The 288,358-nt window shown below is 40.5% G+C and overlaps 7 protein-coding genes and 1 long non-coding RNA gene across 24 annotated transcripts in view; 4 read left to right on the plus strand and 4 right to left on the minus strand.

Annotated features, from left to right (window-relative positions):
• The first annotated feature begins 1,914 nt into the window (after positions 1–1,914).
• Positions 1,915–56,666, plus strand: trabd (TraB domain containing). Of its 12 annotated transcripts, none has more exons than XM_073066394.1 (11): positions 1,915–2,037; positions 14,702–14,808; positions 22,509–22,562; positions 24,576–24,651; positions 30,103–30,269; positions 33,836–33,976; positions 37,607–37,717; positions 40,028–40,167; positions 46,162–46,334; positions 47,794–47,905; positions 52,691–56,666. In XM_073066394.1, the coding sequence occupies exons 3-11, from the start codon at positions 22,542–22,544 to the stop codon at positions 52,860–52,862; spliced, it is 1,113 nt and encodes a 370-aa protein (XP_072922495.1). In that variant the 5' UTR covers positions 1,915–2,037; positions 14,702–14,808; positions 22,509–22,541; the 3' UTR covers positions 52,863–56,666. The 12 variants fall into 12 exon arrangements, with proteins under 12 accessions (XP_072922495.1, XP_072922499.1, XP_072922492.1 ...); XM_073066398.1 differs by lacking the exon at positions 1,915–2,037 and adding an exon at positions 3,356–3,515 and having other exon boundaries at positions 22,506–22,562; XM_073066391.1 differs by lacking the exon at positions 1,915–2,037 and adding an exon at positions 3,356–3,515.
• An 11,896-nt stretch (positions 56,667–68,562) lies between these two features.
• LOC140739013 (uncharacterized) lies at positions 68,563–69,374 on the minus strand. Its single transcript, XR_012101534.1, has 2 exons — positions 69,298–69,374; positions 68,563–69,197 (listed from the first exon to the last, which is right to left on the minus strand). It is a non-coding gene; the product is annotated as an uncharacterized lncRNA (long non-coding RNA).
• A 633-nt stretch (positions 69,375–70,007) lies between these two features.
• Positions 70,008–91,263, plus strand: selenoo1 (selenoprotein O1). Its single transcript, XM_073066403.1, has 9 exons — positions 70,008–70,506; positions 73,460–73,663; positions 73,763–73,943; positions 77,299–77,429; positions 82,268–82,548; positions 84,856–85,012; positions 86,862–87,047; positions 88,015–88,171; positions 89,747–91,263. The coding sequence occupies exons 1-9, from the start codon at positions 70,085–70,087 to the stop codon at positions 89,930–89,932; spliced, it is 1,905 nt and encodes a 634-aa protein (XP_072922504.1). The 5' UTR covers positions 70,008–70,084; the 3' UTR covers positions 89,933–91,263.
• Positions 91,264–94,626: 3,363 nt separating this feature from the next.
• tubgcp6 (tubulin gamma complex component 6) lies at positions 94,627–154,837 on the minus strand. Of its 2 annotated transcripts, XM_073066401.1 has the most exons (26): positions 154,724–154,837; positions 146,263–147,092; positions 143,905–144,068; positions 140,721–140,931; positions 139,478–139,651; positions 136,391–136,512; positions 133,677–133,752; positions 130,782–130,891; positions 130,584–130,675; positions 128,547–128,686; positions 127,938–128,087; positions 123,522–123,603; positions 116,503–116,591; positions 113,980–114,095; positions 113,271–113,409; positions 113,049–113,171; positions 111,069–112,797; positions 110,506–110,591; positions 107,709–107,949; positions 104,335–104,503; positions 103,510–103,651; positions 102,946–103,140; positions 100,877–101,009; positions 97,545–97,758; positions 96,661–96,860; positions 94,627–94,895 (listed from the first exon to the last, which is right to left on the minus strand). In XM_073066401.1, the coding sequence occupies exons 2-26, from the start codon at positions 147,010–147,012 to the stop codon at positions 94,804–94,806; spliced, it is 5,739 nt and encodes a 1,912-aa protein (XP_072922502.1). In that variant the 5' UTR covers positions 147,013–147,092; positions 154,724–154,837; the 3' UTR covers positions 94,627–94,803. The 2 variants fall into 2 exon arrangements, with proteins under 2 accessions (XP_072922502.1, XP_072922503.1); XM_073066402.1 differs by lacking the exon at positions 113,049–113,171.
• An 81-nt stretch (positions 154,838–154,918) lies between these two features.
• On the plus strand, positions 154,919–196,132 carry hdac10 (histone deacetylase 10). Of its 3 annotated transcripts, none has more exons than XM_073066404.1 (21): positions 154,919–154,962; positions 157,165–157,231; positions 158,276–158,410; positions 159,476–159,572; positions 160,474–160,571; positions 160,653–160,757; positions 160,843–160,911; positions 161,769–161,895; positions 163,560–163,625; positions 164,226–164,285; positions 164,675–164,764; positions 165,508–165,614; positions 168,292–168,359; positions 168,798–169,068; positions 170,668–170,758; positions 175,944–176,026; positions 177,410–177,466; positions 180,631–180,712; positions 185,708–185,896; positions 188,289–188,439; positions 195,049–196,132. In XM_073066404.1, exons 2-21 carry the CDS (start codon positions 157,167–157,169, stop codon positions 195,069–195,071), a joined length of 2,034 nt encoding a protein of 677 aa, XP_072922505.1. In that variant the 5' UTR covers positions 154,919–154,962; positions 157,165–157,166; the 3' UTR covers positions 195,072–196,132. The 3 variants fall into 3 exon arrangements, with proteins under 3 accessions (XP_072922505.1, XP_072922507.1, XP_072922508.1); XM_073066406.1 differs by lacking the exon at positions 195,049–196,132 and adding an exon at positions 191,292–192,972; XM_073066407.1 differs by lacking the exon at positions 164,226–164,285.
• Positions 192,979–195,296, minus strand: LOC140738714 (secreted frizzled-related protein 2-like). The gene is made up of 4 exons (XM_073066408.1): positions 195,087–195,296; positions 193,863–194,032; positions 193,634–193,726; positions 192,979–193,466 (listed from the first exon to the last, which is right to left on the minus strand). Exons 1-4 carry the CDS (start codon positions 195,263–195,265, stop codon positions 193,159–193,161), a joined length of 750 nt encoding a protein of 249 aa, XP_072922509.1. The 5' UTR covers positions 195,266–195,296; the 3' UTR covers positions 192,979–193,158.
• Positions 196,133–207,062: 10,930 nt separating the features above from the next.
• On the plus strand, positions 207,063–211,043 carry LOC140738715 (uncharacterized). The gene is made up of 2 exons (XM_073066409.1): positions 207,063–207,194; positions 207,964–211,043. The coding sequence occupies exons 1-2, from the start codon at positions 207,111–207,113 to the stop codon at positions 209,188–209,190; spliced, it is 1,311 nt and encodes a 436-aa protein (XP_072922510.1). The 5' UTR covers positions 207,063–207,110; the 3' UTR covers positions 209,191–211,043.
• A 5,053-nt stretch (positions 211,044–216,096) lies between these two features.
• The window catches only part of mapk12a (mitogen-activated protein kinase 12a), a 122,118-nt gene continuing 49,856 nt past the window's right edge, over positions 216,097–288,358 (minus strand). The window contains exons 4-13 of one of the 3 annotated variants that reach the window (XM_073066411.1): positions 276,956–277,067; positions 271,131–271,160; positions 266,851–266,898; positions 260,281–260,395; positions 258,070–258,141; positions 256,381–256,460; positions 248,854–248,932; positions 244,069–244,242; positions 238,208–238,316; positions 216,097–216,215 (exon numbers count right to left, since the gene is read on the minus strand). In XM_073066411.1, the coding sequence (XP_072922512.1) occupies positions 238,243–238,316; positions 244,069–244,242; positions 248,854–248,932; positions 256,381–256,460; positions 258,070–258,141; positions 260,281–260,395; positions 266,851–266,898; positions 271,131–271,160; positions 276,956–277,067 (784 nt within the window). In that variant the 3' untranslated portion in view covers positions 216,097–216,215; positions 238,208–238,242. Of the gene's footprint in view, positions 216,216–234,471; positions 238,317–244,068; positions 244,243–248,853; positions 248,933–256,380; positions 256,461–258,069; positions 258,142–260,280; positions 260,396–266,850; positions 266,899–271,130; positions 271,161–276,955; positions 277,068–288,358 lie in introns of those variants that run through there. The other 2 variants (XM_073066410.1, XM_073066412.1) reach the window with 2 other exon arrangements.

Raw genomic sequence — 288,358 nt, forward strand, 5'->3', positions numbered from 1 at the left:
CAAACTTTCCAACAGTTAGGTAGGCAAATATCAAAAACATGTGGAACTGCTGACATATCTTAAGAAAATCTGGGCCAAGCTACAAACTTGTTTCCTACATTTTTTTTTAAATGTTGAATTATTTGTTAGTTATTTCATAAGACAAAAGAGCAGAATTATTCCATTTGGCCTATCGAGTGCTCCACTATTCCCTCATGGCCCTCTCAACCTCATTCTCCTGCCATCTTCCCATAACCTTTGACACTCTAATCAAGAACCTATCAACCTCAACATAAATACACCCAATGATTAGGCCTCCACAGCCATCCATGGCAATGAAGTCCACAGATTCACCACCCTTTGGCTAAAGATATTCCTCATTATCTGTTCTAAATGGACGTCCCTCTGTTGTGAGGCTTTTCCCTCTGGCTCTAGACTGCCCTACTATAGGAAACATTCTCTCCACCTTCGCTCTGTCAAGGCCTTTCAATATTCAATAGCTTTCAATGAGATCCCCTCTTACTCTTCCGAATTCCAGAGCCATCAAATGCTCCTCATACATTAACTTTTTTTACTCCCAGAATCATTCTCGCGAATCTCTTCTGGAACTTCGCCAATGCTAGCACATCTTTTTTTAGATAAGGGACCCAAAATGGCTCACAATATTCCAACATTTTTGCCCCCATTGTCCAAGGACTTGAGCATCGTGACCCGCTCCATCTCGGATTCCCAGATGAACCTGAAGACGGCTCGGGTGATTTCCGAGCTGCACGAGTGGGGTATGGGCCGCACTTGCGCCAAGTACAGCAACCCTGAGAGCACCTCACACCTAATGACCATGTTCTTCCCCGTTATCGATAGAGAGCGTCCTCCCCACAGTCCCAGATCCTGCTTTACCTTCCCGGTCCACTCCAGCCCATCCGAACCAGATCCCCCGTCCCGCACGTGATGGTGTCCCGCCGCACCATGTCAAAGATATTCCTGCCAGGTGCTAAACTTAGAAAGTTAAAGCCTTTCTTACAACTGTGTGTGTTACCGTCGTTAATGCGCTACCTACCATTAGCGTCACCCTCTAAACCAGGAGTCCCCGCCCTTTTTTATGCCATGGACCCCTACCAGTAACCGAGGGGTATGTGAACCCCAGGTTGGGAACCCCTGTTTTATACAATAAACTTGAATTTTCGGAAACGTTTTGAGTGCCCGGTAGCAAATAAGCGTTATGCAGATCTTTTAACAAATACGTATTTTCCCGCGGGACCCCTAAATTGTCTTCTATACTCACGCAATGTAGTGAATCCAACGCATTCTTTTTTACAATTTCAGTGCTTCCTTTAATGCTGAATTAGGGACTGTTTTAGACATTCTGATTTAAACTCTATTCTATTTAAAAAAACACAAAATGCTGGCAGAACTCAGCAGGCCAGACAGCATCTATGGGAGGAGGTAATAACCCTTCACTCCTGATGAAGGGTTTCGGCCCGAAACGTCGTCACTACCTCCTCCCATAGATGCTGTCTGGCCTGCTGAGTTCTGCCAGCATTTTGTGTTTTTTTTATTTATTTCCAACATCTGCAGATTCACTCGTGTTGCCTTTCTATTCTATTTAATTCGCATTTAAAACTTGACAAAATGTTAAGGTTGTAGCAGAGGGAACATTCCGTTTGATGATCAGACGGACACCGGGGAGTTGCTCATCATTTCGAGTTCTTCCAGCGCTGGGGTGGGGGTGGCTCTGGAAATGACCGGAGCCCAAATGCCCGGAGAGAACGGTCAGTCTTCCTGCATCTCGCTGCCTGGGATTACTGAAGCCAGTAAACACGCCGGAACTATTCCACTTAACTTGTACCGCAACCAGTCCCTAACAGGGCATGTCTGGGCTTGAACCCGGCGTGGTAGTCGGGAACTGTACCGCTGTACCCAAGGGGCTGAGTAAGATCTGAACTCGGGTGCAGAAATCAGACGCTGGACGGAATGATCATTCGGACCGGCACTACGATGAATATTTGGCCTTCCCAGCACTAATCCAAAACAAAAGCAATATCCAACTTGGCCGAGCAGGTAAGCAAACAAAAACATAGACTGAATCCAAATTTCTAAATAAAAACAGGTCCAAAATACAAAATGGGCAAGAGCAAAATAAAACACTGGAAAGGAATACTGTGCTGGATTACCAGACACGGTTAAACTGAGCAAAGAACTACACCATTCACACAGTTTAAATGCAGTACTCTGAATAACTAGGCGCTGGTGCGGTCTATTACCGTTCAAGTAACACAGCAAGGCTGGAACGTTTAGAAACCCGAAGCCCAGTAAGGAAGAGCAATGCTTTTGGTAATTAGGATGACATTCTATTTTATAGAACGTTATTGATACTGTAACCGCTTATCATGAGCGATTTATGTTAGGAAATAGCGCGGGAGATTTTTCACCATTAAAGGCTCTACTTGCTCAGGTCCAGCAAAAGCTACTTGACATTTGTAAACTTAGAAGAAATGGACAGGGATTTTACCAATACCACAACCAAACAACCCCAATTTACCAACTAAACTACTATTTTGGAGTTCATCTGTTTCTTAGACCGCAGAAGGGTCTCGGCCTGAAACGCCAGCATTTTGTGTGTGTGTGTGTTACTTTTAGGAACTGATCTGCCTTTATTTGAAGTTTACACGTACAAACAGGTTGGATGAACTCAGTCCTGACGAAGGGTCTCGGCCCGAAACGTTGACTGCTCATTTCAACGGATGCTGCCCGGCCTGCTGAGTTCATCCCGCTTGTTTCTACGTGTTGATTTGACCACAGCATCTGCAGTGTACTTTGTGTTTTTTTTTATTTGAAGTTTATTTTGTTTACAAAGCAAAGTAAATTATTAACTGAAAGAAACAAACTGCGCCTTGATCTGCTGCTGCCTTTGAAAGTGACTTATTCGGCCTTGACCGGGTGCAGACCAACTTGCTCACAATCTCCCCCTTCCGTGTTAAAAATTACTACCCCCGGTATATATTTAAAAAAACACTTAAGTTGAAAATTTGACTCTAAATGTTTCTATTTTTGGAAACATTTGCCGGCAGTTAAAATAAGATGAATGGACGGCTGGTGTGCCGAGACTACCCTTGTCCCTGTATTGACAGCGGCCACGGAAAACTGCACCCCACTTTAATTAATACTTTCGAGAATTGTCAAACGGTGAAGCGGCAGCAATGATCCCAATAAACATAATAGCAGTGCAAATTGTAAGCAAGTATCTTCAAAGTCCAAACAGAGGTCGACAATCTTGTCATAATGTTTGAAGGCTTATGTGTCTCGATGACCCGGAGAGCTCTGCCGGTTTTATGTTTTGGCTCTTGGTAGGGTCGCCTGTGCCAAACAGGTCAAAGGGTAGCGGCCAGACTAAGCGCGGTCCACCGGTCCTGCAGAACCAGGGGTTCAGCTCAGGGCTAACAACTGTGACTGGTCCGGAAACAGCTATTAAGAATCCTTCATCTGTGTGAGACGGTACGGACGGACAGAGATGGAGGACGTGGCGTAACGGGCAGTAAGTAAGTATCTTCAAAGTAAATAACCCTCCTCTGCCCACGTCTTAAATCCTGTTTATTAAATAATATATAATACTTAATAGATAATTATCTTAAACACGTGCGTCTTTCCGTGTGTTTTGTCCTGATTCGCCCGATATGCACTAAACAAAAATGTAAATTACTTCTTCGCTTTCCATATCAAATATCACCCGTATATTTCATATCAAATTTCTTACTTGAAATGGTGAAAATGAGCTTTACAAGTATTTGACCTGTGATGTTTGGCAGTTTCTTTTCAAAAACAAGTAATTTAAAGAAAGATTAGCTTTATTAGTCACATGGAAACATCGAAAATTAGAGTAAAATACGTCGTCGAGGGCCAGCACGGTCCGAGATCTGTGCTTGGGGCAGCCTGGTGTCACCACGTTTCCGTCGCCGGCATAGCATGCCCACAATTCACCAACTTTAACTCGTACGTCTTTGGAATTCAGAAGGAAACCCACGCTGTCATGGGAGATCGTAAACACTCCTTAACACAGCGGAGGGAATTAAACTCGCGCCATAAAGCGTTAATTATTACACTACCGTACCGCCCACGTTAACACGCTAATAATGTCTGAAGTTGTTGTATTTACTGACTGCCTTTAAAAACTGTGTGCCTACTTTCCCGTTGCAAGGCTGATACGTAGATTATATAAGGCTGATATAAATTACAGATCGGAGTTCAATTCCGACCCCCCCCCCCCTTAAGAAAGTTTGTATGGTCTTCCCGTGTGCGTGTGGGTTTCCTCCGGATGCTCCAGTTTCCTCCCACTGTCCAAAGACGTACCGGTTAGTAGGTTAATGGCCCTGTGATTAGGATAGGCTTAAATCAGTGAGTTGCTGGGTGGCACAGCTCGGTGAGCCGAATGGCCTGTTCTGCGTTGTATCCCTAAATTAAAAACGTCAGTGCTCATTGTCCCCCCTTCCCTCAGCACTACCCCTCCCCGTAAAGAAGATGGTCCCTCCATATTTATGGTGAAAACTCTTGTTCAAACCTGTGATGTGCACTGACTCATAGAATGATACATCATAAGACATCATCTTGGTTGGGTTGAGGAATACTCAATATTTCACAAAGGACTGTGAATATTTCCTTGATAGATATTAATTCCATCAATTACCATTTGCCATAAACCTCTTTTTAAGTAGCACCACAGAACAATTTCTTCAATGTAAGCCCTGTCTCCACTTTAGAGAGTCCCAACAGTCACACCAGTAATAAAAACCTGAAGTTGAGCTCCAGAGATAAATTCAAATTATACTTATCAAAATGACTTTAGTGTGATCCTTATTGCTCTCTGACATTCGAGGTGCATCTCATTGGTGACACAAAGAGAAATAGTAACATTTGGAAGTGTGTAGCTTCTTCACAGGATACTGCAGATGTCCTTACAGTGGCCTAATTGTATGAATGGGGTACCCCAGTCACTTTGGGAAATAGCCCTGTGTGATCAGTCGCTCCATCGCTTAACACTGCTATATAAACTGTGAGAGGACACCAGGTATGAAGTCAGCCAAAGAATATGCTTTGCATTCATTTCTTTGTAGATTTCTTTCCATTGACAAAGAGTGAAATGTTGCAAATGATGGAGGTGTAGAGTATCACTGTATTTCCACATTTTTCTGTGTATGACCAAGTACTGGAAGTTAGTGTCCGCTTTTAATCACAAGATCTGGTCAACTTAATTGAGCAATGCACCGTGTATTGCTCCTATGATTACAGAACAGTAACAGAATTGAGTTGTATTATCAACAAGTTCAAGTTTCTAAAAGACTCGCATCATTATACACTTTTAAATAGAGAGTTAGTTTACTGCTCATAATGCTGCTGGCGTTTAGGGCAGCAGTGAAGTTCCTCCTGGAGTTCAGGGCTTCCTTCATCGTGTCAGTAGTTTCCTCTCGGTTTTCACTACTGTCAGCCATGCAAGTCCTGGGTGGGGACTTAAGAATACCATCACACTCAAATGGAGAAGGATTCTTCATTGCCATTTCCGTAACCATTACCAGTCAGGGTTGTTGGCCTTGAACCCCTGAACCTGGAGGACCAGTGGACTGGTCTTAGTCTGGCCTTTACCCTTTGACCTGTTTGGCATGGGTGACCCTAGCAAGAGCCAAAGCATAAAGTCCTGACTCCAGCCAACATAACTCTCCAGGTCATTAAGGCACGCAAGTCTCCAAACCACCACAAGGTTGTGGTCCTCCTGGGGATATATTAGAGAGAATCTACTTTATTACTTTAATCAGAAAAGTAGAGCAGAGTATATTTGGAAGTTAATGAGAAGTTAGTATAAAATGTATATGAAGTACTTGTTATTTTAGTCAAAAATATTGTATGCATTCTTGTCACATTTCATACCGCCACCTTCCCTGTGGTAACACAGAAAACTACAGTAGCATAGTGGTTAGGTGACTGTTTTGCAGCTCGGAGTGTTCTTCTGGAGTTCAGAAGTTCAATTCTGGCACTTTCTTGTAAGAAAGTTTGTATGTTTGAAAGTTTGTATGTGCACGTGGATTTCCTCCGGGTGCTCTGGTTTCCTCCCACAGTCCAACGATGTACCGGTTAGTAGACTAATTGGTCCTGTTTTTAAGCTAAGGTTAAATCAGGGTGACGAGGCTCAGTGGGCTGGAAGGGCCAGTTCCATGCTGTATCTCTAAATAAAATAAATTAAAAACCGCAGTACACATTATCCCTCCTTCCTTTGGCACTACCCCTCCCCATAAAGAAATAGTTTTGGTCCCTCGATAGTTATGGTGAAAACTTTTGGTCAAACAAGAGTTACTGCCTACGGTGTGCGCACAATCATAGAACGAGACATCATGGAAGGACGTTGTTCAGCCAATCATACTTGTGCATGCTTTTAATCTATTAGTTTGTCCCATTCAGAAATCTGACCCATAGCCAAAGAAATCCTTTCCCAAACTATACTGATTAGATCACCTTTTGAAAGTTGCTATCACATTGTATCAATAAATAAGTTATTATCATCATTGACCCTTCATCCTTGAAGGCATTACAAACTATCCTTAACTTCATCTTTCTATTTAAGACCTTAAGATTTAGTAGAAAAAGGCCACTTGGCCCATCAAGTCTGCTTTGCCACTTCTCCATGACTGTTTCATTTTCCCTCTCAGCCCCATTCTCCTGCCTTCTCCATGTATCCCTTCATCACTGACTAATCAATAACCTATCAACCTCTGCCTTAAATATAACCAATGACTTGCCCTGTGGCAGCCAGTTCCACAGATTCGTGACTCTCCGGCTAAAGAAAATTCTCCTTGTTCCTGTTTTAAATGGATGCCCCTCTATTCTGAGGCTGCATCCTCTGGTCTTATGACTCCCTCACCATAGGAAACATCCTCTCCACATCCACTATATCGAGGCCTTTCAACATTTGATAGGTTTTAATGAGCACTCCCCTCATTCTTCTGAATACCAGTGAGACAAAAAGGTTCCTCCTTAATTACTATTAGAATACAAAGTTATTTCAAACACTCTCTTAATTTTCTTCTCTAAATCTTTCTCACTGGTATGTTGCCTGGATTGGAAAGCATGTGCTGGATTTTATTTGCATTTATAAACAGAAATGCTAGAAATATTCAGCAGGTACAGTAGCAGTCGTTATCATACAACGGGATATTAAGCCAAGGGAGCCACCAGTCTCAAAAAGGTGTAAAAGAAAATCCCACTGCACCCAGTAAAGAGCATCGGGGGAGTTCCCACCCCTATACCCACAATTTAATATTTAGCTATGTTTGGGAGTTAATATTTTGAGAGGGGGAAAAGTACTCCGCAAGGTAACTTGGTCAAGCAAGCAACTGGAGTGTTGGTTTCTCATATGAAGTTAGTTGCAAGTAACTGCTGGCTGCGGAAGGTTGAGGGTTGCAGCAGTAACTTTCCGCCAAGTTGCCCGGGGCAGCCCCGGAGTGACGTCACAAACGAGGGGGTCGCGCGCTGCTGAGACCAGCAGTCGGGTAGCGAGAGGAGCCGGGCCGCTGGTGGCATGCGCAGTCTTCCGCAACGCAAAGTTCCACTTTCCTCCCGCTTTCGTGCCTCTGCCCTCTGCGTCTCGCTTCCCGTTAGAGATCTAATACGTCGATATTCCTAGGTGGGTTCCCCTCTCGCTCTCAGCGATGAGTAAGCGCGTGGCCCCAGGACCTGAGGCCTATCTTTGTTTAAAGAAGGTGTGCGCATGACCAGATATCGCGGGGTCTTCTGGGTATTGTAGTTCTTTTTTATATGTCATTGGCGATTGGTCAGAGATGAAATCATCTTGATGGGACTCCATATTCCAGAGTGCTTCTTGTTCGGGAGTTACGTCTGATGTATAACTGCTGCCGATATTGCAGTTGTACTTTTCTTTGTGAGTCCTGGTCTCTTGAAAGTCTTTCAGTCGTCTGTAAATGTTAGTAGACGCAGGTGATTTGTTTTTGAGCTAATCTGAAGCATGATTTTGTGGTACAATCAATATAGGACGTAATCAAATATTACTAAGTGTGTGAAAAGCGTTTTATTTTTACCATATGGTGGGAAGCAGTTCTGATTCAAGTATGAAGCTCCACGAATTTCTTGTGTAACTTGACAAGTTTATTTCATTAATTTCCGTTGAAAGGTAATCGTTCGCTGATCGACATGCAATGTATTTATAAAACTTTATACGTTTTAAAATGTCAGTAAGATATTTTAAATGGTGCAATTGTGTTACGATGGGTTTTGCAATACGTATTTAAATTGTAACAATAATGCTTAGTAAACTTTTGATGAAGGACCAACATCGTCAATACGAAGCAAACTGAATGAGTCGGTAAGTGACAATGCACCAACTACATTTAGTCACTAATTACCTGAGCACGGCAGTGGCTTAAAATGTTTGTTGAAATTCAGATAGTACTTATTCTGTTTAATCTATGTTGAACTTTAATTTTATTATTGCAGACCTACTGTAAATTTTGACCTTACAAACTGAAAATTTTAAATGATTAATTTTAGAAATTCATTGTATATATTTTGGTTGTCTTTATCCCACCCTCTCCCATGATTGGTTTGCACAATGTTAAGTTTATCTTTTATGAACAGCTGCTTTGTACAATAAGTGTTTAATTTGAAAGTGTTCACTTTCAGTTTGTGTAGTGGTACAGTTCAATTAATCAAATAATTTGCACATCAAATGCCTGGATGATAATTCACTCAATGAGTTTGAATTTGAGAACTTGAAACATTCATAGACAGAAACTGGAGCAATCAAATCACCAAAACTGTAGATGCTGGTATCTAAAAACAGAATACTGGAAGAACTTTGGGTCGAGCACTATTTTGAGAGAGAAATGCAGTTGCTGTATCTGGTTTAGAAGGTAGTTTGGGACCATATGCCATTATAGTTATAAAAGGAACTTAATTGCACAGGATATCAGTTTCTGTGGAAAGATTTTTTAATGCATGTTATAATGTCCTTCGTGCTATGAGTGAATCAAAGAGTGAACTCTCAGTCAGAGAGTGTTCATGTTATTTTAAGTAAACCATGTAATTAAAAAAAAAACAATACTGGAAAAATTCAGTGGGGTAGGCGATGTTTGTGAAGGGACATTTAACTGTTCACATTAGTGATCTTTCATCAGCGCTAGAAATGTATTTTAGTTGCAGAGAAGAGGAGGAATGGTCCAAATATAAGACATGTAAATAGAAAATGTCAACATGCCTGTTACCCTCAACCATCAGGCTTCTGAACCAGTGGGGATAACTTGGTTCAACTTCATTTGCCTCTTGACTGAACTGTTCCCACAAACTACGGACTCCCTTTCAAGGACTCTTCATCTCATGTTCTTAATATTTATTATCATTTCTTGTTTTAATTTGGTATTTGCATAGTTTGTTCTCTCTTGCACATTGTTTTTTTGTCAGTCCTGTTGGATGTGGCCTTTCATTGATTCTATTATGGTTCTTGGATTTATGTGTATGCCTGCATGACAATGAATCTCAGGGTTGTTACTTAGATAATAAACTTGGTGTTGGCTGAGAGAGTTGCTGCTTTGAGGTGACGTACGTGGGATGTGAGTGAGGACCGAGGAGGGAGAGGGGACAATGCTGCAGCTGTAAGATGTGTAAAACTGCAGATGCTCTAAATCTTAAATAATTGTACTAAAATGAGATTGCATCTGTAACAATTCTCAGCAGGCCTAGTGAGATCTGTAGGGGGAGAGAAATTGGGCAAATTGAGGCAATAATATAGAGAACAGACACAAAGTGGGATGTAAACCATGGCCAATCACCACCAAGCTCAAGTACAGCTTCTATCCTGTTGTTGTTACCATCATCATTATTGTGTGCCATGCCATATCATGTAGGCGATCAAGGTGACCACAATTGTCTGTGGCAATTTTTTTCTACAGTTATGGTTAGCCATTGCCTTCTCCAGGGCAGAGGCTTTACAAGATAGGTGACACTGGTCATTATCAATACTCTTAAGAGATTATCTGCCTGGCGTCAGTGGTTGCATAGCCAGGACTTGTGATATGCACCAGCTGCTCATACGACCATCCACTAACTGCTCCCATTGCTTCACGTGACCCTGATCGGGGCAGCTAAACAGGTCCTGCGCCTTGCCCAAGGGTGGCCTGCAGGCTAGTGCAGGTGTAAGGAGCACCCTACACCTCCTTTGGTATCTCCACCCCACCCACCCAGCTGCATTATAAGTCTCTTAAATGCAAATCCTAGTGTGTTAAAGATTGGTATTTGTTTCTGATTGTCACATATACTGAAGTACAGTCAAGGCTTGGTTAGTGGGCATCAGGCAGATCATTTCAAAACTTGAGACAAGGTTATGTTGTAACTTTATAAAATTCTGTTTAGGCCACACCTGCAGTATTGCGTAGAATTCTGGTCGCCCCACTATAAAGGATGTTGAGGCTTTGGAGAGGGCGCAGAAAGGATTTACCAGGATGCCACCTGGTTTAGAGGGCATGTGCCATAATGAGAGGCTGCACAAACTTGGGTTGTTTTCTCCGGAGTGCCAGAGGCTGAGGGGAGATAGAATAGAGGTTTACAAGATTATGAGAGGCATAGATAGGGTAGACAGGGAGTATCTTTTTCCCCAGGGTTGAAATGTTTAATATTAGAGGACATACATTGAAGGTAAGAAGGGATAGGTTCAAAGGGCATGTGAGGGGTAAGTTTTTTTTATTTAGAGAGCTGAATGCTTGGAATGCTCTGCTTGGTATGTTGGTTGAGACAAATACATTAAAGCAGGGGTTCATAACCTGGGGTCCATGGACCCCTTGCATAATGGTATTGGTCCATGACGTAAAGACGTTGAGAACTGCATTTAAGAATGTTTGGATGTAAGGAAGTTGGAGGAATTTGGACATTATGTAGGTAGGAGGGATTAGTTTTTGGGTGTTTCTGATTTACTTTTCAGTTCGTTCAGCACAGCTTTGTGGGCTGAAGGGCCTGTTCCTGTGCTGAACTCTTCTACATGTGCTCTGAGATGGTGAAGAGGAAATTCCATTGCAGAATGCAGTTAACTCTTGACCTCACATTTTAGCTCGTCATGGTCCTTGCACCTATTGTCACCTACACTGCAGTTTCTCTGTTGCTGTATTTGGCATTCTATTGATTTTCCTTTGTGCTATCTCTGCGTACTTGTATACGGAATGATCGGTATGGGTGGCATGCAAAACACTCTCTCGTTCACTCTACGTGTGATGGGAATAAACCAATATCAGTGCTCCATGCAGATGATTTTTCATAAGGAAGGTTGGTTATTTAAATGTTGAGTTTTGAGAGCTGTGTCATGGTAAATTTGACGTTGAGAGCTGGTCCTCAAGCTTGCATTCGTTGCAACTGTGAAAGAAACCAAAGGCAGATTATCGGAGTTAAAACGTGAAGGAGAAATAAAATGACAGGCAACTTTAAACTCAGGAGTCACCATTATAGACTCTATAATAGATTTGATATGACATCTAAAATTTTGACAAGGTGTGTGTAGTGGTGAGTGTCAAGGCCTGGTGTGGAAATATCAATACCCTTGAACAGTGGATTCAGCCCAGTCCACTACGGGTAAAGTCTCCTTCCCCCATTAAGCACATCTACACAACGGTGTCACAAGAAAGCAGCGTCCATCATCAGGGACCCCACCACACAGGACATCCTCGCAGCTGCCATTGGAGAGAAGGTACAGGAGCCTCAGGACTCTCACCAAGAGGTTCAGGAAGAGTTATTACCCCTCAACCATCAGGCTCTTGAACTGGAGGGGATAACTTCACTGGCTCCATTGTTGAAATGTTTCCACAACCTATAGACTAGACTCACTTTCAAGAACTCTTTATGTTCTTGGTCTTTATTGTTAATATGTCTTTCTTTTTGTATTTGCGTGCTTTGTTGTCTTTTATGCACTGGTTGAACGTCCAAGTAGGTGTAGTCTTTCATTGAGTCTCTCATTGTTGTTTGTTTGTTTATTTTGTTTGTTACAAAACAGTGCACAATAGAAGTAAACAAGTAAATGAATCTTAGGGCTGTTTATAGTGACATAATAAATTTACACTGAACTTTGACTAGAGCATTATCTGCAAAGTTGTCACACAATGGATAAACCAAACTCTGAATTGGTGAACATTTTACAGAACACTGTTCAATCCACAAGAATGAACCCGAACTTCCAGTTGCCTATCACTTTAACTTTCCTTTCTCAGTGTATGTGAACATGGAATTTGAAAGAAGCTAGGATGCCAATACCAAAATGATTTGAGAAAATATTTTGGTGGTTTTCTTGATTGTTCTTCCCTTCCCCCCCCCCCCCCCCCCCTTCCCGTAATGGTCATGAGCTTGCTGAGTTCAAATAAAGAAATTTACTTATTAACCACAGAACATAGATCTTCTCTAATTTTCAATCAGTTGATGAAAATCCTGGTCTCAGCACCCATTATATTTGCATTTGATAGTATGCTTCCTTTGGGTTTTTGAGGTTTAACTGTATGCTCACTTAGATCATTGAGTGCCTGAAATGGGATATATATTTTGCTGCTCTTAAAAAGTGCTGTAGCTCTTTTATGCAAATTGAATGAGATTAGTGGATGGTCACAACTGAGTGATGAATAGTTAGTGTTTCAAATAGTACCTTTCCCAGTTCTGTTCAAAGTAGACTTTCAAAATTGTAAGTTTCTGACAGTTTTGTGAATAAGAATCCTTTTAATACTTTAGATTGGTATTATTCAGATACTACAAGAATCTGTAATCTTGGAAGAATGTTACGTTTTGGGCTTGCTCTGATATTATTCAAAAAGTTTTTCCATTGTCCTAGACACACTATGCCTTAGATCATTAAAATCAAACTAAATACCTCAGAATGAGATGTAATATCACCAGCATTATGTCGTGGAATATGTTGGTATGCGTCAGCTTGCAGTAATGGAATATAACTGGCTAGGTTTACCTGTAGTATTTAGATACTGTTATGTTTTGTGACACAGTAGTATAGTGGTTAGCACAACAATTTACAGTACCAAGTTCGATCCCGCCACTGCCTGTAAAGAATTTGCGTGTGCTCCCTGTGACTGCTTGGGGTTCCACCAGGTGCTCGGGTTTCCTCCTACAGTCAAAGACCTGCTGGCTGGTAGGTGATTGATCATTGTAAATTGTCCAGTGATTAGGGCAGAATTAAATTGTGGGGGGGGGGGGGGGGGGGGGATTGCTGGGCGGCTCGGCTCAAAGGGCTAGAAGGGCCCATTCCACGTTGTATCTCAATAAGTAAATAAATTAACTTTGAGACATTAGACTAATTCAAAGGAAGACACAGGAATCCAGGAATGTGGGTCTAAACTCATGTTTACAGGTATGTGTTGCTTAACGTCCACGATACGTTCTGTGAAATCGGACGTTAGGTGATTTGGACGTTGTACAAACACCATATCATATTCTTTGCCTCTTGCTGCTGCTATCACTAGGAGTGGTTTTGCTGCGTTTGGAAGCCATAATGCACTTTACAGTAATATTTTTGAAAGAAAATTAAACAGATAGCGCTACTACACTCGATATATGCGATACACGAGATTGGTTATGTCTGCTATGTCATGTTCTCTGATTGGGACTACAGATGTATATGTGATCGGACGTTGTCCGAATGGACGTTAAGCAGCGCACACTAGTACTCTGAGGCGAGCATGTATCATATGGTAGCGTGATGATGTAATTCATGTCTTTATACGTGTAAACTGTAATAAATTGTGTAAATGAACAAGAATGCTTAATCATATATATACACATATATATATACATAAACACTCATTCAAATACTACTTAAATATTAAATGGACGACAGATACTTTAGGGCATTAAAAGTAGTAGTCCATCATTTTGTTCCAAAATAACTTCCCTTTATCTCATGGAGGTGTTTGTTACCCACATTTTGTTGGATAGAAAATAAGAAAGACGCCGTGTTATTCTTTAGAAGATGTGGTTTAGCATTTATTTAGCAATATAGCACGGAGTCAGCCCTTCCAGCCCTTTGAGCTGCACCACCCCAGCAACCCCTGGCAAACTTGATTTACCCTTACCTAATCACTGGATGATTTATAATGACTTATTAACCTACCCGGTACGGCTAGGAGCACGCGGGAAATCCCTTTCACAGGGAGGGTGTACAGAGACTCCTTATAGAGGAAGCCAGAATTGAACTCCGAAATCTGACACCCCAAGCCATAATATTCAGAGGACTCAAGGTAGATTTATTATCAAAGTATGTACCGTATATAGTATACAAGCCTGAGATTTGTCTTCTCCACAGACAGCCATGAAACAAAGAAAACCATGGAACCTTTTCAAAGAAAAACACCAAACCTCATCTGCATACAAAAAACAAAACAAATTGTGCAAACAGCAATGAAAGAATGAGAGGGGGGAAAAACAGAATATAAAACACAAAATCAGAAAGTTCATAACAGTTCAGGACAGTGTTCATTATCTGCAGGCCGTCCTAATTCAAAGCTGCCCAAAAATAGCCACAAAAAAAAAGGGTGAGCAAAGGATCGTCACCCTAACTACTACACTACCTTGGCGTTGATTTAATGTGCATGTTAAATCAGGAGTATCTCAAGCATTATGTTATAAAGCTCTGGTTGATAATAAAATCCCAGTTGAGATTGCTCCATAACTTGTATTGAATTTTATTATTTTGTAGAGTAACATCGATGGTGATGAGGCTTCAGCACGTCTGCCAGTATCAGTACTCGTTAATTTCTGTGGCGTCTACTCAGCACGTGGAGAATCCTGTGTGTGATAGGTGCAGTAAGTATTCACCTTCTGTGCAATATCATTGTGCGTGAAATTAATGGCTTAAAATGTACAAAACTATATTCATTCAGAGACCATGTAATATAAATTCATCCATAAAAGTATTTGAGCTGAATTTGCATTACTGAAGTAAATAACAGCATCTTTTGCCATCAGCTGGGGTTTAACAAAACGTGTTAAAAGCTCCACGTCATTGAATCCTGCAGGGACTCATGTCCTTCTCTGCATCAGAGCACCTGAGTTCCCGTCAGGCGTTCACAGTGAACAGATAAATATTTAAAAACAAACTTATTTCAGTTAATAGCACTTGATTGTGGAAAGTTGATTTGTTCCTCTGTGGTGTAGTTTGTTATTAAGAAATCATGAATAATAAATTTGCTAAATTTTAGGTTTTCATTGTCAGAACTTTTAATCTGTATTTGGAGTCCACCACAGCACCTAGTAATTCATTGCTTTGATAAATCTTTAAAACAACCAAACCACAAACCTGTTCTAATGCCCTCAGCCACAGTTCTCAACCAGGAGTTTGCCTGTGATTTACTTTTCAGTAAAGTTTCCGATAAGCATCATAACAGTAATGGAATTTCTTGGATCTGCCACATGTTAACTGGCATTACTTCAATGAAGTGCAGTGGAAATTCCATTAGCTTATTTAACACCCGAGTAATCAGATTGCCAGGTTCACCAATAACACAACAGTGGTGGTGAGCCTCATCACTATTAATGAATTGGACAGCCTACAGAGAGGGAGTGGAAGTGCCAGGCAAATAATTTCTTCCTCATTGTCAACAAGTCAATAGTTATTGACTTCAGGAGAACTCGTACCACTCACACCCCTCTGTACAGCAGTGGCACAGTATTGGAAACTACAAGCAGTTTCAAATTCCTGGGAGTGCACATCTTGCATAGCCTCTCATGGTCCCAAAACACCTTCTGTACAATCAGGAAAGCTTACCAATTCCTCTGCTTTCTGAGGAGGCTGAAGAGAGCTGGACTATGGACCATTACTTTATCATTTCCAGTCAGTCACCTTGTGTCCAAATACTCCTGTGCCTAGCATTACTTTATGGACATACATTCAATCTATGTGTACAAGCTATTTTGTGTACTTATATACAAAAGTAGCAGCACAAATGGAGAGATTAAAAGGACTGGCTGAGAAAGGGTGAAATGGTGAAAGTTGGCACAAATGCTCTTGGCGTTTTCTTGGAGAGGAGAGTGACTTTGCTAATAAATTAACTTTGAACTTTAATTCTCTATTTATATACCTTTCAGAGAATTCAATGTGATTTGATTTCTCTGGAAGGTGTATAAATAGAGAGAATTGAGGTTCAAAGTTAATTTCCAAGTACATGTATGTCACCATGTCCAACCCTGAGATTCATTTTCTAATGGGCATTCACAATACAAGAAACACAATAGAATCAATGAAAAAACACACCCAGCAGGATGGACACTAACCAGAGTGCAAAAGGTGACAAACTGTGCAAGTACATTAAGAAATGAGGAAACAATAAAGAAATAATTAAATAAGCAATAAATATTGAGAACATGAGATAAAGAGTCCTTGAAAGTGAGTCCATGGGTTGTTGGAACAGTTCAGTGTTGAGGTGAGTGAAGTTACTCCTCTGGTTCAAGAGTCTGATGGTTGAAGGATAATCACTTTTCCTGAATATGGTGGTGTGTGTTCTGAGGCTCCTGTACCATCTTCCTGATGTCAGCAGTGAGAAGAGAGTATAGCCTGGATGGCCTTTCATGATGGGTGCTTCTTCCCTGCGACAGCGCTCTGTGAAGATGTGCTCAATGGCGGGGAGGGCTTTACCCATGATGGACTAGGCTGTATCCACTTCTTTTTGTAGGATTTTCTGTTTAAGGGCATTTGTGTTTCCATACCAGGCTGTGTTGCAACTAGTCAATATACTCTCCACCACAGCTGTATAGAAGTTTCTCATCATTTTAGATGACATGCAGAATCTTCGCAAACTAAGAAGGTAGAGCTGCTGCCTTGCTTTCTCCATAATGGCACTTGCGTCAGATCCTCTGAAATGTTAACACCAAGGAATATAAAGATGCTGACCCTCTTCACCTCTGATATCCTGATGAGAACTGACTCATGGACCTCTGGTTTTCTCTTCCTGAAGTCAATAATCAGATTTTCAATCTCCTTCCTATATGCTGTCACTACCTTTGAATCATTTCCACAGATGTCTGAACTTGCATCAGACCTGTCTGTTTGTGTTGTTTGTTCCACTTTCTCTTCTGGCCTCATTCATCTTTCTTCATTCACATCTCCAGACAGGCTGGCCATGATTAACAGGCATTTCAAAGATTCAGAGTACATTTAATATGAAAGTATGTGCAGTATGCAACCCTGAGATTCGTCTTCCCGCAGGCAGCCACAAAACAAAGCAACACCACAGAACCCCTTCAAACACAGAACATGCAAATGAAAACAGATTGCCTAAATGGCATATTAAACATCAAACCCAGAGCCCTTTAAACCGTCTAGGAATGTTCAGTTCAGCTCAATTTAACACTATTCATTGACTGCAGGCCACAGAACCAGTCTGCGTTGAAGCGGCCCAATCAAAATCACGTAAGATAACATTTTTTAAAAAGAGAAACCAGAAGCACATGAGACGTAGAGTCCTCTAAAAACAGGTCCAATCCTCAAGTTACTTTTGGACAGCAGCAATACTGATTGATATTATTTGGACTCCCTTCCCTCCCATCTATCTTAAACATTGTTCTCTCAAACCCTCAGCATGCTATGCAATTTAAAGCAAAGTTTTCATTCTTGACAAGCTACGAACAGGATATCCATTCTATATCTCAACTCATCAGGGACTGCACCATTCCACAGTATTTTCTATATTTATATCGACCTCTGGACAACGTTTCTATATTCACTCGTTATCCTTACCAATATTGAAACAGATTTGTGTTTAATTCTGATTATGTTTATTCTGCATTTCAACCTCACACAATCTTCTTCATCTAGTTTATGAGACAGCCTACAGAGGAGAGCTTGACACCCTGACACAGTGGTGCCAGGATAACAACCTTTCCTTCAATGTCTAAAAAAATAAAAGAGCTGATTGTGGATTACAGGAGGATTGGAGACAGGCTCAGCCCAATCAACATCAATGGGTCTGCAGTTGAGAGGGTTAGTAGTTTTAAGTTCCTCGGTATACACATCACCAATGATCTCACCTGGATTGTACACATTGGCTTGGTGGCAAAAGAAAGCACAACAGCGTCTCTTTCACCTCAGGTGACTGAAGAAGTTTGGCATGGGCCCCCAAATCCTCAAGACCGTATACCAGTGAGAGCATACTGAGTGGCTGTATCACCGCTTGGTATGGGAACTGCACCAACCTTGATCGCTGGGCACTGCAGAGAGTGGTACGGACAGCCCAGTGCATCTGTGGATGTGAACTTCCCTCCACTGAGGACAGTTGTAGCAGGAGGTGCAGAAAGAAGGCCTGGAAGATTATTGAGGACACCAGTCACTCCAACCATAAACTTTCAGCTGCTTCCGTCTGGCAAACGCTACCACAGCACTAAAGCCAAAACCAACAGGCTACAGGACAGCTTCTTTCTACAAACCGTTAGACTTTAAAATTCGCATGTCTATACATTGCAAAAAAAATTTACTCTCCCACTTTATGGATGTAAGATATAAATAAATTCTAAATTCTAAAAGCCTCTCTCTATTCCTTCCTAACACACCTCCATAAAACAATTCCCAGTGCTCTAAACATTCACAAAGATATTGCAAATGTGGAAGAATACTCTGCGAACAAATTTCTTCCAAATATGCCGTAATAACATTGTCTTGCACTGATGACCTTTTATATATTTTTTTTCATCCTCAGTGGATGGAACACTCCTCCTGTATCAATCTTTAAGATCTCTTTAGGTCGCTCACCAACCTTCCATTCTCAGGGCAACTGAAACTTTCTGATTTGGTATAACCCTCTGGTTCTGGTATTAACCCCGTTTTATTTTTATTCATTCAAAATGAATAGTTTCCTTTAACATTTTAAATAATCTGTTTTACTACTATTAATAATTAGTGCCTTTTGCTCCTCCATCTTATGTAGATACTTTCTTTTCAAATAATATCTGACCAAATTTTTTTTTTCAAAGTACAATTCTGTGCAGAAGTCTTAGGTAGGGGTGATATATAGAGAGATATATAGAGAGAGAGCGCGCTAGGGTGCCTAAGACTTTTGCACGGTGTTGTAGTAATTTTATACATTGCACTGTACTGCCGCAAAAAAAAACAAATTTCTTGACGTGAGTGATGATAAACCTGATTCTGATATGGGTCTGTTTTGTGGACTGAGAGTGGGGAGAGGGCAGGGAGAGGGGAATCATGGTTGGGAAAAGGGGAAGAAAGAGGGGAGGGAGCGGGAAGCACCAGAGGGACATTCTGTAATGATCAATAAGCCAATTGTTTGGAATCAAATGACCTTGCCTGGTGTCTCAGTGGGTGTTTCTGCACCCACTCCATTCCCTGCCCCCAGCACTCCCTCTCTGACAACCGTCCCACACCCCTCCTGTGGCACTCCACCCTCGCCATTCTCAACATCCTTTGCTCCTACCAGATTTACAAACTCGTTCTCTGCTCCACATTGACAAATAGAGTACTGTGCGAAAGGCTGATGCACCCTGGCCTCAGACCTTTGCACAGTTCTGTACAGTAATAGCAGGACAGCTTATCTGACATTCTAAAATACAAACTCTAAATTTGTGGGGAAAAAATCATTCATCGCTTAACTGATCCATGAAAGGCGTATTGTTCTTGTTCCATGCTTTTCTGATCTCTATTCACAGAACGTCATGCATCAGATAATTTCTTTCTTTAGATTTTCAACTCTTCCCATCAGGGCTTAATGCTTTTCTTTAACCTTCAACCAGTTCATGGTGTTGATCGTTGTTGCTGAAATAATTCTTGTTAATTGTCAATAATTCATCAGAATTTATCTTTCCAAAGCTCTGGTTATTCCTAAAATTTGTATTGCCTGAAGTATTTTAAATTCTTGGTTATGGAGGCCTGATGATAAGCTACTTAATGGTAATCCCATTTCTTTGAAATAAATTCGTGCTTCTGAATCATTTTAAATCTAATATTTATGCTCTTATGTACAGAATTCTTACTTTGAATTATTTGTATCAATGAGTGTAACATATAGTGCAGTGGTTTAAGTTAATAGTGATGCACTAACCACTGACCTGAGTTCAGATCCCATGATGACAGCTGTTGGATTTAAACTGGGCAAATAATCAGGGATTAAGATAGTCCTTAGTGGTAATTTTGTGGTTATTATCAGATTGGAGTTAACTGTCAAATAGCATAGTAACCCAGTCCAATGAAGGATTATTAAGAATAATCATATAGTACTGTGCAAAAGTTTTAAGTACATGTATATAACTAGAATGCCTAAGACTTTTGCACAGTACTGTAGTAATTTTATGTATTGAACTGTACTGCTGCAAAAAAAATCATGACACATGTAAGTAATGATAAATCTGATTCTGATACGGGTCTCTCGTGGACTGAGAGTGGGAAGGGAGCAGAGAGGGGGGAATCATGGTTGGGAGAAGGGGAAGGAAGAGGGGAGGGAAGCAGGAAGTAACAGGGAGACATTCTGTAATGATCAATAAACCAATTGTTTGGAGTCAAGTGGCCTTGCCTGGTGTCTCAGGGCTGGGTGTGTCTGTGCCTGCACAAACCCCTGCCCTTGGCACTCCTCTGCCACCTGCCCCATGGCTCTCCACCATCATTTGTTCTCGTCTAATTTACAAACTCACTCTGCACATTGACAAATACAGAAGGATGTCTAAGACTTTTGCACCATACTGTACAATAATATCAGGACTGTTCATCTGCCATGCCTAATGTGCCAAGCATTAGGCATGAGGCTCTGATGGGAGCTGTTTAAAATCTATAGAAAGATGATCAGTGAATACAGAGATTGGAGAAGTGTGGAACAAGAACAATGCACTTTTTGTGGATCAAATAGTAATGAATGATGTTTCCACAACTTTTATATAAAAGTTTTAGAATTTCTGAGAAACCATCCTGTTATTATTGTACACAACTATGCAAGAGTCTTAGACACAATATTTACAGTTGCAAGTAAGAGCTTGTGGCTCCTTTGCAATTACCTGTTTTTTTCGTTAATTACTCATAAAATGTGGTCTGATCTTCATCTAAGTTACGATAATAGACAAACACAATCTGCCCAAACTAATAACACAAACAATTTAACTTCTCATTAATACTGAGTACACCATTTAAACAAACACAGTCTAGGTTCAAAAAAGTATGTAAACCTCTGGGGTAATGCCATCTACAAAATGTATTTGGAGTCAGATGTTCCAATCAATGAGATGAAATTGGAGGTGTAGGGTGTAGAGGTGCCCTGCCCTATTTTTAAAAAAAGAAACACAAAGTCAGGTTACTGGTGCTGCTTGCTCTTCTCAAGAAAGATCTGCTTATGTGCACTATACATTGATCAGAACAACTTTCAGAGGACATTAGAAGAATTGTAGAGATGTGTCAAGCTGGAAAAGGCTACAAAAGCATTTCTAAAGACCCAAGTGTTCATCAGTCCACAGTAAGAGAAATTGTCTACAAGTGGATGAAACTCAGTACAGTTGCTACTCTCCCTAGGAGTGGGTGTCCTGCAAAGATCACACCAACAGCACAACGTGCAATACTGAAGGAAGTGAAAAAGAACCCAAGGGTAACAGCAAAAGACCTGTAGAAATCTCTAGAACTTGTTAATCTCTGTTCATGTGTCGACTATAAGAAAAGCACCAAACAAGAATGGTTTTCATGGAATGACACCATAGAGGAAACCACTGCTCCCCAAAAAAAAATTACTGCATGTCTCAAGTTTGCAAGAGACCACCTGGAGATTCCACAACATTTCTGAAACAATGTTCTGTGGACAGATGAGACAAAAGTTGAACCTTTTGGCAGAAATACACACCACTATGTTTGGAGGAAAAAGGGCACTGCACATCAACACCAAAACTTCATCCCAACTGTGGAGTATGATGGAAGGAGCATCACAGTTTGAGGCTGCTTTGTTGCCTCAGGGCCTGGACAGCTTGTAATTGTTGAGGAAACAATGAATTCAAAATTGTATCAAGACATTTTACAGGACGCTTTACAGTCACCTGACACTTAATAAAATTTGGATGATGCAACTAGGCAATGATACAATAACTGAGTAAATCAACAACGGAATGGTTTAAAAAGAAGAACATTTATGCTTTAGAATGGCCAAGTCAGAGTCCAGACTGGCATGACCTGAAGAGAGCTGTTGATGCAAGGTATTAAATACAAGGGTTCACTGACTTTTTCTTGGAAGTGTGTGTTTGTGTACGTGTACACACACACACACACACACACACACACACACACCCCCCCCCCTCCAGATGCATTCTCACCTTATTCAATTTGCATCAAATGCACGAGTATAAGTTTGAGAACAGAAAAGCTTATTTTCAGAATCTATTGAATTAGTTAACAATGCACTTTAATATTTTAAAAACTCTTATCATTTCATTTAAATTCCTGCAATTTCACAGTTATCAAATTGAGAAGTTGTAATTTCACCCTTCTAGAGCATTCAGCTGATGTTTCAATTAATTTTATTGCCCTGACCCAGCAGATTCCTTTTGACTGACTGAGGAGTGATCTAGGAATGGAGGAAGACCAGCAAGAGGTAAGTGATTTATTTGTTTCAAAAGAACTGTATTTCCTTTTCATCTATTCATATAAATCTTAAATTGGGGGAGGGTGGGGGAGGAAGGGAGAGTTGATTTTCAGTTTAATCTGCCTACGCCTTCTTCACTAGGGTGTCTAAGACTTTTGCATGGTACTATCGTAATTTTATGTATTGCACTGTACTGCTGTGGCTAAAATAAATCATGATGTATCTGACTGATGATAAACCTGATTCTGATACGGATCTCTACTGTGGACTGAGCTTGGGAATGGGGCAGGGAGAGGGGAATCATGGTTGGGGAAGAGAGGAGGGAGCGGGAAGCACCAAAGAGACAAACTAATTATCAATAAACCAATTGTTTGGAATCAAATTACCTTGCCTGGTGTCTCAGTGCAGGGCGTGTTTGCACCTGTGCACCCCACTCGCTCAATCCCAGCACTCCTCCTCTTCCCCCTGTCCCACACCCCTCCCACGGTGCTGCACCCTCGCCATTCCCAGCATCCTTTGCTCCCATCAGATTTGCAAACTCCCTCCCCACTCCACGTTGACAAATACAGTAGTGTGCAGAAGTCTTGGGCGCACTAGCTATATATATGTGCCTGAGACTTTTGCACAGTACTGCATTTTCTGTAGATTTTGATTGTGCTTTCTGTTAAGACTACTTACTTAAAGGTATGCAATTTTGAAAGTATCACAAAATACAAGGAGTCAGAATTGTGGTATGCCATTGCACTTAAATACAGATTAGAACATAAAACAAACAGTAAAATACAGTGAGCCATTGCAGTGTAAGGCATACTTATTGAGAGGGCTTTTCACTTAACGTTCATTAATGACTTATTTCCAGCTAGTTTCTTGCAGTGTGCCTGCACCCAGAAAAGAATGCAAGTGCCCTCTGCTTGTGTGCCTGTATTCACTGTGCTGAGCAGCCAGATGAAGTGAAGATGATTTCCAATTGCTAGGCAATCGTATATGAAAAGGAGAATTTTAATTAAATGTATCCCAAGATGGAGCAAAGATGCTGTAACTGGATAAAAGCACTGTTTAAAACACCACCATAAATTGTGTCTTATTATGTCGCCCTTCACAGAATGTCATTTGAAAGGCGTATTTGGATCAGACAGTGTGATAATCACAGTTCCCCAGGCATTATTGATTTCCCAAGCCAAAAATAAACTGGAAAATTTGAGGGTGCTGTGAATCAGGTTGATAACTTTAGTATTTGGTTCTCCAATCCACAACACCCCTTAAACAGGAATAAATCTAATTTTATCCCTCACCAAGAAGCTCAGTAATATTACTGTTCATGTAAAGTAACTGATGAGGTCATTGTGACCTGGAAAGAGTCAACTTTAATGTGTACTTGAGGAAATCTGTCTCCAAACTCCAGCGGTATAAAAGAAAAACAACAAAAGTATTTTAAATATTAAGATTTATGTTATTGTGGCAAGATGAGGCCACCTTCAGGGTGGAGGAGCAATACCTTGTTTTCTGTCTGGGTATCCTCCAAACTTAATGGCATGAATATTGATTTCTCTTTCTGATAAACCTATCTCCTCTTCTCCCCCCGCTGCCCCTCCATTCCTCAATCTGACTTTCTATCTCTTCTCTCCTGCCTATTATTTCCCCTGGGTCACCCTCCTCCTTCCTTTTCTCCAATTGTCCATTCTCTCCTATCGGATTCCTTCTCCAGCCTTTAACCTTTCCCACCCACCTGGCTTCACCTATCATCTTCCAGCCAGCCTCTTTCCCCTCACCCACCTTTTTTATCCTGGCATCTTCCCTCTTCCGTCTCAGTCCCGAAACATCAGCAGTTTACTCTTTTCCATAGATGCTGCCTGATCTGTTGTTCATTCAGCAGTTTTTGTGTGTTGCTAAAGTATATGTTGCTTGATTTGCTTATTACATTATCAGAATGTCTGTTGAGCTTAACCTAATGGAAGACTGTGTACTGCTTTCATAAGTTTAAGACAATTTAAGAATCACTTTTGGTACTGCTTTCATCCATAGGCAGAAGCAAGCCCAACACCACCAGCAGTATTCGATGATGATCCGCACAATATGTCGGATATTCCTCAAAACTTGTGTAAGCCTTTTATTAACTTCCAGCAAAATATGACTGAAAATGAATGTAATTGCTTGTGATATGATCTGGGTGTTATTGTGCAATTTGCACATTGCTCTGCTGGTATTTAGGACAACAATGAAGGTCCTCCATCTCAGTCTGTCCATACCATGAGGATCCTTGCTGTTTCCGTAACAATTTGTTTTTGACCAGTTAAGATTGATAGTCCTGAGCTGAACCTCTTGATCTAAAGGACCACTCTTAGTCTGAACTACCTGGACCTGGAGGACCAGTGGACCATGCTCAGTCTGGCCTCTACCCTTTGACCTGTTTGCCATGGGTGACCCTATCAAGAGCTAAAGCACAAGGCCCTAACTCCAGCCAACATAGCTGTGGTAAACTATGTATATTTGTCTGGACATGCCTGGACACGTCCCTCTGCTGACTGCTCCTGTGGCTCCTCCCACAGACCCCTGAATAAAGGCAATTGTGTCACTGCTCCTCCCACTGTCCAGGAGAGTCATGCAGCATGGACGTGGATCCATTTTGTTGTTAATAAAAGCCTTTCAGTATTTACTCTACTTCCAGTCTTTTAGAGTAATTGATCGTGCATCAATAGCTCTCTGGGTCATTGAGATATTAGGGTAATACAGGGCTCCAAACTCTACGATAAGGTTGTGGTCCTCTTGGCAGAGGGTATTATGGTCCCCTCTTATGGACAGTACCATCGCTTTAGGAGGATCTATGATCATAAAGTGATTGTGCTTCCCTACAACTTGTCACTTGTCCTGTTGATTTATTTCATTCCATCACTGTTATTCTGATTCCTTTGGGTTCCATTCTTTTAAACATACAGAGAAGTAGTTTAAATGGAAGAACTAGAATACAACTTTCTCACATTTTCCTTGGGTTCCCAGCAGGAAAGAAATTTGGAAGTCAGTTTGTAATAGGAAAAAACTACATTGAATTGGACAATTTTATTTTATCAAAATGACCATTCACGTTGGGGTTTTAACATTTAGCTGAAGAATTATTCAGAAAGCCCAGGTAAATGTTTGTTTCAGGAAGCTTATTGAGAATAAAATTAACTGAGTAGTTTCACCATTAGTAACTTGTACCTTTTTAAAATGGAAGTGTTATGTCTACAATGCAAATTAACACTGGGATGTCAAAAGTGCCATAAATATATGACACTTATTTCTTCTAATCAAGATGGCGCCAGTGTAGAACGCTCACTCGGTCGACATTTTCCAGATAGCTTTCGAAAATGTCTTTTTTTACACTTTTATGTCTGCTTTTCACATTGAATGTGTTTCTGGGACTGTTGGACCCTGTGATTTACAGTTTTGAGATCATTTGAGTGACTCAGCGCTTTGCTGTTTCCAAGAAGGTTCTGGTAAGCGAGCACGAGCTCAGACAGCCTCAATACAAAAAAACTTAGAGACGAAATGAACTGATGTTCAATTCCATTTTGCCGGTTAAAGTGTCCATTAGTCACCAAATAAAGCATTGGGGTAGATCAACGCGCATACGGAAGGCAAGCGAGTTTCAGCGCCAACTTTTGATCGGTTTGAGGGTTGATGTTCTGTTGTGTTTTTTTTTGTGTGGGAAAGGGGTTGATTTTTTTTGGGGGGGTGGGTAGATATTCCTGTTCCATTTTGTGCAGGGGGGGGTTTGGGGGATGACGATCGGGTTGCCATTGTTTTTGTGCGTGGGTGGGTGGGTTTGATGTATCTCTCCGAACAACTTTCACTTTCTTTCTTTTGAAATTTGTCTTCAGATAGTCACAAAACAGGTGTATATAGATACATGCTTTATTAATAAATGGACCTTTGAACTATACTGATTACTCATACATCAAGTTGTAAATACAGGTGTCCCCCGTTTTTTGAACGTTCGTTCTACGACACTTCGCTGTTACGAAAGACCTACATTGGTACCTGTTTTCGCTAACCAAAGAGAATTTTCGCTTTTACAAAAAAAAGACGCCCACTTTATACATGTGTTTACCCCAAGAAAGACTACAATGACCATGAAGCCTACTGCAGGCAGTTGTCTGCGCGTGTGTATGTGTGTACGTGCGGATTTTTTTTCTCCAAGTCGATTTTGTTTCGCTGTCTCCCCGAGTTTGATAAGTGAAACTACACTGTACATACAATATTTCTACTTTATATAGGGTGTATATTTATCATATTATTCCTGCTTTTATTATATGTTAGTGTTATTTTAGGTTTTGTGTGTTATTTGGTTTGATTTGATAGGTTTTTGTTTGGGTCTGAGAATGAATTTTTCCCATATAAATTAATGGTAATTGCTTTTTCGATTTAGGACATTTCAGTTTACAAACAGTTTTGTAGGAACACTGTGCCTTCGAATAGCGGGGGAATCCTGTACATGAAACTTACTTTGGGTTTAAGCATGTGGAGTTTATTGTGTAATTGATTTATCTTTATTTATTTATTTAGCAATACAGTGAGGAATAGGTCTTCTGGCCCTTTGAGTCGTGCTATCGAACAACTCCCGATTTAACCCTAACATAATCATGGGGCAATTTACAATGACCAATCACCCTACTAACCTTTAGATTGTGGGAGAAAACCACCCATAATATGTCAGTTCTACAAATAAGAGTCTAATCTCACAAGGTTATTTTCAATGCCTTCATTAGGGAGGGGCTTTATGTTCTAAAATCCAATCGTAATTGGAATGGCAGAGAAGATATGATGCCTTATCATATTTTATTCAAGCCAACACACAAAACAGAAGGCTAGTTACCTCAACATCTGTCAAACGGCAAAAAGTTAGAAGGCTTCAAAGATCCATTAGGACATCTGGAAAATATTGAGCTAATCAGCAAAGTCAACATGGCTTCATGAAAGGAAAATTGTTTGACTGATTTACCAGTGTTTTTGAGAAGAAATAATCTGTTGTGGATAAAAATTTTCTAAAGGTGTTTCATAAGATGCCACACTGAAGGTTGTTGTACACAAGGGTTCGTGGTGTAGAAGCAACACGTTGGCTTAGAAAGATTTGCTACTGCACAGGAAAAAAATAGGTATAAAATATTTCTCCCTCGTGGGCCTCAGGAAACAGTAAATCCTCATTTTTGTTCTAATATTTATTTTATTTAGCGATACAGCTTGGATTAGGCCCTTCCGGCCCTTTGAGCCACGTCATTTAAGCAACCCCAATTAACCCTAATCTAATCACGGGACAATTTATAATGGCCAATTAACCTACCTAGTACATCTTTGGGAAACTGGAGCACCCGACAGGAAATCCCACGCATTCCAGGTGGAGGACGTATGGACTCCTTGCAGATGACACCGGAATTGAACTCCGAACTCCTCCGCCCTGAGCTGCAATAGCGTCACAAACGAAGGGCTACAACAGGAAAAAGGGCTAAAATATATTTTGCTTGTTGACCTCTGGAAATAGTGAAGCCTCATTTTCTTTCTGATTTTTAGAAATGTATTGGGAAAAGGAAATTAAAGTATTACTACTAAATTGTTGCTGAATCCACAGATAGGAACATTGGGAAGAAGAGATGTGAGGCTACAAAAGGGTGATGATAACTAATGGAAATGTGGGAAAATGTGAAACTGGGGGGTGGAACAAGATTCTCTAAATGCTGAGGGATTACAGTGAGGTTTTTCGTGTCCAAGTGCGTGACTTGCAAAAAGCTGGTACACAGGTACAGCAAGTAAATAAGAAAGGTAAGATGCTGTCATTTATTGTGGATTTGAACTCCAAGGTAAAGAACATTATCCTTCAGTTGCATAGGACACTGAGATTGCAGTTAGAGTACCGTACAAAGTATTGGTGTCTTTATGTAAGGGAGGACATAATTCTGGAAGCATTTCGGAGGCTTACATGGAAAGGAGATATTACCTCGAGGAAAAGTTGGCGAGGCTAGGCTTGTATCCTCTGGAGTTTAGGAGAATGAGAGTGCTTTGTTGAGTGATCCAGTCAGAATGGATGTGGAAAGCACGTTTCCTCTTCTGGAAAATTTAAAACTTGGAAACCATTGTTTAAAAATTAGGTGATGCCCATTTAAGATGAGTCCTGGGTTTTTTTTCAGGGCTCTGAGACTTTGGAGCACTTTTTCAAGTGGTGGAGGCAGAGTCTATGAATTTTGTTAAGATAGGTGTTGATAGGGACTTGGTAAGCAAAATGGTGAAAGTTTCCAGCAGTTGTCAAGAGTGTAGAGTTTGATTTGCCACATTCTTACTGAATAACGGGCTGATTCACATATTCTTGTGTATTTTATAGCTGCAGAAAAGTGACAATGGGAAGACTAGCTTAACATTAATATTCTGAGATGGAATCACCAAACTCAGTTACTTTCCCTCTCTAATAGTCTTATTTTGGTAAACTCAAAAATTTTAATTTTTGTGGCTCTGTGGTAAAGTCAACAAAATGGTATGGACGGTGTAGGCCCCATTGTAAATACGTGAAGCTTGCATTTTGGGTTTAAGCAGTTAAGGCTTGTGTTATTTTTAAAATTTATTTATTGAGATACATCGCAGAATAGGCCTTTAGCCCTTTTGAGCCAAGCTACCCAGCAATCCCCGATTTAACCCTAACCTAATCATAGGACAGGTTTTTTTTAAGCGTGTCTCACCAGACAGTCAGCCATTCTTGTCCGGCGCGTGGTGTCAGGATTGGTCTCCTTTCGGATTAACAGGGTCACAGTATGAACGTTCCTGACTTGACCCTTGTATTTTTTACAAGGCCGAGTGGCTATCTTGACGCTCAACCTGGCACAGATGGAAAGCGTGCTCGGGGGTGGCCCGACTTGGATTCGAACCCGGGAGCCTTCGCTCCGGAGTCCAGCACTGGTGCCATTGTGCCACCAGCCGGCCATCGGACAATTTACAATGACCAATTAACCTACTAACCTATACAACTTTGGGCTGAGAGAGGAAACCGGAACACAAGAAAGCCTACACATTCCATGGAGAGAACATACAGACTCCTTCCAGAGGACGTCAAAATTGAACTCTGAACCCCAGCACCCTAAGCTGTAATACTGCCGCGCTAACCATTAGGCCACCATGGTGTAACGAGAGGCACAGTCGCCTATTGGCATTGTTAAACAAGTTATACCATTTGTTAAGCTCCAATTTTAAAAAAAAAACTTTATCAGGTTTAAAAATAAAGTATTACTAATCCAAAAGGAAAGGTTTATTGCCCATGAGATCTCTCTTTAAGCTGTGTCCTTTGTTTTCGGGACTGAACTTCCATTTTATAAGTTCAGTGGAATTAGTGTTAGACAATAAAAATAACTTATAAGTAAGTCAGCTCATTAATTTTTCACAACTTTAAATACTGCAAGTTTAGAAATTGTGCTGGTTTCAGCTAGTACCATTGAGTCTGTAATGTGGTACATAGTTTTATGGAGCACCACTGAAACTGTCGTCCTGTTCCTAATGTGACAAGCATACTTGTAACATATTTATTTATTTGCAGCAGATGAAGATGCTTTTAAACTTTTGTGGGAAATGAAGATGCGAAAAAGGCAAGGAAAACCAAATCTGCCAGACACTGTCACTGAACTTAGCACTGAAGATGGTTGTAAGGTGTACCTGGTTGGCACAGCCCACTTTAGCGATAGTAGCAGAAGAGATGTTGTAAAGGTAAAAAGAAAAAACAGCTCCAACTTTAGAAAAACTTGGCCACTGGTAAATTGTGTATAAGAATGCTAAGCATTAAAATGAACTTTAATTCAATGTAAAACAATCTTCAGATCATAAACTTATTGCTTTCAGGCATGGAGAAACTTCAGGTACAGTCAACCTCTCAACATGGTTTGTCTCCTTAGATTTCAGTCAGTGGTTTAGTAATAGAAATAGTATTTATTTGTTTATTGGGATACAGCCTGCTGTAGGCCCTTCCACCCCTTCGAGCAGCCATCCAGCTACTCCCGATTTAACCCTAGCCTATAGTAACCAATTAACCTACCGTCTGTTGGGTCTTTGTGGGAGGAAACTGGAGCACCCAGAGGTAAATCCAGGGAGAGCATGCAAACTCCATACAGGCAGCGGTGGGAACTGAACCCAAGTCGCTGGCACTGCAAAGCATTGTGCTAACCTCTACACTACCTTGCCGCCTCTTTGTTTAATGAGGGTAGCCACGGTTGGTAAAACAGTGCTGGAAATGCTCAGCAGGCAAAGCATTATTTGTGAAAAGAGAAAAGCTGAATTAAGGTGCAAGTTAGTTAGTTATTACCTGTTGCATAGAGAAGTGTCATGAAAAGGGATGTGGTTGGTAGCAATGGAAGATCAAATTGGAGAGCCTCAAAGAGAATGGTCCCTACCGGATGCTGGAAGGGAGGGGAAGATGTATCTGGTGGTGGAGGATCCACTGAATGTGGAGGTGAGGTGGAAAGTCAGAACAAGAGGAACTTGTCTAGAGGGCTGGAGAAAGAGAACAGAAGTGTGGGAAATAAGCAACTACTGCAGAACTATTTTCAGCTATGGTAGAAGAGAAACCATGGTTAATGAAAAAGGAAGATACTTCAAAGGCGTTGATTGTGATAAGTCGTATTAGCAAAGATATAATCAGATGAGAAACTGGAAGAATTAAAATGAAGTATCTACAGGAAGCAAGGTGCAAGGAAGTACATTTGATGTAGTTGTGCAAGTCAGGGACGTAATGAATGATGCCTAGCCTATCTGATGGAGGATGAGAAGTGTTGGATATGGATATTTGAAAATTGGTAAATTAAATTAAATGGTAAATTGATTTATTGTCAAGTATACCAAGGTACAGTGGAAAAACTTGCCTTGCATACTGTTCATACAGATCAATTCATTACAACAGTGCATTGTGGTAGAGCAGGGTAAAACGACGACAGGCTTCAATGTAGTGTTACAATTACAGAGAACGTGCAGGTAGACAGTAAGGTGCAAGGTCATAATGAGATAGATGATGAGGTCAGGAGTCCCATTTTATCGTATTAGAGAACTGTTCAATAGTCTTATAACAGTGGGATAGAGACTGTCCTTGAATCTGGATGGAAACTAAGTGGAAGTAAAGAAAAGGCTGGGGCAGTTGTACTCAAGCAAGACACTTGAAGTTAAACCACAAGACACACCTCTCGAGTGAGACTTTTTGTAGGAAGGTCTTCCTAAAACACAGCTTCCCTTTACATAATAAGGAGTGCCATAGACAGACGAGATTAGAGGGATTATCAGCAATGACAGTTACTTCAACATGAGCATAGTCTTACCTGGACACCTTGGTCTCCACACGAATACATTTTCTTCGTCCACTCCTTCACTTTCCCTCTCTGCATCTTAAAACATGCAGGATCATTTTTTTGTTTTCTGGTAAAGCTCAATGCCCATTATTTATTTTCTCCATAGTTACTGTTTGGCCTGGTGAATATTTCCAGTACTTTGTTTTTATTTCAGATTTTCACCATGTGCAGTTTTGAATTACAGTCACATTTCAATCAGGCCAAAAGTATGGCTGAATATTCAGATTCTGAGGGCAATATGAAAGTCATAATAGCGGCTACAAGTATTCATTCAATTTGCATTTCAACGTGTATACATAAAGTTGGAAAGCTAATTTGTATACCATACCAGTCAAGGATGAATTAAATCAAATTTTGAACGCCTGTATTCCAGCAGGTACAAACAAGCTGGATGAACTCAGCAGGTCAGGCAACATCCGTTGAGTCCTGACGAAGGGTCTCGGCCCGAAACGTTGACTGCTCGTTTCAACAGATGCTGCCCGACCTGCTGAGTTCATCCAGCTTGTTTGTACGTGTTGATTTGACCACAGCATCTGCAGTGTACTTTTGTGTTTTGTATTCCAGCAGCATTGTTCTGTAATCTGTTGGATAAATAATGAAAGGAGCTAGTCGTAAAAAGTTTAAAATCTAATGTGAGTTGGTAAACAAGGCTGTGCAAAACTTTGATAAAATGCCGCAATAGCTGATGTATTTTGCACAGTTAACATCGTCAGTTGGTATTAAAGTTACAGGCCTAACAATTTCAAAGTTCAAAATAAAATTATTATTAAAGTACTTGTGAGGCCTCTATCAGTCAGGGTCGGCCATAAATGTTATGTCCTAGCTGCCTAGATGCTCAAGCCTGGGCAGTACAATATGAAGAGCAAGCTGTTGCCCAGGTAGCGAGCTCCCCCTCTCCACGCATCTAATGAGGAACCTAAAGGAACAGCAGAGATCAATACAATTTGACTCCAGCTCCGGCTTTTTTCCTCCGGTTTAATAACAAAGTCTACCTCATGAGTGGGTATAGCCATAAGGCAAGGAAGATTTGAGGTCAGCGTTCTCCTTCTAGATGAGCTGCCAACCGCGGCTGGTGAGCCCCATGTGCCCAAAGCTGCTGGTTTTAAGGCACCGGTAACCGGCCTTTGCCCTTTCCGTTTATACTGAAAAGGGTTCCGCTCAGTTTAGTAACTAAGCCTCATGTGAAGGCCAGGAGCTGGACTTGGGTGTCAGAGGCTATTTGAGGTGCTCGACATTAGGAGCATTTAATAGGGAGTGGGATTTTTTTCCCCATTACCACTCCTAGTTATAACAACCTTAAGGAACCATCCAAGTACATACATATATGTCACCATATACAACCCTGAGATTCATTTTCTGGCAGGCATACATATAAATCCAAGAACCACAATAGAATCAATGAAAGACTGCATCCAACAGGATGGACAGACAATGAATGTGCAAAAGACAAACTATGCAAATACAAAATAAAAGTAGTAATAATAATAAATAAATAAATGAGTAAATATCAAGAACATGGGTTGAGGAGTCCTTGAAAGTGAATAAATTGGCCGTGGGAACATTTCAATGATGGGGCAAGTGAAGTTGAGTGATGTTTTTCATTATGGTTGAAGAGACTGGTTGAGGGGTAACTGTTCCTGAGCCTGGTGGTGTTGGTCCTGAGGCTTCTGTATCAACTTATATTGAGAACAAAAATATTGATAGGAATTGCACATTAATGGAAAAAGTATATTGACATTTTTATAGTAACATTTTGAATCAAAGCATCAAAATCTTTTATAGAATATTGTTTTTGAAGATCCTTCAATCCCTCAGTAGAAAAGTTCAGCATTTCTTCCAGAATCTAGTTAGTGTATCTTCAATTTAATAAAATTCCTTCTTGTGATATTTCTGTTACAAATGTGCTTCCCAAAGAATGACGTACTTGTTGTTTTATTCCAGACTATTCAAGAAGTGCAGCCAGATGTAGTGGTTGTAGAACTGTGTCAGTATAGAGTCTCCATGCTCAAAATGGATGAAAAGACATTACTTAAGGAAGCCAGTGAAATCAATCTGGACAAATTACAACAGGCTATTAAACAGGTACTGTGTCTAGTCTCGACTTCTATCTTTGGTGCCAATAAAGTATGCATTTTGTAGTAATTTTTGTAGCCTCCGGCCCCAAAAGTTTCCATGTTTTATTGTTTTACAACATTGTAAAAAACAGGATTTAATTTGGCATTTTGACACTGATCAACAGAAAAAAAACTCTTTCATGTCAAAGTGAAAACAGATCTCTACAAAGTGATCTAAATTAATTGCAAATATAAAACACAAAATAATTGATTGCATAAGTATTCACACCCTTTAATATGACACACCAAATCATCACTGGAGCAGCCAATTGCTTTTAGAAGTCATGTAATTAGTGAAATGGAGATCACCTGTGTGCAGTCAAGGTGTTTGAATTGTTTGTAGTAAAAATACACCTGTATCTGGAAAGTCCAACTTTTGGTGAGTCAGCATCCTGGCAAACACTACACCGTGAAGACAGAAGAACATTCTAAGAAACTTTGTGAAAAGGTTATTGAAAAGCACAAGTGAGGAGCTGGATGCACAAAAAATTTCCAAGTCACTGACTATCCCTTGGAGTACAGTTAAGTTGGTCTTCAAGAAATGGAAAGAATATGGCACAGCTGTAAATCTGCCTAGACCAGGCTGTCCTCAAAAATTGAGTGACCTTGCAAGAAGGGGACTAGTGAGGGAGGCCACCCAGAGACCTGTGACATCTCTGAAGGAGGTACAAGCTTCAGGGGCTGAGATAGGAGAGACTGCGCATACAACAACTGTTACCCAGGTGCTTCACCAGTCACAGCTTTATGGGTGAGTTGCAAAGAGAAAGCCACTGTTGAAATTAACTCTCATGAAATCTTGGTTAGCATTTGCCGGAAGGTATGTGGGAGACTCTGAAGTCAGCTGGAAGAAGGTTCTAGGGTTTGATGAAGCCAAACCTGAGCTTTTTGGCCATCAGACTAAATGCTACGTTTGGCATAAGCCAAGCACCACACATTATCAAAAACACACCACCTCTACCATGAAGTATGGCGGTAGTTGCATTATGCTGTGGGGATGCTTCACTGCAGCAGGCCCTGGAAGGCTTGTGAAGGTAGAGGGTAAAATGAATGTAGCAAATACAGGGAAATCCTCAAGGAAAACCTGATGCAGTCTGCTGGAGAGCTGCGACTTGGGAGAAGATTTGTTTTCCAGCAAAACAGTGACCTCAAGCATAAAGCCAAAGCTATACAGGAATAACTTAAAAACAACAAAGTTAATTTCCTGGAGGGTCATGTCAGAGTCCAGACCTCAATCCAGTTGAGAATTTGTGGCTGGGCTTGAAAAGGGCTGTTCACTCATGATCCCCAAGCAATCTGAAAGGGCTTGAACAGTTTTGTAAAAAAGAATGGGGAAAATTGCAGTGTCCGGATTTGCAAAGCTGATGGACTCAAGGCTGTAATTGCTGCTAAAGGTGCATCTACTAACTACTGACTTGAAGGGGGTGAATACTTATGCAGTCAGTTATTTAGTGTTTTATATTTGTGATTAATTTAGATCACTTTGTAGAGATCTGCTTTCACTTTGATACAAAAGAAATTTTCTGTTGATCATTGTCAAAAAGAGCCAAATTAAATCCATGATGATTCAATGTTGTAAAACATTAAAACTTCTAGGGAGGTTAAATACTTTTTATAGGCACTGTATTTACGGAGATACAGCATGGAATAGGCCCTTCTGATCCTTCGAGCTGGGCCACCTAGTGATCCCCCGATTTAACTCTAGCTTAATTGGGGGGGGAGGTGCAATTTACAATGACCAATTAACCTACCAGCCAGGATATTTTTGGACTGTGGGAGGAAACCCAAGTGCTCACAGGAAGAACTTAAAAACTCCTTTCTCTCAGCAGCAGGAACTGACCGTAGGTTGCTGATACTGTAAATCGTTGTGCTAACCACAGCGCTACCATGCAGCCCACAGTTTCACGGAAGCAAGATCTTCTGAACTGAGGAATCATGTTGATGCTATGTTCATGTAAATGGAATATGGGACTTTTTCAAAAGAAGGCAGCGGAGCATGTAGTTGAAAATAACTCGTGTTGGTATGAGGCAAAAACCTTGTGGGACTGAATTGAATTGTTCCTTAAGAGCAGCATAGTTTTGATGAGCTAAAAAGCTTTATTGTTTCAGTTTTGAGACATTAAAAACTATTAGCCCTTCTATGTGGTCTACCACCATTCTGTAAAATTTGTGATTTTTTTATTCCACAAATTCATTGTGCAAATCTCCCTAGTAGTGTGATTTTAAAAAGATCATTTTGGTACATGGAATGGACCCCGAGTTTAAAAGTATAATAAATTTCCTACTCTTTCTATTCCTCATATCATAATTTTCTTACTGGGTGTCCAATCATCCATCTTTTTTGCAATTACTGACAGTTATTTCATCTTTCTGGCCATTTTTAGCACTTGGATTAAATTACCTTTCATCCTCGTCATCTCATGTCCCCCACACCCACACCAAACTTAATCATTTATCATTTTCAGAATCATGTTACTAATACTTCAGTCAGTAAGGTCTTTAATATCTTGGTCATTCATGTCTAAGGCATTCATTCAGTTGATTGATACCAAGCACCTCTTATATCAGAAGCAAAATATAAAGTGATAGTTCTAAAGACTGCATTGGAATTGTGCTGTTTTGTGAACTGTGGCGTTCTAATCTAATTTATTTAGTGATACAGTGCAGAGTAGGCTTTTCAAGCCACACAATCACTTCCGCCCCTCCCCCAAACCCCGATTAACCCTAACCATGGGACAATATACAACGACCAATTAACCTACCCAATACATCTTTGGACTCTGGGAAGAAACCGGAGCACCTGGAGAAAATATATATTCCATGCAGAGTGCGTACAGAGAATCATTACAGAACCCCAAAACACTCTGAGCTGTAATAGGGCCATGCTAACCACTACACTACCTGACACTGATGCTACTCACAAGCAGATTTTGATTCTTAATCTGTCTTGTAGTCAAACACCTCAAACTTCTAGTAAACTGGGAAAAATGTTTTAATATGAATGTAATTACAATATGACGAATAAGCTCTTCTCGTGCCTCCAGCCAGGTACTTGTATCAATTATAGCCGACATTTAGATGACAAACTTTGCCATCTTCATCAGGGAGGATGCCTGGGCGTGTCTAGTCCGGTAGTATTTATACCCCTATCGTCAGTCCCTCCTAATTGGTTAGTCCTCATCCAATCAGGTTTTGGCTCTCCCATCTTGTTTACAATCGAATTCCAGTTCTTACTTGCATCGAGCCCTTCATCTTGTTAAAGTTCTTTTCCTTTAGTTTTATTTCGATGGCTTTTGGGGCCGCCTGGCAAAGGAAGCCCGTGAAGAGTTTATTTGTCATATATGTTGGGAAAACACTTGATCCTTTAATTGCAATATGTTTTTTTTTTTAATTCCTGTTATTGGTGCAACTGCATTTATCTATTAAAGCTAGGATTGTAAACCTCTTCCAAAGGAATCAGTAAATCTGAACATGTGCCCTTTACCTTCTGAATAATGTTATGTTTAAGCTACCGAATGTAGTTAATACACTGTGCAAGTATCCATTGATTGCTCCACAAAGCCTTTTTTTATACACTAAAACTTTGAACTTGTTTTGATAGAATGGAGTAATGTCTGGACTGATGCAGATGCTGCTATGGAAGGTCTCTGCTCACATCACTGAACAGTTGGGCATGGCTCCAGGAGGGGAGTTCAGGGAAGCCTTCAAGGAGGTAGATACTCATCTTTTTCAGTTTTATCCCTCTTGAAATTCACTCAGTCTCGCTTGTGTTCAGCAATGCCATTTGTATATAGTTGCCTGGATTTGCAGTTACATTGAAGTTATCTGACCTCATCTACAGTAAAGGGAATCTTAATAGCAATGTGTAATATGTATTTATGTTACTTATTGGGAACTCCAGATATCCTCCTTGTTCACATTTCTATTGTAATCAAGTGGATTATGGGAATTTAAGACTTTGTGATCTATGTTCCTGGCTGGGAGAGAATATATGGAGTACTCTGTCTTGTTGAATAAAATGTGATGGAGTTTTAAAGGTGCATTAAGCCAAAATTATTGTTTAATAACACCCATTAACATTGTATTAAGTGTGGAATTTTAATCCCAAAAATTTAAAAATTGCCTTTTATATTACTATGAAGTTTCATTATTTCAGCTTCTATGTTAATTGTGTGTGTGTGTGTGTGTGCTTGTTTCACAGTGTACAATATACATTGTCTAGGAGACAGGAGTTCCCAACTTTCTTTATGCCGTGGACCCCTACCATTAACCCAGGGGTCTGTGGATCCCAGGTTGGGAACCTGTGGTCTAAAAGGTTTAATTAAAATTGGTGCTTTTTGCTTCCTTTGTGGTCTGAGAGTTGGTCCGTATGACTAGCTATATAATCTATCTCAAGAGCATCATTGATACAGGGTACTAGAGGTACTGATGCCACACAGCTCTATCCAGGAAAGAGGAAAGCCAGAGATTAAAAAATCTTTTGTGGACTGTTTGCTCTGTGGTCAGTGACAATCTTACTGCTCCACTACTGATTATTCTAAACAATATTTAAAATAAATGTTCTTGGTTTCTGACAGATTTATCAACGTTTGAGTGCTCCGTGCATTTCATTTGGACAACATGGTCATGCAAACGAGTTTATGTAGAAAGCAATGTTTAGTAATTACAATTATATACTCTGTAAGTAGCATGTCAATGTTGTGTTACAAATTCTACTGCTCTTTGCATAAATGGAGTTTTTAATTTCTGACTGTGTTGTCAATGGTGCAGTTGGCACATGCCTCTTGTTAACTTGTGTATAAACGTCTGCTATTTGCCTTTAAGATACCTCAATGTGGACTCATAGAAAAGTACAACACAGAAACCCACCCACCCAGTCCATGTTGAACCATTTGTACTGCCTCACCCCATCAACCTGCAATCAGACCATAGCCCTCCACACCCCTACCATCCATGTACCTACCAAACTTCTTGTAAACATTGAAATCGATCTCGCATACGCCACTGCGCTGGCAGCTCCTTCCAAACTCTCACAACCCTCTGAGTGAAAAATTTTCTCCTCGCGCTCCCATGACCTCTAGTTATAGTCCCACACAACCTCAGTAGAATAAGCCTGCTTGCATTTACCCTATCTATACCCGTCATAATTTTGTATGCTTCTGTCAAATCACCCCTCAATCTTCTATGTTCCAAGAAATAAAGTTCTAACACGAAAAAGTCTGCAGATGCTGGAAATCCTGAGCAACACACGCAAAATGCTGGAGGGGCTCAGAAGGTCAGGCAGCATCTATGGAAACGCATAAACAGTCGACATTTCAGACTGAGAGCATTCTTCAGGACTGACAAGGAAGGAGAAGATATTTAATCTTCCCTTATATTAAAAAAAACACAATTTAATCTTTCCTTAAAGCTCATGTCTTCCAGACCTGGCACCATCCTTATAAATTTTTTCTGTATTCTTTCAACCTTATTTACACCTTTTCTGTAGGTAGCCTTTACTGTTTCCCATACTAGGAACAATTATTCACAAAAACATGCTGGGCAAGAATAGCAGGCAGTGTTCTTTCCCCAAATTACCCTTAGGTGAACTATTAGGGTGATTTAAATTCTTTAGGTTCTTTTGACTGATAACTAGTTTTTTTTATTTCAACTTTTCAAATTGAATTTGGATTAAAAGGTCAGAGGCATGATTTTTGAATTTGCATTATCTGGAGAATGTGTACAGTTTTCTGAGCAAGTACAGTTACATAACTATTAAAGATATTCCCTTCGGGTACTGCAATAGCCATCCAAATGGTGCAGTTTGGTCTTGACATGAGTGTTTAACATTTGAAGCATTTACTTTTTGAGTGGTCTTCCAAGGATAAGATTATGTTTGGCCTAAACAGACAAATCTCTATAAATCACCCTCCCTGAAGGATCATTTATCTATTTAAATTGTATTAGCTCCAAGATCTTTGAGTGTAAAGGCTTCCGTTATGCAGTGAGCTTTTTATGAACTTGACATTCTTGTGTGTTGCAGGCTGGGAAAGTGCCTTTCTGTAAGTTTCACCTTGGGGATCGGCCCATCCCCATCACCTTTAAAAGGGCCATTGCTGCACTTTCTCTCTGGCAAAAGGTCAAGTTAGCCTGGGGCCTCTGCTTCCTGTCTGATCCTATCAGGTACAAAAAACTGATAATTTCAAAAGAATTACAGGCTTCAATTTATGCCATTTATAACCGAACAAAATTGTTATACTGATTACCTGAAAATGTTATGTTAAACTCATTTTGTGCAGAAATAACACTGAATGTGTATTCTCAGGCTCTTTTTACGGATTGTGAAGATCATTGTCACAAGACACTTGCATTAACAACCTGTATCTATGATATTATTTGGGAATGCATGAAAATATCTCAAACCTTTATGCTATTAGATGCTTAGCTCATTTTATTCCTGGCCTCCATAGGAAGATAGGTGGAGGGGCAGGGAGCTTTGAAGAAGCAGAGAGGCTACAGAAGGACTTTGGCAGATTAGGAGAATGGGCAAAGAAATGGCAGATAGAATACAGTGTTGGGAACTGTATGGTCACGCACTTCAGTAGAAGAAATAAAAGCGTAGACTATTTTCTAAATGGAGAGAAAATTTAAAAATCTGATCTGCAAAGGGACTTGAGAGTCCTTGTGTGGGATTCCCTAAAGGTTAACTTGCAGGTTGAATAGGTGGTGAGGAAGATTAATGCAATGTTAGCATTCATTTCGAGAGGACTAGAATATTAAAGCAAGGATGTAATCTTGAGGCTTTGCAAAGCACTGGTGAGGCCTCACGTAGTATTTTGGGCAGTTTTGGGCCCCTTATCTTAGAAAAGATGTGCTGACCCTGGAGAGGGTTCAAAGGAGGTTCATGTAAATGATACAGGGATTGAAAGGCTTGTCATATAAGGAGCATTTGATTGCTCTGGGCTTCTTCTCACTGGAATTCAGAAGAATCATAGAAACCTATTGAATGTTGAAAGGCCTCAATACAGTAGATATGGAGAGGATGTTTCCTTTGGTGGGGGAGTCTAGGACCAGAGGAAGCAGCCTCAGAAGAGAGGGGCATCCTTTTAGAATGAAGATGAGGAACTTCTTTAGCCAAAGAGTGGTCAATCTGTGGAATTCATTGCCACAGGTGGCTTTAGAGTCAAGTCATTGGGTATATTTAAAGTAGAGATCAATAAATTGTTGATTAGTCTGGGCATGAAGGGATATGGGGAGAAAGCAAGAGATTAGGGATGAGTGGGAAAATGGATTAGTCATGATGAAATTCCAGAGCAGACTCGATGGGTCAAATGGCCTAATTCTGCTCCTAATGGTCTTATAATTCATTCCCCTTAAAACTCTTGACCAAAATTTTTGGGGAGGGGTTTGAAAATCTCAGTTGACCAATGTCTACACTGCAGCATTTCCATTAATACGACCATGTTATTATAGTGTAACCAGCTCTCACTTTATAATCTGTGAAGCAAATTCTGAAATCCTCCTCCATTGGTGGACATGATCACTTTGTATTCCGCTTCAAATTGCTTAACCACTTAATCCCACTCCATTATTCCCTGACGTTGAATCCAAGTATAGGAGCCATACATGCAAACTTTTCTCGTAATTTAAGTTCTGATATCATTCTGGTGATTCACCAAATATTTCAAATCCTCCTGAAAATGGCTTTCCAAAATAAAATCTCAAAGATTCAAAGTACATTTATGATCAAAGTACATATGCAGATTCATCTTCCCTGCAGACAGCTGTGGAAACAAAGAAAACCATGGAACCCGTTCAAAGAGGAACATCAACCCCATCCCCCACATGCACAAAAAGAAAACAAACCGCGCAAATAGCAACAAAAAAGTGAAAAACACAATAACAAAAGTCTAGGAATGTTCTGTTCAGCTCAGTGTTTGTTAGATGCAAGCTGCTCCGATTCAAAATCAACAAAATGAGGAGAGACCAGAAGCACGTAATAATGAGAACTACAGGGTCCAATCCACAAACCACGTCAATTAAACCTTGCCCGCGACCCAAGATCAAGAATTTGATGTTCTACTTTGGCTTTAATGAAGGTTCTGCTCAACTTTAAAAATAACTTCATTCAGTTTATAATTGAACATTGAACCTTTAATTGAAAAGAAACCTCTTGGCCTTTTCGACTGTCTTTACATGCACGGACAACCAAATATCTTTACTCCTTTGCTAGTCCTGGTTATTCATCAGTTTAAAAAGTTTTTAATTTTCTTTCTCTATTCGGCCCAAAATTTTCTGCTTTACACTTTTTTGTCTCCCTCCTTGTGAATCTAACAGTCTCGTTGAACACTATTCTCCCAATATACACACATTCAAGGAAATCTTGAGGAGCCAGTACTACTATCTAGGTCAGGGGTGATGAACCTTTTTGAGAGTGTGCCCAAATAGCAACAAGCTTCTGAATAATTCTCTTGGGTGTGATGGTAACTTTGATCAGTGATTATCGTTGTTTAATAAATTAGTAACAATTATAAGACCATAAGACATAGAAGCAGAATTAAGCCGTTCAGCCCATTGAGTCTGCTCCAGCATTCATGGCTGATTTATTATCCCTCTCAACCCCATTCTCTTGTCTTCTCCTTGTAACCTTTGACACCCTGACTAATCAAGAATCTATGGGTCCTAGGTTTCTGCACGGGCCCTGCCACCACTACACTCGGATGTTTCAATCAACTTCAAACACTGAGTGATATCTGTCAGTGAGCCCACACCACAGCAGGCCAACCTCCCTCTCCATAAATGAGATGCAGGAATTACTATCAATGGAATTCTCCTGTCCAAACTTGGTAGCTCACAGCAGTCTTTTCCATTGGTACATCCCCAATTTTTTTTAATGGATGCACTGGGCTGTCGGGGAAGTTCATGATCTTGATGATGACATTCAGTAAGAACTGGCCTTTTCAGTAAAACCTACAGTAACTTTGGTAGTCGGTACCCATTTGTGCTGTATGTCCTGACATTAAGTACTGTATGTCATATATCGATATCCAGAGTTCTCCCGTGAAGTGCATTCCCTTCCCCAGACATCCATGGATATGAACAACTAAGTATTTTTTTCCATAAAAATATTAATGACTCTTTTTAAAATTATAATTGGTTGATTAGCTAAGAAAATATTTTATGACAAATCTGTTTATTCAAATACAGCAGCAAAAAGTATATATCCTGTAGTAGAATCATTCTGACTCTGCAAACATAAAAATGATACTGAACCAACACCCTGCAGTTGATAAAAATAATTATCACTAAAATAAGACTATAAGACTTTTTTTTGGAAAAAGGATGAGTTCTGTTGTATATTTATGCATATTCATAATAGAGACATTGAAATAAATGAAGTATTTTAAGAAAATCTGTTCAGTGTCACATGTCAACATAATTTTTGCATGTACCATAGGTTCACCACCCCTAACCAGGTAATATCTCCTGTCACATCTCATCAAAATGCAGATCACACACCTCACCTCCCCCCCCCCCCCCACATTCAATTTGCTGCATCCAGTGCAACACCAGAGATTTACTTCTACTTAACACCCTTGATTTAAGCTTTTTCTGGCGATGCCTCAAAAAGGCAGCATCCGTCATTGAGGACCCCCAATCACATAGGACACGCCCGCTTCTCATTGCAACCAACAGGGAGGAGGTACAAGAGCCGGAAGAGCCTCAATGTTTCAGGAACAGCTTCTACCACTCTGCCAATGAGCCCATCACACTACCATAGTATTTTTTAAGAGCAAACACGAGGAAATCTGCAGATGCTGGAAATTCAAACAACACACACAAAATGCTGGTGGAACACAGCAGGCCAGGCAGCATCTATACGGAGAAGCACTGTCGATGTTTCGGGCCGAGACCCTTCGTCGGGACTAGACTCAGCCCAAAACGTCGACAGTGCTTCTCCCTGTAGATGCTGCCTGGCCTGCTGTGTTCCACCAGCATTTTGTGTGTGTTGTACCATAGTATTTTTGCCCTTTTTTCCACGATATTTAATATTAATATTTTATATATTATAATTTATAGCTATTACTATGTTTTGTGATGTACAGTTGCACGTAAAAGTTTGTGAACCCTTTGCAGTTACTTGTTTTTCTGCATTAATTACTCATAAAATGTAGTTGGATCTTCATCTAAGTCACAATAACAGAGAAATGCAATCTGAGGTACAAATAATTGTACATGTCTTTATTGAACACATTGTTTAATCATTCACAGTCCAGGCTGGAAAAGGTATATGACCCTTGTATTTAATAACTGGTGGAACCGGCTTTAGCAGCAGTAACCTCCACCAAACGTTGTTCAGGCTTACACAACAGCAAAGGGGAATTTTAGACCATTCCTCCTTACAAAACTGTTCCAGTTCATCAATATTTTTGGGATACCTTGCACGAACAGCCCTCTTCAGGTCATGCCACAGCTTCTCAATTGGGTTAAGGTCTGTACTCTGACTTGGACATTCCAAAACTCAAATTTTCTTCTTTTTAAACCATTCTGTTATTGATTTACTTCTGTCTTTTGTATCATTGTCTGGTTGCATCATCCAACTTCTATTAAGCTTCAGGTGACAGACTGCTACCCCTTACATTTTCCTGTAAAATGTCTTGATACAATTTTCAATTCAATGTTCCCTCAACGGTTGCAGGCTGTCCAGGCCCTGAGGCAGAAAAGCAGCCTCAAACCATGATGCTCCTTCCACCATGCTTTACTGTTGGGATGAGGTTTTGGTGTCGATGTGCGGTGCCCCCTTTTCCTCCAAACATAGGGGTGTGCATTTCTGCCAAACAGTTCAACGTCTGTCTCATCTGTCCACAAAACATTGTTCCAGCAATGTTGTGGAGCCTCCAAGTGGTCTTTCGCAAACTTGAGACGTGCAGCAATTTATTTGGAGAACAGTGGTTTCCTCCATGGCGTCATTCCATGAAAACCATTCTTGTTTGGTGTTTTTCTTATAGCAGACACAAGAACAGCAGCTAACGAATATTAGAGATTTCTGCAGGTCTTTTGCTGTTACCCTTGGATTCTTTTTTTCACCTCTTTCAGCATTGCAAGTTGTGCTCTTGGTGTGATCTTTGCAGGACGCCCACTCCTAGGGAGAGTAGCAACAGTACTGAGCTTCCTCCACTTGTGGACAATTTCTCCTTCTGTGGACTAATGAACACTTATGTCTTTAGAAATGCTTTTGTGGCTTTTTCAAGCTTCATGCATCTCTACAAAGTTGTTTTGATCGAGGCGTGATGCACATAAACATCTTTCTTGAGAAGAGCAGGCTCTGTCATTGACCTGACCTTTTTGTGTCTCTTTGACAGGGCAGGGCACCTGTACAACCCACACCTCCAATCTCACTTCATTGGCTAGAACACCTGACTCCAAATAGCTTTTGTAGAAGGCAGTACCACAGATGTTCAAGTACTTTTTTTGAAGCTAGACTGTGACTGTTTAAATGGAGTATTCAGTATTGACAAGAAGAAGTACAATTGTTTGTGTGTTCTTAGTTTGGGCAGATTGTGTTTGTCTATTATTGTAATTCAGATGAAGATAAATGTAGAAAACCAGGTATTTGCGAAGGGTTCACTTTTTTTTCCTACAACTGTACTTCTGCTGCAAAACAACAAATTTCACAACCTAGGCCAGTGATATTAAACCTGATTCTGGTTCTTTTATAGCTATAATAAAAGAATAAATTAAATGCGGCATGGTAGCACAGCAGTTAGCACAACACTTTACAGTATCAGCGACCCAGGTTCAATTCCCACCACTGCATGTAAGGAGTCTGTATGTTCTCCCCGTGATTGTGTGAGTTTCCTCCAGGTGCTCCAGTTTTCTCTCACAGCCCAAAGACCTACCAGTTCATAGGTTAATTGGTCATTGTAAAGTGTCCCATGATCAGGCTAGCATTAAATCGGGAGATTGCTGAGCGTTGTGGCTCAAAGGGCCAGAAGTGCTTATTCCACACTCTATCTCAATAAATAAATTGCAGGTTTAATGTGTATTCTGCATCACCTATTTCATACTGAAATTGTTCAATTTTTCTCAGCGTAGTAATTTGCTCAAAGAAGCAAGTGTAAAATTATAGTCATAGTGTATTTTATCATAAACTTTTAATTGGTTGATCTGTTTCAGTAAAGATGATGTAGAAAAGTGCAAACAAAAAGATCTTCTGGAGCAGATGATGTCTGAAATGATTGGAGAGTTTCCTGATCTTCACCGCACCATTGTTGCCGAACGTGATGTTTACCTAGCCTATATGTTAAAGCAAGCCGCAAAGCCGTTAGAACTACCTCTGGCTTTGGGACGTAAGTCTAACCCAGGGATTGGAATTTTGTATGGTACTCATATGCATGCGCACCTTCTGTGAGCCAACTCTGCATTATAATTGTGCTGCTGGCTGATGTGTACCAAACTGCTTCATGCCTTGATCTCTAACCCCTGTTGAGTTAGGTAATTTTAGCCAAGACAATTCTGAAGAGCTACAGTTTGCATTCTCGGTTCTCTTCACTGATTTCTGCAAGACAATAAATGGATGGACAGGGATTTCTGCACATTGCTCAATGTACTGAGAATTAAATTGTATATGAAGAAGGGTCACCTTGTCATGCTGTGCAATTCCAGAAATTGTTCCCCGATAGGGCGGCATGGTAGCGTAGTGGTTAACACAACACTTTACTGTACCAGCAACCCAAGTTCATTTCCTGCAGCTGCCTGTGAGGAGTTTTTATGTTCTCCACCAGGGGCTCCGGTTTCCTCCCAAAGTCCAAAGACGTTCTGGATAAGTTAACTGGTCATTGTAAATTGTCCCTTGATTAGGTTGGGATTAAATCGGGGTTGTCCCATTAACAGAAGAGAGCAGGAACAAATTCAAGGTGCTGGTCTGTAAGTGCCAGAAGGGTGTATTTCACACTGTATCTCTAAATCAGGGGTTCTCAACCTAGGCTCCTTGGACCCCTTGGTTAATGGTCGGGGTCCATGGCATAAAAGAGGTTGGGAATCCCTGCTCTAAGTATATTAAATAAATAAATATAATGATTTAGGTAGTAGGTAGAACAGGTGACTCGGCGCCACTGAATTCGATTTGCTCCTGTATTGGTTTTTCCAGTGCTCAGCATTTCTTCCACATTCCAAGGATGTGGTTATATAAATGACCTAAAGTGTAGGTGGGTGGAAGGAGCATTAAAAAATGAGGTGGTTGATATGCAGGATAAGAGGTTATGATAGGTGTTCCTAACCTGAGGTCTGTGGACCCCTTGCTTAATGATATTGGTCCTTGGCATAAAAAAGATTGGAAAACCCTGTGTTATGGGGTATGGGAGTGCTGGCAGTTGTTCTGTGGGCGAATATAGGGGACCATTCAGCATGCAGAAACAATGTCATCATAAAATATACCAAGTTCAAAGTAAATTTATTATCAAATTACATACAAGTCACTATATACAACTCAATTTCTTCCAAGCATAGTCAATAAATCCATAATAGAATAATAACCATAATAGAATCAGTAAAAGACCACAGGAACTTGGGTGTTCAATCAGTGTGCAAAAGACAACAAGCTGCAAATATAAAAATAAAGAAATAGTAATAATAAATAAATATAAAAAACGAGGTAAATAACTCTTGGAAGCAAAATGATTGAAAGTTTTGCATTTTCAAGATTGTTTAATGTCATTTCGTGTACACCAGAATATTTAAAAGTTCAATGATTGTACACCACAATTACCATTTGAGGCTCAGTCAGTAATGTTTCTGCTTGTTCTATAGCTGAGCCCAGCCAGCGAATGCCATCCGTTGTGGTAGGAGTCGTTGGAATGGGTCATGTGCCAGGAATTGAGAAGAACTGGAATAATCTATTAAATATTCAAGAAATAATAAGGTAAAGTTTGCTCTCCCTTTCAGGTGAAACTGCTTTGGGTTAATGTACGTTGATTATTTATGTCAAGAACATAAAGTTGGTTTGCGGGAGTTAATTAGTGTATCCTGTTTATAATGACTTGCTAACATGGGTAGGGTGGGTGGAATGGTTACATGAAAACTTGGGATGGCCGCCATATATTTTAAAATGCTTGATTTGGCTAATTATCTTCTCTTGAAATTTGGACGCCACAGTAGAGTAGCAGCTACCGTGACACTAAAGCAGCTCGGTCTTGGAGTTCAGTTGCACTGACAAATGTAAAGAACTTGTACATTCTCCCCATGACCGCTTGGGTTTCCTCCCTGTGCTCTGGCTTCTTCCCATAGTCCAAAGACATAGTGGCTGCCAGATTAATTGGGCATTATAAATCATCCTGTGATTGGGCTGGGGTTAAATAGGTGGGTTGCTGGGCCAGGCAGCTCATTGGGCCAGAAGAATTTGTTCTGTGTTGTAAATCAGGGGTTCCAAACCTTTTTTTATGCTATGGACCCCTACAAAGGGTACATGAACCCCTGCTCTAAATAAATAAATGGCTAGCGAATAGTCTCCATGAAGTTCAGGAACTGCCTTAAAGTGAGTGAGATCCAAAAAAGTGTGTGCAACCTAGAAAATAGATTGGGTCTTGAAATGTTACTGAGTAGCTGCTGCGTGGGGTGGAATGTGGGAGTGCCATTTTACTCAGCAGGAAGGAGTCAGGGGTTCCCAACCGATGGTCCACAGGTCCCTTGCTTAATGATATTGGAACCCCTAGACTAGAAGCATTACCAGCTTGACACTCAGTATTTCTAGCAGGGTGGAAGGCGATTTAGCACTCATTGATATTGGGTGTCCAGCGGGCAGAGGAATTTGTTTGAGGGGGCTCTGCAGAAGCAGCAGTGTGGAATGAGTAACATTATTAATGTACTTCAGGAGGACATAAAAGGTCAAAAGTGGAACTTCTGAACAGTGTTCATCAACAGGAATCGCGTAACCAAAACTGCATGGTTTTCAAAGTTCAAAGTAAATTTACAATCAAAGTACATGCATGTCACCATATACAACCCTGAAATTCGTTTGCTTGCGAGCACCAAATAAATCCATAACAGAATAATAACCATAATGGAGTCAGTGAAAGAGCACACCAGCTTGTGGGTTCAACCCGTGTGCAGAAGACAACACACTGTACAAATACATAAAAATAAATAAATATCAAATACAAATGATGAAGAGTCCTTGAAAGTGAGTCCAAAGGTTTTGGGAACATTGCAGTGATAGGGCGAGTGAAGTGATCTCCTCTGGTTCAGGAGCCTGATGGTTGAGGGGTAGTAACTGTCCCTGAACCTGGAGGTGTGGGTCCTGAGGCTCCTGAACCTCCCTGATGGCAGCAGCGAGAAGAGAGCATGACCTGGGTGTTGGGGGTCCCTGATGGTGGATGCACTTCATGTATATGTGCTCAATGGTAGAGATGGCTTTACCGTGATGGACTGGGCTATATCCACTACTTTTTGTATGATATTTTGATTCATGATCACTGGTGTTTCCAACTTGGTTTAAATCACTAACTAGGCATGTTCTGTGTTATAATGATGTCCTGGTCTTTATCAATAGCAGTGTGTGGTTTTATCATAGCTGGTATTGGAGGTGCCCCGTCCTAATTTTCAGAAAAAATTCTTTAATTTTTGATTTTATTGCATTGATTCCTGATTTTAAAAATATGAGCTCTGTGTTTCATTAAAGCATACTTGATGATCTAGGAAGTGAAATTCTGAAAATCATCTGAAATGAAGCAAGTTAGTGTGGCATGTCAGTGTCCTCCAGCAGGAAGTATTTCCATTTCAGTGTTTTTAGTTGGACATAGTTATGAAATTCAGAATTCTGGATTTCACCAAAATTGGAAAAAAATTCAACTTAGAAATTCCATTAATGTTCTGAGAGACAATAATTTTTAATATATTTTTAAAAATTTGCTCACTTCTCAGCATCTGGTCATCAATATAAAGGCCAGCAATTGTTCATTCATCATTGCCCTTGAATTGCCTTGAGTGAATTGCTGGAAACCATTTCAGGGGGCGTCTAAAAATGAACAACATTGGGTCTGGAGGCACACAGTCGGGAAAGGTTTCCTTGCCTGGCAGAGATTAGCAGATCTGATTTTCTGCTAGTCTGATTTCACCAATGTGTCTGCTGCACTGTAGTTCAAGAGTTGATTTGAAGTCTGCCAAGGGTTTACAGAAAAGCAGCTTAATAAACATTTTAATGTGATTGCATTCTTGATGAAAATAGTAAGCTGTAGATGCAGTAAATCTGAACTAAAACTGAAAAAGCTGGAAAAATTTGAGATTGGGCATCATCTTCAGAGAAGATTTGTCTGAAATATCAAAACTGAAGAAAAGAAGTTAGTTTGAAGCAATAGAGTGAAGAGGGGGGAGAGATGGATGGGCAAATGGAATATCTCTGAGAGTGAATGTTGTCGTGGTCATCCAGTTAGCAGGTGACTAGGGTAATTGTGGTCATCCAGTTGATGGGTGAATGGGGCAGCTGTAGTGATCATCCAGTTGACGGGTTAATGGGGGCAGTTGTAGTGGTTGATGAGTGAATAGGGACAGTTGCTGTAGTTGACCAGTTGACAGGTGAATGGGGGCAGTTGCAGTCGTTGACCAGTTGATGGTGAGTGGGGTCGGTTGTAGTGGTTGACCAGTTGACCGTGAGTGGGGTTGGTTGAAGACAACACATGCACTGGAGCATAAAAGTTGGGAACTTTTTTTTTATTGAATTTTCAAATAGGTTACAGAAAGAAAGAAAAATTATCGACCCTTCCCCCTCCCCCCAACATATCCCTATAAAGAAAAAAGAAAGAAAGAATGCCTGGATATCGGAAGATCCCCACATGCTCCACGGAGTTCATAATAGCTTTAATATGTATATTTATTTATTTATTTCCCCGGATAACCAATAATTTTATCTTTGGAGCACCTATATATTTAATCCTATTTTTTGTAAATAAGGGTGCCAAATTTTCAGAAATATTTCATATTTATCTCCTAAATTATAAGTAATTTTTTCAAGTGGAATGCAGCTAAAAATTTCATTCTTCCAACGATCTATTCTTAAGTATGAATCCGATTTCCAAATAACTGCAATAGCCTTTTTGGCTACTGCCAATGCAATTTTTATGAATTCTTTCTGATATTTATTCAATTTGGATTTCCATTTTATCCCTTCAATATCGCCTAGTAAAAATAATGTTGGATTATGTAGACGTTGTATTCCAATAATTTGTTCCAGTAAAACTCTTAAATTTGTCCAAAAAGGTTGAATTTTAAAACAAGACCAAGTAGAGTGTGTTTAAAAAAAAAGTACCAATTTCTTGATTACATCAAAAACATTGATCAGATAAATAAATGTGTGAGGAAATTCCTTTGGAAAGGTAAGATGTCAAGAATATCGTTGGAAAAATTGACATGGAAATTTGACCTAGGAGGGTTACAATTACCAAATTTTAAGAATTATTACAAAGCAAATCAACTTAGATTTATTGCATCTTTTTTTGATGAAGATAAACTGGCATGGATTAGAATAGAATTAGATAAAATAGGAGAAAATATACCAGAAGATTTTATATATAAATGGGAATCTAAATGGATACGGGAAAAGAAAGAATCTCCTATACTAAAACATTTGATTGATTTATGGAATAAGATAAATGTTGATGATGAGATAAAGAAATCTTTATTAGCAAAGAGACCTTTAATTCAAAATAAACTTATCCCTTTTACATTGGATAATCAACTTTTATATAACTGGTTTCACAAAGGGATTAGATATATAGGAGACTGTTTTGAAGGAGGTATATTAATGTCATTTGACCAATTAAAGAATAAATATAAAATATCAAATAACACTCTTTTCTGTTATTTCCAATTAAGGGCTTAATTTAAGAGATAAACTGGGTCAAACAATGTTATTGCCGAAACCTATTGAAATAGAAACTTTAATTCATAAAGGAAAAATTAAAATATTTATTTCTGATATGTATAATTTGATTCAAAAACAGGCAATTAAACAAGGAATTCATAAGTCAAGACAAAAATGGGAAACTGATTTGAATATTAAAACAAGTTGGTCAAGATTATGTCTAGACAGTATGACAAATACAATAAATGTTCGACTAAGATTAGTACAATATAACTTTTTACATCAAATATATATTACACCACAAAAAATAAATTAAACTCAAAGTTGGGAACTTTAAGCCTTGTGGAACACTCTCAGCAGGTCAGGTGACGCCAGTGAAGAGAGAAACAAGCATATCACAAACCAATGACTTGCAGCAGGATTTGTGAGTTACGATACAGACCGGGAAAGTGTGTTAATCTGAATTTGTAGGAATTGTACTGAGTTCATAAGCCTGCGGTATGCCTAATGGAAGATGAAGATTCAGTTAATCCTGATCCCACCCCATCAGAGATGATCTATTTTATAAAAATTTTTAATATATCTTAATTTCCAGTTTTTATTATGTACTGCTGTTGCATAACAGCAAATTTCACAACATATGCCTGTGATAGATTCTGATCCCTCCCAAGAACTTATTTTATTCTCTTCCCCACCCATTCCCTGACAAACGTTGGTCTGAAAGGTTGGTTCTTTGTACCACTGCTGCCTAACTAGCTAAACTTTGCCAACCTGTTCATGTTGATATGCTTAGTACATTGTTTCTTTCCTCTTCCTTCAATAACCAATGGATTACCTTTTTTTTCTTGGCAGTGTTCCTCCACCTTCGTTAGTTTTGAAAGTATTGAAGTTTTCTCTTAAAACAGCAGTTTTTGGACTCGTAGGTTATGGCTGCTACCGTTTGGGAAAAGGGACCATTCAGTTGATACTGTCAAGACCATTTGTACAGAGTTACCTCCATAAATATTCAAATCAACTCTTCTAACTGAAAGGAAGACATTGTTTGAGAAATGCTGAAGGAAGATTTGGATATTCCAGTGTTTGATTTACATTTTGAATTCAGTAACAGATGTGATTCAGAACATGGATGTCTTCAGTTTGACAGGCCATGCCCATTGGGAATGACAAGAAATAATTACCAGAAATTAAACTGATTCCATGTTATGCAAAAAAGCATGAGTTGTAACTCGCAAGAAATGGGCTCTATGAACTTAATTCACAAGTTACTGTATTTTAAGCCTGTCAGTTTGAGGGTAGGTGTGGCAGAACTTAAATTTACAAATTCATATTTTGAAATATTGTAGTAGCATTATTTCCATTGAATGCACATCAAGAAGCCTATGGTTGCTTTAGAATCGTGTTCAAATGCCACTGGGGCAATCTTGGGATTATCTCATCTGCTCTTTAACAACTGAAACTACACAGAACTGTCCTGGTAACTTTTAAGATTTTGATGTATTATCCAAAAGGCAGCAACTGTTTACAGTTTTAAGATACAACCGGTAGCTTTTAGTTACATTTATTAACTCTTACTTTGAAGGCTAATGGATTCTAATAAAATAAGTATTTACAATTATTTATGATTCACTCTTTCACAAGCTGCATGCATTTCCAGGTTTTTGCCTCCCCTTCTGAAGTTTGCCATTTTACAGCGTGTTTCAAATCTGATGGACAGATCTCCTCCCCACTTTCCACTCACCCCTGCCTCCCTCTTTCCAGAGTAAAATATTTGGAAGACCTTTTACTTGTAGGAGTGCTGAAGGAAGATGTGCATTTTTCCAGTGTTCAGTTTACACCCGGAATTCAGTAATAGATGAGATTCAGAACATGGGTGAATTCTCATTGATAGGCCACACTAGCTGGGAGTGATGAAAGACCAGAAATCTCCATTTCTGGAAATAATGAGGAGTTGCTGTATAATTGCTAGGGCCCCTTCCCTTATTTTGGTTATTTTAGATTACAATAATTGGTATTGATTTGAGTACGAGCAGGCTATGTTCCAATGAGGATCTTCACTGTCAAATTTAATGCTTTTTTTTTTCAGTTCCATACACAGGTATCCAGTTGTATAGTAGATTCATCACCTGTTTCTATCCAGCAAGCACTTCATCAATTTTCTGTGTTGTTTAAAAAGTATGAACAACACTTAATGCCATAAAATGACAAAATCTGCTTTTAATACTCCACCCTTCTTGTCTTAGTCCAGGGGTTCCCAGCCTGGAGTCCACCAACCCCTTGCTTAATAGTATTGGTGCGTAGCATAAACAAGGTCAGGAACCCCTGCCTGAGTCAAATGATTATAGCATTCCTAATAGCCCATTAAATGCCAAATCTGGCCAGGCAGTAATCTGATTGAAAGCTACTTCCTCTATCAGAGTTGGGAATGTAATAAATTCTTGAGTGTTTTATGAATTGTATTCTGCTACGCTCGTTTTTATTTATGGATGGTTGATAATTAAAAACACAGTTTGCCAGTGTTTTAGTTTGCAAGGTTTGCTTTTGTTGATTACACTATTCTGAATTTGTATTTCCGTTATATGTTTTCAAATCATTCGAGGAATCTAGTATGACTTCCTTAAGCAGTAGTGATCGTGTTCACTTACTGTGAATCTGCATATCTTGCTGACTGCTAGACTGCTTCTGCTTCATATTTGTAGGTCTCATACAGGGGTTCCCAACCTGGCTAATGCCATGGAGCCTTGCCATTAATCCAAGGGGTCTATGGAACCCATGTTGGGAGCTGTTGGTCTAGTATCACCTTCAACACCAAAACATTGCTCTGTGAAATTCTGTATTCTGTCTAATGCAAGTTGTGTAGGGAAAAATGAATGAAATGTAATAATTTATAATTTAATTATCAAGATTACACTTGTTCATCTAAACAATGAATTGTGTGTGGGTAAATACATGGGTATAACATTAAAAACGAGACTCTGCAGCACACAAAATGCTGGAGGAACTCAAAGTCAGGCAGTATCTATGGAGGGGAATAAAGAATCTTGACCCAAAACACTGACTCTCCATAGATTACTGAGTTCCTCTGGCATTTTGTGTGTGTGATACGTATAACCATGCAGTTTTCTTGACGAGTAAAGGGCTCAATTCATTTTTATTTAGCCTTTTGAATGTTTGCAGAAATGTAAAGTGCACCTTGATGCCTTTTGGGGAGATAGGTACATTGGTTTGTCATACAAATCACACCCATCTTATTTCTGGTACAACTAGTTTAACAATTTTATTTTGACTAAAATTGTCAGGGAAATGGTAGAGTAAAAATAACGTCGTGGAAATGCATGCCTGCATCAGGAATCTGAATGCATTGCAAGTGTTGTCTCTTATGTTAATAATAATTGTGCCATATATATCTTGATTTGGATAAGCTGTAACTTTAACCAAATTAGTAAACAGTTTTGTTAGTTAGATTTAAAGCAGAATGTATCAGCAGGTCTAAATTATAAAATCATATGGATCACAAAAACATTTGAGATGCTATTCAAGGCTCTTTGTGTTTAAATATCTTTTGGGAAATGTTTCATTCTGATGGAATGAATAACATTTCCACTAAGCTTTAATAAACTTCAGAAAATGAAATGTTGCATGTTATACGGTACTATTTAATTTTGAGGAAAGTAGAATTAAACATGAAAAACATGTAACTTAACACCTGTTCATGCTCACAGTTTTAATTCTAGTTTTCCCAGACTGAATACTCAAAATAACTGAATATGCACGAGTTGTGATTTTTCAGTCAGTATTTTCCCCCACGGCCAACACTGGTCTTTTTGTGATTCATTAAATTATTTCAAAACTGAATTCATTAAAACTGAAATTAAGCGTTCAGCCGTGCCTATGCATAATCACATCTGTCTGCTTTGTGTGTAACTACAAAGAATCTTTATTTCTAATTTGGTAACTCCTGTTATTTTGAAACTTTCTGTTACCCTTGCTGAATATTGTGGTGTGCAGCAATTTGAATTCATTTCTGAAAACTTTTAATAACTCTGCTTTATTAAATAAAACTGATACTGAACATTTTTTCTTTACACACAGCTCACATTGCAAGCAAAATGTAAGACTTCAAAAGCGCATCTGTTAATGTCAAAATAGTTTCCGTTAGAAGTAAATATGCATTTTGTTGTCATACAGTTCTCAAGGGTAAAGTGGGCCTGTTGGTCTCGACTGACAAGAATCAATGAATAGAGTGGTTTGAATTGTATATTTGAGTTAATTAAATTCAACATGTATCGAGGGACAATGAGAACCAAAGATAGTAGATAATAGAGTTGATCTGGCCACTGGATTTAGCAGTCTTAACAATCTTTCAGTTTGTGCTTTTTCAAATCATAAGTATTTAATGCTACCTATAAATCATGGGAAACGTGAGATACAGTAAAATTTAAATTCCAGCTTGTCATTCCCATTCCTGGGATTGTTTTGCAGAAACACTTAATTTAAGATAACATTCCCTGACAAGTGTTACTTCTAATGTTATAACAAGCCTTGATTTTTATTTGGTTATCTATTGTGTGATGCTGCCTTGCTGGGCTTCATTTCTGCTCTCAGGTACTGGACTTTTGTTTAAATGGAATCACTTGGGACACTTGAGTTGTACAGAGTCAGGGTTTCTGGTCATTCTGATATGGGTTATGTGGTTTTTGTACCATTGTAATATGTACTTAAAATATATACAATTTCTGTAGGATTGTGCCTTTTAACTGCTGAGCATTCTGAGGTATTACAGATCATAATGGTAATGTTCTTGTAAAAATAAAATTTTGCAGAGATTTTACTTGTGTTTCAGTTACTTTTTTGGATAGCAGGGTGGAGATATGTTTCTACCAAAGGCGTTCTTTCCCTCCACTAGCCTGCAGGTCACCCTTGGGCAAGGTGTAGCACCTGCTTAGCCCCCTGATCAGGGTCACATGAAGCCAGGGGAGCAGCTGGTGCATATCACAAGTCCTGGTTATGTGATCACTGATACCAGGCAGACAATCTCTGAAGAGTATTGATAATGGCCAGGGTCACTCATCTTGTAAAGACACTGTCCAGAAGCAGGTAATAGCAAGCCACCTCTGTAGAAAAAAATTGCCCAGAATGATCATGTCAATTCCGCCCATGTCATAATGATGAATTTGCCATTGAATATCCTGCATCTTAGTGAGTTTTTGTTATAAAATTCCAAATCACTAACTAAGGGGGTCATGATCTATTGTAAGGATCCTAGATTTGTACAAATAAAAGATAAATAAATGTATTCTAATGCCCTTGTTGGATTGTTCCATTTGGGGAAGAAAATTCTTTTGGGAGATCTAGTTTCTTCCTTTCTGAATGAGGTTTAGCGGAGTGCTGCCTGGTTTAGAGGGCATGAGCTATCATGAGCGACTGGACAGACTTAGCGGCAGAGGCTGAGAGGAGATCTGATTGAGAGGCACAGGTAGAGTAGACTGTATCTGTTTCAGCAGGTTGAAATGTCAATACAAGAGGGTATACGTTGAAGGTGAGAGGGGTTAGGGTCAAGGAGGATGTGAGGGATAAGTGTTTTTTTATTACTTAGAGAGTGGTGGTGGAATGTCCGTGTTGTAGAACAGTGCCGCACAGCAACAGGCCATTCAGCCCACACTGTGGTGGCAAACCAGCTAAAAAGCAAATCAAAAATATCCAAACACTAACCCCTCCTTTCTACACCCTGTCCATATCCCTCCATCCTTCTTAAATCCATGTGCCTATCCAAATGTCTCCTAAAAGCCTATAATGTATTTGTCTCTACCACTATTCCAGGCATCAACAACTCTTTGAGTGAAATATTTACCCCTCACATCCCTTTGGAACCTACCCCTCTCACCCTCAATGCATGTCCTCTGGTATTAGACATTTCCACCCTGGGAAACAGATACTCCCTGTCTACTCGATCTATGCCTCTCCTAATCGTGTAAACCTCTGTCAGATCTCCGCCTCAGTCCCCACCACTCTCGTGAAAGTAAATATGGTGACAGAGGCAAATACATCAGGGGCTCTTAGACAGGCCTGTGAATGTGAAGCAGGTGGAGGGATATGGATGTTGTGTAGATAGCAAGGCGCTTAGTTTTCAGGAGGGCGGGCGGAGTTGATTTACTTTTTAGCTGGTTTAGCACAACATTGTGGGCCTATTCCTGTGCAGTACTGTTCTATGATGAGGTGAAAAGTTTATTAAAGGTAATTTTTCAACAGACTAAAGTTCTATACAGTCAGGATAAGTTTGTGAATCAGCTCATCATATTGAGTGTACTATCTTCTATTTTTTCCTCTCCTGGAAAGAGGGAAGATCTGAAGTGTAATTTTTAAAGTTCCCTAATGATCGAAAGCACTCCAGATTGTGATTCCAGTGCCGGAGTTTTCCTCTAAATCATAAATCACTTTGGAGGAGAATCTTAAAAGAGATTTCAGGAACTCTGATCAATTGTTAAAGAGATGGATGGAAAGTTGTGTTGTCCAGCACTTTGTATTGTAGCTCCCTCCCAGCTGGTCTAGGTCAGCATCCCATGATGAGTCGTCATGTTTGAACTAATATTGACTGAAGCAAGAGATTGCAGAAACACAAACTACTACCAGGGCTGGGGTCCACAAACCCCTCGGGTAATGCTAGAGGCCCATGGCATAAGTAGAGGTTGGGAATACCTGTGCTGGAGGAATGTAGTGAGTGGCTGTAACTGTGGAAGCAAGAAAATCGGATGGTTTTGGCCTGAGACCCCGCGACAGCACTCACGAAGTGAGACTGATAGACTGCGACTGCTTGTGTCCCATAACCTAGTTTGACAACTGCACTCATTCTCCACTTGTGCACTTAATTGTTTAGAAATGTTAATAACATGGTTAAATTAATAAATAGACTCTTTATTAAGCAATAGTTATCACTGGACATTTGTTTATGTATAACTGATGCTGTACCCTTTACACTTATGTCAGCAGTTTTTTAAAACAAAAGCTTGTGCTTTCAATAGCTGGATAAACAGCAATAGAAATGTCCTGACGAAGGGTCTCGACCCAAAACATTGACTGCTTCTTTCAACGGTTGCTGCCCGACCTGCTGAGTTCATCCAGCTTTTTTGTACGTCTTGATTTGACCACAGCATCTGCAGTGAACCTTGTGTTTAATAGAAATGTTTACCAAATATTCTTTCACAGAAACACCTATAATGTCATCTTCCCTTGAGATTGGTCTGTGAGCCAATACCATGTTGAGAGAAGAACCTGTTTTTAAAATGCAGTGTATTTTGGTTAATTGGGACCAATACAGTTTCATGGAAATTGTTAAAAAGTTATTTTTTTTAAAAACCAAACTGCCATTTAACTGAGTAACAAGTAACATATTTAAATGAAATGCAGAACACATGAATACACTACCAATACTACTACAGTACTATAAAACTGTATTAGTTCCTAATAGTTATTGACAGATCCAGTGTATGCTCTTTTGGTTGACTATAAAGGAACAGAATCAGTATAGACACCTAGTGTAGACAATGGACTGTCTTCATGCAAATTTTGATAATCGCATCCTCCAAATCTTCTTTTTCATTGTAACATTCAAGATGATTGTTGATGCCTTCAAGTTCTTTGTAGTTCCAAACTTGTTGAAGATGTGAAATTGTTTCATTTTCACCCCCAGTCATTTCTGGCTTCTCCAAGCCTAAATGCTTGAAACCACAATGAGCAAAACAGTCCTAAATTGTTTCGCTGCTTATTTCTTGCCAACTGTGAGTGATAAAAATCACTGCTATTTGAACAGAAGTACGTTCAACTGACGCTATTTTAAGAACTGATCACTCTAAGCAAGTGTAGCGCCTAACAGCCACGCAAGTGCCTGCGTCTGACGCTAGTTAGAACTGGCAACAGTCTCTTGTCCCAATTAAGTGGCATAGTGTCCCAAATAAATGAGAGTGAATCCTGACTATTTTCTCAATTAGTTGTTCTTTAAGTTGTCTCAAATAAGCAGCTGCCCCAATTAACCGGAATCCACTATACTCCTAATTTAGTATCTGGGACGTATGACTGTAAATGAAAATTAGTTTAAAATTTGTTACATGTTCTTTATTTGAATTAGCAAGAGCTCAACGCAGAAAGAAAAAAAATCAAATGTTTACAGTAGCAGCAGTACAAATATCAAAATACTTACCATTCACTGAACAAGCCAATCTCTGCAATGGCAAAGGCAGTCGCAGATCCAACAACATCACGTGTAGCCTGGATTTTTCTCCCTTTGCCCTCTCTCCAAGTCTAATTCTGACTCTTGAAGTACTATTCCCTGTCTCATCACCAGCTATGATCCAACCTAAGATGAAGCTCGCTTCTCTTGCACCAAGGTGCCCCTTTTATACTCATCAAACCCGTACACTGCTACTTTTCCATGCATTCCATACCTGCATCCACACAATGGCCTCGCCCTCCCCAGAAAACCATGTTCTTCATTTTCCACTGTTATGACTGTAGACTTGTACTCCCATAACAACGTTGTGGATTAGTTCTCCAAAACAATCCCTCTCCAAGCTAACAGCACTTCATCTTTCAGACTTCCGTTTTATTTAAACATATACCAAGGAGGAGCCACATTTAACTTCCTCCTTCCAGCAGAGTTTGAATATTCTCCGAGGGTTTCCTCCACATGCTCTGGTTTCCTCCCACATTCCACAAAATTTGCATGTTAGCTAGTTAATTGGTCACTTGACAGTGTGAGTTCATCAGACCATAAGGGCCTGTTGCTGTGACTCATCTCAAAATAAAAATAAAAATAGTTGCTACCAGGAGCCAGATTGGTTCATCTGGGAGGTTGGAAAGTCAAAGTTTGCTTTTGCATTTCATCGGTCACAGATTTATTCCTCTGCAGTGTGTCAGTGTAGTTGTCCGCCTGTGTAGCGTAAGAGGCCAGCACGTTTACAGAAGTGGTTCCTTCACCATTTTAGCAGAATTCAATATTAATATTGTTTCTTTAAGGTTGTTATAGTCAGGGATGGTGGTGAGGATAAGCTCCCACTACCTATTAAATGCCCCCAATGGCGTGTGTCTCAAATAGCCTCTGACAACAAAGTCCAGCTCCTGGCCTTCACATGTGGCTTAGCTACTAAGCCCAACGGAACAGTTTCTAGTGATGGGAGAAGGGACAAAAGTGGGTTACTGTAAGATCATAAGACATAGGAGCAGAATTAGGCCATTTGGCCCATTGAGTCTTCTCTGCCATTCAATAAAGGTGATTTTAACCCCCTCCTTCTCCCCATAACCTTTGATGCCATGTCCAATCAAGAACCTATCAATCTCCACCTTAATTACACCCTACAACTTCACCTCCACTGCTGCCTTTGGTAACAAATTGCACAAATTTACCACCCTCTGGCTGAAGAAATTTCTCCGCATTTGTTTATAAATGGACGCCCCTCTATGCTGAGGCTGTGCCTTCTCGTCCTAGACTCCCCCACCGTGGGGAAACGTCTTCTCCACATCTACTCTGCCTAGGCCTTTCAACTTTCAAAAGGTTTCAATGAGATTCCCCCCCCCCCCCACTTATACTTCTAAATTCCAGTGAGTACAGGCCCAGAACCATTAAACGTTCCTCATTTGATAACTCTTTTATTACCTGAATTGGTCTTGTGAACCTCCTCTGGACCCTCCCCAATGCCAGCACATCGTTTCTTTGATAAGGAGCCCAAAACTGTTCACAATATTCAAGATGAGGCCTCATTAGTGCCTTATAAAGCCTCAGCATTACATTCCCACTTTTGTACTCTAGACCTCTTGAAATGAATGCTAACATTACCATTGCATTCCTCACCACCTTTAGGATGTTTGCACAAGGACTCCCAAGTCCCTTTGCATCTCAGATTTTTGGATTTTCTCCCCATTTAGAAAATCGTCTGCACATTTATTTCTACTACCAAAGTGCATGACCATGCATTTTCCAACATCGTATTTCATTTGCCAATTTCTTACCCATTCTCCTAATCTGTCTAAGTCCTTCTGCATCCTACCTGTTTCCTCAACACTACCTGCTCCTCCACCAATCTTCATATCATCTACAAACTTGGCAACAAACCCATCTATTCCATCATCTAAATCATTGATATACAGCATAAAAAGAAGTGGTCCCCACACCAACCCCTGCAGAACACCACTCACCACTAATTTCCAACCAGAGTAACACCCAAGTACCCCAACTCTCTGCTTTCTATTAGTTAATCAATTCTCTATCCATGCTAATACGTCACTTCCCAACTCTGTGTCCTTATCTTATGGATAAGTCTTTTATGTGGCACCTTATCGAACGCTTTCTGAAAATCCTAGTAAATAACATCCATCCATTCCCCTCTATCCACTGCCCTTGTTATATCCTCAAAGAACTCCATAAATTTGTCAAACAGGACCTGCCTTTGCTGAATCCATGCTGTGCCTGACTGAAGGATCCATTTCTTTCCAGAAGCCTCACTATCCTTTAATGATGGCTTCAAGTATTTTCCCAACTACAGATGTTAAACTAACTGGCCCATAATTAACTGCCTTTTGCCTCCATTCTTTTTTTGAACAGTGGCATGATATTCGCCTTCTTCTGATCTGCCGGGACCTGCTCAGAGTCTAGAGGATTTTGGTAAACTATCGACAAGGTCTCTGCCTTTTCTTTCAGTACCCTGGGATGCATTCCATCAGCACCAGGGGACTTCAGGCCCACAAGTTTGCCCTTTAGTGATGGCTATTGTGTTGAGGTCCTCGCCTCCCTTCATCAAAGACACTGAAGCGGGCAGGTCATCACCACCACTAGGAATGGAAGGACATACTGATTTTTACCTGTGATGCCTTGATCCTGAAAAAAATTAAATTATTTTAAAAGTTATTCCTGTCATCAATATGATTTAATGTATCATTAATAATTTAATTCCCCCACTTGCTGTGGGATTTAAGTGGTCAATAAGTGGATGTCTCTATTCCTGTACCTTCTCCACTGTCCACTTTCAGATTGAGGGAGGCCACACCTACGCTGGTTTTGTGGGTTCCGAACTGGTTAATGAGGCTAGTTGGGAATCGCGGCTCCCTTCCCAGAGAGTGCAGGAGATGGCTGACGGGATGATTAGGTTGGTAGATTGAGATAGTCCACTCTTCGCCCACTTTCCTACATTGCTGATTTATAGCTTCGGTTCTCAGTCCCATCCCAAATGGGTTATGCCTCAGAGGACCGAGTCAGGGTGTCGCACTTCTCCAGCCCAAACAGCTGCCAGAGGAAGAGGCTGATCAGCTGGGGTGCCCAAGACTTTTGCACAGTACTGTACTTGTCAGTGTGGGGCAGAGAGAAACTTTGTAAATCGGGCGGAAGGAAGGGATGTTGGGACTGGTGAGGATGAAGCACCGAAAGAGGAGTTTGGGACAAGTGGCAGAGGAGGAGTGCTAGGGGCAGGGGTTGGCACAGGTGCAGACACACCCGGCCCTGGGACACCAGGCAAGGTCATTTGATTCCAAACAATTGGCTTATTGATCATTACAGAGTGTCTCTCTGGTGCTTCACACTCCCTCCCCTCTCCCTTCCCCTTTTCCCAACCATGATTCCCCTCTCCCTGCCCCCTTCACACTCTGTCCACAATAGAGACCCAGATCAGAATCAGGTTTATCATCACTCACATGTCAGGAATTTTTTTGTGGCAGCAGTACAGTGCAATACATAAAATTACTACCAAAGGAGGTGTAAGGCACTCCCTCCCTCCGCTAACCCGCAGGTCACCTGCTTATCCCCCCGATCAGGGTCACGTGAAGCCATGTAAGCAGCTGGTACATATCACAAGTCCTGGTTATGGGACCACTGACACCAGGCAATCTCTGAAGAGTATAGATAATGGCTGGAGTCACCCGTCTTGTAAAGACACTGTCCAGATGAAGGCAACGACAAACCACTTCTGTAGAAACATTTGCCAAAAACAATCATGGTCATGGAAAGACCATGATCACCCACATCATATGACAAACACATAATGATGATGGCCCAAGGAAGGGTTGGAGGTTCAGTCACTGAACATATGCTTGAGTGAGAATGCTGTTCTTGGACTACAGTTCAGTATTCAACACCATAATTCCCTCCAGGCTCGACAGGAAGCTCAGAGACCTCGACCTTCACCCTGCCTTGTGCAGCTGGATCCTGGACTTCCTGTTAGATCGCTGGCAGGTGGTAAGAGTGGGCTCCCTCACCTCTGCCCCTCAATACAGGAGCCTCTCAGGGCTGTGTACTAAGTCCCCTCCTTTACTCCCTGTACACCCATGACTGTGTCACCACTCACAGCTCCAATCTGCTAATTAAATTTTGCTGATGACATTGATTGGCTTAATCTCAAACAATAACAAGGTGGCCTACAGGGAAGAAGTCATCTCTCTGACACAGCGGTGTCAAGAAAACATCTCTCCCTCAATGTCGCAAAACAAAGGAGCTGGTTGTGGATTACAGGAGGAATGGAGATGGGCTGACCCCTATTGACATCAATGGATCTAGGGATGAGAGGGTGAACAGCTTTAAGTTCCACGGCATCCACATCACCGAGGACCTCAGTGGTCTGTACACACCAGCTGTGTGGTGAGAAAGGCACAACAGCACCTCTTTCACCTCAGATGGTTGAGGAAGTTTGGTATGGGCCCCCAAATCCTAAGAACTTTCTACAGGGGCACAATTGAGAGCATCCTGACTGGCTGTGTCACTGCCTGGTGTGGGAACTGTACCTCCCTCAATCGCAGGACTCTGCAGAGAGTGGTGCGGACAGCCCAGCACATCTGTAGTTGTGAACTTCCCATGATTCAGGACATTTACAAAGACACGTGTGTAAAAAAGGGCCCGAAGGATCATTGGGGACCCGAGTCACCCCAACCACAAACTGTTGCAGCTGCTACCATCCAGGAAATGGTATCGCAGCATAAAAGCCAGGATCAACAGGCTCCAGGACAGCTTCTTCCACCAGGCCATCAGATTGATTAACTCACACTGATTTGAGTGTATTTCTATGTTACATTGACTATCATATTTATTATAAATTACTATGCACATTTAGAGGGAGATGTAACGTAAAGATTTTTACTCCTCATGTATGTGAAGGATGTAAGAAATAAAGTAAATTCAATTCAAAACATACAGATCTTTGGACAGGAAGAGAATGGAGGCACTGGGCCAGTACAGGAATGTTGTAACACATTTTTATCGGGTGGGACTGGATGGAGGGCCTGCTGATGTTTCACATTTTCTTTCCAGTCCCGATGAAGGCTCTTGGCCTGAATCATCAACTGTTTATTCATGTTCTGCCTGACCTGCTGAGTTCCTCCAGCATTTTGTGTGTGTTGCTCTGGATTTCCAGCATCTGCAGAATCTCTCGTGTTCACATTTTCTTTGTTCATTTATAACGTTACACAATTTAAAATATCCTGGCCACTAATCACATGTAGAAACTTTAATGTTCAATGATTCAATTGATTTTAACATTTTAAATGTTAGTTTAGCTTTGAGAGGCTTGTCAACGAAACATGGTGTGAAATGGCGTGAACATGCTTGCTCTGCTTTACAATACCGCCACCTGCTGGTAAAAAGCTGCAATGTTCTGCTTGTCCATTCACTGGGAGTGAATCTTCTTCCCGACTAGCATCACCCTCACTGCTTAGCTGCAAGCCATATTTTTCTCATACCAGACATTAGATAGATGAATGAGCACGGCTTAGGATGGGATTACCTGGTGTACAGAGAAAAAGATTTAAGGGTGTGCTCAGTTTCCTTAAAGATGTCAAGATCCTCATTGACATCTGGAAATCCTGTTGACATCACTCTCTCTTCCTCTCCCTTGCCGCCTACTCTTAAATCAGATATGATCTTGTTTTGAAGTTCGAACACTATAAGGAACGAAACCGTTATTTTGACTGCTTTGAGTCGGTGGACTGGACAATGTTCAGGGATTCATCTTAGAATCTGAGTGAATACACACAGTTGTCACGAACTTCATCAAGACCTGTGTGGATGAGAGTGAGTCTTTGAGAACATACCGGACATACCCAAACCAAAAGCCAAGGAAGAACCACGAGATTCATAGTGTGCTGAGGGCTAGGTCTGTGGCATTCAAGACCAGCGATCCAGAACTGAACAAGAAATCCAGGTAAGACCTACAGAAGGTTATTTCAAGAGCAAAAATGAACAATTCTGATTGAGGTTAGAGACAGAATCAATGCACGTCAGTTCTGGCAGGGTTTGCAAGCCATTACTTCCTACAAAGCGAAACCTAACATCAGGAATGGCTGCGAAGCTTCACTCTCAGATGAGCTCAGGGCCTTTTATGCATGGTTTGAAAGGGAGAATGAAACCACACCTGTAGGAATCCCTGCAGCATCTGGTGACCCTGTGATCTCCGTCTCAGAACACCTTTCAAGAGGGTGAACCCTCGCAAGGCCTCAGGCCCTGATGGTGTACTTGGCGGGGCTCTGAAAACCTGTGCCAACCAACTGGCAGGAGTGTTCAAGGACATCTTCAATCCCTCGCTGCTACAGCTGGAGGCTCCAACCTGCTTTGAAAGGGTAACAATCATACCAGTGCCCAGGGTGAGCTACCCAGGGGCAGTCACATCAGTCATGGCTAAAATCAACTCCTGCCTAAGATAGGACCTGGAACCACTGTAATTTGCCTATCACCACGATAGGTCTATTGTGGATACACTCTCATTGGCTCTCCACTCGTCAAGTCAAGTCAAATTTTATTGTCATTTCGACCATAACTGCTGGTACAGTGCATAGTAAAAATGAGACAACGTTTTTCAGGACCATGGTTTACATGACACAGTACAAAAAACTAGACTGAACTACGTAATTAAAAAAAACACAGAGAAAGCTATACTAGACTACAGACCTACACTGGACTGCATAAAGTGCACAAAAACAGTGCAGGCATTACAATAAATAATAAACAGGACAGTAAGGCAAGGTATCAGTCCAGGCTTCGGGTATTGAAGAGTCTGATAGCTTGGGGGAAGAAACCGTTACATAGTCTGGTCGTGAGAGCCCGAATGCTTCGAAGCCTTTTCCCAGAGGGCAGGAGGGAGAAGAGATTGTATGACGGGTGCATGGGGTCCTTCATAATGCTGTTTCCTTTGTGGATGCAGCGTGTAGTGTAAATGTCCGTGATGGCGGGAAGAGAGACCCCAATGATCTTCTCAGCTGACCTCACTATCCGCAGCAGGGTCTTGCGATCCAAGATGATGCAATTTCCGAACCGGGCAGTGATGCAGCTGCTCAGGATGCTCTCAATACAACCCCTGTAGAATGTGATGAGGATGGGGGGTGGGAGGTGGACTTTCCTCAGCCTTCGCAGAAAGTAGAGATGCTGCTGGGCTTTCTTTGCTATGGAGCTGGTGTTGAGGGGCCAAGGTGAGATTCTCCATCAGGTGACCACCAAGAAATTTGGTGCTCTTTACGATCTCTACCGAGGAGCCGTCGATGTTCAGCGGGGAGTGGTCGCTCCGTGCCCTCCTGAAGTCAACGACCATCTCTGAACTCAACCTTGGTTCACCAGGACAATAGCGATACGTATGTCAGGCTGACTCAGTGTTCAACTCCATCATGCACTCAGTTCCAATCAACAAGCTCCAAACACCTGAGCCTCTGTACCTCTCTCTACAAGCCGATCTTTGACTATCTCACCAAGAGTCTACAGTCTGTGTGATCAGAAACAACATCTCCTCCTCGCTGACAATCAACACTGGCACACCTCAGGGAAGTGTGCTTAGCTCTTCACCCATGACTGTGTGGCTAGGAACAGCTCAAACACCATCTATTAATTTGCCAATGACACAACTATTGTCGGCCAAATTTCAGATGGTGACGAGGAGGCGTACAGGAGCGAGACTGATCAGCTGGTAGAGTGGTGTCTCAGAAACTTTGCACTCAGCTTCAGTAAGACCAAGGAGTTGATTGTGGATTTCAGGAAGGGGAATACACACCAGTCCTCATCGAGGGATCACCAGTGGAAAGGCTGAGCAGTTTCAAGTTCCTGGGTGTCAACATCTCTGAGGATCTATCCTGCCCCAACATATTGATGCAGTTACAAAGAAGGCACCACAACAACTATATTTCATGAGGAGTTTGAGGAGACTTGGTACGTCATCAAAGACTACCACAAATTTCTACAGATGTACCGTGGAGAGCCTTCTAACTGGTTTCATCATTCTCAGATATTGAGGTGGTGGGGGGGCACTGCACAGGATCGAAAAGCTGCAGAGAATCGTAAACTCAGTCAGCTCCACCATGGGCACTAACCCCCCCCCCCCACCCCCCAGAATCCTGGACACCTTCAAAAGGTGATGCCTCAAAAAGGGGACCCCATCACCCTGTCCTCTTCTCATCAGGGAGGAGGTACAGGAGCCTGAAGACACACACACTCAAAAATATAGCATCAGCTCCTTCCCCTCTGCATTCCAATTTCTGAATGAACCCATGAACTCAGTATTTTCCCTCTTCTTTCTGCATGAATTTAATTTATATACATTACGTGTATATCTTTTTTTTTCCAAATTTTACGTTTCCAGACTGTTTTCAAACCAGAGCACCCGGAGGAAGCCCACGCGGAGAACGTACAAGCAGCGGCGGGAATTGAACCCGGGTCTCCTGTACTGTAAAGCAGTTGTGCTAACCACTGCGCTGCCATATACACTGTATATATCGCTACATTTGTCATTACTATAATTTTTTATTATTATTTATTCCAACTTCTACTGCCAATCAACAAACTTCTTGACATATGCCAATGATATTAAACCTGATTATGATTTTTTTCTTTCATTCATTTCCCGTCCCAGCCAGCACCTAGCATGGATTACACAATTTACTACCGATTTCCATCTCTGATATGTACATAGTTCCGCTTTATTCTGAAATCGAGCTCTGTTGTGAAACTCCCAGCCACGCATCTGCCTGATCAAAATTCAACCCCTGAATGTTGTTATGTTCCATAAATTTCAGCTCTTCACATTCATTTGCCCCGCTTTCCCTCCACATAAACATAAATTTGGCACCTCCAAATGGCCACAAGGAACTCAACAAAAGTAAGACGCTTAGAAAATGTTACTGCGGGTGCTCTAAATCTGAAATAAAATCAAATATACTGGAAATAAGCAACCGAAAATGCAGCATCAGTGGAGAAAAACAGTTACATTTCATGTCCGAAAAAGGTTATCTTATTTTTCTCTCTCCACGGGCGTTTTCTTAACTGCAGATTATTTCCCGCATCGTTTCGTTGTGGCAGCGCTAGTAGTAGAAGACAAAAACAGAAAATGTCGGGAAATCTCTGCAGGTCAGGCGTTATCTATAAAGAGAGAAGCAAATAAGTTTTCAGGTCTTCCCTTTTTGTGACAGATTTACAGATGTTTATGGTCAGATCCCGTTCACATTCAGGTGTTGATTACTATCGGTGCAGAAAGGCTCCTGCGGCAATAGTTACGCCTCTCAGGTGGCTCCCGCTGACGGCGATGCACACACAGGGTGTCACTGCAGCTTCCGCAAGGTGACCCTTCCGTTGGGTGTCACTCTGCGGCAGGTGCCCCTCCGCCAAGTGTCGCTGTGGCGGGAGGTGAGCGACGGGCGCCTCTCCGCTTAGTGTCGCTGTGTTGGGAGGTGAGCGACGGGCGCCCCTCCGCTTAGTGTCGCTGTGGTGGGAGATGAGCGACGAGCGCCCCTCCGCTTAGTGTCGCTGTGTTGGGAGGTGAGCGACGGGCGCCCCTCCACTTAGTGTCGCTGTGGCGGGAGGTGAGCGACGAGCGCCCTTCCGCTTAGTGTCGCTGTGTTGGGAGCTGAGCGACGAGCGCCCCTCCACTTAGTGTCGCTGTGGCGGGAGGTGAGCGTCGAGCGCCCCTCCGCTTAGTGTCGCTGTGTTGGGAGCTGAGCGACGAGCGCCCCTCCGCTTAGTGTCGCTGTGGCGGGAGGTGAGCGACGAGCGCCCCTCCGCTTAGTGTCGTTGTGGTGGGAGGTGAGCGACGAGCGCCCCTCCGCTTAGTGTCGCTGTGTTGGGAGCTGAGCGACGAGCGCCCCTCCGCTTAGTGTCGCTGTGTTGGGAGCTGAGCGACGAGCGCCCCTCCGCTTAGTGTCGCTGTGGCGGGAGGTGCGCTGCTTCTGCCGATGGCAGTGGTATCAGTGCGCGGCATTGCCCGCTCTGCCTGCTGTTGGTCCCGCGGTACCGGTAGCAACGCTCCGGCGATGGCCACGGCGGCCATCGGCACCATGACCCTGCAGAACCTACGTTTCGACAACCTGGCACTGCGGTCGCTGCCCGTGGACTCCAGCGACGAACCGGGCAGTCGCCAGGTTGCCGGCGCCTGCTTCTCCCTGGTGCGGCCGGCGCCGGTGGAGGAGCCCCGGCTGGTGGCCTACTCGGCGTCCGCCCTCGCTCTCCTCGGGCTGCGGGAACCGGGAGAGCGGGAGCTGGCCGAGTGCTTCAGCGGGAACCGGGTGCTGAAGGGCTCCCAGCCCGCTGCCCACTGCTACTGCGGTCACCAGTTCGGCTTGTTCGCCGGGCAGCTGGGCGACGGCGCCGCTATGTACCTGGGCGAGGTGCTGGGAGCCGAGAGCCGGAGGTGGGAGCTGCAGATCAAAGGCGCCGGGCCCACCCCTTACTCCAGGTCAGAGCTTTCAAAACGGGGTGTAGGTTCTCCGGGTCCCTCCTCTGCTCACCCAGGCGGGGCTCAGACCTGTGTCTCACTTGTTGACATAGAGCAGTTTGGCTTCTCAGAATCAGGTTTCATATCGCTGGCAGATGTGAAATGTATTGATTTGCTGCAGCAGTATAACGCAATGTGTTAAAATAAAAATTATAAATTACGATCAGGAGTATATATAAAATAAGTAGTGCCAAAAGAGTGAACTGAGGTAGTGTTCATAGGTTCACTGTGTTCTCAGAAATCGGATGACAAGAGTGGAAGAAGCTGTTCCTGATCGTTGAATGTGTGCTTTCGGGTTTCTCTACCTCCTGAGTGATGGTTGCCGGCTTTTTGAGGCATTGCTCCTTGAAGATGATCTCTGGTGCCCATGATGGAGCTGGCTGAGTTTACAACTTTTCTGAGGCTTTTTCCAATCCTGTGCACTGTTCATCAGTGGCAGAAGCCACCCTCCTTTCTCCCTCAGTTCAGTTACTTCAACCATTAAGTGTCACAGAATGGAAGACCCCTGCCATCATTTCCCCTTCATTTTGAAGATGTTTCTATGAATCTAGTTAGTTCACAGTGTAGTCATAGTGTGGGAGTTTTGGAACAATGTATTCTCAATGTCCCACAAAATTACTTATTAAATCCAGTTTGTATATGACATGAGTGACTTGCGTTGCTTGCATACTATGAAAACTAAGGCCGTTTAGCTAATCAAATCATTGCTAGCACCCAGTAACACAATCCCACCCTTCCCATACTCCTATCACCTGGTGGTGGCTGTCCATTAAGTCCAATGATGACGTGAAACCTGCGCAAGAAAGTTTTTGAAGTGGAAAAGCCATTGCACTGGGGTACTTCAACTCTCTCAACCTCAAGTCCGAATCCAGTGGTACGAACAGGCATTGGTTTCATCGTCCTCTGTGCCTTGTCATGCCGTTTGCTCTGCACAAGGTGTTGCAGTACCACCTTCCTGGGTGTTGGCTCTCACTGTTGATCTCATCCACCCACTCCACCAAAACTGACCTCACATGCTAGGACAGGCATTTTCCCATCTCACCAGGGTTTGAGGCCGCTGACTGCCCTCATCTGGTTTTGCCTGGTTTCATCTTATAACAGCTGCAACTGCTCAGGCCTCGCAGTGTTAGAACAGCTTTCTAGTGGTGCACCAGGCGCAGAAAGGAAAACCTGGCCTCTAGCAGGTCCTAGAACGTGGACACCATCGTGGCGTTGCGGTTAGCATAGCGCTATTACAGTTCTGGGTGTCAGAGTTCAAAATTCAATTCCAACGTAATCTTAAGAGTCTGTGCGCTCTCCCAGTGACCGTGTGGGTTTCTTATGTGTGCAGTTTGCTCCCACAGTCCAAAGATGTACAGGTTAGGTTAATTGACCATTGTGAATTGTTTAGTGTTGAATTGGGAGTTGCAGGGCAGTGTAGCTTGAAGAGCCTATTCCACACCATATCTTTAAGTAAAATAAAACCTTGCCACTCCAAAGCAAATGAAGTATTTCAAAAAGGCCTAGGCAATGCTCCAGCATAGGCTAATTAGTTGACAAGCAAGTTTGTTCTGTATTTTGGTAGACGATGTTTCTACGGTATTCAATGACATGACTATCACAGGCTGCCAGTGATCAAAGTTGACTAGAGAAATAAATATGGTTACGAGAGCAAGTTTGGGTGTCCCGCACCAAGTAATTCACTGCCTGACCCTTTCTATCGCCTGCAGAGGTTAAATCAGAAGACTGATGGGTGGTTTTCTGTTTGCTTCTGAAATACAGCTCCAACAGCACAAGAATCTTGACACCCAGAACAAAGCAATATGCTTGGTTGATTCTCCATCATTTATGCCATAGATTAATACCATTGAACAAAGGGTCCATAGACCCCAGGTTGGGAACCCCTGATGTAAACACTCATTCCCACCGCCCCACAGTGGCACTGAGCCTGCATTCTGTATTCAGAACAACTTCTATGTAGGACCACCATCGGCACATTGAGATTCCGCTGCAAGATGCATACTGTCTCAACTTTGAAATATAGTTCCTTCGTCACTGCAACTAAATATCCCAAACAACGGCATTGTGCAATTACTTCATTAGAAGGGCTACAGTAGTTCAGACAAGTGACCCACTACCATTATCTGGAGAGAATTTGCATTTGGCATTAAGTGTCCATGTCAGTGATACCTATGTCCTGAAAAATGATTAAGTAACAGAAATGTTGCCAAGTGCATTGCTCCTGGGTGTACTTTAATGCATTTGACACTTGGGGCGTTCTGGAGTTCAGAGTTCCATTCCTGCGCTGTTCTGTAAGGAGTCTCTGAAAGTCCTCCCCAATGAATGTGGGAGTTTTCCCTCAGGTACTCCGGTTTCCTCCCACAGTCCAAAGACGTACCGGTCTGTAGGTTAATTGGTCATTGTAAATCGTCCCGTGATTAGGTTAGGGTAAAATCTGGGTTGTGGGGCAACGTGGCTCGAAAGATCTATTCCGTGTGGTATTGTTAAATAAATAATTTTACCCCATGATCTCTCCCGATTCCTGATTGAGCAATGACCACAAATGTTTGCCTGCATATTTGAAATGTCTTATGTTTACCTGTTTAGGAAGCAAGAATTTTGCTACTTAACATCTTTTGCCTCTTTCTTATCATGTACTGTATAATCAACTGTTACTAAAATGCTTGTTTTTAACATTATATTTGAATCATACATTCTAACAGTTCCATTATTAGAATGCAGGATATTCTTTCTGATAATTTTCCATGTAATGTTAGTGGGGAGAAATATGCTACTGCATCATATTTTATCTTTTTGAATACAAACATATTTAATATTTCTGTGGTTTACAGTTCTATATAGCATAGTAAATTTGGACTTAAATATATTTGTGCAGTTCCTAATGTGTGGTTGTGTTCAAATTTATTTTTGACAGGCAATCAGATGGCCGTAAAGTGCTTCGCTCCAGTATAAGAGAATTTCTTTGTAGTGAGGCTATGTACCACCTTGGAATACCTACGACACGAGGTGGAACTTGTGTAACATCCAATTCTAAAGTCATCAGGGACATGTTCTATGACGGGCATCCAAAATATGAAAGATGCACTATTGTTCTCCGTATTGCCCCAACATTTTTACGGTATTTCTATTTTTGGTGTGATCTGTATACATTTGCAGTATTTTACAAATCTAAATTTTAGCTAACAAGTCATTAATATATTTTGTTTAATTAAATTAGATTTGGATCTTTTGAGATCTTTAAACCTGTGGATGAGCAGTCAGGTCGAAAGGGACCTAGTTCTGGTAGAAATGACATTAGAATTCAGATGCTTGACTACATCATCGAGACGTTCTATCCTGAAATTCAACATGCATATCGTCAGGACAAGGCACAGCGGAATGCCGCTTTCTTCAGAGAGGTAACAGTTTGTCAGTTCTGTGTTCATGCTCTTGTTTGCTATAACTTACCGTTAGAAGAATATAAAGACTTAATTTACATTACATCTTTTCAAGTTGGTACTGGGCAACAAAAAGTTTATACTAGTTCACCTTTCAAATTTGAAATCTAGCAGGGGCCCGGAAGTTTAATTTATGGCTACATTAACTTGATCTCAGCTGAGATAAAGAATACCAAAATGGCCTCTTGCATATACAAAAAGGTTTAAAGATGAGCCGGAAAGAAGAGTAAGGACATATTAGGGTCTAACAGGTAGATAGGGTTGTAAAGAAAGCTTTTGCACATTGGCCTCCATAAATCAAAGTATCGAGTACAGTAGATGATATATTGAAGTTTTGTTAGATGTGCTAATTGTAGTTTGGATCACCTGCCTATAGCAAAGATGTAAATAAGGTTGAAAAAGTACAGAGAAAATTTACAAGGACATTGCTGGGACTGGAGGACCTGAGTTATAAGGAAAGGTTGGATAGGTTAGGATTTTATTCCTTGGAATGTAGAAGATTAAGGGGAGATTTGATGGAGGTATACAAAATTATGCAGGTTATAGATCGGGCAGATGGAAGCAGGCATTTCCCATTGAGGGGTGAGACTACAACTAGAGGTCATGGGTTAAGAGTAAAAGTTGAAAAGTTTAAAGGGAAACTTCTTCACTCAGAGGGTGGTGAGAGTGTGGAATGAGCTACAGCACAAGTGGTGCATGCGAGCCCGATTTCAATATTTAAGAGAAGTTTAGATAGGATATGGACAGTAGGGGTATGGAGGGCTATGGTCCCAGTGCAGGTTAATGGGAGTAGGCAATTTGAATGGTTCAGCATGGACTCAATGGGCCAAAGGGCCTGTTTCTGTGCTATACTTTTCTATGACTCTATAACAATAGTTTACTGTTGCCTAACGAAATTAAAGTGCTTAGAGCAAGTGTAAATAATAATAATAGGAGGCCATTTGAACCACTGGATTCATAAGAGCAATTCCCTTTGTTACATCCAGCCATTCCTTAATTCCCTGTATCCCAGTATAATTATTTTTCCACATACAAATTCCCTTCAATATTTTTGCCATTAACCTACAATGTGATCATTTGTAGTAGCCAGTTAAGTAGAGCATGTGTTTGGGGTATGAGTGGAAACACGTGGTCGTCGGGAGGATGGATACATTGAGTCAGTGGTCAGCACTGACCATGGTGAGGCAGCAGCACCAACTTCCATGCCATCATACTGCCAATTTATTCAAAATCTTGAGGCCCTCTGTTGGTCAGGTGGACGATGGATGTTGCATCCTAGCTGTCTACGTGCTACACAGGCCAGGGCAGTACGATATGGAGAGCAAGCTGTTGCCCGTGCCACAAGCTCCCCCTCTCCACGCAGCTGATGAATCCAAAGGAATGGCAGAGATCGATACAGTTTGACACCAACAGCTTCTCAGGAGTTGCCAGACAGCATTGAACTCACGTAGGACTGCCCTAGGGATTCCAGCTCCAGATTGTTTCCCCTGGGTTTACTCCCGAAACCTTCCCCGTGAGTGGGTATAGCCACAAGGCAGTGGAGAGAAAATCAATTTTCCTTCTCCTAGATGAGCTGCCAACCATGGCTGACAAGCCCCACCTGCCCGAGGAGACTGGTTTTAAGGGGCCTTTGCCCCTTCTCCTGTCAGTAGAAATGGTTCTGCTGGGTTTAGTAACTGAAGATTCTGAAGAACCTACCCTGGATTCAAAGCAAAGAGGCAGTCATTATTGATGATGAGTATTGAGTACTGTGGGAAAAAGTCTCAGGAACAGGTATGTAGCTAGGGTGCCAAAGACTTTTGTACAGTACTGAAGGAAGTTTATGTTTTCCACTGTACTGCTGCAAAAAAAAAATGTCATGACTTGTGTGAGTGATGATAAACCTGATATGGGTCTCTTTTGCGGACTGAGAGTGAGAAGGGGGCAGGGAGAGGGGAATCATGGTTTGAAAAAGGGAATTGAGAGAGGAAGGAGTGGGAGACATTGTCTAATGATCAATAAACCAACTTGTTTAGTTTGATTGCCTAGTGTCTCAGGCCTGGGTGTGTCTGCACCCGAGCCGTGCCCACCCCCCCATGGCACTCCTCTGTCACGAGGCTCCTGTAGCTTCCTCCTGATGGTCGCAGCAAGAAGAGATCATGACCTGTGTGGTGGGGAGCCCCGATGATGGATGCTGCTTTCCTGCAACAGTGGTTCATTCAATTGGTATGAAGATAACTGAACACAAACTAGCAATCAATTTCCTTGTTTTCAAAATGTAATTATTAAATCAACTTACTGACTTTAATATATAGCCAAGAATGGTCCCATATGAGATGGGTGGAGGAGGAATGTTCTCCCCTAGTTAGGTCAGAGCTTTGAACTGTGGAGGAGAGTTGTGGTCTCAGGATATGATATAAGAGACATAGGAATGATAGGACATAAATTTGTTCATTCGGAGGGAAGTGTATCTATGGAATTCTATACCACAGAAGGCTGTGGAGGCCAAGTTCAGATTCAGATTCAGTTTATTGTCATTTAGAAACCACAAATGCAATGCAGTTAAAAAATGAGACAACGTTCCTCCAGAATGATATCACAAAAGCATATGACAAAACAAGACTACACCAGAAAATCCACATAACGTTTGGCAATCCCCAATCCAGAGTCCGGAGAGGCTGCTGCGTATTAATATCGTGCTACCGTCTTAGCGCGTTCCCCAGAAAGGAGCTCCAAATCCACTAGACAAAACAAGACCAAAAACTAAAGCTACAAGACCTGCACAAAACCATATAGTTACAACAGTGCAAACAATAGCATAATTGATTAAAAAAAAACAGACCAAGGGCACAGTAAAAATAGTTGATGAATATATATACGGAGGTGCGGTAACATAGTGGTTAGCACAATGCTTTACAGTACAAGTGACCCGGGTTCAATTCCTGCCCCTGCTTGTGAGGAGTTTGTACATTCTACCTGTGACTGCGTGAGTTGCCTTCGGGTTTTCCAGCATCCTCCCACAGTCCAAAGACATACCAGTTGGTAGGTTAATTGGTCATTGTAAATTGTCCCGTGATTAGACTAGGGTTAAATCGGGGTTGCTGGGCAGTGTGGCTCAAAGGGCCTATTCCGTGGTGTATCTCAATAAATAAACATTTTTTGGACAACAGAAAATCTAAGAGGGATAGAAAGATAGACTAGGAACGTGGTATCTAAATTGGGAATATCGTATTCCAGTTGAGAATCAGGCATGATGGTGGTATTGAATGGTGGAACAAACTGGAAGGCCTGAATGGCCTGCTGCCATTCCTCCTCTTCTCTATTTCTGAATCTACAGGTAACCAAGAGGACAGCCAGACTGGCTGCTGAATGGCAAAGTGTTGGCTTTTGTCATGGTGTTCTAAACACAGACAACATGAGTATTATTGGACTCACCATCGACTATGGACCTTTTGGCTTTATGGACAGGTATATAGACTTTGAACATATCTAGGAATAATTTTATCCACATACACCATAGCTTTCAGTCTAAGTAAGATTGTATTTACTGAAAGTCATGTTAGTATTGTAACAGCCTTTAAAATAAAATCAGTAAATGTTGAAATGTGAAATATTAACATAATTTCTCTTTCCATAGATGCTGACTGGCCTGTTGTTTTCAGCATTTTCTGTTTTTATTTCAGGTTTTCAACATTTGCCTTTTACAAGTTTATTAAATATTTATGTTGCTATATTTATCATTTTGCCCACACAAAGCCTTTTTAGCTGGGTGAAGGAGCTTCTACTTTGAAACTCTCCAAGCTGCTTGTATTTGCTGCATAGCAGACTGAGATAGGTGTAGACTTTTGTACGGTTAATATCATGTCTTAGAATTTCAGCATCTTGAAAAGTAATGATGTTGCATTGACACGGAAGTTAGAACATTGAACAGAAATCGGCCCTTTGGATCACCATGTCTGTGCTGATAATTTCAGTAATAATTTGTGCATTCTTAATTTCCTTGTATTTGTACCATTGTCTTTGGACTTTTAAAGAAAATAAATGTTGAATTCTGAACTCATTGGTTTTCCGTCAACTAAAATTCTAAGTCTAGTTAGTCAGTATTTTTTAAAATTTTCCTGGAACTTTACAAGCCAAGTTTCAAATTCAGGTTTAAAAAAGCTGTTAGAACTATGGTTCTTTAAATATAATGTAACAGGAATGTGTTGTAGTACTCTCCAGTTGATGTGATACTGTGTTTTGGACTGTAGACTCATCATGAATATTGTCGTTGCTACATTTCTATTCCCTCCAGCTATTTTGTTGTGCTCAACACAAAAACATTTATAAGCAACTGAATCAAAACTTGATCTATGTGATGGCAGTTTTTTTAAACTCAGCAGTTACTGTTCATATCCGAGGCCTGCACTGGATATTGTACAGAATAGCACCTTATGCTTTTCATCTAATAATAATCAGTGCTGGACCAAAAGACTGCCAACTGAAACTATATCTGTTAATTTATAGAGCATAGTACAGCACTGGACAGGCCATTTGTCCCTCAATGTTGTGGTGATGTTGATGCCAATTTATACAAAATGTTTTCCTGTGTAACCTGTGTCCCTCCATTTCCTTCATATTTATGTGTCTAAGACGAGTTCCCAGTATTTTTTATGTCATGGACCTTTATCATTAACCGAGGAGTCCATGGATCCTTGGTTGGGGACTCCTGATCTTTCTTAAACTCCATTAAACTGCCTGCACTACCCACTACTACCCTTGTAACCCATTCCAGGCATCTACTTGCCCCTCACGTCATCTTGAAACTCCCTCATTCTAATCTTAAAATTATATCCTCTACTGTTTGATATTTCTACCCTAATAATTCACACTAATTAAAAAATGACAATATGTGGAAAAGGCTAGATTATAATGTTTTACTTAATTCTAATACAGGTGTGCGCCGCTTAACATCCTTTCGGACAACGTCCGATCGCATATACGTCCGTAGTCCTGATTGAAGAACATGATGTAGCAGACGTAATCAATCTCGTGTATCGCGCGTCTCTTGCGTATAGTAGCGTTATCTCTCTGTTTAATTTTGTTTTGAAAATATTACTGTAAAGTGCATTATGGCTTTCAAACGCAGCAAAACCACTCCTAGTGATAGCAGCAGCAAGAGGCAAAGGAAAAGTATTGATCTGGAAGTGAAACAATATGAAGGTGGAAAACCAGTGAATGTTATTGCTTGGGATTTAGGCATGTCGCATTCGACAATCACGATGATCCTGAAAAACAAAGAAAAAATTCTCAAAGCTGTTAAAGGATCAGCTTCACTGAAAACTACAAGGCTCACGAAAATGTGAGAGGGACCTTTATCGGATATGGAGAAATTGCTACTGACACGGATGGAGGACCAAACACAAGAGAGAATCCCTCTCAGCACGTTGACGATCACTGCTAAGGCATGAGCTTGTTCGAAATGCTTAAAGAAGAAGCAGGACCAGACTACGATATCGAGTTTAGTGCGAGCTCTGGGTGGTTCAAGCACTTCAAGCAACATTTTTCGCTGCATAATGTGAAAGCTAGTGGTGAGTCTGCGAGTGCTGATGCAAAGGCAGCAGAAGACTTAGATAAGCTAATTGTAGAGGGATGTTATTTGCCCCGGCAAATTTTTAATATGGACGAAACCTCCTTATTCTGGAAGCGACTGCCTGAAAGGACCTTCATCCATAACGAGGCCAAATCAATGCCAGGCTTTAAGGCTTTTAAGGACAGAGTGACAGTGTTGTTAGGCGGCAATGTTGCTGGCTACAAGTTGCCATTTGTTATCTGGCATAGTGAAAACCCCAGGGCTTTCAAGAACATCAATAAACACACACTACCTGTGTACTATAGGAGCAATAAAAAGTCCTGGATGACACAAATGCTGTTTCAGGATGCCCTTCTAAACTGCTATGGCAGTGAAATGGAGAAAAACTGCTAGGAAGAAGGCATACCTTTCAAGATTTTGCTAATTGTCGATAATGCTTCAGGACACCCCCCTTTCATTGGTGACCTCCACCCCAACATCAAAGTGGTGTTCCTCCCATCAAACACCACCTCTTTAATACAGCCAATAGACCAAGGGGTTATTTCTGCATTTAAGGCCTGAGGAGGACTTCTGCTCAGGCTATTGCTGCAGCAGATGACTGGCAAGACACTGAAGCAGTTTTGGAAAGAACACAACATCTACCACTGCATAAAGAACCTTGCTTGGGCCTGGGATGAAGTAACCAAAGAATGCATAAATGGCATATGGAAAATATTGAAGCGGTATGTGCATGAGTTTAAGGGATTTGAAAAGGATGAGGAGATTGCAAAGTTTAATAAAGCTGTTGTCGACATGGAAAACAACAACCTGAACTTGGACATAGATGATGAGGACATTGAAGATCTCCTAGAGGTGGTTCCTGAGGAACTAACAAATGAAGAGTAGCTGGAGCTAGAGCAAGAGCGGATAGCTGAAGAAGAGGCAAGGGAAAAGGAGGCTGCAGGAGGAGAAGAAGAACAGGTGCAGAAGAGGTTCACTGTTAAGGGGTTAGCCAAATTCTTTGCAGGTCTTAACAGCTGTAGAGATGGACCCAAACACTGAACGCTTTTCACTGATAGAGAGGAATGCTCATGCAGTGTTTGCTACATATAGAGAAATTTATGAAGAAAAGAAAAAGCAAACTAGGCACACAACACTGGACATATTTCTTAAGAAAACTGAAAAGAAATTAAAAAGTTTAAAATGAAATAAATTTTAGTGTATGTATTATAGTGTACAGTACAGTCGGCCCTCCTTATCTGCGAGGGATTGGTTCCGGGACCCCTCTCAGATAACAAAAAATGAGGATGCTGAAGTCCCTCATTCAACCAGTCTCAATATGGAGGACCTAAGGACCCAGTGGAACCCCAGACCTTATTTAACCTGTCTCAGTGCAGTGGGCATTAGGACCCGGCAGCCAAGCTCTGAATCCGCAGTGTTCTGTTCATGAAAATAATCATGATCACAATTGAAAATAAAGTGGAAATAATAAAGCGATCGGAAAGAGGTGGGGCGCCATCGGTCATTGGAAAAGCGTTAGGCTACAGTCGGTCAATGATCGGAACAATTTTAAAGGATAAAGTGAGAAAGACCCTGCCCTGATGAAAGCTACAATTATTACTAAGCAACGCAGTGGTTTAATTATTGGGTTTTGGGTTTTTGATCCTCCACATCAACCGATGGATGGAGATTGTGCTCGCAAGTGGTCTGTCACTGGATCGGACTCAGGAACTTCCTGAGCCTGGCGCTGATGCATACGTTAAGTGTTTTATATGCATAGAAAGATGAAATATATACTAAGACAAACGTTTGACTAACTGACGCTAAATAATACCGGATGTACCTGTTCCAATTTACATAGTAAGAGAACTTACGACTTTTTTTCGATCCCGATCCACAGTAACCCACGCATATCCTCCCGTATATTTTAAAGCATCTCTAGATTACTTGTAATACTTAATACAATGTAAATGCTATGTAAACTAGTTGTTATACTGCATTGCTTAGGGAATAATAACAAGAAAAAAAGTCTGTACATACTCGAACAACAAGTGCTGGAAGAGCACTTCCAGGTTTTCTTGATTCACGGTTGGTTGAATTATCACATGCGAAGCTCACGGATAAAGAGGGCCAACTGTATACAGTTTTAGTGTAAGTTCTTGGCTATTTAGTCAATATATGTACACTACAGTACTCCATATAGTTTTGCTAAGTATATAATATGGAGATCATACAATGTCCAAATCACATAACATAACATAAAATCGATTTCATAGAACGTATTGTGAATGTTAAGCGGTGCATACCTGAACATTTGTTAAGTTAAACAATAGTTGTAGTAAATGTCAGGGAGTTGTGGTCACTGTGATGACCTACTGAGATATCTGACCCCTGACCTGGTTTGTTGTCTAGCACCAAATCCAATATGGCTCCTCCTCAAGACTGCCTGTCATCATATTGAGTCAGGAATCCTTCCAGGCCACATCTAACAAGTTCTGCCCCATTCAAACTTTTGCACTAAGGAGGTGCCAATCGATATTAGGAAAGTTGAAGTCCCCTATGACAACAATCCTGTTATTTTTGTACCTTTCCAAAATCTGCCTCCCAATCTGTTTTCAGCATCTCTGTTACTATTGGGGAAATTTTATAACCTAGTTAAGGTTATGGATAACCAAATAAAGTAATTTATTTTACTACAATGATTATATTAACACTGATCAATATAATGATACATTTCTTCCTCCAACCATTTAAGGTTTGATCCGGATTATGTATGTAATGCTTCTGATAACAGAGGCCGCTATGCTTATAACCGACAACCTGAAATCTGTAAGTGGAACCTGGGCAAACTGGCAGAAGCCTTGGTTCCTGAGCTGCCCCTGGAAGTGGGCCAGTCTATCGTTGAAGAAGAATATAAGTCAGAGTTTGACCAACACTTCCTGCAAAAGATGAGAAAGAAATTGGGACTACTTAGATGTGAGAAGGCAGAGGATGAAGAATTAGTTTCTGATCTTTTGCATGTTTTCCATATAACAGGTTTGTAGGATAGTTTTATGCTTCTTTCAGAATTAAATATAACTGCTAATGTTAACACAATTTCCTCAAATCCTCCATCCAAGATTACTTACAAACTGCTCTTAATTTTGGGTTCCATTTTCCCACTCTAATCATGATTGCTACTGTCTCCCTAATTCTATCTATGCTTTTCTTCTTTTCCAATCACCTTGAAGGTGAAATAAATTTATTAAAATTTAGAAAAGAATGGGAGGCTTGATAGAGAAGGGTTAGTGATTTAATTTAACTTTTTAATATATACTTACTGTAATTTGTAGTTTTTATTATGTACTGCAGTGTACTCCTACCGCATAACAACAAATTTCACAAATACCAGCGATATTAAACCTGATTCTGAATAGCATCCATCCACGGGTGCTAGAGAGAGACAGGTCCTTCCTACAAACACCTTTTGAACAGCCTGTTCATATGAATGAGCATTTGTGAGATCAGTGGGATGGATTTTCTGGCTGCTGCAAAACTGCAAGTGACCTTTCTTGACACTAGCTGGAATTTTTCCGCATTGAATACAGGAAGAATAGAACCCAGTAATATGACTGTGCCCTTTCTGTGAATCCTGTCTAAATAACAGCGTAACATCTGGGCCAGCAGCAGTACCTATTTTAAAACAGTCATTAATACTTAAACCTCTTCAGTAGTAGTATCTCATGAAAGAATATCATTATTACTCAAGTTAGACTTAGGCTGAACCTGCTAATTTCAGTGATTCAAAATACATTTATTATCGAAGTATGTATACAGAATACAACTCAGAGAATCATTTGCCCACAGGCAGCCATAAAACGAAGAAACACCACGGAACCCATTAAAGAAAACATAAAACGAAACACGATAAAAGCACAAATTGCAAAAAGCAAGCGGACAACACATGGAATATCGAACATCGAACCAGGAGTCCAGTAGTATTCAGTTCAGTGTCGCACCGCTTGCACACTGCAGGCCACAGGGCAAAGCAATTTTCACTGAAGCCCCCCTGACTACATCCATCACCCCTATCAAACCACTCAAAAGCAGCAATAAAAAACAGGAACACATGCAACATGAACCCCAAAGTCCCCCCAAACAAGTCCACACCCTCTAATTAATCCTTGCAACGTGGTCTCAAGACTCCTGCAATTTCCTCCAACAGCAGCTAGCAAGAAGGAGAGGAAGACCAGTCAACCACAGGCAGACGACTTTATTATTAAGAATGGCAAAGTGAAATTTAAAATGCTTCTCCAGAATATCTATTCCTGTGGGGTAGTCCTTCATAGGCACCTTCTGCCATGTGCAACCTCGGTTTGTGGCCTCATTTCTGACTTGTGAACGGTTTTGGTTATGAACAGTTCTTAGTAATAGAGCCATGCTGTAACCTGGGGAGGAACTGAATCCTAAATGCCTTTGCCTAGATATCAATGTAATTGGTGTTTTTTACATTGTGGAATTTGAATCAATTACTAGCCATAAAGAAAGGTGTCCCAGAATATCTTGTGGTCTTTGTAGCCATGGACCTCACATTTTCTAACTCCTGGCAGAGTTGCCAGTCTCACTGAAGAATTCTCAAACAGCATGAGAGAAGGAATAAGCACATTTTTAGTAGTTTATAAAATGAAGGGTGTGAATACCAGATCTTTCAATCCATTATATTTTGAAGTATTCACATATGGCAATTATAATCCAATTCTAAGTAATTAGATTTGGGTGCCACAAAAGCATACCGGTTAATGTGACACTATTACAGTTCAGGGTGTCGGAGTTAGAAGTTCAATCCAGCGTCCTCTGTAAGAAATCTCCATACACACCCCTCATAGAACACGTGGGTTTTCCCTGGTTTCTTCCCGCAGTCCAGAGGCGTACTGGAGAGGTTAATTGGCCGTTGGGTTTGTCAGGTTGCCAGGGCAGCGCAGCTCAAAGGGCCGGAAGGGCCTATTCCGCGTTGTATTGCTAAATAACATAAATATTTTATGTTCAAGGAGTTTAACAATGAAATGTAGATTTTTTTAACGCTTGTTTTCTTTTACATAAACAGCTCAGTTTTTACAGGGTATTTTTACATACGGTATTTTGTGAATAGATGTAGGAATGCTAAGCCACAGAGAGTAACAGTATTTCCTCATCAAAGCTAGTTGTGGAAATCCCAAGGATGCCCCGCCTTTCACAATATAATGACACCTATACGACTACAAAATCCAGACCCATATGCTTACTGTTATATTTGTACAAAAACTGCAAACTAAAAGGGCTAGAAATTCAAACACACTTAAGATGACATGTTTTTGTTCCATTCAGGTGCGGATTTTACAAACTGCTTCCGTTTACTTAGTAATTTTCCAATTCCTGGATCAGCCACATCTTTCACGTTGGCAGATTTCCTTGAAAAACTAATTGAGCAATGTGCATCACTGGAAGATCTGAAATTAGCTTTCACTCCAGCTATGGATCCACGGTAAGAAAATGCAGTGCCTTTCTATATTCTGATTCATACATTTCTATATTGAGGTAAGATTGCACCTGACTAACTTGATTAAAATTTTGCCAAGAAGATTTATTGTTATTTTTCTCAATATTCTTAAAAAAACAAATACTCAATGATGTGTAAAAGTACCTGATTAATTCTGCTCACAGTACAGCAGCTATTGAAGTGAAAAACTGCAGACATTGCAAATCTGAAACTAAAGTAGAAAATGTCACACTCAGCAGGTTAAGCAGTATCTGCAGGGAGAGAAAATAAAAGTTAATGCTAGAGTAGTTGACCTTACATAAACCGGCCTGTTTTAACAGACATTAAATGCTGAGTATCTCTAACATTTTGTATGTGTTAACTTGGATTTCCAGCAGATTTTCTCTTGTTTCTGTTCTATCAGAAATAGTTTTATGAAATTGTTGAATTCAACATTGAGTCCTAAGGTTTGTAACATGCCTAAATACGGGAAATGAGCTACCATTCCTCAAACTTAGTCTAGGCATCATTGAAACCCTGTGAGAAACCAAAAAACAGAGCTGTGAGCAAGATGGAGAATTGAAGTGACCGACTGGTGACTAGAATGGTGTACTGCAGTGTTGTGCATATGTATAATGCAGCCTTCTCTACATTGGAGAAACTGAAGACAGATTGGGAATTCAAAATGCTGAACACCTCAGTTTAGCCCACCTGAGGAATCCTGAACTTATTGTTGTCTTTTCCATATAACCCTCCATTCCATCCTTTGACCTCTCTCTCTGGCTTCCTACATTTTTCTAATGATGCTGAATATAAAATAGAGGACCACCACCACATCTTCCATCTGGAATGTTGCAGGCCCCCAAACGCTGTTGAATTCAGCACCTTTGACAAGCTAGTTCTGATGTAAGGACATCCACATCTAAAGCTAATTGACCTTGTTGTTGTCTCTTCATAGATGCAATATTGTCTGCTGGGTGTTTCAGATTTGTATCCATCGTATTCCTTTCTCTCTTCACCTGCCAGTACTAGAAATAAAAAAGTAAAAAAGCAGAACTTCCCAGTGGCCTAACATTTTAATTCCCATTTCCCATTGTGACATGTCGGTCCATGGCCTCCTCTTGTGCCAAGATTCCTCAGGATGGAGAAGTAACACAATATATTCAGTCTCAGTTGCCTCCAACTGATGGCATGAATGTTGATTTCTCCTTGTGGTTTAAAAAAATCCTCCCCCCCCCTTCCTCTTCTTCTTATATTCCCCACCTCCCCCTTCGTTCCCTCCTCCTTCCCTTTCTCCTATAGTCCACTCTCCTCTCCTGCCAGATTCCTTCCACTACAGCCCTTTACCTTTCCCACTCACCGGGCTTCACCTATCACCTTCCAGCTATCCTTACCCTCCCCACACCATTTTATTCTGGCACATACCCCATTGCTTTCCAGTCCTGAAGAAGGGTCTCTGCCCAGAACGTCGACTGTTTATTAATTTCCATAGATGCTGCCTCCAGTATTTTCTGTGTGTGTGTTGCTTTGGAAATATTTACATTGCTAGGACAACTTTCATCTTCACCTTCCCATCCCTTCGTCTGCAAGTTAAAACACATTTTGTCTTCTCACATTTCCAGTTTTGGTAAAGAATTTTTGGCCTTGAAAGGTTGACTTTCTTTGGTTCTCACAGGTGCCACCTAACTTCTGAATGTTATGCCATCGTTTCAGCATAACATCAACTCTGATACATTTTATACACAATAATTTGTGTTTTAAAAACATACATCTTTAAAAGTTTAAAAATTTTTAAGTGCTTTGAGTTAGATTGAATTTTTCAGATTATGACTCAGTGTTCTGATTGTCCACACAGGCAGCTGTCCATTTTGCTGGCCCTATCTCAATCGAATCCACAGCTCTTTGAACTGATTGGTGACAAAAGGGGAGTTGCTAAGGAGCTGGATCGAATAGAGCGCTTCTCAGAGCTCCAACAGATGACAACAGAAGAGCTACAAAACAAACTCAAGAAAGCCTGGACAGACTGGCTCCAAAAATACAGGTTAGAAACTGCAACAAAAATCAATCTACAGTGAAATAAGTATTGTAAAAATCTTTTATTGAGATACCTGCGGAATAGGCCCTTCCGACCTTCAAACTGCCGCCCCCAGCAACTCCCAATTTAATCTAATTGTGGGACAATTTACAATGACCAATTGGCTGGTACATCTTTGGACTGTGGGAGGAAACCCACACAGTCATGGGAAGAACGTACAAACTCCTTACAGGCAGGAATTTAAAACAGGTAGAGTTACTTGGTCCATTATATCTGCACTGGCTAAAAGAGAACTTCCTATTCTATTCCCACATTCCAGCACCAGGAAAGAGCCCCGAAAGTCATAGCTGTTCAAGTACCCATCCTAGGACATTTTCATGTCATTGAAGTTTGTGTCTGTCTTTTCAAGCAGTAGATTCTAGACACTCAACACACACATGATATTTCCTCAACTTCTGTTCCCTCTAGCTATGTTAAGGAAAATAGATATTTCCATTTACTCAAGCTAGTTCCCCGTAATTTTATACACCCTAGTTCGATCTCCACTTGGTAAGTTTTGATTTTTATGAGTCATAGTTTGTTTTTCTTGCATTTATGGCTTCAGTAAGGAATGAACCTATACAACTAATACTTCATGTTTAACCGACTCACAAATTGTATTGTATTTTTCAAAGTTTGCTAGATTGCAGTTTACCTTTCCATATTTAAGTACAAAAATCTATTAGGAAAAACTCTCATTTATTAATTTTATAATCTATTTAATTGTTTCTACAAAGCTCAAGCTCTAAATTGAACATTGATTTCTGTATTAAGTGTTGGGTATGAAGATGTCAATGCTAATGACTGGATTCCCCATTTTGAAGTGTATTTGAAAGGGTTATTGTGCACTGGTATTTATGAGTATTCATCTTTGAGCTTTCATGCTGCTTTATCTGATTAGATGTGGATATTCCTTTTTACTGTTGCCTTTCAGGTCTCGTTTGGAGAATGAAGCGGAGGGTGTTGATGATGTTGATGAACTGAACACTGAACGAGTGAAAGTGATGAATGCAAACAACCCAAAATTTATCCTGAGGAATTACATTGCACAAAATGCAATATCAGCAGCGGAAGATGGGGACTTCTCAGAGGTGGGTAAATTTCAATAAACTAATTTCAAAATAATTATGTGCAAAATAAAAATCCTTCTGCAGATCAGTGTTTGAGGACAAAACATTAAATTTTGCATGGCAATAGATGTAAGTCAGGTAAGAACAGCATTCTAGTTCACCCAGATATTATGGTTCAAAATCTTTAATAAATGCAGCCCCCACCTTCTGCAGCATTCATTGATTAATGACAATTACTCCTGCCAAAAGAAGAATTTCCTTTGCAAAATCTCAAAATACAATGTTCTAAAATAACTGTAAAGAACCGTTTTAGTCAATATTTAGATTTTTAATGAAGTATTATTTTCTTTGCTCTTCCAGATTTGCTGGAAAATGTTAAATGTCACTAAGATTTGCATGAATTGCCTGCAGATATACGTGTATATAAAATGGTGGTAGAGAATGCAGATTATCTACTGTAGAAAATACTAAATACCCTTTCCCTGAAACTGGTTCAAATTTTTAGTTTAAACATGTTTATACTGTAGATTATAGATTACAATCAGTATAAGTAATTAATTTTATTTAAATTGTGAAAAAAGACTGCATAAATTCTCAATCAAATCATCTTGAATCATTTATTACAATACCAGGAAATAATTATTCTATTCTAGTAGAAATGGGTAAGTTGAGGCAATTAATCAGACGATAAGACATTGGCCCAATTCTACTCCATTCAGCCCATCAAGTCTCCTCTGCCATTCCATCATGACTGATTCATTTCCCTCTCAACCTTGTTCTCCTGCCTTCTCTCCATAACCTTTCATGCCCTGACCTACCTCCACTTTAAATACACTCAATGATCTGACCTCATCAGCCACCTTTAACCTCACTCTGGTTAAATAAATTCCTCATCTCTGCCGTAAATGGATGTCCATCTATTCTGAGGTTTTGCCCTCTGGTCCCCCATCCTCTCTACATCCACTCTATGTAGGTCTTTAAGGGTTCGATAGGTTTCAGTGATTTCTTCCCCTCCCTCCTTTCTTCTAAATTCCAGTAGGTAAAGGCCCAGAGCTATCATTGCTGGAATCATTTTCATGAACCTCTTTTGAACCCTCTCCAATGTCAGCGCATCCCTTCCTAGATAAGGGATCCAAACCTGCTCACAATACTCCAAGTGAGGCCTCACCAGTGCTTTATAAAGCCTCAGTATTACATCCTTGTTTTTATATTCTAGTCTCCTCAAAATAAATGCTAAATTGCATTTGCCTTCCTCACCACCGATTCAGTGTGTGGTTAACCTTGAGCGAATCCTGTACAAGGACTCCCAAGTCCCTTTGCAGCTCAGATTTTTGAATTTTCTCCCCATTTAGAATATAGTCTACGCTTTTATTCCTTCTACCAAAGCACATGACCACACACTTCCTGACATTGTATTCCATCTGCCACTTCCTTGCCAATTATTTATTAAATGAAAGTAGCAAAAAAAACTGTCATTAAAAACTTGCTTATCAAAGCTAAGGATTTAAAATTGTTTGGAATTTCTGATTTAGATGTAGTTAGCAAATTTCATAGTGAGCTGTTTTGGCAATGCTTAAAAGTCTCATGTTCCTTTAGGTTAGACGGGTTCTAAAGCTTCTTGAGCAACCATACAGTGAGGAACCCTGTGTGGAGGAAGACCTGGTCCAAGAAGCAACAGAGGAGGCTACAGCAACATGTGATCAATTAAGTAGCAAGAGAGTACCATACCACAGCAGGCCACCTGACTGGGCTGGGAAACTTTTAGTCACCTGATCTTCATAACCACCTTGTTTTTTGGCTTCTTGTTAACACACAACTGTTAGGAATTGACTGTTAAACTGAAGTTTCCTTTACACAGTGGAGAAGCCACAACAAGGTAAATAGAGTACCACTTTTTCCTCGCGACAGATGTAAAATGGAGATTTCACTATACAAAAAGCAGTACCGGATGGTTCTTAAGTCTTTCTGCCTCATTGAAATTTAAAGAATGAGTTACCTTGACCACAATGTGGTCAGCTGAAACACAGCATGAAAACCTTTAGGGTAGAAAATGTTGAAATGTCTATTTAAAGATTACATGCCCCTTAAATACATGAATTGTTTGAGATTGTTGGAGTGAAATGCTAATAGTTTTGCAAGCAGCTGTAGTGTAGAAACAGGCCCTGCCATCTGAACCAGCCACCTAGTACCTACGTATCTGCAGTAATCTTGTTTTCCATCCACTACTCAGGTCATTGCCTTCTATGCTTTGGCATTTGGCATTTCACATGCTCACCTGTGCAGTTGTATCCGAAGTCAGGATGTCATGTTTTTTGAACATGAGGATTAAATTTTTATATGTTTAGTAGAAAACAGACTGCTGACAACATGAATGAGTAATGGACAGTGTTCAAAGGAATAGTTGGTTTAGGAATCAGAAGTTTGTGTAATTGTAAACTGAACATTACCATTTGGAACCACTGATTACTGTATGTTGAGTGATTTTACCATAAGTTTTGAAGACAAGAATTTTATTCAGCTGAAGGTCACATTAATTGTTACTGTATTTAGTTCCTTTAAGCAATTCAGTCATGAAATTACATTGTCTTAATGAGGATATAGAACTTTTGATTGAGACAGAGATTTAGTATGGCAATGAATATTCCTAACTCAGATTGAGGCATTTATGTTGCGATGTTTGCCGAACTTGGCAATCGGCTAGCGGATTGAGGTGCTGCTTACCATCACCAGTTGAGGTGCTGCTTAAGTTGGAAATGGAAACTCCAGATAAAATCTGTAATCATGAATACAAAAATATCAACTCTGATACACTGGGCTATTTTTGTAAGATGTGGAAACTGCTGTACTCTTAAAATTCTCAGCATTAAGAAACGTTAACGCACAAACAGGCTATAGTTCCTTACATGGTAATTTGCACAGTACTTCCTCAATGATTATTTTTATATAAGTTCATACTATTCAAAGTAGCATTTTAGTTATAAAGGATTAAATGGAATTGATGCTTTTTAAAATTTATGCAAATTGTTCAGCTGCTTTGCTTTATCAGTATGATGGTAAACAAGCCATTAACGGGTACAATAAATGAATAAAAGAACAGTACATCTTTTTTTTTACATTGTTTTTACATTATTAGAACATTGCTAAAATGCTTCACATCCAGTGAAGGAGGTATTTCAGAAAGTGCATTACCATTTCAACATTGCACTGTAGGGGAACTCTATCTCTGTTCATCTACTCTTACCCCATCTTCCTGCCAATATAACAGGGATAGAATTCCGCTTGCCTTACGAGTCTCCATCCAGCACATCATCCTCTGTAACTTCCAACATCTGCAATGGGATTCAACCACTAAATGCTTCTTTCCCTCTCCCCCACTCTGCATTTTCCACAGGGATCACTCTCTCCGTGACTCCCTTGCCCATTCGTTCCTTCCCATTGATCTCCGTCAGAGCATTCATCCCTGTAAATGCTGCACTTGGGAAGCTTTTAAATACCAATGGAAGGTATCTCAAAAAGCCATTAAGAAGGTAAAGATGGAATACAAAAGAAAGCTAGCCAATAATGCTAAAGAGGATACCAAGCAAGAGAAAAGACCAAGATGTAAAAGCAAGACACAGGTTCCAATGGACTTTGATAAATACACAAAAGCTAAGGTGTGCTGTAAATCTTCATCTCATTCTAGTAAAGCAAAGTTATCATAACCAGATCGTACAAGGCTACACATCATGTATCACCATGGCCAAATTCAAGTGATCAAACACTTATCAAAATGTATTATAAGGAAAAGGTAACGTGGGTAACCATTACAGAACAATTAAAATTGCCTGAGGTCATGTACATTTTTGTGTGGCTGAAATTCTTCTGGATTGCATAGCTAGATCATAGTAAATGTTAATTTTGCTAAATTATCACTATCTACAGGCAAAAATCTGAAAATTAAAATTCAACATTTTGGGTTTTGCAATGTTTGTAAATTCTAGCATAAAGATTTTTTTTTTAAATGTAGCATCTGGTCAAACCCTCATCACACCCTTCCCCAATAATCCTGCAAGTAAGGAATATCACATAAAAACAAGCAGAACCCGGAGATTTTGAATTAGATTCTTGGTCTAAGGCATAATTTCTCTCACTAAAGAATTGCCAAGATTCTGGTCATCTCCAAAATACAACAGCTCCAAACACCCAGGAGGGTATAAACATTAAGTTTTAAAAGGTTTTCCAACATTTGTAATAGACAAATATTGGAGACCAGTGAAAGTCCCTTTAGGACCTTGATTCTTTATGAGTTGTTGGCTGGAATGCATATTTTGACAGCTTCTAGAGTTGTTAATAAACACGTCTGTATGTGAGCACTAGCTAGTGAGCCAATATTTATTGCCCATTGTTAATTGCCCTCTGGTCAAGTTTCTTCAGATACATAAAGTGTAAAAGAGGCAAGAGCAGATATTGGACCACTGGAAAATGATGCTAGAGAGGTAGTAACGGTGAACAAGGAAATGGCAGACATACTTAAGTATTTTGCATCAATCTTCACTGTGGAAGACACTAGCAGTGTGGTGGTGGTTCCACGTGTCGGGGTCATGAAGTGTCTGAAGTTACCATTACTGGAGGGAAGGTCTACACATGAGGCTGCTTAACAAGCTGAGTCCATGGTATTACAAGAAAGCTTCTAGCATGGATAAAGCAGTGGCTGGATTGGCAGGAGGTAAAGAGTGGGAATAAAGGGAGCTTTTTCTGGCTGGTTGCCAGTGACTAGTGGTATTCTACAGGGGTCTGTGTTGGGACTAATGCTTTTTACGTTATATGTCAGTGATTTGGATGATGGAATTGATGGCTTTGTTGCTAAGTTTGCAGACGATACAAAGATAGGTGGAGGGGTAGGTTTGAGGAAATAGGGAGGCTACAGAAGGACAGATTAGGAGAATGGGCAAATAAGTGGCAGATATAGTGTTGCACTTGGTAGAAGAAATGAAAGGGTTGACTATTTTCTAAATGGAGAGAAAATACAAAAATTTGAGGTGGAAAGGGACTTGAGTCCTTATGCAAGATTCTGTAATGCTTAATTTGCAGATTGAGTCTGTAAGGAAGGCAAGTGCGATGTTAGCATTCATTTCAAGAGGACTAGAATACAAAAGCAAGAATGTAATGTTGAGACTTTATAAAGCGCTGGTAAGGCCTCACTTTAAGTATTGTGTGCAGTTTTAAGCCCCTTATCTTAGAAAGTATGTGCTGAAACTGGAGAGGATTCAAAGGAGGTTCATGACAATGATTCCAGGATTAAACGGCCCATCATGTGAAGAGTGTTTGATGGCTCTGGGCCTTTATTCACTAGAATGATGGGTGACCTAATTAAAACCTATTGAATGGTGAAAGGCCTTGATAGAGTAGGTGTAGAGAGGATCTTTCCTATGGTGGGAGTGTCTTAAGACCAAAAGACACAGCCTCAAAATAGAGAGGCATCCTTTTAGAATGGAGGTGAGGAGGAATCCTTTAGCCAGAGAGTGCCGAATCTGTGGAATTTGTTGCCACAGGCAACTGTGGAGGCAAAGTCTTTATAAGCAATAAATATTGAGAACATGAGATGAAAAGTTCTTGAAAGTGAGTCCATAGATTGTGGAACAGTTCAATGATGAAGTTATCCCCTCTGGTTCAAGAGCTTGATGGTTGGCCGACAATAACTTCCTGAACCTGGTGGTGTGAGGCCTGAGGCTCCTGTACCTTCTTTCTGATGGCAGCAATGAGAAGAGAGCATGATCTGGGTGGTGAGGGTCCCTGATGGTGGATGCTGCTTTACTGCAACAACTCTTCAGCCAACGGCCACTTTTTCTATTTATCACCTCAGCTTCTCATTTTATCCCCCCTTCTCCCATCCAACCAACCTTCTTCCTTACCTATCACCTGCCAGCTGGTACTCTTTCCCCTCTCCCCATGACCTTATTCTGGTTTTGTCCCCCTTCTGCTTCCTTTCCAGTCCTGATAAAGGGTCTTGACCCGAAACGTCAACTGTTAATTCCTCTCCATAGATTCTGCCTGACCTGCTGAATTTCTCCAATATTTTATGTGTTGCTCAGGATTTCCAGCATCTGCAGAATCTCTTATTTTTATAAAATCAGCTGATTTAATCAATGTAGAATTCAGACTATAATTGACTTGCAATATTTTACAAAGACAATAACTAGCCTTTGATCTGTCCATATACAAGTTACTCACAAACTTGTAGGATGAAAAATAAAGATTACCAAAGCCAGCTATGTCTTTGTAAGCAAGTGTTTACATGACCCAATTAACTTAAAACTGGTATGAAACTAATCCTAATTAATGATAAAATTATGAAACATTTTAATTGAAATAACGCCAGTAAAAGTTTAAAAGAAATGTGTATTAAATATACGGCTTTAAAAACATTGTTTTATCTATAAATATGGCAGATTGGTAAAGCAGGTGACATGCTAATTCCCATAAATAACAAATGCAGGTTGATGTCCTCACAAACCTTTTATTTGTATGGATATAGCATGTTTATATATCACAGATATACAGATATGTACAAGTCAGATACTTAGATGCATAATTTTTAAAAACTGAAATCCTGATGATTTATTCTATCGTTTTCAGTAACATACCAGTTGTAATTCTTGCAAGCAATGTAAACATTAAACATCTAGATAATAATTATTGAAGTTAATTCTCAGCAGGAAGTCTTCAAGGTGTGGCTGATATCCCCGATTGACAAGTTTTGTGACCACTAGAGATGGGGGGGTAAAAAAAACATATCAGAAAACATTGGAAGAAGAGTCATTAAAATCCCTTATAAAATGTCACACTTGTAAGTGGGAAAAGATATAACATTTAAGATCTTATAAGCACAACTGCAACTTCAACATCGGGTGGCTGGCATAAAAACAGCTACCATACAAGTTGAGGCATTGAGTTCAAAAGTCAGGAGGTTATGATGCAACTCTATAAAGCTCTAGTGAGGCCATATCTGGAGTATTGCATACAGTTCAAGTCGCCCCATTATAGGAAGCTTATTGAACCTTTGGAGAGGGTGCAGAAGAGCTTTACCAGGATGCTGCCTGGTTTAGAGGGCATGTACTATCACGAGAGGCTGGACAAACTTGGGTGGGGAGATCTGATAGAGGTTTACAAGATTATGAGAGGCATAGATAGAGTGGACAGTGAGTATCTGGTGTTAGACATTGGGCATGCATTGAAGGTGAGGGGGTAAGTTCAAGGGGGATGTGAGGGATAGGTTTTTTTACACGAGTTGTGGATGCCTGGATTGCACTGCCTCATATGGTTACAGAGGCAAATACATTAGAGGCTTTTAAGGGGCATTTGGATGGGTATATGGCTGTAAGGAAGATGGAGGGATATCGACATGTAGGTAGGAGGGATTAGTGTTTGGGTTTTTTTGATTTGCTTTTTAGCTGATAGTTGAAACATTTTCGACCAAATGGCCTGTTCCCGTGCTATACTGTTCTATGTTCTATATAAAGACTTGTATACCTGATCCACCCATTTTTCATAAACAGTAACATATATCAGATATTGAGACACAATTACCACTTGGATCAAACAGTCCACATCATTGTTGGTGAGGAAGGAGAGAAGGAAGTTGCATGAATGGTAGTTTATTTGATCCTAAACTGAGATTATACTGACAGTCCAACTTGGCAAATAGAAAAAGATATGGAGTTGTGTCTCAAAGAATTTTAAAACTGAGTGGCACATTTTGAACTTCCATTTATAGAATACCAATCTACAGATTTACCTCCAAGTCACAAAATATCACTGTCCCTTCAAAGACACTGGGTCTAAATCTTTTGGAGTAGTTTGTGGGAGTTCAAGAAAAATTAGAAATGGGTAATAATGTTGGGGCTGCCAGCAGTATCCACACCCCAAAAACAAATAAATAACAACACTAACTCAATGAGATGGACATATGTTAAAAACAATGCTCTATTAATTGTCAAAAGAATGATTCCCAGACTATTTAATGTTTACTCATTAATACAACAAACCATTGTCTGTACTTAACAATAAAACAAAAACAATGTCAAAACTAATAAGTGTGTGTGCTCAATATCTATTAATATTTTGTAGAAGGTAATGTCATTGTTTCTGGGTCTGTGTGGATTTGTTCACTTCTGTAGTTAATGATCCAATACAAAATGTGAATTATCCACATCTCTGGCTGTGATATCTGGTTATGCGACCACTGACGCCAGACAGACAATCTCTGAAGAGTACTGATAATGGCTGGGGTCACCCATTTTGTAAAGACACTGCCCAGAAGGCAATGGCAAACCACTTCTGTGGAAAAAATTTGCCAAGAACAATCATGGTCATGAATATCATGATTGCTTTTACATCATACAATATGGCACATAACAAACAATCTGTTCCTCATTATTTTGAAATGTTTACATTCAGTTACAGAATTATGAAAATGTTGATATTTTCTTAATTTTAACAGAACACTAATAATTAAAAAATACATACTCTACCTTTAAAGAGAAAGTGTGAATAATGTTTGAATGTCTTGTAAGATTGCTGCATCATGGTAAAATTAGGATGTATTGCTATTTGCTTATCAGCATCATATTGCCAGGCCTGTGAGATCAGTTGACTGCGGAATTTCAGAATCAGGCTGAAAATATTGTGAATGATATTCATCACTGGAGCAGCTTTCTCAGTCAATAACCCTCTGTAATTCAGAGCAGACAAGGATTTTGGTTTACATAAAATATATTACCAATTCCAAAATCAGTGCAAACTGCACCTTTATCATTCTCAGTGCCAGAGTCAGATGCTACTAATGCAACAACCCAATTTTGGTCACTTAAAGTCGAAATCTGATGTATTTGGTTGAAAGGAATTAAGAACAACAAAGAGCTGGTTTTATCCAAACAACTTTATGCAAACAATTCACACTTTTATTCCTCTTCCAATTTGAAGATTCCCCCAACACTCACCTTTTACTCACAGAAATGAGAAGTAGAACTAAAAGCAACAAACATTTCAAATTATATTTGAGCTTATTTGATTTTCTGGTATGTATTTTTGTTGCACTCTTACCTCAGAATCATACTTTCAAAATGGACTCACTCTTTGGAACAAATGCAAATAATTTTAGATAGATTCATCTCCAGAATAATATTGTATTTCTTATTTCACTGGATTCAACACTCAACATTCTAATTAAACAAAAGATTAATAATGTCTGACATTGATTAGCTGACGGTCATTAAAACACAACTATTTCTAGTTAAGCTTTTCACCAACTTTTCTTGGTTTATCAATGCAAACATATAGACTAATTATTCTCATGACACGTTATGTTAAGCGATATTCTCAATATACTGCTAACAAACATTTTAACAATACTTGCCTGAAAATGCCCTTGTTGAGATACTCTGCATGTGTTCTGTGGAGTTCATCCAGATTTCCAACCGAAGACAGTTTGTGTCCGAATTCACACCACGTAACATGCAAAATTTGATTGGCAATATAACCTTGAATGACTTTGACAAAATGCTGCATTTCATGTCGATAGAGTTGAAGCTGATGCAACTGGACTGAACTTGAAGAACGGTTAACTAAAGCTAAAATAAAACATTTAAAATTATTCAATTTGCAAAATTGAGAGGATAATGACACAAAAACAGATGTGTGACCTGCATTTGTGGCATGCAATACCACAAATGAAAATAGATTAACCTAATTAATATTGGCAATAACTTTTAACAATAAACATCACAAAATAATCAGTCATCTATTCCAATTTCTAGATATAGTTACAGGATTTGGTACATAATCTGAACAGATCTTGACGGGCATATATACAAATTTGTATTCCCACTTTAAATTTAAAAAGGAGCACTTTGTTGAAACTATATTCTCTAAAATTAAAGTCATGCTTTGTACATAAGACTAGAGATAACAATATTGGTTGTCCATACTACTGGTTTCTTTACTGGGATTCAGTTACTAGAATAAGACAATAGGAATACAAGAATTTTGACAATAAGAACTCAAATGGATTTTTTGTTAATTGTAACAGATCACCAATAATTAAAATCCATACTCTATCTTTAAACAGGAAGTGTGAATAATGTTTGAATTATTAAACACAGCAAACCAAAACAATGTCTAAATTTATTTCTTAAACCTCTGAAATTTAAACCATTGTCGCCAAATCAATGGACATTGTAGCCAGCCAACAGTGCTAAATTCATACTCACTATATTTGTAAATATAGTGGATTCCGGTTAATTGGGACACATTGGGACCTGTATATTTTAGCCCAGTTAAGCAGCTGCCCCAATTAGCTAAGTTTCATGGAAATAGTTAAAAAGGTATGAAAAAAGCAAACTGAGTAACGACTTTATGCATTTAAATGAAACACAGAACAAATTAGAACACTATCAATAATACTGCAGTTCTATAAAACTGTATTAGTTTCCTATAGTTATCAACGAAGGAATTATTCTGCCAAGTTCTTTTGATCGACTATAAATGAACAAAATCAGTGCAGACATTTGGTGTAAATAATGGACTGCCTTTATACAATTTTTGACGATTGCATCTTCCAAATCTTCATTTTCATTGTAACAATCAAGGTGACTGTTGATACCTTCAATTTGTTCATAGTTCCTAACTTGTTGAAGTGGTGAAATTGTTTCATTTTCACTCACAGCTGTTTCTGGCATCTTCAAGTCTGAATGCTTGAAACCACAGTAAGCAAAACAGTTCTGAATTTTCTTACTGCTTACTTCTTTCCAAAACCACTGCTTTTTGAACACAAACACACACCACTGACGCTATTTTAAAACCTGTTCATTCTAAGGGCAAGTGTAGTGTCTAACAGCCATGCAAAACTACACATCTGACGCTAATTAGAAAAGGTTTAGCAACCTCCTGCCCCAATTAAGCAGCAGTGTTCCAAATAAACAAAAGGAATCTTGGCTATTTTCTCGATTAGTTTTTGTTCTTTAAAAGTTGTCCCAAATAAGTGGCTGCCCTGATTAACCAAAATCCATTGTATTTATAATCAAGTTTCCCTTTTCCTTTCTGAGAATGAAGTCTGAGTGGATAATATCTCTTCTCAACAAAAAGAACTATGGAAGTATTAAGTCTTCCGGCATCAATCAGAAAGGAAACAGCCATCCTATTACAGAAAGAAACCTGTCTGAGGCTACGTCCACACTAGACTGGATAAATCAGTAACCGAAGCTTTTTCTCTTCGTTTTGACCCTCCATCCACACTAAAATGGCGTTTTCCTCCCCCGAAAACAGAGCTTTTCTAAAATGCCCTCCAGAGTATGTAAATTTGGCCAGAGCAGTGTGAATGTGGTAACCGGAGAAATCTAAAAATGCTATCATGACGTGCCAGAACAGATGGTGACGGCAGTGCACCATTTCATTGTTTTCTTGAACACAACCTAACAATTTCAAAACAGACAGCAACAAAACTGAAACCAGAAGAGTTAGAAATGTACTCACCAAATACTTTGACCCATAACTTACTGAATAAATAAGTATACTCACTTTGCCCCGTTTTCTGTCCTTGCTCGTATGAAGGTGGTTTACCTATTTATGCAAGTACTTCTCTGACAATAGATGTGTAACAGCCTAATGTAACATCGTATGGAAATACAAAATAACACTGATGCAGACATGTTTTATACATTTAACAACGTGCTTTATTAATGCAACAGTTAGTCAGTTTTTCAATGTTCATCGTCAGCCGGGTCATACTATCCGTGAACTCCCTGTCAGTTGCCTCCATACACTCCAGTATTTGTTTTTTTTAGTTTTATGTCCTCCTGCGCGAGAGCCAACAGCTGTCCGTCGTTTAGTTTTTCTAGCCTGTATCTGAACAAACGCGCACCAAGTCTTTCACGAGGAGACTCGAAACCAAACATGTCGCTTGTTTTCGGTAGATGTGTCCTGCACATGCGCAGTAGGAGGGGATTCGCCGAAATATCCGTTTTAATGTGGATAGAAGTATTTTCAAAAATGCTTAGTGTGGACGCCTATCATTTTTATGCGAAACTGGCATTTTCAAAATTATCCGGCCTAGTTTGGATGTAGCCTGAATGCATAGGTTTCCTCAGGGTGCTCCACTTTCCATGCTAAAGTCATTGTGGTAGCAAGTTAATTGGCCCCTAGCTTAAATTAGTGGCAGAAGATTCAGAGAGGAGGTGCTAGTTGTTAGTAATAAGATTAATATAAAGAGTAAAAGAGTTTTGGGTACGTGGATGCTTGCTGGTCTGCATGGACACAATGAACCAAAGGACTTGTTCTGTGCTGTAAGCCCCTCAATCTGAAACTCTTAGCCCTCTTTGGCTTCTTTCAGTAATCTTAAATTTTTCTTTTCCTGCTACTTTCTTTTGCAAAATCCAGATTCTGCCTGAAAAAAACAGCTCCTTAAATGCAGATACTCAGGATACAAAATAATCATTTCAACAACTTTTACCGTGTGCAAACCATGGAAATGAGTCAAATATTATCCACCAAAACCCAGATAATCACATGAATCTGCAAACAGACACATTCCTACATATGTATTCAGTCTTCTGCATAAAATCTAACCTTGCGTTTTCCATTATGGCTAAATAAATGTTACCTGTAATTTGTTCAAAATACAGTTTTACACACTGAGGCATTTCAATACTCTTTCACCCACGTTCACAAAGGCAGGACCAATATATATCTCACCTGTACGTTTTAAATGAAACCAAACATCTTTTAATGTCCAGACCATATGCTTCAACTGCAGTAAAAAGGAAAAGATCTTGTTGTACTTGTTCATGCAGCTTTCTGTGATCACAATGTTGAGAGGCCAATTCACCTACAGAAAAATCACAGTAACAGGTTGGAAGCTGCATGTAAAATTGTGTAAATGTGCAATCATTGTGGTTTAAATTTCATAAGTTGGATGCAGTTTGAATTTTTTTTAACTTTAGAAATTTATTGTTACAGTGTGATCTTTTGATTACATTCAGGAACCACTTAAGCTCCACTGAGATAACAAATCAGTTAACATACATCTAGAGAGAATCATGGGATAATTATATTTGGTCATCAATACAAGAACTTAAGAAATAGGAGCAGGAGTAGGCCATCCGGCCCATCTAGCCTGCCCCGCCATTCAATAAGATAATGGCTGATCTGTCCGTACACTCAACTCCATCTACCTGACATCACTCAGCATCATTATTGTTATGTGCCGTGTCATATGACATAGGCGATCATGGTCTCTATCCATGACCATGATTGCTCTTGGCAAATTTTTCTACAAAAGTGGTTGCCATTGTCCTCTTCTGGGCAGTGTTTTTACAAGACAGGTGACCTCAGCCATTATCAATACTTCTCAGAGATTGTCTGCCTGGCGTCACTGGTCTCATAAACAGGACTTGTGATATGCACCAGCTGCTCATATGACCATCCAGCACCTGCTTCCATGGCTTCACGAGACCCTGATCAGGGGGAGGTGGGGGAGAACTAAACTTGTGCTACACCTTGCCCAACAGTGACCTACAGGCTAAAGGAGAGAAAGAGCACCTTATACCTCCTTTGGTAGAGATGCATCTTCACCCTGCCACCCATAAGTGTTAGGAACAAAAATATCATCACTTAACTTATATAAAATCTCTCTCTCAGTTCCCCATCTTCTCATCAACATAACCAAAATGTTCTTTCTTCTATTAGTTAAATCATCTATACGGTTTGATTTAATAGTTTTACTTAGAAATGCTCCATATAAATTTGCAATATGTTTGGATTGATATACTCCTGTTCAATTTCCTAATAAAGCTCCAAACTTACAAAATGATTTCCAATCTGTGTACCAGAAACATTTGTCATTGTTAAAAAGTGAAGAACTAATCTTGTTAGAGGTGATGACCTGTGTCTGAGTCAACCTCTTTGGAAATCCAGGTACAGTAGTTGCAAGAGCAAACTAAATTCTTAAACTTTTTTTTAGTGTAATAAACTCATATTTCTAAACCAAGAACCTTGCAGTCCTATTTTCCATATTGTTTTGAAAATAATAATACTTACAGCAACACAGTACTGTGAACTCTTAAAAGGTGTCCTAAAATTTAACTATTTCATATTAAAATTCTATTCCACTGCAAGTAAGTTCATTATATACCCTTATTCTCAATACAGCAATGATCTAGGGTATTTCCAAGCAATACTGTCATAGTACCTTTCCTGGTGAGCATCCCCTATGATTACCTCATTTAACATTTACACTCAGTTTTGATCACCAGTTAGATAGATAGATAGATAGATAGATACTTTATTCATCCCCATGGGGAAATTCAACATTTTTTCCAAAGTCCCATACACTTATTGTAGCAAAACTAATTACATACAATACTTAACTCAGTATAATATGATATGCATCTAAAATCACCCTCTCAAAAAGCATTAATAAATAGCTGTTAAAAAGTTCTTAAATAGTTTACTAAAGTACATTGAATGGTAACTTAAGCTCAGTTACATTGATATTGAACTACAATTTGCAAACTACTAACAAGAAGCCTAACTCCATTTTGATGAACGTTGCACTGTTCCACGTTATTTGTTTGTTCTCCAACAGTTTACCCCAAAGTGAATTTCTTTGCTATCAGTTCACTTTGTATCTATCAGCATCCTACCCAGTTTATTGAAACAGTTAAATTGTCTAAATGTAAATGCATTAAATTATTTAAGTGACTTTCAGAAAAGAATATAATGAAAATTACAAAGCATATTTATTTGCAAGGAAGGGTTCCAACCTTGTATCTTAGTTCCAAGCAATTCAAGGCATCTGGTGCATTGGGCTTGAACATTTCTGGTAGATATTTGAGAGCAAAAGTCAAATTAGAAGCCATCGCAGAGTCTCCATGAAGACTATATTGCAAAGCTTTATTCAAGATTGAATTGAGGACTAAAGGATTCAAAAGTTCCCCTGGTGTCTGTCCAGATCCAAGCTGTTAAAAAAGTAAGTAAGAACCATTTCAATACACTTTACAGTTTGGTTTTTTTGGTTCACAAGAATGAAGTTACATGCATTTATTACATAAAATGTGATTTTAGTCCAACAATCAGTAAGTACATCATGCTAAAATAAAATATTTGCCACTTGAAATCTGGTAGAGCTTTAATTCCCTTACAATTCCGTAATCATTTCATAGATCAAAAATAATTGAGTTTCAAATAAACAAAGATCAACATTTGCAATAACATCTTAAAATTGATGTGTTTTGTATTAAGCTTTTTTGCAGGTGCAGCAGTGCATTTCTGATGGAAGTGTAAAGATTTTCATCTTTTTCCTATCTAGCCTGGCAAATCAAATTTACCTTTTCAAAGAGCAAATCACTAAGTGACTGTGCAAACTCTCCGTCTTCCATCAAAAGGAAATGTCTTAATGCCTCAAAGTTCTGTTCAATGTTCAGCTCCACAAATAAATAATCAATTATGGCTTTATTTACCAGGGAAGCACTGAAAGGGGAGAGAGAGGGGGGTTATTTGAATGTAAAATCCCATATTTAAAAGTAAACTAAATATGGATTTCTCAACATATTAACCCTTTAGTATTCAGTTATCATTTTGATATAGAATTTTTTCTTAAAACCAGAATGCAACATAAATGACTAGTAAATCTGCTTTGCTTTAAAAATTTCATATTTTATCAAACAAATTCAGAGTTCAAAGTAAATTTGTTGTCAAAGTATTTATGTCACCATTTACAACTCCAAAATTCATTTTCTTGTGGGCATACTCAGTAAATCCAAGAATCATAATAGAATCAATGAAAGACCATACCCACAAGGACGGACAAACAATTAGTGAGGAAAAAAAACAAACTGTGCAACTACAAAGAAAAAAAATAATTAAGCAATAAATATCGAGAACATGAGATGAAGAGTCCTTGGAAGAGAATCCATAGGTTGTGGAAACCTTTCAGTGACGGAAGTGGAAAGCTGAGTAATTCTAGTTCAGGTGCATTATAGAATTATCTTTTTATCTGAAATTTAATTGCTCTGTTTCTCCCCTAATCTGTGTAAAGAAATTGGCCAGATTGAAATAGAAGAGTTTAGACCGACAAGAAAAAATAGCTTCTTGAGCTAAGTCTTTATCTGCACAAAACAACAATTAAGACAGCAATATTAAAGAATTCTTACTGAGCTATAAGAGGTGCTGTTATAGAATGCTTCATCAGTACGGGAAGAGAGACGAGACTGCTTGCTTGCACTGCTGTTGCATCTGTTGCTCTTCGAACAGAAGGATCCAAGGGCACTAAACAGGGCTCAGTTACTATATTCTGAAGCAGATGTGAGATGGGTGGTTCAGCTGGAACAATAAATAAAATGCTGAATGTTAACAGTATCCAAAATGAAGGACTAATTCACCAACTAATGATGCAAGGATTTTAATGTGTCTCATGTCTTACTAGAGTGATGTAAAAGTTTTAAATATAAATTTATTGAGTTCCTACTACAAGTCTGAAGCTGTTCTCAAAGGCAAAATGAGATGGAAATAAATTACTTCCAAAACCTGAGACACCATAAAAACTTCAGAAAAAAGGAATACGTTTAGAAACATAATTCAAGTTAATAACATAAGACATGCCTATGTCATAGAGTCATAGAAAAGTACTACACAGACCCTTCAGCCTATCTAGTCCATGCTGAGCCATTTAAGCTGCCTGGTCCCATCGACCTGCACTGGGACCATAACCCTCCAAATCCCTACTATCCATATACCTATCCATACTTCTCTTAGACGTTGAAAACAAACACACTTGTAATGGCAACCCATCCCATACTTTTGCAACCCTCTGAGTGAAGATGTTTTCCCTCATGTTTCCCTTATACTTTTCACCTTTCACCCTTAACCCATGACCTTTGGTTGTAGTCCCACCCAACCTCAGTGGAAAAAAAGCCTGCTTGCATTTGCCCTATCTACAAACCCCATTTCCAGAAAAGTTGGGATATTTTCCAAAATTCAATAAAAACAAAAATCTGTGATATGTTAATTCACGTGAACCCTTATTTAACTGACAAAAGTACAAAGAAAAGATTTTCAATAGTTTTACTGACCAACTTAATTGTATTTTGTAAATGTACACAAATTTAGAATTTGATGACTGCAACACACTCAACAAAAGTTGGGACAGAGTTAAAATAGATTGAAAAGTGCACAGAATATTCAAGTAACACCGGTTTGGAAGACTCCACATTAAACAGGCTAATTGGTAGCAGGTGAGGTATCATGACTGGGTATAAAAGTAGCGTTCATCAAAGGCTCAGTCTTTGCAAGCAAGGATGGGTCGTGGCTCACCCTTTTGTGCCAAAATTCGTGAGAGAATTGTTAGTTAGTTCAAAAGGAACATTTCCCAATGCAAGATTGCAGAGAATTTAGGTCTTTCAACATCTACAGTACATAATATTGTGAAAAGATTCAGAGAATTCAGAGACATTTCAGTGCGTAAAGGGCAAGGTCGGAAACCACTGTTGAATGCGCGTGATCTTCGAGCCCTCAGGCGGCACTGCCTAAGAAACCGTCATGCTACTGTGACAATGATAGCCACCTGGGCTCGGGAGTACTTCAGAAAACCATTGTCACTTAACACAGTCCGTCGCTGCATCCAGAAATGCAACTGGAAACTGTATTACACAAGGAGGAAGCCATACATCAACTCTATGCAGAAACGCCGGCGAGTTCTCTGGGCCCGAGCTCATCTCAGATGGACCGAAAGACTGTGGAACCGTGTGCTATGGTCAGATGAGTCCACATTTCAGCTGGTTTTCGGAAAAAACGGGCATCGAGTTCTCCATGCCAAAGATGAAAACGACCATCCTGATTGTTATCAGCGAAAGGTGCAAAAGCCAGCATCTGTGATGGTATGGGGGTGCATCAGTGCCCACAGCACGGGCGAGTTGCATGTATGTGAAGGTACCATTGACTCTGAGACGTATATTAGGATTTTAGAGAGACATATGTTGCCATCAAGGTGACGTCTCTTCCCCGGACGTCCATGCTTATTTCAGCAGGACAATGCCAGACCACATTCTGCACGGGCTACAACAGCGTGGCTTTGTAGACACAGAGTGCGTGTGCTTAACTGGCCTGCTGCCAGTCCAGATCTATCTCCTATTGAAAATGTATGGCGCATCATGAAGAGGAGAATCAGACAACGGAGACCACGGACTGTTGAGCAGCTGAAGTCTTATATCAAGCAAGAATGGACAAAATCTCCAATTGCAAATCTACTACAATTAGTATTCTCAGTTCCAAAATGATTAAAGTGTTATTAAAAGAAAAGGTGATGTAACACAATGGTAAACATGCCTCTGTCCCAACTTTTGTTGAGTGTGTTGCAGCCATCAAATTCTAAATTTGTGTATATTTACAAAATACAATTAAGTTGGTCAGTAAAACTACTGAAAATCTTTTCTTTGTACTTTTGTCAGTTAAATAAAGGTTAACGTGAATTAACATATGACAGATTTTTGTTTTTATTGCATTTTGGAAAATATCCCAACTTTTCTGGAAATGGGGTTTGTATATCCCTCATAATTTTGTATACCTCTATCAAATCTCCCCTCAACCTTCTACGTTGCAAGGAATAAAGTCCTAACCTATTCAATCTTTCCATATAATGCAGTTCCCCCAGTCCTGGCCTCATTTTTGTAAGTTTTCTCTGTACTCTTTAAACCTTATTTACATATTTCCTGTAGGGCGGTGACCAAAACTGCACAGAGTACACCAAATTAGACCTCACCAATGTCTTATACAACTTCAACATAACATCCTATGTCCTGTAGTCAATACTTTGATTTATGAAGGCCAATGCGCCAAAAGCTTTCTTTACGGCCCTTTCGATACCCCCATTTTCAATGAATTATGGACCTGAATTCCCAGATACCTTTGATCTATCACACCCCTCAGTGCCCTACCTTTCCCTGTGAAACACTTACCCTGGTTGGTCCTACAGAAGTGCAACACCTTACACTTGTCTGCATTAAATTCCATCTGCTATTTTTCAATCTTGCCTATCTATGCATTAATTTTATTTCTTACAGAAGAATCTCTTTAAGCATTGTCACTGGTAACTGAGTTACTAACCTATCTTCTGATTTCTTGCTGGACTTCTCCAGCTGCATCAAGTTCTTAAGTGCATTCAACTCCATAAATGTCACTTGAAGTCTTGATTAGACACTATTTGTGTAATTAATAATTAGTACATTCAGCTTAACATGAGAGAAATAATTTCACATAAATAAAAGATTTGAAGAATGCAGTAACATTATTAACAATATTACTGTTAAATCAAAATGAAAGAAAAATGATGGTATTTTGTTGATCCACTACAATTTAACATTCACATCACTTGATCACATGAATGCATACATAATAGCAAAACTTTCAACATTGCTTATTGGTTAGAATTACAATACTGTAAAATAATGTAACCAGATAGAAGATAATGCTTCCAATGGCAAATATTAAATTGTTACCATCCCAAAAAATTCCATAGATGCCATATGCTTACACATCAATTCATAGTTATCCTGGTAGTGTTCTACACAGTACTGATCTGCCAGACTTTTGAGGTAGGCCTGTTCCTTTTCCCACGTAGATACTTCAGCACTTTCTTCCCGCACAGGCCCCACAGTCTCATTCAAAAGTTCAGCTGATGTATACATTAGATCTTTGGGAGTAGAATCTGAATGACCAGCGTGTGCGTTTCTTTCTTGAAAACAATCCTTTTGTAACTCAAGAGGATTGACCTTCTATGGGATAGATAAACTCACATTATTTACCAGAGTCACTATTTTGTAAGATGCTCAAAAACATGAATATTTTTGTAATGATATTTAATAATAAGGACCCTCATCACCAGGACATGCCTTGTTCTCTTTGCTACCATCAGGAAGTAGATACAGAAGCCTGAAAACACACACTCACTGATTCAGGAACAGCTTCTTTCCCTCTGCCATCTGATTCCTGAATACCGAATGGACACTGAACCCATGAACACTATCTCACTATTTTGGTGTGTGTGTTCTAGTTGGTCAGCAATCTTTACATTTTGATTTTTTAAATTAATTTTTTTATGCATTTCTACAAACCAACTACAAACAAAAAAACCCAACAACAAAGTGAAGATTAATACAGTGCAAAATAAACATATCAATTATATAATTCATAACAATAAGGAAACAGCACCCAGAATAAAATCATATAAAGTTAGTATCCTCCCCTCCCTCCCACTATGAAACTCCAGGCTAACCATTACAATATGTAAAAATAAATTAACCTGAGCATACAACCCCACAAAATTGTAAATATAAATTTAAAAAATAATAATGCCTACTACCAAAACTATAATGTAATTTCCATCAAAAAGAAACCATAAAACTTACAGAGAAACAAAAAGCTGAAAGTAAGGGATTAAAAAGAATAAACTTAATCTAAAGAGGAGTTATGAAAGTATTCAAGAAAAGGTCCCCACACCTTTTGAAATTTTATGTCCAAATTGAGAAGTGAGTAATGAATTTTTCAAGGTCTAAACAGGACATAATATCATTAAGCCATCAAGCACGAGTGGGTGGGGCAACATCTCTCCAGCTAAGGAGAACTAAGCGTCTAGCCAAAAGTGAGGCAAAAGATAATGTTCGACGTTTAGTCGGACTCAAATACATGTCTGCCTCACTCAAGGTACCGAAAAGGGAAATCAGAGGGTTAGGTTCTAAGTGGCAATTAAGAATATGGGATAAAGATTTAAAAAACTTCTCTCCAAAATTTCTCCAGACTAGGACAAGCCCAGTACATATGGATAAGAGAAGCCTCACCACCTTTACACTTGTCACAAACAGGACTAATGGCAGGATAAAACCACGACAATTTAGTTTTGGACATGTGAGCCCTATGTACAACCTTAAACTGTAAAAGACAGTGGCGAGCACATAAAGAGGTTGAATTAACTGACTTAAGAATTGAATCCCAAACTGCATCAGTTAAAGAAATATTTAAATCATGATCCCAAAAGCAGTTCTAATTTTATCAAAGGAGGCACGCCTCAAGGTCACTAATTTATCACGAATAAAAGATATTAAGACTTTACCCAATCGATTAATACAAAGAAACAGACCCACAACATTTTTCTCGGGCATCTCAGGAAAATTAGATAATAAAGGGTTAATGAAGTGTCTAATTTGAAGGTATCTAAAGAATTTGGTTTTTTACAAATGTGTAATGATTTGAGCACACAAATTATAATCACACCATGGTACCAACAGTATTAATACTACCTAAAGAACAATTTGTGCATGCAGCACCTTTTTGGTTTAAGAAGGTATTGTTAGTCTTCGTCATCCACTGCTGTACTGGGGATAATGGATTGTCTTACAATACAGTTAGTGAGCAAATTCATGGTGTTGCCCTAACAATGATCTATGAATGAAATATCTGTCTTGCAGGGCTCTATTTCTGTGCCAGGTAGCAGAAGCTGTTCTTTATGTTTTTAACAAGGTATTTGTTGAATTAACGAGTCTTTAGCAAGACTCAATTTGTAGTTTCAATAACGTACAACTTGTATTTTTTCACAATATGTGTCAAAGCAATGTACCAGTTACATAGATTTTTTTACTGAGTTAAGTATTGTATGTAATTAGTTTTGCTACAACAAGTGTATGGGACATTGGAAAAAAAAGTTGAATTTCCCCATGGGGATGAATAAAGTATCTATCTATCTATCTATCTATCTAGATAGATAGATAGATACATAATCGGTTTTTGCAAAATCACCATCTTAGTTCTTAGCTCTTGTTTCTTTAGTTCATGCTCATCTCCTATCAGTAAAGCTGTTGCCACTTGCTCTGTGCCTATTTCTTTGTGTTAAACTTTCAATAAGCAATCATAAAGCAAAAAGTTTTCAACTCATTCCTGGACTCCTAAGACTCAGAATTGGAAATCACCAGATCTGACAGAGCTATTAACTTGGCCAACGATCCATCAGGCCTCACCACCGTGATCAAGCTCTGTAAATCCTATTTTTTCCTGCCCTATCAATGCAAATCCCACAAATTTAAGACCATGTCTTATGGACAATCCAAATCTTTAAAATTTTGCTTATGCCTTGAATTCATTCACATAGCAAAACCTGTGAAAATTCCTTACTTCTACGTCTGCTGTCCAATCTCATCATGTTCACTCCCCACTTCAGCTGGTTTATTAGGATCATCATTACATCACATAGGGACTTCAAAAAAGTACATTTGGGTTACAAATGCCAGGCTGCATAGATTACAAAACAATGAATGAAATCTGAATCTAAAATTAAATACCTCATCTTGAAAGCATGTAGTTTGAAGAGGGGGTGTGGACGTTGCTTCTTCTGTACATTTGCTGGTAATTTCTTTTTCACAGGTACCTATTAAAGATAATTAACTGGTAACTATGCAGTATGATCTCATTAATTTATCAGAAGAAAATTTAAAAATCTAAATATCTGCAAGTTTTAAAATAAACAAGTTGAATCCACTGCAATCCACCTTAATCAAATCACAAACGAGAAAATCTGCAGATGCTGGAAATCCAAGCAACACACACAAAATGCTGGAGGAACTCAGCAGGCCAGGCAGCATCTATGGAAAAGAGTACACTTGCCATTTCAGGCCAAGGCCCTTTGGCAGGATGAAGGGTCTCAGCCCAAAACATCGACTATACTCTTTTCCATAGATGCTGCCTGGCCTGCTGAGTTCCTTCAGCATTTTGTGTGTGTTCCACATTAATTAAAAATGGTGTGTATTATATTATGTTAATACATTTTGTCCATTGGTTAAGGGAAGAAACTATAGCTCATAAAAAAAACAAAAGCACAATCCAGAACAAGCATTCTATTTCTTACCTTGTAATTCATTCTGTTTTTTGTTTTCATTCCCTTTTAGCTCAGGTTCAGGCTGTGGAAGATCTGTAACCAATTTGGATTCTTCAATGTTGTTTATTTCTTCTTTGGAAATAGTAGGACATACAATTTCAACATTCAGTTTTTCATCAGCTTTATCTGGCACCACCATTTCTGACAGTGATCGTTTGTTGTACAGTGTGTCTTGAATGGTAGAATCGGATGCGTGACCAGCAACTGATTTCTGCTTTGGGATTAAGTTTGCTTCTATGTAAGGTGACCACTCACCTATTCTAAAATTTGATTGTGAAGGATGCCCAAAAGCTGTCCAATCACATACAGGGGACTGAGCAATTTTAGGTAAAGTGTGTGACGATTTACTGGGTTTCTTCCATTGTGGCTCAGATGGTTCTGCACGGGATACATTTTTACCAAGTTGTTGCACATGTCCATGGATATTCCATCTAGATCTACATGGTGCCGTTCTGGAAACATAATCACCAATTTGTATATTGGCTTGTGATGCATGTCCATGAATGTTTGCTTTTGGCCAAGATTGTTCTACATCTGAAACATATTCACCAATCTGTATGTTTGCTTGTGATGCATGTCCATGAATGTTTGCTTTTGGCCAAGATTGTTCTATATCTGAAACATATTCACCAATCTGCATGTTTGCTTGTGATGCATGTCCATGAATGTTTGCTTTTGGCCAAGATTGTTCTACATCTGAAACATATTCACCAATCTGCATGCTTGCTTGTGATGCATGTCCATGAATGTTTGCTTTTGGCCAAGATTGTTCTACATCTGAAACATATTCACCAATCTGCATGCTTGCTTGTGATGCATGTCCATGAATGTTTGCTTTTGGCCAAGATTGTTCTACATCTGAAACATATTCACCAATCTGCATGCTTGCTTGTGATGCATGTCCATGAATGTTCCATCGTGGTCTAGGTGGTTCAATGTTAGACACATAATCACCAACTTTTATGTTAGATTCTGAAGCATGACCATGGATATTCCATCGTGGCCTAGATGGTTCAATGTTAGACACATACTCACCAACTTTTATGTTAGATTCTGAAGCATGACCATGGATATTCCATCGTGGCCTAGCAAGTTCAACATTGGATGTATATTCACCTATATTTAGATTTGAATCAGATACATGACCATAAATATTTGCATGTGGCCCTGATGTCTTACTATCTGACGTGACATCTTTGATGTGTGTATCAGAGCGACTATCCCACTGAGAATTTATTTGTGAAGTGTATTTGCCTACTGATCTTTTATACTGAGCCCCTACAGATGCTGCTGAAGGAATACTGAAATCATATTCATCTTTGTCAAAATCTCTGCCTTTTTTTTCATTTGACAGTTCTGAACCTATTTCCTTTAGGGCCTCATCAAGTACTGTAGTCTGTTTAAGTGTGTCAAAGGTAGCAACAGGTTCTAATTGCTCCTTCGGGAGAAAATCCTCAAAACTCATATCAAGCAAACATACTTTCTTCTGGTTCGGATTACAGGTCTGAGGTTGATCCTGTGATTCATCATCCAGAGAAGTTTCAAGTCCAGGTTCTACCATATCATTTTGAGTAGATGGTTCAATTCCATCATGAAATGGAAGCAACTCAACTGGTGCTACATCAGTTGTAGCCTCTTCATTCACTGGTGCAAGTAAGTGCTCTTTCAGATCAAATATTCTGTTTTCATTTGATATTATCTGAAACATAGAAAATTATACAATGACATTTAAATAGATTTCATATTTCCTTTAATCACTAACTTTAGAAAAGATCAAGCATAAAAAGTCGTGAATGCCACTCTTCACATTATAGTCCTATCTCTCTGCTAAAATTACAAGACATTTTTAATACCATAATTTTTCAGCTTTCAACAAATATCAAAGTGTTTCTGGAGTGGAAGAGAAGAGAAAGAAATATTTGGAGATGAAATGCAGCTGTAGTACTGCACCTCAACGCTCAACTCTTGAGAATCAAAACCTTTATTCAATGGCTCATGAAGCTGCAGATCCAATCCAGGAATAACATCAGATTTTTCTCTTTGCTCTCCCAGTGGCAACTTCTCTAGCAATGCCTGAGACATTAAAAAAGTTCATCTAAGATCAAGCAAGCAACAGAAATTAAAAAGAAGCATTTCACGAGTCATCTATTTGAAATTCAAATGAAGTACTACCTGAAGTTTTTTTTGATCATTAAGGAGAAAGTCAATGCGTGCAGATTCTAACTTGTGCCTTTGGATTTTCCACAGGGCTTTCTGTTCTCGCCTTGCGGCCTCCTCTGATAAGTTGCTATAATGCTCAATTAGTTGCTGTCTGAAAATTGAGTCATACAAATATAAAATTTTTGTTTAGTACTCTATGACAATAATAAAACTAAAACTAAATAATTAAGTAACTTGCCTTGTCTTTTGACCCCGTGTCAAAAGTAGTAACATTGCAAATTAAATCAATGGGTTTCATATCCTATACTAGGGGTAACCTGGCTCAGAGCTTCAGAAGTCATTGATTTTGGCATATTGAATCTACCAGAAAGTCACGGACTCCCTGTTTTAGTTTGGAATTTATTGCTGCTTAATTAGCTAAATATTAGCATTTATGTAAATATTAGTAATTGGTATTTGGTCCAAAATCCATATAATCTAATCCATATCAAAAGAATTCAAGAAAATATTGGATTTTATGTTTCTTAACACTAAGAAAAAGAATCCACAGTCACCAGAATTATGCACACCCTTCAACTGTATAAATTAGTTAGCAGTGCTTTCCACAGTATACAATAAATTTCTCTGAAGGACTCAGACTAGTCCTACACTGCCAGTAGAGAATCGTTTCTACACAAAAAATCCCTCCCCATCTTGGATTATTCCACACACATTTAACTACCTTGCTCTTTTCTCCAATTCTTCCTCATATGCTCTGCGTCTTTCTTCAAGCTCTTTCAGTGCTTGAACCTCCAATAAATCTTTTTCCGTTTCCTGTTGTTTGATTGCATTTCGACGCTAAGCAAAATAAAAATTAAACCATTTAATTAAATTCAGTACATGAGCAAATTCTTTGAGTTACAAGGGTTATAATAGCGTGTTCCTTCATTCTATAAAACTTAGTAAAAACTAAACATTCAACCAAATGGTACAACTTTTCAACAACACAAGATAAAGGTCCTCCATAACTTCACAAATGGCCAAACTACTGTACTTATATATGAACGAGCATTTGCAAGACAGGCATAGATTCACTGGCTGCTGTGAGGCTGCAGGTATCACCTGCCGAGTGGAAACTCAGCTGATGTCCATATTTCCAACTTGCGAGCTACTTGCATTGCGGGAATGAAACCCTGCCATAACATAGAGGAACTGTACTTCATTGACAACAGAAATGAGGGGGAATCTCACTGAAACCTATCAAATGTTGAAAGGCCTTAACAGACAGACAGACAGACATACTTTATTGATCCCGAGGGAAATTGGGTTTCATTACAGTCGCACCAACCAAGAATAGAGTAGAAATATAGCAAAATAAAACCAGAAATAATTAAATGCTAATAAGTAAATTATGCCAAGTAGAAATAAGTCCAGGACCAGCCTATTGGCTCAGAGTGTCTGACACTCCAAGGGAGGAGTTGTAAAGTTTGATGGCCACAGGCAGGAACAACTTCCTATGATGCTCAGTGTTGCATCTCGGTGGAATGAGTCTCTGGCTGAATGTACTCCTGTGCCTAATCAGTACATTATGGAGTGGATGGGAGACATTGTCCAAGATGGCATGCAACTTGGACAGCATCCTCTTTTCAGACACCACCATCAGACAGTCCAGTTCCACCCCCACAACATCACTGGCCTTGCAAATGAGTTTGTTGATTCTGTTGGTGTCTGCTACCCTTAGCCTGCTGCCCCAGCACACAACAGCAAACATGATAGCACTGGCCACCACAGACTCATAGAACATCCTCAGCATCATCCAGCAGATGTTAAAGGTCTTCAGTCTCCTCAGGAAGTAGAGATGGCTCTGACCCTTCTTGTAGACAGCCTCAGTGTTCTTTGACCAGTCCAGTTTATTGTCAATTCATATCCCCAGGTACTTGTAATCCTCCACCATGTCCACACTGACCCTTTGGATGGAAACAGGGGTCACCGGTGCCTTGACCCTCCTCAGGTCCACCATCAGCTCCTTAGTCTTTTTCACATTAAGCTGTAGATGATTCTGTTCACACTATGTGACAAAGTTTCCCACCGTAGCCCTGTACTCAGCCTCATCTCCCTTGCTGATGCATCCAACTATGGCAGAGTCATCAGAAAACTTTTGAAGATGGCAAGACTCTGTGCAGTAGTTGAAGTCCGAGGTGTAGATGGTGAAGAGAAAGGGAGACAGGACAGTCCTCTGTGGAGCCCCAGTGTTGCTGACCACTCTGTCTGACACACAGTGTTGCAAGCGCACATACTGTGGTCTGCCAGTCAAATAACCAATAATCCATGACACCAGGGAAGCATCCACTTGCATCACTGTCAGCTTCTCACCCAGCAGAGCAGGGCAGATAGAGTGGGTGTGGACAGGACGTTTCCTATGGTGATAGAGTCTAAGACCAGAGGACACTACCTCAGAATAGAGGGACATCCATTTAGAATGGAGATGAGGAGGAAATTTCTTTAGCCAGAGAGTGATGAATCTGTGGATTTCATTGCCACAGTCAGCTGTGGAGGCCAAGTCATTCAGTATATTTAAGGCAAAGGTTGATAGATTCTTAATTGGTCAGGGCATGAAGGGATATAGGGAGAAGACAAGAGATTGAGGCTGAGAGGAAAATGGATCAGCCATGATGAAATGGCAGAGCAGACTTGATGGGCCAAATAGCCTAATCCTGCTTCTATATCTTATGGTCTTATGGATTTTTGCTTAAGTATTCTTTCTGCAATTGGACCAATATTAATTGCTGCGATTTTCTTTTCATTGTACTTAATCACATCAATCTCTTTAAAAGGTAAATCTCAGTAAGATGTGCTCTTCAAGATGAAAAAAATTACTGGCATCATAGATGGTACAGAAAATCATACATAACCATTCAGTTTTCATCAAGGTCCCCCCAACCCTCTGGACATGCCCTCTTCTCATTAGTACCATCAGGAAGAACAGAGGTCTGAAGGCACAAATTCAACATTTTAGGAACAGCTTCTTCCCCTTCACTATCAGATTTTTGAATGGCCTATGAACCCATGAACACTAACTCACTAATTTGCTCTCCGTTTGCAATATTTATTTTTATATATTTCTCATTGTAAATTAAGGTATTTTATGCACTACACTGTACGATTATAGCAAAGCAAAACATTTCATGACATATGTCAATGACAATAAACCTGATTCTGATTCCTGTTTAGAAAAGGCATTTGAACACATTATTAAGAGACTGACCTCCATGTCCTTTTCAAATTGTTCCTTCAGCTCCACAAATCGCTCCCGTTTCTTTACATCATAAGCCTTCCTTTCAGCTAACTGATTATCTGCAAATTAAAGTATAAAATGGTAGAAGATAATATGTCATTTAAATGATTTGATCATTGATCAAAAATCCACAAAGTTGTAACAATACTAGTGGCTCAACAGATCAATCAAGGACTTTACTTAATAAAACCACACATCAATTGCACTTCAGAATGGAATCTATAATCTATGCTTAGTATCATTTGAGAAAAAAAAACTGATTCGGGAAATCTGAAATAAAAAAGAAGTTGGCAACATTCAACGAGTCAGGCAGCATTTGTGGAGAGGAAAAATATTCTAATCAAAGTTTAAACATGAACTTTGCTTCTCTCTCTCTAGAGATGCTGCTTGACTTGCTGAGTATCCCAAGCATTCTGCATGTTATTATCTATCAACGTAGTTAATAGCTGTGAATCAGTCATACTTACGCAGCACAGGAAAAGGTCTTTCAGCTTTTGTGCCAACCATTTAGTACCTATCTATACACATCCCACCCATGACCTTCATGCCACTGCATTTCAGGCACTCATCTAAATATTTCTTATTGTAAGTGTTGTGAGAGTACCTGTCTATACCAGTCCCTCCAGTAGTATGCTCCAATCTTCAAATCCCCTTGAACTATCCACTCCTATGTTGTGATTATAACTCCACTAAGAGTAAAATTTTCTCATTATCTGTTCTAACTGTTCCTCTCATACTTCTCTTTACTTCAAATACAGCAGGTTATCCCTTAGCCTTTCCTTCTCCAAAGAAAATGAATCCAGCCTCTCCTCACAGCTGAAACACTCCATCACAGGCAACACTCTGGTGATTCAGAGTGCAATATTCCAGCTGTAACCAATGTTTTATGTACTTGAATATGACCTCTTTTCCTATATTCTATGCCTTCATCAATAAAGGCAAGTATCCTGTAGACCCTCTTTACAACCTTACCCACCAGTGCAACTGCCTTCAGGAATCCTTGGTCATGAACACCAATATCTTTATGTTCCTAAGAGCCAGTGCCAGTGGATGTAGTGTACCTGGACTTCCAGAAAGCTTTTGATAAAGTCCCACATAGGAGATTAGTGGGCAAAACTAGGGCACATGGTATTGGGTGCAGAGTACTGACATGGATTGAAAATTGGCTGGCTGAAAGGAAACAAAGAGTAGCGATTAACGGGTCCCTTTCGGAATGGCAGGCTGTGACCAGTGGGGTACCGCAAGGTTCGGTGCTGGGACCGCAACTGTTTACAATATACATTAATGATTTAGATGAAGGGATTAAAAGTAACATCAGCAAATTTGCTGATGACACAAAGCTGGGTGGCAGTGTGAAATGTCAGGAGGATGTTATGAGAATGCAGGGTGACTTGGACAGGTTGGGTGAGTGGGCAAATGTACGGCAGATGCAGTTTAATGTGGATAAATGTGAGGTTATCCACTTTGGTGGCAAGAACAGGAAGGCAGATTACTATCTAAATGGAGTCAAGTTAGGAAAAGGGGAAGTACACCGAGATCTAGGTGTTCTTGTACATCAGTCAATGAAAGCAAGCATGCAGGTACAGCAGGCAGTGAAGAAAGCTAATGGCATGCTGGCCTTTATAACAAGAGGAATTGAGTATAGGAGTAAAGAGGTCCTTCTGCAGCTGTACAGGGCCCTGGTGAGACCCCACCTGGAGTATTGTGTGCAGTTTTGGTCTCCAAATTTGAGGAAGGACATTCTTGCTGTTGAGGGAGTGCAGCGTAGGTTCACAAGGTTAATTCCCAGAACGGCGGGACTGTCATATGTTGAAAGATTGGAGCAACTGGGCTTGTATACACTGGAATTTAGAAGGATGAGAGGGGATCTGATTGAAACATATAAGATTATTAAGGGATTGGACACGCTGGAGGCAGGAAGCATGTTCCCGCTGATGGGTGAGTCCAGAACTAGAGGCCACAGTTTAAGAAGAAGGGGTAGGCCATTTAGAACAGAGATGCGGAAAAACTTTTTCACCCAGAGAGTGGTGGATATGTGGAATGCTCTGCCCCAGAAGGCAGTGGAGGCCAAGTCTCTGGATGCATTCAAGAGAGAGTTAGATAGAGCTCTTATAGATAGCGGGGTCAAGGGATATGGGGAGAGGGCAGGAACGGGGTACTGACTGTGTATGATCAGCCATGATCACAGTGAATGGCGGTGCTGACTAGAAGGGCCGAATGGCCTACTCCTGCACCTACTGTCTATTGTCTAATATTACAGTAAACAGCAAAAAAAAATGTGATCTTCAATTACTGGATCAATAAACACCTTAGCCTAACATTGATATTATAGTGCTGGGAATAAAGTGACTTTTCCTGCAAATGAAATAATATTTCAGTTCTTCAGTATAATACATTTAATTAATAATTGTATACTCCTCTGTAAATTACGTGTCAATTAAAGTTGTCAATTTTGTATAAGTAACACAATTTGCTATTTTAGCAATCAGTTTAAGGATCTTATCTTTGATTCTGATCTGTGACTTTAAACTTACAATTTAATGACTGCATTTAGACCATAAAATATAGGAGCAGAACTTGTCATTAAGCCCATCAGCTCTGCACTGGCATTTCATCATGCCCTGACCAGTCAAAAATCTATCAACCTCTCCACATCTACTCTTCGATATCTTTCACCATTCAATAGGTTTCAACGAGGTCACCCCTCATTCTTCTGAATTTTAGTGAATACAGACCCAGAGCAATCAAATGGTCTTCACATGACAAGACATTCAATCCTGGAATCATTTTTTGAACCTCCTTTGAACCCTCTCCAGTTTCAGCACATCCTTTCCAAGGGGCCCAAACCTGTTCACAATATTCCAAGTGAGGCCTCACCAATCTCAACATTACATCCTTGCTTTTAAATTCTAGTCCTCTTGAAATGAATGCTAACGTCACATTTGCCTTTCTCACCACAGACTCTATCTGCAAATTAACCTTTAGAGAACCTGCACAAGGACTCTCAAGTCCCACTGTATCTCAGTTTTTTGTATTTTCTCTCCATTTAGAAAATAGTCAACCCTTTCATTTCTTCTACCAAAGTGCATGACCATACACTTCCTGACATTGTATTCCATCTGCCATTTTTTTGCCCATTCTCCTAATCTACGTCCTTCTGCAGCCTCTCTACTTCCTCAAAACTACCTGCCCCTCCAGCTATCTTCATATCATCTGCAAACTCTGCAACAAAGCCATCAATTCCATCATCCAAATCATTGACATATAACACTGATTTGATTGAATTTTGTTCAATTTTGCAAGCTAAAAGCACATATTGCAAGCAACAGGTTGAAATTTTATTTTAGGGAGAAGCTGAAGAAAGTGGAACTTCTTCTATTGCAGCAGAAGAAGCCAAAGGTATTTTCTGTGGTTAAGGATTTTAACAGAGTGGATAATGAAATATTGTTTTTTTTTCTGGTTAGGAAGTCAGGGATAAGAAGCCAGTAATATAAAAGCTGTGACAAAAATGGAGGCAAAATCAGGATGAGGTTTTTTTTTATGCCTAGCATGGAATGCTTTGCTGGTAGTGGCTAATGAAAATCTCAAGGAACAGTTAATTGTTCAAATCCAAGCAATAGGCAGGTACAGTACTATGTAAAGGTCTTAGGTACATATATATAGCTAGGTTTAACTAAGGTGCCTAAGATTTTTGCACAGTACTGTAGTAATTAATGTATTGCTGCCACAAAAAAAAAATCATGATATATGTGAGTGATGATAAACCTGATTCTGATATGGGTCTCAACTGTGGACTGACAGTGGGAAGGGGGAAGGGAGGGGAATCATGGTTGGGAAAAGGGGAAGGGAGAGGGGAGGGAGCAGGAAGCACCAGAGAGACATTCTGTAATGATCAATAAACCAATTGTTTGGAATCAGATGACCTTAACTGGTGTCTCAGGGCTGGGTGTGTCTGCACCTGCACCACACCCCACCCCTGGCACTCCTTTTCTGCCACCTGTCTCACATCCTCCCGCAGCGCCCCACCATCACCATTCCCAACATCCTTTGCTCCCACCAGATTTACAAACTCGGTCTCCAGTCCATATTGACAAATACAGTACTGTGCAAAAGTCTTAGGTCCCCTAGCAATATATATGTGGCTGACTTTTTCACAGTACAGAAAGCAGGACAATGGATTTAGTTCTGGGATTGTCCCACCAATTGTTCATCTCAGTCACAGTACGGTACCTGAATATCTGTAAGCTTCTGTGGTCTCAACATTCTAATATGTGAACATTATTTTTAACTTCACTTCGACTTGATGACAAACTTGGCCACCTGCTGCAGGAGCCAAATGACCTTCAGCCCATTCAATCAAAGGAAAACAGTCTAGGATTTGCGATATCTACTCAATTTCTGTCCAGATATAGAAGATGAATCAGAATCAGATCAGGTTTATTGCCACAGATATTAGTCATGAAATTTGTTGTTTTGTGGCAGCTGTACAATGCAGGCATAACAAATTATTAAAAGCTACAATAAAAAAGATAAATAATGCAGAAGAGGAATGGTGAGGTAACAGAGAAATCTGTTAGCGAAGGAGAAGAAGCTGTTCCTAAAACGTTGAAAACTGGAAGATAGCACCAATGTACAACACGACCAAGGGCAACACCCTCCACATAGTTCATGAAACTACTTCTTTCACGTCTTCTTTTTCTTTCAAATGTGGATGTGCTAATGTTGGAGCCTATGATCTATATTTTGGTGGTGTGTTTTCAGGCCAATTGAGTAATCTGGTGCTTTGCTGTCTCCAAGGGGATTCCATGAGGTGTGTGGTCATGAGGCCAAGAAGCCTGAAAACAGGGCACAAGCCCACAATCGACTTCATTTCTCCCTGAATCTCACTGATTAAAGTGCTGTATACCAGCTTCGCAACTGCTGCTGCCGGAGGAAGGTGTCTTGTGTGATGGTCTCATTCACTGTTCCCAACGGAAGGACCCTGCATTCGAATGGTCTCCCTTTCCCTCGATGCTTTCAGAGGGCAGTGCTGGAGACCTGGGTCTTGGGGAAGGTTTATTTGATGTGGTTTGTGGATTGGACCCTGTAGTTCACGTTATAATGTGTTTCTGGTTATTCCTTTTTTTGTTATTTTGGGTGATTCTGAATTAGCGCGGCCTGCAAATAATGAACACTGAGCTGAACTGAATATGCCAGGTTTTCTTTGTTTCATGGGCGTCTATGGGGAAAACGCACCTCAGAGTTGTATACTGCTTATATACTTATATATAAACTGTACTTTGAACTTTGAGTGTGGTTCTTCAAGCTGCTCTACCTCCTCTCTGATGGTACTAATGAGAAGAGGGCATGTCCCAGATGGTGAGGGTCCTTAATAATGTAATGTATCTTTGCTGGTTCTACTAACAATCAAGAAGATAATTCACTAACCAGGCATTAGACCACAATCAAAGCATGTTGATGATACAAGTCCAAGTCTGTGCAGGAGACAGCTGGGTTCTCTATTTACCTTGAATCATTAACTTCCAATTTGTAGCATTTGGTTCCTACAACTGCTCATGATTAAGAATTTGTCAGATATTACAATATATCATTATTTATTTCTAAAAAATAAACTCAATTTTAAATTATAGGCATAAGCTAATAGTAATGTTTATTTATAATGAACTCTTCTTGGGCTTCCAGCCAGGTACAGGTATTGATTATTACCGACATTTTGATAACAAACTCTCCCATCTTCTTCAGGGATGATGCCTGGATTGGTCTAGTCCAGTGGTATTTATACCTCAAAGTCCATCCCTCCTGATTGATTAGTCCTCATCCAATCAGGTTACTGCTTTCCCACCTTGTTTATAATCGAATTCCAGTTCTTACTTAGAATGAAACCTTCATCTTTGTTAAAATTCTTTTCCTCTAATTTTATTTCTATGGCTTCCTTTACCAGGCGGTCCAAAAGCCATTGGCGTGGCACAGTAGTTTTGTTTCCTAACAAATCAGGAGGAACAGACTACAGGTGTATAAATACCACTGTACTAGACATACCCAGGCATCACCCCTGAAAAAAATAGAGGGATCTCATCAACATATACAGCCACTTATGAAGATTTTACAACCAGATCAACAATCACCTTTACAACTTGGTCCCTTGCTCCTCCCTACCATTTAAAACAATGCCAATTATTCAATCTCATCTTTCTTTGTTTCCCCCACACACCCCCAACAAAATACATCCATGAACAGTTTGCAATATTAGATTTCCTCTGCCAATTATCTGCACATTCTCCCAGTTCATGGCCTCTGACACACTGTTACTAACATCACATTATGAGTCATTAGCAAACTTCAAAATTCTACCCTGCACATACATTGTCAAGTTATTATTATAAACCTAAAAACAAAGTTCTTGACTGGGAACCAGTACTGTACTATCCACCAACAGTCAGTCTGAAAAAAACAATTAGCATGACTTTCTACTTTCTGTCTTTAGGTTCTTACTCATGTTACCTCCAGCAGTTTCATTCTATTAACTTCAGTTTTGAAGCCATTAATGTAGTTGGTATGGGAATTGTATGAAACACTTAGAAAATCAACTTGGGCAAAAGCTATTGCATTCCCTACAGCAATCTTCTCTTTCTCTCTCTCAAAGGATTTGATCAGGTTAATCAAGTACATTTGCTTTTAATTTATCTTTTGTTAATTCAAACTTCAAGTTTCTAACAGCTTCCCTCACACTGATTAGTCTATAACTACTGGACACTTCCTTACTTCTTAAGCAAGAATATTATGTGCCATTTTCCAGTCCTCTGGGAAATATAGTAGATCACAAGGTTATGGAAAATTGTTCCAGAATTCATTTCATCCAAACCAGGACTCTGCACCAATTATGAAAAACATTTCTGTATTTAAAACTACAACTAGATTCTTGTATACCATAATCATGTTCTACAAAATATTGCTTCAAAACTACAATTAGCTTTGTGATTTAGGCATACCTCTGAATGTAGCCATGGCTCTCGTAGCCGTTTGTTGAGCCTGTACAATCAACTCCCGTTGTGCAATCTCCTTTCTCAGATTCTGAAAGATAAGTCATTGATATATCAACAACATGGAGCAATCATGTACTCATTAAGACTTGAATCACTAACAAAATGAAAATACAAATACAGTTTTTTAATCTTAAAAACCAAAAGAAGGATGTCCCTTTAGAGCAGAGATGAGGAGGAACTTCTTTAGCCAGCTGTGGTATTCATCACCATAGACAGTTGAGAAGGTCAAGTCATTGGTAATATTTAAAATGGTGTTTGATAGGTTTTTCATTAGTAAGAGTATCAAAGGTTACAGGGAAAGGCGGGAGAATGGGGTTAAGAGAGAAAATAAATCAGCCATGATCATGGTTGAGCAGACTCGATGGGCTGAATGGCCTGATTCTGCTCCTGCCTCTAATAGTCCAGCATGTTATAAAGGAATGATTCATGTGTAGGAAAAAAAAAATTTAAATGAAGGAATGAAAGATGCACTTGTTTAACTGAATGATAAACTCCCAAAGCCTATAGATAATCCAAATACATCATTAATAAATGCTCTCAAACAGATAAAGTTGCAAACATGGTGAGTGCAGTATCTCCCGATAGCATACATTTCCAAATAGGCAGAAATATACAACTTCAGCACACCAGAGTACCAAGATCAGAAAAATAAACAATTTAAACACCAATTAGTTAATGCCATTCATTCTATTACATCAACACCATCCAACATTAACTTAATCCTGCCTCAAAATATTTCCTATAAAGGCAAAATCTTTTCATTTTATATCAATAAATTTGATTTTTAACATCATGATTGTTACCATAAGCTTCTGTGGTAATTTTACCTTTTGAGCTCCTGTGCCATAAAGACTCCAAAAATTCAAATAATTTCAGTTTCACAAGATGTAAACATATTTTAAAAATTCTTCTGTTTTGGAGATGTAAACATGGATGGCAAGACCAGCATTTGGACTCAATCACAAGCTGCCTTGTAGCTGATGAGCTACCTTCTTTGACCACTGCAATCTTTCTGATGAGGGTATTCCAATGCATTCTTCATAAAAATTCCTGCTGTTAGATCAAATAATTCACTCTTGTTATTAAACATTCACATGCTGGGCCGTGCCATCTTTAAGAACTGGAGAAGAATGTTGCGTCTTTCTATTAATTATTTAATTATCCGTCCCGATGCACAATTAAATGTGGCAGAAGTGCAGGGATTTGATCTGATTTGTTGGTTGTGAGATAGCATAGCTCTATTTGTGAATGTAGTTTAACATTCATTAGCCCCACGTTGCATCACCAGTGATACCCATCACATGTCCTACTGTTCTGCCGTCTACCTACTGGACCAGACTTGATTCCCTGGAATGGCTGTAATTGTAGAATGATGAATATGCCAGGCCATGTGGTAACAAATTGTGGCTAAATACAGATAACCTTTAGTGCCCAGTAGTGGCAGGAATCCAAAATGAAGACAGGACTCTGTTTCAGTGTCTAGGTCAGGTATGTGAACATTTTTGAGAACACGTGCCTAAATTGGCAATAATCTTTTTTTTGTAATTTATTTTTTTAATTGAAGTTCATCATCAAACAAACATTTCCATAAAATGTGTTTCAGACATTGTACCTATATATCATATAATCATATATATCACAAATCTCCACAAAGTATTTATCTGAGGTACACACTTATAGAAAAAAGTGGAGAGAAAAAACAAGCAAAAGGGAAGAACTATGTACAAGTAGGGAGTGATCTTTTGTTTTTACAACAGATTCATTGATTTGTGAGAATAAAGTCAGGCCTATGAGGCATTATTTAGTTAAACCATTTTTCCCAGTATGAATCAAATTGTTCCAAATTGGATAAAATTCTCTTACGTTTGATTGGATTTAATAGCCCATTGACATTAAAAGAAATGAATTTTACCTTGTCCTTAGCCATCTGTATTTATCTGTCAATGTATCATTGAAATTAGAATAAAACTCAATCGATCTACTCCCTGAACAAATAAGAACCAAGAAACGCAGATAATAACAAAAATGGCAACGAACGTGTGATTCCAAGGCTGAGGTCACTAGTAGATGGCCCTGCGCTGAGCTAGAGGAAATGTCTAGCTGTGGGGGATAAATTGTGAGTTGAGGGCCCCCATTGCAGTATTCATAAAAGTCAGTGAACAAATCCATTACACAGAAAAGATTTCCCTGTGTACTCCTCATATATATATATACACACACATACACACACACACACACACACACACACACACACACACACAGATAGCATACGTATATATCTATATATATATATTCTCATTTTGGTGGGGAAAAAGAAGTGAGCGAATAAAGAATAACAACTAAGTAATATAAAATCCACATTATAATAAGTATTTCTCGAGATAGGTATATCACCGTGTACTTTTGCTTTCATTTAGCTTCTCAACATTTTTAAAGATAGCTAAACCTTATGGCTCTTCTGAAGGGGGTGAGGACTGTCTTTGGGAAACTCCCGGTCTCTTCCTGATATATTTCTCTCGGCCTCCTCCCGTCTCCTGCCTTCTCGATTCTCGCACTATTTCCCAAGAGGAGCGGGACAGTTCCTCAGTCAGACTTTCCCTCATTTTGGTGACACTGACAGGCAAACCTCTGGCCTTCATGTCTGTAGTCGCCTCTTCCACCGTCTGGTACAACCGCATCCTGTTGTCATAAAACACTCGAAGTTTAGCAGGGTACGGAGTTTGAAATCTAATCTTATTTTGTTTTAGTACTCACTTTACTTCAGAGTATTCTTTGCGTTTCTGCAGGACCGCGGGGGGTTAATCTTGGTCGAAATATATTAATTTATCATCGAAAAACACTCTCTTCTTACCCCAGGCCCTTGTAGAATCTGCGTCTTGGTGCTGTACCAAAGGAATTTAATTATTATAGAGCGTGGCTTTCTGTCCTGGGTAGGCTTGAGAACCAGCGTGCGGTGCATCCTCTCGATTTCCAGCTTCATAACCGAGGGAATATCCAGCACGTCCCGCAGTAGCTTTTCGACAAACTCCGTCATGGACGAGCCCTCCGCTCCTTCGGGAACGTTGTAGATTCTGATATTTTTCCGCTGTGATCTTCCCTCCAGGTCAAGCAGTTTACCTTCTTGGTGATGTAATATTTTTATTGTCTTACTCAGTATCCATTCCACGTTTTGAACGCAATCTTCCACCTTCCCGATTTGAGTCTCTGCCACCACTATTTTTTGATTAACGCTGGCGAGCTCTGCCTTAATATCCCAGAGCTGCTGCTTTATTTCTTTCTGGACCTCCATTATTTCTTTCAGGATTTTGAAGGTATTTGCCGCTTCGCCTGAATGAGGCCCAGTAGCTGCCTTGCTCGCACGCAGTCGGGTCGGAGAGGGTGAGAGACGCAGTGTCACTTTTTTTATTTCCGTTCCTTTTCCCCATTCTTGCCCCTCTTTTCAGTTCAAATATTTTTCGAAAAATATTATATTTGATGGAATAAAGGGGCTTAATACGCGTTTTTCCAGAGGAGCTCGTGACTTAAGCTGCCATTCTCGACGATGACGTCACCGGAACCAGCAATAATCTTCTAAAAAAACTTCTCTCACAGGCCATGGTAATTTTGAGCAGAGGTAATCATTGACTAATGAATTCACAACAATAATTGTAAATTATTTCAAGGAAAAGCTATGAATAAAAAAAATTCACTGCTTCATTTTGCAATAAAGATAATCATTATGTATCTTTCTATTATAAGAGAGGTTTAAAGAATCGAGGGGTGGCACTACATACTGCGTGCCAACAAAATTTTGCATGTGCCATTTTGGGCATGCATACCACAGATTACCCCCCCCCCCCCCAGACTGCAGATTGATGACAGGTAGACCATCAGTTTTATCCTTTTTGTGTTTTTATTTGAACATATTAGTTAACCTGTAACTAAGTGATATTTAAAACTGTAGTCAATAGTCAACCATATTGTTCTAGGACTAACAACATACCCAGAGGAGAGCACTGGGCAAAGACAAAAGATTACATCTCCTGAAGGGAAGACAGTTCAGACAATTTTACAGCAATCTGGCAGTTTTCTGGTGACAATTACTTTTTTTAAATTCAGATCAAATAATTTGAAATTTAAATTCTACAGTTACACAGTGGGATTGAAATTAATGCTAATAAAGAAATGAGTTTCTAGCCCAGTATCATAACCACTGTGTACCCCATAAGAATTTCAAATCAAAATGGAAATGGAAACCTAGCACCATTACACAGAAAAGCAAATATTCATTTTCAAATTAAGCTGATAAATTCTATTTTTCTAGAGGTCTAAAACTTACAATCTATTCAATAGATTCTATTGGATACATTAATTTCTACTCACCTTTGCCTCTCTGCTGATAGAACTGTAACGAGCTATTTTCTCCATTCGACTGACATAAACAGCAGAGTCCCTTTCTATTTCCTCCAATTCCTCCAGGGAAAAAGTGACAGCAATGCGAGGGACAGGAATGTCAGACCAGCAGATATAATGCTTTGAAAAGACAAGGATAGAAATACAGATAATTCTCATTATAGTCAATCAATCCTGAAGAGATCAACAAAGGTATTTGTTACACATAATTAAATCATTATTTCCCCAAAACTGGTAATATACTAATAATGGATTCACACATTGCATCTTCCATTATTTTACAAGTCAAAATACCATAAAGTCTAACATTTAATTTCTAGTCTATACTAACCTACATGATCTGTCAAACTGAGATAATGTAATAGCTTTCCATGAACTTGGCTTAAAATTATGAAAGGTTTGTGCTGAAACAAACTAATATGCCTTTTAATTGTTTCTTTGGTGCGCACATAAGCAACACTAACCAACGCAAAGAGATTTAAAACAGCAGTGTTGTATTTCCTTACTGCCAACACACAATTTAATACAATTACCAATTCATCTATTCTTTAAGATGTAGTTTCAAAATCAATCCCATACCATTGGGCAACACAATTTCAGCAAATTAATTGTCTTTCCACATAAGTAGATGTCATAAGCCACATGAGCAAGGAAAAGAGGGACACACTCTTCTACTTCTTTGGAAGCGAGAACATATCCATGCGTCCAGTAGTGCTTATCTGTAAAATGTTAAAATAATGAATGAATATATGTTCCATCTAAAACTCCAGCAGTTCTGAAGAATTTCATCAATATGAATTTCAAATACTTAAACAGTAGAACACTGTGCCATCTATGCATCAGCTATTTCAAAACTAAATATATTTTGCTAATCATCTATAATAGGAAATAAAAATGTTGTATTTCCAAAATCAATACATTTTAAAATAAACAAAATTATAACAAAAATGAAATTAATAAATTTAGACCAACAATTCTATGATTTGTATTAAGTACAGTATTGTGCAAATGTGCTTGACACATATATACTGTATAGCTAGAGGGCCTCAGACTCTTACACAGTACTGTACTTGTCAACATGGAGTGGAGAGAGTTTGTAAATCTGGCGGAAGCAAAGGATGTTGGAAATGATATGGGAGAAACCCCGCGGGAGGGGCATGGGACAGGTGGCAGAGGAGTTCCAGGGGTGGCATTGGCACAAGTGCAGACACACCTTGCCCTGAGACACCAGGAAAGGTCATTTGATTCCAAACAATTGGTTTATCGATCATTACAGAATGTCTCTCTGGTGCTTCTAGTTCCCTCCCCTCTCCCTTCCCCTTTTCCCAACCATGATTCCCCTTTCCCTCCCCCCCTCCCACGCTCAGTCCACTATAGTGACACAGATCAGAATCAGATTTATCATCACTCACATACGTCATGACATTTTGTTTTTTTTGCGCCAGTAGCAGTACAGTGCAATACATAAAATTAATGCAGTACTGTACAAAAGTACAAGGTATTCTTCCTATAATAGATATACAGATAGAGCTAAGGTACTTTAGACTTTTGTACAGTATTGTATTTTAGAAGAAAGATTAAAAGGCAATTCCCAGAAGGAGGGTACCTTGTAACTATATTCCACTGTTACCCATATATCTTCCTTCATTCATAGAAACACAGGTAGAATATGCTTCTCTTTCATGATCAAGAACTACAAGTGTGGAAAGTCACTGCTTTTAATTCTATATTATGTTGCGATGACTTACAAATCTGGGAATACTCTCTGCTCTCTAAAATTAAATAAGAGTATAAGCATAGAAAATCAAAAGGTCATTTATACAGTGAGCTACTTTGACCTGTATGAAAGGGCAGAGGAAGCAGTTTAGTTGTAATTTTCAAAGGAATAGGAAGCATGAACATTTGCTGGGGAATAGTGGAGTTAATTCTTTAAAATTCATGCAACCTCGGTGAGCTTTGCTTTACCAGGGAGGCACAATTAGCCAAAGTTTCTTTCTTTGTGCTGTATCATTCTCACCAAAAAGGAACTGTAAAAGGGGCAACAAAGGTACTGGCAAAGGGTCTTGACCCTAAACCGACTGTTTATTCCCCTTCATAGACGCTGTCCAACCTGCTGAGCTCCTCCAGCAGTTTGTGTATTGTAGGAGCCGTGTACCTGTTCTATATTTGCTTTGTTTTCTGTGTTGTGCGTGTATCATGGTAGCTAGCCACATGAGTAGAGGCGTGGTAAAAGTGAAGGGAATTAGTTATGTATTCTTGCTTATTTCGTTGCAGTTTGTGGCTTCGGACCAGCGGAGATCATATCTTTGCTGACCACTTGCTATCTCTTCCAGATTGAATACTTGCTAATAAAGGAACAAAATAAAGAATTCAACTCTTTGGAACAATCATTTCACTGGAGCTGAGGGCTGCATCATGCAAGTATAACAACTCTGTGGCCGTCGCAGGCTAGCAGCAATTATTTTGATTTTGGATTAGTTTTGCTGCTACATGTATATTTTAGTGTCTTCAGTATCTCTTGTGTTCATATTTAGTGAAGTAGTAAAAATGTCACTGAAAACAAGTTATAATTTAGTTTTGCTATGTAATTAGCATTTTAATTTTTTTTTGCCATACCTCTGAAATTGAGGTAGTCTTCATTCACCTGTATCATGAACTCTCCATAAGCATCTCTACAAATACCACTGTAAACCCAATCATAGACAAACCTAAAAACAAAACACAAATTTATTACTGGAACAAAAGCACAAAACTGCAGTACAAATTACCTTGAATCAAGTAAAAGAAAGAAATTACAGTTAAATTATTATTTACCGTGTATATGGTTCACAACTGCTTTTCAACAGAGAGAGCAATACTGGATAGTGCTCATTGCTGCAGTTATTTAGAGCTTCCTTGTACAAATAGGATAACAGTTTTACTCCCTGATTAAAAAAAAACAAGTGCACAAATTAAAACTTTAAAGAAACCTTTTTAGTAACAAAGAAATTTGAACTACAGTTGAATATTCATCTGATTTCCATTTATTTCAGGTTCAGCAGTTTTCCTAATTCAACACATCAATAAAATATTACAGTACGTATGATCGTATAGTACATTTTAATTCTGATTACCACTCCTGTTCCAATGTGTCGATTCTTGGCTTCCTCTTTTGCCAAGATGAGGCCACTCTCAGGGTGGAGGAGCAACACCCTATATTCTGTCTGCTTAGCCTTCAACCTGATGGCATAAATATCAATTTCTGCTTCTGGTAAACAAATCCCACCAACCCACCCTTCTATTCCCCACTATCCTTTCACTTCTTCTCACCTGCCTATTACTTCCCCCAGGACCCCTTCTCCTTCCCTTTCTCCCATTGTCCACTCCTATCTCCCATCAGATTTTTTCTTCTCCAGCCTTTGACCTTTCCCACCCACCTGATTTAACCTATCACCTTCCAGCTAGCCTCTTGCCCCCTTCCCCTGCCATTTTATTCTGGCATCTTACCCCTTCCTTCTCAGTCCTGAAGAAGCATCTCAGCTTGAAGCATTGACTATTTACTCTTTTCCATAGATGCTGCCTGACCTGCTGTGTTCCTTCAGTGTTTTGTGTGTGTTAATAAATTTATAGTTGCACTGATGAAGAGATGAATGTTTTATCAGAACGCAAGTAGAAAAAGAGGTTTCATATCACGGACCAATACCATTAAGCAAGGGGTCCATAGATTGCAGTTTGGGAACCCCTGATGGAATGCATGGCTCAAGTACCATCTTCTACACTAAACAAGTACAACTGCATCGCTAGCTTTCTCCGTACACATACTTATTATAAGGAAAACCTGAGTTTCCAAAATACAGATATTACAATGTTCCTGCAACTGACTGTAAGGAATTTGTATGTCCTCCTTGTGACAGTGTGGGTTTCCTCTGGCTACTCCGGTTTCCTCCCACAGTCCAAAGATGCACCAATTGTTAGGGTAATTGGTCAATGTAAATGCCCCATGATTAAGTTAGGGTTAAATTGGGAGCTGCTAAGAGGCGGGGCTCAAAGGGATGGAAGGGACTACTCACCACATCTCAATATCTTAATTCTTAAAAACTCAGATGCAGGTAATTGTAGCCTGATCCCAAAACTCAACTTGTAAATGACAACCTTTTTGCCAATTTCTTACACAGTAAATTTTTTCTGGTCTGTCAATAGTGATCAAGAGTCTTCCCTCTTGCCATGCACATTTTTTCCTTGAAACTGAATATCCAGGACTTTAATCATTAGGACGGAGGGTGTGGCATGAGCAAAATTTTGCTCTTTTATTAAATTTGATGGAACATTTCACCCCATGTACTGTGAATAATATTGCAAATTCACTCTCCCGAGAAACCCACAACATTTGCAGCCTTTAGCATAGACCAACATCCTCGTAAGCTTTCCCTTAAAGACCCATGAAAACCTCTTTCACTTTCCATCTCAACTGGAGGAATTATTCAACACAATGCCATTTTCTACTTGCTTTCACAACAGCCTACCAATTAGCAATTAAATTTCACCTAATTCCCCAAATAATATTTTGCTAATTATTTTCAATGTCTTTGTTATTTTTAATTTCTCCAAAGTTCCTTACTCTATTGTTCCCCCTTGATTATCTTACATATTTCAATTAAATCTTCAGAGCTCTGCTGCAATGTAAGTAACAACAGTCCATGCAATCTTTCTTCCATTCCTCATATTCTCTAGTCCTGACAAGAAGCTTGTACGTAAATCTTTTCTGTACCTTCTCTCCCAGTAAAATGTAACTAGGTCTGGTCCATTATGGAGTTCTTTCACAATCTCCCAGCTCTTGTACTCTATTCCTCAACTATTAAGTATCCTACATGCAGTGTAACCTTTATTACCTGTCCCATTATGTTTGGGGAAGTGTTGATATGAATAAGTTCTCTCTGTTCCTCCACATTTCAATGTTCAATTATTTATTGTTATTCTACTGCTCGGTTTCTCCTTCCTAACTGTATTAACCCGGTACTCTAAACTGAATTCTATTCATGACTTTTCTTTCAATATGAACTTCACAGTATTTTCCTACAGTCTACATCTTCTTTAACATCTGCCATACCAACATTTAAGTCTAATTTGTGTTATATCTTACCAAATACAAAGAAGAAAGCCTCTGGAAGCTATCTAGAAACAGTGGGGAGAATACTCAAGTAGCATGCCACCACAAAGGACAAAATAGCCCGCTTAACCGACATCTTGTTTACTAAGCTAAACAAACTCCCTACCAGTTGCACACCATGGCTGCAGTGTGTGGAATCAACAGCATACATGGCTGCTCACCAGTTTAACAACACTTCCCAAACCCACAACCTCCACTAAAGACAAAGTCAACAAATCCACGCTATTACCTGCAGGCTTCCCTCTGAATCGCATGCAAGCCAAACCCTGAAGTTCAAGGAGGTAATTCACAGGAAACAGAATCCACATCCTACAGTCTAACAAAAAAATTAAATCCCTCTCCATAATGACAAGTAGATCTACTCATAATGAAAGAGAGATCCCCTCATCAGCTCTATCCTTCATCTCTTTACACAAAGGGTATGTTCAGTTAGCTGTATTTGTCATACATTTGCAAACTCAATCCAATATAGATAAAATACTGGAGGGAAATGACTTCAAGCATGGAGGAAACATACTCAGAATATCAACAAGCAGGAGTCGAAAGCCAGTGCTAATACTCACTGTAGGAAAAGATGATGAACTTCCTCGGTTTAATCCCAGCACACCTGATCCAATCCCGCACAATTCGGATAAATATCTGCAAAGGATAGACTAATTAGTCCTATTATCCCTGTAAATATTATTCCTACAGATATTTTGTAAATGCTGCTGAATGTGAAAATCAACTGAAAAATTACCTTATGAATTGCTTTAAAACTTAAAGTTGACAATATTTGAAATATTCTGCACAATGCCCAGAAGTTATATAGAAACAGTTAATATGCTTTTATTATTTTATTATGTTGATCTCACTTCAGTTACTTTTGTCCCCGATGTTAGGGTATGATACTTTGAGCATTACTAATAAAAATAATAATGAAAACGCGAGGTCTCTATTCTCAAGTCTGCTTCACTTTCCAATTAGATTCTTGATCAATATCTATCTTAATTCCTCTCTACTTCCTACAATTCAAAGGGTGGCGGGATCTATATTTGTAGCATATTGGTTAATTTAAAACATAAGAAGAGTAGGTTAACTGATCCCCAAGTCTGTCACATAGTTGATTGGTTTCTTTTGACTCTTTTGTGTCTGTTCCCAATAACCTCAAATCCTGGATCTTTCAAAAGCTATCTAATTCCTCTTTGAATGCCCCAAATGATCTATCCTCCCAAAACTTTTCTGGGCAGAGAACTCCAAAGATTCCACACCACCTATGAGAAGTTCCCACAGTTTTAAATAATGCCCCATAACCTTGTGAAAATACACTCTTGGTGGGTTTCTCTCATCAGCTCAACATCTCAACTCAACTTCAGGATCTTATGTGCTTCAATAAAATCACCCCTTATTCTTCTGTACCTTGATCTAATTACCTAAGCTGTTTATGACACAGCACCCATTTCACCACTGGAATGTGAATCTCTTTTGGTCTACCTCCAATGCTAATAGCAAATAGCAGTGCCACATAGCATAGCAGTTGGCATAATCCTGTAACAGCTTGGGGCTTTGGAGACTGGAGTTCAATTTTACCATTCGCTGTAAGAAAGTCTGTATGTTCTTCCCATGTGCACATGGGTTTCCTCCAAGTGCTCCCACAGTCCAAAGACATACCAGTTAATAGGCTAATTGGTCATTGTAAACTGTCCTGTGATTAGGCTAGGGTTAACTAGGTGGGCTGCTAGGCAGCACGGCTTGGAGAACCAGAAGAGTTGCTGTATTACCTCAATAAATAAAAATAAACTAAATCCTTTCTCAGGGAAGGGGACCAGAAGTGTGCACAATTCCCAAATATGATCTTGCCAGTTTGTTTGTTATGTGCCACATCGTATGACGTGGGCAAGCATGGTCTTTCCATGATCAAGATTGACCTAGGCAAATTCTTCTGCATAAGTGGCTTGCCATTGCCTTCTTCTGGGCAGTGTCTTTATCAGCCATTATCGATACACTTCAGAGGTTGTCTGTCTGGCGTCAGTGGTCGCATAACCAGGACATGACATGTTTCAGCTGCTCATATGGCCATCCACCACCTGATCCCATGACTTCACATGACCCTGATCCAGGGTAGGGGGGTAAGCAAGTGCTACATCTTGCCCAAAGGTGACCTGCAGTCTAGCTGAGGAAAGGAGTGCCTTACATCTCCTTTGGTAGTGCTGTATCTCCACCGACCACCCTGTACAATTTCAACAATACTTCCCCATTTCTAAATTCTAACCCTTTTGCAATAAAAGCCAATATGCCACTTGCATTTCCAACCACTTGCTGCACCTGGCTGCTAACATTTTGTGATTTATGCACAAGGACATCTGGATCCCTTTATATTTGATTAATCTGCAATTGTTCTTTATCATTTTGCTATTTTTTTTATATGGAAATCAAAACAGCCTACATAAAAAAGTCAAATTATCTGATTATTACATAGACCCTTGCACTAAAGAAACAGCGACAAGTTCAAATGATAGACAATATAAAATCATGTCATTGTGTAAACTCAGAATTAAAAGCTAGTATAAATAATAAAATAAATTACAAGATTCTTACAAAACCTCAGCAAGATCATCAGTCTACTGTCCTCACCTGGTCTGGTTTACATGTGACTTCATACAGTAAACAACATGATTGTCTTTTTTACTACCTTTTGAAGTGGCTTAAAAAAAGTGCAATATCATGGTGTTCAAGACAAGAAATTAGAATATCAATTGAGTTTTTGAATCAGATTAGTAATTCAATTCAGGCAGATATCTATTTAATTGGAAATGTTTGGATAAAGTGAGTACATACTATTACTTTATTCAATGAACATCGTCTTGCATAAGATTTCATCGAAACATTTTTAAAAGGGAAGTTGTGTCTTTGCTCTTATTTTAGCAAAATTTTTGGGCTTTGGAAAATAGAAGATGGTCCTGAGATATAAATAGCAAACACGAAATCTGCAGATGCTGGTAATTCAAACAACACACACAAAATGCTGGTGGAACACAGCAGGCCAGGACGAAGGGTCTCGGCCCAAAACGTCGACAGTGCTTTTCCTTATAGATGCTGCCTAGCCTGCTGTATTCCACCAGCATTTTGTGTGTGTTGTCTGGGATATAAATGATTGATTATATTTAAATTCCAAGTTACATGAAATTTGTATTATCATGAAAATGGAAATCATCAAATATGAATTCCGGCTTTTATCCTAACCAGAAGTTACAAATAAATCAAATTCAACACTAAGCAAACAAAAAGATATACTGACCTTAGTTGTCGCCCCAGTTTCCTGAACAGAAAGACGATCGTTAAAAGGCTCAGTGAAGGAGGTGTTGACAACACACAAGCTCTATAATATTGCAGGTATTTTCCCAAACCACTTGTGAAAGCCTGGTTAAAAAGGATAGGAGTTTGTCTTTCTTTGCATTTTTAATTTATATACTGGAATTTTACTGTTATTGAAATTATTGTTCAACTTTCTATCTTGTGAACATTAAAATTGGATTAATATAATGTGCTGTGAAATAAACAAGATCTGACTTTCTTTTTAAAACTTGTTTCCTATATTAAGCTGCAAACCTTATAACCATATCTGATGTTGGAAAACTATGCATTATAAACTCTTTCTTTTAAATCCAAGGTACTTTAAAATTTCAAATTGAGAGAGGCTTCCACCAAAAGAGGTTATTTGTTAACCGGAATTCAAAATACAACATATCAATTTTTTTAAATATTTAAACACAAGAGATACTGCGGATCCAACTTCCATCCTGCCCTTAAATTCATTTGGTCCACTTCTGACACTTCTCTCCACTTTCTCAATCTCTGTAGCTCCATCGCTGGAAACAACTGTCCACTGACATCTTTTATAAAGCTATCAATTCCCACAGCTATCTTGACTGTACATCTTCCCACCCTGCCTCCCATAAGAAATTCTATTTCCTTTTCTCAGTTCCTTTGGCTTTGTGCATCTGTTCCCAGAATAAGACTTTCCTTTCCAACAGACAGGCAGACATAGGTACTTTATAGACCCCAAGGGAAATTGGGCTTCGTTACAGCTGCACCAACCAAGAATAGTGTAGAAATAATAGCAATATAAAACCACAAATAATTAAATAATAATAAGTTAATCATGCCAAGTGGAAATAAGTCCAGGACCAGCCTATTGGCTCAGGGTGTCTGACACTCCGAGGAAGGAGTTGTAAAGTTTGATGGCCACAGGCAGGAATGACTTCCTATGATGCTCAGTGTTACATCTTGGTGGAATGAGTCTCTGGCTGAATGTACTCCTGTGCCTAACCAGTACATTATGGAGTGGATGGGAGTCATTGTCCAAGATGGCATGCAACTTGGACAGCATCCTCTTTTCAGACACCACCGTCAGAGAGTCCAGTTCCACCCCCACAATATCACTGGCCTTACGAATGAGTTTGTTGATTCTGTTGGTGCCTGCTACCCTCAGCCTGCTGCCCCAGCACACAACAACAAACATGATAGCACTGGCCACCACAGCCTCGTAGAACATCTTCAGCATCGTCCGGCAGATGTTAAAGGACCTCAGTCTCCTCAGGAAATAGAGACGGCTCTGACCCTTCTTGTAGACAGCCTCAGTGTTCTTTGACCAATCCAGTTTATTGTCAATTCATATCCCCAGGTATTTGTAATCCTCCACCATGTCCACACTGACCCCTTGGATGGAAACAGGGGTCACCAAGACATAAGTTATCCTCTTTCTTCAAAGAACAGGGTTCCACCTTCTTCCATCATTGATGATGCCCTCACCAGCATCTCCTCATTTCCTGGACATCCACACTCATCCCATCTTCTAGCTATCTTAACGGAGATAAGAGTTCCTCTTGTCCTCACCTACCACCCTATGAGCCTCTGGATTCAACACATCATTCTCCACAACTTCCTCCACCTCCAACAGGATACTACCTCCAAACACATTTTTACCCCCCCCCCCCCCACTTTCCAAAGGGATCACTCCCTTCGTGATTCCCTTCTCCATTCATCCCTACCCATTAATCACCCTCTTAGCACATATCCTTGCAAGCATGAGAAATGCTACACCTGCCCACTCACCTCCTCCCATTCAGGGCCTCAAACAGTCCTTCCAGGTGAGGCAACACTTCACCTGTGAATCTGCTGGGGTCATCTACTGCACCCGGTGCTTCCAATGTGGCCTACTCTACATTGGTGAAATCTAACATAAATCGGTGGACTGCTTTGTCGAGCATCTCTGCTCCATCTCCCAAAAGCAAAAATTTCCCAGTGGCCAACCATCGTAATTCCTATCTTCCTTCCCGATCACAATGATCAATGGCCTCCTCTTCTGCCATGATGAGGCCACTCTCAGGAAAGAGGAGAAATCCCTCATATTCCATGAGCATAGAATTCTCCTTCTGGTAATTTAATTTTTTTTTTAAACTTTTCCCCTCCCTCTTCTTCTATTCCCCATTCTGGCCTCTTATCTCTATGCCTCACCTACCCATCACCTCTCCCTGGTGTCCCTTCTCTCAAGGTCTACTCTCCTATCAGATTCCTTCTCCAGCCCTTTACCTTTTCCACACACCTGGCTTCACCTATCACTTTCTAGCTTGTCCTCCTCCTCCTCCCCCCCCACCACCTTCATAATCTGGCACCTCCCCCTTCCCTTCCAGTCCTGAAGAAGGGTCTCAGCTTGAAACAACAACTATTTATTCAATTTGATGCTGCCTGACCTACTGAGTTCCTCCAGCATTTTGAATCATTTATTTTTAGTTGAGTAATTAAAGCTGTTGCCAAAAATCACACTATAGGCTTAGCCAATGTGAACTTCGTCATTATGTAGTCACTTAAGAGAACAAGAAATAAACATAAAATTTTATCCAACAAGGTAAACTGTACTCTGTAGGGAACAATCAGTATCTTAAAAATTAGCTTTAATCAAATATATTTCAATGGGCATGTGACAAATAGTTACTCTTTAAATATCTCTACCAAGAATCAAAATTGTTCATAGGATTCATAGAGACATACAGCAGGGAAACGTGCCAGTAACTAATTTTCCTTAACCCTACACCATTATTCCCACATTCTCATCAACCTCTCCCCAGATTCTATCACTCAGCTACACAGCAGTGATAATTTACAGTGGCTGTTACATCTTTGGAATGAAGGAAGAAACCAGAGCACACCAAGGAAACCCACATGGTTACTCGCAAACTTCACATAAGCAGCACATGAGATCAGGATTGAACCTGTGTCTCTAGCGTTGTGAGGCACCCAGCTGCACTTATTTCACCTAAGCAATGATTTTGAAATGATTTTGCTGAGCTTGACAAAAGAGAATAAATTGAAAACTGATTGCAACCTGGAAAACGAGTCCTTTGTTATATGTTGAGTCAAGGATGGGCTGAAGAGAAAAGTGACTAAGGCGAGTGTAATATGTTCCATTTTCAGCCAGTTCAGACAAGAGGTTGTACATACTTTCGGGGGATGTTCCTGAAATATACACTCCTTGCCTGACGACAAATGCCTGGAGAGACTGAAAAAAGAAAGGCCAGTAAAACAAAACAGAGAAATCGTTCACATATAGGTTTAGCCTTCAGACAATGTGCTACCTAAGTTGAGGGGTGAATTCAAAATATAACACCCAAGTTGCAGATGAGGCAGACAAAATTGTGGAGAATTAGTATTTAAATATTAATTGCAGTAATTAATGGGCATGTTTGTTATCACTCTGGATAAAAACAAATTTAAAAACAAAATAAACATTTCCAAACTTTTAGAAACATTCAAAATATACCACTGAATCAAGTATATGGAATATTTCACTTATAACTCCTGGTGACTGCAGTTCATTTCTCCAAATTAAGGGTTTAATTGGTTTGGTTTATGATGTCTATTGCCAAATTAAGGGAATATACAGTCTAAGATTAGATAGGGAGACAACAAGACCTGGAAATGGCCAAAATTGATTGGCTTGTCATATGAAGAGTGTTTGATGGCTATGGGTTGTATTCACTAGAATTCAGAAGAATGAGGGATGACCTCATTGAAACCTATCGAATTATGAAAGGCCTCGATAGAGTGGATGTGGAGAGAATGTTTCCTATGATGGGAGAGCCTAAGACCAGAGGAAACAGCCTCAGAAGAGAGGGGCGTTCTTTTAGAACGGAGATAAGGAGAAATTTATTTAGCCAGAGAGTAACGGATCTGTGGAATTTTCTGCCACAGACAGCTGTGGAAGCCAAGTCTTTATGTATATTTAAGGCAGAGCTTGATAGATTCTTCATTGATCAGAACATGAAGGGATACGGGGAGAAGGCAGGAGATTGGGGCTGAGAGGACAATTGGATCAGCCACGATGAAATGGCAAAGCAGACTCAATGGGCCAAATGGCCTAATTCTGCTCCTATATCTTATGGTCTAAAAGCAAGATCAGAGGCTTCAGTAACAGATGAGTTAAATGTCAGAGTGTAAGCAGTTCGGATGACTCAACCTGCCCCAATACTTCACAACACCAAAATTGAAATACATTGTTAGTCATCACCCAGTCATTTGGGAAATTAATTATTTTGAGCCCAGCAACGTATTTTGCAATAAATGTCTACCTGATTCAGCAAGAAGGTCATGGATGCTACACCAATGAGGACATTCAGGACATCTTTGACTAGTTCAGATTCCTTCTGAAGTATAACTGGAGTCGGGTGCAACAGTGTACCACTGATGAGCTGCAGCTGACCTACACGTAATTGGTAGAATTTATCAAAAGCTTCTCGACCTGCTTCAGTGAGGTACAGTCTTTCTTTTTTACCTGGAGGACTATAAGAGAGAGAGAAAAGTGTTTTTGTAGTGAATCATCTTCGTAATTATATCATTAGAAAAGTAAATTGAAGCTTTCTTATATCATCATTTCCTTAAAAAAGATCACTCTGTGGACAAATATTAATGTTTTGCTTTTGTTATTTTGCATAGTAGTATTTAACTTGCATAGGAGAGCAAAGCAGTATGTTAAAAAGATATAATCCCACAATCTGCATAATGTTACTTGCATTATTAAGTGCCACATGGTTTCATGGAATGAGAATGAATCAAGAATACAGGTACTCAATGTTATTTGACATGACTGTTGCATCATATGAATATTGCAGAAGTGTAGGAAATAGAAACACTCACTGTGCACTTTAGCAAGAACAACATGTAATTATAGTACCTTTGATGTAAAGAAGTATAATACTTCATGAATGGCATCAAATGCTAACAGACAGATTAAAATGCAAACAAAACATTAAATGTACCGAAAGTTCAGACAATAGACATAGGGACAGAATAAGGGGGGAGAAAACAGGACCTCAAAAACCTTGCACAATAACAGAGGCCTGAGATATAGAAGGCTGTGAATAAGGTGGAAATTATGGAGGTAAAAAAATCAATTGAGTTGCACAAATTTGGAAAAGATGTGTGTATCATATTTACATATTACCTGAGTCAAAAGCCATAACTTCTAGCTGAATTCTGATTAAATCTAATAAGGAAATCAAAAGGTTGTCCTTACCATTGACTAACTATAATGTGGAACATCAGAATCAGGTTTAATATCACTGGCATATGTAGTGAAATTTGTTGTTAAGTGGCAGCAGCACATTGCAATACATAATAAAAGCAGTAAGTATATATATATATATATATATATATATATATATATATATATATATATATATATATATATATTAAAAGTTAAATTAAATAAGTAGTACAAAAAGATTTTTTAAAAATTAGGTAGTGTTCAATGTTCACTCAGAAATCCGATGACAGAGAGGCAGAAGCTACTTCTGAATCATTGAGTGTGAGCCTTCAAACTCCTGTACCTCCTCCCTGATGTTAGCAATGAGAAGAGGGCATGTCCTGGGTGATGGGGGTCCTTAATTATGGATGCCATTTTTCTTGAGGGATCACTCCCTGAAGCCTCCCTGGATGCTGGGGAGGCTAGTGCCAATGATGGAGCTGACCGACTTCACGACATTCTGCAGCTAATTTTGATCCTGTGCAGTGCCCCTTGCCATCATACCAGATGCTGATGCAGCCATTTAGAATGTTCTCTATGGTACACCTGTAGAAATATGTGAATGTCTTTAGCGACATACCAGATTTCCTCAAACTCCTAGTGACATGCTAGCATAATGAGCATTTCAGGAGAACAGGAGAAAAGCACAAAAGGAAAGCTCAATAAACACAAACCAGGGTGCAAGTGGGATTGGCAAGATCTATTGAGAAGATCTTAAAAGTGGAACTAGGCTTTGGACCTCTTGGCTCTGATGGCCTGTTTCTATAAGCCTTCCTAAACATTCACATATTAACAAAGATCATAAGCAAATGCTTTTAAGATATTAAAACAATTACTGTTGTGCTAATCAAACAAGTTTTCTAGAATATTAATTAGTATCTAGAAGATTACAGAATACGCTCCCTTACCTCAATTGAGAAATTTCAGCTCAGTATTATAGAAGTTTATATGTATGCTGAACCCATGATTGTGTGGCTAGGCATAGCTCAAGTACCATCTATAAATTTGCTGATGATACAACCATTGTCGGCAGCATCTCAATTGGAGACAAGAGGGTGTACTGGAGCGAGATATGCCAACTAGTGGAGTGGTGTCACAGCAACAACCTTGCACTCAAAGTCAGTAAGACAAAAGAACTGATTGTGGACTTCAGGAAGGGTAAGACGAAGGAACACATACCAATCCTCAGAGGGATCAGAAGTGGAGAGAGTGAACAGTTTTAAGTTCCTGGGTGTCAAGATCTTTGAGGACCAACCTGGTCCCAACAGATCGATGCAGCTATAAAGAAAGCAAGACAGCGACTATACTTCATTAGGAGTTTGAAGGGATTTAGCATGTCAACAAAAATACTCAAAAACTTCTATAGATGTACCATGGAGAGCTTTCTGATGGGCTGCGTCACTGTCTGGTATGGGGGGGGGGGGGGGACACGCAACTGCACAGGACTGAAAGAAGCTGCAGAGGGTTGTAAAATTAGTCAGCTCCATCTTGGATACTTGCCTACAAAGTACCCAGGGAGCAATGTCTCAGAAAGGCAGTGTCCATTATTAAGGACCCCCAGCACCTAGGACATGCCCCTTTCTCACTGTTACCATCAGGTAGAAGGGACAGAACCCTGAAGGCACACACTCAGCAATTCAGGAACAGCTTCTTCCCTTCCACCATCTGATTCCAAAATGGACATTGAACCTGCGAATGCTACCTTACTTTTTTAATATATATTATTTGTTTTTGCATGATTTTTAATCTATTCAATATATGCATACTGTAATTGATTTATTTATTTATTATTATTTTTCTTCTATATTATGTATTGCATTGAACTGCTGCTGTTAAGTTAACAAATTTCACGACACATGCCGGTAATAATAAACCAGATTCTGATTCTGAAACTATTGTTTAATTAAATTCCAGTATTTTAAACAATGTGGCGCCACATCCAGGCTGGTGTCAGTGCTGCCCTCCAGTGGTCGCTCGGCAGAAGACAAGCTGTATTATGTTCGACTGCACAGTGCCGAAACATGGACTCAGGGACTTGGACTGTATGTTTTGTGTGATTATGTTTACCACTATTATATGTGCGCTATATGTGCCTTGTGCTGTGTTTGACTGTTGGAACCTTGGCCCCTGAGTAACACTATTTGATTTGACTGTATTCATGTATGGTTGAATGACAATTAAACTTGAATATAGAAACAACTTTTAATAAAATCCATATACCTTTCACTTACCAGCCTATTAATTCCCAACACCTATACTTGCTCGGTTCATAAGAAAGCACTGCACTCCAGAGATCAATATCAGGAGACGAACTGGGCTCCGACTGCGAATCTGGGGTAAGATTGGATGCTGACTGAAATCCCTCATCTTCTGACTGGTCAATACTTTGAGGAACCTGTGTAGATTTATAGTGTTAATCTTGGAAAAATAAATTATAGCTCCTTCTTCATGACAAACTCAAATACCATATAGTTATATGGAAATGTCTGCTTCTAACATTTCAATTACACATACCATTTTTATTTTCATTTTTCTATCCCTCTTCCTCTCTCTCTATAAAGATTTGTCAGTAAATTGACAAACGTACATTACAACAAAAAAGACCTAGAGTGTTTTTTTCATATTATCATCACATTCCAAGTCATTTTGATGTGTAGTCATTGCTCCAAATGTAGAAGCCGTGGGTACCAAACAGAATGAGGATGACTGAGGAACAAATATTGGTCATTCACTTACTTTCACCTACTGTGCTTTGAAATTTTTCAACATCTACATGAGAGAGAATACGTTTTATTTTAACACAACATTGAAAAAAATGGTACCACTGCATCTTCAGCACTCACTCAGTCGTATATCTGCCATAAATTTCTGAGATGGGCTTGAATCTTTAACTTTTTAATTCAGTAAAAGTACCAGAGACCGAGCCAAACAGGACACTCTTGATGGTGCTCCTGTAGAAAGTTGATTAAATAGGGACAGGGAACCTTGCACACCTCAGTCTCCTCAGAAAATGTAGATGCTGCTGTGCCTTCTTGACTGATGAAAAGGTGGTCTGGGTCCAAGTTAGATGGTCTGTTATGTGCACACAGGAACTTTGTGCTCTTCACTTTCTCCAAGGTAAAGCCATCAATGTGCAGAGAGTAGTCGACCTGTGCTTCTTGAAGTCCACAATCATCTCTTTTGTCTTGTCCATGTTGTTGTTCTCAATTACTTCTCTACTTCCTCATCATTGTTGCTGATGAGACCAACCACTGTAGTATCATCAGTGAACTCGATGATGTGGATTGAGGTGGATCTGGCAGTGTGAATAGCAGCGGGCTGAGCACATAAATTGTATACATTTCTCTGACATTAAATGTACCTTTGAAACCTTTGAAATGAACACAACTGAAATGCAAAAACTGGACAGAGTATTTCAACTAAAATTTATAATCTGAAATAGTAATATTAATAGAAACATAATTTTCATGAAAGGATATTTTCCAATTATTGGTAATTAGTGTAACTCACTGAGTTTACAATTCCTGCAATATTTGTAAGTAATAAAGTCAATTCAATTCAATATTATTTCATATTTCCAGCATCTGAAGTATTTTGGTTTCAGATGGTAGATTTCCAATATAGCTAGATTACTCTTAACAGACAATATAATGCATTTCTCTTATCTTTCTTAATGCTTTTATACAACTTCAGTATGAGCTAGATTAAAAATGGAACAGCTTCAATGATTTCTGAAACCTGCAATGCAATGAAATTTATGTCACGAAGTCTGAGAATTTTACAGCACACCGATCTATGCCAACCTCTTTGACAATCCACAATAATCCCATCTGCAACATTAGGTCTGTATTCTTCTATGCCAAGGGTTCTGTGCTCCACGGACCCCTTTTGCTTAATGGCATTGGTCCATGGCATAAAAAAGCTTGGGAACCCTTGTTCTATGCCTTGTTTATTTAAATGCCTGTTTAAATGTCTCTTAAATGTAGTGACTGCACTTGACTCAACTACTTCCTCCGACAATGTTCCAGCTGCTCTCTACATAAAAAACTTTCCCCTCAAATCCATTTTGAATCTCCCTCCTCTCAGCTTAAATATATGCTCTCTTGTTTTTGATACCCCTACCATAGGGAAAAATAATTTGACTATTTACCCTTCCTATTCCTCTTATAAACTTATATGTCTGTCAGGTTACCCCTCAGACTCCTTTGCCCGTGAGTACACAAACACAGCCTATCAAATCTCTCCCCATAACACTAGAGATGGCTAATTGCCTTAACACTTTAAAGCAGGGGTTCACATCCGTTTTTATGCCATAAACCCCTACCATTAACCAATGGGTTTGTGAACCTCAGGTTGGGAGCCTCTGCTTTAAAGGATAGCTTATGTAGTCAGAATTTAACACCTTTGCTCAAGATTTACTTTCTACTAATTTTCATTTTTCTCCACCACAATTTATGACTTTGCCTATTTGCAGATAATTTGAGTAAATAGATATTCACAAAATAAGTGCCTGCAATAACATAATTTTGACCCACAAGAAATTTCACCCTGTATTTCAACTGTAATGTTGCATGTTGTGCGTTACTTACCCTAATTTTAAGTCCAGTCATATCCACATTATCTGGCACTGCAGGCAAATCCAGTTTGACTTCCATTTCACATGTACAACTATGTACCAATGCACCAAAAAGCGATAATCGTGTTTCTTTCTCATATTTATCACCAGCTAAGTAATTATGGGAGGTTTGTCCAAAACTGGGTAATCCAGTTCCAGGTTGTGCATCCATTAACTGAAGTGTACGCTGTACATTATCATGAAATTGTAAGTCCTCAGTGGAAAGTAGAGACAACAGCCCTGATTCAAACAGGCTTACATCATAGTGGTCATAGCCCTGAAATTTTACATTTCTCCCGACATATTTATTGTTCAAGAAATAATCCTTTTTTCGTGGTAGAAGCTGATAAGTTCCAGTCCCTGCAAGTTCAATTAGAAGTTCCAGTACGGAGTTCAGATCAGTCTGCGGCATGCACGTTGATTTTTCTACTTTCTCTGTAAGTTCCTCCAAGAGATCAGCTTCCATACCCATCCCAGCCAACCTCAAATTGAAGGACAACATCAGAATTTTGTTTTTCACAGGCAACTTACTGATTTCTGACTGAGACCTTGATGTTGCTACATCACGAAAAAGATTCATAAATAGTGTATTGTAGACAACCCTTTTTAATTTTTCCTTGAATTGTGTTCTGTTCAGTTGCCTTTTCCCCCTATAACACTTCCATGAAAGGCCTGCCATGTGAGCCTCACAAAGATCTCCAAATAATTGCGTAATGCTCGCCATGTTTCAGTTGTGTATGTCAAAAGTGAATATGCCGCCTGCTTTGATCCTGCATAGTTAGCACTGCAGATTTTCCTTGGAGTCTGTGAAGAGAACATATTGCATCATTTTAATTTTAAGCTATCACTGCAGTCACACTTTAAGGTTTTATTTTAAACTTCATCTTTTTCCGAACTAGTCAGAAAATTTGCAAAAACTCAAAAGTAAATTTTCCAAAAAACTTACTGAAAATTCTACATTCACTATCAAAATCTAAGTAAACTCATGAGTAGCCTTTTGTCAGCTGCTTTATTACAGTCGGTCGTTATATATGACGACTCAGGTGAGTTAATTTCCTAAACTGTGTATCTCATTTATAGTCACAAGTATGACATTTTTTTGGAGGAACTCAGTAGTAGTCCCGACTCAGTCCAAAAACGTCGACTGTTTATTCCCTCCATAGATGCCGCCTGACCTGCTGAGTTCCTCCAGCATTATATGTGTTACTCTAGATTCCCAGCATCTGCAGAATCTCGTGTATATAAAGATTTTCGTTCCTTTTTGCCTGCTTTACGTAACTCAGCATTAAACTCTACAGCACAACAGATCATTATCCATCATCTATGGCAATAATGGCTACAATTAAGTTTTTCATTGCACCTATGTATACATGCAATTGTGCAAGTGACGATAATCTCGATTTTGGCTTTGAGTAATTTCTAAAAACCTTGTTCTGAACCATGACACAGCTAATAAAACAGAGTGAGTAATAAGGGAATTATTTTGCAGAAAGTTCAACCCAAAAGATGTATTGGCAAATCATCTTACTTTATTCCCAGTTTACTGATTCGCAAATCACTAAAAAATGAAATAATAAAATCACTAAGATAGAAATAAAAACACAGACTGTTTTCTAAATGGAGAGAAAATTCAAAAATCTGAGGAAGAAACAGACTTGGGAGTCCTCGTGCAGGAATCTCTGAAGGTTAATTTGCAGATTGAGTCAGCGGTGAGGAAGGCAAATGCAACTTAAGCATTCATTTTGAGAGGATTGGAGTGTAAAAGCAAGGACGTAATATTGAGGATTCATAACGCACTGGTGAGGCCTCACTTGCTAGAGTATTATGAGCAGTTTTGGGCACCTTATCAGAGAAAGAATGTGCTGACATTAGAAAAGAATCAAAGGAGGTTTATGGAAATGATTCTGGGATCGAAAGGCTTGTCACATGAGGAAAGTCTAATGACTCTGGGCCTCTACTTACTGGAATTCACAAGGATGAGGAGTGACCTTATTGAAATCTATCAAATTTTAAAAGGCTTCAATAGAGTGGATGTGGTGAGTATGTTTCCTATGGTGGGGGCAGTCTCAGAGGACACAACCTCAGAATAGAGGGACATCCATTTAGAACGGAGATGAAGAGGAATTTATTTACCCAGAGACTGGTGAATTTATGGAATTCATTGCCACAGGCAGCTGTGGAGGCCATGTCATTTGATATATTTAAGGTGGAAGTTGATAGATTCTTGATTAGTCAGGTCAGGAAGGGATACAGGGAGAAAGCAGGAGATTGGGGCCGAGATGGAAATGGATCAGCTATGATGAAATGGCAGAGCAGACTGATGGGTCAAATGGCCTAATTCTGCTGCTATATCTTATGGTCTAAAAAAGCTTTGCATCCCTCAAATAAAATGTCCTGTCAATACACCAAAAAAGCAGTTAAAAATTCTCAAAACATTGAACGACATAGTGAAAATAATAGAATACAAGTAGAGGAAGTAATACTTAAACCATATAGAGCTCAAGTCAACACTGAGCCCCTAAGGAGAGCTACCGAAGTGACCTACGACTTGGTCATCTCTGAGGCTGAAGTACGCAGGTGTTTCCACATAGCGGACAGTCACAAGGCTGTGGGACCGGACGACATCCCAGGGCGGGTACTCAGAGAGTGCGCAGCACAACTGGCAGGTGTGTTTAAAGACATTTTTAAACTCTCCCTCTCCCACTGTATAGTGCCCTCCTGCTTCAAAACATCCACCATTGTCCCTGTACCTAAAAAGACCAAGGCAACACATCTGAACGTCCTGTCGCACTCCCCTCAATAATAAGTAAATGCCTTGAGAGGCTGGTCAAAAACTACATCTGCAGCATGATGGACCCCCGTACAATTTGTCTACTGACACAACCGATCATCAGACGATGCAATAGCCACAGCTCTACACATCGTCCTTACACATCTGGAGAAGAGGGATGCTTATGTGAGAATGCTGTTCTTGGACTACAGTTCAGCATTCAACACCATAATTCCCACCAGGCTCAACAAGATGCTCATAGACCTCGGCCTTCACCCTGCCTTGTGCAGCTGGATCCTGGGCTTCCTGTCAGATCCCCAGCAGGTGGTAAGAGTGAGCTCCTTCACCTCTGCCCGTCAACACAGGTGCCCCTCAGAGCTGTGTACTAAGCCCCCTCCTTTACTCTCTGTATACCCATGACTGTGTTATCACCCACAGCTCATTATTATTAGCTCATCTGCTAATTAAATCTGCTGATGATACTACATTGATTGGCCTAATCTCAAATAATGAGGCAGCCTAAGGAGAAGTCATCACCCTGACACAGTGGTGTCAAGAAAACAATCTCTCCCTCAATTTCACAAAAACAAAGGAGCTGGTTGTGGACTACAGGAGGAACGGAGACAGGCTAACCCCTATTGACATCAATGGATATGGGGTTGAATAGCTTTAAGTTCCTCGGCGTACACATCATTGAGGATCTCATATTGTCTGTACATACCAGCTGTGTGGTGAAAAAGACACAACGGTGCCTCTTTCACCTCAGATAGTTGAAGAGGTTTGGTATGGATTCCCAAATCCTGAGAACTTTTTATAGGGGCACAACTGAGAGCATCCTGACTGGCTGCATCAATGCCTGGTATGGGAACTGCACTTCCCTCAATCACAGGACTCTGCAGAGTGGTGTGGACAGCCCAGCACATCTGTAGATGTGAACTTTCCACTACTCAGGACACTTACAAAGACAGGTGCGTAAAAAGTGCCCGAAGGATCATTGGGGACCCAAGTCACCCCAACCACAAACTGTTTCAGCTGTTACCATCCAGGAAATGGTACCACAGCATAAAAGCCAGGACCAACAGGCTCTGGGACAGCTTCTTCCACCAGGCCATCAGACTGATTAATTCATACTGATACAATTGTATTTCTATGCTATACTGACTGTCCTGTTGTACATACTACTTATTAAAAATGACCATAAATTGCACATTTAGATGGAGGCATAACATAAAGATTTTTACCCCTCATGTATATGAAGGATATAAGTAATAAAGTCAATTCAATACAATATGTTTACTAGTTTTGTCTAGTTCAGGGATTCCCAACATGGGAATGGTAGGGATCCATGGCTTAAAAAAGGTTGGGAACCCCTAACCTAGTTCTTATCACAAAAATGCTAGCAACAAACTCAAGCATTTCAGGCAACACACACAAAATGCTGGTGGAACGCAGCAGGCCAGGCAGCATCTATAGGGAGAAGCACTGTCGACGTTTCGGGCCAAGACCCTTCATCAGGACTAACTGAAAGGAATGATAGTAAGAGATTTTAAAGTAGGAGGGGGGAGGGGGAAATGCGAAATGATAGAAGATAAGAGGGAGTGGGGTTAAGCTGAGAGCCGGAAAGGTGATTGGCAAAAGGGATACAGAGCTGCAGAAGGGAAAGGATCATGGGACGGGAGGCCTAGGGAGAAAGAAAGGGGCAGGGTAGCACCAGAGGGAGATGGAGAACAGGCAAAGAGAGAGAGAAAGAAAAAAAAGAAAGCAATTCAGACAAGATTCAGCAGCTTTATCTCCAGAAGTAAGCTTGAAAGTTATGGTGAAATTTAAGATTATTCAGCTTTCAGAGTAAACCAAGAGGCAATTGTAAAAAAGGTAGAATGTTAAAGTGTCTTGGAAATATAAATTTTAAAATTACAAAATTAAAAAATAAATCAAAGTTTAAACTACCGATAGACAATGCAGTGCTAAAATCAAGAAACCCTCTGTCATAGAATTTAACAATTCATATATCAAACTGAATAGAGTAGTTGTAAAGAAAAGCCTATAATGAAAATTTCCTATAATGGGTGAATGCAAATTCTTTTCATAAATTTCCACATTTAAACTTCAAAATTTATTCTTGTGAAAATCTCTTATTTAGTTATCCCCAGGCAGTATCCCATTCAAGTACAAAGCAGATCTGGTCCTAAGTAACCAAGCACAAACATTGGATGAGATCAGAAATTCTTGTGTTAATAAAGCTGTAATTCAGGTTTTTTTAATATAGGTCATGAATGGGTGACATGGTGGAGATATATCTCTGCCAAAGGTGGTGTAAGGTGCTCCATCCATCCACTAGCCTGCAAGTTACCCTTGGGTAAGATGTAGCACCTGTCAATCACCCTCCCCCCCACCGGATTAAGGTGACATGAAGCCATGGGAGCAGGTGGTAGATGGTCGTATCAGCAGCCAGTGCATATCACAAGTCCTGGTATATGACCACTGATGCCAGGGAGACAATCCCTGAAGAGTATTTATAATGGCAGGGGGTCACCCATCTTGTAAAGACACTACCCAGAGGAAGGCAAAGGCAAACTGCTTCTATAGAAAAAAATTGCCAAAAACAATCACAGTCACCATGATCAACCACGTCATACAACTCAGCACATAGTGGTGATGATAAGTGAATTTAACTGTTGCTAATTTTCTACAGCTATACACCAATACCATTAAAATCAACAAACTACAGTCAGCCCTCCTTATCCGCGGATTCCGTATGCGTGGATTCAACCAACCGCGCATCAGGAAAACCTGGAAGATCTCTCTTCAGCACTCGTTGCTTGAGCATGTACAGACTATTTTTTCTTGTCATTATTCCCTAAACAATACAGTATAACAACTACTTACATAGCATTTACATTGTATTAGGTATTATAAGTAATCTAGAAACGACTTAAAAGTACAGGCAGTCCCTGGGTTATGAATGAATTCTGTTCCTGAGTCTGTCTTTAAGTCGGATTTGAAGTCGGAACAGGTACATCCGGTATTATTTAGCGTCAGTTAGTCAAATGTTTTTCTTAGTATATAGTACATATTTCACTTTTCTATGCATATAAAACACTTAAGAAACATACGTATTTCAAAAGTTTAATCACTGTGTTGCTTCGTAATAATTGTAGCTTTCATCGAGGCAGGGCCTTTCACATTCTCCATTAAAATTGTTCCGATCGTTGACCGAATGTAACCTAACGCTTTTCCAATGACTGATGGCGTTTCGCCTTTTTCCAATCACTTTATTACTTCCACCTTATTTCAATAGCGATCCTGATTATTTTTGTGAACAGAAACACTGCAGATTCAGAGCTGCACCACCAGGTCCTAATGTCCACCACACGGAGAAATGTTAAATAAAGTCCAGGGTTCCATTGGGTCCTAAAGACACCGCACTGATACATGTTAAATAGGGACTTGAGCATCCACGAATTTTGGTATCCGCGGGGGGTCCTGGAACCAATCCCCCCCACGGATAAGGAGGGCCGACTATATATGGTTCTGTATCAATTAGTATTTGGAAATACAGGCTCGAGGTGGATCATCTGACGGAGTGGTGTAAGGACAACGACCTGGTCCTTAACACTTCTAAAACAAAAGAGATGATCATTGACTTCAGGAGTTCAAAGGATAGAGTACACACCCCCTCCATATACATGGAGAGGTAGTGGAAAGTGTGGAAAACCTAAAATTCCTTAGAGTTATGTTGTCAAAACAGCTGACATGGACCACCAACACCTCGCTGCTTGTCAAAAAGGCACAACAAAGACTCTTCTTCCTCAGAAAACTGAAACAGGCCAAACTCCCACAAAAGCTGTTGCTTAACTTCTACAGAAGCACAATTGAAACCATCCTGACCAACAGCGCCACAGTGTGATATGCCAGCTGCACAGCTACTGAGCGACAAGACCTGCATCGCGTGGTGAAGGCGGCCCAGCAAATTGTCAGAATGGAGCTCCCAAGACTGGACACCATCTATTCCTGCAGACTCAGGAGGAAAGCAATCAGCATAACCAGAAACACCACACACCCCGGCCACTCCCTGTTTGACCAGCTGCCGTCCAGCAAAAGTTTCAGAACACTAAAAGCCAGAACAAATAGACTGAGGAACAGCTTCTACCCCAGAGCTGTGGCCTCCATCACAGCACTCCCACAGAGCAATGATTGAAACTGTGAGCACACACATGCACACACAAGGACTCAAATACTTGCACTAACTGCACTTTGTGCATTACTATGATATTCCGATGCTGCTGCAACTTATTTTCTGCTACTTATCTATTTAACACTTTTTTTAATATTACTGTCTTGTTTTTATCTACCACTTTATTTAATTGCCTGAGAGGAAACTAAGCAGAGTTTCATTGTACCTATGTATAATGACAATAAAGATCATTCAATTTTTTTTTCATTCATTCAATCTATTTTTCAAGCGTTGTTCCAATAGATTGTGGACAAATTCCTGTACTGAAAGTTAAGTAAAACACAAAGATGATCGATTTATTATATCCTGAACATGAATGACAAGGCCAGCATTTACATTCATCTCAAACTATTTTTTTAATTCCATGGTTCAAATGTATATTTCTGGATCATTATTTCAAACCTCTAGCTCAGTAACTTACAACAACTGCAACTTGTTATCCTCTTTCAGACTAAGGCAATAATTGAGAGCAAGAGGAAAGGGAAGGTGTTAGTGCAGGAGGGAATTGATGGATTATGAATCATGATCAGAATATGTTTGCATAGGTACAGAAAGCAGACAGCCCTTCTCTTTGCAACACACACAAAATCTGCAGATCTTCTCTTGTTTGTGATCAGCCCTTCTCTTTACTCAGGCTTCTCATTTCTGAACACAGAAGCTGAGCCTACATGACATTAGAAATTCCACCATTCTGGGGTAAGCAATAAAATGCTGCTGGAACTCAGTGGGTCACGGCATCTGTGGTGGGAAACGGGACAATGATTAGGGTTGACAGCCTTCTTTGGAACTGTAGCCACTGAATTCCTCCAGCATTTTGGATTCTTTTTCTGCTCCAGATTCCAACATCTGCCGTCTCTTACATCTCCACCGTTGGAGGAAAGTAACCATCTTCATGGGTAGCAACAGTAGGGAATAGAGGACCAACAATTATAATTATCGATGACAGTTCCTTCCTCTAGAAAGGTGAGTTAATCAAACTTCTCTAAACAAGATTTACTATGAAAATCACATAATTCTCTTTCACGAATTCCATGTCAAGCCCACTACAATGTTCATTATGAACCAATTCCCAAGGCCGTTCTATTTGCATTTACAGCCGCGTTCGTGTGACACCACAATCCAAACGAGCAGTGACAGACTGAGATCGGCTACACGGAAAATGACAAAGCGAATAAGGAAACCATTCAGCCTATCGTGCACGGATGCAACCTGTTGTTTTGGACATAAGAGGTACGTACTGCAGGTGCTGGAAATCCAGAGCAATACACACAATGTACTGGAGGAGCTCAGCAAGGCAGGCAACATCTATGGGTGGGAATAAACAGTCGACGTTTCGGGCCGAGACCCTTCATCCGTTGTCTTATGTGTGATTGAATAGAAACCCCGGCACTGCAAGAGCTGCCAAACCCACCACTCAACATGCAGACGTACCAAAACCAGACGCACTCACCTTCCTCAGCACCGCAGCTCCATAACGGCTCTTAGCAACTGCTCGGCCTACCTAACTTGGCGGCACCGGGGAGAACCCGTCGCGCGCGGCAAACCCAATTGGTCCGGATTGAAAGGCTGTTCCGCGCTTGGTCCGTTTTACTGTCAATCAAAGACCGCTTCCCGCCGTCAGGTTGGGTTGAGCCGGAAGCTGCTGGTGTTGGCGGTCTCTCGCTGTGGAGGTAATTGGCTGCAGCTCACCGGTGGATAAGTTCTGGAGTTTTTCTTTATTTTTAAGGAGTTGTTTCCACTCTGGTTCCGAGGTGACTTCGAACCTGTTTTTTCCCCCCATTCTGTTAGTAACGACTTCTGGACACTGGGAGGGAGGATCCAAAGCTATCTCGCACCTCCCTCGTCCATTTCAAGTGAAATTGCATCCAGAAACAAAATACAAAAGAAAAAAAAACAAAATGTGTTACTTACTCTAACAGTACTAATAACTAAAATAATGTCAAGTCAATACTTAGAGATAAGCGGCTTCTGCTTGAAGGGCTCGCCCTCTTTCCGTAGTGCTGATTGCAATTCAACTTTGGATTGTATTTTTCTTGTCAATATTCTATGAGGCCAGCATATCAGCAATTTATTGTTGAAGGTTGCACAACCAGGTTACATATCTTATGAGTCTTCTAAGCAGATATCAATGATGAAGTTTCCCTCCACTCTCAATGCATGTTGAACCCTGCAGTACTCAATTTAAATCCATCAATTTGTTTTTTGTACCAAAACTTGTCACTTCTGCCTACCAACCTTTAGGCTCATTTTTCTTTTGTACAGTTTGATCTGCTCAGTATGTGCCCCAACTTTACCATTATACAGACAAAAAGAAGATTAATCCAAAATAAAAACAGAAAATATCTGGGAAAATCTCAGCAGGCCAGACAACATCTGTGGAAAGAGAACGAAGTACCTTTCATCAGCTTCTCATTTTCTCAATTCTGCGTGAGGATCTAAAGCCCAAAACGTTAACTGATTCTCTTTCTAGAGATGCTGCCTGATCTGCATTTTCTGCTATTAATTTCAAATAATAGCATCTGCACTTCTTAGATTTTCACTTCATGTAATTAGAAACAATGCCAGAAATGATGGCCTAGGAGAAGATGTTGCTGTGGATTTGGTGGATTTTGCAGAGGCAGTCTGGTGGTATCTCTCCAATTCTTTGAGGTGCCTGCCATAGGAAATAAAAAAAATAGATATCTTGGTGTTGCTTCTTGTATTTATTTTGGAATTGACAAATATATCCATAATACCGTAAAACCAGTGGAATTCACCTATTATACTTAGGCAACAATGCCAATATTGCTTTCTTCTAGTATCATCAATGGTAACAGCTAAGGTTAATCCAAATTGCAAATGGCTTTCTCTAAGATTGCGGATTTGTAATACAATTTGATTTCAACTTCAAAATTTAAGTTTGGTGGTTTACTTGTATTTTAAAATATTTTGCTCACTATTATTTTGTGTGTGTTTCCATCTAATCATATTGAAATGTTTGCAAACTTCTTTTAAAGCAACTTTAATTCAGTGTCCCATAGCTAAAGCTAAGAGAATGTCCACTAATGGCCAATTATATTTACACAATGAGAAAATTTTATAGACTAATTAGATTTTTAATGCTCATATTGGGATGTTGGATGTCTCTACCAAGGTGTAAGGCACACCGTCCCTCTGCTAGCCTGCAGGTCACCCTTGGGCAAGGTGTATCATCTGCTTAGCCTCCCCAATCAGGGTCATGTGAAGCCAGGGAAGAATTTAGTGGATGATTGTACAAGTAGCTGGTGAATATCACAAGTCCTGGTTAAGCATCCACTTATCCCAGGCAGACAATCTTCGAAGAGAATTGGTAATGGCTATGGTCACCCGTCTTGTAAAAGCACTGCCCAGAAGAAGGCAATGGCAAACCACTCTGTAGAAAAATTTCCCAAAGCATTCATAGTCTTGGAATGATCATGATCGCCTACCTCATACAACATGGCACATAAGGACGAACGAATACTCATGTGCTTAGTTCCTGCCTACAAGCAGTTCAGGAAGTTAATTAAAAATTCAAAAGATTTTGGATATCATAAGTTAAACACAAAGTATTAGAAATATGAGTTGGACAAACAATATTTGAATAGAAAACATCAGTACCTAGAATGTTGTGATTTATCCAGGATTTTCATATACCACATCATCTCTTGACAATTATTGCCAAGTGGTTCTGGTATAAATCAATCATGATTGAATGGTAGAGCAGACCTAATGGGCCGAATGGCAAATTCTGCTTCTATGTCTTGTATTCTTATTTTGTACTTTAGGATTTAGAGTTAAATGTGGTTTACTTTGGTTATGAATTATGCATAGGGTGGCTGTTTATATATTGTATTTTTAATTTTTTTTTCCAGAAATGGCTTCAGGAACTGGATTGATCTACGATGAACGAATGATGAGCTATAATCTGCTGTGGGATTTGTGAGTAGTTTAATAGCTTATACCTCAATTCATCTGCAGTTAAAAGTTTTATCAAATCCTTTATATCCTTTTTTTTTTCTCTTTCTTTTTTTTTAATCCTTTATATCCTTAACACCTAATTATTTCAACAGAGTCCAGACAGGTATTCCACATTCTTTACTGACTTTGTAAGAAGTTAATACCAGATTAAACAATGGCTCAAGTTTTAAAAACTTCATCCTTCCCAAGCTCTATAATATCTTCTAGCTTTTACAACACTTCCAAATATCTGCACTTAGTTTGAAAATAGGCCCTTCAGTCAACTCGTCCATCCACTATTTTGCCTAGCAAACTAGTTCCATCTGCCTGCATTTGGCCTTCCAGTTCTGGGATTGTGAGTATTGTCAGACTTAGTTACTAAAAAAATTGGCAGATACTTTTAGTTTCAAGGGTCTAAGCCACTTAACTCCACTGATTTAAGATATTTATAACAATCTATCTCTTAGAGCAGAATATTGGACATCAGTTCAGATTGTTCACAATTTAGGTGATTTGGTTATTTGCTCCAATTTTCTGCTAAAATATTTTAATCACTGTTATAGTTCATTGCAGTTATTGACTCAATACTATCATTATTATTCTTTGGTTTTTCTCTCCTGATCTGCTGAATATTTCAAGCATCCTCTATTTTAGACTTTCCAGCAATTGCTACGTCCAACTCAGTTCCAGCATTCTGTTTTTCTCCCCCCCCCCCTCACCATTTCACTTCTATTTTCTGTATTTCCACTATCTCTAGACTTCCCTGGTGCTCTATAAACATATTCATTGAAATCCTTGTTTCCCATGAAGTAATCTAAAGCTTAAAACCAGATAAGAGCATACGTTAATTTTTATGATTATGTCAGTAGTTTATGAACGAATAGTGATTCTTTTACTTTTGTAGGATACTTGGGAAAATTGGGTCAACGTGCCTAACAAAGACTGTATGGCTGGTAAATAAACCAGCCATGAAGTTATGGTCCATTTCATTAATTAAAATAATATTTTTATTTGTTTCCATTTTAGCCCAGAATGCAGCATTGAAATACCAGAACGTTTGTCCGCTTCCTTTGACAAACTGAAACAGTATGGTCTTGTGGAAAGATGTGTCCAACTACCAGTTCGAGAGGCCACTGAAGAGGAAATTAGTTTGGTTCACAGGTTGGACATACATTTAAAATGTTTTAACCAGTTACATACTTTCCCCATCTCCTACCTTGAGTGAAAGTTTGGGCAGCAACCTGTTTCTCCTTTCCCCTCCATTTCTGCTCTTACACCAAAGGATATCTGAACTCACTTAACTTGGGCCCTTAGCTCCTAAGTGGAGCATAGGCCATCAATGACCTCCCTTCTCCGTTGTCCTTTGAAGTCAATGGTATGGTTGGAGTTCACTAATGCTTCTGCAATCCATTACATCCACTGTACAGGTGAGTGACCTATACAACCTCACCAGAGCCCTATTGGCCAGTCTTACCTGTTTCCACTTCTCATAACAGGGATGTAGGTTTGGACTTTGTGAAGCATTTGAATTAACATGGCAGTCTTTTCTCCCTGCTGCTATGGATAAACACCCATTCTCTTAAATACATAGTGTAAAGATGAGCTCTGAAACTTGCTAAATAGCGATTTGCTTTGCATATTAAGTCAGATTGGGATACAGTATCAGATACTGTGCTTTCATGCCAGCAATTTGCATCTGTAGTGTAAACCATAATTTATATTAAAGAGCACACAGTTATTTTAATAATTGTATTCATGATGATGGAGCAATATTTCCACAAGCCTTAATTTTTACTTGTAAATTGGTTCTCTACAGTGACACCAGTGTTATAGTGGGGGGTTGTTATAGTGGAGAGTAAACTACATAACATTAAGTTTTGGCAATGAGTTAGCTGTTCAGCAAATATCTTGTTAAATTAATATTAGCACCAAATTTCATCTTTAATCATATGGTGCTGTTTGGATCTTTGAGGGGTTTTCAAAAATACTAATTTGCATCCTTATTACGTGACATTTCTGGAGTATCCAGGTATATCGAGCCAAGGCAAATAGCCTAGCACAATTTTGCCAATGCTGCTTTATAACTTGTTCCTAGGTTGTGTCTTTATGGATAATTTAAAATCTGTACTCTTTTTACTGATTTGGTCACTGATAAGCCAATGTATTGTAGCAGAGAATGTCTGTGGTGTTTTGATGAAATTTTATTAAAGTGTTTCCTATTTGCAGCATGGATTATTTGGAAGCCGTAAAATCTACTGCATTTATGAATGTTGAACAATTGAAGAGCTTCTCGTACAAATATGATGCAGTTTATTTTCACCCTGTAAGTAAAGCTATACTTTCAAGAAAACCTAATCAATTACCAGCAAAGTCACATTTCATTTCTCTTTCTCTGTGTTAGTTTAATTAAATTGAACGCACTTTCATTTGTATTCAACTTTGGATCCAAGACCCATTCCAGAATTAGTCACATAATTCAAGCCAATTGACACTGTCTGTGGTTCATAGTTTTAGGAATGAACTGTGTGAATGCTAATACCCATCCACAGACAGTCTCTTCCTTTTCTGAAAAGGTTTGAAAACTAGTCCTAGAAATTTGAGTACAGCGACCATGAATTGAAAGCATTGCTTTCTGATAGTTGAAGTATTTGCTGTATTTGCATGTGAAAACTTAAATGACAAATTATTATAAAGAAATAATAAATACATGGAAGTCTGCAGATGCTGGAAATCTAAGCAACACGCACAAAATGCTGGAGGAACTCAGCAGGTCAGGTAGTATCTATGGAAAAGAATAAATTTAAGGACTGAAGAAAGGTCTCAGCCCAAAATGTTAATTGTTTATTCCACTCCATAGATGCTGCCTGACCTGCTGAGTTCCTCCAGTGTTTTGTGTGTGTTACTATAAAGAAATGTTTTTCAGATGATAAAGTGAGAATGAATCTGTTGTTTAGAGTAGGTGGATTTTGTTAACCCAGTTAATATTCTAATCTTCATTGAAAGACAATGTAAAGATCTAGGGTGGTAATCTAGATTAACAAATAGGCAAGTGAAATAGAAAGTATTGTAGGCTGTTGCAAGAATTATTTAAGGATCTGTTAGCTAGATAAATTGTTAAAAAGCAACAGCCAAATTAATTAAAAGCACAATTCCTTTAAAGATTAGTTACTAAAGATTTCATCACATATTTGATGTGTCTTTTAAGAAAGCCTGTTTTGTTTTAGAACTCCAATCACTGTGCTAAATTATCTCTGGGAGCAACTCTACAACTTGTTGATGCAGTCATGTCAAACAGAGTAAGAAATGGGATGGCACTAGTAAGGTATGGGATAATTTTATATTTACTTTGTTGATACATTTAAAGCAGCACCCAAAATATTATCTATTTCTTCTTCTTTCCCAGACCTCCAGGTCACCACAGCCAGAAGAGTGATGCCTGTGGATTTTGCATCTTTAATAATGTAGCAATAGCAGCTGAGTATGCAAAACAAAGATATGGAGCAAAAAGGTGGAGTTTCTAACTTTTAAAAAATGAAAAGCTAGACTTTTGTTGATAATGATGTAAACAATTTTTTGTTGTTTTCCTCTTCCAGGATTCTGATAGTTGATTGGGATGTGCATCATGGCCAAGGAACTCAGAACACATTTGAGGAGGATCTGAGGTTGGCACCATTTGTGTTTTTGTGTTTTTACAGATCCCCAAGAATCATTAATATTTATGTTGGAGAGCAATGTATTGTGTAGCACTGCTTTTGTTATTGTTAAAAAGAGAACTACGTATCCAGAACAATCACTCAATTAGTGTTAAAAAATAAACGGAACATTTCTGTGATATTTGACCTCCCTGAGATGCTGCAAATGCTGTCCGGCGGTCTACCAACTCTCTCCATTTGCATCTTTGCTCCTCATCTCTTCCCGGCAAAAGACCGTGAAAATCTCTCTTCCAGCTCACAAGAAAGAACAACAGCATTCCAAATCCCATTATCTCTAGTCATAACCCAAACATTGCTGCTACAGAGAAACCATTACATTATCAGTGAAACTTTACAGCATGTTACACAGCAGTGAAACCCTACAGCATCCAACGGAATCAATCCCGAACGTAACCCCCACAATTGATCCACCGCCCATTTCAACAGCAGAAATTCCAACTTGTACGTAGGATAGTTTTTCTCAGTGCGACAGACTCCGGCTTACAAATGCAGCACGCCTCAACCCAGAGCCCTGATCCTGATACAGGACACCCCCTAAACCCTCTCGACTGGCATCCTTGTGCAGTACATACAGTAATCGGTGGTCTGCAAAAGCCAGCACCGACGCCTGGGTCACCAGCTCCTTCAGCGACTGAAAGGCCTCCTCACATTTTGCATCCCACCTCGGTCCAAAGGGCTCCAACGGGCTAAGATACTCTCCACCCTCCTGTCCTTTCTCCCCCAAAGGAGGGTAACCACACAGAAACTATTCCATGGATTTTTTTTTGCATATCAAACCTTATATTTTAATGGCTTTTTTATTTCAGTGTTCTTTACTTCTCATGGCATCGCTATGAGCACCAGCAGTTTTGGCCTAATTTGAAGGATTCTGATTACAGTGCTATTGGAAAAGGCAGTGGGACAGGATTCACCATAAATATGCCATGGAACAAGGTATTTCTCAAAATAAAAATTCAAAATTTTTATATGATCATCTTCGTACTTAATGGTTCAGACAATTATTTGTGCTTGAAGGAGTTTGGTCTATCAAATTGTGCTGTGAGAACTTTTCAACTAAAGTTTTCTTTCTCACCTGTTTCCTTATATGTTTTTAAATCAGGAGTTCCCAAACTATGGTCCACAGATTCCTTGGTTAATGGTGGGGGTCCACGGCATAAAAAAAGGGTTGGGAATACCCTGTTTTAAATGAATTCTAGTCTTCAGTATTAGCTATTGTTCCTACCACACTGTTCGTTTGGTAGGTACCCAGGTATCTAAACTTGATACCACCTTTGCATCTGCATGCTGGCCTTTGTTAGCATCATCTGAAGACATGGTACTCCTTTTCATAATTATACTGATAACACCTGTCTGTTGGTCCTACATTTTCAGCCTTCTGCATAGTCTTCAGTTAAGAATTGAAGAGTTTCTTTCTGAGTATTGTATCAGGTTGAAGTGTGTCTTCTCAATTTCAACTATCCGTCAGTAAGATTACCACCTTCTATGTCTATTGTCAGCCATGGCTTAACCAAAAAAAAACCCTTGCCTGTGCCTTTTGCCAACTTCAGACCTGAAATTATTAATGCTCTCTTGGATCATCATCATCATTATGTCCCGTGTTGTATGACATAAGTAATAATGGTTGTTCATGGCAATTTTTTGTACTAAAGTGGTTTGCCGTTGCCTTCTTCTGAACAGCAATGAAATCAATACTCTTCAGAGATTGTCTGACTGGCATCAGTGGTTGCATAACCAGGGCTTATGATATGCACCAGCTGCTCATATGACAATCTACCACCTGCTCCCATGGCTTCAAGTAACCCTGATCAGGGGCTAAGCAGTTGGCCAAGGGCGACCTGCAGGCCAGCAAATACAAATACAAATACTTTATTGTCACCAAACAATTGATACTAGAGCGTACAATCATCACTGTGATATTTGCTTCTGTGCTTCGCGCTCCGTGAAGTACAAAGCAGAGGGAAGGGATGCCCTACTCCTTCTTTGATAAAAACATATCTCTATCCCTCACATAAAATTTATCCCATCCAAAATCCTGCAACCACATTCGAATCCACCCTGGGACCATTTCTGTGCCTGCTGAACTAAGTTAGTTCTGGTTCTCAAATATTAGTGTTTTAAAGTGTCATCCTGTGTACATGTCAGTTTATAACTTAACCATTGCATAGTGCCTCTCTAAAGCCCTCCAACACCTTTTACTGATGTGTACACCAGGTCTGTGAGGCTTTCAAAACGTATCATCCAATGCCACATGTTCTTGCAACCATCTAGCTGGCACCAAGCTGTAGTCAGATTGTAAAAAAATATTCCTTGCTACATTTGGCAGTAGAAATAATTATTATGTATCTTTTTGTTTTGGTTAGGGTATAAAGAATCAAGAAACAGCATTGCATGCCGTGTGTCAAAAATTTTGCGTGTACAATAGATTCTAGCCTAGATACTGTACTGACTTTGAAGAAATTTAGGTGTAGGCAGTAAGTTATTTAAACTATCACCCACATTAGCGAGATAATTATTCAGTTATTCTCCACTGTGATGCTGCCCTGTCTGTTCTAATAAATTCTCAATTTAAATCTTATTATGTTTTTCATTTACAACAGGTTGGAATGGGAAATGCTGACTATTTGGCAGTTTTCTTCTCCATTTTACTTCCAATGGCTTATGAGGTAATTTATATAGAGTAACACACAAAAAATGCTGGAGGAACTCAGCAGGTCAGGCAGCATCTACGGAGAGGAATAAAGAGTTGATGTTTCGGGATAAGACCCTTCATCAGGACTGGAAATGAAGGGGAAAGAGGCCAGAATAAGAAGGTGGAGGGAAGGGAAAGAGAACAAGCTAGAAGGTGATGTGGGAAGCTAGGTGAGGGGGAAGATAGGGTAGAAAAAGAACAGATAAGGTAAGAAGCTGGAAGGTGATAGGTGGAAAAGGTGAAGGGCTGAAGAAGAATGAATCTAATAGGAGAGGAGAGTGAACCAGGGAGAAAGGGAAAGAGGAGGGGTTACTGGGGGAGGGTGATAGGCACATGAAAAGAGAGGGAGTAAGAGGGGAGCCAGAATGGGGAATGGAAAGGGGAGGGGGAGAAATTAAAGTCTGAAAAATTGATGTTCATGGCATCAGGTTGGAGGCTACCCAAGTGGAATATGTGTTGCTCCTCCAACCTGAGGGTGGCCTCATTTATATAATTAAGACTCTTGTATCTGTTTCATAGAACCTCTTTGCTTTTGTTTGTTATCAATAAATCATTTCACTCATTCTTATTGTAGTTTAATCCAGAATTAATTCTAGTTTCGGCTGGATTTGATTCCGCTGTTGGAGATCCTGAGGTATATTATTTTAATTGACACATCATCTACTCCATTATTAAATAGTGTGATAGTTTTGCTTAGCTAAATATGATAAAAGCTTTTCGTATGAGCCAAAAACACTGAACTTTGATTGGTTTGAGATCATAAGCAGTGTGTTTGCATAAAATTCCAACTGCCTAATTAATTTTGAAGCAATGTTGTAATACTTTTCCTGAATTGTGCTTAAATTAGATGCAATCAAATATTAGCATTAATTATATATGAAAAATTTATGAAAATTGAAACAATATTCAAAGATAACTCCATCTTAAAAATAATTTTAATGAAGTTTCTTCAAAATGTCTTGGTGTTCTAGTTGTAATCAAATATCATTGGTACAATTAACTCTTGATCTTAACGTCTTCCAGGGTGAAATGTGTGCTACACCTGAGTGTTTTGCTCATCTAACTCAGTTACTGATGCCATTAGCTAATGGGAAACTGTGCTTTGTTTTAGAGGTATGTAACTATGTTTTTTCCCAATCCCAGACTATGCATATTGCTAAATGTTTAAATGTTAAAATTTCTTATGAGTGCACATGGCACAATGAAACTCCTATAATCTGCAGTCCCCTTTTGGTTGAAAATATCAATCATCATTGGTTTGCCATGTGACTCCTGCAGAGGGCTGTGGGACCGGTAGCAGAGAAGGAGTGCTGAGGCAAGATAGGTGGTGAGGGTGCAAACACGCCCATCCCTGAGACACCAGGCAAGGTCATTTGATTCCAAACAATTGGTTTATTGAATGTTACAGAACATCTCTCTGGTGCTTCACACTCCCACTTCACCCTTCCCCTTTTCCAACCATGATTCCCCTCTCCCTGCCCCCTTCCCACTCTCAGTCCACAGTAGAGACACATATCAGAATCAGGTTTATCATCACTCATATATGTCAGGAAATTTGTCTTATTTTGTGGCAGCAGTACAGTACAATACATAAAATTACTAAATTACACAAATTAGTGAACTTAAGATTGAGTTGAGTCTAACAGTTTTGACTTGTTATTTAAAATAATCTATATATTCATATTAAACAAAATTCTATACAATTTAAATAAAATGTGTTTTTAGATCATATCAGAATATCTTATATTGAAGAGTGCTTCCATCAAAGTTCTTAAAGATATTGCACATTTCATACACTACCAGTCGTGACCATATCTATTTATCACTAGTCTTAAAATTAAGTATTTTATTTCTAGGGAGGATACAACTTGCGTTCCCTTTCAGAATCCGTCTGTATGACTGTCCGTGCATTATTAGGGGACCCAGCGCCTCCTTTGATTGGCCAAATGCAACCGTGCTTAAGGTATTTAGTTAATCAATATATGCTTTCCATTGAACTATTGGTTATTCAGAACTTTGTAATTTTGTTTTAATCCTCTTTTGAGAGAAAGTATTGACATGACAATAATAATGTACAACTATCATTTTACTGCATTTTACAAGAAAATAAATTGGTTATAGGGTAATCATACAATTCAAATATAGGTTTTAATTCTTTGTCTTATATATTTTTTCCCAGTCCATGTAAAAACTAGGTTCCATTTGAAACAACATTTATTGAGAAAAGAAGACTTCTGTTTGGTTTGAAGTGTAGTGTATTTCAAATTTAGTGTTTAAGTATCATTTAACCGTACATGAATACAGGCAAATGAAGCAGCGTTCCTCCATGCCCAAAGTGCAAAATGGATTACCAACAATAATTCACAGCACAAGGCACAATAAGGTAGCAAGTAAACATACAGTCACACAAAGAAATACATATAGCCCAGATCCCTGAGTGTTATGACCTGTAAGTTGATGGTACATGGGTGTTATCAGCAAAAGCAATCTGTTCTCAGCAGCCCGCAGATGAGCATATGTATGCACGCAATCCAGCTTGTCATTCCACCGATCAAACACTGAAGGGCTAGCCCCCAAGCCAGCACAGACGCAGTGCCACACCACGTCTGGCGACTCTTCTGGATTAACACAACAGGCAAGCCTGCGGCTTAGGCCTAGTCCTCGCTACAAAGGCCGTTCAGCCTCCCCCCCCCCCCCCCCCCACTGTCTCCCAATTTTTAAGGGAAACAGACTTGCATCATTTTACATCACCAATGTCCAACAGGGTCTTGTGACCACAAAAGAAACATCCAAGACAGTAATCCTATTTAATAATAGGGCTACTGTCTTTAGGAGTAAAGATCTTACTTTTCCCACACATAATATTTCATCAAATTAGTGAACTAAGATTAAATAATAGGATGTCATTCAAGATTTAATTGGCTTTCCCCATTCTGCCTCATAGGATGCAAAATTTTAAAGTTCCAATAATAAAGCCCTAAACTCCTTCATGAAGCTTTATTCTCTTAATTGGTACAACGCTAGTAACAGTGCTGCACTGAAATTTTTGAGAAAAGAAATATCCTTGTGCCAGTGTCAGACATGAAAATGGGCTACAGTAGCACAGCTAAGCAGACATACCAACTTCTAGGGTTGTGTAAAGCACTGTGCATCAGAATGCTGTATACAGTAAATATGCACATTTTCAGGCATTATATAAGAAGCAAAGAGTCATTCTAACTCTCTGCTAAAATGAGACAAGCTCTTGCCAGTGACAGCTGACAAGAGAAACCCTGTGGAATAGTGGGGTTGATTCGGGTAATGGAACTCTGGGAGATCTAGGTGAACATGAGAGTGGCATTCATTTCTTCAACCCACAAGTGGATATTGATTCACCTCAGGAAGATTCAGATAGATCATTTTTCTTCATGCCAATTTTCATCATTGCTCTGCTCCTCTTAACCTTGGTGTGTTGGCCCATACACATGGAAGCTCAGGATTCAGTTTAAGAGTATGCACTCAAATGGAAGTGCTGACCCCAGCTCTCCAAATGATTTTTGCACTTTCGTTCAGTTTGTAGTACAGTAAACTGTTCACTAGTTGCTTAAATATCTAGGCTGCTGTATCTGCCAGAATGGCTAGAATTCTTTATGCAATTTGTCTGGAAGGAGTGCCACCTTTTTTTCCATTTTGCCTTTTTACTGAAGCTGTTGCTATAGTATTACCTCATAGATACAGACTTCCAGCATGTTTGATGTATTTACTAATGATAGTTAATAACAAATTGGCTGTCATCTTCTCTGCTTTTTTCAGTAGTATAATTCTTGGCAAATTCTGATCAAGTGATACTGAGTTAAAAGATCAGTCAATGTTGAGAACAGCAGAGTAGGTATCCATTCCTACTTCTTTTTATTATGTACTTAGTTTAGCAGCAATGTGGTATTGAAATGTTCAAAGTATATTTTTTTATCAATGTATGCTAAATACAGCCTTGAGATTTGTTTCTTTACAGACAACCACAAAACAACAAAACCCAGTAGAATCCATTTAAAATGAACAAATCATGCAAACAATAAAAAGTAAGCAAATGACATTCAGAATTAAAGTTCACAAAGTGAATTCACAGTCATAGCAATATACACAAAATGCTGGAGGAATTCAGCAGGCTGGGCAGTATCTATGGAAAAGAGTATAGTCAACATTTCAGGCCAAGACTGATGAAGCTAGTACATTGCTGCAAAAGGGACAGGAATCCATTACTTGCAGGCCACAGCCACAGTTCAGCAAAGAGATAGTAAACCTCACCAAGCGGTGAGCTGAACACCAGACTGTCCCTCCCTCAGCCCTGACACCCTGACCTTTTCAATCTGGTCCAGCACTTAAATCAGCCAAACCTCAGCTCATTCCTTGCTCTCGGACCTGGGCCCTGCAGCTTCAATACGCTCTGGGGTCTGTCAATTCAGCCCATACCAAACCTTTCCAATCTTGCCCAGTGCTTAAATCAGTCAAACATCAACTTGTTCTTCATCCTCAGGCCTGGGCCCCACTGCCTGAGCTCACCTTGAAGCTGCCTCAAGGTAATATGACATTAAGGCAGCTAAATTTTGTACATCAGTCCTTAAAGTGAATTATTTACTTTTTTAAAAATTTCCTTCATGCAGTGCTGTGGAAACAATACAAAATGTAAGAGCTATGCATCAGCCATATTGGAAATTTCTGAAGTACCACGGTAATGGTTTTCTCAGTTGTTTTAAACTATTTGCGTGCGGTATTTATGTAGAAAGGACTACATTTATCATTGTACTTGTGAGGAATATTTTAAGATTCACTTCATTGAGATGCCAATATGTTTAGGAAAGAAATTTCTTTACAAATCAAACATTTAAATAATCTAGCTTCTCTTCAGTGTCTGGTTAGGCAGACTTTTTTTTTAGTGATTATAGTACAGGTACCTGAAAGTTGCAATAATATCTTTTTGTTAAAGCAAACTTATTAGTTATGTCCAATTCAGCTCCTAATCCACTGTGAAGGCAGAAACGTGCTTTCACTCAAATATATACTTCATTAACAATTTAGCTTTATTAATTCTGGAGATGGTAGTATGGCTAAATACATATTAACTGAAATGTTACACTACCTGGTGTTTCATCTTGCATATTTTTTTCAGAGGCTGAGATTATTAAAGATCCAAGCACCAAGAAATTGAACTTTGCTATTGATGAGCATAATTTTGAACCAGAGAAAAACATAACAATGCCCTCCATGGAGAATGAAGACTTTGATGTATTCATGGATTCCCACATGAAGAACATTCTTGTATTAGCCCCCTCTGAAAGAACTGCATGGGCAGGTGATGAAATAAAGTCAGCAAAGTTGAATCAATGCCTTAAAGTAGAAGCAAAGAAAATTTCCATGGAAGAAGTTAGCATTCTCATCAGGTTTGGCTAAATTGTATTTATATTTGAATTTGAGAAGTAATAGTAAATGTGTAATCTGTAGGGACTAGGAAAAACAAAGTGAGTAATAGGTGGATATAGAGAGAGAGAGCGTGCACTAGGGTAATTAAGACTTTTGCACAGTACTGTAGTAATTTTATGTACTGTGCTGTACTGTTGCTGCAAAATAATAACAAATTTCATGATATGAGTGATAATTAACTTCATTCTGATATAGGTCTCTTGTGACTGGGAGTGTAAAGGGGGCAGGGAAAGGGGAATTATGGTTGGGAAAAGGGGAAGGGAAAGCAGAGGGAGTAGGAAGCACCAGAGAGACATTCTGTAATGATCAATAAACCAATTGTTTGGAATCAAGTGACCTTGCCTGTGTGTCAGGGCTGGGTGTGTCTGCACCCGCAACCCCACCCCACCCCTGGCACTCCTTCGCTGTCACCTGTCCCACACCTCTACCATGGTACTCCACCCTTGCCATTCCCAATGTCCTTTGCTCCCACCAAATTTATAAATTCGCTTCCCACTCCACGTTGACAAATACAGTACTGTGCAAAAGGCTCAGGAAACCTAGCTGTTTATATGTGCCTAAGACTTTTGCACAGTATTGTATGTCGGAGAGGTAATGAGGCCATATTGGTGGTTCTTGAGATCATCCTCTTTTAGTTATGTTGTTAAAGGTGGTGCCTAGTTTTAAGTCAGATTTGTGTACCTTTTTCTCATTTATGTGTAAAGAGAGTGATACGTTTGATTTGCACTACTGTGAGAGAAAAAAAGCATAAGACAGAGGAACCCAATTAGGCCAATTGGCTGATCCATTTTCTCTTGCAGCCCCATTCTCCTGCCTTCTCCCAATGAGACCATAAGAGGCAGAAATGAGAAATTACCAAGGTTTGAAACTCTTCTCAATTTATCCTGGTTGGAAGTGTGCAAGTGGAAAGAGGATGAAATCCCTGCTTAAATAGGGGAAAAAAATTCTTGGTCATTACGTCCCTATGTATGCAGGAGTGTCTGCTGATCTTAGTAGAGCAAGATATTCTCGGATAGTTTGGAGTTATCATCCGTCACTTCTGCATCAGTTTAATGCCAACAACTATAGACAATGTTTTCTGTGTGGTTCAGGTACTCTAATGCCTTAGCAAGAAATTAATATTTTCAGAAGAGGCAGGGGAAATAATAATAAGAAAATAAATTTAAAGAAAGTCAATGGGTGTAATTTTAATGATATTGCAAACTTAGGTTTACTAAGTTATGCCCTGGTTGCGCAATCTCTCTTGGATTCTGTTATGGTTATTATTCTATAATTTTATTGATTATGCCCACAAGAAAATAAATCTCAGCGATGTATATAGTGACATAAATGTACTTTGAAAATAAAATTAACTTTGAACTATTTCTACGTTTAAACTAAAATTAATTGTTTCTCTCCAAAGAATATATAGTCAGGAAACTTCCTAAAGCGAGAAATTTGCAAGCAATTTGATAACCAAAACAATATTTCAGAAAATCAGACACACAATCAATTTTGCCTGACATCGGCAGAAGATTTATTGTAGTAGCATCAAAAAAATAATTTTTTAACTTTCACAGTGGTGGTGATACTGCACAACTGGAGATCAAAAGCCTTTTACCGTCGTTAGGATGTATATTTCCACTAATTGATAAAATATCTAAAAGAGAGGTAGGTGTAATCTATGCTTGCAGTAACATCCATCCACATTGTAATATTAGAACTGACTGTCAATAATCTGGGAGAGAACAAATGATTAATCCTTCCATGCTTTATGTTCTGATTATTCATGAACCCTCACACTGACATAAAATTAAGGAACATAATTTATTTTTTGTATATGTGTTTCATTGTTTGTGCTCACTTATTGATTACACTTTCTTGCTTTGAACTGAATGGGTAATAATGCTGGCGCTCAAACAAGAATAGATGTCACGAGAGAACTTGGAATTTGGAGTATCTAGGAATTACCCTTAAATCATTTTATAATTGTAGCAACTCTTGAAATATGAAAAAGGGGAGAGTAGAAACTGAATGTTTAGACAGATAGATACTTTATTCATCCCCATGGGGAAATTCAACATTTTTTCCAATGTCCCATACACTTGTTGTAGCAAAACTAATTACATACAATACTTAACTCAGTAAAAATATGATATGCATCTAAATCACTCTCTCAAAAAGCATTAATAATAGCTTTTCAAAGGTTCTTAAGTAGTTTACTTAAATACATTAAATACAATCAACCCCGGCACTTTAACATATCTTACTCCTGGCGGGTGAATTGTAAAGCCTAATAGCATTGGGGAGTATTGACCTCTTCATCCTGTCTGAGGAGCATTGCATCGATAGCAACCTGTTGCTGAAACTGCTTCTCTGTCTCTGGATGGTGCTATGTAGAGGATGTTCAGGGTTTTCCATAATTGACCGTAGCCTACTCAGCGCCCTTCGCTCAGCTACCAATGTTATACTCTCCAGTACTTTGCCCACGACAGAGCCCGCCTTCCTTACCAGCTTATTAAGACGTGAGGCGTCCCTCTTCTTAATGCTTCCTCCCCAACACGCCACCACAAAGAAGAGGGCGCTCTCCACAACTGACCTATAGAACATCTTCAGCATCTCACTACAGACATTGAATGACGCCAACCTTCTAAGGAAGTACAGTCGACTCTGTGCCTTCCTGCACAAGGCATCTGTGTTGGCAGTCCAGTCTAGCTTCTTGTCTAACTGTACTCCCAGATACTTGTAGGTCTTAACCTGCTCCACACATTCTCCATTAATGATCACTGGCTCCATATGAGGCCTAGATCTCCTAAAGTCCACCACCATCTCCTTGGTCTTGGTGATATTGAGACGCAGGTAGTTTGAGTTGCACCATATCACAAAGTCCTGTATCAGTTTCCTATACTCCTCCTCCTGTCCATTCCTGACACACCCCACTATGGCCGTGTCGTCAGCGAACTTCTGCACATGGCAGGACTCCGAGTTATATTGGAAGTCTGATGAGTACAGGGTGAACAGGACCGGAGAGAGCAAAGTCCCCTGCGGCGCTCTTGTGCTGCTGACCACCGTGTCAGACCTACAGTCTCCCAACCGCACATACTGAGGTCTATCTGTCAAGTAGTCCACTATCCAATCCACCATGTGAGAGTCTACTCCCATCTCCGTTAGTTTGTGCCTTAAGATCTTGGGCTGGATGGTGTTAAAGGCACTAGAGAAGTCCAGGAATGTAATCCTCACAGCACCACTGACCCCATCTAGGTGAAAGAGGGATTTGTGCAGCAAATACGTGATAGCATCCTCCACTCCCACCTTCTCCTTATACGCAAACTGAAGAGGATCCCGGGCGTGCCTGGTTTGTGGCCTCAGATTCTGTATTATCAGCCGCTCCATGGTCTTCATCACGTGCGACGTCAAGGCAACAGGTCTGAAGTCATTCAACTCCTTTGGTTGTGGTTTCTTCGGTACCGGGACAATACAGGATGTTTTCCACTGTCTTTAAAGCAGCCTTTACAAATGAACAAAATGGAAGAACTTAGAACTGACAGAACAGGAAAGACCACTTTGCTTGTTACAAGAAATGGGAAAACAATCATCTTTCATAACTCTGTGATAATTATATTTGCTCTATGCATTAAATTTTAACTTTGAAGTCAAGCATTCTATTTGTCAGAGTACTTCAGGAGAAGTTTTCCCATTTTGAATAGTGCAGTGACAAAAGCAATGAAATTTGTTAGAATTATGCAGCAGTAAATTAGTAAAAATGCAGTGGGAAAACTTTAGCTAGTCTGCCTTCCATTTCAATTAGATACTTAAAAGCTGTGGTATACAGGAAAAAGCAGGAAAGAGGAAATAGAATAGGGCAGCACAGTAGTGTAGTGGTTAACACAATGCTTTACAGTACAGGTATCCAGGGTTCAGTTACCACCGCTGCCTGTAAGGAGTTTATACACTCTTCCTGTAACCATGTGGGTTTCCTCTGGGTACTCCCACAGTCCAAAGATGTACCATTTGGTAGGTTAATTGGTCATTGTAAATTGTCCCGTGATCAGGCTAGGGTTAAATCAGGGCATTGCTGGGCGGTGTGGCTCAAAGGGCCTTTTCTGCACTGTATCTCAATCAATAAATACTTACAGGAGGCACTGCCTCAAGAAGGCAACATCTATTGTCAAAGATCTGCAAAATGCAGACCATACCATCAGGCAGGAGGTACAGAAACTTGATGTCTCACACCTCCAGGCTCAAAAACAGCTACTTCTCTTCAACCATATGGTTCTTGAATCAACTGACAAAACCTTAATAAGAGATAGGAGCAGAATTAGGCCACTTTTTCCGAGAAGTAATTCATTTTTTGTTTCTGCATGGGAACCTAATTGAAGCAGTATTTTACAAAAGCAATGTTCCTGTTCTGACAATTGAAATAATGGATTGCAATTTAGAACTTGAGATATAGGAACAGAATTAGGCCATTGGCCCATCAAGTTTGCTTCTCAACCACATTCTCCTGCCATCTCCCCATAACCTTTGACTCCCTGACTAACCAAGAACCTATCAACCTCTGCTTTAAATATATTCAATGACTCGGCCTCCGATGAATTCCATAGATTTACCACCCTCTGGCTAAAGAAGCTCCTTCTCATCTCTGTTCTAAATGGACATCCCACCATCCAGAGACAGAGAAGCAGTTTCAGCGACAGGTTACTATCGATGCAATGCTCCTCAGACAGGATGAAGAGGTCAATACTCCCCAATGCCATTAGGCTTTACAATTCAACCGCCAGGACTTAAGAACTTTTTAAAAGCTATTATTAATGCTTTTTGAGATAGTGATTTAGATGCATATCATATTTTTTTACTGAGTTAAGTATTGTATGTAATTAGTTTTGCTACAACAAGTGTATGGGACATTGGAAAAAAAGTTGAATTTCCCCATGGGGATGAATAAAGTATCTATCTATCTATCTGTCTATCTTTATTCTGAGGCTGTGCACGTTGGTCCTAGATTCATTCACTTTTAGAAACATTCTTTCCACATCCACTCTTGTCTAGACCTTTCAATATTCGATAGGTTTCAATGAGATCTCTCATTGTTCTTCTAGGCTCCAGTGAGTACAGGTCCAGAGCTATCAAACACTTCCTCATACATTAACCCTTACTTTCATAGGATTATTCTTGTGAACCTCTTCTGGATCCTATCCAATGCCAGCACACCTTTGCTTAGATGTGCATCACTGCAGTTTAGCAAAACTATGAGCACTTTGACCATCTTGCACCAAAATAGACCTATGTTTGTTCTAATTGTAAATATATATATATATATGTAATTTATGTTTTTCTTGTGAATGCTGCTTATCTGATGGTATGTGCCTGAGATGCTACTGCAAGTAGGTTTCCTGTGCATCTGAATACAGTCGGCCCTCCTTATCCGCAAGTTCCACATCCGCGAATTCAACCAACCGCGAATCGAGAAAATCCGGAAGTGCTCTTCCAGCACATGTTGTTCGAGCATGTACAGATTTTTTATTCTTGTCGTTATTCCCTAAACAATGCAGTATAACAACTATTTTACATAGCATTAACATTGTATTAGGTATTATAAGTAATCTAGAGATGATTTAAAGTATACGGGAGGATGTACGTGAGTTATCGTGAATTGGAATCAAAAAAAATTGTAAGTTCTCTTACTAAGTAAGTCAGAACAGGTACATCCGGTATTATTTAGCATCAGTTAGTCAAACGTTTGTCTTAGTATATAGTATTTATTTTACCTTTCTATGCATATAAAACACTTAAGAACAGAAGTTCCCGAGTTCGATCCAGTGACAGACCACTATCAAGTGCACTCTCCATCCATGCCGGGTTGATGTGGAGGATCAAAAACTCAAAACCCCAAAACCCAATAATTAAACTACTGTGTTGCTTAGTAATAATTGTAGCTTTCATCGGGGCAGGGCCTTTCTCACTTTATCCTTTAAAATTGTTCTGATCGTTGACCGATGTAGCCTAACGCTTTTACAATGACCGATGGCGTTTCACCTCTTTCCGATCACTTTATTATTTCCACTTTATTTCAACCGTGATCATGATTATTTTCGTGAACAGAAACACTGCAGATTCAGAGCTCCGTGGCCAGGTCCCAATGTCCACCGCCCTGAGACAGGTTAAATAAGGTCTGCGGTTCCGCTGGGTCCCAAGGTCCACCGCATTGAGACAGGTTGAATAAGTGACTTGAGCATCTGCGTTTTTAGGTATCTGCGAGATGTCCCAGAACCAATCCCTCGCGGATAAGGAGGGCCAATTGTATACATGTATTCGTGTATCTGGCAATAAACTTGACTTTGCCTTTAGACATTCCTGTGTTCACATCACCTTTGATTTCACTCATTCCTTTCATTGTAACTTCCTCCTACTTGCAATCATGGAATCTCTTCATCCTTTCGGTGTGCATCTTGATTTTTCAATCTGTGGAATTCAGTAAAAGCAACTGTGGTTTAAATTGTACCACAAGTTCTTAATACCTTCATAAAAAATGTAGCTCTTCCCTTTCTTTTTTTTCATCTAAGGGGTTCTCCTTTAGCAATATTTCTTCATCTAAAATTTAAGTTATCCATCATGATAGTTCATCATTGTCAAATTTTGGTTGGTAATACTTCTGCAAAATACTTACGCCACGTTAAGGGTATTGTGGAAATGAAAACTTTAACAAAAAGAACTGGAATATCCTTGAGTTATAATGCCCATTTAGTGCAATGGTTTGAGCTCAGCTTCTTTGCTGAAGATCTTTATTAAAACTAGTTTAGTACAGAACTGCATCAGCCAGTATAATACTTTTATATCTTTGCTTCTTGTTACTTAGGTCCGAAATGGTATTGCGGTAGTTCCTACATTATCATCTAGTGCCATTACAGCACAGTATAGCATTACCATTGGAGCAAGCAGGTATGTAAATAATGAGATTTACTTGGTTTCATCATATTGCAACACCTGATGCCAGTTGTTCTGAATGTGTAAATTCATGTACCAACTACCTTCTAGCATCTCACCTTAATATTGAATGTTTGCTGCCAGATCCCTAGAGGATTCTCCCTTGCATCTATACAAGCTCCTAGCAGGGAATATAGATTAGCAATCAGGACCAAAACTGTGGCCATTTTGCCTCTCTCTAATTTAGAGTTCCTATTAACAGCTGTATCTCTCGTATCATCTGAGCTAAATTAAACTAGGTTGGTACAGACTAAATATTGGGCCTACCAGCATTCATAACCGATTCTTTCAGATTTTTAAAGAGGAGACCTGAGTTATTTACTGACTAGAGTATCTAGTATTATATTACTGCTGAAACTCAGAGTGAGGGACAAACTTTAAAATGTCAAGGCTGAGAAAAGTCTGTCACTTTAGGTTCCCTTATTAAGTGTGATGGGTGGCAGGGTTGTCTCTACCAAAGGAGCTGTAAGGTGCTCCTTCCTTCCTCTAGATTGCAGGTCACCTGTGAGCACCTGCTTAGCTCCCCAGTCAAGATAACATGAAATCATGGAAGCAGGTGGGGAATTATTATGTGAGCAGCTGATGCACATCACAAGTCCTGGTTTATTAAATTTGGATAATCAGTATTTTCTATCTAATGTACTTCTCTACTCATGAAAGTAATCCCAAATATCTTTTGAAAAGTTCTGTTCCTCTATTACAATCCAACTATAATAATTGAATCTTCTTTATGGTATGGTGGAATAACTAACTTATTCAATTATAGATGTGACTATTTTGTTGTCGCCTTAAAATAATATTACTTTCACTGACATTTCAGTTGACTTGTCTTTCAATTATTGTCTGAAGCTTCAAGAAAACTTGTTTGTTAATTCTGTGTGAACATTGACTTCTCTAACTTCTGTTAATGCCCATCCTCCCCTTCTCACCCCATCCCTGACATATTTAGTTGTTTGCCTGTTCTCCATCTCCCTCTGGTGCTCCCCCCCCCCCCTTTCTTTCTCCTGAGGCCTCCCGTCCCATGATCCTTTCCCTTCTCCAGCTCTGTATCACTTTCGCCAATCACCTTTCCAGCTCTTAGCTTCATCCCACCCCCTCCAGTTTTCTCCTATCATTTCGCATTTCCCCCTCCCCCCACTACTTTCAAATCTCTTACTATCTTTCCTTTCAGTTAGTCCTGACGAAGGGTCTCGGCCTGAAATGTCAACAGCGCTTCTCCCTATAGATGCTGCCTGGCCTGCTGTGTTCCACCAGCATTTTGTGAGTGTTGTTTGAATTTCCAGCATCTGCAGATCTCCTCGTGTTTGCCTGTTAATTCTGTGTACTTTTTTCCTCAAGGGTTTTACTTCTAGTGGTTGGAGAAGCTGACATTCCAGCTGATATTAAAGCTGATGAGTAAGTTTCTTTTGGTTATCTTCAAATGGTATTTAAAATCTTGAATTTTTTTTGGAAATTATGTCATGGCTGTTAAAAACCTTGGTGATATCATACCTGAAATGAGCAATTGAGAGACTGTACCTTAGAGAAGATATGGAGATTTTGGTGGCAGGTAGCATAGATCTCTGAAAATAGTACTTGGAATTCAAGAATTAAATTACACACACAAAGATTTTACTCCTATATTTGTAAGATTAAGAAGTAATTGCTCAGTACAGTAGCATAGTGGTTAGTGCCATGCTTTACTGTAAGACTCAGGTTCAATTCCCACCACTGTCTGTAAGGAGTTTGTATGTTTTCCCCATGAACCCGGGGCTTCCTCCCACAATCCAAAAGAAAGATGTATGGTTAGATTTAGTGAGATGTAGCAATACTGTGTTGGCCAGAAGTGTGGCAATGCTTGGAGGCTGCCCAGTACAAACTTTGCTGATTTGATTTGACACAATTGATACATTTCACTGTATGTTTTGATGTACAGGTGACAAATAAAGTTAATTTCAAAGTAAATTTATTATCAAAGTATGTATGTGTCACCATATGCTATCCTAGAAATCTTTACTTGATCAACAATTCAGGAATTAAGATGGATAGATTTATCTTTAACTTACTGCCCTATTTCTGCTCCTAGAGCAGGGGTGGGCAAACTTTTTGACTTGTGGGCCACAAAGGGTTCTAAAATTTGACAGGGGGGGCGGACCAGGAGCAGATGGACGGAGTGTTTTGGTAATACACATAAGAGAAAATAAAATATCATGGGATATGTAGAAAACATGTGCTTTAATTTCAATTGAAAATGAACAAATGCATTACAACAAAATATCTGTCTTTGAAGTCCCATGGTATTTAGCTATTTATTGAAATGACTTTTAAAACACTGAAAATTAAATGAATAAAATACAGCTTTTTTAATAGTAACAGTTATTATTTTAAAGCACTGAAAATTCTGTTATCCTTCAAGATATTATCATCATCACTCTCCTCCTGACTGTCTTTATTTCAAAAACGGTAGGAGATGCAGGTCTACTTGTCCTGCTCCTTCTTATTCAATTGTCCTCTGTGCCAAAACTCAACAACGACAGGACAGAAGGACAAGGCACAAGGACAGAACAGTGACAGCGCGCCAGTATGCGGAGCGTGCTATTTGATCTGGAGCGCATTTTTTATTTTGAGAACATACGTGCACCTGTGCACTACTCATGTCCATCACTTAACAGAAATGACATGTAACATGTAAGGCTTATTGAAAAAAATATTTTCAAATGCATTTTTTACATAACACAACGAAGAAACTTATTTTTAATTTCAGTGGGAACAGTGTTGTTGGTCTCCCTTTTTAGCCAGCGCATCAAAGTCTGGATTTAGTTTTGTTGTGGCGAAAACGCCAGAATTGCGGGGAAAAAAACGTTAACAAGGTTTATTAATATAATTTCATCAAGTTCTGCGGGCCGGATTAAAAAGCTTAACGGGCCGCATATGGCCCCCGGGCCGTAATTTGCCCATGCCTGTCCTAGAGGATACCGTCTCAACATCAGGGCCAACTCTTTCAAGAGTAAAGTTAGGAAATCCTTTTGCATGCAGGGACTGTCAGGAATGTGGAATTGTCTACCACATGTGAGGTGTACTGATTGTTAATTTGAAACTTAGGTTGTAAACTAAAAATAATAAGGAATATGAGCTAAAGACATTATCTCCCTGAATACTGGTGCCAATGTAAATATGCTTCTAAATTGCTCCCACTGTTTAAGAATGGGTGTTTTCAACAGCTATAAATCTTCAGTGGTTAGGGGTATACTAGATTCTGTTGTAGAATAGATAATTACAGAACACTTTGAAAGCATTAACAGGATTGATCAAACAACACGGACATACTTAACAAATCCACTGTGGCATTTCTTGAGTGTAACTTGTAGGGAGAATCAGCAAATGTAACATAATTGGACGTTCAGGAGGCTTGTGATGAGGGCCATGTGAGTAGTCTGTGCAAAATTAAAACACTTGGGATTGGAGTAAATATACTGGCAAGGATAGAAAATTATTTGACAGATAGTAAACAGGATAGGAATAAATGGGAATGAAGAGTTTCGTCCCGAAATGTTGTTACTGCCTCCTCCCATAGATGCTGTCTGGCCTGCTGAGTTCTGCCAGCATTTTGCGTTTTTAGGAATAAATGGGTCTTTTAAAACAGCAGACAATGATGGGTGGGATGCAATAGGGATCAATACTTGGGCTCCAACAGTTCACAACATGTGCCAGTGATTTTGATGAAAGGACTAAATCCTGTATCTATATTTACAGATAACACGGAGCTGGAAAGGGCCAGGAACTGTGGCTTATTTTTCTCCTGCTTAGTTATTTGTGAAATGTATTCTCATTTTGTCCCTAATAAATATATCTGACAATCAAATATTAGCCCTTTTTTTTGTAATTAACTTTTTATCCTCAGAAAGGACTAATGGAGGATAAACTTAAATTAAAAATTGTGTTTGCATTCTCAACCATTGAGAAGATGTAATAGAAACAACAACTGAAGATTCAGAGTCCATTTATTGATCATTAGAGATTACTTTATAAATATGGCATATCAGCACTTGTACTCAAACTATATTGGAGATGCTGGAATTCCTCTCCTTATGTATCCAAAATGGTAAATGATAAATTGAGATGATCATTAGGGTCTCCTCCACCCATTAGAGATATCTATCAAGAGTGCTGCAGCCAACAATCTCTTTGAACCCCCACTCCCAGCATCAGGCAGGAGATGCCGTAGCATGAGGGCAAGAACTGTTAGGATGGGAAATAGCTTCTTCCCCAGGCCGTAAGGTGACTGAACTCCCTGCCGCCACCCTGGTCTCATCACATCATGTATGAAGCGCCACTTGTGTTATCCTGTTTACTTTTAACTTGGATATTTACCTTATTATTTGTTAATTTATTTGTGGTAATATTACTTTATGTGTTATGTGTGTGAGTTATATGTACTGTGTTGTGCACCTTGGACTGGAGGAACATTGTCTTGTTTGATGGTGTACATGTATACAGTTGAATAACAATAAACTTGAATTTGAACTTAAGAAAAACAAATATTGAAAACTATATGAAATTTTTTGAAATGTTATTTTCAGGAAAATCCTGGTGGTGTACATATGTAGGAAGCATGACACAATGGGAGTAAACAATTACTTTATCCCGATTTGCTGGAAAGAGGTAAGTGTAGAAAATGGCTATGGCATAATTATCATGGAAATGCATGCCAAATTCAGTTTGGGAATGCTTTATATTCCATTAATTAGATCATTTGGAATTTCCTGGTGGTTGATAACTAGTTTATTGGTTCAAGGATTCAGTGAAGGATCCTTGCTTCAACATTGACAAATGATTTGCAGTCTCTTGCAAATTTCTACAGATGTATAGTGGACAGTATTCTGTTTACATCACCCACCTGGTATGAAGGTTCCAATGCTCAGGATCAAAAGAGACTGTAGAGCAAGGGTTCTCAACCTTTTTTACGCCATGGACCAATACCATTAAGCAAGGGGTCTGTGACCCTGGGTTGGGAACCCCTGCTATAGAGGGCTGTAGACTCAGCCACTCCATCACAGGTGTAATCCTCCCTGCCATTGAGGATGTATTCAAGAGGTAGTGTCTCAAGAAAGTGGTATCCATCATTAAGGATCCTCACCATTCACATCATGCTCTCTTCTGATTATTACCATCAGGGAGGAGGTGCAGGAGATGTTGAAAACCCACACTCAACATTTTAGGAACAGCTTATTTCCCTCTGTGATCAGTTTTCTGAACAATCTACGATCGCTACCTCATTATTCTTCTTTAGTGTTATTTATTTATTTTTGTAACTAATTTTGTATGTCTTGCGCTGCACTGATGCTTCAAAATAACAAATTTCATGACATATATCAGTGATAATAAACCAGATTCTGATTCTGAATGATGAGGAAGGCTTGGAGGTGTGGAAAAACAATGGTTTCCTTTTGTAGACTGATGGAATAATATAGCCCAGAGACCAGCCACTCAGATCCACTCTTTCCATGCTTATAATTAATGAGGTTCTATATTGATTCTACATATCAGACTTGGACCGTAGCTTTCTTGTGTCTTGGTGAATCAAGTGTTCATCCAGGTACTACTTGAGTGTTGTGAGGGTACCAACTCCATCGTTTACATTCCAGATGATACCCACCCTCTGGGTGTGAAAAAACATTCTCTGTTCCACTGTAACCCTCTTGCACCTCACCTTAAACCTATATCTTCTAATTTTAGACATCCCCATATTAGGGAAAATTTGCTTAATAATCTGTCCAAGCCCCTGATAACTTTGACATACACATATCTGGTTCAAAGTTCAAAATAAATTTATTATCAAAGTACATATGTATATGTCACGTACACAACCCTGAGATTCATTTTCTTGTGAGATTCATTATCACAGTAAATATAAGAAACACCATAGAATCAATGAAAGACCGTCTCCTCAGATTCCTCTGCTGCTAGGAGAACAAACCCTGCCAATCTAGTATCTCCTCATAACTGAAACACAGAACATAGAACAGTGCAGGCCCTTCAGTCCATGGTGTTGTGCCAACCTGTAACGTATTCCAAGATCAATCTAACCCTTCCCTCCGAAATGAACCTCCAGTTTTCTTTCACCCATGTGCCTAAGAGCCTCTAAGTATCCCTAACGACTGCCACCCATGCACTTACCACCCTCTGTAAAAACAAAACCCATATTTTCCTCGAATCACATTAAATGCTCAAGTTTAAGTTTAATTATCATTCAACCGTATATGAATACAGCCAAACAAAATGGTGTTACTCTGGGGCCAAGGTGCAAATCATAGTACCAACTATCATAAACAGCACAAGACACATATAGCACATATAAGGTAGCAAGCATTTATAAGATATCAGCAAAATACAGGCACACAAAAATTATAATCCAAGACCCTGAATGCATGAACGGTTCAGCAGTCTGCACTTGAACACAATGTGGCTTATCTTCTGCTAAGCGAACACTGGGGATTGCACTGACGCCAGCTTGGATGCCACGCCACCCTGCCCCCATCACTCCACTGGAGCGCTCCAACTCCAACAGCTCTCCCCTGGGTGGCTATAAACAGGCAACACCACAGGCCTAGTCCTCACTACGACTGAGGCCACGCAACACCCTTGCCATCTATTATTGCCGTCCACCAATAAATCAGTGAATCGGACTTGCAGCATTCTATATTAATAATGCACTCTCATATTAGCCATTTCTACCCTGGGGAAAAGTTACTGGCCATTTACCCTATCTATACTTCTTGTCACTTTGTATACCACTATCAAGTCACCTCTAATCCTTCTTTGCTCCAAAGAAAAAAGACCTAGCTCACTCAGTCTTTCCTTATAAGGCATCCTCTCTAATCCAGGCAGCATTTGGTAAATCTCCCCTGCATCCTTCCTAAAGCTTTCACATCCTTCCTATAATGGGGTGATCAGAATTGAACACAATACTCCAAGTGTAATCTAATCTGGATTTTATAGAGCTGCAACATTACCTTGTGGGTCTTGAACTTAATCCTCCAACTAATGAATGCCAACACATGATGTGCCTATTTAATCATCCTATTAACTTGTACAGCAACTTTGAGGAATATATTTATCATGATGGACCCCAAGATACCTCTGTTCTAACACACTGCTAAGAATCCTGCCATTAACCATCTGCCCTCAAGTTAGACCTTTCAAACTGTATCACTTCACAGTTCACTGGATTGAATGCCATATGCCACTTCTCAGCTCAGCTCTGCATCCTATCAGTGTCCTTCAATGACCTTCTACATTATCCACAACACCACAAATCTTGGTATCATCTGCAAAACTTATGAACTCACCCTTCCACTTCCTGATCTAAGTCATTTATAAAAATCACAAAGTGCAGGGAGTCCCAAAACAGATCCCTATGGAACACCATTGGTCACTGACCTCTAGGCAGAATATGCTCTATCTAATACCACCCTCTGCCTTCTGTGGCAAGACAATTCTGAATTTATGCATCTAAGTTTCCTGGAACCCATGTCTCCTGACTTTCTGAATGATGCTACCATGGGGAACCTTGTTGAACACCTTACTAAAATCCATATACACATCTACCACTCTGTCTCAAGGGACCTGGAAAAAACCTAATGCCTTCTCCTCTGCATGTTCACATCCTTTGCTGACAAGTGAATAGATATAGAAGATTCAGCTCCCTAAACTAAACATAGCAACAAAATCAATAAAACCATAAACCTGGCTATAGTTGGACAGACCAAATGCCCAGATGTGATTGGAATGCTAGCTCACCAGATGGAAGAAGATAAGGAACAAAAAGAATTGGGCATTGTCAAAGCATAACAAACCCCCCTAAAATCATAGCTTGCTTCTCATCATATTTAAATCAAAACATTCAAATCAGAATAGAGGGACATCTATTTAGATGAGGAGGAATTTCCTTAGCCAGAGAATGGTGAGTCTGTGGAATTCATTGCTACAGGCGGTTGTGGAGGCCAAGTCATTAGGTATATTTAAGGCAGAGGTTGATAGATTCTTGATTAGTCAGGGCATGAAGGGATACAGGAAGAAGGCAGGAGATTGGGGCTGAGAGGGAAAATGGATCATCCGTGATGAAATGGTAGAGCAGACCCAATGGGCCAAATGGCCTAATTCTGATCCTATATCTTATGGTCTAAATTGCAATCCATTATTTTAATAGTCAGAACAAGACTACTGTTTTTGTAATATGCTGCTTCTGTAATATGTATAAAATCAATTAGATACCCGTGCAGAAACAAAAAAATCAATTACTTCATGGGGATATAATGAAATACAAGGCAAGTAGGCACGGTTATTTATTACTGTACATGAAACTGCCAAATGGAGAAATCTTCATTAATTGTTAAGATCTAGATTTAATTCTAACAATTTAGCGGAGTTGCTATTTGGTCCATATCCGTGTATGTGGGATGTACAAAACACACTTGTTATTTCTCTGTATAAGTAAACCTAACCTTTTTGTCCTAGAAGTGATTAGTTAGGGTAAAAGCGATGGACTCATATCTGACTGGAATTGAAACTGATATACAGCAAGACGCCAGAAATTACTGGTTTATTTGTAATGTTTCATCAGGAATTCACAATGCGAGTTTCTGAATGGTGTATATTATTCAAACAATGAAGGTTTTTAGGCAAATGTTCTTAACTGTATTTATGCCATGGACCCCTTTGAAATTCCAGTGAAGCCTATGGACCTCTACTCAAAATAATGCATTATAACATGAAATGTGAAATGAAAGTTATCTGTGATTGCTATTGGTGACAAAGTTACAGGTAGTGCTAATAGTACTGTGGTTTGTTGCCTACATTCATAATTGAAGGAAATGCTAAATTTCAGTTAGAGGTTCATGAAAATAAAGATGTACATTTTTTTCCAAGTTCATGGAAACCCCTCTCCCCCCGCCCCAGAATCTATCCACAGACCTCTAAGAGGTCTGTAGACCTTAGGTTAAGAACCCCTGTTTTAAGGATTAGAAAGAAAAAATACATGAACATCTATCTCATCATCAATGTGAAAACTGAACCTTTACTAAATACAGCACTAATTGTCTTTTAATATGTTCACAATTCAACACTCAGAATAACTGAAATTGTGAAAAGACTGGTGTAAATGATGTGAGCATACTTCTGGGAATTATATATTGCAGGTTATCTAAGGTTAAAACTCAATGATGTTACACTGCCTACATCACTCAGTTCTATTCTCTGGATCTTTGTGAAGTTGTGTAAAATATATACTGTACGTTTCCTTTCCCGTGTTTAGTATGAACTAGTGGGTTTAAAATATATTTTTAATTGTTATCACTGCAACAAGAGAACATTCTTGATTTTTTTATTGTGCCTTAAATACTAGTATTTCCACTTGATCAAAGCCTCCTAATTTGGGCTAATGCTTATATCTTAAAGAGAATTTCCAAAATTTGGAGATATTGTATCTTTCCTGGAAAGAGAGACTTTTTTTAATTAAAAACAGAAAAAGCCCTCTCACCGATTGCCAGCCTAACTGCAGCAACCAGCAGTCCAATGTCCAATGCCACTTGCCTGTGCTTCTTTCTTTTTAAGATGTAACCGTTTACATATTCAATTTGTGAAATTTGTTTCTCACAGGATAATGAATGTGATGGGGATCTTCTATATGCAACATTTGAGTTAATTTTACCTTTGGCATATGGCCACAGACCTGAACTCGTGATTTTGGCTGTGGGAGGTAACACTGGAATTGAAGCACTTACACTAGCTCACTTGACACAGTTGCTGCAGTTGTTTGCTGAAGGTCAGATCCTTGTAATAAGCCAGGTATGCTAAAGTTAACTGAATTATTTTAGGCTACTGATTAATTTTTTGTTTGCAGTGGTTTAACATATTTAATTTGCATCTATGTACTGTGTTTAAAATGACCAATCCTGTTGTATTTACAGATTTCTAGCATGGTACATTTGAAAACAAGTACCGTAGATTCCGGACTACAGAGCGCACCTGATTAAAAGCCGCTGGCTCTAATTTTAGAAAGAAAATCAATTTTTTACTTGTACAGGCCGCACCGGATTTTAGGCCGCACCGGATTTTCGGCCGCAGGTGTTCCATGTTGTAATATGAGATATTTACACAGAAAGATATTACACGTGAGGATTTTTTAACTTTTAATTAAATCCATATGGTAACATAAACAAATACATATTGCAAATGCTTTTTTTCGAACCGTGCCTGTAACGCGGCTACTTTTAAATATACGTTGCGTATACTTTTTTACTGAACAACATTCCAATATCTCCTAACAACTGGTAAAAAATATATATACTGCAGCCTACCAGGAAAAGTTATTGATCGCCTTTAACTTAAAAGCAGCGTTTCGCTCGGGTCTAATGCTGCTCCGTCGCTCGCCCCCCGCCGTCCCGTTTATCGCAAATGGCATTTTTCCCACAAGACGCGGCGAAACCGGGTGTGACGTCATAGCATCCCGCGATGTAGAAAACAAATATAGTTAAAACTCTTCTAACTTTAACTAGAAAATGAATTACTAAGCGAAAATATTATAAACTAAATAACTGCCATAAAGGCAGCACAATGCTTTTCTTCGAGTGTTTTCCATGTTGATGAGGGTGAGTACAAATGACTGATTTACAATAATTTAATTGTGAAAGTGCGCTTGATTTATCGTACAATTTCATTGGACCTCTGTGAACTACTCATCAATTTTATTGGTCTACTGTTACGAGGCAAAATGTTTTTGGCGGCATGAAAAAAATCATGTATTAGCCACTCCGTATTAAAGGCCGCAGAGTTCAAAGCTGTTCAAAATGCGGGAAAAAAGTAGCGGCTTATAATCCGACATCTACGGTACTACAAAAGCTTTATTGCTACAAGGTTTTGCTGACTAAATTATCACTAAGGAACACCTGTATACGTATATTCTGACCCACTTCCTGTAGGTCAGATTGGTTAGTCAGATCCCAAAGTAAGCTGAAAGGTTTGTTTCCATGCTGAATTGCCAATAAATTGACTAGCTGATCTATGCCAAGGATGTTGGGGGGGAGGAGGCAATCCCATTTGCTGAGCCCAGTGGTGATCTCCATTAAATAGTAAATTCGTGCAGTTCAGCAGTAATATCCCTACTTTTACTAAATTCACATAGTAAAACTAACAGTATTCCGAAACCATCCCTCAAGTCACATAAGACTGGGACCATTAGCAGTGACATATGTGTCCACCACATGGCTCTAAGAATTTTTGTGACTGCAAATCCTGCTTTCATCATTCATTGTGTAAACCCCTGCTCTTATGCCCATCATTGATGATCTCATGACTTTGAAAAGACACATGAAGAAAAAGTACTAAAAAGACATTGAAAGGTGGAGATTGAAAATCTGGCTGAGTGGTATTATAACAACAATCTCTCACACAATGTCAGCAAGACCAAGGAACTGATTGTAGACTTCAGGAGAGGGAAACCAGATGTCCATGAGCCAGTCCTCATCAAAGGTGGAGAAGACTAGCAGCTTTAAATTTCTAGATGTTGCTATTTCAAAGGACCCGTTCTGGGCCTGGCACACGTGCATTTGTAAAGATAGCATGTCAACGCGCCTACTCCCTTAGAATTTTCAGAGATTCGGCATAACATCTAAAACTTTGACTAACCTCTACTGATGTGTAGTGGGGTGTGTATTGACTGGCTGCATCACAGCCTGGTATGGAAACATCAATGCCCTTGAAAGGAAAATCCTCCAAAAAGTAGTGGATTCGGCCCAGTACATCATGGGTAAAGCCCTCCCCACCACTGAACACATCTACTTGAAACACTGTCATAGGAAAGAAGCATCCATCAGCAGGGATCCTCACCATCCAGGCCTATTTATATTTGTATTTGTACAGTTTGTTGCCTTCTGCACTCTGAAGGCCGAAGTTGGGCGGTCTTTCATTGATCCTGTTATAGTTACTATTCTATGGATTTGTTGGGTATGCCCACAGGAAAATGAATCTCAGGGCTGTATATGGTGAGATATATGTACTTCAATAATAAAATTTGCTTTGAACTTTGAATAGACACTATAGGGAATGTTGAAATAAACTGAGAAATTCTGATTTTTTTAAAGCTAACATTACAGCACTAACCTAGTTTGCATTAAAAGTTATTGAAAGGGAATTTTTGTATTAAAATCCAGTATCATCTTAAATAGATTTTTTTTCTTAGGCTTCTGACCTTGTGGAGACTTTGACAAGTTCCTTGCTAGGTGACACTTTACCTGCAGTAGGATCTCTTGTTTTAAATCAAGAAAATGTACTCATGTTGATGAAACTTAAGCAAGAACTGAAGGAGCACTGGAAATTACTTCAGGACAGTGGTAAGCAAAAAAAATCTTTACATATACCAGTAATGCAGTTCATGGTTATTTCTGTCCCTCAGTCCTTTCTTTAGCACAGGTACCTGCTATTACTCTATTCAAGGTCAGAACTTTTTATAGTGACAAGAAGGGTTGTACCACAAATTGATCAATATCTCTTTTTCAAAACAAGGAATTAATGTTCTTTTTCTTCCCTCAAAGTGTTTTAAAAAATAATGTTACATGCAATTGTTTCACCATTCTGAAATGGAAATAGAATTGGTAAAAGATGACATTAAATTCCATTTGTTGTGTTATTGCACTTAAAGTAATTAAACCTTCCATTCACTGATCTGATTATCGTTCCTCTAAAGAACCATGATACCCGTTAAGTTTGCAGTATAGTTGTTTTTTATCTCTGCATTGACTTGTTAATTCTGGCTATCTTTGTGAAATAAAATCAAACAATTCATTTCAGGATAAAGGAGCAGTCATCCATATTTCCTTTCTTGGGTCTATTCTAGCATCAAATTTTTCCACATAAGTGGTTTGCCATTGCTTTCTTCTGGGTAGTGTGTTTACAAGATGGGTGACCTTAGCCATTATCAATACTTTTCAGAGATTGTCTGCCTGGCATCAGTGGCCACATAAACAGGACTCATGATATGCACCAGCTGCTCATACAACCATTCACCACCTGCTCCTATGGCTTCGATTGGGGGTAGGGGAGACTAAGCAGGTGCTACGCTTTGCCCAAAGGTGACTGCAAGCTAGTGGAAGGAAAGAACACCTTATTCCTCCTTTGGTAGAGATTCAGTGCCAGCTGCACTACTCTAGCACCAGAACAAATTTTTGCATAATCTTCAGTCTGTTGTTTCAAATGAGTATACAGACAGAGTAAGCCATATGTAACCATTACAGATATTATCATTGCCTTCATTTTCTCAATAGTATGTCGGGATCTGCCTCATTGGAAATCAGGCAGTAGCTCTAAGGTTATCCAAATGGGGGCATGAAGGAAACTGCAGTCTACTTAGTTATAGAATCATTGTGAGATACAGCATGAGAACAGGTCCTTTGGCCAATTGAATCCTCACTGATACATCAATCCTATTTTTACTTTTTAGAACATTAAAACAATAGAAAGCGTTTGACAAGAACATGCCATTCAGCCCAACAAATCTTGCCAAATTCCTATTCATGTAGTAAGTTGAAATAACTATCGAGTTTAGACTTGAAAGGTACTACTCTCAAGTACACAACTAGGTAGTTTGTTCCATGTGTCCACAGATCACTGTGTAAAGAAATGCTTCATGACGTTAGTCTGAAATACCCCCTTAATCAGTCTCATCCTATGGCCCTGTGTCCTTGTTGATGGCTTACTTTTGAAGTAGCAGCTAGCATCCACTTTACTTATACCCTTAATGATTTTGAACACTTCTATTATGTCTCCTCTCATTCTACTACTTGAACTAAAAAGACTTAATTCTTTTCAATCTTTCATTATAGTTCATACCCTGCAGGCCTGGAATGAGTCTAGTCACCTTTCTCTGGACTCTCTCCAGTGCCTTCACATTGCTCACACAATATGGAGACCGAAATTGTACACAGTATTCAAGGTGTGGCCTCACAAGCACATTATGCAGCTTAAGGGGAATGTCTTTTGACTTGAACTCCATTGAGTGCATTATATAGACCGAAGTTCTATTATCCTTCCTAATCACTTCTGTGCATTGTCTAGATGTTGATAGTGATGGGTCTACCAGGATGCCTAAATCCTTCTCGTACTCAAGACCCCTCCATTGTATGTTTATATCTAATATTTCTACTTCCTATATGTAATATTTTACATTTACTTACGTTAAATTTCATTGCCATTTATCTGCCCAAATCTGGATTTTGTTTAGATCTAACTGTCTTGATTCTGCTGCTTGACTGTTATCAGCCCATCTCCCTAGTTTTGTGTCAACAGCAAATTTTACTAGTTTACTTGTCATGTGCTTATCTAAATCATTCATGTAAATTAAAAACAGCAGCAGCCCCAAAACCGATCCCTGCAGAACCCCTAGGAGTGAAAATGATCCTCTCACCATAACTCGTTTTCTGTTTTTGAGCCAATTCTGCACCCATTCGCACACTCTACCCTGAATCCTGTCATTTGATTCTTAACCTCTCGTGGGGTACCTTGTTAAAAGCCTTCTGAAAGTCCAAGTAAATGATATTAACCACTCTAATATTATCATAAATTTTAGTTAATTTTGTCACATTATCGTCTGCTCTCCCAAGATTTTATTACTCACCTAGAAGGTAGGGAAATTTTACAATGACCAATTAACCTTGTGATCCACAAGTCTGGAATATGGTAGGAAGTTGGGGCATTCAGAGAAAACCCATGCAGTCACAAAGAAAACATGCACTTGCCATGCAGACAGCACCTGAGGTCAAGACTGAACCTGCATCTCTGATATTGTGAGGCAGTAGCTGTGCAACTGTGCATCAGTGTAACTGGTAGATCTGGCTTACTGAATAACCCATTATTTAGTGCCACACACACAAAACACAGGAGGAACTCAGCAGGTCAGGCAGCAGTTTACATTTCAGGCTGAGACCCTTCTAAAGGATCTCGAGGAAGGAGGAAGATGCCAGAATAAAAAGTTGAGGGGAGAGCAAGGAGACTAGCTAGAAGGTGATAGGTGAAGCCAAATGGAAAGGTAAAGGGCTAGGAAATAAGAAATCTGATCATTTGGAGAAAGCACAACAGTTGCAATATCCTATTTTTATATCAAAACTAATACTGGTGTGTAACTTCAGTTGCTCATTAAGTTTAAATTGCGTAGTGTCATTGTATTTTTTTTACTTTTTCTTAAATGCAGTATATTAAATGGTTGAGCCAGATTTAAAATTTCACCTGGATTGAAAGAACAACACAGAATGTGGAGATTCAAGATTTTTTGAAACCTCATCAACATCATCATTTTGACAGCCCTGTTTTCGTTGGAAGGTTTTATTTTGGCAGTCATTCTTGTCCTTAAATTGTAAAGATTAATTGATGTACAAAAGTAAAGATGATTTTCTTCAGCAACACACACAAAATGCTGGAGGAACTCAGCAGGTCAGACAGCACGTATGGAAATGAATAAACGGTCGATGTTTTGGGCCGTGACCCTTCATCAGGACTGAAAAGGAAAGGGAAAGATGCTAGAATATAAATTATCTTTATATGCATTATTCATAATATCAAAGCATCATCTAGTCATGGCCTATAGAACTATTCTAATGATTGTGTGTCCTTATACAGAATTAATCTGTATATTGAAGATTAAATGACACGCTATATTTGTATAATGACTAACCTAAAAACTTCTGGTCCTAAGTTTTTAAGCATTTCTCCATTTATTATTAAAATTGGTATTTTATCATACAAACTAAAGATCTGGTATCTCGCTTGTACAATTGCATGTGTAGACTGCAAATTGAGGGAAGACTCACAAGCTGTAGAAATGTGGGTTTTTAAGAATGATGAAAATATCATGGAAGGGCAGAGTAACAAATGAGTAAGTGTTGCAAAAAGCTGGAATAAAAAGAACTGGAATCATCAATCAGGAAATGGCAACTGGAATTTCTGGGACTTGTACTGAGGAAAGAGAAACTCAAATCATCTTGCAGTGATGGGAAAAAATAATGGAAGAAAAAGTCATCGGAAGTGCATGACATTCATGAGTTACATCAAAGCAAACGTTTTGAAGAGCTTATTAGAACTTTTCAGATTAAAGGCAGATGGAAGACCATGACACAGCATATTGCTGATGTGTAAGCTTTACTGCATTATTGCCATGGGGAAATGGACAAAAGCACTACCAAGATTTCATAATGGTCAAAGCTACTGAAATACCTACTGTCACAAACTGAATGAACAGAACCATCAAGACTTGAGCAAGAATGATCATTTTTTAAAAAGAAATACAAAGGCCTGCAGATGTTGGAATCTGGAGCAACACAAAAATCTCCAGAAACTCAGTTCAGGCAGCATCTATTGGAGGGAATGGACAGATGTTTCAGGTTAAGACCCTTCACCTGAACAAGTACTTCTGTGCCAGTTTTCCAATGAACACCTTGCCTGCCTCCTTCTACAAACTTGATAGTCCATAGCAGCCAGCAGAGTTTCAGATAATTTTTAAGTCTTTGACTAAACTATAGGTTGTTGGTCCTAAATACCTGCTTGCACAGATCTGTGGGCAGAATTTGTGTTTGATACCTCTCCTTCAAATTGTCTTAAAATGTTTTAACTTGATAAATGTGTTTTATGAAATGCAGATTGTTGAGTTTAGCTCCATTCACCATGTAAGTAAAGTGGGTAGTCCCAAAATTCATTTCAACAATCAGCCTGAAAGGTAAATATTATTTTGGAGATTTGATCCAGAAGTAGAGTAGCATCTGGATGGCAAGTGTTGAATTTTTATATTCACTTGGTATTTGTCCTATTTTACTGATTTCAAATTAATTAAAAGTCAGAATTGGCAATGTCATTTAAAAAAAAATAAAATCACAACTGTTGTGCATTAGTTTGTGTTTATGTACAACAATAGATTTCCATACTATTAATTAGGACATACTGTCCAGCTACTGTTAATCCGCGCGTTTACAACGTGTATATTATTTTACATGAATTTATATTTACAATAGTTAAAGTATATTAAAGGAGTGCAATAATGTATCCACAAGTACTGTTACAATATCAGTTTAACATTTATGTTGTTTCCATTTCCGAGTGGCAAGGGTCAATTGAGTGTTTTTCTTGTGCCACAAGTAGATTTTATTTACTATTATATTGGAGTCCTGAACGTCCCCAATGAGGACGTACTGCACGGCTCGGTCGTTGCGTGTCATTTTCTGCACACAGTTTGCATTGACGAGAAGCCATTGCTGAATAACGGTCCGAGTTCCGAAGGGAAACAATGAACCGGGGCTGATTATTTCCACTCGTCCCACCAAGTTATACTCGGAATCATCCGAAGCATTTCTCTGTTTGGTCAGCATAACCTTCACAGCTGCGGACGAAGGAATAAGGCACCATCATCTATTGTTCAGATAGACATATATGACATACAAGTCAAAGGACTAAGCCAAAAGCACATTTTATACAAGTGGTTGCATTTCTATTGCCCAGTTTTATGTGATATTTATTTATCATTAAGAAAAGAAACAAAAATCTTACCGAAATTGTTTTGACACAACGTTCGCAAAACTGTTCCGTGTGCCCCCGGTTCCTCTGTGTTCGGGCAACCCTGGCAGATAGGCTTCGGGAAAACTAAACGGCAAAGACATACAATTACTTTATTTTGGAGTTATGTTTCTTATAATAAGCTATCGTTTTAGCTAGTATTTAAAAACGAGATGTAACGACGTCACCGCGAAAGCTCTCATTATCGCGCCGTGACTTTTACGTTTTCGGTAGTCTGTGGACTCTGCGTTGGTCGATGTTAAACAGGTGTCTTCATCGGCTGGGAATCGGTCGCAGGAAAGGGCGTCGGGCCAAGACAGACCGAGGCAAGCGAGGACCTGACTACAACTGTCCCGAACAGCCACACACATACTCCTGCACGGCTGGATGAAGCTGCAACAGTGTAATGAGACTTTTTAATGCTCCCAAATATTACGCATTCATAAATCGCAAACATATTATCCTAAGTAACTTTCAAGGCTTCGTGTTATCGATATTTATTGCTGATGTACTTATTATTACTAATATTTGCACGGCTTGTTGTCTTGTACAGTGAGTGTCTGTTCTGCTGGGTGCCCTCTTTCAGTGATTCCATTGTAACACACAAAATGTTGGAGGAACTCAGTAATTCCACCAGCACTTTTGTGTTGCTTGGATTTCCAGCATCTGCAGATTTTCTCGCCATTGTGGCGAGAAACTATTATGTTTCTAGTATTTGCTGTGAATGCCTACAAGAAAAATAGATCTGGCGACATATGTACTTTTCTCTCTTTCAATATTTTTATATTTGTTATATTATAGAGTATGTATATATAAATTACTAACAGAATACAGACAATAGAAAAATTGAACTGTATAGGACTGAGTAACATACGTGTATATAGTACTCCGGTAATGATGACTAATTCTGCAAATTTATAAAGAGTATACATTAGGAATTTTATGTATATAAAAAAAATCTAGCCCCTACCAAGAAAGCCAACGGGTAAGAACAAGGAAAAGTGTTTAAAAAACTTTTTAACACTAATTTTGAACCTAGTTCTCTTACTGCTGTCTTTGGTATTCTCGGAACTCAAGATATAACTTTAACTCCCTCAGATTTGTATGTTCTGGCTTTTATCTCACTTATGGCGAAAAGACGGATTTTGCTTAAATGGAAAGAAGCAGTTTCTCCTACTCATATGCAGTGGTTAGAAGACATTATGACTCAGATTGGAGAAGATTCGGTGTTCTATTTCTAATTCAGTACAGTACTTTTATACGACATGGGGTCCTTTTATGAACTACTATTATAACTTGAGGGTTTTTTTCTACGTAGATGTTATTAATTATGTTATTTGTTAACAACTTGGCGACACTTTTTTTAAATATGTACTTTTAAAATAAGTTTACTTTGAATTTTTGACTAGCTGGACAAGGTGATCAACACTAGCGACAAGATACTCACGTATCCAAGCAAACCGGAGCAAACAAGGAACAGAGAAACGTTCCCGCCTGTGAGTGGCATCCTGTCCGAATCAGAGACTCCCATTTCGCGGACTTCGAAATAACCTCATCGAGGGTTTTGTGGCCCAAGAAATTTGGAAGCCTCATTTCTGAGTATCCGACATCCTGGCACAGTCCCATTTCTTTAGGCACGGCCACACACTTGGTCGATATTCCGATATCGAAACAATTGATTAGCACCGCCTGCAGGGTACAGAGCAGCGAGAAGAGATATCCCCGTTTACGAGTCATTCCTACAGGGTGCAATGACAGCTATAAACTATTCTGTTCTTGTGGCTGTATTTATATATTTTGCGAACTATTCCATCTGTTATCAGTGGCCCAACAAAAGTATTTGAGATAAGCCTTAATTTCTATTGACCAGTCAAGGATTGTAAACACTTTCTTCAGTCTGCGCGGAGTCATCGGCAAATGGGTCATTAGACTGTATCTAGTTAACGTTCTTTGTTGCAAGGTGCCTCTGTTTATTAACGTTAAATATCAATTAAGAAACATCTTTAACAACCCTAATAAAGATAGAATCAATTTAAGAAACTATACTGGCGTTAATTTTCAATAGACAGACAGACTCCTGAAACCCCTTTGTTTCTGTGGTATTTCGACAAACGGCGGAGTGAGAAATAAAACAAAGGAGGTTTCCGACGAGGCTGATTGTCTCCCGTCTCGTGTCTTGAATGCAAGCATTCCAGTGGAGACGAGTTTCTGATTCTTTAACGTCTGCAGTTCGAGCAGCAAGTTTGTAGAGTCAGAAAATCAAACTAGTTAAATATGAATTGATGTTTTCTGTGATAAGTGAGCTATACGCAGACTTCAATTTTCCAGCATACTTGACCGGCCTTCCTGCGGTCATCCGCGCCCTGGTATCGGAATCAGGTTTATAATCACAGACCAGTGTTGTGGCATTTGTAATTTTGTATAATTTGCAGTGCCTGATAAAATAAATGCAAGGAAATGGGTTAATCCAAAATAAATGAACTTTTAAAAATATGTATTTTTTCAGAAAGTTGCCATGAAACTAACACTTACGAATCTGAATGAGGTTTAATATCACGGGCATATGTCGTGAAATTTGTTGTTTTATGGCAGCAGTACAATGTAATACATAATAATAGGGGGGAAACAGTGAGTTAAAATAAGTATATGTGTATATTGTAAGTTAAATAAGCAGTGCAAATTAGAAGTTAAGAAAGTAGTATGGTTCAATGTCCATTCAGAAATCGGATGGCAGAGGGGAAGAACCTATTCCTGAATCGTTGAGTGTGAGCCTTCAGGCTTCTGTACCTCCTCCCTGATTGTAGCAATGAGAAGAGGGCAAGTCCTGGGTGATGGGGGTAGTTAGTGATGGAACATAGATTGTGGGAAATCTACAGCACATTACAGGCCCTTCGGCCCACAATGACCATGTAACCTACTCTAGAAGATGCCTAGGATTAACCCACCGCATAGCCCTCTATTTTTCTGAGCTCCATGTACCTGTGTAAAAGACCCTATTGTATCCACCTCTACCACCTTCACTGCCAGTGCATTCCATGCATCCACCACTCTCTGTGTGGTAAAACTTGCCTCTAATATCCCCCTTGTACCTACTTCCAAGCACCTTAAAACTGTGCCTCCTCATGCTAGCCATTTCAGCCCTGGGAAGAAGCCTCTAGCTATCCACATGATCAATGCTTCTCATCATCTTGTACACTTCTGTCAGGTCACCTCTTATCCTCCTTCGCTCCAAGGAGAAAAGGTCGAGTTCATTCAACCTATTCTCATAAGGCATGCTCCCCAATCCAGGCAACGTCCTTGTAAATCTCCTCTGCACTCTCTCTATAGTTTCCACATGCTTCCTGTAATGAGATGACCGGAACTGAACACAGTACTCCAAGTGGGGTCTAAAGGTTGTAATAAAAATTTTGCTTGTAGTAGGTCACAGGCACATAACATTGCATAAGTAGCATTCACAAGAAGAACATTAAACATAACTTATCCAGTTGAACATAAATAGAATTAGAACAAAAAATCCATTGTAGCACAAAGTGATCATCAGAATATTCATAGAGTTGTTATACTGATGTAGTCCTTCAGGTTAAGCAGGTTGGTTCAAGAACTGAATGGTGAAAAGAAAGCTACTTCCCTCTGAACTGCACTGGTGCATGACTGCACAGGAGCTGAAATGTTGCCATGCATGTAGCCTTTGTTGCTGCACAGCTGGAATTTTCTTTTATATAATGTTAATATAATTTTTAAATTATGCTAATATTATTTTCAAATCTATGATAGTATAATAGTGAAATACCTTGAAATTCATGGTGTATTAATGTGTATAATCCTTAAATTTTTAAATTAATATATATTCTGTAATCTTTACAGTACTGTGCAAAAGTCTTGGGCACATATACACAGCTGGGGAGCCTAAGATGTTTGCACAGTACTGTAGTAATTTTGTGTATTGCACTTTACTGCTTCCACAAAAAAAATCAAATTTCTTGACATGCGAATGGTGATATACCTGATTCTGATATGGATCTCTATTGTCGACTGAGTGGGAAGGGGGAGGGGAATCATGGTTGGGAAAAGGGGAACGGAGAGGGGAAGGAGCGGTAAGCACTAGAGAGACATTCTGTAGTGATCAACAAACCAATTGTTCGGGATCAAATGAACTTGCCTGGTGTCTCAGGGCTGGGTGTGACTAAACCTACTCCATCCATCCCACGACCTGGCACTCCTCTGCCATTTGTCCCACACCCCTCCCATGGTGCTCCACCCTCGCCATTCCCAATATCCCTTGCTCCACCCCGATTTACAAACTCACTCTCCGCTCCGTGTTGACAAATACAATACTATACATTGAAAAATTTTAGAGGTTCAACATATTTACATTATCAGTGTTTCAAGTTACAACACTGTTGCAAATTGTAACAATAAACACAGAATGGAAGTCAGCAGCTCATTGTTGATAAACCACCGGCACCATCTATTCAAAACATTTTAATTTTACCATTGTGCCTGTCAGTGGTTTTGACTGCCTGACATAATTTACTTGTGTTGTGAGTAGTGCTTTGTGTTTGTCGTGCATACTTTATTACAAAATAAACATTTAAAGTGCCATGCAGTTTTCAGACAGTGTAAAAATTTCCTGCTTAGATCAATGATTGGTCCACACAGCTGTAAAAAGTACAGCATTGAAGGAAGCAGTTGTCTTGAACATGCAGGTGTGGGAGTTCGGGTTCTGTACCTCCTGCCAATGGTAATGGCCTGGATGATGGGGATTATTAATAATAGATGTAGACTTTCTGAGGCCGTGCCTCATGTGGATACTATTGATGGTGGTGAGGCATGTACTGGGTTGAGTCTACCACTCTCTGCAACTTCTTACATTCCTGGCCATTTAACGTTCTTGCAAGAGGAGTAGGAATACACCTCAAAACATCAAAATTACTGAAACCAAATAATCTGGTATCATTTATAACTTGCTTTAAATGTGACAATTTCCTTTGATCAGTTTAAACATTGAACTGGAGTGGGGGCATATCATCCTCAAATGCAACAAGCTGTGAAAGGAGAAGATTTCAGAATTGTGTATTTGTAATTTTAGAGGTAACTAGCATGTTATTTTTAATTACTTTATTCTGTACCAACATGAAGAGAAATTAGGAAATCTTGCACCCAGTATTTGTTCTTGAATTTCTACTTTGGAACATTCTGTTTTCCTGGTGTTCAGTACATACAGTAAAGGGTGTGATCTGAAAAGTAAACTTGGCATTTGTGCTCATAATCCTAGAAAAGTGAAATTGCACAACTTCTCACAAGTACTCAGCTGTGATGACATGCACATTACCAGGAATATGCACACCAAGGTTTAGAAAACCTATACACAAACAGGAGAAAATCTGCAGATGCTGGAAGTCCAAGTAAAACACACAAAATGTTTTTGAAACCGCTGAGTTTCTCAAGCGGATTGTTGCTCAACCCCTGTGATGTGAATTACCATGTTGGAAATATTTTTGGTGGATGAATGAAGAGATCTCAACTATTCTACTGCAAAGCTGTTATCTTCAGTGTCGATGGAATCATCGAATTTTCATAAGGACTGTGATGGCTCAAAAAGGTGGCATCCTTCGTTAAGGGCTCCATCAGCTCCAAACCATGCCCTCTTCGCATTGCTAACATCAGGGAGGAAGTAACAGGAGCCTGAAAGCACACCTTCAATGTTTCAGGAATAGCTTTTTCCCTGCCATTAGATTTCTGAAAATACATTGAACCCATGAACACTACCTCGCTACTCTTCTTTCTCTTTTTGCGCTACTTACTTAATTTAACTTTTAAAAATATATATACTACCATAATTTGCAGTTTTATTATTATGTATTGGAATGTACTGCTGCCTCAAAACAACAAATTTCATGACTTAAGCCAGTGATAGTAAACCTGATACTGATTTGCCATACCAGCTGCCTGCTCCAACATTTGTGGGAAAACCTGTGGTCCCAACAGTGGCCTGACCAGTCATTTCACAGAACTGAAAAGGAAGCAAGAAGATTTCCTTTTGCTCTAACAATATAATTCTACTAGAGACTCTGGGTCTTGGCCCGAAACATCAACTCTTTATTCCTCTCCGTAAATGCGGCCTGACTTGCTATGTTCCTCCGGCATTTTGTGTGTGTTACTCTGGATTTCTAGCAACTGCAGAATCTCTTGTGAATATAATTCAATTCTTTGTTCAGAGGCAAAGATCAGAATCCTCTGATCCAAAGGTAAAACAGCAAATGGTTACCTAAAACCTAGAAGTAACACTTAAAATTACTACAGTACTGAGCAACTGTGCAAAAGTCTTAGACACCCTAGCTATATATATGTGCCCAAGACTTTTGCACAGTAATACATATAAACAATATTACTAGATACAGTTTATAACTAACTTTACAAAATATGGTTTTAACTTTGTAACTACAGACACTTTTTTAAAGCACAACTTTCTCTGCAACTATTTTAAACACATGAACAGTGGCAGTTTAGAGATCCAAAGGAATGTTTTAAGTACTGCACTGTACTGCTGCCACAAAAAAAATTCATGACGTATTTGAGTGATGATAAACCTGATACTGATATGGGTCTCTATTGTGGACTGAGAGTGGGAAGGGGACAGGGAGAGGGGAATCATGGTTGGGAAACGGGGAAGGGAAAGGGGAGGAAGTGGGAGCACCAGAGAGACATTCTGTAATGATCAATAAACCAATTGTTTAGAATCAAATGACCTTGCCTGGTGTCACAAGGCTAAATGTGCCTTTCACCCACTGTCCGCCCTTGGCACTCCTTTGCTGCCACCTTTCCCTCACCCCTCCCTCAGGGTTCATTCCCAACATCCTTCACTTTCGCCAGATTTACAAACTTGCTCCCTGCTCCAGGTTGACAAATACAGTACTGTGCAAAAGTCTTAGGCACCCTAGCTATATATATGTGCCTAAGACTTTTGCCTAATACTGTATTAACTACAGTTACAAACTATATTATAAAATATTTTTATATTTTATAATAAAATATTATACTCCCTGTCTCAATATATTTATCAATATATAACATCTATAGATGTACTGTGGAGAGGATTCTGACAGGCTGCATCTCTGTCTAGTTTGGGGGTGGCTACTGCACACGACTGAAAGAAGCTGCAGAGGGTTGTAAATTTAGTCAGCTCCATCTTGGGTACAAAAATAGTGTCTCAGAAAGGCAGCGTCCATTATTAAGGACCCCAGCACCCAAGGCATGCCCTTTTCTCACTGTTACCATCAGGCAGGAGGTACAGAAGCCTGAAGGTACACACTCAGCGATTCAGGAACAGCTTCTTCCTCTCTGCCATCCAATTCCTAAATGGACAATGAACACTTCCTCACTTTTTTAATATATATTATTTCTGTTTTGCACTATTGTTAATCTATTTGATATACATATACTGTAATTGATTTTACTTTTTTTCTTCTATATTATGTATTGCATTGAACTGCTGCTGCTAAGTTAACAAATTTCACGACACATGCTGGTGATAATAAACCTGATTCTGATTCTGGTATTTTAAAAATTGGGATCATTAAACTCCTCAGTGCCAGCTCTGACTCCCTTTCCAATTAAAAGAAATGGAAAAAAGAGGTCAGTCTGATTGACCTTTATGAATATTTAAAGTTCACACTTCATTCTTAAGTAAGCCCCAGCCCATTTCACTCTTATCTGTCTTGCTGAATCTTAATGTTAAATGCCTCACAGCACCAAGGGCTTGAATTTGTTCCTGGCCTGGATACCACGAGGAATGTTTGATGGCTCTGGGTCTGTACTCGCTGGAATTCAGAAGAATGAGGGGGGATCTCATTGAAACCTTTCAAATGTTGAAAGGCCTAGACAGAGTGGATGTGGAAGTGGAAAGGATGTTTCCTGATGTTTCTGAGTCTAGGACAAGAGGGCACAGCCTCAAGAGGGGCACCCTTTCAAAACAGAGATGCGGAGAAATTTCTTTAGCCAAAGGGTGGAGAATTTGTGGAATTTGTTGCCACGTGCAGCTGTGGAGGTTAGGTTGTTGGGTGTATTTAAGGCAGAGATTGATAGGTTCTTGACTGGACGTGGCATCAAAGGTTACGGAGAGACGGCCAGGAACTGGGGTTGAGGAGGAGATTAAAAAGAACAATCAACCATGATTGAATGGCGGAGCACGTTCGATGAGCCGGATGGCCTAATTCTGCTCCTATGTCTTATGGTCTTTATTCCCTCAAACGTAAGAGAATCAGGTGAAATGTGATAGAGGTTTACAAAATTAAGAAGGGGATCAATAGGGTAAATGCAAGCAGGCTTTTCCCACACTGAGGTTGTGTAAGACTAGAACTAGACGTCATAGGTTACGTGTGAAAGGTGAAGCATTTAAAAGGAACGTTAGGGGAACTTCTCTCAGAGGGTGGTGAGAGTGTGGAACAAGCTACCATTGGATGGTGGATGTGGGTTTGACTGCAAAATTTAAGAGAAGTTTGGTTAAGTGCATGGATGGGACTTTTGGGAGGAGATAGAGGATCTTGGACCACGTGCTGGTTGATGGGACTAGGCAGATTAAAGTTTGGCACAGACTAGAAGGGCTGAAGGGCCTATTTTTTTTCTGCTGTAGTGCTCTGTGACTCCATATGTAGTGGAGGTGCTTGACTGTAGTTTGCTAATGCCATGCCAGACTCATATCTTTACATTCGTATGTGTTTGCAGTCAGGTAGGTGGGGCTCCTCTATGACTAATCGGATCAGTCCCACAGAATGGTGCCTCTATACAGACTCAGAGTCCAGCACTCTTCCACTGAAATCACCTGGTTATAAGTATGAAACTTTCAAAAGTTAATCACTTGTTCAACTGGCGGTGATGTTTCAGAATGAGAATCACTTTATTGCTAGTATGTGAAATCATAAGACCATAAGATATAGGATATAGGCCATTTGGCCCATCGAGTCTGCTCCACCATTTCATCATGGCTAATCCATTTCCCTCTCAGCCCCAATCTCCTGCCTTCTCCCCGTAACCCTTTGTGCACTGACCAGTCAAGAATCTATCAACCTCTGCCTTAAATATACTGAATGACTTGACCTCCACAGCCGCCTGTGGCAACAAACTCCACAGATTCACCACTCTCTGGCTAAAGAAATTCCCCTTCCTCCTCATCTCTTCTAAATCAATGACCCTCTATTCTGAGGCTGTGTCTTTTGATTTAGACTCCCCCCCCCCCCACTGGCAGCATCCTCTCCACATCCACTCTGCTGAGGCCTTTCGACATTTGAAGTCCGCCCTCATTCTTCTGAATTCCAGTGAGTACAGGCCCAGGGCCATCAAGCATTCTTTATATGATAAGCCTTTCAATCCCAGCATCATTTCCATGAACCTCCTCTGAACTCTCTGGTATGCAAACATACCAGATTTGATTGTGGTTCGGTGCCAAGCATAAAGCACAGGACAACACCATAACAGACAACGCTACAGCAGCCAACAATTTACAAGACAATAGTGCAAACAGCCATGAGCCATCACCAATTAGCAGAACTGTCACATGTGCAAATGTCAATAATCAAACTTAAATGTGAAGATATGAACAGACTTAATAATCATCAACCAGACAAAAGGAGCGAGAAAGATAATTTAAGAGATGTTGTGCAGGACAGTGAGGGTGTTACACCTGAGTGAGTTTTGTTGAGAAGCTGGATAGCTACAGGAAAGAAGTTTCAGAGATGACTGGTAGTCCTGGTGGTGATGGATTTGTAGCACTTCCCTGAAGACAATTTGGTGACTAGGTAGACTGCTAGGGTGGGTGGAGTCAGCAGTAAATTTTTCAGCTCTTTTCTTCATTCTGGTGGTGAACAGGTCTCTCCTAATGTCCGTAGCTGACAGCCAATGATCCTCCCCGCTGAGTGGACCATTTACTGCAACCCAGACTTGGAGAGGGAGGAGGAGGCAGGAAACCAAACAGGGACAGAGGTGGTCACCACACTGTCAATGATGGCTTTGAGATGTTAAATTTGCTAAACTGGCGAGGAAAGAACAATCTCTACTGGCTTGTCCCACTTCAGTGTATTGCTAATTCAGATTCAGTTTATTGTCATTTAGAAGCCACAAATGTAATGCAGTTTAAAAAATGAGACAACGTTCTCCGGAATGATATCACAAAAAAAGCACACGACAAAACAGATCACACAAGAAAAACCACATAACGTTTGGCAATCCCCAATCCAGAGTCCGGAGAGGCTGCAGCATATCAATATCATGTTACCATCTTAGCACGTTCCCCAGAAATGGTGGTCCCATTAGGTATTAAAAATAAATAAGACTTAACAGTCAAAACATATGAATCAGAATCAACACCTTAATATCACCAGAATATGTCATCATGAAATTTGTTGTCTTTGCAGCAGTACGATAGAGTGAAACATATGCAATACATAAAAATAGAAAAAAATTGAACTAAAATTAAACTGAATTAGATTTTTTTTCTATTTTTGCACTACTTATTTAACTATATATACAGTAGTGAGGTAGTGTCAATAGGTTCGATGTTCAGAAATCGGATGGCAGACCGGTGCAGTAGAAGTCGTTCCTGAATTGTTGAGTGTGTGCCTTCTCCCTGATGGTAGCAATGAGAACAAGGTGTGTTCTGGGTGATGGGGGTCCTTAATGATAAATGCTGCCTTTTTCAGTTGTTGTCCCTTGAAGACGTCCTGAACACTACAGAGGCTGGTGCCCATGGTGGAGCTTACTACGTTTACAACTCTCTGCCTTGCAGTTTATTTCGATCCTGTGCAGTAGCCCCTCCATACTAGATGGTGATGCAGCCAGTTAGAATGCACTCCACGGTACATCTGTGAGAATTTGCTCCTGCTTTTCAAAGTTACAATCAATGAAATTAAACTTTAATTCCTGAACCAACTACTGTCTTGTAAATTGTTGTTTGCTACAGTGTTGTCTGTTATGGTATTGTCCTGTGTTTTAAGCTTGACACTGAACCAGAATCAATTCTGGCATGTTTCACAGACTGGCAGTAAAGTGATTCTGATTCTGAAGAAAATAATGGTAGATAAGGTCTAGCTGACACACATCACCAGCAGTGCCACGTTAAATAGGAATGACTCCAAAGAGAATTCTCAACACCAAAACATTACAGTCCATTGACTCACTTCAGAACAGACAATCAGGAAAGTAAGCGTGATTATCTTGTCTGCCCCTTTACCCTTTTGTCTGCTGGTTGTAGTCGGCTGCTGATACCTGATAAGACACTCGGGCATCAGAACTCCATAATCTTATCTGGCCTTAGGGATATTAAAACAGAAACAAGTTGTCAGTTTCAACAAACATTTAAGTAATTAGCCTCTTTGACTCCAGCAGACAGAGAGTCTTTAAGTGATGCGCTTGGGAAAAATAACTGGTGACCTGTATAAAATGGATTACATAAGATATTACCATTGCGAAATAAATGTATCATGAAAATCAACAAAACTTTATATTAAATTTTAAGAAAGTTTTGTGATTTCAACAGATTTGGGTTAAGTGCCTGCATTAACTTTGGGTTTAGTGAGGGTTTCTGCTCCATTGAAGCCTTTGAAGCCTTGAAGCCTTTCTGCTCCATTGAAGATAACAGGTTCAAGTGGCCAGGATTTGAAATTCATTAGTCAATAATTGTATCTAAGTATTGGCAGTGTGTTCCGAAATAGTGGAAAATGTGCCTTCTGCAAATGGCTATGCCTTATGTGTGCCTTGCGTGTGCCTGGACCCAACATATCAAAGCAGCTACAAAGAAGGCACAAGAGCAGCTATATCTCATTAGGAGTTTGAGGACACTCGCAAATTCCTACAGGTGTACCATGGAGAGCATTCTAACTAGCTGCACCACTGTCTGGTATGGGGGGTGGGGAGGGGCTGCTGCGCAGGATCGAAATAAGCAACAGAAAGTTGTTAACTTAGTCAGCTCCTTCATGGATACTAGCCTCCGTAGTATCCAAAATATCTTCAAGGAGTGCTGTCTCAGAAAGGCAGCATCCATCATTAAGGACCCCCATCACCCAGGACATGCCTTTTTCTCATTGTTACTGTCAGGAAGGAGCCACAGAAGCCTGAAGGCACACACTCAATGATTCAGGAACAGCTTCTTCCCCTCTGTCATACAAATCCCTAATGGATCCCTACCTCACTTTTATTATTTCTGTTTTTGCCCTATTTTTAATTTAACTATTGAATACACATATATATACTTACTGTAATTGATTGATTGATTTATTTATTTCCTATATTATCATGTATTGCATTGTACTGCTGCCATTAAGTTAACAATATTTCATGACATATGCCAGTGATATTAAATCTGATTCTGATGTCAGAGGATCAGTTCCAGGACCAGCACAAAGCTTCCATCACAAAGAAGGCACAACGACACTCCTAGTGTCTTAGGAGTTTGCGCAGATTTGGCCTGCCATCTAAAACTTAAACAAATTTCCGTTGATGTAGTGGAGAGTGGTTGCATTATGGCCTGGTATGGAAACCCCAATGCTCAGGAATGGAAAAACAAACAGAAAGTAGTAGATACAGACCAGTCTGACACAAAAAAAGCCCTTCTCACCATTGAGCAGAATTACAAAGAGAGCTGCCACAGGAAAGCAGCATCCACCATCAAGAACACCCACCATCCAGGCACTGCTACTACTGGGAAGAAGGTACAGGAGTCTCAAGTCCCACACCACCAGGTTCAGGAACAGTTATTACCCCTCAACCATCAGGCTCCTGAACCAGAGTGGATAACTTCACTCACCCCAGCTCTGAATGGATTCCACAACCTATACACTCACTTTCAAGGACTCAGGTTCTCAGTATTGTTTATTTATTATATGCATATTTATCTTCTTTCACACATTGTTAGTCAAACTTTGTATGTAGCTTTGCATTGATTTTATTGTATTTCTCTTTTCTACTGTGAATGCCTGCAAGAGAATGAAATTCAAAGTAATATATGATGACATATATGTACTTTGGTAATAAATTTATTGTGACCTTTGATCCGATTGCCCTGCCAGCACTGAAGCCAGGCTTGTACTGCAGTGCGCTTGCTTTGCCCAACCTGCAGGTGGCAGCACGGCCCGACGGGCGCGCCTGCTCTTCCCAGTCTGCAGGTGGCATCACTGCCCGGCGGGCGCGCCTGCTCTTCCCAGCCTGCAGGTGGTATCACAGCTCGGCGGGCGCGCCTGGTCTTCCCAGCCTGCAGGTGGTATCACTGCTCGGCGGGCGCGCCTGGTCTTCCCAGCCTGCAGGTGGTATCACTGCCCGGCGGACGCGCCTGCTCTTCCCAGCCTGCAGGTGGTAGCACGGCCCGGCGGGCGCGCTTGGTCTTCCCAGCCTGCAGGTGGCAGCACGGCCCGGCGGGCGCGCCTGCTCTTCCCAGTCTGCAGGTGGCAGTACGGTCCGGAGGGTGCTCCTGCTCGAAGTAACGATGGCGACAGCTGCGGAGAAGGCCGGACGGAGTACGCGGCCGAAACAAGAAAAGGATGAAGTCGCCTACAAACATCGACTGGAGGTTGGTGCTGAGGGGTACATAGAGGCGGTGTGATGGACCGGGTGGTACGGGGACCTTCTGGTGATGGGATGCGGCCGCTCTCTTCACCCAGAGCTTGGACTGCGTTAGTAACAACAGGGGAAGCAGCTGGCTGCACAGCGCCTAGTGACCGGTTCAGGTGGATAGTCTGGCCAAGACGGACATCCTCTTCACCCCTCCCTCTCCCACCTCCGCCCTACCCCTTCCCACTCCTCCCTCCCCCATTCTCCCACTCCTCCCCTCCCCCTCCTCTCTACCCTTCCCTCCCTCCCCTCCCCTCCTCCCTACCCTCGCCTCCTCTCTGCCCTCCCCTCTCCTCCCTACCCACCCTCAACCTCTCTCTCCCCTTCCCCTTCCCCTTCCCTCCCCTCTCCCACCTCCCCCCTCCTCTACCTCTCACTCCTCCTCCCATTCCCCCTCCCCTCCCCCTCCTCCCATTCCCCCTTCCTTTTTCTTCTGTTCACTACTCTGGCTTCTTACCTCTTCTCACCTGCCTATCACCTCCCCCAGGGTCCCAGGAAGGAGGTTCCCTTTTGCCTGTGGTCCACTCTGTTCATCAGATTTCTTCCTCTCCTGCACTTTACCTTTCCCACCCACTTGTGCACATAATTTGGTTCAGATCAACTTTAGAATTCCTTAATGTTCATAATAAATTTAATTTCCTACCACGCTCCAAGTCTTCTACCCTCAACTTGACTGGCTCACATCAGTGTCTTTTTTTCTGTTTTGAATAACTTGTTCTATCCTGCAGATGATGATCGGAGACTCCATCGACAATTTGGTTAAACGTATAATGCGACTCATTCTACAAGATACCTTTGAGGCCCAGTCGGAACTGCATACAACCATGCTGGATCTGTTTGAGAAAATTGGTATCACTGGAGCTGAGGATTGTCGGCCAGAAGCTCATGTCTTTTTCCAGCGCTTTGCTGAAATCGCGTGGTCTGAGCTTGTGGACGAATGCTTTGCAGAAGGAAGCATGAAGCTGATTCACTCTCATTCAACCTTTTTTCAGGCTTTGGGTTTTTTACGGCGAATATCTTGTTATATGCCTTGCGTTAAACGAATGTGGGATAAAAGATACCGAATAGTTACAAATATTGGCATCATGCTTGTCTTTGACGGTGAAATTACTCACCTACGCCACTTCATCTGGCAGGAGTGCTTGAAAATCCTTTACAATTGCCTCGTCTTATGCAATGAAGATGACATAAAATATATCTGCCAATTGCAAATCTTTAACTGCTTGGAAGTAGCTTGGAAAATATCCGATGAACGATTGAACCTTGGGTTACTTGTAAAAGCATGGTTGGTTCTAGCCGAGCATTATCACATTCCAATTTGCAAGCAAACCTGGGATCGATCCTCTTTCCCCCAAATAATCCATTATTTGTCAATGGAAGATGAATATGAGATGCCAGGGGTACATGTTGCTAGAAAGACCATTCAGGCTATCACTGATCCTCACGAATACAAGAAAAACCCTTATGTGCATTATAACCGTAAAGCAAGGTATATATCTACAATTACTGACAATGAAACCAAGCCACCTGAAACCTTCCCCATCATATGTTCCTCGCCACTTTGTAACGAACTGGAAAACAGCCAGTGCCACTTCCGTACTTGTGACTCCTGTCGCCTTACGTATTACTGTAGTAAAGCGTGTCAGAAATACCACTGGAAGCATGGTCACAAGGAAGAATGCATTCCTGTGTATCCAAGGGAGGAAATCTTAAAATACTATACGGATGATGTGATAAATGACTTTCAGCTGTACTGTATGAGCCTGTCCAATAACAAGATGCTGGAATGTATTATGGGCCAGCCAATTCCAAAACGTAAGAAGGGAGATGGGATCCGCTGCTTAGGAGTCCTCATCAAAAATGAACAGGGTCAGTGGGTTACTATCGAAGAGCAAATCCCAGAAGCCAAGAAACATGGATTTCCTCACAGCAGAAGGAACAGACCAAAAGACTAAATAGTTTTCTATTTAGTCAAATAATATTTTCATCAACAGTATTTGTTATGACATATAATTAAGATGTCATTTGTTGCCTGAACTGAAAATTCATTATTCTCAACTTGTTTCACTTTAGTTACCACTGAGAACATTTGATTATGGTTCTGTCTTAAAGAGCCCATTCCTTATTTCCTTTTCAATAAACTATTTTTCAAAGTTTTGTAAAATAGCTTTCCACGAATTGTTAAGGAAGAACCCTATTAGACTGAATGAACTTTGAGAAATGGCAATGTGATTTGTGCTTTATTCCAAACTTTTTAAAATTTTCTTTTATTGAGATAGTGTGACCTTTCAAGCCTTGACCCCCTAGCAATCCCCTGAATTAACTTTAGCCTAATCCCAGGACAATTTACAATGACCAATTAATCTACCAATTTGTGCATCTTTGGACTGTGGGTGGACACTGGTGAGGTCATGGGGAGAAGGTTCAATCTCCTTGTAGGTAGTGGTAATTGAACGTGGGTTGCCAGTACTGTAAAGCATTGTGCTAACCACTACACTACCATGCTCTATAAAGCAGCAGATTGTCATACTAGTTCATGCCAATTACTTTCAGCTCCAGTGATCCAGGACTGAAACTGATCTCAAATGCTGTCTGCTACATCGCAGAATTGTTTTTCCTCTTATAATCCTGCCAGAGCTCTCGGGTCTTCCTCTATCAGTCTATAAGGGCTACAGACTCAGTTTACACTCTTTAAACACCAGCTCAAAACCTATTTATTTAACCTTGCTTTTAACTAACAGTTTTTTGTCTTATTTTCATGCTTATTTTTATATTTGTACTATTATCCCATTATAAAGCATTTTGCAATATATCATCTGTATGAAAAGTGCTCTCTTACAGTACTGTGTAAAAGTCTTTCTTAGATCTACATAGCTAGGGTGCCTAAGACTTTTGCACAGTACTGTATTTGTCAACATGGAGTGGAGAACGGTTTTGTAAATCTAGCGAGGGTGCAGTGCCATGGGACAAGTACCAGGGAAAGAGTGCCAGGATTGGGGTGTAGACACATCCAATCCTGAGACCCGGGGCAAGGTCATTTGATTCCAAACAGTTGGTGTATTGATCATTACAGAATGTTCCTCTCATACTTCCCACTCCCTCCCCTCTCCCTTGCCCTTTTCCCAACCATGATTCCCCTCTCCCTGCCCCCTTCCCTCTCTCAGTCCACAATAGAGACCCATCTAGAATCAGGTTTATCATCACTCACATATATCATGAAGTTTGTTTTTGTTTTTTTGCAGCAGCATAACATTTCTACAGTACTGTGCTAAAGCACCCTAGCTCTATATATATGTATAACATTATTTGTGATGATTGCCTGTCTGTCCTGAGGAACACTGAATCTTAGAATGGTACAGCACTTTACTGTACCATTACACCCATTTTAACCAGGCCCACCATGTTGCATCGACATTCATCCCGTTTACTGCATACTTCTTCTTTAAACATTACATTCATACAGCACTTTAACATCGGAAAATGTCCCTTGAGAGTGCTGTTTTGTAATCAGGCAAAAGTGAAACTGAACTAACATTTATAACCTTTTTATAATCACTAAACATACTAATGTGATTTTTAAAAAGCACTGAATTTTAGATTAAATCATTGAGCAGTTAAATTCAGGTTAAACATAATTAAGTTGCAATGGAATCGATGAGTAAATGTTTAAAATGGAATTGTGTGAAATTGTAAGCGCCTTATCTTTAAGTGGAAATGTATTTCAGTTTGAAGTTTTAATTATTATGTGGTGGCAATGTGTATTATAATTGAAATAAATGCTCAGTGTCCATAGCGACTGCAGTCTGAATATGGCTAAAAAATAAATTGTATTTCTCAAAGGTTAATGCACCATTTGTTATTTAATTTATAGATTCAGAAATTTCAACCGGTCATTCTGTCTTTTAAACCTAACTTGCATGTAAAAATTTTTGAAGAACCTTTTTAGGAAAGGGAAGGGCTTTGGTAGGGCGAAAATAGATGTATTTCATGCCTTTATACTTCATTAATTTTATGTATAAACTTCAGATAGTATATCTGGAGAAATAATGTGGTGTATTTATATTCTTTGTTTAATTTGGGCCTGCATAATCATCATTTATTGTTTTATTTTGAGTAAGGATCAAGGAGTCAGGGCAGAGGAGTGGAAGAAATCCATTTAGTTCCTTTACCTACTCTCCTCTTTCCACTTTCCACAGGGATCGTTCCCTGAGTGACTTCTTTTTCCATCGATACCTCACCCGGCACTTAACCCTGCAAGTGACTTAAGTGCTACACCTAACCATTTACCTCCTCCCTTTCAGGGCCCCAAACAGCCCTTCTACGTGAGGCAATTCTGTTTGGTGCTCCCAATGTGGTTTCCTCTACATTGGTGAGACCCGTAGTAAATTGAGGGGCTACTTCGTCAAGCACCTCTGCTCCATCTGCCAAATGCGGAACTTCCCAGTAGCCAAACATTTGAATTCTGATATCCCATTCCAGTTCTGAAATTTTGGTCCATGTGCTAAGGTGAAGCAACCCTCAGAGTGGAGAAGCAAAACCTTATAATCTGTTTGGGTAGCCTGCAATCTGATGGCATGTATTTTGATTTCTCCCTCCGGTAAAAAAAAATTCCTCCCCTTTGCCTGTTCTATTCCTCACTCTAGCCTGCCTTTCACTTCCTTCGGGTCCCCTCCTTGTTCCCTTTCTCCAATGGTCCACTCTCCTCTCTCATCAGATTCCTTCTTCTCCAGCCCTTTATCATTCTAACCCACCTGGTTTCACCCATCTCCTTCTAGCTATCCTCCCTCCCCTCCCCATGTCTTTTTATTCTGTGGTCTTCCCACTTACTTTTCAGTCCTGAAGAAGGGTATTGGCCTTACACATCTACTATTTATTCATTTCCATAGATACCTGACCTGCTGAATTCCTCAAGCATTTTCTGTGTGTTACTTTAGCCCCTAAACTCTGTTCTTTCATTTAGTGAGATTATGGTAGATCTTTAGCTTCGTTCCATTCACCTGTCTATTCTCTGTGTCCCTTTATACCTCCAGGAACAAATTTGTACTGTATCAACCTTCAATGTTAACAATTTACTGATTATTGATTGCCATTTGGTGAGACTTCCAACTTTGTACACTGCTTGTAGAAATTTTAACTTCTTTAAGTACAAAATGGCTGACTCCAAGCTTTTTAGATTTATGACATTTGGTCCTAGACTCCCTAACCAGTAGAAGTCATTCTGTTTCTTGTAAGAGTCTCCCTTAATATCTTGAAAACTTAAATCAAACTGCAGGTTAACCTGCAGAATCTTAGGGAATGTGAAACTAGTTTGTGCCTTAACTCTTTGCAGTTTAGCTCTTTGTGAAGTGTGTGGAAGACCACTGCGTTGAAATTGGCAGCAAGATGGCAAAGCAACACAATGTTCAGTGGATTTACGAACATGGACCTCTTGAGAAGTCCGTAAATATTCCCACTCCAATTCTGAGTGGCTAAAGAATTGTACCTGGGAGCCAAGTGCTGCTACAGACAGGGCATTTGGAACTAAGGAGGCGAGACTTTATTTCACTGTTTTCAGTGTGCTCCTGAGGATAGGCAAATCACAAACACGAGAGATTCTGCAGATGCTGGAAATACAAAGCAATACACAGCAGGTCAGGCGGCATCTATGAAAAAGGCAGGGGAAAGGGAAGGAGGACTAGCTAGAAAGTAGGAAAGGTAAATGGGTAGAGAGAAAGGGATCTGATAGGGGAGAGTGAACCATAGGAGAAAGGGAAGGAGGAGGGGACCTGGGGGAGATGATAGGTGAGAAGAGGCAAGGGGTCCAGAATGGGGAATAGAAGAAGAGAGGAGGGGGAAGAATTTTTTTTATCAGAAGGAGAAATCTATATTCATGCCGTAGAGTTGGCATGATGGAATATAAGGTGTTGATCCCCCCCACCTTTTTACTCTGTTGTCTTCCCCATTCCTTTCCAGTCCTGAAGAAGGGTCTTGGCCTGAAACATCGACTTTATTTATTTCCATAGATCTGCCTGACCTGCTGATTTCCTCCAGCATTTTGTGTGTGCTCTGAGGATAAGGCTGTGTGTTCTCAAGCCCACCTGAATGCACTTTCCTGGAGTTAACATGTAGTGATTGCCATATCCCCTGGCTCTTTGGAATCCACAGTGGCCTTTTCTCAAAAGTGCACCCAAAGGCAGGAGTAACTACTAGTTATTCAAGTGTGAGCCTAAGGTCCTGATCTTCAAACACCTTTCTTTGGATGGACAGAGATTGTACTGGTGCTCTAGAGACAATAGAGAATTTTGCCATTGATGTTTTCATAAGGATCGTCTGTTTATTGAAGCTAAATCATTGAGTTTCGAGTTCTTTGGATTCTAGAAGTCATGGAGGGATTCTTGTTGGAGGTAATATGCAATTTTGCAATGCAAAGCTTTGAGAAGATGGAAAAATAACACAGGCTTACTTGTCCTTGGTGCACTGAGACTTGAGCTCTACCATTAAACATCACATTTGCAATTGTAAAATGGAAAAATTCAAAGTCCTAGAGAGAAAGAGCGAGACACAAACAAGCCACTGGCCCACAGACCATCAACCACCCATTTAGACTAATGCTATTGCCTGGATTGGTTCGATGGTTTGTTCTTTGGGGTTTTATATTCTGAGCTCTTTGCTCGTCTTGTTTTGCCGTTTGCGCAATTTTTATTTGTGGGGTTTGATATTTTTCTTTGAATGGATTCCATAGTTTTCTTTCCTTTGCAGTTGTCTGTGGGAAGATGAGTCTCGGTTGTATACTGCATACATACTTTTGAGTCTTGAATCTTCTCCCCATTTTCCCATCATCTCCTTTCAATGTTACTATTTACCACTGCACTGGGGGAAATTTATAATGGCCAATTAATCTACCTACCCATGTCTTCATCCCAACCTTTGTTATGCCATGGACCAATACCATTAAGCAAGGGGTCCGTGGAGCTCAGGTTGAGAACTCTTGCTTTAGGATGCAGGAGGAAATGGGAACACCTGGAGGAGACCCATCTTATCACAAGGTGAACCTGCAAACCTAACACAGATAACGTTCAAAGGCAGGATTGCACCCTGGTTTCTTGTGCTGTGAGGCTGTGGATCTACTCGGTGCCATTTTACCCTGTGATTTTATGTGTGCAGTCAAATTTAAGTTGGGCACTCCACGTACCCCCTCTTTTGTCAGAGGGCTTTGACTCTTCCAGAGTAAGCAATAAAGTTACATATACGGTAGTCATTTACACTACTCCCCGCATTTTCCTTGGAGTTCAAACACAAGAAAATCTGCGGATGTTGGAAGTCCTGAAGAAGGTCTCGGCCCGAAATGTCAGCTGTTTACTCTTTTCCATATAATCTGCTTGGTCTGAGTTCCTCCAGAATTTTGTGTGTGTTGCTTTTCCTTGGAGTTGTGCCATGATGGTTATGTCCAATATGACTCTAGATGAGCACAATTGTTCTTCAAAATAGTCATGATTCCTACATCTCTGACGTCCCCTGCCATGTTCTTCTTTTCCCAGGTGAAGAAGATAAAAGTTGTAAATTTATGTTAGAAGTTCTCCTCCAACAAATTTTAGAACTTCAAGAGGGATAACGACTGCTCAGGAAGTCTTGTTACTCAGATGGCATGCAACCTTTGGCCAAACGTCAGGCTGGGATATTAGGTGGACTGGATATGATCTTGTGGTTTAGAATGAAGGAAAAATTCTTGCCAGAGAGGTTCTATGATCATAAACTCGTACAGCACTGAAAGTGCCTTCAATCCACCAACACTTTGCTGACCTTCAGACATGCATTTACGTGAACCCTACACTAAGTGCAGGATTGGGTGTCATAGTAACGTAGCGGTTAGCGCAACACTATAACAACTCGGCATTCTGGAATTTGGAGTTTTATTCCAGTGCCATCTGTACGTCCTGCCTGTGGAATGTATGGGTTTTCCTCAGGTGCTCCGGTTTCCTCCCTCAGTCCAAGGACGTACCGGGTAGGTTAATGGATCATTGTAAATTGTCCCATGATTAGGTTAGGGTTAATCGGGCTTGCTGCTGGTTGCTGGGGCAGCACGGCTCAAAAGGCTGGAAGGGCCTGTTCCGCACTGTATCGCTAAATAGGTAAATAAAATAAATCCATTTTATTCCTGCTCCCTGCAGAGAGTCTAACAATACACTCATTTACACAAGAGCAATGTACAGTCACTAGACGACCTACCAAGTATCAACTCTTTGGCATATGAGTGGAATTGGAGCACTTAAAAAACTAGTGGTGCTTACACGCAGTGTAATGGAAGTGCTTTTGAGAGTTTTCTTGAATCAATTCCTGCCTCTCAGTAAGGACTTGAATCTGCTTCAGTTTGTCTATCATCACAGTACGCCTACAGCAGACATTATCTTATTGACTGTCCAATCTGCATTGGTTCGCATGGTCAACCAGTAAAGGGATGTCAGGCTGTTGTTCACTGATTACAACTCAGTACTCGGCACTGTCATCCCCTGAAAATTTATCATCAAGCTTCAATACCTAGGCCTCTGTACATCTCTGTGGATTTGGATCCTCCTCTTGTTCCTTGGGAAATCACAACTGGTGTCAATCAGAAACAACAGCATCTTCCCACACACCACCGATGCAGGTGTAACTCAGAGCTCCCTGTCTACTCTGTCTAAATGTGTAACACAGTTCCAATGCCAATAACAAATTTGCCGATAATACCATAGTTGTTGGCATTGGCTGAGAATGGGAATGTTCTTGGAACCATCTTCTTACATTAACTAGACACAAGAGATTCTGCAGATGCTGGAAATTTATAATTCAAAGTAGATACATATCACCATATACAACTCTATGAGATTGATTTTCTTGCAGGCATACTCAATAAATCCATAATAATAGAACAATAACAATAACAGAAACAATGAAAGATCACACCAACTTCAAACTTGAGTAATGCACAGAAACTTCTGCAGGAACTCGGCAAGTCAACCAGCATCTATGGAAGGAAAGAAACAGTCAACACTTTGGGATGAGACTTTTATTCAGGACTGGAAAAAAAGGGGGGTAGAAGGCAGAATATTTGATTTATTATTCCCTTACATCAGCTGCCTGATCTGCTGAGTTCCTCTAGCATTTTGTGTGTGTGTGTGTTTCTCCTATTAGCTGATGCATTATCCACCATCATTCAGGTCTCGTTTGGTGGGACTCAGAACTTTAGTCTGTTCTGTAGTTGTGAGATTGCATGACTCCATAAATTCATAAGATACAGGAGCAGAATTAGGACATTTGGCCCATCAAGTGTGCTCTATCATTTCATCACGTCTGATCCAATTTTCCTCTCAGACCCAATCTCCTGTCTTCTCCCTGTATCCCTTCATGCTCTGACCAATCAAGAACTTATTAACCTCTGCCTTAAATATACATATTTAGCCTCCGCAGCTGCCTGTGGCAAAGAATTCCACAGATTCACCACTCTCTGGTTAAAGAAATTCCTCCTCATCTTCGTTCTAAAAGGATGTCCCTCTATTCTGAGGCTGTGTCCTTTGGTCTCAGACTGTCCCACCATAGGAAACAGCCTCTCCACAACCACTCTATCAAGGCCTTTCACCATTCAATGTGTTTCAATGAGCTCTCCCCTCATTCTTCTGAATTCCAGTGAATGCAGGCCCAGAGCCATCAAATGCTCTTCATATGACAAGACATTCAATCCTGGAATCATTTTCATGAACCTTCTTTGAACCCCCTCCAGTTTCAGCACATCCTTTCCTAATTTAGGGGGCCCAAAGCTGCTCATAATACTCCAAGTGAGGCTTCATCAGAGCTTTATAAAGTCTCAACATTACATCCTTGCTTTTATATTCTAGTCCTCTTGAAATGAGTCCTAAAATTGCATTTGGTTTCCTCACCACAAACTCAACCTGCAAATTAATGTTTAGTGAATCCTGCCCAAGACTCCCAAGTCCTTTTATACCTCAGTATTTTTTTTGTATTTTCTTTCCATTTAGAAAAAAGTCAACCCTTTCCTTTCTTCTACCAAAGTGCATGATCATTTCTTTGTGATATTCCTAAACTGTCTGTCCTTCTGTAGCTTCTCCACTTCCTCAAAACTACCTGCCCATCCACCTATCTTCATATCATCTGCAAACTTTGCAATAAAGCCATTAATTCCATCATCCAAGTCATTGACTTAAAATGTAACCAGAATCGGTCCCAACACAGACCCCTGTAGAACACTAAACACAAAGTGCACTGCAGATGTTGTGGTCAAATCAAGATGTACAAAAAAGCTGGATGAACTCAGCAGGTCAGGCAGCATTCATTGACTGCTCCTTTCAACGGATGCTGCCCGACCTGCTGAGTTCATCCAGCTTGTTTGTACATGCTGTAGAACACCACTAGTCACTGGCAGCTAGCCAGTATAAGCAGTCTTTATTCACATTCTTCGCCTCCTGCCAATCAGCCACTGCTTTATCCATGCTAGAATCTTTCCTGTAATACCATGGGCTTGTAGCTGGTTAAGCAGCCTCATGTGTGGCACCTTGTCAAAGGCCTTCTGAAAATCCAAGTACATAACTTCAACCAATTCTCTTGTCTGTCCTGCTTGTTATTTCTTCAAAGAATTCCAATAGATTTGTCAGGCAAGATTTTCCCTTGAGGGAACGACGCGACTACAGCCTATTTTATCATGTGCCTCCAAGAACCCTGAGACCACATCCCTACTAATCAACTCCAACATCTTCTCAACCACTAAGGTCAGTCTAACTGGCCCATGGTTTTGTTTCTTCTGCCTCTCTCCCTTCTTGAAGGGTGGAGTGAGATTTGCAATTTTCCAGTCTTTTGGAACCATTCCAAATCTAGTGATTCTTGAAAGATTATTACTAATGCCTCCATGATCTCTTCAGCCACCTCCTTCAGAACTCTGGTGTGTACACCATCTGGTCCAGGTGACTTATTCACCTTCAGATCCTTCAGTTTCCCAAGAACCTTATCTCTAGTTATGGTAACTTCACACACTTCATGTCCTCTGACTCCTGGAACATTCACCATACTGTTTGTGTCTTTCACAGTGAAGACTGATGCAAAATACTTATTCAGTTCATCCACTATTTCATTGTCCCTCCATTACTACCTATCCAGCATCTTTTTCTCGCAGTACGATATACACTCTCAGCTCTCTTTCACACATTACGTATCAGAAGAAACCTTTAGTATTCTCTTTAATATTATTGGCTAGCTTACTTTCATATTCCAGCTTTACCTTCATGACTCTTTTAGTTGCCTTCTGTTGGCTTTTAAAAGCTTCCTAATACTCTAACTTCCCACTAATGCTTGCTCTATTATATGTCCTCTCTTTGGTTTTTATGTTGGCTCTGACTTTTCTTGCAGCCACAGTTGTGTCATCTTTCCTTTAGAATACTTCTGCCTCTTTGGGATATACATCCTGTGCCTTCTGAATTGCTTCCGGAAACTGCAGCCATTGCTGCTCTGCTGTCATCCCTGCCGGTGTTCTTTTCCAATCAATTCTTGCCAACTCCTCTCTCATGCCTCTGTATTTTCCTTTACCTCACTGAAATACTGATGCATCTGCCTTTAGCTTCTCCTTCTCAAATTTTAGGGGGTATTTGATCATATTATGTTCACTTTCCCCAAAGGGTTCTTTTACCTTAAACTCTAATCAATTCTGGTTCATTGCACAACACCCAATCGAGAATAATTGATACCCTAGTGGGCTCAACTACAAACTGCTCTAAAAAGCCATCTCATAGGCACTCTAGAAATTCCCCCTCCTGGAATCCCGCACCAACCTGATTTTCCCACTCTACCTGCATATTGAACTCCTCTATGATTATTGTAACATTGCCCTTTTGGAATGCATTTTCTACTTCCCATTGTAATTTGTAGGCCACATACTTGCTACTGTTTGGGGGTCTGTATACAACTCCCATCAGGGTCTTTCTATCCTTGCAGTTCCTTAGCTCTATCCACAATGATTCAACACCTTCCAATCCTATGTCACCTCTTCTGAATGATTCGATTTAATTTTTTTTTACCAAAAGAGCAGCGCTGCCCCTTCTGTCTTCCTGCCTATCCTTCTGATACAACGTCTATCCTTGGACATTAAGCTCCCAGCTAAAATCCTTCAACCGTGATTCAGTCATGCCTACAATGTCGTACCTGCCAATTTGTAACTGTGCTACAAGTTCATATACCTTATTCCATACACTGTGTGCATTCAGATACAACAGCTTTAGTCCTGTATTCATCCTTTTAAATTTTGTCTGTCTTTTACATTGCAACTCATCCCGTTGACTGCAATTTTGCCCTGTCAACAGCCTCTCCTCACTACACATTGCATCTATTTGTAAACCAGCTGCCTCATCTTCAGCATTGTTATCTGCCTTTCCCACAGTAATTTTGCATTGAAATATACACAGCTCAGGAAATTAGTTGCACCATGCTCAACCTTTTGATTCCTAACTTTGTCTGAGGTCTTACCAACATCTGCCTTCAGAACTTCTCCACTAACTATTCTGGCACTCTGGTTCCCATCCCCCTGCAACTCTAGTTTAAACCTCCCCATGCAACATTGATAAACCTTCCCGCTAGGATATTAGTCCCCCTTCATTTCAGATGCAAACCGTCCCTTCTGTACAGGTCCCACCTTCTCTGGAAGGGAACCCAATTATCCAAAAATCTGAAGCCCTCCCGCCTGCACCAACTTTTTAACCATGTATAAACTGTATAATCTTCCTAGTTCTGACCTCACTAGCACGTGGCATTGATAGCAATCTTGAAATAACAACCCTGGAGGTCCTGTCCTTTAACTTAGCACCTAATTCCCTGAACTCCCCATGCAGAACCTCATCACTTGTCTTGCCCATGTCATTGGTACCTACATGGACCACAACTTCTGGCTGTTCACCCTCCCAAACTTAAGAATGCTGAGGACTCGATCTGAGATATCCCAGACCCAGGCAACATTATCCCAGGTAATGTTATGCCAGAAGCAACATACCATCTGGGAATCTCGTTCTTGTCCACAGAACCTCCTGTCCGTTCCCCTATCACCACAGGGTGCCTCTTCTCCCCCTTCCTGTCTGAGTCACTGGGGCAGATTTGATGCCAGTGACCCGACCATTACGACTTTCCTCTGTTGGGTCATTCCCTCCCCACCCCAACAGTATCCAAAGTGATATACCTGTTGTTGAGGGGGATGGCCACAGGGGTACTCTGCACAGGCTCCTTACCCCTTTCCCCTTCCTGATTGCCACCCACTTTCCTGTGCCCTGCACCTTGGGTGTAACTACCTCTCTATATGTCTTATCTATCACCCCCCTCAGCCACCCTGAATGATCCGGAGTTCATCCAGTTCCAGCTCCATCTTCCCAACACGGATTTGTAGAAGCTGCAGCTGGACGCACTTCTCGTAGATGTGGTTGTCAGGAACAATGGAGGCCTCGCTGCCTTCCCACATCCCACAAGAGGAGCATTTTACCATCCTGCCTGGTGTCTCTACTGCTCTAGCTGGGCAGATTTAAAAGGGAGAAGGAAAAAATCTTGAGCTTTTCCTTCCTTTAATTTGTCTCAGTGAAGGCTCTATTCACTGAAGCCTCAAAGAGCTAAAGCCGTAAGATCACCACTCCATGTCCACTCAAATGATGGCCGCTGTGCTTCCTTTAATTTGCTCTTATTAATTAATCCCAAACACCATTGGCTGCTGGTCAAAGATCTATTACACTGCCATGTAGTACATTACACTGGTCAAAGATCTATTACACTGCCATTTGTTATGTAGTACAGTAATCTTGTTTATCACACATGTTGGCTGTGCCACCTCTTCATTAAGTTTGCACCTCATCCTTTTAACGTAAGTTGCTTCAGGCCTGTTACCTTTGTCTGCTGGCATGACAGACATCATGGAAGCCGTGTAGCGAGGACTAGGCCTCAAGCCGTGGCCTTGCCTGCTGCTGTAGACCAGGTGAGGAGACGCCGGAGGCATTGCTTTCTGCTGGGGGCTGGCCTCTCCTGTTCATGCTGCCCTCCTGTGGTCAAACCATGGAATGGCAGGCTGGATTGCATGTGTCTGCGCATTGCTGGGATATATATATTGCTTGTATATGCTTCTTTGCTTGCTATTTTAAATGTGCAATTCTATATGTTTTGCACCTTGGGTCAGAGGAACGCTGTTTTGTTCAGCTGTATCTATGTATGATTGAATGATAATTAAACTTGATTTGATTTGGATTAATGTACATCTAATGCAATCCTCTCTAAATTAAGGTTGTTTCCAAGCCTGGAAATGAAAAGTTGGGGCACAAACTAACAGATTGTGGTGGTATGTATGCTCTATAGTGCCTTGTGAATATTAATTTTTCAGCTGCCAGCTCTGTTCTGCATTTATCCTATTTAACATGGTCATATTTCCACATTGGGGAAAGGTATCCTCTCCAACAGGCCTGTGCGGTATTCACTTGCACCAATCCCAATTTGAGCTGATCGATCTGCAAAGATTTTTAAGGCATGAAATCAGAGAGCGTCACTCAGTTTTTATGATTTGGACAATTAAGGGTGCCACGGTAGCATAGTGGTTAGAGCAACAGCTCGGGGGCATCAGAGTTCAGAGTTCAATTCCGGCATCAGCTGGAAGGAGTCTGCATGTTCTCCCTCTGAATGCATGGGTTTTCTCCGGGTGCTCCAGTTTCCTCCCATAGTTATCGTTTAGTAAGTTGTCCCATTTTCAGACTGTGTGGGTTCTGGTGGCACAACTCAAAGGGCTGGATGGACCTATTCAATACCATATCTGCCATAAAATAAATAAAAATAAAATAAGGAATTTGCATGAAAATAATGGTATCAGCAGGAAAATGAATGGCGTAGGTGCAGCATTTTGGGTCAGCCAAGCTCATGCTGTACATTGGCCACAAGATGGTGCTGTTTAAAAAGGGAAGTTGTGATTTAGAAATTTCTTTCAGGAAATGTTTATTAATTTTAATAAGTGGTTTGCTGATGGAAATATGAAAGAATGGGTTACAGGGAAAGATTAGTGGGGAGATGGGATTGCTTCCTGAGGTGCCTTGTAGAGCCAGGGAACTATAGGCCGTTGAGCTGCCTTCAGTTACAGGGACGTTACTGGAGGAAACTTTGAGGGACAGCTCAGCAAGCTTTAGTGCGTGGGATGTTGTTTTGGAGAGATAACTAAGGGGATAGATGAAGATACAGAGGTAGTATTTCCCCTTTTTTTTGCACTACTGTACTTATTTAATTATTTTCTAATTTTTATATTTATTGTCATTTATAGCTATCGTTATGTATTGCAACGTATAGCTGCTGCAAAACAACGTTTCACGACATATGCCAATGATATTAAACCTGATTCTGATTCTGAATGTTGTTTATGTGGATCTCAGTAAGGCCTTTGAAAAAATACTGTATGGCAGGCTGAACAGGAAGGTTGAGTCATTTGGAATTCCGAAGGTGCCCCGGGGGTCAGTTTTACTCACGTCAGTGATTTGGATATGAATGAACATGGCACGACGAGCAAGATTGATGGTGATGCAAAATTTGGGGGGGGGGGGGGTCTTGTCGAGAGTGAAGCACGTTGCAATGAATTGCAAAGAGGTTTTGATCTGTTAGGAAGATGGGCTGAAAATGGCAAAGGGATTTCAGCTGAGAACTGTTGTGATAACACATGCAATGATGTGCCAGTACATGATTGGACAGAGCACTGAGCATGCGCGGGGTTTGCCGGAATGTTCCGGCATGTGGCTGGGTTAAGACGTGTTTGTTTATTATTGTAAATAAAAGTTCTCTAATTCTTCCAGAATACGATTCTTCACTGTTAACCCACGGTACGTTTAAACAGAAGTAACATAACATGGTGTCAGAAGTGGCTCTGGGAGAATAATACAGGAGAATCGAGAATTGAAGATAATCAAAAAAAAGAAGAAAAAAGTTCAAACTGCAAACAGTAAAATGGAAGGTTTACAACCCCCATCAAAACTTCAGCTGACTGGCAATGTAGCTGAGAATTAGAGGATATTCAAGCAACAGTTTGAACTGTACTTATCGGCAATTCGATTATGAAGAAAAATCGGAAAAATCCAAAGCTGCGCTTCTGCTCCATGTAATCGGGAATGACGCAGTAGAGGTAATAATAATTTTGTCTTTGAAGATGGAGATAATTTCAATTTAAAGTCAATAATGGACAGATTTGAAGTATTTTGTATACCTAAGTGTAATTTAATGTATGAACAATATAAATTCTTCACATGTGCGCAGAGAGCTGCTGAAACAATTGATCAATATGTTACTGAGTTAAGAAAGCGCAGTAGAACATGCGAGCTTGGATTACCCACGGACTCTCTCATTAAAGGTAGATTTGTTTGTGGCATTCGAGATAATGCTCTGAGAGAAAGGCTGTTGAGAGAGCAAGATTTAAATTTTGACAAAGCTTTGGCACTTTGCAAAGCTTCTGAGACCGTGACGTTGCAGGCTGAAGAGCTTTTTGTCGAAAACTGCAATGTAAATGCTGTAAAAAAAAAGTGCGAATATTTCAAGAAATATAATACGTTGATGAAACTGACAGAGAGCAAGACGGCATGAGAAAGAAAAAAGTCATGTGATCACTGTGCGCGGGAACATCGTCCAAATCAGTGTCCCACATATGGCAAAATTTGCAGTGGCTGCAGTAAGATCCATCATTTTTCACGTTGTTGTAAAAGTAGAAAGAAGGAAAATAAAATGAAACAAGTAAATGCTGTGCTTGAAGATGAACGTGAGGAATTTTATACAGATGTGCTTTGTGAAAATAAACAAAGTAAGAGTGACAAAACAATTTTCTGTTTATAAACTTGATACTAGAGCGCAAGTAAATGTTCTTGCAGAATCTGAGTTTAATGCTATAGAGCCAAGACCGAAGTTACATCAGACAAATATAAAAGTGACTGGGTATTCAGGTGCAGACATTCCGGTTAAAGAAACATGCGTGGCAAAGGTATCACACAAAAATATTGTGCATGCGCTTGCATCTGTGGTCGTGCCAAAAAATGTACAGTTAGTTCTGGGTGTATCTGCCTGTGAAAGACTTAATTTGGTGAAAAGAATTTTAGTCCTGGATAGCGACACAGAGTCAGAATACAGTGACTTGATGAAAGAGTATGAAGACTTGTTCAAAGGGCTTGGTTGTCTTCCAGGAGAGCACTCGATTAAAATTGACAACAGTGTGCAACCGGTAATACATCCAAAAGTACCTTCTGCATTACGTCAACAACTGAAAACAGAGCTAGACAGAATAGAAAGGCTAGGAGTCATAAAAAAAATTGATGAACCAACTGAATGGGTCAATTCGTTTGTCACTGTTGATAAGAAAAATAGTAAACTGAGGATTTGGTTAGATCCAAGACACTTGAATCGGGTCATTAAAAGAGGGCATTTCAAATTGCCCACTTGTGAAGAAATAATGTCACAGTTTGCTAATGCAAAGTATTTTAGTAAATTAGATGCATCCCCCAGATTCTGGCAACTCAAATTAGATGAACCAATTTCAAAGTTGTGTACCTTTAACACTCCTTTTGCCAGAATGTTTTCTCAAGCTTCCATTTGGAATTGCATCAGCTCCTGAAGTGTACCATAAAACCATTCACATGTTATATGAGCACATTGAGGACGTAGATACATCCATGGACGATATTATTATTTGGGGATCGACTAAACACGAGCATGACACCAGGCTCAAACAAGTCTTAGAGGCAACATGCAAGGCAAACCTGAAGTTGAATAAAGACAAATGTCAGCTAGGAGTGACTGAACTTACATTTGTGGGTGAAATCATCAGCAAAGAGGGTGTGTGTCCTGATCCATTGAAAGTTTCTGCTATTGAGAACATGCCAAGACCACAATGTAAAAAGGATGTTCAGAGGTTTATGGGAATGGTCAACTACATGGGAAAATTCATACCCAATCTTTCAGAACAGCTTGCTCCATTGAGGCAGCTAACAGAAAAGAAAAACGAATGGAGCTGGGATCATGAACAGGAGAAGGCATGGCAAAATCTCAAGAACGTTCACACTAAAAAACCTGTGTTGAAATTCTATGATGCTGAGAGACCCATCAAAATCTCATGTGATGCCTCTCAAGCGGGCTTGGTGTCAGTATTGCTCCAAAAACATGATCAGGAATGGCTACCAGTGGCATTTGCATCTCGTTCATTATCCGATCCAGAAACAAGGTATGCCCAAATTGAAAAATAATTGCTCAGTATTCTGTTTGCTTGTGAGAGATTTCATCAGTTTGTGTCAGGGCAATCTATTGATGTTGAAACTGATCATAAGTCTTTGATTGCATTGTTTAACAAACCTTTAAGCGACTGTCCTTTGCAAATTCAGCAAATGATGATCAAATTGCAAAGATATACATTGAATGTGTCATACACACCTGGAACATACATGTACATTGCTGACACACTTTCCAGAGCTGTGGATCCAACAACAAAAGACAGTCACACAAACGTTATTGATGTTCAAGTATTTATTGATATGGTCATAGAAACTGTACCTGTTGCTCCCAAAAAGTTGGAACTGCTGCGTCTTGAGACAGAGAAGGACAAAATTTTCAATCAGGTAATACAAGTGGTGATGGATGGATGGCCAGATAATAGGCATGACTGTACCTCAGTAGTACAAGATTATTGGAACCACAGATCAGAACTGTCTGTTGTGAATGGGATATTGTACAAAGGTAAATAGGCATCTGTTAGTCCCGTGAGACCATGGATTTGCGCTTTGGAAGGTTTCCAGGGCGCAGGCGTGGGCAGGGTTGTATGAGAGACTGGCAGTTGCCCATGCTGCAAGCCTCTCCACGCCATCGATGTGTCCAAGGGAAGGGCACTAGGATCCAAGCAGCTTGGCACTGGTGTCATCACAGAGCAATGTGTTGTTAAGTGCTTTGTACAAGGGTACAACGTGTTGCCTCAGCTGAGACTCGAACCAGTGACCTTCAGATCACTAGACCGATGCCTTTTCCACTAGGCCAATGCGCCAACACACAAAGGTAGTAGAATTGTTATATCTAAAAGTCTCCGTAAAGAAATGCTTGATAAAATTCATGAAATCCACTTGGGCATTGAAAAATGTAAGAGAAGGGCACGGGAAGTGATGTTTTGGCCCAGGATGAATCAAGAGATTTCAGAATTGGTGCCTTCTTATCAAATATGCCTTAACTACCAACCTAGCAACCCTAAGGAGCCACTGCATCCACATCCGAATCCTCATAGACCTTATCAGAAGGTAGGTGTTGATCTTTTTATAACTAACAACAAAGACTATCTGTTAATAACAGATTACTCCTCATTGTATCCTGAAGTGTATTGTCTGAGCAGAATGATTACAGAAAATGTAATTATATGCATGAAATCAGATTTTTCCAGACATGGTGTACCTGATGAAGTTATCACAGACAATGGTCCACAATTTAATGGTGAATGCATGAGACATTTTGCTCGCAAATGGGGCTTTGTTCATACAACATCTAGTCCATTTTCCCCTCAGTCCAGTGGATTAGTTGAAAAATCGGTAGGAATTGTCAAGAAACTGATGCACAAAGCAAAAGATAGTGGAAGTGATTTTTATAAAGCTTTGTTAGCCTATCGCAGAACACTTGAATGTGGATTTTCATCTGCTCAGCTCTTGATGGGACGCTGTTTGAGATCCAATCTGCCAATAAATGAGAGCCTCCTGAGAACAGAGGAAGGTGAACAAGTGAAACGATGGAAAGATGAACAGAAAGCAAAGCAGAAAAATATACTTTGATAGATGTTCTCATCCATTACCCGAACTGCACCAAGGAGATGAAGTAAGAATACAAGACAAAGTGAGCACATGGACACAGAAAGCTACAGTACTTGAAGAAGTACAACCCAGATCGTACATGGTCCAAACAGAGGAGGGAGCAGTGGTAAGAAGAAATCGCAAAGACCTCAAGAAAGAACCAACTTCAGAGATTCAGTTAACGGATGCAGACAAGACAAAACATGTAAATAATAACAAGGAAACACAAGATCTGTGTGTACCACTTAGGAGGTCTACTCGTGTTCATAAACCCACAGAGAGACTGATAGAGACTTGCTGAATTATGCACTTGCTTTGATTAATGTTGTTAATTGTTTTTTTTAAGGAAAGGAAGATGTGATGATATCATGTGCAAGTTCATGATTGGACGGAGCACTGAGCATGCGCGGGATTGTCAGAATGTTCCAGCACATGGCTGGGTTGAGACGGTTTGTTTATTACTGTAAATAAAAGTTCTCTAGTTCTTCCAGAATATGATTCTTCACTGTTAACCCACGGTACATTTAAACAGAAGTAACATAACAAGAAGAGTGTGAGGAGATGCATTCAGGGAGGATGCTGTGATCGGTATTGACTAGTTGGGACAAAGGACTTGTTTCTGAGTTGTATACTCCATGACTCTATGAATGACTTACGTTTGCAAGGACAAATGGCCTCTGATCTCAGGGTCTAGGTTTTTTAAATCACATCTCTGGAACAAAAAGGATTGTTAACACAACCTTGGAGAATGTAATGTATACTTTGACAAAATTCCGTTGAATTAACCAATGTTCTTTTTGCACCTTTTGCTCACACTGGAAAATTCTTGAAGAGCTGCACTGATTGTCGTTCATAGTTTTGGAGACAAAGTCAACAGTGTTAGATTTAGTTAAAATTTAATACACATCTAACATGAGCCTAACATTGTTTATAGAACAGAATCAGATTTATTATTAAAAACTTTACGTAGAAGTCGTTGTTTTGCAGCAACAATACAGTGCAAGACAAAATCTATAAATGACAAAAAATAAATAAATTGCGCAGAAAAAGGAATGACGAGATAATGTGGGTGGACCGCTGAGAAATCTGAAGTTGCTGTTATGAAATCATTGAGTGTGAATCTCCTGTGCATCCCCCCTGATGGCGGTAATGAGAAGAAGACAGGTCCTGGATGGCGTGGGTCCTTGGTGATGGATGCCGCCTTCTGGAGGCTCAGTCTGTTGAAGATGTCCCAGTGGCGGGGAGGATTGCTCCCATGAGAGAGCTAACTTGCAGTCCTGTACATTGGAGCCTCCATACCAGGCCAGGATGGCAACCACTCAGAGTGCTCTCCACCGTACATCTGCAGAAATCTGCAAGTCTTTGGTGACTCAAACTCTAAACTCATCTCTTCAAACTCCTAATGAAGTAGAGCCTCTGGTATGCCTCCTTCATGATCGTAACTATGTGTTGGGCCTAGATAAATGAGGGTAGAGGACTGGCCAGACATAGCAGTCGGTAATGATTGGTGCTTGTATGTGCTTGAACATATGCTTCCAAATAAGTGAACAAAGCAAAAGTGTTCTCCTTTGTCCCAATCCTTTATTCTGGGTGGATCCATTGCCCCAAACCTGGACTGTTCCAGTCTGTTTTCATACCCAAATCTGCACAGTGAGCAATGACCAGCAGCTGAGCTGTGGAGTGCTTGGACTTTGACTGACGGAACTGAGGTGCACGTGAGGATGACAACACATTTCATTCATCAAACTCTTCCATTGGACAGCAGAACCAAGCCAACAGCTTTGCCAACTGTCAGACTCTCAAATGGAGGGCAAATGGAGGTTAGTGCCAATAGAAAAATGTTGGTATGAAGATTCCATCATTATCAGTCAGCCTACCCATTTATCCTGATATACTGCAGATTTTTAGGGTGGCAGGATGAAAATACATGGTCATATGGCACACATCACAAGTCCTGGCGGCAGGCAGACAATCTCTGAGGAGTATTGATAGTGTCTGGGGTCACCTATCTTGTAAAGACAGTGCCCAGAAGAAGACAACGGCAAATCAATGGAAAATTTGCCAAGAACTATCACAGTCACAGTAAGACCGTAATCGCCCACATCATACACGGCACGTAACGCATGAAGGAACTGTAGATTTTAAGAAGTATTATCTAGTAACAATGTTGGTTGTTTATGTAACCTTAATCAGTTTCCTGCACTGAAATCTCATTTGGTAACATTCTTCTTTGATCATTTGTTTTCTTGTTTCAATTAATGCCATTCTGGTTGCATCATCCACCATTACTGCAGAAATTAATTTCACAGTCCCGGGACAAATAAAAGACATATTGTGAAGGCTTCACAAAGGGGTTCTTTTCAACTGAGAAAGGAATTATCATAGTCTATTAGTTGTAAAATAATTTGAAAAAGGGAGCAAAGGGAAAGATTATTTTGTATATTCCTAAATTCAGAAATGAGATATTTCCCAGGTAATAAAAGTTCAAAGTAAATTTATTATCAAAGCACCTTTATCAATCGATGTATTTATTTATTTGATTCAGATACAGTGTAGAATAGACTCTTCGAGCTACACTGCCCAGCGATCCCCAATTTAACCCGAGCCTAATCACGGGACAATTTACAAAGACCAATTAACCTACCAACCAGTATGACTTACAGAAAGTGGCGGGAATTGAACCTGGGTCACTGGTAGTGTAAAGCATTGTGTTAACCACTACGCTACCATGCCACTTCATAAACAACCCTGTAATTTATTTTCTTGTGGGCATACTCAATAAATGAAATAATAACCATTACAGAATCAATGAAAGACTGCCTTACTAGGGCATTCAACCAGAGTGCAGAAGACAACAAGCTGTGCAAACGCAAAAAGAAGACATAATAATAAAAAATAAATGAGCTATAAATACGCACGCCTTTTGTAAAAGCTGTGATTGTAAAACTTAAAGTGCTCCTTAGATGATTGGAGCACAGCAGATCCTCACTGTGTGTTATCCATCTCAGAATGTAATTTGTTATTTTTTAATCAGCTGGCCATTTCCACAGTATGTACTGTAGTTGAAATAAACAGTTTCTCTTCAATGAAATCAATTTTACAGTCTATGGATTATATTCAATTACTTCCCATCAAAAAGCATTTTACTCCCATCCATTCTCCCTGCTTCCGTCTTCTGCACCTTATCATCAGCAAAATCACCAATATTCAGTAAGCATTGTGTGTTGTGTGGGATGAATGTTTTTGACAAGTAGTCCACGTGAGTGAGCTTGATTGCAACATTTGAGAAGTTTGGATAGGTACATGGATGGTAGGTACATGGATGGTAGGTACATGGATGGTAGGTACATGGATGGTAGGGATATGGAGGCTGTGGTTCCGGCACAGTTCGATGGGAGTAGACAGTTTAAATGGTTCAGCACTGACTAGAAGGGCCAAAGGACCTGTTTCTGTGCCATACTTTTCTACGACTCTACAACTACGACAAAACCTGGTGTCACTCAAATCATAATCAGGTTTAATATCACTGGCATATGTCGTTAAATATGTTGTTCTGCGACAGCAGTATATTGCAATATATAATAATTTAAAAAATAAAATTACAGTAGGAAATATATCTAAAAATATTAATTAATTCATGCAAGTAAGTCAGATAGTGTTCATTGTCCATTTGGAAATCTGATGTGAAGGGGAAGAAGTTGTTCCTGAATCATTGAGTGTGTGTCTTCAGGCCCACCGACCTGCTTCTTGATGGTAGCGATGAGAAGAGGGCAGGTCCTGGGTGATAAGGGTCCTTAATGATGGATGCTGCCTTTTTGAGGTATCACCTTATGAAGAAGTTCTGGGTGCTGGGAGGCTAGTGTCTATGCTGGCTGAGTTTACAAATTTCTGTCGTTTTTTCCAATCCTATGCAGTGACCTCTACATACCAGACAGTGATGCAATCTGTTAGCATGCTCTCCAGGGTACATCAGTAGAAATTTGCGAGTGTCTTTGGTGAATTAGCACAATTGATTCCAAGTCTGAAGTTTCTATATTCAGGCCTGTCTTCAAAGTTCAACGTACATTTACTATCAAAGTATGCATACATTATACAGCCTTGAGATTTGTAAACAAAGAAATCCAAAAGAACCCATTTAAAAAAAGACCTTCAAACTCCGAATGTGCAGAGAAAGAAAACAAATTGTGCAAACAATAAAAGCAAGCAATTAGCATTCAGGACTGAAGTCAGTCCACAGACACGAAGCCCCAGCCTCAGTCAGCGAGTAAACATCACGGAGCAGTGAACTGAACCAGCCCGTTCCTCACCTCCGGCTCTGATACCCTCACCTTTTCAGTCTGGCCCAAGCTTAAATTGTTGCCCAAACATTGGATTCTGTTGCTTTGATACACTCTGGGGCTTGGACCCCACAGGACTCAATATAAACTCTTAGCTGAAGAACTGGTGTACTGACTGTGAGGTGCTAAACCGCGGGTCCATTTGCTGCATTAGATGGAGCCATCCTGCCAGTCCCGGCCGATACTTATCCAACAGCCAGCAGTACTGACCATTATTGCTTGAGGGAGATTATTTTGTGCTAATTGGCTGCTGTGTTTAAATTCCAAAAGTGACTGCACTTCAGGAGGTACCTCATTGCCTCTGAAGCACTCTGGGATATCTGGAGGATGTTAGAGGAGCTGTATAAATAGAATGGGTTGGCAGAATCAGGGATTTGAAATTTTACACATGCCTTATCCCTCACACAGTGAGGGTAGGCTTGATCAACTAAATCCACAAATTTATAACCAAGCACCGATCTGCTTCCCATTGCTCCCTCTTTATGGTTGTTTCATCATTCAGGCTTCAACTTACCAGTTGAAGGAAATAAATATATTTCTGTTTTTCCAAGGTTGAAACTTCTGTTAACAGTGATATTTTCAATCCTTGACAGCATAAAGTACCTTGAGTGGTAGTTTTAACTTTCCTAACCTAAGAGGCCAAACATGTAGGTTTCTTGTTAGTTGCCAAAGCCCCAAGGAGAGTAATCATATTTTAAAGGATGGTTGTTTGCTGAGGCCTTGGTGGAGATGCATCCTCTGCTCTCTACACCCATTATTGTGTGGCTAGGCACAGCTCAAACACCATCTACAAACGTATAAATCTGTCAACGACACAACTACTGCTGGCAGAATTTCAGATGGTGATGAGAAGGCATACAGGAGCGAGATAGATCAGCTGGTTGAGTGGTGTCGCAGAACTGATTGTGAATTTCAGGAAGCGGAAGTTGAAGGAACACACACCAGTCCTCATTGAGGGATCAGGTTTGGAAAGCAGTTCCTGGGTGTCAACATCTCTGAAGTTCTATCCTAGGCCCAAAATACTAATGCAATTACAAAGAAGGCATGACAACAGCTATATTTCATTAGGAGTCTGAGGAAAATTGCTATGACACTTGTAAATTTCTACAGATATACTGTGGAGAACATACTAACTGGTAAGGGGGGGATGGCACTGCACAAGACCAAATAAAGCTCAGCATCAAGGACATCTTCAAAAGGCGATGCCTTAGAAAGAGGGCATCCTTCGTAAGGACCCCATCACCTAGACATTTCCTCTTCTCATTGCTACCATCAAGGAGGAGGTACAGGAGCCCGAAGACACACATTAAACATTTCAGGAACAGATTCTTCCTCTCTGCCATCAGATTTCTGAATTAACAATGAACCCACGAACTCTACCTCACTATTTTTTCCTCTATTTGCACACTGTTTATTTAATTTTCTTTTTTCATATATACAGATCTTCTTACTGTAATTTAGAATTTTTCTTGTAAAATATTGCAATGTACTGTTGTCGCAAAATAAACCAAGTTTCACGATATATACCAGTGACATTAAGCCTGATTCTGATTCATTCATATCATCTTTGCCTCCTTTTAGTTAATACTAATTGATTAAGTAGATTAATAATACAGTCGGCCCTCCTTATCCGCGGGGGATTGGTTCCAGGACCCCCCACGGATACCAAAATTCGTGGATGCTCAAGTCCCTTATTTAACATGTAGCAGTGTGGTGGTCTTTAGGACCCAGCAGAACCCCGGACTTTATTTAACATGTCTCCGTGCGGTGGACATTAGGACCTGGCGGTGCAGCTCTGAATCCACAGTGTTTCTGATCACGAAAATAATCACGATCGCGATTGAAGATAAGTTGGTAGTAATAAAGCGATCGGAAAGAGGTGAAACACCATCAGTCATTGGAAAAGCCTTAGGCTACAGTCTGTCAACGATCGGAACAATTTTAATGGAGAATGTGAAAGGCCCTGCCTCGATAAAAGCTACAATTATTACCAAGCAACGCAGTGGTTAAATTATTGAAATACGTATGTTTCTTAAGTGCTTTATATGCATAAAAAGGTAAAATATATGCTATATACTAAGAAAAACATTTGACTAACTGACGCTAATTAATACTGGATGTACCTGTTCCAACTTCAAATCCAACTTAAAGATGGACTCAGGAATGGAACTCATTCATAACCCAGGGACTGCCTGTACTTTTAGACACTTCTAGATTACTTATAATACCTAATGCAATGTAAATGCTAGGTAAATAGTTGTTATACTGGATTGTTTAGGGAATAATGACAAGAAAAAATAGTCTGTACATGTTCAAGCAACGAGTGCTGGAGAGAGAACTTCCGGGTTTTCCCGATCCGCGGTTGGGTGGAATCCGCGGATAAGGCGGGCTGACTGTATTTTGGATAGTCTTTCTGATCAAGGTAGAGCCAGTTATGCAAAGATTTCATTTCTGAGAACAGCCCATAAGAAGATCGTTTTTCTAAATCAGGAGCAAACATTTTCCCTCAAACTTGAGATAAAACTTGTTGCCTGAAGTACAGGATCCTCCCCTTCTTTATGTACAACGTTAGTACTCCATCACATTGGCATCTGGTTTCTAACAAATTGTTTAGGAAAGAATTTGTGTGAGTTGCATTTCCGTAAGCCAGGTCATCTGTAACCTGGGGAACCCCTGTTCTACCAGCAAGGTAACCGGCTTTCCTGAGATGCAGCATGACGTAGACTACTTGTGCGGCACTGCCCAGCAGTCCTTGGGTTTAATCAAAGTACATTCAAATCCCAGCCTAATTTAATCCTAATCATGGAACAACTTACAGTAACCAATTAACCTGCCAACCGGTATGTCTAGACTTTGCGAGGTAACCAGAGCATCCGGAGGCAACACAATGTGGTCACAGTGAGAACGTACAAACTCCTCACAGGCAGCAGAGGGAATTTGAACCCGGGCTGCTGGTACTGTAAGATGTTATGCTAGCCCCTATGCTACCGTGCTGCCCACACTGCTAAATCAGTAAGCATAATAAAGTTTATATTTTTACAGCAACTGAACATTTTCTTAAAAATTATATATCATACACTAACACAGCTGGTTTTCAGAAACAGTGATTTATTTCAACCTTTTAAAGGATATTCTAATATTTTTCCCTCATGTAGTTTACTTTCAATCCAGTTCACAATTTATTGCGTACCAAAATGCAATTCACAGTGCTCTTTCAGGAACACAACAACAGTGAATTTGAGTGCAGGTATCAAAAGCGACAAAGGAGTGTGTGGAGTTCACACATTTAGAGGTGTGTGAGATCCCAGATGAAATACTGCCTGATGTATAGTACAAATGGTAATGAAATCACTGGAAAATAGCAATAAATATGCAAAAGTATGCTTTCAAGTATTTTAAATGAGCAGAATTTTACAGTAATTGATTGTACACAGCATTCCACATTAATAGCCTGATAATCAGAAAGTAACATGACAGATGTAAATGCCCAGTAAAAATGTATAAATCAGGAGGGTGTTGCCTGAGATACTTTGTGTGTGAGTGTGATTTTCATATTCTAATAGATAGAGTTGTATTTAACTAATGTACGTGAATTCAATGTTGGAGCTTAGGCAAGTAAACTTTTAATGGTTTAGTGAGTCTTAATTATTGCCTAACAACCACTGTGAACGGAAATTGATGTTAAAAAGATTCCTGTTCTTTTGCGTATCAATTTGAGATTTATAAAATGATTTGTTTTATTCTTTGTCTTTCTTTCTCTCCATTTCTTTATTATGCTTCTTGCAAATACAGTGGATTCCAGTTAATTGGGATGCATCAGGACCTGTACATTTTGGCCCAATTAAGTGGCTGCCCCAGCTAAAGATGGCACCAGAGGGTGTCTTCTCCCAGCTTATCAGCAAAACAATTAAATTCTTCATTTTCTAATGTCTCTATTTTCCTTTTCAGGGTGGTTGGGGTTCTGTCCTGTTGGGATCTTTGATCTCCACCGCCACACAAAACTGTGGTTCTGCACTGTGGTGCGTTCCCGTTCTTGGAGCTTGCGGATCGGCCGCATTTTGATATGTCCAGGTTCAGCCTGAAGTCGGGCGCCTTCGAGGACTTGCACGGCTAGTGGACATGAATTCTCGCTGGTGTCGTGAACTAAAGCACAGCAGGAGCTGGAACATTGAAGGCATTGAGAGTGGCTGTCGGAATCCTCTGCTCTCACTAATTGATCTCTCTCTCTCTCTCTCTCTCTCTCTCTCTCTCGATAGTGAGGGAGAATTTGCTGCTGATTTCTGAGTCGGGGAACTCAAAACGAAAAGCAACACTTCAGATTAACTGTAGCATCAAAATAGTGACTGTGGTCTACCCTCTCACTGTGGAAGGAGCGATATCTGTCTCTCCCTTGTTAATGAGAGAGTGTGCCTGTGGGATGTTGGAGTGAACAGCTAGTTTTTGATGTACTGTAGACCATGGTCTCCCCTCGGGGGCTTTGCTCTTGTTTGCCTGGTGGGTGGGGGGAATGTTGACGCTTTATGCTAGAATAAGTGGGGGAGGGGGATGGAGAGGATTGATGCTGCTTGCCGCTGCATTTGTGTGGGAGGGGGCAGGGGGATTTGATGCTCTTACGGTTTTACTGTCATTCATTCTTTGCAGGTTTTCTTCTGTTTTGAGGATTTCTGTAGAGAGTAAGAATTTCGGGTTGTATATTGTATACATTCTCTGATATTAAATGGAACATCAAATTAGTCAAAGTTTATGAAAATAATTAAAAAGGTATAAAAAAAGCCAAACTGAGCCAAAATTATGTATTTAAATGAAACAGAGAACAAATTTAGAACATTACCAATGGTACTACAGTACTATAAGAACTATGTATTAGTTGCTAATAGTTATCAACAAAGGAATTCATCCGATTGCATCCTCCAAATCTACATTTTCATTGTAACATTCAAAATGATTATAAACACCACAAAATTCTTCGTAGTTCCTAACTTGTTGAACTAGTGAAACCGTTTAATTTTCTCTCACTATTCACTTGGAGCATGGTGTGTAGTGTCTAACGGCCACGTGTGTGCGCATGACTGACCCTAGTTAGAACCTGTTCGGCAACAGTCTCCTGCCTCAATTAAACGGCTATTTTCTTGATTAGTTTTTGTCCTTTCAGAGTTGTCCCAAATAAGCAGCTGTCCTGACTAACCAATGGCCCAATTCACCAGAATCCACTGTTCTGTGATATCGAACTAAAAATTCCAGGTTTAGAACAGATATGGTTTGTAAGCAGTTCTGTATTCTGGCTTGGTACACAGTTGCTTGCCCTGTACACACTGGATTCAGATGCATTACAGAAAGCGCTGTTCCTCCCTCCGTACAAAGTCAATAGGAATACACAAGTATTGAACGTCATACAGTGGGTTTTTGCTGTCAACTTCACTGGGACTTGAAAGGCAGTTTAACAAATGGAGCTATTCACCAGGAATATTGAAAGCAAAGGAAATGTGAATAAGATCTGACCAGTACTGTATGCACCATAAAGAAATTGTTGAGGTCAGTTCATCATTGCATTTTGAAAATGTAATATCTGAGGATTATTTATTTTATTTATTGAGATACAGTGTGGAACAGGCCTGTTATCACTCAGTTAACACTGAGCCACACCACACAGCATCCCACCCATTTAACCCTTGCCTAATCACAGGACAATTTACAATGACCAATTAGCCTACTATCCTGTACGTCTTTGGACTGTGGGAGGAAACCGGAGCACCCGGAGGAAACCCACGTATTCCACAGGGAAGATATACAAACTCCTTACAGAGGACATTGAACTATGAACTCCCTAAGACCCAAACTGTAATAGTGTCATATTAACCACTACACCAACGTAGAATTCTATACTTTTAATGAATGTTCCTGTGTCGTTATAGTGCAGGGGTTCCCAACATTTTTTATGCCACGGACCAATACCATTAAGCAAGGACCCCAGGTTGGGAACCCCCGTAATGGAATTTTGAATAGTTCAGATTTTATGTTGGAATTTAAACAACTCAGTAAAAAGTTGATAATAGTTTTATATTATCTTACCAGTGGTACCTGAAGAATCCTAATGTAAGGTGTGAAACAGCATGGAATTAGAGTAGGCAAGAGGCTGAAATTGGAACTGTCTATCCCCTGCTACTAACTACAACTCATATTTATACCGAACTTACAACATACTGTGGTAAAACATTCCAAGGCTCTTCACAGTAGCATAATTGGACAAAAATGTAAATACATCATTTGGTATCTATACAAATGAGGCTTAGAAAACTATGCTGAAAATATAAGCCCATAAGGAGACAGGAACAGAATTAGCCCATTTGGCCCATTGAGTCTGTTGGGCCATTCAATCATGGCTGATCCTATTTTATCCCCTCCTCAGCCCCACTCCCTGTAACCATTGATAAGTGGTTAATATGCTACAAATCACCTTCTACTAACAGGGGATCACAACTTCTCTTATTTCCAATTAATCTGTAGTTCAAAACAGTGAGGATAAAATTCAAAACTGTAAAAGTTAGTGGAAAGTTTGCTATAAACACAAGATTTTATTTTTCTAAATTAACTTTATCAAACAGCAACATATCTAATCTATAACTGTTTAAATATGTTATAATTCCAAAGGCATCTTTTTGAAAATGTTGATATGCAGTAATATTAGTCCGACCTTGGAAGTTACTCTGTGTTTGAAATGGAGGCCATAGGCATAGAATTACAGTACTGTACATTTTTTTCCAATATTCTAAAAACAAAAGATCTAAAATTAATGTTTTCACAGCTCCCTGCTGCACAAATATATATACTTCGCCTGATTTGTCCTGTCATTCTGACTCCAGAGCTACACTGAAGTTTCCTTCGACTCTGGTACTGCTCCTGAAGTCTTAAAGTTAACTACTTCTTCATATGTATGACCTAGAGAGAAAATAAATAGATTTCTTGAAATAAATCATATTTTACAAATTATCCAGATATAATATTTCCTATTCTTTCACAACTTGTTCCTTTGGAAGAAATCAGATTGTCTCACTTTCTCTATGAAGAGCTGACTTCCAAATAGGATTCATGGCGTCATCAGGACCCGTCTCCATGTCTGACAGGTTCCAAATACAGATGAGTTTGAGCAGTGGCCTGCGATAAAACTTTGGAGGTTTATCAGGAAACATGAGGTTTATCAGCCAGATCAGGAAACATGGGGCTTTTTCCTTTCCCAATATGTTAAAGTTAAACTCTGTCCGGAGCCTTACAGGCTCATCAGGCTGGTGCTAATGCCAGTTTCCGTGGCGTGAAGCGACTCCCCCCCCACCCCCCCCACCAGATAGGAAGCCTATCTATCGCGAGGTTAACCCCCAGCATTTTGCTGGTACCCAATCTCAGTTGGGTGGACTACAGCAACGTGTGTGTGTGCCTTGCTCAAGGACACGACACGCTGCCTCAGCTGGGGCTCAAACTCACAACCTTCAGATCGCTAGTCCAACGCCTTAACCACTTGTCCACGCCCCACACTTTCCCAATATGCCTGTATGTATTGATATATGTGAAATCCATTGATATGCAGCACGATAGCATTCTGGTTAGTGAGATGCTATTACAGCTCGGGGCATCGGAGTTTGGAGTTTAATCCTGGCGTCTTCGTGGAATACATGGGTTTTCTCTGAGTGCTCTGGTTTCCTCCTACAGTCCAAAGATGTACCGGGTTACATAGTGAGAGCCTATCCTCACTACTACACCCCCACGACAGCTATAACAACCATATGGAACCAGTAAGTCATAAATCCAGCAGTAAATTTAGTGAAGAGTTCATTAACCAGATTAATCGGGGTGTTAGAAGTTGCTGAGTGATGTAGCTCAGAGGTTCAGAGGGGTCTATTCTGCACTGTATCTCTAAATAAAACATTTTGCCCCATAAAATAATCCTCATGTAACTACTTTCTGTGTCATATGATGTAGGTGATCATTGTTCTTTTCAAATATTTCTACAGAAGTGGTTTCCCATTGCCTTCTGAGGCAGTGTCTTTATAAGGAGGGGGGATAGTAAGCAGGCGCTACACCTTAACCAAGGGTGACCTGCAGGCCAGTGGAGTGAAGGAGCACCTTGCACCTCCTTTGTTATCCACCCTGCCACCCGGAATCGATACACCTCATAATTTTATAAACTTCAGCCCCTCAGCCCCCACTGCTTCAGAGAAAAGCACATAGAGCAGGGTGCATGAAGTTTTCATGAATCTGCTTTCCAATGGATTGGGTATTTTGTTTGAATTTATTTCTTTAAGACAGATTTTCTCAGAGTAACTTTAATTACGAGCATGCTGGAGAAGTGTTAATTGCAAGTACAGAGGAAGAACTACAAAACTTAATTGATATGGTTGTTGAAGAAAGTGCAAAAATGGGTCTATCTATCTACAGTATTGCAAAAGACAGAATATATGGTGATATCCAAAAAGAAGGAGAATCCTATCTGCAGGCTGAGAATAAACAGGAAGACATAAAACAAGTACAGAACTTTTGCTACTTAGGAAGCTGGGTGACATCAGATGGCAGGTGCGACATGGACATCAAAAGAAGAATAGGGATGGCAAAAGACACCTTTACGAGAATGAAGAGTGTACTGACCAACACTAAACGAGTCATGACAGCCCACCTTAGAGCACTGAAATGTTACGTTTATCCAGTTATGTCATATGGCTCAGAATGTTGGACAATATCTAGGGAATCGAAGCAGCAGAGATGTGGTTTTTGAGGAGGATGCAAAGAATATCATGGACGAAACGAATATCTAACGAGGATGTCCTGAACAGAGCAAGGACAAAAAGAGAAATAATGTATGAGATCATGAAAAGGCAACGTAACTTTATCAGACATGTGATTAGGAAAGGGGAGTTAGAATGCACGGTAATTATGGGAAAGATTGAAGGGAAGAAAGCAGGAGGAAGGCAAAGACAAATGACGATGGAGACAGCAGCCGGAGAACTGGAAATGAATACCAATGAATTGATCCACTTGACCCGAGACGGGAGTGTGTGGGCCACGGCAGTCAAAGCTCAGACTGGGCATGGCACCCGATGATAACGATGACTGGAGAAGCGAATGAGCATGGGTGGACCCCTGGTGTCCCAGCTGCTCTTTAAATAGAACGCACAGTGCTAACAAACCATTTATCACACCAAATCTCCGCAGGTGATTATGCTTCACACATTTTTCCTGCCACCGTGCTCATTAACACTCTATTTTTTCTTCTTTCATGTTTAATTAGTTTCCCCTTAAGTGCAGCTGTGTCTTCACTTCAGCTCTAGTTTTATATCCTCTCGACTTTCCGGTTAATGAACTCTTCACTAAATTTACTGCTGGCTTTCTGACTGACTGGTTCCTTAAGGTTGTCAAAGGGGTGGATAGGGGTGGGCAATGGAGACAAGCTCCCACTACCTAGTAAATGCTTCCAATAGCAAGCATCACAAACAGCCTCCGACAACCAAGTCCAGCTCCTGGCCTTCACGTGTGGCTTAGCTACTAAGCCTGGCGGAACCATTTTTACTGACAGAAGAAGGCGCAAAGGCTTCTTAAAGCCAGTTGCTTCGGGCAGATGGGGCTCATCAGCCGTGGTTGGCAGCTCACCTCTGAGAAGGAAGTCTCTGGTCTCAAACCTCCTCTGTCTTGCAACTATACCCACTCATGGGGAAGGCTTCGTGAGTAAACTCCAAGGAAAAATCCAGAGCTGGAGTCCCTAAGGCAATCCTATGTTGAGTTCAGTGCATGCGAGCTTGATTTCAACTTTTGTAAGTTTGGATAGTAGGGGATATGGAGGGCAATGGTCCCAGCGCAGGTTGATGGGAGTGGGCAGTTTAAGTGACTCGGCATGGACTAGATGGGCCAAGTGGCCTGTTTCTGCGCTGTACTTTTCGATGACTCTAATTTCTTGCAGGTGGAAATGTCTTCTAATTTTCTATCCTAACAAATCACTTCATCAGAGAAAATCTGCAGATGCTGGAAATCAAAGCAATACACATGAAATGCTGGAGGAACTCAGCAGGCCAGGCAGCACCTATGGAAAAGAGAAAACAGTGGACATTTTGGGCCAAGACCATTCATCAGGACTGGGGGAAAAAAGGATGAGAATTCAAAGTAAGAAGGTAGGGGGAGGGGAGGAAGAAGTACAAGGTTGTAGGTGATAGGTGTAACTGGGAGAGGTGGGGGGGTGAAGTAAAGAGCTGGGAAGTCGATTGGTGAAAGAGAATCAGGGCAGGAGAAGTGGGAATCTGATAGGAGAGGATAGAAGGCCGTGGAAGAAAGGAAAGGGGAGGAGCAGATGTGATGGGCAGGTAAGGAGATAAGGTGAGACAGGAATATGGAAATGGGGAATGTTGAAGGGGGGGCAATTACTGGAAGTTCAAGAAATTGATGTTCATGCCATCAGGTTGGAGGCTACCCAGACGGATTATAAAGTGTTGCTCCTCCAACCTGAGTGTGGCCTCATCGTGACAGTAGAGGAGGCCATGGACCAACATGTCAGAATGGGAATGGGAAGTGGAATTGAAATGAGTGGCCACTGAGAGATCCCGCTTTTTCTGGCGGACAGGTCGTAAGTGCTCGGCGAAATGATCTCCCTATCTATGTCATGTCTCACTGGTATACAGGAGGCCGCACCAGGAGCACCGGATACTGTAGATGACCCCAAACTCACAGGTGAAGTGTTGACTCAGCTGGAAGGACTGTTCAGGGCCCTGAACGGCAGTGAGGGAGGAGGTGTAGGGACAGGTGTAACACTAGCTCTGCTTGCAAGGATAAGTGCCAGGAAAGATATCACCGAGGGAGGGATGAATGGACAAGGAAGTCATATAAGGAGCGATCACTGCGGAAAGCAGGAAGTGGGGGGTCGGGAGGGGAAGATGTGCTTGGGGGTGGGATGCTGTTGGAGATGGCAGAAGTTACGGAGAATTATGTGCTGGGGTGTGGAAGCTGGTGGGGTGGTCCTCTCTTTACTGACAGCTCTACTGTCTCGCTTTATCCTTTCTACCATTTTCCTGCACCTTTCCCATGGCCTCTATTTCGTTTTATAAGATAGAAACAGCACCTGCCCACAATGATGACCAACATTCTAAACAAATCTAAGGTAACTGTGTCTGATTTTCAATGACCCCCCCCCCTCTCAAGAAGTGAACCAACATACTCACTTTACATTCTGGACTATGAACCTTTTCTTCAAAAAAAATACTGATTTTTCTCACAAGTGCACCAAACAAAGGAATCCAATCACAGATTAAACAAAATTTGCCTTTTCTTTAAAAAGTCTTGAATATCGTAACGATTCATTCATGGCATTTGCGGAAAAAGAGCTTAGAAATCCACCTTCATTCAGCAGTAAGAAGAGCAGGAATAGTGGCTAAGCATTCTGATGTGCTACTGAGATTTGATTCCACTAACTTCATTGGAGACTAATTTTGGAAGCAGAGTAGAATGCGTAGTTAATTTTATTCAGCTTCTTTACTGCTACTGAGCAATCCTCTACGCAATAGGTAAAGAAAAAATGCAGGAGAGGCCGATAAAAGAAGAGGGGAGACATTGAAATAGTTTGTATCTGCAGCGTGGAAGGACGTGAGAGAGCTTGTCTGAGAATGCTGGCTGCAAAAGATAGCTATTCCAAACCCACTTTTGATTCTGGTCCCGAAGGATTAGAGGGAAGATGAGGAAAAATATTTTCAACCAGAGGAGAGTGGCATCTGGAACGTTCTGCCTGAAATAGTGTTAGCTTATATGTTTAGCGAAACAGCATGGATTAGGCCCTTCCTGCCCCAGCAACCCCCCGACAAATCCAATGAACCCTCACCTAATCACGGGGTAATTTACAACAACCAATTAATCTACCCAATACGTCTTTGGACTGTGGGCGGAAACTGGAGAGCACGGGGAAACCCACACATTCCACGGGCAAGATGTACAGAGACTACTTACAGGCATCACCGGAATTGTACTCCGGAACGCCCTGATAATGTCGCGTTCACCGCTCTGCTGCCCTGGCATCTTTAGCGATAGAAACTCAAATCCTGGATGTGCACTTGAAGAACCATAGATGAGGTGCTGAAAGGGGGAGTTTAATGTGAAGCTTTCTTTCTGACTGGCACAAGCATGACGGGCCAAATAGCCTCTTTCTATGCCGTACAGTACTGTGCAAAAGTCTTAGGCACAGGTAAGAAAAATTCTGTAAAGCAAAGATGCTTTCAAAAATAATGAGAAGTTTCTAAATATCAAAAAAATTATAACGAGCAGTAAACAGTAAAAAATCTAAATCAAATCTATATTTTATGTGACCACCCTTTGCCTTTGAAACTGATTCAATTCTCTTAGGTACACTATCATGCAGTTTTATAAGAAAATTGGCTGGTAGGATGTTCTAGGCATCTTGGAGAACTTGCCACAGTTCTGCAGACTTTGGCTGTCTCGCTTGTTTCAGTCTCTCCAGGTAATCCCAGACAGACTCGATGATGTTGAGATCAGGGCTCTGTGGAGGCCATACCATCTGAAACCATATAAAAAGTCTAGGGTGCCTAAGACTTTTGCACAGTTCCGTATGCTATAAAATTTGTCAGATCTGCACCACATACAAGTTCCTGTCAGTGGCACCCACAACCTGGCAGAGATTTTTAAAAAAAGATAATTGAATAAGTGTTCTTACATTTCCATTCTTCGATGGTGAGGTCTACGTTATCAAAGCTATTGTCATATACTTTTGCCACTGTTTCCTCCTCGGGATCTCGGTACTGCTCGAAGTACGGGTGAGCCAAAGCCTCTGCAGCCGTTATCCGTTTCTCAGCATCAAGCACGAGCATCATTTCCAAAAGGTTTACGGCTGTTTTCGGGAAAGAATAAAATCAGCAGCAATTTATAAAACAAAGTGAATCCTGAAGCTGGGAGAACGCTGTGCATCAGACACATAAATAAACCAATACCGTAGGTGTATCTGGAGTATTGCACACAGTTCTGGTCGCCCCACTATAGGAGGGATGTGCAGAAGAGATTTACCAGCATACTGCCTGGTTTAGAGGGCATGTGCTATCACGAGAGGCTGGATAAATTTGGGTCGTTTTCTCTAGAGTGGCAGAGGCTGAGGGGAGATCTGATAGAGGTTTATAAGATAATGGGAGGCAGAGACAGAGTAGACACTGGTATCTTTTTCCCAGAGTACAAATGTCTAATACCAGAGGGCATGCATTGAAGGTGAGAGGGGTAGGACCAAATGGTCTCCGTCTATGTTGTATGGTATAAAATTTGTCAGACCCCCCGCACCAGAGGTGGGCAGCACGTCAGTGTCATCCACAACCTGGCACAGGTCTTTTTTCAATAATTTTCATTCAATTGTTAGAATTGGACATTCACCTCACATAGGGCACATGTTACATGTAACAGATCACTGGTGTAGGCCATCAGTTGAGTTATTTTTAGAGAAACACAGACAATTTATAAGTGAACAGGTATTGATTTTATTTCTAATTGCACATTAACTCTCTCACTTCCACCAGCAAGCAATGCGCTCCATCCTGTTAGTGAGAGATGCAACTGGATAGGGAGCTCACAGACGTGAGGAGCTCTCCTCTATGCATGGCCCTGGGCACAGCTGCCTTGGATGTGATCAGGCAAACATTGAGGAATTTAGGGCAGTTTTGCATCGTGGCATTTTGCAAGAATTTCCCCTCCTCTCTAGCCCTTTGGCAAAGCAACTGTGGAATTCAGTACATCATTTGATCTGTTTGTAACCACATATCTGGTTTACACTTGTTCAGTCAAATTCCAATCCTATTTACATGACAATTCTTATCTCAGTACAGCAGGGACAAACATACAGAATACACGTCAGGACAAGAAGACCTGAGTTAAATAGGCTAGGACTTTATTCCCAAGAACAGAGTAGATTTGATTGAGGTATACAAGAGGGTGGTGAGGGTATGGAATGAGTTGCCAGCGGAAGTGATGGATGCAGGTTTGATTTCAACACTTAAGGCAAATTTGGATAGGTACATGGATGGGAGGGGTACGGAGAGCTAGGGCCTGGGTGCTGGTCAACGGGATTAGGCAGAATAATAGTTTGGTACGAACTAGATGGGCTGAAAGGCCTGTTTATGTGTGGACTAGAACTCTATGACCCCTAATTAAAGAGGCTGGTTTTAAAAATAAAAATAAAGGAATTGAGATTGGATACCAATCTCCTAGACATTGTCTCCAGGAACAGGAGAAGCTTCAATTTCCAAGTACCCTGTTACAAATTCAATATCCAGAGTACAAAGTCAAAACTAATTGCATCCCATTTCATTGACAGGATCGACGTAAGCGATCATGGTCTTTGACCATCATTGTTCTTGACAAATTTTTCAACAAAAGTCATTAGCCTTTTCTGTCTTCTGGGCAGTGTCTTTACAAGACAGGTGACCCCAGCCATTATCAATACCCTTCAAAGACTGTCCACCAAGTGTCAGTGGTCACATAACCAGGTGATATGCACCTGGATATATGACCATCCACCTCCAGCTCCCATGGTTTCAGGTGACCCTGATCCGGAGTGGGGGAGGGCGGTCCTACACCTTGCCCCAGGGTGACCTGCAGGCCAGCAGAGGGAAAGAGTGCCTTACACCTCCCGAGGGAGAGACGCATCTCCACCCCTCCACATCATTGATAGGATAGAGCAGCAAAATCAAACATTTTGCTCTGAACAGCCCAATATATGATCACAAGTAGAAAACATTTGTTAGAAACTGGATTGCATAAAGTCGTATTTAGTGCGTTTCATGATTCATCTTCGATGAAAAATGATCCAGCAAGGAAAATCATGGACAATGTGAGATCCACAATTTGCTTACTACTCCACCATACACAAGAGGCACGAATACATACAAACAAATGCAATGGTGACTGTTAGGGTTAATGTTAGGGTTAATTCGAGACCGCCATTACAGGTCAGGAGTGGCTCACGTAATATTAGGAGACCGGAATGCGAGGGAGGGGGGAAGCGAAACTGGGGATTCCGCTACACCGAAACTACCAGTGTCACGCGATTCAGTAAACAAAAGAAACAGGTAACTCGTGAGTGTATGGCATCGGGCCAATAAGATGGACACAAGTGCCCGATATTACCTAATATGTAGCGGGGGGTTGTGCTGGGGGGAAAAGGGGTATAAATAAGAGCAGATTGTAAGGGGAAGTCGGAACGCGCCTTCTCCAGCGACTCCGTGGATTCGCTGTGCCAGTTACGAATTCTGCAATAAACCCAAGTTTTGTAATATTCCGGTGTTGGTTGTCTCTCTTCCTAAACGAACACAGGGCAGAATTTCAAGCCTAACAGTGACCAAAGACCATAAGATACAGGAGAAGAATCAGGCCATTTGGCCCATCGTGTCTGCTCCACGATTTCATCATGGCTGATCTAATTTTCCCTCGCAGCCCTAATCTCCTGCCTGCTCCCCATATCCCTTCATGCCCTGACTAATCAAGAATCTATCAACATCTGCCTTAAGTATACATAAATATTTGGCCTCCACAGCTGCCTGGAGTAAAGAATTGCACAGGTTCACCACTAAAGAAATTCCTCCTCATCTTCACTCAAAAAAAACATCTTTCTATTCTGAGGCTGTGTCCTCTGGTCTTAGACTCTCCCACCATTGAAGCCTTCCTCTCCACATCTACTCTATCAAAGCCTTTCATTTGATAGGTTTCAATTAAGTCACCCCTCATTCTTCAGAATTCTAGTGAATACAGGCCCAGAGCCATCAAACACTCTTCATACGACAAGCCATTCAATCCTGGAATCATTTTCGTGAACCTCCTTTGACCCCTCTCCAGTTTCAGCATATCCTTTCTAAGATAAGAGGCCCAAAACTGTTTGCAATACTCCGAGTGAGGCCTCACCAGTGCTTTATAAAGTTTCAACATTACATCCTTGCTTTTATATTCTAGTCCTCTTGTAATAATACTTACAGATGTTCACATGGACCATTCAAGCAGAAAGATGAAATTACGACATACTTGAGAATTCATGGGGCACCACGGCAGTGTAGTGGTTAGCGCAACGCTATTACAGCTTGGTGCACCAGAGTGTGGAGTTCAATCCCAGCATCCTCCATAAGGAATCTGTGTGTCCTCCCCGTGGAATACATGGGTTTTCTCCAGGTGCTCTGGTTTCCTCCCACAGTCCAAAGACACACCGGTTAATAGGTCATTGTAAATAGTTCCGAGTTTAGGATAGGATTAAATTGGGGTTTGCTGGACAGCACAGCTCAAAGGGCTGGAAGGGCCTATTTTGCACTTTATCACTACATAAATAATTGTTTTAACTGTTTCTTAAAGGGTGTCCAGTACTAACCCACTTCTCCCTTGCATCCCCTAATGTTCTCTGGCCGCCTCATGGCTGCACACCCCACAAGCACTGAACTGCCACATGCTCTTTTTCTTTTGGCCAACAATCCCCAGCAACTGGCCCCTGACTACTTTCATCCATTCTGCATGTTACCCCCAATCCCCCCTTACCGTCGATTGATCCCTGGTAACTTTCATTCTACTCTACAGCTGTCAAATACTTAAATTGCCAAAGCACAGAAAGCTCTGGGGTTCCTTAAGGTTATTGTAGCTGGGTGGGAGGGTGGGGACAAGCTCCTACTACCCATTAAATGCTCCCAATGGTGTGCGTCTCAAATCGCCTCTGACAACCAAGTCCAGCTCCTCGCCTTCACGTGTGGCCTGACGGAACCATTTCTACTGACAGGAGAAGGGGCAAAGGGCAAAGGCAGGTTACTGGTGCTTTAAAACCGGTCGCCAAGGGCAGACAGGGCTTGTCAGTCCTGGCTGGCAGCTCGTCTAGGAGACGGAAAACTCTGATCTCAAACCTCCGCTGCCTTGCAGCTATTCCTACTCATGGGGAAGGCTTCAAGAGCAAACCACGTGGAAAAATCCAGACCGGAGTCCCTAAGGCAGTTCATTGCAGACTGGCAATTCCTGCAATGCCGTTGGTGCCAGACTGTGTCGGTCTCTGCCGTTCCTTTGGACTCGTCAGCTGTGTGGAGAGAGGGAGCCTGCTGCACGGGCAACAGCTTGCTCTCCATATCGCACTGCCCTGACTTGCCTATCACATGGACAGCTGGGACGCAACATCCTCGATAGACCCTGACTAGTGGAGGGCCTCAGAAGGCTCTGGACAAATTGAGAGTAAATGTGATATGTAGATAGGTACGATGTTCAGGGAGACCGTGTTGGCTGAAGTACCAGCAGCTCTCTGACTTCATGTCCTCAGCCCACTTCTCCTTTATCATCCTTGCTTACCCCCTAAAACTGGCTTTACCCAGCAACAAACACAGGAAAGAATCTTTGGGCATCCCTCAATTAAAAATTTGCTGCTTCGGTGCTCACGATTCATTAATATGCTGTGACAGACACTACTTCACTCCCAGGCAATTGACTTATGAAAGGTGTTTCTTACCCACTTGATTTACATTTGCAAACACTGCTTTAAAATCTTTCTTTGGGACCCTCGGCAAGCTTTTGATGTAATTTTTAGCCTGCAGAGAACAAAAATAGAAAATCATCATTGTTTGGTTCAACGCATCCAATTCATTGGTAGAATTTTAATAGTTACCCAAGACTCCCAAATACATTTGTTTCATTAGTAAACAATGTCAGCTTCTTAATTATATTTAACCCAAGGTAATTTTATAATTAGGTACATAATTATCTGCATTGGGCAGAAAGCTTCTGGGGAGAGATTGCACAAGCTAGACTGGAGTTCAGAGAAGTGTGAGCTGACTTGATTGAAATGTAAAGATCGCAAGGGAACTTGACAGGCTGGCGAAGGAAAGGATGCCTCCTTTTTTGTGAGAATCCAGAATTGGGTTTCACTGTGTGAAAAATAAGGGGTCACCCATTTATGGTCAAGATGAGATAATTTTTTTGTTCAGAGGTCATGCGGAACTCAAAGCACGGTGAGAAAAGAGACTTTGAACATTTTTGAGGCAGACACTGATTCTTGACGGGAAAAGGAGGAAAGGTTACCAGCGATAGATAGGAATGCAGAGCTAAAGGTACAATTACATCAGTATGTAAATGGTGATACAAGCTTGAGGAGCTGTATTGCCTGCCTCTGCACCTGGTTTGTATGTTACTATGTACATTCCTTCTTTTGTTACTTCTAGACTTGCCTATTCCATGACTGAACGTCCATCTTCCACCCCACTGTATTTGTCAATGTGGAACACAGAGAGAGTTTGTAAATCTGGCAGGAGCAAAGGATGTGCCCCCTTCCCCTTTTCCCAACCATAACTCCTCCCTCCCTGCCCCCTTCTCAATCTCAGTCTGCAATAGAGATCCATATCAGAATCAGGTTTATCATCACTCACATATATCATGATTTTTTTTCTTTTACAGCACAGTACAGTGCAATACATAAAATCACTACTGTGCTTAGGCACCCTAGCTAGTCTCTCTCTCTCTCTCTCTCTCTCTCTATCTCTCTCTCTCTATTTAAGACTTTTGCACAGTGCTGCAGATAGCTATCTTTACATTTTGAAAGTAGGCAAAATCATCATGGTTTCCATACTTACTGCTCTGGAACTGATAGAACCCCTTCAATTAAGTCTACATAATCAGAATTTACCATGGTATAGAGTCCCCTAACAATGAAGCCATAATTCAATTCTGCTCAATTCTTTTAATTAGTTTTCAGGGCCATGAATCTGGCTTAAAACTACATTTGCAAATCAGTTTCCTTGATGCAGAATCCCAAAATGCACAGGAAAGTGACCTACACAGAAAGACCTCAATTTTGCAGTCTTTAAATATCAACTAAAAATATCTTATGGTGTCCAGCAGCTGATTAAACTAAAAATAATAGTTATCATTATCGTTATGTGCTGTGTTGTATGACATGGGCGTTCACTATCTATCCATGACCACGATTGTTCTTGCCAAAGTTTTAGATAATAGACAATAAATGCAGAAGTAGACCATTCGGCCCTTCGAGCCTGCACCGCCATTTTGAGATCATGGCTGATTATCTACTATCAATACCCGGTTCCTGCCTTGTCCCCATATCCCTTGATTCCCCTATCCATAAGATACCTATCTAGCTCCTTCTTGAAAGCATCCAGAGAATTGGCCTCCACTGCCTTCCGAGGCAGTGCATTCCAGACCCCCACAACTCTCTGGGAGAAGAAGTTTTTCCTTAACTCTGTCCTAAATGACCTACCCCTTATTCTCAAACCATGCCTTCTGGTACTGGACTCTCCCAGCATCTGGAACATATTTCCTGCCTCTATCTTGTCCAATCCCTTAATAATCTTATATGTTTCAATCAGATCCCCTCTCAATCTCCTTAATTCCAGCGTGTACAAGCCCAGTCTCTCTAACCTCTCTGCGTAAGACAGTCCTGACATCCCAGGAATTAACCTTGTGAATCTACGCTGCACTTCCTCTACAGCCAGGATGTCCTTCCTTAACCCTGGAGGCCAAAACTGTACACAATACTCCAGGTGAAGTCTCACCAGGGCTCTGTACAAATGCATGAGGATTTCCTTGCTCTTGTACTCAATTCCCTTTGTAATAAAGGTCAACATTCCATTAGCCTTCTTCACTGCCTGCTGCACTTGCTCATTCACCTTCAGTGACTGATGAACAAGGACTCCTAGATCTCTTTGTATTTTTCCCTTACCTAACTCTACACCGTTCAAATAATAATCTGCCTTCCTGTTCTTACTCCCAAAGTGGATAACCTCACACTTATTCACATTAAACGTCATCTGCCAAGTATCTGCCCACTCACCCAGCCTATCCGTCACCCTGAATTCTCCTAACATCCTCATCACATGTCACACTGCCACCCAGCTTAGTATCATCAGCAAACTTGCTGATGTTATTCTCAATGCCTTCATCTAAATCGTTGACGTAAATTGTAAATAGCTGTGGTCCCAATACCAAGCCCTGCGGCACCCCACTAGTCACCACCTGCCATTCCGAGAAACACCCATTCACCACTACCCTGTGCTTTCTATCTGCCAACCAGTTTTCTATCCATGTCAATGTCTTCCCCCCCAATGCCATGAGCTTTGATTTTACCCACCAATCTCCTATGTGGGACCTTATCAAATGCCTTCTGAAAATCGAGGTACACTACATCCACTGGATCTCCCCCGTCTAACTTCCTGGTTACAACCATTTCTACAGAAGTGGTTTGCCATTGCCTTCTGGGCAGTGTCTTTACAAGATGGGTCACCCCAGCCATTATCAATACTCTTCAGAGTTTGCCTATTGTCTATTGGCATCCGTGGTCACATAACCAGGACTTGTGATCTGCACCAGCTGCTCATACGACCACCTATCACCGGCTCCCATGGCTTCACTTGGCCCTGATTGGGGGGCTAAGCAGGTTCTACACCTTGCCCAAGGGTGATCTGCAGGCTAGCAGATGAAGAAATGCCTTACACCTCCTTTGGAAGAGACGCATCTCCACAGTGCCACCCAATAGATACAAAACAAAAAAAATGAAAAAGAATTTTTTTAAAAATTGGAGCATACATGCAAGATTAAGTTAGAAATTAAAATATAAATAGGCAACCTTTTTAAAATTGAGCATTCACAATGCATTATTTATCAGGATATTACAACACACCTTCAGAAAATTCTGATTTTAGGGCCAAATAGAACAGCATCAATACTCATTAAAACCTAATGCAACAATGTTTAACAATGAAAATAGTCTATAAATGTTTGAAAGTGCATGATTTCCCTTTGTTACACAGAAGGTGATCGCAAAACTGTAGGGAATCACACATTACACACACACAAAATGCTGGAGGAACTCAGTAGCTCAGGCTGCATCTATGGAAATGAATAAACTGTTGTGTTTCAGGCCGAGACCTTTCTTCAGGACTGGAAAGGAAGGGGGGAGGATGCCAGAATAAAAAAGGTGTGGGGAGAGGAAGGAGGACTAGTTAGAAGGTGATAGGTGAAGCCAGGTTGTAGTGAAAGGTAAAGGGCTGGAGAGGAAGGAATCTGATAGGAGAAAGGGAAAGAGGAGGCGACCCAGGCACAAGTGATAGGCAGGAGAGAAGAGGGAAGAGGTAAGAGGCCGAGTGGGGAACAGAAAAGGGGAGGGGAGGGGATTTTTTTTACCATTAGGAGAAATTGATATTCATGACACCAAGTTGGAGGCTACCCACATGGAATATGAGGTGTTTGTCCTCCACTCTGAGAGTGGCCTCACTGTGGCAAAAGAGGAGGCCATGGACCAACATGACGGAGTGGGAATGGCAATAGGAATTAAAATGGCTGGCCATCGAGAAATTCCGTCCTTGGCAGATGGAGCAGAGGTGCTCAGTGAAGCACACACCCATTTTACGACAGGTCTCACCAGGGTAGAGGAGGCTGCATCAGGAGCACCGGACACAATAGATGTCCCCAGCAGACTCACAGGTGAAGTGTTGCCTCACCTGGGAGGACTATTTGGGGCCCTGAATGGAGGCGAGGGAGGAGGTAAATGGACAGGTACAGCACTTCTGTTGCTTGCAGGGATGTGTGCCAGGAGGGAGATTAGTGGAGAGGGGTGAATGGGCTAGGGAATCACAGAGGGGACCTCCCTGCAGAAAGCGGAGAGTGGGAGTTGAAGGTAAAGTTGTGTCTGACAGGGAATCACACAGTGTCCACATTTAAATATGTTGCAACACCTCAGGGAGGCCAAAATGTTCATAATGTCAGAAAAGGTAATAGCCATTCTGAGGTAGTCACAGTATAAATGGGCAGAGAACTTCTTAACGTAGCTAAAACATTGGGCACCTGGGTAAAACTTCAAATCATGTCTTGGGCCTTGCACATACACTTCAGAGCAGTTTTGTACAATTTCTATCCTAAAAACATCACCACGTTTCCTCAGCAGTTCTCTGAGGCTCAAGCCCAGCAGTAGGTTAATTGGTCATTGTAAATCGTCCCAATATGGCTAGATGAGGGTTAAATCGGGGTTGAAAGGCCGGAGGAGGCCTATCCCGCACTGTATCTCTAAATAAATAAATACTGTAAGCCTCTGTTGATCTGGTGTGGTACCACCGAGAGAAACTTGCTCTAAGCTCTCAACATCATTCTACAGATTTTTTAAAAATGTCAGAAAATTAATAATTCAGTCCATAAAATATGCCTTTTCATCTCATTTCAAGTACGTGTCAATCCTGACGTTTAGAGAAGTAGTCATCTGAAACTAAGCATTATCTGAAAAGTGTGGAATTACTTTGGAATAGTGTTCACATTCAAAGTATATATGTTCCTTCCGCAGCTGTTCTATTGAAGTTCTCATTTTCAAAACTGAAAAATATTTTAAAATACATTTAAATATATTGGTTTCTGGACTGGTTTTGTAAATCTGTGACTACAGCAGGAAAGCAGTATTTTATTTAGAAACATAGAAAACCTACAGCACAATACAGGCCTTTCGGCCCACAATGCTGTGCTAAACATGTCCTTACCTTAGGATTAACCTAAGGTTACCTATAGCCCTCTATTTTTCTAAGCTCCATGTACCTGTCCAGGAGTCTCTTCAAATACCCTATTGCAGGGGTGTCAAACTCATTTTAGGTCACGGGCCGGATTGAGCAAAATGCAGCTTCATGCGGGCCGGATCAGTCGGACGCGTGCGAACGCAGCTTTCGTTGCCTCCGTTTTTTCAGCCTGCTCTCATGTGTCTCAGTCTCTGCTATAACTACAAAGTGTTTCACTTTACAAATTCCGTTTCTTATGAAGAAGACTGCCGAGCAAGACTGCCGAATAAACACTAAAAACCCTGAAAACCTGGTACCTGAATAAACTCAGCATTAGCCATATCATACGCCATAGGCACTTCGATTACTGGGGCCAGCTTTAATAGTAATTAGATATTATCTCGCGGGCCAAAGATAATTCCACCGCGGGCCAGATTTGGCCCGCGGCCCTTGAGTTTGACATATATGCCCTATTGTATCCGCCTCCACCACCGTCACCAGCAGCCCATTCCACGCACTCACCACTCTCTGAGTAAAAAAACTTGCCCCTGACATCTCCTCTGTACCTGCTTCCAAACACCTTAAAACTGTGCCCTCTCGTGTTAGCCATTTCAGCCCTGGGAAAAAGCCTCTGACTATCCACACGATCAATGCCTCTCATCATCTTGTACACCTCTATCAGGTCATCTCTCATCCTCCGTTGCTCCAAGGATAAAAGGCCGAGTTCACTCAACCTATTCTCATAAGGCATGCTTCTCAATCCAGGCAACATCCTTGTAAATCTCCTCTACACTCTCCATAGTATCCACATCCTTCCTGTAGTGAGGTGAATTTAATTTTTAATTTTTATTAGAGATACAGTGTGGAACAGGCCCTACCAGCCATTTGAGCCACGCCACCCAGCACGGCCAATTTAACCCTCGCGTAATCACAGGACAATTTACAATGACCAATTAACCTACCAACCATTACAACTTTTGGACTGTAGGAGGAAACCAGATCGCCTGGAGGAAACCCATGCATTCTGGAAGGAGGATGTACCGGAGGCTCCTTACAGATGATGCTGGAATTGAACTCCAAGCTCCGGAACACCCCGAGCTGTAATAGCGTTGAGCTAACCGCTATGCGACCGTGGCACCCACTACTTAGTAAGTACAGGCAAAATACATCATGACCCAAAGCAGACAAGGAGGAAATACACTAGTAATTAAATGTATAACTGGATATGAAACAGCCCTTTAAAATGATCCAGTGCTGCATTTTACCAACAATTTCTGAGCTGTCTAGAAAGCTGGTACCAATTATGGGCACCAAGGTAGCATAGCAGTAACACAATGCTAAGACAGCTCAGGGTGTTGGAGACTGGATTTCAATCCCAGCTTCCTCTGACTAGGGTTAAACTGGGGGATTGCATAACTCAAAAGGCCGAAGGGTGTCTGAATAAATATATTATTAAAATAGCAGAATGTATTGAAAAATTGGCAAGTAGCGATTAACTCATTGGCATTTGACATGCCTGGATCTAACTCATACAATTCCTTTTCTGTTGTTTTAAATAAGGTTGAACTGTAACTTTGATCTAGTTGCAGACTCAAGAGCCTGAATGATGAAGCTTCACTCAAATGACAACTGTATTTACACTATTTCTTCTTCTGTCATTTCCATTACTATGAGGACACTTGCAAATATCTACAGATGTACCGTGGAGAGCATTCTAACTAGCTGCGTCACCGTCTGGTGTGGGGAGGGAGGTGTCACTGCACAGGATCAAAATAAGCTGCAGAAAGTTGTGAACTCGGTCAGCTGCATCATGGGCACAAGCCTCCCCAGCATCCAGGACATCTTAAAGGAACAATGCTTCAAAAAGGCGGCATCCATCGTTAAGGACCCCCATCACCTGACGGCACACATTCAGTGATTCAGGAACAGTTTCTACCCCTCTGCTGTCAGATTTCTGAATGGACATTGAACCCATGAACACTACCTCACAACATTTTTGTACTACTTATTTAATTTATTTATTATACATATAGATTTTTTAACTGCACTTCAGTTTTTTATTATTATGTATTGTCACAAAAACAACAATTTCACAACATATACCAGTGACATTAAACCTGATTCTGATTATTGTAAATCAATGCCAGACTGTTTGTCCAACAGTCCATTTCGGACTGTTAAATGGCTGGGCAGCAAAAGGTCCTGGAAGAAATAGTTCACCATGGCAACATGCTAAGAATATTCATGAGGATCTTAGTCTAAAATTAGCATTAAAGAGTTTATCATAAACATGAGAAAGTCTGCCGATACTGGAAATTCAAAACAACACACACAAAATGGTGGGGAATCTCGGTCGGAATGTCAACTGTTTATTCATTTCCGCAGATGCTGCCTGACTTACTGAGTTCCTCCAGCATTTTGTGTGAGTTGCATTAAAGAGTTAGCTCGTTCTATTTGTCTTTTTTTTTGTAGGTTTTAAATATTCTGCTTACATCCTGACTTTGCAGCTTCTGAACAAAGTCTTGAGTCGGTGTACCTGTTATTTTCATGATTTCTGTCAGTTGATCTAGATCTAGAGAGCATGGGTTAAGAATTGTATTTAATGTACCGCTTAGGAGCCAACAGTTGAAAAAATCCCCTGAACTGCAAATCCTGTAAATGGGTTTTGTGGTCCCATCAGATTCTGGAGAATTCCAGACATCAACTACCAGTTTTAAGATCTTGGGCCATAGAAGACCAAGGCTTTGTGGTCACAACCCATTCTAGTCCCATAGCTGGGTCAATTTTAGCAGCCATGCAGCTCCTAATGTAATGCAAGCGCAGCTGCAGTCACCATTCCATTTGGCGCATAAGGCGGTGAGCAGAGACTAGGCCGCAGAACTCTCCCAATGACTTCTGCCGGCTTGTGCTGTGAGAGGCTTTGAACACCCCTGGTAACACTGGACAACAACTTGCCTATATTTGTTACTTTAGTCAGAACAACTGATTCCAAGATTAAGGAAGGTATTGTTGTTGGTCCACAAATCAAACAGGTCATTAATGACAGGTAATTTGAAGAACTCCTAGGTTGCATGGAAGGCATTCAAGGGTGCTGTTGAAAATTTTCTTGGCAACTACAGAGCATCAAATTAGGTGCAGCTGGTTGACAACATGCTTCAAGCATTAACAAACAAGCAGTGCAACGTATCACTAAAGATCATTTTCTGCATTCCCATTTAAACTTCTCTCCTGCAAATCTTGGTGCTGTCAGTGATGAGGTGTTTTCCCAGTCAAATTTACCGGAATGTGGGCTGAGTCAGAGCTTGCTGATCCAGGTTGAGTACCCCTTATCCGAAATTCAGAAACCCGAAATTTTTTGAGCGCTGACATGACGTCACAAATGGAAAATTCCACACGGCACTGGGAAGGTTCTCGGGCGATGAGCAGGTCTCTGCACACCACAGATGCTCTGAGAAGTGACCTCACACAAGTAATGAACAGAAGTTAATGAAAAAAAGATCTTGATCGTGTATTGAAAGAGTGGATTCATCAGTGATGGGAGTGAATATATGCTGTCTAACGGTATGCTGTTCATGAAACAAGCAAAGATCTGTCAGAACAAACTGAAAATCAAAGGTAATTGTGAATATTCAACAGGCTGGTTGCAGAAATTTAAGAAAAAATGTATGGCATTAATTTTTAAAAGATTTGTGATGATAAAGATGATGAAGCAGCAAAGAAATTCATTGATGAGCTTGCCAAGATCATTGCTGATATAAATCTAACATGGTGAATGGCTGCATCAGTACATATGTGTGATGAACAAGTGTGAGACAAAAACTGCCTACCGGTAGCACGTAAATTCAGAGTCAGGGATATTGGTGATCCCAAGCCATCTCATTATATATTCCAAAATCCAGAACTCTTCTGGCCTCAAGCATTTCAGATAAGGGTTACTCAACCTGTACTGAAAGGGGTGGAGTCCAGCCTTAAAGTAAATGCTTCCAATTAAACTGGAGTTTATAATTCTTATTCTATCGAGGCAGGCAACACTTTAGTCATGTAGAAATTTGATACTTTAAGTGGTTTAAGAAAAAAACAACAGCTATCTATGATAAACTTCAAGCTCTAAACTCTAATTATTTCCCTGACATATATTCAGTCATTTATTAGGAATTAATTGGGATAGTAGCAAAGGATACGATCGATGCCTTTAAAAAGAGGCCGGGTTGTAATCATCTCTGCCATAATGCAGCCAACAGACCAGATATCCACTGCAAAAAGAAACATATGTAAATTGTAATTCTGACATTAACAATCAACGGTGTGCAGTTTTGGAAACATAACATAATGTCTGGACACGCCCCTCTGCTGACTGCTCCTGTGGCTCCTCCCAGAGACCCCTGGATAAAGGCGATTGGAGGCACTGCTCCTCCCTCAGTCTCCAAGATGTTGTGGTCACGTTTGCAGCTAATAAAAGCCTATCGTTTGCCTCCCGTCTCCGAGAGTTATTGATGGTGCATCACATCCAATCTCGTACATACATGCTCTCTCTGACAAGGAGGGAAGCCTCTCCATGCACTTGTCTCATAACTACTCTCAGGACCACCGGGGCCACAACTCTGCCCACCCAACGGGTAAACTCCTTTCAGAGTCTGATTCGTGGCAACTCCCCTATTGTGTGCAGCGAGTCGAAGCCAAGGCTCAGATTCAGTGCCAGCACCTTCAGAAGAGGCAGCTCATAATCCTCTCGAATAGTGAAATAAGAATGTTTTTTATATCCTTTTACACCATTTTCATCATCTTTTCCATCAGTCAGGTGGAGTATATGAAATTACAGTAAATGTCTGCAAACCGCCAACAGCAAACATTCAAACCACCAGAGATTTTCATTTTCTTTTTCCTTCTCTCTACCTATCTATTGATACCGATAGTGTAGGCCCTAACCAGCAACACCCCACAACCCTGATTTATGGGACAATTTACAAAGACCAACAAACCTAACCGGTACGTCTTTGGAACTGTGGGAGGAAATCAGAGCGCCTGGAGAAAACCCATGCATTCCATAGGGAGGTGTACACACTCCTTACAGAGCAAAAGTCGAACTCCGAATGACATCCCAAGCTGTAATAGTGTTGCGCTAACCACTACACTTCTGTGTCGCCCGCTTTTTGTCTCTACTAACGCCTCCACATCCATTGGCAGGATAAGCGAACACACATCAGTGTCCCTCTCCCAGACCAGCATCAGACACCATCAGTGTCCGTCTCCCAGACCAGCATCAAACACCATCAGTGTCCCTCTCCCAGACCAGCATCAGACACGGTCGGTGTCCCTCTCCCAGACCGGCATCAGGCACGGTCGGTGTCTCTCTCCCAGACCAGCATCAGACACGGTCGGTGTCCCTCTCCCAGACCGGCATCAGGCACGGTCGGTGTCTCTCTCCCAGACCAGCACTGAACACGGACAGTGTCCCTTTCCCAGACCTGCATCAGACACGGTCGGTGTCCCTCTCCCAGACCAGCATCAGACACGGTCGGTGTCCCTCTCCCAGACTGGCATCAGACACGGTCGGTGTCCCTCTCCCAGACCGGCATCAGACACGGTCGGTGTCCCTCTCCCAGACCGGCATCAGGCACGGTCGGTGTCCCTCTCCCAGACCAGCACTGAACACGGACAGTGTCCCTTTCCCAGACCAGCATCAGACACGGTCGGTGTCCCTCTCCCAGACCGGCATCAGGCACGGTCGGTGTCCCTCTCCCAGACCAGCACTGAACACGGACAGTGTCCCTTTCCCAGACCAGCATCAGACACGGTCGGTGTCCCTCTCCCAGACCGGCATCAGACACGGTCGGTGTCCCTCTCCCAGACCAGCATCAGACACGGTCAGTATCCCTCTCCCAGACCAGCACTGAACACGGACAGTGTCCCTCTCCCAGACCAGCATCAGACACGGTCGGTGTCCCTCTCCCAGACCAGCAACAGACACGGTCGGTGTCCCTCTCCCAGACCAGCAACAGACACGGTCGGTGTCCCTCTCCCAGACCAGCACTGAACACGGACAGTGTCCCTCTCCCAGACCAGCAACAGACACGGTCGGTGTCCCTCTCCCAGACCAGCATTTGTCAGGGGAACAGATCAAGAGGTTGAGAGAGGAAAAGATTCAAGGATGCTGTTAAAAACTCCTTAAATAAAACAACATCCTTATTGACTTGTGAATTCCCAGCCCATGACTGTCCAGTGTCTGGTGAAGGAGACAACGTCTCACAAACCACCTCCTCCCGTCCCGTCAGGAATGCCTTTGTACATGTTTCATATAATGTGAGACCCACATATGCCACCTCGGTATCAGGAGGGCCAAGAGATCCACCTCCATCCTGAGGGACTGCTCAATAACAATGAGCTCAGGTTACCTGTTTGAGTATAATGCATCCAGTTAAGTATGACCTCCGGGGCACGGTACCACCTGGTAACCACGTAACCAGTCATCTCCTGATCAGCATGTCTTGCCAATCCAAAGTCCAGGATCTACAAAATAATGAGAAAGCCCCAAATTAAACACATCCCTTTCTTTGTCGTGAACAGATGCACTGAATTCACAAGCAGGTGGTAAAAACGATCAGTTCAAGATTGTTTAATGTCATTTCCAGTACACAAGTGTAAAGGAGAATCAAATAATTGTTACTCCAGATCCAGTGCAGCACAGAAAACACACACACACACACAATAAGATAAAGAACACAATAATGATAAAAATCACAGCGTAAATATAAATACATAAGATAGCTTATATACACAGATTGATTGTATGTCCATAAAGTGATGCTTGGCTGTACATAAGTGACTGATGGGAACTAATACAGTAGTGGTGGAGTTAGTGACTGAAGACTGTATTGACTACAGCTCAGCGTTTAACACCATCACTCCCACAGTCCTGATCAATACACTACAGAGCCGGAGCCTCTGTACCTCCCTCTGCAAGTGGATCCTCGACTTCCTAACCACAGTCTGTGTGGATTGGTGGTAATATATCTTCCTCGCTGATGATCAACACTGGCACACCTCACCTTATCCCACTGCTCTACTCTCTCTACACCCATGACTGTGTGGCTAGGCATAGCTCAAATACCATCTATAAATTTGCTGATGAATCAGAAATGAGTTGTTGGTAGAATCTCAGATAGAGATGAGACGGCGCACAAAAGCGAGATGTACCAGCTGGTCGAGTGGTGTCGCAGCAACAACCTTGCACTCAACGTCAGCAAGGCCAAAGAGCTGATTCTGGATTTCAGAAAGGGTCAGACAAGGTAACACAAACCTATTCTTACAGAGGGATCAGAAATGGAGAGGGTGAGCAATTTCAACTTCCTAGGTGTCAAGATCTCTGAGGATCTAACCTGGTCCCAACTTATCAACGTAGCTCTAAAGAATGACCTCTTCTGTTACTGAAACCTGAAGGCACACACTCAGCGATTCAGGAACAGCTTCTTCCCCTCTGCCGTCCAATTTCTGAATGGACATTGAACCCATGAACAATAGCTCACTACTTTTTTGTTATTTCTGTTTTTGCACGTCTATTTTAAATTAACTATTTAATATACATATATATATTTATAGTAATTTATTTTTCCCTATATTTGTCATGAATTGCATTGTACTGCTGCCGCTAAATTAACAAATTTCACAACATATGGCGGTTATATTAAACCTGATTCTGATTCTGTTGAACACCCTTTGTGCTCGGGGAAAGTAACTGTTTTTGAGTTCCTGGCATGGATGCTACATGTGCCCTGATGGGAATGGGACAAACACTCCTTGAGCAGTGTTGCTGGGATCCTTCATGATGTTACTGTCCCTCTTCTGAACCTTTCTGCATATATATGTGTGTCTTTGTTGCAGGTAGGCCGGTGCTGGTGATGTACGGGACAGTTTTTGACTATCCTGTTGTGGAGCCTTCCTGATCACCACAGTGTAGTTTTTGTACTATGCAGTTTCAAGCTCTTGATGTCAGGACCTCTGAGGACCTAACCTGGTCCAAACGTATTGATGTGGTTATAAAGAAGGCAAGGCAGCGACTATACTTCATTAGGAGTTTGAAGAGATTTGGTATGTCAACAAGTACACTCAAAAACTTCTATAAATGTACCGTGGAGAGCTTTCTGACAGGCTGCGTCACTGTCTGGTATGGGGGGTGGGGGGGGAGGGGAGGCTACTGCACAGTACTGAGAGAAGCTGCAGAGGGTTGTAAATTTAGTCAGCTCCATCTTGGGCACTAGCCTACAAAGTACCCAGGACATCTTCAAGGAGTGGTGTCTCAGAAAAGCAGCGTCCATTATTAAGGACCTCCAGCACCCAGGGCATGTCCTTTTCTCACTGTTATCATCAGGTAGGAGGTACAGAAGCCTGAAGGCACACACTCAGCGATTCAGGTACAGCTTCTTCCCCTCTGCCATCTGATTCCTAAATCGACATTGAACCTGTGAACACTAACTCACTTTTTAAATATATATTAATTCTGCTTTTTGCATGATTTTTAATCTATTCAATATATGTATACTGTAAATTAATTAATTAATTATTATTTTATTTTACATTTTTCTTCTTCTATATTATGTTTTGCATTGAACTGCCGCTGCTAAGATAACAAATTTCATGACTCATGCTGGTGATAATAAACCCGATTCTGATTCTGATGCAGCTTGTCAGGATGCTCTCTACTCTGCATCTGTAGAATGACGTGAGTATAGAGGTGCTAAGTTCAGCTCCCTTCGGCCTCAGCAGGAATTAGAGGCATTGATGAGCTTCCTTGACTGTGTAGGAAAGGTCATGTGTGATGTGCGCTCCCAGGAGTTTGAAACTGAGTACAGTTTCCGCTGCTGTGCTGCCGACGTAAAGGGGTGAGGAGTGAGTTTCTTGGAAGAAGGTGTCCCATTTTGCTTTGCCTTGAAGCTAAACCTAGCATTTCACAGATGGAGCAGGAACATCAAATTAAGCAATCTCTACTGATGCCAATTGCAAATCAATTTTCAGTTTACAGAGAAAGCGAATAGCAAGAAATGATTCAATGAGAGCAGAATACGAATAGACATTGAGAAAAATATCAGGAATCAAAAGAATGAAATGCACAATCCTATCTGGAGAACGTATGTGCAACATGAGGCTTACTCAAGGATGGTAAGGACCCAAGTGTTGGAGTATCCGAGACTAGAACCAAGACACAATTTAGAGACTGAGATGAGAACACGGTTCTTGACTAGATGCTAGACGAGAACCTAGACAAGGATCCAAAATGAGACAGAAATCCCAAACACAATTGTAGACAGAACCAATGTTGAGCTGACAATTGAGTACCAAATCTGAGTTCAGTTTCTCTTTAAATATCCAAATCTTGGCGCCAGAATATGGCCACGAATTAGCAGATGGCCCAGAATCTCTGAAGGGACCATGCCAGTATCAGAGCGTCTAAACCCCAGAAGCTGGTGCAGTTGAATATAACTGAGACTAAAACAAAACAAATTGTTTTAGCTGAAAGCATCCAGTACAAACATTCTGTTTATTACTTATTAAAGGCATTAATTAATTTGAAAGAAAGTAACTGGCCTGCTGACAAAGCCCAAGACAAAAGAGTCTCAAATTAATTCAATAAAATGCTTTTTACTAATTCGTCCCCAGAGTAATTCCTGCCAGCTCACACACCCTACAATCATCTTTGGAGCATCTGGACACTCAACACATTTACGTCAGACTACAGCTCTGACTTCAGTGCCATAATTCCAGGAAAACTCATCACCAAACTCCAGATGCTGAGAATCAGCGCTCCTCTCTGCAACGGTATCCTTGACTTCCTCACCAGCAGACCACAATCAGTAAGGATAGGCTACAACACTTCTGACATGATTATTTTAAACACTGGTGCTCCCCTAGTTTGCATCTTCAACCGTTTACTCTACTCCCTGTACACTCATGACAGCATGGCCAGATTTTGCTCTAACTTCACCTACAAACATGCAGATGACACCACCTGCATGGCCTCGGTTGTAGCGAGGACTGGGCCTCAAGCTGCGGGGTTGCCTGTTTACAGAGAGAGGCATCGGAGTCAGTGTGGCATGGCGTCAGTGCTGCCCTCTAGTGTTCACTTGGCAGAAGACAAGCTGTGTTGTGTTTGACTGCAGACTGCTGCAAAGTTCATGAAGTCAGGGACATGGAATACATTTTTTAGTGTGACTGTATCTTAATGCCATCCTATTTGTGTTATATACAGCTTGTGCTGTGTATGAGTGTTGGTACTATGTTTTGTACCTTGGCTCCAGAGTATTGCTGTTTCGTTTGGCTGTATTCATGGGCATTCATGTATGGTTGAATGACAATTAAACTTGAACTGAGTGGGACGTATCTCAAATAACAATGAGTCAGAGTATAGATAAGAGATAGAGAGCTTAATGATATGTGGTCATGACGACAACCTTTCCCACAACATCAATAAAACAGAACAGCTGCTCAGAAAAGGGGCAGGGCACATGTTCCTGTAAAGATCAGTGTTGTTGAAGTTAACAAGTTTAGAAGCTTCGAGTTCTTAGGTGTAAACGCACCAATAACTGGTTCAACTATGTAGATGTCGCGGCTGTGAAAGCTCAGCAGCGCCTCTACTTCCTCAGGAGGCTAAAGAAGTTTAGCGTGATCCCGTTGACTTTTACCAATTTATATCTATGCACCATGGAAAGCATCCTGTCTGAGTGCATAATGGCTTGGTACGGCAACCGCTCTGCACATGACCGCAAGACACTGCAGTGAGTTGTGGACACAGCTCAGTGTGTCACAGGAACCAGCCTCCCCTCTATGCACTCTGTCTATACTTCTCACTGTAGTATAGTCAAAGACCCCACCCACCCCAGACATTCTCTCTTCTCCCCTCTCCCATCAGGCAGAAGATACAAAACCTTGAAAAGGTGTTCAACCAGGCTCAAGGGCAACTTCTATCCCGCTGTTATCAGATTCTTAAATGACCTCTTCAAGTTCAGGTTCAACTTTAATTGTCATCGAACCCTACATGAGTACAGCCAGACGAAACTTGTACGATAAGATGGACTCTTGACATCACAACCTTCCTCGTTTTCCTGCCCTGCACTTTCTCAGTAGTCTTTACTCTTTATTCTGCATTGTTATTGTTCTACCGTATTCTAGCTCAACGCACTGTGTAATGATTTGATCTGCAGGGAAAGAGTTCCAAACACAGAGGGAGATACAGCCATTGCAAATGTAGCGGTTAAAGACAGCAAGCCAGATACCAAATTTGGAAAATGACAGATTTAAAAACAACACAGAAAAACATGTAGGAAGAAGCTATACAATTCCTGTAGCCTGCTCTCTCATTCTGGTGACCTGTACCTCGTCCACTACCTCTTTTACAGTGCCTTGAACAAGTATTCAGCCCCTGCAACTATTTTCACAATTTACTGTCTCATTTTCTAAATTTGAAATATGTTGACTTTTGAGCTTATCTACAAAACATTGTGCATCATGTAAAATCAACAGAAAAGCTCCAAAATCTGGCAACAATTTACTAAAAATTATGGGCCTAAAAAAATATTTGTCCTCTTCGTAACTGCTACGCCAACTTTCCTCAGGTGCAATACTGCATATTACCTTTCCAACTCACCCAGTTTGTTGAAGTAGAAAATTGGAGGATCACCTGAATAGATATCCCCTCTCTCTGTTTGGTCCAACAGTATGGTAGATTTTCAACAGACCAAACCAAGATGAAGTCGAAAGAGCATTCAAGACAAGTCAGAGAAATGACAATAAAGCACAAATCAGGGGAAGGGTACAAGACCATCTCAAAGGTACCAAATATACCTCAGTGCTCAGTGCAGTCCATCATGAAAAGGAGGAAAAAATATGAACCCACAGCCACACTGCCTAGGCCAGGCTGCCCCTCTAAACTTAGTTGCGGGAGGAGGATGGTACTTGTAAGAGAGGCTACAGTGACGTCACTCTGAGTGACGTGCAGAAGCCAGTGGCTGCACATGGAGATGATGTTCATGGCTCCACAATCTCAAAGGCCTTGCACTGAAAGGGTATTTATGGCAGACTGGCAAGGATGAAGCTCTGGCTAAAAGAAAAGCATATCCTTGCCTGTAAAGGCTTTGCAAAGCATCACTTAGAATATACTGTAATGATGAAAAAAAGGTCTTGTGGTCGGATGAGACTAAAATGGAACTTTTTGGCCTCAACACTAAGCCGTACGTGTAGTGTAAGTTTAATACTGCGCCTTTCAGCAGGACAACGACCCAAAGCATGTTGCCAGGGGAACAGAATAACTTCCAATGAAGAAACTTGATGTTCTTGAGTGGGCCAGTCAGAGTCCTGACCTCAAACCGATGGAATATCTCTAGCAAGACTTCCAGATCACTGTCCATTGCTGCTCCCCAACTAACCTGGCACAGCTGGGGCAATATTGCAAGGAGGAATGGGCAAATCTTGTTCCGTCATGTTGTGCAAACTAATTGAGATGTATTTAAAAAGACTACAGTCTGTAATAACTGCGAGAACTGGTTCAACTAAGTACTGAGCAAAAAGGGTGAAACTTCTAAACTGCTGACATTTCAGTTTTTGAATTTTTAGTTCCCTTGTTTTACAATCCTCCCTCTTTTTTGGTTTCTACTATGAAAAAATGGAACATGTGATTCACAAATAAAAATTCTCAGTTAAATTGATCAAAATCGCTGGTTGTAATACTCATTTATGAGAATAAAGGGTTGGGGGCTGCTTCCCCCAACATTCAAAGACTACATTACACTCTTCACCTTGACACTGCATCTATTCAACATGGACCCTACGTCACCTCATCACTCTAAATTCCAGAGAATTTAGTAAATGCAAGTTAATCTTCTTCAAAGTAATTTAGATCCTTCCGAACTACAATATCTTTTAAATCGCTTACTGTCCCAATAGCTTTGCCAATTTAAATCAGATATCAAGCTTACCTTTAACTCACAGTCTTCGTTGATTGCCAAATTCCCGGGTTTAAGATCCTAATAACAGAACAATTATACACACTCAAGTTAGTTCAGGGAGTCAGATCTTTCCTGGGATGTAGATTTTCAACCACAAGTAGGCTTTGGGCCTACTCCAGCTGCTCTGGAGATTCGGATCAATGGACTCAAATTGGTCCTGAATGCTGTTGCTCGCTTTTATTGTTTGTACAACTTGTGTTTTGTTTTCTCTCTCTGTGCATTGGGTCTTTTTTTAAAATTGGGTTCTTTCAGGTTTCTTGCTTTGTAGCTGCCTGTAAGCAGCCAAATCTCAAAACTGTATAATTCACGATGCTGGAAATACAAAGCAACACACACAAAATGCTAGAGGAACTCAGCAGGTCAGGCAGCATCTATGGAGAGGAATAAACAGTTGACATATTGGGCAGAGACTCTTAGCTCTGTAGGCAGTGCTCTCTTCTCATAGTCATGGAGATGATGGCTCAAACTCCACTTCAGAGGTGAGCACAAATATTTAGTGACACCCTACTTCAGTAGAGAGGGAGTCTTTCACTATTGGAAGTAACATCTTCTGTGCAAGATCCAAAGGCAAAATCCAGTCTACTCCCTCAAATCGGCTTTAAAAATCCCACAGCATTAGTTCCAAAACAGGTGAAATATACCTGAGGCCTGGCTAATATTTATTTCTCAGTCAACATTACAAAGATAGATTACTTTGAGCACCATATCAAAAAATGCAGTGTGTAGGATTTTTACAGCGAGGTCCAGATTAAAGATCTGGAACAGTTTTGAGGGCTATTCCAATAACTACACATAATCAGAAACTGACATTTTGAGTCAGGTACTTTAAAACAAGTATACTATAGACTATTAACTGCTTGGTTTCTGTTCAGATTGTTCTCAAGTAACAAGTTTCAAATAGTTTCATTATTTTAGATGCAAGAATGATGACTGGTACCTTTGTGTGTTTGGAAATATTAATTTTTGGCAACCATTTTTAAAGCTTTTCCCAGATGTAAAAACCCACAGCCTCAGTTTTTAATTTAGTCAGCTATATTAATAATTATAATCTAATACTAATAATATAATCTCTTACCTCTTCCCTTCACCAACTCCTGGTGCCCCTCCTTCTTCCCTTCCTCCTATGGTCCACTCTCCTCTCCTATCAGATTCCTTCCACTCCAGCCCTTTACCTTTCCCACCCACCTGGCTTCCAGCTAACCTCCTTCCCCTCCCCCACCTTTTTACTCTGGCCTCTTCCTCCTTCCTCCTCAGTCCTGAAGAAAGGTCTCGGCCGAAAACGTCGACTGTTTTTATTCATTTCCATAGAGGTGGCCTGACCTGCTGAGTTCCTCCAGCATTTTGCGTGTGTGTTGCTCTGGACTTCCAGCATCTGCAGAATCTCTTATTTCTAATACCAAAGCGAACATGACAACAGAGCAACTTCCAGGCCGGCGCTGATTGGCCGTTCTGTCCAACAAAGACAGGAGCTTTGGATCTTTATGAAACTCCCAAACACTTGGCCCTTATCATCACATTGAAGGCTGTGTGGGTGTGTCAACAAAAGGCCACACTGCTGGGTGGGCTTTATATTTTGGAGAATGGCTGTGAAGTAAGTGAGGTGGTACTGCTGCCTCTGAAGCCCCCTTGAAAGTGATCTTCCTTGGCTCCTTTGGATGCAACATCACTGCTGGTAACAATCTAGCAAATGTCAAACTTCACTGACATTGAGTAAAATTTCCCTAGATTAGATGTGAGTCCATTTAATTCAGATTAAAACAAATGGCTCTTCTGTCAATTTCCATCTTTAATATCTCTATTTTTCCCTTTCGGGGTTCTTTTGAAGACCCTGACCCGGAGTTACATGCTGACTATGGTTCTTTGCCGGAATGGGACCCACTTTCGGGGTTCCATAGCTGGCTGTTGTTCGGCACGCCAAAGGCTCGGCCTAAGAGTCCAGATTGGATTTGGAAGCCTAGGATCTCGGGGCTCTGGAGACGGGAGGATCGAGGGTCGGTATCACGGCAGGAGACCCATGTGTCGTTGGGGGATTTGGGATATCTACTGTGCGCCTGGAGACCGGGATCTTTGCGATCTTCAGGCACGGAGCTCGGAAAAAGTGACATAACGGACTTTTAACATCGTAAACCAGCAAGTTGTTTGTTATATCTCCCGACTCACTGGGAAAATGGAGACACCTCTTTATTCCTTATTAGGGAGAGAGAGAACCTGCGGTATGTCAAATACCGGGTGCAATGCGAAGTCTTTGGGGTAACTGCAAGCCTGTGTCTTTGCTGTTGCTTTGCTCACGCTTGAGTGCTCAGTGGCAATGCTGATGTTTTTTTTTTGCCGGTGGGGGGAAGGAGGACTGTTGTTCGCTGCTGATTACACACAGGAGGAAGGAGCTGGGGGGGCACTTCGGGGCTCTAACACTTAACTGTCATTCATTCCTTGGGGCACTCCTCTGTTTTCCTGGATGGTTGCAAAGAAAAAGCATTTCAGGATGTATATTGTATACACTTCTCCGACATTAAATTGTACTTTCGAACCTTTGAATCTTTTGAACCTTTGACCATCCACTCCATGATGCACTGGTTAGGCACAGGAGTACATTCAGCCAGAGACTCATTCCACTGAGATGCAACACTGAGCGTCATAGGAAGTCATTCCTGCCTGTGGCCATCAAACTTTACAACTCCTCCCTCGGAGTGTCAGAAACCCTGAGCCAATAGGTGGACTTATTTCCACTTGGCATGATTAAATTATTATTTAATTATTTATGGGTTTATATTGCTATATTTCTTCACCGTTCTTGGTTGGTGCAGCTGTAACGAAACCCAATTTCCCTCGGGATCAATAAAGTGTGTCTGTATGTCTGTCTGTCTGTCTGTCTGTCTGAAATGCATGTCTTAAGCACCAACTTTTCCTTCAAAGTAAACAGGTTGAAATACAATCCCTGCAAATTAAATGTACGCCTTTGTATTCAAGATTGAAAATTGTTTAATGCCATATCCTGTACATAAATGTAAGGAAAACAAAATAATTGTTACTCGAATCTGATGTAGCACAAAAAACCCACACAAGATAAAGAACACAATAATAATAATCATAAAACATAATAAATATAAATAAACAAGGTAGATTATACACATAGATTGATTATATGTCCATAAAGTGACTAGTCATAATGTGACTCAGAGAAAATAATAAAATCGTGGTGGAGTTAGTGGGTGTTGATCAGCCTCACTGTTTGGGGTAAGTAACTGTTTTTGAGTCTGGTGGTCCTGGGCGTGAATACCACGTAGCCTCCTCCCTGATGGGAGTGGAACAAACAGTCCATGAGCAGGGTGTGTGGGATCCTTCATGATATTACTGGCCCTTTTCCAGCAGCTTTCTGTATATTTGTCCTTGATGGTGGGTAGGCTGTTGCCGGTGATACATTGGGCAGCGTTGACTACCCTGTTGTGGAGCCTTCCTGTCTGCTGCACTGCCATTTCTGAACCGAGCAGTAATGCAGCTTGTTAGGATGCTCTCTGCTGTGCATCTGTAGAACAAAGTGAGTGTAGATGTGCAAATTCCAGCACTCTTCATCCTCCTCAGAAAATAAAAGCATCGCTGAGTTTTCTTGAATGTAAATTCTAAACTAGCAGGAAGCCACAGTGTGGAAGTCACTACTAAATTTATTAGCTAAAACTATCTTTCGGTACTTTTTCTCTATACTTGATATATTTTGTGGAAAGAATTTACACATTAGATCAGCTAACAGAATGCAGTTCCATGGCTCCTGCACATAACTGGGACAGGTTTGTGATATAGACTTCCGTTAGTGCGCGATTCAGTAAATGATAAGTTTTCCCCGCAACTCATTAGGGCTCCAGTGGTGCTTTGGAGGACCTGGGAGAAGGAGCTTAACTCTTTATGCTCACATATTGTAAAGCTTGTAATGCAACCCAGCTGGTAGGATTTGTAGCAGTGATCTAGTGATCTGGTGTACTTTACCAAACATGATACTTAGACAACTTCCATTACTTCGAATGTTTATTTAATCTCAGAGAATGTATACAGTATACAACCTGAAATTCGTACTCTACACAGATATCCCCGAAACAAGAGACCCCATAGAATGAATGATAGAAACATCAAAGCTCTGAAGCCTCCACCCCCCACCCTTCACACATTACTTGCTGTAAATGTATGTATAATGATATGCAATTACCACCAATGAACTCACTCTGTTATATCAGAACATAAAATACAACAGAATGCCTTACCCTGTGGATGATCCCTGCAGAGTGGATGTACTGTTAAAAAGACAAAGTGTACTTTAAAATAAAGAAAAGACACATTTATTCCAATTAGAGATTTCATCACAAGCTCCCACCACCTATTAAATGCTCCCAATGATGTGCGTGTCAAATATCTCTGACAACCAAGTCCAGCACCCGGCCTTCATGCGTGGTTTAGCCACTGAACCTGGCAGAACCATTCCTACTGACAGGGGAAGGACCAACAGCAGGATACTGCTGCCTTAAAACCAGTCACTTTGGGCAGGTGGGGCTCATCAGCCATGGTCGGCAGCTCATCTAGGAGAAGGAAAACTCTGATCTCAAACCTCAGTTGCCTTGTGACTATACTCACTCACTGAGAAGGCTTCGGGACTAAACCCCGAGGGATAAATCTGGAGCTGGAATATCTAAGGCAGCCCTATGTTGAGTTCAACACTGACTGGCAACAGCTACGATACTGTTGGTGCCAAACTGCATCGGTCTCTGTCGTTCCTTTGGGTCCATCAGCTGTGTGGAGAGGGGGAGCCGACTACATGAGTAACAGCTTACTCTCCATATCGCACTGCCCTGGCTTGCATATCTAAACAACTAGGACGCAACATCCATATCTGAGCATGACCAATGGAGGCCTACAAGTTCAAATTATCTTTAGGAAAAGTTCTAATTCTTGATAAGAGACTATTTATATTTGATAACAATTTCCAGCCACAGTAATGCAAAGCCACAAAACAATATGGCAGGAATTACAGAGGGAAAAATTAGCATCATATTAGAATGTGAAAAGCCTGGGGATTTCCAGGATTAATTAGATGGGCAGAAAGTCTGCTTGCCTCTTATCTGAACACGTACCCACTTTTTAGACAGTAGAACAACTCACTGTGCAAGAAACTTTCTTATCAATTAAGCCAGTGGCTTCAGGAGACAGCGATGGTGGATGGACATGGAAGTACAAGGGCAATAGAGTCAAGAGTTTTACAGCTTAGAAACAGTCCCTTCAGCTCACCAACTGCCTATACCAATCATCATATGAGAAACTCTTAGATAAGGGTGCCTTACATAGGAAAAGATGTGCTAGCATTAGAGAGGGTCCAAAGGTGATTCATGAGGATGAATCCAGCAATGAAAGGGTTAACATATGAGCAATGTTTGATGGCTCTGGGCCAGAACTTGCTGGAGTTTAGAAGATTGAGGGGGAATCTCAATGAATCCTACCAAACATTGAAATGTCTGGTTAAAGTGGATGTGGGAAGATATTTCCTATAGTGGGGGGAAGTCTCGGACCATGGAGCACAGCCTCAGTCTAGAGAGATGTCCCTTTAGAACAGAGGTGGGGAGGAATTTCTTTAGCCAGAGGATAGTGAATCTGTGGGATTTATTGCCCCAGACGACTGTGGAAGCCAAGCCATTGATTATATTTAAAGGTTCAAAGGTTAATTTTACTATCTAGGTATGCATGCAGAATATATCTCTGAGATTTGTCTTCTCCAGATACCCATGAAATATCAAAAAAGCCACGGATGTCTTTGAAAGAAAATACATCACTCTCCCCCCCCCCCAGAAAGAAAAAGAGAAAAGGAAGAAAATCTCGCAAACCCCTAACACCCTACCCCTCCCTCGCACACAAAAAAAATTAACAGATCGCCCACACGGAAAAAGCACCAAGAACATCAGACCCCAAATCCCCGACCCCTCCCTCACACAAAATCTAACGTATCGCCCACCCAGAAAATGGCAACAAGGACGTCAGATCCCCCAAAGCGGAGGGTCATAGGTTCTTGGTTAGTCAGGAAGATGGCAGGAGAATGGGATTGAGAGGGAAAAAGAATTATCCATGATAGAATAATAGAATAGTGCAAGACTCGATGGACTGAATGGCCCAGTGTTGCTCCTGTGTCTTATGGTCACATGGTCTTATCATGCCTATCTATACTAATCACAGTTGCTTGCTTATCCTTCTTTGCTTTGCTCATTCAAGGTGCATCGTAAAAGTTGTTACTGTTCCTGCCCTCATTGCTGCTTCTGGTGGTCCATTCCAGATTAAAACCACTATTGTGTGAAAGAATGCTACCACCCAGATCCTGTTCACACCTCCTCCCTCTCACCTTAAACCTATGATCTCCAAGTTTAAAACACCCCTACCAAGGGAAACAGACTGTAGCTATCCATCATGTCTATTTTAATAGTACTAAGTACCTCTGTCATGTCACTGTGCCCTAGAGAAAACAGACCTGGCCTATCAAATTTCTCTTGATAGTTCAAGTCCTCCAATATAACCATATAACAATTACAGCACGGATACAGGCCATCTCGGCCCTTCTAGACCATGCTGAACGCTCACTCTCACCTAGTCCCACCTACCTGCACTCAGCCCATAACCCTCCATTCCTTTCCTGTCCATATACCTATCCAATTTTTTTTTTAAATGACAAAATCGAACCTGCCTCTACTACTTCTACTGGAAGCTCGTTCCACACAGCTACCACTCTCTGAGTAAAGAAATTCCCCCTCACGTTACCCCTAAACTTTTGCCCCTTAACTCTCAACTCATGTCCTCTTGTTTGATCTCCCCTACTCTCAATGGAAAAAGCCTATCCATGTCAACTCTATCTATCCCGCTCATAATTTTAAATACCTCTATCAAGTCCCCCCTCAACCTTCTACTCTCCAAAGAATAAAGACTTAACTTGTTCAACCTTTCTCTGTAACTTAGGTGCTGAAACCCAGGTAACATTCTAGTAAATCTCCTCTGTACTCTCTCTAATTTGTTGACATCTTTCCTATAATTCGGTGACCAGAACTGTACACAATACTCCAAATTTGGCCTCACCAATGCCTTGTACAATTTTAACATTACATCCCAACTCCTATACTCAATGCTCTGATTTATAAATCTCTGATTTCTTCACCACCCTATCCACATGAGATTCCACCTTCAGGGAACAATGCACCATTATTCCTAGATCACTCTGTTCTACTGCATTACTCAATGCCCTACCATTTACCATGTATGTCCTATTTTGATTATTCCTACCAAAATGTAGCACCTCACATTCCAGGCAACATCCTTGTAATTTTTTTCTGCTCCCTTTCTAGCTTAATCAAAGTTCAAAAGTTCACAGTAACTTTGTTAACAAAGTACATATATGTCACCACATACAACACTGAGATTTATCTTCTTGCAGATATACTCAAAAATCCATAGAATAATAACCATAACAGAATCAAAGAAAGATCACACTAACTTGGGGGTTTTACCAGTGTGCAAAAAAACAACAAATTATGCAAATACTAAAAAAATAAATAATAATAATGAATAAATAAGCAATAAGTATCGAGAACATGAGATGACAAGTCCTCGAAAGTGAGCACATAGGTTGTGGAAACAGTTCAATGATGGGCCAAAGTGAAGATGTGCGAAGTTATCCCCTTTGGTTCTTACAAACCCACTCTCTGCTCCACACTGATAAATACAATACTGTTCAAAAGTTTTAGGCACCCTAGCTATTTATATGTGCCTAAGACTTTTGCATTGTACTGTAGATTGATTGTATGTCTATGAAGTGATGCTGGGTTGTACTTAAAATGACTGACAGGAAATAATAAAGTAGTGGTGAAATTAGTGGGTGGAGGTGTTGATCAGCCTTACTGCTTGGGTTAAAGTAGCTGTTTTCGAGTCTGGTGGCCCTGGTGTAGATGCTATGTAGCTTCCCCCAGAGGGCAGTGGAACAAACAGTCCATGAGCAGGGTGGGTGAGATCCATCATGATGTTACTGGTCCTTTCCCGGCACCTTTCTGTATATATGTCCTTGACAGAGGTTAGGCTGGTGCTGGTATTGTGTTATAAAATAAAATTTGACACAATACCAAAAGAAGGAAGCAGAGAAATTTAGGTAAGAAATACTATTGACGCACTTCACAGCAGAAGGCATTGCCACCAGAATGGGGGGGGGGGGGGGTTTGAAATCTATTTTTTAAAGATGCTAGATCTGGAAGAACACGGTTTATATGGAAGATTGCAGGCGACTATTACAATGAAGATTCTGAACACAAGGATGGGAGTATTTACATTAAGGTGCAACACACACAAAATGCTGGAAGAACTCAACAGATCAGGCATCCTCTGTGGAAGTGAATAAACGTCAATGATAGGAAGGGGAAGACAACAAGTGGAGGGAGAGGAACGAGGAAAAGCTGGGAGGTGCCAAGTGAAGTTGGGTGTGTGGGAAATGTAAAAGGCTGGAGGAAAATTAAATTGAGGTGTTGTTTCGCTATAATTAAATACATTCTGAAGTCCTTCTGTTCTAAACACTGCTATGGTTGATTCAAGACCCTGCTCAGGGTAATAAATTCTCCTTCCACTCATTGCTAGAACACTGAACATATCAGATTTATTCTAACAAATGCTTTTTACTGATTACTCTTTAATTGTATCTTGTTGAAAAAAGAAAACTTCACTCGATGCAAACGACTACGTCATTTGGTAAAGTACTAGAACCAGACTATTAAATGATAATTACTACCCCAACCAACTATCTACATTACTGTGTGTGACAAAGGCCCGTCACTGATTACGGACGGCATACGGCACATTCAGTAAAACACGCAAAGGATCATGATAATCTAACGTTTCTCTCCTCCACAGTCACTGGGTCTGAAACAGAGCTGCTGCATAGAGCTGTCTTATATAGAGGCAGCAGCAACCTGCACAAGTGTGCTGATGGTAGAGGATACCATCTTTAACTGGGTCAAGGGTTATGTTACCTAATTACTCATCTTGTAGTAAAGTTTTGGGGTTTACTTAAGTCACTTAACCGGGCAAAGGTGATTCCTATAATGAGGTATATGTGTTTATTATGAGAACTGGCAGTAGAGTTTCAGATTGTGTAGAACGGAAGATAATTGAGTTAATTAGCTTTTGGTTGGTCTAGGGGGAGGGGCTTAGCAGTTATAAGCCTCAGGTTACCAAGGCCTTGGGGTTTTTTTTCTTGTTTAGTCTGAGGGTGGCTGTTAACCAGAGAGGTGACAATTGCAAGCTGTATATATATTGTTTTTTTTTCCATTCTTTTTCTAGTTTTGATGTGGACGTCCAGGTTTTTGTTTTTCCACTATTTTTGTAAATAAAAGCACCTCAATCTATTTTTGTGACTCAAGCAATCTGGTTATTCCTCTTAGACGGATGACCCACATTTATTTGTGACACTGTGCAAAAGTCTTAGGCACATATATATAGCTTGGGTGCCTAACACTTTTCCACGCTACTGTATTACGTATCGCACTGTACTACTACCACAAAGAATAAGACAAATTTCATGACATATGTGAGTGATGATAAACTTGATTCTGATCTGGGTCTCTATTGTGGACTGAGGGTGGGAGGGGGGCAGGGAGAGGGGAATCATGGTTGGGAAAGGGAGAAGGGAGAGGGGAGGGAGTGGAAAGCTCCAGAGAGACATTCTGTAATGATCAATAAACCAATTGTTTGGGATCAAATGACATTACCTGGTGTCTCAGGGCTGGGTGTGTCTGCACCCGTGGGGTGGGGGGGGCACTCCTTCTCTGCCATCTATCCCATGTCCTAACCTTACAATTCCCAACCTCCTTTGTTCCCACCAAACTTACAAACTCACTCTCTGCTCCACATTGACAAATACAGGACAGTGAAAAAGTCTTGGGCATCCAAGCTAAGTACATATATGTGCCCAAGACAGCTTGCACTGTACTGAAAGATATACTGAGTACTTTAATCTTTTTATTACAAATTACTCTTACATTTATGTAGTTAGAATGATAAGGGTGGAAGATAAACTGACCTTTAGGCCTTTTAAGACTTGGTATACCAGAAACTGGATCCGATCTTCAGTCAGTCTCTCATGTTTCATTAGTTTGCTGAGGTCTGTTCCCATAAATGGCATGACCAAATAACTGCCAAGCAAAGAAAAATTATAAACGTAGCATCAATATAAAACAGCGTAGGAGCCATGTATCTGTATTCTGTCTTTCTGTATTATATTTTGTGTTGCGTGGTTATCATGGGTAATTTGTCTCGTGTGTTGGGGCCTGATGGAAGCGAATGAGCATAGTTACGTACCCCAAAACCCATGAACACTACCTCACTACTTTTTCCATTTTTATTTTTTGCACTACTTATTTAATTTAACTATTTAATATAAATATACTTACTGTAATCCATGTTTTATTATTATTATGTACAGCATTGTACCACTGCCACAATGACAACAAATTTCATGATACGTGCTGGTGATATTAAACCTGATTCTGATCCATGCTTTGTTTCTAGTTCAGTTTAGTCAAGTTGGGAATGAGAGCCAGGGGCGATATATTTTTGCTGAGTGCTATTTTTAGCTTGAGACCACTATTAAGAAAGTTAATTTCTCTAATATGCTAATGCTTAAGATCGCTAACTTTGCTATTTGATCATTTAGTACTATTATATTGTTGTAAGATTTTCGCCTTTGTTGGTTTCTTAATAACAAATCCAACAGACTTTCTTCAACTTTGGAACTTTGTTATTGTGGAAGGTGCGTCATACAGTGTCAACTCCCGTGCTTAATCTTTGAGCGGTTTCAATTAACTGCAACGAATAGGTCAAGGGTTCCTGTACCCAACCAGTCGGGTTTTGAGCATCAATATCTGAGGATCTCAATGGGTCTTTTTTCCCCGAGCCATGTCCCAGTCCAGTGGTTCCCAACCAAGGGCCCATGGAATCCTCATTTAATGGCAGGTAGGGGTCCGTGGTATAAAAGTGGTTGGGAACTCCTGTCCTAGTCGCAGCACGGGGTAAATCATGTAGTTGCTTTAGACTGGGAGACTTTAGGTGTAAAAAATACTTCTAAAAATGGAGCTAACGTGCAGGAAATTGATGTGAAATTTCTAAACATGTCATATCAACTCTACTTTTTCAAAGCTAATTCAGAGTTCAATGCAGATTCATTGTTTGTGAGTCGTTTTTTGATGGATCAAACTTTCATTTTATTAATTTATCGCCAGCATATCTACTTGACAGAAAATATCTTGTTTTGTTTTAATAACATTATTGTATCTCACAGGATAAAATTTGCATTTGAGGAAATTGGTGCACATTTGATAAAAATGTTAACTTTACAGTTGAGGATAATTTTGCATTAAACAGAATCAAGCCCAATATATCACTCATACAGGATGCAATAATCAATAGATCATCTAGTGATTCCAGTTTTTATCCAAATCATAAGACCATAAGGCATACAGTACCGTGCCAAAGTCTTAGGCACATATACCTAGCCAGGGTGTCGAATACGTTTGCACAGTACTGAGGTAATTTTATGCATTGCACTGTACTGCTGCCGCAGAAATAAACAATGACATACGTGAGTGACGATAAGCCTGATTCTGATATGGGTCTCCACTGTGGACTGGGAGTGGGAAGGGGGCAGGGAATCATGGTTGGGAAATGGGGAAGGGAGCGGCGAGGATGCGGGAAAAACCAGAGAGATATTCTCTAATGATCAATAAACCAATTGTTTGGAATCAAATGATCTTGACAGGTGTTTGTACTTGTGCCTGGCACTCCTTCTCTGTCACCTGTCCCACACCTCTCCTGTAACGCTCCACCTTTGCCTCTTCCAACATCCTTTGCTCCCGCCAGATTTACAAACTTGATTTCTGCTCCACATTGACAAATACAGTACTGTGCAAAAGTCTTAGGTACGTTAGCTACACACACACACACACACACACACACATATATACACATACATACATACAGTATATGTGTGTGTGTCTAAGATATTTGCAAAGTACTGTAGAAGCAGAAATAGGCCACTCAGCCCATCGAGTATTTTTTCAAGTCACTGGAACCACCTCACCTGATGTTGGTTACATGCTCTCTACAATCCCACTTGAGTAATTTGTACTTTGTACTGAGCAGACCGTTTAAGGCCAGCCCAGCAACATTTCCTCTTTTTGTATATAGCTGTATGGACTGACTATTGCCCTCAGCAGGAACTTTTTACATGGCCTGAAAACTGCATGGCACTTTATATATTTGTTTTGTAAAGGCATATTACAGCGTTGGTGCTCAACGTGCTGGCGGGTTATTGACAAAAAGCGACCAAACTCTGTTCTGTGTTTATTGTTACAGTTGTAACAGAGTAGTAACTTGAAACACAGATAGTATAAATACATCGCAGACGAGAGAACATCTGCTGATGCTGGAAACCGAGCAACACATACAAAATGCTGGAGAAACTCAGCAGACCAGGTAGCATCTAAGAAAAGAGTACAGTCGATGTTCCGGGCTGAAATCCTTTGGCAGGGCTGTATAAATACAATGAAGCTCTAAAATGTTTCAAAGTAAAGGTTGTGGTATGTTTATTATTTAGAAAACTTAAAGATTACATTCATTAACACAATTAATTACAGGGTATTTCAAAATTATATTACCATAATTTCAAGATTATATTAACCTTACATCAAAGAAAATTCCACCACTGTGTGGCAACGAAGGCAATGTGCATGGGAGCATTTCAGTTACTGCATGGTTGCACATTCACACAGCTTAGAGGCAACAACGCAGCCCAGTTAGATAGGGATCATCAGCTGTGGTCTATGTCGGGGCTGACTCCAAAAGATTATCAATGATGTCAAGATCACACACTCATTTCCTGAGGGCACTTTCTGGCCAGTATGCCACAGTAGCACGGCAGTTAGCACGACACTATTAGAACTCTAGTCGTTGGAGTTTGGAATTCAATCCTGGCGTCCTCTGTGAGGAGCCCCTGTACGTCTTCCCCGGGGAAGGTGGGGTTTACTCCAGCTCCTCCAGTTTCCTCCCAAAGTCCAAAGACTTTGTAGGTGAACTGGTCATTGTAAATTGTCCTGTGATTAGGTTTGGGTTAAATCAGGATTGTCGAGGGCTGCTGGGCAGTGTGGCTCGAAGGATCAGAACAGCCCGCTCCACACAATATCTCTAAATAAATATGACTCAGAGCCATGTAGCCTGCCCGCCTGACACCCTGCCAGATATGCTGTTTGTCAATGAACCTCAATGGGATACAACCAGTTTATTAAAACCTCCCACTATAAACCCCCTTTCACGTGTCAGAAAATTGATTGCAGAGTCCTTCTACAATTACCCTTGGATCATTTGTATGCATCCAATATAACCTGATAGAATTATTATCCTGGACTTTCTGAGTATTTTGTTTTGCAAAGCAGCCTGTGTACCTCCACCCCATCTACATACCACTTTTACTTCACTCCTTTTCCTAGAAAAATCATCAAAATCACACTCTACCACAAAATGGAACCTCTCAGCCCACTTCGCTCACACTGACTGTGGTGCCTACCTACACGAAATCCACTTGTCCACGTTAGGCCCGTCTCTGCCCCGGCTTTTCCTACCTAATTGCTTTAGGTAGTTGTAATGATCTCATTGTGGGCTGCAGGGGGATGTGCTGAGGGACGCACTGAAGCTTGGTATTCTGCAAGAGCTCGATGGGGAAGGAGCACAGTGAGGGGTTCTTCTCCTACTGGAGAGGGAGGGGCCAGCTGGGGTAGGAAGCCCCTCGATTATCGTGGTAGCTAGTATCCCTCCCCAGAGGACCACGTGAGTGGAAACAAAGTACATTTATTATCAAAGTATGTAAGCATTATATACACCCTTGAGATACACCTCCTTGCAGACAGCCACAAAATAAAGAAACCCAAAATAAAAAAGATTGTCAAATACTCGATGTGCAGCAACAGAGCTATTAATGTGTTTGAATGTAATAGAACTGTACAGAAAGCATTGACCATATATGTAAAGAATGAAAAAGGCATGGAACAGTTTATTCTTGTAATTAACTATGAATAAAGTTTATTTTGCTTTAAAAAAATCTCTGCCTCTGCTGCTTCCTCTAGCCATTCCTTCCAGATGACTAACACCCACTGTGTGAAAAACTTATCCCTCAGATCTTCTTTAAATACCCCCCCCTCTTAATTAAACCACTGCCCTCTAGTTTTAGACTCCTTTGCCTTGGAACAAGTTTCTAACTATCCTATTTTATGAATCTACATGTTTTTCTTCTCATGACTCAGTAGCCCAGGGATGGCATCCATCAATAAGGACCCCCATCACCCAGGACATGCCCTCTTCTCATTGCTACCATGAGGGAGGAGGTACAGGAGCCTGAAGACACACACTCAGCAATTCAGAAACAGCTTCTTTTCCCCCCTACCATCAGAGTTCTGAATGGTCAATGAACCCATGAACACTACCTCAGTGTTTTTCTTTTGTACTGCTGTTTAATTCTAAGGCACTCCTTCCCTCTGCTAGCCTTGAGCAAGCTGTAGCACCTGCTTAGATCCCCACCCCTCCCGATCAGGGTCACGTGAAGCCATGGGAGAAAGTCGTATGAGCAGCTGGTGCATATCACACGTCCTGGTTATGCAACCACTGACGCCAGGCAGACAGTCTCTGAAGATATTGATAACGGCTGGAGTCAACCGTCTTGTAAAGACACTGTCCAGAAGAAGGCAATGGCAAACCACTTCTGTAGAAACATTTGCCAAGAATAATCATGGTCATAGGCCATGATCACCCACGTCAAACGACATGGCACATAATGATGATGATAAAAGGAAGTGACCTAGTCCAGTTCAACAGGATCTTGCCCCTACATTGCATTTTGCCAGTTCCTCTTCGTAAGCACATATTGAACGGATGCCAAGCTGATGAGTTGTACAGTGGAGCAGCCTGATAGCCATAGCAACTGAACGTTTTCCCATTGAGAACAAAGAAAAAAATTGTAAATGTCTACATGGATTGCAACTTTAATTAATAATCAGCAGAACACAAATGTAATTTACATTTCTGGATATACAGTGCTGCACTAAAGTCTTAGGCACATATATATAGTTAGAGAGCATAAGACTTTTGCACAGTACTGTGGTAATTTTATGTATTGCACTGTACTGCTGCCACAAAAAAAACAAATTTCATGACGAAGGTGAGTGATGATAAACCTGATTCCGATATGGGTTTCTATTGTGGACTGAGAGTGGGAAGGGGGCACAGAGTCCACTCTGGAGGAGTTACAAGCTTCAGAGGCTGAGATGGGAGAGACTATGCATACAACTGTTACCTGGGTGCTTCAGTAGTCACGGGTTTATGAGAGAGTGGGAAAGAGAAAGCCACTGTTTAAAAAAAACTCACATGAAATCTTAGCTGGAGTTTGCCAGAAGGTATGTGGGAGACTCTGAAGTCAGCTGGAAGAAGGTTCTAGGGTCTGATTAAACCAAAATTGAGCTTTTCAGCCATCAGGCTAAACGTGATGTTTGGCATAAGCCAAACACCGCACATCATCAAAAGCACACCATCCCTACGGTGAAGCAGGGTGGTGGCTGCATCATGCTGTGGGGATGCTTCACTGCAACAGGCCCTGGAAGGCTTGTGAAGATAGAGGGTAACATGAAAGTAGCAACATGCAGGGAAATCCTGGAAGAAGCCTGATGCCGTCTGCTAGAGAACTGCGACTTGGGAGAGGATTTGTTTTCCAGGAAGACAATGACCCCAAGCATAAAGCATGGGGATGGCTTTAAAACAACAACATTAATGCTCTGGAATGGCCAAGTCAGAGTGCAGACCTCAATCCTATTGAGAAATTGTGGCTGGACTTGAAAAGTTCTGTTCACTCACAATCTCCATGCAATTTGATAGAGCTTGAGCAGTTATGTATAGAAGAAGGGGGAAAAATTGTAGTGTTTAGATGTGCAAAGCTGATAGAGACCTATCCACACAGACTCAAGGCTTTAATTGCTGCTAAGGGTGCATCTACTAAACACTGAATTGAAGGGGGTGAATAATTATGCAGTCAATTATTTTGTGCTTAATAATTGTAATAAATTTAGACCAATTTGTAGATTTGACACAAAAGAGTCTTTTCTGTTGATCAGTGTCAAAAAAGCCAAACTAAATCCACCGTGATTTAATGTTGTAAAACAATAAATCATCAAAACTTCCAAGAGGGGTGAATACTTTTTACAGGCACTGTATGCCAGTGATAATAAACTTGATTCTGATTCTGAGGTAGAAACCAAACTACACGTTCTATTCTGAAACCTTTTGAACATATGCTCTCTACAGCAGGATAATGAAACAGCAGAACTGATATATTTTTTGATGAAAGGTTTTGTTTACTCTTTTTCATAGATGCTGCCTGGCCTACTGAGCTCCTCCAGCATTTTGTGTGTGTTGCTCGGATTTCCAGCAGTCGCTGATTTTCTTTTGTTTGTGATTTGATTGCTACACGGTGAAATCTCTTCCGGAGATGCCTACCCTGAAGTTTAAGTCTTCCCTTCGACGGGAGTTCAGTGAAACCCTCTCTTACTGCTCGCCCTCTGTGCCCTCCAACTCTTCGACCATGTGCCCACCCAGACCCGCTACCACTGCCATGGATCCTTTCTGGGAACATGCCTTTGCCGCCATCTTGTGCTACATGGCTTCCTGAACCGTTTTCAAGCCTCTCGATTCAGTCCCTGTGAGGACCCCAGGTACTCACATTCAGTTGACTGCTTCTCCCACTGCGTCCTACACACCACGCTTTCCGCCATGAGGTGGCACCTGGCGTCCCCAGGCCAGTCACTTCCACAACTTCGGGATTCTCTCTCCACCGCCTGCAATGGACCCCAGTCCTGCTGAAGGGTCTCAGCCTGAAACGTCGACTGTTTACTCTCTTCCATAGATGCTGCCTGGCCTGTTGAGTTCCTCCAGCATTTTGTGTGTGTTGCTTGGATTTCCAGCTTCTGCAGATTTTCTCCTGATTGTATTTTTCATCTGTTGGTTCAGGGACGTGGGCACTGCTGTTAACAGCAATATTTGTTGCCCATTGTTATTGCCCTGGTTGTATCATGGTTTCGTACGGTAACCTACTAACCGGTACGTCTTTGGACCGTGGGAGGAAACCGGAGCACCTGGAGGAAATGCACACGGTCAAGGGGAGAATGTACAAACTCCTTAAAGATAGCGGCGGAACTTGAATGCGCAGGAATGTGAGAACTGCAGAAAGACCAATGCCCTTGGAGGGAAAATCCTACAAAAAATAATGGATACAGGCCTATCCATCACGGTAAAGCCCTCCCCATCATTGAGCACACCTACATAAAACACTGTTGCAGGAAAGTAGCATCCATCAAATGGGACCCCCCCCCCCCCCCCACAACATGCCCTCTTCTCGCTGATACCATCAGGAAAAAGGTACAAAAGCCTTAGGAATCTCACCACCAGGTTCAGGAAAAGTTATTACCTCTCAACCATCAGGCTCTTGAACCAGAGGGGTCATCTTCACTCGCCCCATCACTGAACTGTTCCCAAAACCAATGGACTCACATTCAAGGACTCTTCATCTCATGTTCTCCATATTTATTGCTTATTTATTAATTATTATTATTATTATTATTATTATTATTATTATTATTATTTCTTTATTTTTGTATTTGCACAGTTTGTTGTCTTTTGCACTCTGGTTAAACAGCCAGTTGGTGCAGCCTTTCATTGATTCTGTTATGGTTATTATTCTATTATGGATTTATTGAGTATGCCTGTAAGAAAATGAATCTTAAGGTTGTATATGGTAACATATATGTATTTTGATAATAAATTTACTTTGAACTTTGAGGTACTTGTGCAGATGACTATAGACTCGACTTTACCTTTCCCTTTGAACTACGCAGATTACTGATGCCCTTTGGAAGCCAGTTAACGCTGTTGAGGATTTGGAGTTATAACCAGGACAAAGGTAAGACTGGCAGACATGAGTCCTGAAAGGACATCAGTGAGCAGGTGGTTTTGTGGTTTTCATTCATGAGGCTGTCTTTTTCACAGACTACTTAATTAAGCAAATTTTAATTCTCCAGCTGTCAAATTCATGTCTGTTCAGTGTCTATGTGACTTGTTTTGACTTGTAGTTGGATGTGCTGCCTATTAATTACTTTGGAGGAGAGCAACACCAGATGGCTTCATTAACAATTACCTAAGGGTAGAAGGCTAGGGAGGCTTAGATCTTGAGAATGGAGTGCCTGGGATAGTGCTATAGAGATAAAGATGCAGACAGAAGATTTTGGTTACGCATGGAGAATGGAGTTTTTAGTTCTTTCAGAAATCCTGTTACTTTCTGGAACTTCTGGTTAAGATGGTGCTACCGAACGTGTGTGACATCAAAAAGCTTCTGGTCATCAAAAAGCTAAAAATCACTAAAAATACCTTTTCTGAGGTAAATTGTGTTAAATTATCGACACAAACAGCGAAGGGGTGAGCAATGGTGAGGTGGGTTGTTCGAGGGATGAGAAGAGATGATGTGTGGCAGAATCATTCTGGATGGAGGTCCAATGCCCGTACAACTGTCCCGGGAGTGAATTTGGATCGATCTGGGCACCAGAAAGAGAGGTCAGGGCCTGGGCAGAGAACAGTCGGTGCTCGTTCAACTGGCCCGCGAGTGAGGTTGGATCACTCTGGGTGCCAAGCTGATCTGAAGAGCTTGGGCTGGGTGACAGAATCTGGACCTGGAGTGGGTCACTGGGCAGCGTGGGCCTTTCACAGCAGTACTGCCTGGGTCCTAGTGGAAGGCACAATGCGCTATTTAGACAATATAAACACAGGCCCAAACTGGAGTTGAGAGCCAATTTCACTCACTCTCTACGATCTTCACACTTCTCTCCAAGGTGCTGGAGCCTTTCGCTGTTCCATCTTTGGGTCAATTTAAATGCTGGCCCAGATGGACTGAAAAGACAGGGTGTCAGTCAGGAAGAAAGCCAATTTTGCTTGTTCTGCACTGTGGTCATCTCCATGGCGCAGGGGCTACGAAGACCGCCCTGGCTGCTGCGCTCCATGCCCATTAATATGATGAACTGATTAGCGAGGCTTTCGGCCTACTCTGGGCTGCTTCAGTGTTTGGATCTGAAGATTAAGCTTTGGTTCAGAGTGTTGTTGTTCATTTCAATTGTTTGCATGATCCTTTATTTATTTTTCTTTGTCTTGAGCATCGACTGTTGGTCCTTTATTTTTATTGTTATTCTTTTTTTCTCTAATTGGGTTCTTTTGAGCTTTTTGCTTTGTGGCTGTGAGCAGACAAATCTCAAGCTTGTATAATTTATGCATTCGTTGATAATAAATGAATCTTGAATCTTAAACCCTCCAAAGACTTTCCTCCATTAATGCTGGGCGTCACCCGGAGGTAGTGAATCATTTACATTCTAAGGGCCAATTTAAATTATAAGGCATAAGGCTGTAGGAATTATTTTGATTGAAACTTGGCGCCATGATGGTGTAGCGGTTAGTGCCACGCTATTCCTGCTCAAGGCGTCAGAGTCCAGAGTTCAGTCCCATTGTCAGTCTCAATTCGTCCTCCCTGTGGAATGCGTGGTGTTCTCCGATGCTCCGGTTTCCTCTCACAGTCCAAAGACCTACTGGGTAGGTTAATTGGCCATTGAAGATCGTCCTGTGATTGGGTTAGGGTTAACTGGTTTGTTGGGGGGTGCGGCACAGTGTGGCTCGAAAGGCCGTAGGGCCAATTCCACATGTATTTATAAATCTATTTCTTAATGGAAACTTGGTATGAGTGAACAAAAAAGTCAAATTTGCATGAGTTAAATAATTTGCTCAGTGCAGCTAGATAAGATCTTGCATGTTCACAAATATGCAAAATTATGCAAAATTATCCAGGTTCCTTAAGATTGTTATAGCCAGGGGAGTTATTGTGGATAAGCTCCCACTGTCTATTAAATGCTCCCAATAGCATGTGTCTCAAATAGCCTCTGACAACTAAGTCCAGCTCCTGGGCTTCACGTGTGGCTTAGCTACTAAACCCAGTGGAACCATTTCTACTGACAGGAGAAGGGGAAATGACGGGATTCTGGTAACTTAAAAACAACCGCTTCGGGCAGATGGGACACACCAGGCACAGTTGGCAGGTCTTCTCGGAGAAGGAAATCTCTGATCTCAAACCTCCGCTGCCTTACAGCTATACTCACTCATGGGGAAGGCTTCAGGAGTAAAGACCAAGGAAAGATCTGGAGCTGGAGTCCCTAAAGTAGTCCAACGTTGAGTTCAACGCTGACTAGCAACTTCTGTGACACGATTGGTCCCAAATTGTATACATAGTTCTCTGCCGTTCCTTTGGAACCATCAGTTGAGTGGAGGGGGGAGACTGCTATATGGGCGACAGCTTGCATAGTCAGAATCAGAAGCAGGTTTAATATCACAGGCAAATTCGTAAAATTTGTTGTTTATGCGGCAGCAGTATAATGCAATACGTAATATTACAGGAAAAACGTGAATTACAGTTAAGTATGTATATATATATATATATATATAAAATAGTTAAATTAGTAGTGCAAAAATTAAAAAAGTAGTGAGGTAGCATTCAAGGGTTCAATGTCCATTCAGAAATCTGATGTCCCCAGGCTTGTGTAGCGGCTTGCTTGTCACGTGGACAGCAGCTGGGACATAATATCCATGCTCAGCCCCGACCAATGGAAGCCTCAAAATTATACAAGTTGCTTTCATTTAGCAGTAACGTTTTTTTTGAGGTATTGGGTTGCATCTCAAATAAAGGTGAGCCAGGAATGAAGTTAGAGAGCCTAGCAACATAGTGTCATGACAACAACCTCAATGTCAGCAAAACAGAGAGCCGGCCATTGATTTCAGGAAGGGTGGAACAGTACGGACAGTGTGCATGATTCCGTCTACATCAACTGTGTTTAGCTTGAGGGTTGACAGCTGCAAATTCCTGGGAGCGAACATCACCTATGGCCTGTGTTCTACATGGATTTCATGGTCAAGAAAGCTCACCGACACCTCTACCTCCTCAAGAGGCTCAAGAAATTTGGCAGGCCTGCCACTGTGCCAGGAGGATGTTACCGAGGTTTTATAACCATATAACAATTACAGCACGGAAACAGGCCATCTCGGCCCTTCTAGTCCGTGCCGAACGCTTACTCTCACCTAGTCCCACCTACTTGCACTCAGCCCATAACCCTCCATTCCTTTCCTGTCCATATACCTAACCAATTTTTTTCCTGCATTTTGGATATAGATATGGATTGGACTATAGTCTATGGACTTTTTTTCAGTCTAATCATTTTTTTATATTCTGTACTTTTCGCCTGTTCTTTCTTGTTTTTTTTTCCTGTGCATGGGAGGGGGATTTGTGGGGGTGGGTGTCGATGTTCTTGTG

The sequence above is a fragment of the Hemitrygon akajei genome, chromosome 14 (genome assembly GCF_048418815.1).
Source record: "Hemitrygon akajei chromosome 14, sHemAka1.3, whole genome shotgun sequence".
NCBI lineage: Eukaryota > Metazoa > Chordata > Chondrichthyes > Myliobatiformes > Dasyatidae > Hemitrygon > Hemitrygon akajei.

Excerpts from the sequence above, each read along its gene's own strand:
- trabd (XM_073066394.1), top strand. The coding sequence starts at position 22,542 with ATGGAGGAAGACCAGCAAGAG. Across the intron at positions 24,652-30,102 it reads GGATATTCCTCAAAACTTGT|CAGATGAAGATGCTTTTAAA; the intron begins GTAAGCCTTTTA and ends ATTTATTTGCAG. Across the intron at positions 37,718-40,027 it reads TCAGGGAAGCCTTCAAGGAG|GCTGGGAAAGTGCCTTTCTG; the intron begins GTAGATACTCAT and ends TGTGTGTTGCAG.
- tubgcp6 (XM_073066401.1), bottom strand. The coding sequence starts at position 147,012 with ATGGCGAGCATTACGCAATTATTTGGAGATCTTTGTGAGGCTCACATG. Across the intron at positions 136,513-139,477 it reads ACAAAGGACTCGTTTTCCAG|GCTTTCACAAGTGGTTTGGG; the intron begins GTTGCAATCAGT and ends CTTTTTAACCAG. Across the intron at positions 128,088-128,546 it reads TGAAATTGTGTTGCCCAATG|CATTATATCTGCTGGTCTGA; the intron begins GTATGGGATTGA and ends GTCTTTTCAAAG.
- hdac10 (XM_073066404.1), top strand. The coding sequence starts at position 157,167 with ATGGCTTCAGGAACTGGATTGATCTACGATGAACGAATGATGAGCTAT. Across the intron at positions 157,232-158,275 it reads TATAATCTGCTGTGGGATTT|CCCAGAATGCAGCATTGAAA; the intron begins GTGAGTAGTTTA and ends TTTCCATTTTAG. Across the intron at positions 177,467-180,630 it reads GCTGATATTAAAGCTGATGA|GAAAATCCTGGTGGTGTACA; the intron begins GTAAGTTTCTTT and ends TGTTATTTTCAG.
- LOC140738714 (XM_073066408.1), bottom strand. The coding sequence starts at position 195,265 with ATGGGACTGTGCCAGGATGTCGGATACTCAGAAATGAGGCTTCCAAAT. Across the intron at positions 194,033-195,086 it reads GCTCCGGTTTGCTTGGATAC|CTTCATCCAGCCGTGCAGGA; the intron begins GTGAGTATCTTG and ends ACACTGTTGCAG. Across the intron at positions 193,467-193,633 it reads GTTGTGTCAAAACAATTTCG|CTGTGAAGGTTATGCTGACC; the intron begins GTAAGATTTTTG and ends CTTCGTCCGCAG.
- LOC140738715 (XM_073066409.1), top strand. The coding sequence starts at position 207,111 with ATGGCGACAGCTGCGGAGAAGGCCGGACGGAGTACGCGGCCGAAACAA. Across the intron at positions 207,195-207,963 it reads CCTACAAACATCGACTGGAG|ATGATGATCGGAGACTCCAT; the intron begins GTTGGTGCTGAG and ends TCTATCCTGCAG.